The 252,947-nt window shown below is 42.5% G+C and overlaps 15 protein-coding genes and 1 non-coding gene across 22 annotated transcripts in view; 5 read left to right on the top strand and 11 right to left on the bottom strand.

Moving 5' to 3' along the window:
- Positions 1–28,779: 28,779 nt before the first annotated feature.
- Positions 28,780–31,514, bottom strand: rps15 (ribosomal protein S15). The gene is made up of 4 exons (XM_066695333.1): positions 31,419–31,514; positions 30,440–30,525; positions 29,472–29,706; positions 28,780–28,939 (listed from the first exon to the last, which is right to left on the bottom strand). Exons 1-4 carry the CDS (start codon positions 31,419–31,421, stop codon positions 28,826–28,828), a joined length of 438 nt encoding a protein of 145 aa, XP_066551430.1. The 5' UTR covers positions 31,422–31,514; the 3' UTR covers positions 28,780–28,825.
- On the bottom strand, positions 30,183–30,313 carry LOC136718633 (small nucleolar RNA SNORA35). Its single transcript, XR_010805304.1, has one exon. It is a non-coding gene; the product is annotated as a small nucleolar RNA SNORA35 (small nucleolar RNA).
- A 1,723-nt stretch (positions 31,515–33,237) lies between the features above and the next one.
- dazap1 (DAZ associated protein 1) lies at positions 33,238–60,585 on the bottom strand. Of its 4 annotated transcripts, none has more exons than XM_066695328.1 (13): positions 60,429–60,585; positions 57,779–57,819; positions 53,801–53,967; positions 52,878–52,943; positions 51,454–51,561; positions 48,507–48,555; positions 43,918–44,000; positions 40,445–40,598; positions 39,526–39,555; positions 39,280–39,333; positions 38,002–38,148; positions 37,737–37,904; positions 33,238–33,868 (listed from the first exon to the last, which is right to left on the bottom strand). In XM_066695328.1, the coding sequence occupies exons 1-13, from the start codon at positions 60,458–60,460 to the stop codon at positions 33,693–33,695; spliced, it is 1,275 nt and encodes a 424-aa protein (XP_066551425.1). In that variant the 5' UTR covers positions 60,461–60,585; the 3' UTR covers positions 33,238–33,692. The 4 variants fall into 4 exon arrangements, with proteins under 4 accessions (XP_066551425.1, XP_066551426.1, XP_066551427.1 ...); XM_066695329.1 differs by having other exon boundaries at positions 33,238–33,865; XM_066695330.1 differs by lacking the exon at positions 39,280–39,333.
- Positions 60,586–62,361: 1,776 nt separating this feature from the next.
- On the top strand, positions 62,362–66,843 carry gamt (guanidinoacetate N-methyltransferase). The gene is made up of 6 exons (XM_066695251.1): positions 62,362–62,690; positions 64,117–64,262; positions 64,343–64,406; positions 65,222–65,289; positions 65,501–65,611; positions 66,088–66,843. The coding sequence occupies exons 1-6, from the start codon at positions 62,516–62,518 to the stop codon at positions 66,226–66,228; spliced, it is 705 nt and encodes a 234-aa protein (XP_066551348.1). The 5' UTR covers positions 62,362–62,515; the 3' UTR covers positions 66,229–66,843.
- A 164-nt stretch (positions 66,844–67,007) lies between these two features.
- On the bottom strand, positions 67,008–70,965 carry ndufs7 (NADH:ubiquinone oxidoreductase core subunit S7). 2 transcript variants are annotated; one of them, XM_066695252.1, is made up of 8 exons: positions 70,895–70,965; positions 70,225–70,261; positions 69,522–69,593; positions 68,699–68,816; positions 68,349–68,528; positions 67,655–67,701; positions 67,376–67,464; positions 67,008–67,246 (listed from the first exon to the last, which is right to left on the bottom strand). In XM_066695252.1, exons 1-8 carry the CDS (start codon positions 70,908–70,910, stop codon positions 67,149–67,151), a joined length of 657 nt encoding a protein of 218 aa, XP_066551349.1. In that variant the 5' UTR covers positions 70,911–70,965; the 3' UTR covers positions 67,008–67,148. The 2 variants fall into 2 exon arrangements, with proteins under 2 accessions (XP_066551349.1, XP_066551350.1); XM_066695253.1 differs by lacking the exon at positions 69,522–69,593 and having other exon boundaries at positions 70,895–70,953.
- Positions 70,966–72,603: 1,638 nt separating this feature from the next.
- On the top strand, positions 72,604–77,262 carry LOC136718009 (uncharacterized). Its single transcript, XM_066695612.1, has 2 exons — positions 72,604–76,827; positions 77,180–77,262. Exon 1 carries the CDS (start codon positions 73,455–73,457, stop codon positions 75,219–75,221), a length of 1,767 nt encoding a protein of 588 aa, XP_066551709.1. The 5' UTR covers positions 72,604–73,454; the 3' UTR covers positions 75,222–76,827; positions 77,180–77,262.
- On the top strand, positions 77,063–85,073 carry LOC136718563 (proprotein convertase subtilisin/kexin type 4-like; the record flags this gene model as incomplete). Its single annotated transcript, XM_066696324.1, has 15 exons — positions 77,063–77,302; positions 77,764–77,865; positions 78,190–78,285; positions 78,854–78,976; positions 79,521–79,597; positions 79,714–79,802; positions 79,897–80,069; positions 80,227–80,439; positions 80,822–80,922; positions 81,183–81,286; positions 81,736–81,853; positions 82,154–82,333; positions 83,476–83,600; positions 83,815–83,934; positions 84,577–85,073. Coding segments are annotated over 15 exons (2,358 nt in total), but the record flags the coding sequence as incomplete, so codon positions are not given.
- Positions 84,179–90,370, bottom strand: LOC136718010 (transmembrane protein 79-like). Its single transcript, XM_066695613.1, has 5 exons — positions 90,249–90,370; positions 88,312–88,610; positions 87,677–88,225; positions 85,722–85,935; positions 84,179–85,557 (listed from the first exon to the last, which is right to left on the bottom strand). The coding sequence occupies exons 2-5, from the start codon at positions 88,601–88,603 to the stop codon at positions 85,374–85,376; spliced, it is 1,239 nt and encodes a 412-aa protein (XP_066551710.1). The 5' UTR covers positions 88,604–88,610; positions 90,249–90,370; the 3' UTR covers positions 84,179–85,373.
- A 1,016-nt stretch (positions 90,371–91,386) lies between these two features.
- ctdspl3 (CTD (carboxy-terminal domain, RNA polymerase II, polypeptide A) small phosphatase like 3) lies at positions 91,387–97,778 on the bottom strand. 2 transcript variants are annotated; one of them, XM_066695825.1, is made up of 12 exons: positions 97,700–97,778; positions 96,987–97,391; positions 95,756–95,882; positions 95,220–95,348; positions 94,590–94,689; positions 94,228–94,339; positions 94,030–94,116; positions 92,900–92,962; positions 92,694–92,773; positions 92,384–92,510; positions 92,007–92,102; positions 91,387–91,884 (listed from the first exon to the last, which is right to left on the bottom strand). In XM_066695825.1, exons 2-12 carry the CDS (start codon positions 97,122–97,124, stop codon positions 91,699–91,701), a joined length of 1,245 nt encoding a protein of 414 aa, XP_066551922.1. In that variant the 5' UTR covers positions 97,125–97,391; positions 97,700–97,778; the 3' UTR covers positions 91,387–91,698. The 2 variants fall into 2 exon arrangements, with proteins under 2 accessions (XP_066551922.1, XP_066551923.1); XM_066695826.1 differs by having other exon boundaries at positions 97,002–97,391.
- Positions 97,779–98,602: 824 nt separating this feature from the next.
- Positions 98,603–154,382, bottom strand: arid3a (AT-rich interactive domain 3A). Its single transcript, XM_066695824.1, has 9 exons — positions 154,108–154,382; positions 134,795–135,569; positions 131,340–131,625; positions 111,811–111,883; positions 110,050–110,233; positions 109,681–109,928; positions 108,967–109,263; positions 107,790–107,879; positions 98,603–107,541 (listed from the first exon to the last, which is right to left on the bottom strand). Exons 2-9 carry the CDS (start codon positions 135,148–135,150, stop codon positions 107,399–107,401), a joined length of 1,677 nt encoding a protein of 558 aa, XP_066551921.1. The 5' UTR covers positions 135,151–135,569; positions 154,108–154,382; the 3' UTR covers positions 98,603–107,398.
- Positions 154,383–156,641: 2,259 nt separating this feature from the next.
- Positions 156,642–164,006, bottom strand: LOC136718562 (G-protein coupled receptor 54-like). The gene is made up of 7 exons (XM_066696323.1): positions 163,981–164,006; positions 161,605–161,704; positions 161,215–161,407; positions 160,183–160,307; positions 159,548–159,683; positions 157,844–158,082; positions 156,642–157,639 (listed from the first exon to the last, which is right to left on the bottom strand). Exons 1-7 carry the CDS (start codon positions 164,004–164,006, stop codon positions 157,283–157,285), a joined length of 1,176 nt encoding a protein of 391 aa, XP_066552420.1. The 3' UTR covers positions 156,642–157,282.
- Positions 164,007–165,073: 1,067 nt separating this feature from the next.
- On the bottom strand, positions 165,074–172,794 carry r3hdm4 (R3H domain containing 4). The gene is made up of 8 exons (XM_066695342.1): positions 172,532–172,794; positions 170,377–170,531; positions 170,040–170,161; positions 169,671–169,797; positions 168,836–168,921; positions 168,576–168,661; positions 168,283–168,338; positions 165,074–167,743 (listed from the first exon to the last, which is right to left on the bottom strand). Exons 1-8 carry the CDS (start codon positions 172,588–172,590, stop codon positions 167,640–167,642), a joined length of 795 nt encoding a protein of 264 aa, XP_066551439.1. The 5' UTR covers positions 172,591–172,794; the 3' UTR covers positions 165,074–167,639.
- Positions 172,795–177,593: 4,799 nt separating this feature from the next.
- On the top strand, positions 177,594–181,086 carry LOC136718221 (golgin subfamily A member 6-like protein 4). The gene is made up of 6 exons (XM_066695890.1): positions 177,594–177,885; positions 178,270–178,446; positions 178,871–178,966; positions 179,263–179,498; positions 180,555–180,626; positions 180,941–181,086. The coding sequence occupies exons 1-5, from the start codon at positions 177,787–177,789 to the stop codon at positions 180,577–180,579; spliced, it is 633 nt and encodes a 210-aa protein (XP_066551987.1). The 5' UTR covers positions 177,594–177,786; the 3' UTR covers positions 180,580–180,626; positions 180,941–181,086.
- Positions 181,087–188,881: 7,795 nt separating this feature from the next.
- LOC136717795 (uncharacterized) lies at positions 188,882–191,574 on the top strand. Its single transcript, XM_066695319.1, has 3 exons — positions 188,882–190,153; positions 190,331–190,503; positions 191,306–191,574. Exons 1-3 carry the CDS (start codon positions 189,455–189,457, stop codon positions 191,451–191,453), a joined length of 1,020 nt encoding a protein of 339 aa, XP_066551416.1. The 5' UTR covers positions 188,882–189,454; the 3' UTR covers positions 191,454–191,574.
- Positions 191,575–192,019: 445 nt separating this feature from the next.
- abca7 (ATP-binding cassette, sub-family A (ABC1), member 7) lies at positions 192,020–226,002 on the bottom strand. 2 transcript variants are annotated; one of them, XM_066695318.1, is made up of 49 exons: positions 225,870–226,002; positions 224,176–224,293; positions 223,500–223,593; positions 222,909–223,050; positions 222,201–222,328; positions 220,477–220,598; positions 220,016–220,210; positions 218,323–218,415; positions 217,873–218,116; positions 217,325–217,464; positions 216,981–217,097; positions 216,586–216,783; positions 216,287–216,492; positions 215,305–215,481; positions 214,889–215,111; positions 213,956–214,177; positions 213,576–213,780; positions 211,621–211,737; positions 211,248–211,419; positions 210,819–210,950; positions 210,459–210,598; positions 209,857–209,994; positions 209,328–209,551; positions 208,191–208,248; positions 207,792–207,994; positions 207,502–207,619; positions 206,822–206,967; positions 206,573–206,697; positions 206,305–206,397; positions 205,718–205,907; positions 205,532–205,626; positions 205,265–205,297; positions 203,213–203,318; positions 203,053–203,127; positions 200,822–200,991; positions 198,640–198,817; positions 198,344–198,459; positions 197,958–198,102; positions 197,064–197,187; positions 196,689–196,818; positions 196,401–196,521; positions 196,208–196,270; positions 195,746–195,852; positions 195,505–195,646; positions 195,191–195,325; positions 194,988–195,091; positions 194,643–194,735; positions 194,191–194,434; positions 192,020–194,069 (listed from the first exon to the last, which is right to left on the bottom strand). In XM_066695318.1, exons 2-49 carry the CDS (start codon positions 224,239–224,241, stop codon positions 193,764–193,766), a joined length of 6,915 nt encoding a protein of 2,304 aa, XP_066551415.1. In that variant the 5' UTR covers positions 224,242–224,293; positions 225,870–226,002; the 3' UTR covers positions 192,020–193,763. The 2 variants fall into 2 exon arrangements, with proteins under 2 accessions (XP_066551415.1, XP_066551414.1); XM_066695317.1 differs by having other exon boundaries at positions 195,505–195,852.
- A 17,965-nt stretch (positions 226,003–243,967) lies between these two features.
- Positions 243,968–252,947, bottom strand: part of cnn2 (calponin 2) — a 12,729-nt gene continuing 3,749 nt past the window's right edge. Inside the window, exons 2-7 of the mRNA XM_066695101.1 lie at positions 249,311–249,432; positions 249,077–249,143; positions 247,816–247,953; positions 247,543–247,659; positions 247,251–247,397; positions 243,968–246,468 (exon numbers count right to left, since the gene is read on the bottom strand). Of these exons, the coding sequence (XP_066551198.1) occupies positions 246,193–246,468; positions 247,251–247,397; positions 247,543–247,659; positions 247,816–247,953; positions 249,077–249,143; positions 249,311–249,432 (867 nt within the window). The 3' untranslated portion in view covers positions 243,968–246,192. The remainder of the gene's footprint in view (positions 246,469–247,250; positions 247,398–247,542; positions 247,660–247,815; positions 247,954–249,076; positions 249,144–249,310; positions 249,433–252,947) is intronic.

The following is a 252,947-nucleotide window of genomic DNA, read 5'->3' as shown; positions in this document are numbered from 1 at the left end:
GTGGGCAGAGAGCGTGCCATTGAATGTAAGCAAAACAGACAAGTCACATCTAATAGGAAGCGCGATACAAAGAGAGCCAATAAGCCGGAATAACGCGACGTCTTTTTCCTTGAGAGACTGGCATTCAAACAGTCATGCACAATGTCAAGGAGGGGAAAATGGAAGAGAGGGCAGTTCTTGTTGGGTAAAATTGATATTATACAAAGCGTGCCTTGTGAACACTGGCCTCCCGCACTTCAAAGACACAGGCAAAAATGTTATTGAGGGTAAATTAGAAACACATCAGCCATGGAAATCGGATTGCCTAGCACTCTTGTAGTTCACAAAAGACAGGCACAGATGGTACAAATTGTACAGACGAAACAGTAAACAAACATATTTTAATTAGCAAGTGTTGGATTCGATATCTAAGATGCTATAGGTCAGGGGTACACAATTCTAGGGCTGGGGGGTACGGCACATTTTAACATAAAAACAAATGGGTGAATTGACTTTATACCCTAAAAATGACACACAAACTCACAATCAGATGAGTGCAGAGAAGGTATAACTTTAACTGACCTGGTAAGAGTTGTCAGGTTTTATGAAACGCTAATGTCTAAAGTCCACCTTTGTGTATTTCTGTCTGGTTTTATGGCTTCTTGTATCACATTGAAAGGCAGATATGGAGGAGATGACTAAGGCTATAATGAACAGTACGTGCTGAATGTCTTCATTCCAGACACCACCAGTCGGACGAATGCACATTTCCTGAAAACCGCTTTTGACTCCACTGTTCTGCTTATAGAAATAAGAAACCTGTACAGATGTTGTTTGTAGTAGGCTGGGTATTCTCGTTCAGTACCAGCTCGAGGGGAATCACATGAGCACACGATGTTCAAACAGATCACACACCTCTCCGCAGCGCAGATTTCCGCCGCCTGTGTACATTTGAGACAGGTGTGTTCTTCTCAAACACTTGTGTGTGCACACAGGACTGCAGCTGCAGCTTGCATCGTTCAAGAGAAAGCATCAGACATCTTAAAGCACAATGTACAGTGCCGACGTCTTGATACTTTTTGGTCTTATAAACACACCAAACATAACATCACGGATTGCACAAGCCCCGCAAGGAATAAGAGGCCTTGTTAAACCGAGATTTGATCTGCTATGGTCTGATGTCTTAATAACCCAGTGTTCAAGTGCATCAGACTTTCCACAGAGGCTAGCCTCACACACTCCCCCCGGCTGAACAGTTTCGGCAATACCAACCACTGTTGGAGCTCAGCTGTTTATGTTCCTACTGGTTTAAAACTTAATTGAACTTATTTTGCACATCTTTTGTGTTGTGCATTGTGTCATTACTTACATTCATGAAGACATTGCAGAAAGCTGAAGTTGTCTTTCAGTGCAGTTTTGCGTAGAAGTCAGTACTAAGCTGAATGGTGCATGAATGCATTTAAAAATTGAAACAGGCCACCAGGAACAACTTAGATTACAAATGCCCTGGTTCCATCATTAAAGTATGCTTCTATTAGCCAAGTTTGATTTGATTACAAGTGCAAAGTAAGAGTGTCATGCATGTTGCTTGTTGATAGAAGACAAGCTGATGACAGGAAGCTACTATTCCTGTTTTCGTTTTCTGTTTTCTAAAAATTCCTGGTCTACCAGCAGAGAGACTATGCGGCCAGAGAACAAGCAAACTGAAATAATGGAAAAACAGGATTGCACGTGAATTGAAAAGATTGAAAGAAAGATAGATAGAAAAATAAAAAACAGTCTTTAGTTCACACCGAGGAGAGTTGTGGACCTACGTTAGTATGGCGTCTTATCTTTTCAAAACAGAGTGTTTGAAGTCCTGCTCATATATCCCGGCTAAGGAAATGCAGAGATGAACATTTGATCGGCGGGTGAATTCTAATAACACTTCTTAAAATAGCAAAATTTGAAGTCATAAAGGTAAATGGGAATGTTGTATACACACACACACATTTTAGGAAAGGAAAAATAAACAATGCTGAAATAGGATCTTTATTCTTCTTCTCTAAAGTATCTCTAAAGTGTTGCTTGAGACTTTATGAGGGGGAAACTTGGAAGTCAGCAGCTGGCAATTGTTTTGTTTTTTGTTCCGGTAGAAAACAACTTCAATTGCCAGCGCTATGATTTATACAGGTTGTTATAAGCAGATGACTTGAAGGAAAACTTTATAGCTCCCTACCAATCCCACTTTGGGCCGGGACAAACTGTCATCTGATGCTCCCTGACTTGTTGACTGCAGCCACAGGGGGATCACTTTGCCGTGACTCCAGCCCCAGTTCTTGGAAGTCGCCCTGGCTTCAGCGAACGCCAGCCAGACAAGGAGCTTCTTTTAGGAGGAAACAGCAGTTGAGTTCCACGGGGGTTCTCCGAAGCCGTACCCAAAAATATTCTGGCCGGGGCGGAAAAACAGCCTGGAGTTTTTAAGGAAGCAGCTGAAAAGCGAAAGTGTTTCCTCTGACAAATAACAGATGTCTTCCTATTTTGATTCGAAGCCCAAAAGAAAGGCTGGTATTGTCCCAGATCGAGCCCAGTTATGGATGATGCACATTTTTTTAAATAAGAAAGTTAAAAAACAAACTGGAGTTGGCAGTCAAACTGGATATGCCCATTTTAATTGGACTGCACTGCTCAGTGGAAAGTTCAATATCTAAAAGGAAATAAATGTACAATGCACTCTGGTGATTGGTAACTAAATGAATGCTGTGTCCACCCTGTTCTTCATTGTTTTGGGGAAATCACTGTAATGTTATCTGATGCATTAGAGCAGTTGCCATTAAAGCAGCTTGCCCTGATCAAAGAGCTGATATTTCTAAGCTTATTTTTGTGTTTATCCCCCCACCCCAGCCTTCAGATATACATTGAAAGCAGTGGCACTGTTTGCATGGCGCGTCTTGTCGGGGTGTAATCTGAAACAGGCAAAACACTTCCCTTGGTTTCGAATTACAGAGTACTTCTTGTTCTTTCGCTGGATGTGCACGGCTATTGTGCAAGAATTCAGATGCAGAACTGGATTGTCTCATAAGCTGCTAACAGGGACTTTCGCTTTGGTGGAACAGAGCCAAGAACTTGCCTCCCCCTCACCGCCGCCGCCGCCACCACCACCCCTGAAGAAAAAGAAGAAAAAAGTATGCTGTTGTTTATAAGGGAGGAAAGTCTCCAACTGGAGCCCTTCTCCCTTGCGATGGTCACATACCTTGTAATCTTTACAGTTCAAGTCGCGGCCAGCGAAGCGCCAGAACAACACAACCATGTGCGGAGCAGAGCGTGGAGAGAAAAACACACACGCCTCATTTATTATACAGGAGGGAGCATTATGGCATTCCTGCTGTACTTGCATTCGTCTCACACACACACACATACACACACAATCCCCTGACCGATGCATATCTAAATATGCTGTCGAATGGTATTGATAAACAACATAGGCCTATGCATGGAGAATTAATAAAATGTACAGTGCAGCTGTGACTGGTTTTGAAGGCATCTTTGATTGATTAAAAGTGCAAATAAGTTGTGTATCATCTGCTCCGGCTTTGTTTTGTGACTCATTCCTCGCCTGGCCTATTTTAAGCCCTGTTTATTCCCCCTGCTGTTTGTTGTCCTTCTCTGGGTTTAGGTTTGAATGCTGTCTTATGGAGTTTTTCGGGTTTGTTCAACAGTTTCTCTTCCCACCTCACAGCCGTTATTTGAATTAGAGTTGGGGTTAGGTTAGGTTAGTTGGGAAATTGGCTATTCCCGACAGAGAGGGGCTAACATTCAGGAATCACAAAGCCGTATATAATACATAAAAATACACTAAAGACCGTACACATTATACACTGGTGCATGTCAATATACAAGTGTGTCTATCATAATTTCTAAAACAATTTTTCTTTGATTCAAATGTATTTATTTTTTAAGGTTCCTTTTGTGTAAAACATGTGAGAAGCATGTATTCAGAGAGCCACATATTTTCATTACTTTGTTTAGATGAGACATTGTATGTTAATGTTTCTACTTTATCCTACAGAGTTAGTGAAACAGAAAACTAATGAATGCATTGGATCAAGCCCAAACTGTAACTGAAAGCCTGGTAGAGTTCATCAATATTTATTCATACAAGCAGGGAGATGAAATCAATTTATAGGAAATCAAAAGTGAAATAAAAAATAAATAAAAGTGGATGCCCGAGTTAATATGCCAATTTGCTTTCTCTGTCAAGCTTTGTTAACATTTAGATAAAGATTTAATATATGGCAGAAAAGGGAAAGGAATTTAAGAAAACAATAATCGTATGATCTAACGATCAAGGAACAAAAACATACAGCGGATGACCTGGGACCGCATACTTGGAGGCATTAGTGCTGGGGAGCAGGACTGCCTTTGAACCGCAGAGCACTTTTAGATCATGTTTTCCTCATGTCTGATCCCTGTGGCTGCTTTCCAAGATTTCCTCTTCTGACCAATAGGGGGCGCAAGATAGGACAATAATTTTTCTGGAGTCAGCCAGATGTTAACCGATTTACAGTACTGCAGGGCTGAACTTTCTCAGTAATAATAATAATAATAATAATAATAATAATAATAATAATAATAATAATAATAAAGATCTAGGATAAATGTCATTGCAGCATTGTTTTAGCTTGAGAAAGTTAGTATCAATTCGAACAATCTGGAGCTCATGAGAGGTAGTTTGTCTGAATAAATCTTATACACCAAACAAACATTTCAAGACCCTCAAAACCCTCCCATCCTCATAGATAGATAGATAGATATATAGATATAAACACTGATTCAATGTAATAAGACAAGGCTGACAAGGTTGTCTTTTGCTTCTTTTAAAGCCGACTGTGGTCTAACCTTCTCCAGACCTCAAACAATAGTGTATCATTGATTGCAGCATCAACACAGTTCAAGGTTGTTCATGGCATCCAGTCACAATCTCAGAAACATGTTATAAAGAAAGCTGAGAAGCAAATCGATGGAAGAATGTCACATGGGACTGTTATGACAGCAGCAGCCAAAATGCAAATGAGTTACAGGAGCCGAGGTGATTGGAGCCTGCGATTTCATTTTGTATTCTCCTTTTTCTTTTGTGAACAAGTTTTCTTTTGAGGGAAAAATATAAAGCCTCAAAAAAACAAGCATCCACCGACCGATTAAGGGTTTTCGTCCAGGTGGCAGACCATTTTTGGTCAAGACAGACAGCTGGTTTTTCCTGCCTCCTGGCCATTAAGAGAAAACCAAACCAAACAAAAACAAAAACAGTCACAAAAATCTTTCTGAGAAAACAAATCAAAGCGAACTGGATTTGTTTTATGTCAACTACAAAATATCCATTCACTTAAATCAAGATCAATGGGTTGGCCACCAGCAACAGAATAAGGCTTACGTTTTATTTTCACAACCAGCTCATTTAAAACCAGATGGATCTTCCATCGGGATCAAAAGAGTCTTGTGTCTCTTCAGAGCTCTGATAATGGACCACCACAGACCCTCTGTCTGGTCTGACTGGGGATCTCTGTGATCTGGCGTGCGTCTCCCGAGTGTCTCTGATCTCTCACCCTGGTGAGGGGGTACGGCTTCTAAATCTGGCTGTATATTTGAAATGTTGCAAAGGCAATACTTTAAGATAGATTTATGACCAAGAGAAAAGTTTGAAAACTGTTAACCATTAGTAATACTTCACCACGGCCTTTCAGACACATGAAGGTTCTTCCAGACACACCAAGTCACCCCCCTCCTCATCCCTCCTAAATCTACTAAATTGTGTTAGTGTGGTGTGGTATAGGCTTTAAAGAACACAGTCTATTGTGCCTAGTAGGATTTAGATTTTGAGTGACTTGAAAACACGCTGAGACAACACAATCCTAAATTGTTGATTTTCTAATAACCCCCAGCCTTTATGTGTGGTAGATATCTTTTCCATGAAAATATGAGTTTCCCTATAAGAAGAACATAAATAAAAACAGTTAACTTTCATTCACTCCTTGAACAAGTCTCTTCATTCAGTCCACCTTAGGCTAGTACCAATTTAGATGTAACAGTGATGTAACTGATCCAGAAACTAAGAGTTATATAAAAGGAGGAGGTGGTCTTAGAGACTCTTTCTCTAGTCAGGCGACAGTATAATTACACTGAAGTCAGTTTGTTTACAGAACAATAAATAAATAAATAAACAAATAATAAAAAAAGGCTTTTGGTGCAAACAATCATATTGTCTCTGTCAAAATGATTTAGCGGTTTTGCGAGACTGAGGAGCTTTTTCTGTGTGAGAAGAGAAACAAAGCGCTGGGAGTCGAGACGTAGCGGAAACTTTCCCACAGCTTCTGGGCGCGGGCGTTTCTCAGAGAACTCGATCTCAGCTGAGGTCCACATGGCCACGCTGTGTCTTAAATACACAGAAGAGACTACAGGGGTAGTCTCTGTGAAGATGCCTTCACAGTAGCATGCTAACAGAAATACATCCTTGGAAATTGAGAACGGCTGCATTTACGGCTGAAAATATGAGATACACCAGGAGTCGTTGAAAAAAGTTTTCAACCTCACTGAAGCACATTGAACTTCCAGTGGTCATACATAATTATCTTGGCCAGGCTGGCATCTGCTTTACTTTCATCACTGGTTTGAAAACAGCGCAGAATTCTGGATAATAGAGCGGTTATTAATTTGTGGCTCTGTTGACATCAGGATTAAATCTCAGACCTCGCTTATCAGGAAATGTTGGCTAGATGTGCATTTGGTTTCTTTTCACTTTTTTTTTTCAGTTTTCTTTCCAATATCCTGTTGCCTGGGCTAAGACCAGGTTTCACCTTCATGCTCAGACCCCAATCTGTCTACAAGAGAGCAAATAGCTAAAGTTCATATTCAGGTCGTTAAACAAATTGGAATACACCAACAGTCTACCTTCTATCAGACAAAACACACAGGATACAAAGCTTACCTTCTTTCCACTAGCCAGTTAATATGTTTTATGAGAAGGGTGTATTTTACAATATAGACACAAAAGCACCCTTGGACTTTTGTTGTCACCTTCTAATAGCATGTATTTTGTATGTTTAGATGGGACAAAACAACAACAATAAAAACAACAGAGTACAGCTCTTTCACAGACCAGATGTTTGCAAAGTTCAATGCTCAATACTCATTCCCAACATGCAGGAAGCTTTAAAGGTGCCTACTTTCCCCCCGATACACTTTCTGCTGATTTTTACGCCATTCGCAGAGAATTTTGCGCCCTCACACTCAGTGTTTACCACCACCGCAACTTTGTGAACAGAAGGCCATCTCTCTTTGAATCTCTCACGCCATGGAGCTTGGGAAACCATTGGAAAACATACGTGAAATCACCAAACTAAGCGTGGCCTTCCAATGGGTATTTTTAACTGGAAAAGAGGCCCCGCCGTCTCCCCTTTGAACAAGTGACGTGTTGTTTTCGGCCGAGACGTTCCCTACACACCCTCCCCGAAGAGAAACATGAATGTAACTTTTTATGAATTGCAAAATGGGTTGCGGCTTTTTCTTTCTTATTTTTTCTTTTTTCTTTCCCCGACACACACATATTCCCTCAGTTCTGATGCCATACAAACCAAAACAAAATGCTAGGGTTGGACAGAAAATGAGCAAGTGGGGGGGAACAGGGACTCTCAAGGCCATCATAAACATACACCTTTAAGAGTATCACTCTTAAATGATGCTGTAAACCAACACACTAAAACAACTGGTGTCCATAAATGTGGTGCTGTTCCTGTACAGTGTGTTACCCTCAACTGACCATCAGCACTTACACTTTTCGAACAAAAATGTGGCTCCATGCATGTACCAACAGTAACAACGTTTAGTGACAATGTGGTTTGTACCTCTGCCCCCCTCCTAGTGCCAGCGTTTGTTTTTGAAATCTATTGGATTGAGGAAACCCTTGTTGTCTTCTCGCTGCAGGACATACACTTAGATTGAAACAAAGGGTTCAAAGTGAGCCGTAGTGCGGTGCAAAACAAGCCGCAAAACGGCATTCCTTTCAACAACAGCTAAAAAAACAGCAGCGGTGTCAATATTTGGGAGGAATTTGTCCTACCACCTGCTTCAGATGGATAAACTGCAAAGCCAAGCTGATCAACATTATGCAAAACATGCATATGCACTTTAGACCGGAGATACAAGCTGAAAGAATGGAGACAGAGCACAAAGTATTGTGTCCAAGTTTTACAGTCACGTCATACTTTGCATGAAACCACCATCCTTGTTTTCAAGTGTTGAAATTTGAAATTTTGTTTTACTCTGCACTGCTAGAAGTTGTTTGCTTCATTCTGCCTTTTCCTCTTAATGCAAATACTCTCATAGCTCTAACTCAACAGTACAGTAAGCAACTGTGCCAAGAGAGTAAATAAAGACCTCATTGTTCACTCAACTGTAAGACTTGGAACTCTTGCAGATTAATAGGAATGAAAAAAAAGAGCGAACTATCTCAGCACTAATGTTGCTGTTGAATACAATAAGGTTAGAAGCCTTCAGAGCAGGCTGGAATAGAAAATGAAGGGGATATCAGACAGTAAGAATTACTTATCTACTCTAAGTGATATCAGCTTCGTTCAGCAGATACAGCCCCCAACCTAGTCAAAAAGTCAAAAAGTCCATGAGATAAACTTTTTTAAATTTAGCGTGACCCCGTAGCAGAAGAAAACAATCCGGAAAGCATAACACTTATAATTACAAAATGCTGTGGAAAAAAAGGATGGCCTGAGTTTTGTGTGAAAGATATAAATAATGCAGGGCCTCACGCAGGGGCAGAACTTTCATTTTCAAAGTGGGGGGACATTCAGTTAAAAGTTACCCCTGTCTTTCAAAAAGTAGGGTTACCACATAAAACAAATTCCTCCAGTTTTGGAAAATTGTCCATAAATTATGGTGGTGGCCTCACTAATTTTGTGCAAATCTCCCAGGACAACCGGATATATCACACAAAGATAGAAAATATTGTTTATGTGGCCGTTTGTCACAAACATTTCCATCTTTAAAGACTGTGAGAGTGAACATGCACTCATAAACAACAAGGGCTGGCCAACAAAAAACCTGAATGTCTTTAAAAGTCCAGACTGTTTAAATTAAGCTTTAAGGTCCCTTATGGGAAACTAAAGGTCAGTGGATTGAGCCTACGTCATTTTTAACTTGTTTTCAGCTCCAGAGCTGGCGATGAGCATTCAAAACGCGACCAACCAAAACATATTTTCCTATTGTCAACTTAAAAAACACAGGACTTTTGCAATAGTCCCGCCACATATGAAATCACAGATGTGTATAAAATCTTACACAAACTTGTGTGAATCATAGTTAATGTGCCCTAATAAATATATGCAGAAATATGTTATTAAACTGGACTATAAATGGACCTAGGAGGGAATATGGGGATTTCGAAGCCCAAACAGACATCTGATTTAGTAAGACTTTTGGCAAGGGAAGAGCAGCAAGGAAATTGCAAATATTACAATATAGTATTAGGTCCCCTCTTCACAGCAAACCTCGAGTTCCCAGAAAGCCGGACAGAGCCTGGCGTCTTCACACCAGTGGCAGACAACGCCAGCCCTCTCTCGGACTGCGCTGCCTCATGAGCTACCCACCGCAACAACAACGATCCATCTTGTTGTCAGTAGATAGCAAGGTGCTAGTCTTGCTTACGTCAAGCGCAACAACAACCGCAGCACATGTAGTTTGCTTCTCATCAATCAAAACTGAAAATGTCAGGTTCCGACAAATACAAATAAAAGAAATAATGGTATTGAAGAATCCTGGCTGGTTATGAAAAAGAATGCAAAAGCCAACTGTTTCATTTAAGAAGGAATTGCTATAACCAAAAAAAACTGGTTTAGTTTGTGCCAGCAGCGTGCCCAGATATCAACATGTGACATTCCTTTAGCAATCGCATAACTGCTGATGACACGGGCTTTCCCAGCCTCCACCGGGTTCCTGAAACGTAACAATTGCTTGTGGAACTGACAGTATTGCGCCATGTGTGCAAGAAGTTTGCTGCGTTGTCCCTCAAGCCCTTTTCTCTGTGTGTCTTTCAATGTTTCCGTGATTCCAGCTAATCTTGTTTGCGTTTGCTCCTTAATGCACACATGACTGGAAATGTGGAGGATGAAACAACAAAGCTAGTGCCTAATTCAGTGGAGTTATGTAAAGTGAAGTTCGGGAGGGATGTAAGATGTGCTGTCGGACTCGCCCGAGTTGAGTGAAGCGTGCCACTTGTTGAGGCTTGTCCGGGTCTTGCCGGTGTGATGAAAATCTGATGAAAGAACACGAAACTGCCGCCGGTCTGAGTCAGCACTACGTCATTGCGGCACACAGGAAGCATGTGGCTAAGACTCCAGCAAACCGCCACACTGTAAAAACAGGCCGTGAAATAACCCCCTTTACAGTTTACAGTGAACCTGTCAAAATTGGTCACCGGCTCAACTCATGTATGCTGAAGACGCAATGCCAGTGTTTGTGTTTGTGGCATATACTTCCAACTGTCTTCTTTAGGATTCAATCAATCCATCAATTAATCAATTAATCAATCAATCAATTTGTATTGAGTATAGCGACCTTCTCAGGGTAGCCACAGAGCGCATACAGATTGAAAACAAACAAATAAACAAATACATAAACCATAAATAATCAAATCAAATAAAGTAACATAAACCAAAATAATAAAACATTTACTGGGTCTCTAGTCAGTACTAAGCAACAGTATTTACAATTTACAGTAATTACTTTCCAGTTTTTTTGTGTCAGTTTCTGTTTCTGTCTTTCCACAGTTACTACACAACAGTCAATGTCTGCGTCAGTGCCAAAGTGCTTGCTGTACTTGAATCGGAGCGGCTCTCGGAGGTCAGAGGTCAACATGCAGTCCACCCGGCTCACGTGGGGGTTGCACTGGCAAGGCAACACGGCGGGGAGGGCATGTTAAGTCTATCAGCCTAATAGGAGACACGTATCATATAGCATACCTCTCTCGTGTGGGTCACTGGCAGGGGACGCCGTGGTGTTAGATTGAATTTCTGTGTCTAAAAAGAGTGCGTGTTTGTGTGAGTATATTTGTATACACGCGTAAATAAAGTTGTTTAGGTATATTTTCTCCAGTGTTGACATCTATAAGGCGATTGAATGTTAAAAGGTCTGCATGTCTTCTTGCTGAGGTGCACCTGAGACCAATTTAAATTCATATCTGTGAAGTGTGATTTATTTTATCAGGCAACTAGCAAGCAAAGCGTACATTTCGATACTGTCTGTCTCTGTCAGGGCCACAATGATAAGCCCGAAGTTGCTGTCATTGATTTAATGACAGGTCATCTGTTCCATTTTATCTTTAATATACAAACCGTGATGTTGGCGTACCTGATTAAGAGGTGTATCATCCAAACAGACCCTTAAGTAGAGAGAGAGAGAGAGAGAGAGAGAGAGAGAGAGAGAGAGAGAGAGAACGGGACATGCTGTATTCTGAGTCAGCTGAGAAATGAGATCGGAGTCACAAACTAGGAACTGAGTGTCCAGAGAGATATATATTCTACGAACGGCTGCAGTTTTGCTTCGCTGTGGACCCCTAACACAGTCCAGGCCCAATCGGCTCTCTTGCAATTCCTCTTATGCCAAGACTGACCTATGACTCACCAAGTGTGATAAATAAAATAAAAATCACTTGGATGTAAAAAAAGGTATCGGGGGGTTAATGACTAGCCTTGACAAGATCAGGAACAGGCCAGGTAGGGTGGAAAGACGCTGTAAAGGGTACAGAGGCAGGAATGCGTCTCCCACAGAGCCCCTCTTGTGGCCTATCACCCACATCCACTCACAGAGGAAACGCATCAGACTCTTATCTGTGGCCGAGAGCTGACAGACGGCCTCGCATTGCTGCACACGGCTGGAGCAGCACAACAACCCCCCCCACCGGCTCCCCCGGCTCCCCCGCTGCCTTGCAACTCGATTCTGAGGACATCTGGTTCTTCAAAACATCTCCGTGTAATGGCCAGGCATCAGCTGCAGCGTATAACGCCGACCGGACTGGCTGCTTCCCAAGGGAGGCCGCAGCCAATGCGAAGAAAGAAAAAACAACATATGGATAGCTAGCTTGCATGCCACTGCAGAGTCTGTATGTTCACAATTCTTAAAAACACTTGGCGTGCCTGTGAGGCACCTACCCACCCTCCTCTGCCCGCCACCACCCAATATTTATTTATTTAATTTAACCGGTTACCTCCTTCCAGTAGATTGAAGTCCGACACCTTCTATTGCTGTCCAAACGTGACATCTGTCTCTTCCTAGTCCCTGTTTCCACTTATGTAAGAAATGGAGGGCAACGAGTTGGTGGAAGCCCCTTTGCTCACTCTCTTCTTCAGATGGAGACAATCTGTAGGCATTTTTGACATGTTTTGGAAGAGGGGAAGGCTGTGCAGCAGATTAATACACTTGTACCAAATGAGAAGGAAGCAAAAACTGCAAAAAGAGGTCTAGGCACTAGGTTTTCCTCTTAAAAGATGCTTGAATTATGAACTTGCAATGCAAACATTAGGACCAAGCAGTGTGGTTGAGGCACGTGTAGGGGTTTAAAGCTCAACAGTGCAGATGTAAAAACGCCCCATGACTGCGGGCTCATTCCCAGCGAAATTCCCTCTCAGGGCTGGTTTTGATAACCGAAAAGTTGGGCTCAAAATAGCTGTGAATTCAAATTCTACATTTTACAAAGAGAAATCACAAATTCAGAATTAATTAATTAATGGTTTTAAAGGTGACGATAAAGAAACATCTCCCCAAGGTTATTATTTTCTTCTAAATGCTGATTCTTATAATTGCAGATCTGAGCGGCACAAAAGGGATGTGGCTCAGTATTAAAAAACAGAAGCTGGCGCTGCTGCTGGGTTGTTTTGAAGACACACACAGCGTGCTATAAAAGAGACCTGGGCTGCGGTTTCACCCGACAGACACTGTTTTTCTAAAGCCTGCGTCGACGTTTCATCACCCCAGAAGGTCACCCCGCCCTCCGGCTCCTCTCATTGGCCCTCCTGTTGTCAGGCATAACTCAGGCCTGCTGTCAGAGGCCAAGATAATGGGGCCTCTAGCCAATCGGAGCGTGGTGAAAAACTCCCTGTTTCACCGACACCTATTTTAAGAGTTGAAAGAAGTAAGGTGGTGACATCACCTGACTGAAACTGAAAACCACAGGGCATTTAAAAGGCAAATGCAGAACAAATAACCCCCGCGCCGCTGCAGACAGGCACAACAACAGGACTGTACGTCATTTTTCAGGCACGGTTCAACAAACAAATTGATTGTCCCCAACAGCAGTGAGCTGACGAACTGGTGGCAGCTCAGTTCAGAGTCTTCATCGTGGCTTGGACAAATTGAAAGTAGTTCAAAGCAGTTCAAAGCACTGAATGAAATGTTACATTTACCTGTAACCAGTTTCTTGCTGTTGCCTGCATTGAGTCACGTATTCTGCCTGATTCTTAGTTACTCGCCCTGTTGAGATTAATATTTACATCCCACGTCAACGAACAACAGCATAAGACTCTGAAAAGGCTTTGTTAATGATTGTTGGCAGGAAACTGAGAGTCGTATTGAATATTGGACATGGGATAGGAAAGCCTTTGATAACACAACAAAAGTCAACTCGAACCCCAGAAATACTGAGCTTGTGTTACAATACACAGAGAATGGAAATGACATGCATCCTGTTCCCAAGTCCATTTCGAATGAGTGTCTCTATGTTTTTTCCCTAACCTATCCGTTTTGCAGTGCAATTTAGCAGCAGTGCAAATGCATCATGTGGTGAGTGCCAGTCAAGGAAGCCCTTTCCTAATCTACTCTGAGGAGAATTGAATATTACCTCTGCAGTGGTGTGACGATACAAAAAACAAGTCTTAGCACATCTCTCTTGACGGGGAATTACGTCAGTACGTGGCGGCCATTTCCCATAAAACGTAAACACTCCACACAGATAGAAAACAGGTCAGCCAAGGAAGTGAGAGCATCATCATCATTATTATTATTATTATTATTATTATTATTATTATTATTATTATTATTATTATTATTATTATTTCTCTCCCCTCACACACGTCCCTGAGAGTGTATCTTCTTGCAAAAGGTTTTGGTTCTGCAGCAGGAGCCTTGTGACAGGAAAAGAGTCGTCTTATCACTCGCTGTCATCTCACCGAACCCTCAGAGCAGGAAGTCAGACTCCTCCATGTACGCTTGATATGAGAGTCGGATGTTGGGGTGGGGAGAAAGGGGGGGCGGCAGTGGCGGCAGTTGAGGCGGTGGTTTGTGTCAGTCACCCCACCCATCCAGGCGGCCACAATTGGCCAGGGTCAAGATGCGCTGTTGCTAAGGGGGAGGCATGGGAAGAAAAAAAAAAACAGGCTCATCTTCTCGACAGGCTTGCGTGTGCCTCTTACGTCTTTCCTCTCCCCCCGACCTCCTCCCTTGGCCTTTGGCAGCCCCTGGTTTCTCACACTGTCACTAACCTCCTAAAGTGTGGCCTTCCTGTCCCAAGGAAAATAAGCACAGCGGCCACAAAAACAAACTGAACAGCGTGCTCTGAGAGGGAGGCCCACATGCAGATGGACCATAAATGCCTGCGGCTAGAGTAAAAAATGTTTATTTACACAGTATTACCCTTCATTGATTGGTAATAATCCTTTATAAATTGATGCTGTGTGTTCAGTGGTTTTTCATATGTATTGTGCCTTGATGCAAACTGAAAACAAATGCCCATTTTATGTTTGATTTAATGGACAATAAATCTTTATTTTTATCATTATTATTATTATTATTATTATTATTATTATTAATAATAATAATAATAATAATAATAATAATAATAATAATAATAATAATAATAATATTATTTCACAGAGAGTAGGTACCAATGTTCTTGTGGGCAGTGGTTTGGCTGTAAGTTGAGGCAGTTGAAGGAAACTGAGGAGGTGGGAGAGTTTCACAACTTACGGATTCAAACTGCTCCAACTCACAGTTTGCTAATAAAACAATGCACGTGTGTTTGTGTGCACTGCTGGCGCTCTAACCGCACGGCATTTTGACAAAGCAAAGATCACATTAACAGTCAATAACAACACCTTCTTGTGTTTCTCCTTCCGGTTACTGGCGGCGACTGTTTCTGCGGAGGTAGAAATCAGACGATCGTGTCATTTTTGACGGCTCATGTCATTTTTGGGGTGGGGGGGTGGATTTTCGAACAGCTCTAATCCGTTGTGGTCTTTGGCATGGTCACAGCTGTGTTTTCCCCCAAAGGGCAGAAGAATGAAGATCAGTTTCTGGAGAGACAGAAAAGCTAAAACCGTGTCTTCAGAGACAGGACTCTGAAAAGTCGCTGAAAACCCAAGAACGCCACCAAGTGTAGTTAAGCCTTGTTAAAAGAAACATTAGACATCTTTGCGTAGGTGAAAAATATTTGATGGTATGTTGAAGAACACATTCAATATTCCAGAAAAGAGAATTCAAAATTGTCACCTTTCCTTGTCATTGACACTGTCATTCTCAGGCAAATGAGAATTATTTTTTCAACACATTTCAGGCACATACTAGGAGATCAGCTACGAGGAATAAATGTATCTTTCTGTGTCTGAGGGTCTGTACTCATAACAGCCAGAGACCCCATTCCCAGTACATTCAAACTGCTGTAGTATTCATGGAAACTATTAGGGGCCAGGTTTCCAATGGCTCCTTCCTTGTAGCAGATTGAAACCAGGTGTTGGTGCAAACTTCAATTCTTGTGGGACATAAGAGCAGGGGTAAGAGCAGGGATACACAACTGGTAGTTTGCTTTGTGGTGCTGTTTGAAATGAGTAACTCTGAGAGAAACGTCCTGTGCTCCCGATCTGCTCATTGCCCTGTGTGGATTATTTAGTTTTTTCATTCTGAGGCAAGTTATCTACTCCAGTGAAGAGAGATAAGATGTGGAATTGATTCTGTAAGCAATATACAGGAGCTAACTAGTAAGAATATGAGACATAACTAGCCTGAAAATGCCACCCAGAGGTTGGGAGAGGAAGCGAAGTGCCAAAGCATGTGAACTGGGGGAACCTAATTGATTGTTACACAATACTCAGGAGGCCATTAACAAAGCAGTTGTTGCTCCGCTGACACTGGGGACTTCGTTTTGTTTGTGCTCGTCCTGGAGGAGCCAGTAAGGGATGAGAATCTTGCGGAATGCACCAATCAGAGAGGGAAGAAAAACAGCCAAGCAGCAATAACAGGAAAGGGCTTAGATAAACTAGCCCCATGTAAATGTCAAGCTTTTTGGCTCTTCTTTACCCACACAAACACACTCACAAAAAGGAAGAGAATATAAAAATAGAGACAACCCACACACAGCCCAAGAACGGCTTTCACAACTCAAAGACAGAAAAGGAAAAAAAAAGGATGTGCCAAACCAACAGAAATAAAGCTACGTAAGCTCTTTAGTGAGAAGGAGGTGAGTGTGGGGAGGGCAACCCATCTGTGTTATTCTGTCTCTCTCTGAATTTGTTTGCTTTCTCGGACAGCAACTGTTGTTCAGTTTGGTTTACTGTTTTATTTGTGCGCTGAGCTTTAGAGTTTCATATTGTAAATAACTGCTTACTTGAAGCACTATAAATAGTAAGAGACATTTACATAAATTGTAATTCTTTGATTCAGTTGGAAATATTTGAAGATACCCTATATCTCGGGTCCAGTCGAAGAATTTGGCATTTTTGCTATAGCCCGCTGACTGATGTGGTTTCATTGTAGCTAGCCGACCTCAGCCTCCCTTTCTGAACCAAACAGAGAAGATTTTCAAACATGTATCCTTGAATCTTGACCGCACAACCTCTCAGCAGTGAGAGTGATTACTCTCAGTGATTACTTTATAAACTTTATCAAATGAAAGCCATGCAAGTGTATGTAAGCATAATAATTTGCTTAAGATTTTCTGTCTCTCTCACTTCCCGTTTTGTTACTTATTTTGCTGTTCTTACATATCAGATAACTGTTGCTTTTCTATCAAACTCCCATGTTGTATGTAATTAAAAAAGGGGGGAGGGGCTATTTATGTCACATAATATCATTAATAAGAATTTGCTCAATAAAATCATTTTGCGGAAAGGTGTAGCAAGAAAAGCTGATCTCAGCTAAAAGGAAACCATAACTACAGAAGGCCTCCTTCACTTCTCCTTCACAAGGCAGATATGGCTGTCATTGATTAGTCCTCACATCCGAGTCACTATTTCACTAGACAACAAAGCTGGAAACTATTTTGTCACACGGCCCGTGACAGTACATAAATACAACAGGATACAACATTGTTTGTAGTCGCTCCCAGTCACACTCTCTGCTCTCCTGTCATTGAATAATTTGCAACCCAAAACATGGTGGTAAAAAACACAAACAGCCGGGTGTGTACACTAGCGATATATGACCAAATCAAATGGAAAAGCACAGAACTTTACAACCTCTATAGCTTTCCGGAGTGACTTCGCAAGTAGACTTGTAAAATGATCGTGAGAATGATTTTGGAAAGTGAAAGCATGACTGGGGATGGATGGGAAAAGAGATTTGCACAACACCAGTACAACACCAACACAAGCGAATCCATGTCAGAAGGTTCGTTAACTTCATTTTGTCTTTCGTGTCTTGGGCTCCTGAGCAAGGATTCGAACAAACAAAACCTGACAATGCTCTAAGCACCTTTTTGGCAGGTATAAGTAAGGAGCAATTACTGTAACACACCCACACAATGCTTATGTAATTCTTTCAATTCAGCTTTTACAAGGGCCTGGGAGGACACGGGATTGTGTGTCAGCAGCTGAAGAAAGATCTATATAGCATGATCAGACAAGCCACAGAAAATACATAGAAAAAGACAGTTATGCATTGACTTCCTAAATGTTATATGTGTGGAAAACTGGACAAATGATAATAGATTAATGAAAGAATCAGACTGTGTGGAGTATATTCTCTGAGTCCCAGCATTCATGTTGTACCTAGATGGGGCGAGTCAGCGACTTTTCCCAGGGTGCCATGCGTGTGTCCCCTGAAGAAAGAAGCCGATGTCAGTTGCCCCTGATGGGTGTCTGTCATTCTATGGCTGTTTGTATGAAAAGGGACCCATAATTGGCAAGTGTTTAGTGGAATTCTTGACTATCACATAAAACAGATGAGGCGCTGGCAGGGAAAAGGCATTTCATAGGGTTGTGAGCCAGAGATGGACTCAAGAAAGCAATTATACGCTTTCTAGAAACTAAAATGAGCACACTAGTCCAAGGAAGATCTTTTAAATGAATGTCTGCATCTAACAAGATCATTCAGGAGAAGAATTATGAGAAAACTGTATAGAACAAGCTGATTTTTTTTATTGGTAATTGTTTTTTGTAACAGTCTACTCACCAGGGTGGGAAATATATATATGTATCATAGTTAAATTCATTAAAATGATCCTATGACTACACATCGGGCAGAGGAAATCCAAGAAACCTTTATTTAGACCCTTTCCATAAATGAAAGACTTGGCCTCCGGAGTGGAAAACTTTTTTGATCCACACATTTCCTGAACACGCTGCACGGTCCCCCAGGTGTGGTTTATTGGCCCGACGCAGAGAGTGAAACATTTCAGCTCTTCAAAAGGGATGTAGGGGTGCGATGAGATGCCGAGAAAAATCATGCGTCCGCAGCCTGGCAGGAGAGCCGACTCCTTTGTGTGTCTGGGAAGCCCGAGGACTCAAGTTCGCATCTCAGCTCCGATACGCACCGACGGCCCCCATTAGAAAGGGTCAGAACGGTTGCTCCAGGTCTAGCAAAAGTGAGATGAGATGCACATCTTACACAAAAACACTGCTGTGAATTATGAGGTGGAACCCGTCAGGTCACGATCTTTAACCTTGGTCAGAAATTGGTCTGAAACTCTCCACTCAAAGTGGAGGCAGGGATTAGCACCTTTCAGAGGATAAAAACGCAAAACTTATACCCATATACTTGGCGAGTTTATTTGGAATTTAAGTCAGTCTCATGTCATTGTTCTTCCTCCAATCCTAGAGTGTGTGGCGATTTTGAAGTCCATTTTAAGGTTTACTTCCTTGATCCCTTTCCAGGTTTCTGAAGCCACGTTGATCGAGTCACGTCTTCTTCATTGCACTCTGCAAATTATTCAGTGCTGGAGATCTCAATGCAATGTGCTTTTGTCATTTCAAGCATTGTGATCCATCCCTAGTGAACCTGCCTGTCAAGAGTATTCATTAATTGCTGCCCCCTTTCAAACATTTAATTAATGCTATTATACTTATTAATTAATTTGGCTCCGGCCTTCACTCATGTTGATTGCCGAGGGCTAACAGCTGTCAAATTGCAAAGCTAATTACTCTCGTTAGTCACAGGCCCACATCCGCGCTTTATGCAACTGCAGCTACTTCTGTGTCACCTGGTTTATAATTCAATTTCTCTGGTAGACGTTGAACCACAAATATGCCATCAACAAGACCAATAAAACCTTTGAAGTAGATTTGAACTGGCAATCCGCTTACAGCACAATTAAAACCAAAAAATCAAATTAATTGCGGAAGAACAGATCACATTTTTCTGATAAAGCTAAATCCATAAGCTACTCATTCAGTTTGCAAGCAGCATATGAAACACAAATATTTCTGTTGAATTACACTTTAATTAGAGCAGTCACACAAAATATGTTTTTATCCAAAGGTACATTGATAACTAATACACATATTAATAATAATAACAATAATTATAATCATAATAATTATACAAATCACAGCCTCTCTCTTTGCACTTAAAGTAAGCCAGTAGCAGAGCCAGGAAATTGAGCTAAGACTCTTCTAGTTTCAATCCCTTTACCTAAAATGTAGGACTAGCCAGACTGATTCTGTGAATGATTCTCTGAATTAATTTGGTACAAACAGAATCATTTCTAAATTCGGAGGTTTAATACTGACTGAGGCGGTTAATTTCCAGGCAAAGGAATGATGAAACTTAGCTTTTTATGGCCCTGTTTTTATGGGTGTCTTTATTTCTTTATTTTCTAATCTGTTTCTAATCCCTTCGCCAACATTTGGAGTTGAAAAGACCCATTATTGTCCATAATTCCAAGTTTGCACTCCTGGGATCTTTAGGGAACCCAGAGTGAGTGTGAAAGTGGATGTTTTCAGTCAAATGTGCTGTGGTAGCAGTTTTGCAGGAGAGAGGTTTTTTTCTTCTCTACTGGTCGCCTGATTCGTCCAGTCAGAGAGGGTCTCTATCCAACCACAACGCAGCAGACTGAGAAGGGAGAAAAAAAAACGGCCAAAAACAAAAACCACCACCTGCTTTTAATTAATTCAGAGACAATCAGAGCTTTCCCCTTTAGCGAAAGCTCCTGCGCTCCCAGCTTCCATGGTTTGCTAAGCCAATTTTACTTCCCCGACAAAACTTCTCGCTTTCTGTTTTGAACAAAACAGCCCATCCGCTGAGCAGCCCTGGTTCACACCTCCACTGGGAAATGAAAGTCTCACAAACAAGTCTAATGAAATCACATCTGTGTTATAAAAAACAGTCTAGATCAAATGTTGTGTCTACAGCAAAGCCTGGCTGGCAGAGGCTCTTCGACTCCTGTACCCAAATGGGCCTGTCCGGAGACCCTGTGAGGCATTGGCCTGGTTCTACAGCTGTCCACCCCTCTATATTTGCACAACCTTTTCTCAGGAGCTCCAGTTCCAACACACACAAAGAAACACTAAGAGTTTGTGGTTTTCATAGGATTTTCTTTCACCCACTCATTTATTCCAGATGCATTATCCCACAGTTTATAAAGAGTCCGGCATGTCCAAGACAGGTGAGAGGCAAATTTCATGACTGCTTTGTTTTTCCTTTTAGTTCAGCTCTGCCATATCACTGCACCGTACCTCGTCCAGACTCTTATTGTGTTGTTTAATGTAATCTGCTTATGCAAAATAGATTTTCAGTTTCAAAATATTGGTGATGTGTGTTAGCCAGGGCGATTTCATTTGCTTTTGGATATATCTAACCAAATTCTTCTCAGGAATTAAATTACAGAAACAAATCCACTTTCTTTGATTGTGACTGGTAACTTTAGGCACACTTTGCCAAATCCAGAATTTCTCTACAGCCTACTCCCATCGGTGCATTCATAGATTAGGCTAAAATTGTACAATTTAGAAGGTAAATGAGGAATAATACATGTATTTTGTTTGTTTTGTTGTTATCTTAGGCCAAACAGATGAAATCAATCTAATCTTTCCCAGCCTCCAGGGCACAAGTAATCTTTCTCAGGAACTTCTCAGTCCACTGCATCTAAAAACTCACTGACCCCAACTGAGGACGAGCCTTTTCAAAATGCCTGAGTTTTCATTATACAAATTTATGACTTAGCGTTTCATTTTGACCTGTTACGTAACGTCAGAAAAACACTTTGCCCCCTTCCCCCTCCTAGCGGGCCCTGATTCTTTTCACATATCGCAGGAGGAAAGTAGCTCCCATTTCAAACCACAGGAATTAGACAAAGATCAGCCATCAGACAGCCAGCAGGGGGTAAGTTGAGCCTATCTCCGCTGGGCCGGCCTTCAGAAAGCACAGCCTGAGACCGAGAGAGCGAAAGCAAGCGCGAGAGAGAGAGAGGTCTTGGAATATCCCGAAAAGTCAGCATACGCTGGTTTAGACTGGTTCCTGTTTCCCCTTTGCAGACATGTAAATACGGACCTGGCCTCCTGCCAGCATTACTCACCCCTCAGTCTTGAGGGAGAGGGCCTGCCAAGGCTGCAGTCAACACCCACACAGACAAACAAGCGCCCAGAGCCGGCACGCCAGCTTCCCAGAAGGGCCCTGTTTGTGACGACAAGCTCTCCAAATGTTAGGGAGCGTCACGGCGCACTTGTGACCATCTCGAAGCAGCAGCACAGCGCGGGGGCCCGTAAACACGCAAGAATGTGGGTGCTGATGAAGCAGTCTGCAGGCTTCTGCTTAGTTATGAGTCGTATGAAATTTGGAAGTTGCAAAATCTGTAAACGAAGCTCCTTAAACATATGCTTAGGTATTCCTGCAGTTTAGGGGTGTCACACAAAGCCTCTTACCACATTGAAGTCCCATAATGTTCTAGTTATGGGAAAAAAATTTGAAACACTTAAGAAAGATTACTTTCATAGGTTTTAGGCAACTGGGCTAAAATGACGTTCTGACATTCAAAATGGCTAAACAGAGAAGGCAAAAATCTCCTCTTCAACAGCAGACATTGTCATCCAAAGAAAATATTCTGGAACCAACTGGGCTCCTTCAACATCGCTCTATTCATCCATCGCTTACTGGAGAAGATTGTGTCAGTGTGTGGTACATTTCCCACCTAAGCTATTCGAGCTAAATTCACATTACCGGGCCGAACACTCAAAGGGTTTCTTGTGTCAGAACAATAGATTCCCATGACACAGGTAGAAGGCATTCAAACGAGATATTGACATTCCCATACACGTTGGGGTATATAGAACAATCTGCCGATAGCTACTGTGTGGATACTGATAGCCCAGATGTGTCAAGAAACGAGTAACTGACATTCTTGGCCTCTTTTATCATATGAGAATTGTAATTAAAAACTTAATAAACATGTATAAGAACAGCATGATCGTTTTGTGTCTCAATGGGAAAGCAGTTCCTTTCTTCAAAAAGTGGCTGGTGTTGTGATCATGTGAGGGGCACCTCAGCAACAAGCATGTTACACTCTTTGTTTCATCTTTATAAATACCATATATAAATGAAAATAATACCTGGAATTTATGCACTGTAAAGCATCTGCACACAACAGCTCAAGGTTTCTTTCGTAGGCAGAAAAGACTCTCGACCAATCAAAATGGTGGCAGTTTGCTTTTGTCTAAGCACAGGAACTAAAACATTGTCAGTAGATTGAATTAACTGCAGGGAGGTTTTTAATCCATCTCAAACAGTGTTTGGACAGACACTCTAGTGGGTGCGGGAAGCCGAGAATAATATTTATGTTTCTTTTGGCGGCACAAATTTGGCGTGCTTTTCCCTTGAGAATGTTTTGAACATAAAACGCTGTATTCCTTTAACAGGACCCTGTTTATTGTGATGCAACTGAACATATTTAAAGTAACCTTGAGACCAAAGGTGAGGAAGATTTTCAGCAGAGGTGGCAGCGCATATTGGCTGGGTGAATAAAATAAACGACCCAGTTTATAAGTAGGTACGGAGAGGGTTTAGTGAGTAACAAACTGGGATACTGTCAAAGATTCTGCTTTAATTTCTATTTTGTGGATATCGTTTGTATTGGAAAGCCATTTCTCCTCAGACAAGATTAGTATCATGGTCATAGACATGTCTTGGGCATGTAGTTTCATAACCATCTGAACATCTTGTTTTCGTTCACTCTGACTGTTTTTGCTGACTGGTGACTTATTCTGCCACGTGACAGAGAACACCAAACTGACCAAACTGGATTCCATAACGAGAGACAGGTCCAGGCATGTCGCACGCTCTCGGTTTAAAAATAAAACAAACATAACAAAATACACAATACATCTGCTCTCGGGTTCCTCAGGTCACCCAGAGTCTGCCTGTACTGGCAGGACTGAAAAGGGGAATACATAAATGTGCCATCCATTTCCCAAAAAATTATCTGTTTTGATGATGTAACTTTTCCTCCAGCGCCAGGTGTGAAGATCCTGGAAATGACAATGTATTTATTTTATTGTGAAGATCCTTTACACTCTGACTGTCTTCCAAATTATTGTGTTTCCAGTAATACAGCGGCCCATTTCTTCAATCTAAACTCTAAATTGAGTCAACTACATGGTCACGAGTGATGGGAGGTAAATTTGAGACTTAAATTCTCCCCAGAGTGAGGATGTCCAAACCCACGCCTGATAATTAACCGGATGCATTTTCAAGATTTCCAATTCAGAGGCGACACTGTCAGCGCTGTCAGGTTCTGGATTTCAAGACAAAAAAACAATGATCTGGAGATTCCAGTTAATGAATAACATGGGGGCAAAAAACATTAGTTGGTAACAGGTGCAAGTTTGCTCTGGGAAGAGACCTACTTATCTCAAATAGCATTTCTTTTATTAGCTGTTGGTGGGAAATAAACAACAACTGGAATTAAGGCTCATGTCAGTCTCGCTCTGTAAGTGTCCTGGGAGCGGCTGGTGCACAATCCTGTAGCTACACTTCTCCTGCGGGCGTCAAACATCCCTGTCGTGCCAGAGAGCAGTTCAATGGGTTTACTGCCACCTGATTCACACAGGGCAGGAAAAGCAGTATTGGTACCATTAGCTACTTACCATTGAGAGACGAAACATTCGTAATTTGTATATTTCCACACTTATTATAACCTGAACATAAGAAAGTTTACAATCGAGAGGAAGCCATTTGACCCATTGTGCTCGTTTGGTGTACATTAATAACTAAGTGATCAAGGATCCTATCCAGTCTATTTTTGAATGTTCACAAATTGCCCTTCAACCACATCACTGGGGAGTTTGTTCAGATTGTGACACATCTCTGTGTGAAAAAGTGTCTCCTGTTTTCTGTCTTGAATGCCTTGAAGTCCAATATCTGATTTTTCACTGAGGATGAAAGTCTGTCAAACGTACGTGTTTGTAACTAGTGAGCACGTTCCAAACCAGTCCAAAGGGGACGGGATTACCACCCCCTCCTCTCCATTTTCCACTTATACTTTGTTTAATGCGGAAATATGACCGGTATCTGTTTACCACATTCTTCCATTGCCTTTACCGTTCCACTGTACATTCCTCAGAGCCGGCCTCAGCTGCCCGGCCTCTCACTGGGTGCGCTTGATTGGATTAGGGGCTCAGAGGGCTAGAGCTCTTGTTTGTATTTGCAAATTGCTTTCATCCCATTTCGCCATTGATTGTGCTCTGTGGTGTTCTGGTGAGACCCATGGCCTGGGAATGTTGGGAAATACGCGCAACGTGGAGGACAATACGTACAGTTAATGGGACTAAAAACTATGTTTTGAAACCCGTTTCCAGGAAGTGTACGGTGGAACCAAATGAGAGGGACACCCTTCTGTTGGTTTTGAGTCAGTTTTGTATCCATAGGTTACAATTTGTGAATAACAATATACAAAAAAAAACCAGCTACAACAGGTACCAGGCATAATTCAGGGTTATATCTCCATGTGTTGCATAATTATATAAAGCACCATTTGAGAAATAATAAAAAGAAAATTGTGGGTGGAATACATTGCACAATATAAAATATAAACACCTTTTAACATCGAGGCTTCAAAACCGAGAAGCGGAGAGAAACGGCAGAGATTCACGTAAATAGAATCGTGCACAATCTTCCAGAGGAGAAAGTGTTTGGGTTCAGACGGGGTAGTTCACTGCGCTTGAGTTGTTCTCTCCTTCTGTTTCCTGTAATGTGTGATGTTGTGTCACAGGCAGCTGGGGTGGCTACTGTAAAATACTGAGGCAGCAAAACAAGAAAGAAAAAAAGGAAAAAGGCCTATGGGGAAAGTATCTTAGAGCCAATGTGTGTGTCTGAGTCCCCTCACGTACATCCCAGACCCCCATCGTTGACACGTTTACCCTTCCCGCAATTGTCACATTGAACGCTTGTCTGCCAAACTCACTTCCATCCAGCTATATTTTCCAGTCTCATCTGTATACGTGCTTATCCGTGCAAATTCTGAGGGGAAACTAGTGGTCCCCTTGCTTTAATTGTAAGCAAAGGATATAGTGTGTTTTGAGCTCCTTTAGGATCCCAACGCCCATTCAAAATGGCAGCACTGAATGCAATGAGAGAGGCAGACCATTTTTGAGAAGCATTATGGGTTTAAAGCTTTGAGAAACTTTGTTACACCCCAAGTCCTCATCTGAACCCACCCTGCACACCCCTCTGTTTCCAGGAGCAAGAAAATGAGTTGTTTGAGAGAGTCAGTGACAATAATATTCAAACAATCAAAACCCTCAGCCAGAGACGTGAAATGTCAACGCAGTTACACAATGCAGGATCTCATAGGACAAATATTCAGTGACTAACAGGAGTAAATTCGAAAAAATTAACGTGGCCTATACTGTTCACACATTATATCGCATAAATCCTCCCATCCCCACGGGCATGGTCCCCTCTCATTTTCCGTGCCTCAGCAAAAAGTTGAATAAGGGCACTGGCAATCGATGGTCTATTCATGGAAGGTCTGCATTGCCTCGAAGTTCTGGAAGAGCTTGTAACAGAATGCAGTGTCACAAGGCAACATTGTAAGCATAGCTCCCTGTTTAGAAAGACTCTCACCCCCCCACTCCAGTCTCATCCCCCCCACTATCACTGCCTACTTACCAGGGCAGGGGTATAGAAGTGGGCCAGCTGGGTAGAGTCAGAGCAGGACAGAAACTCGTGACCTCTTCCCCAGATTGGCTCAGCAGATACAGGTCCTTAATGCTCAGTTAAGACCTACATAGGCCCCCGTTGACCTTTTTACCCGGCAGACTACACAGGAAACATGTAGCTCACCAGTGTAGGGCGACATACATCCACCGTGTGAAAGACTCGGAAAGACCTAAACAAATCCAAGTCTTGACATAACAAGAAACAAAGTCCTTGAGAACTGATGCATCTGTTGAACCTGGTTGACCAATTTTTTGGTACATCCTGGTTGTAAGACCTTGTGTACCCTGGGATGACAGGAAGTAAGGATTGTCATTCCAGTCTTGCTAGGTTCCTGTACTCTTGGTTGGAGTTGCCACAGACACATCACTGTAAACAGCCATGACTGTTCTCATCCCAATGTCCTTTCAGGTGTTTTTGTTATGTTTGAAACAAACAGGTAAGTGTCACATTACATCATGAGCAGCAGAAGAAAAGTCAGGGGGAGTAGCAGAGGTGGAATAGGAGGTAAGGTCATAGCTGGTTCTACAGTGAAGGAAAGGAGAACAATTTTGAACACGGTTTAGATGATTTTCCAAAGGAGGCAGCATATTTCAGAAGATGACAGCATAGTTCAGAAGTAATGGTGGCCTCACACAGACTCTGCACTCCTTCACTGTAGGGTGACACACATTACCCTTACCAGACTAAATATTATATTTCTCAAGAGCCTGATTTTACCACTTTAATCCCTTATGATCGAAAAGTAGTGCTATAAAAAGGAATTCCCGATAACAGCCCCAATTGGATAAAACAAAAGTTCAGTTAATGATGTAAATGGTCATAATTATTCCAAAACTATCAAACATCCCATTATATAAATTTTACATGTATAAATAGACAACGTAAACATACACTGTGTACCAATTTATCATCAAACACGAATACTGCTAAAAGTACATATCGTATTGAACATGAAATAACCCTCCCCCTGAGAAAAATATTTTTTAGAAGCAAAATGATTTTTCAAAACAGACTCAACCGAACACACTGTTCTGTTTTGGCGTGAACAGGTTGAACCCTCTTGAAATTGGCCTAAGTTTGAACCTTTGGCAGAATCCTAAACACACCAAAGCCCTCAATGCTAATACAACTGGCACCCTCTAGTGGAGGACAACTGGGATTGCAATGGCAGTGACCCTCGGTGCAAGTACAAAGTGCTCTTTCCTGCGTGCGAACAGGGTCGGCGAACGGAAGAACAAACACATTTGATATTATCCCATTATGGTTCTGGTTATATTTTTACCAGGGCATCTTTCCTCAGGCTGAAATCCCATTGCCTTTTAAGGTGTTGTGCTATCCTGTGACACCTGCCAGTTTTGAGAGCTCCAATATTAGATACAAGCAAAATAATACAAAAATAAGTTAGTTCCATCCCGAAAGAAAATCACTAGGAACAGAGATAGAAACCCCATATGTATAAAGAATTAAATGTCAACCTACTACCTACCCAATGGGGAAAACATATGACCCACTCACTACCACAAGACACACAACAACTGATTTTCAATTAACTAAAATTAAAAGTCAAGAGGCAAAAAAAAGAAAAGATTGTGGGATTATATAAATGGGTGTCTTTGCAATGCCTTGGGAAGACCACAGGGAAAGTTACTGCTTCATTGTGCATTTCCATGTTGTTGATACCCTTCCAGGAGTCTACGGATGCTAATACAATACAATAAACCTTGGCTAAGTCGATGTTTGGGTAGTACTTTCTATACACACTGTACCGCTATACAAATATCTTGCAAAACCCCACTATAAATAGAAAATAAACTGCATAAATTACAGAACTGCCAGTATCCTGAACGATGGCTCACAGGAACTGGGTCCCACGTTCTAAACTAGGCTGTTTAGTCTCGATCAAAGCAATGTTATTCTTGAGATAGATGTTTATTTAGTAAAATTGATATGAACACCAATCTGAATTCCCATCAGTTTAGTCCTGGACAGAATTCAAAAGATGTACAAGGATGAAAAATAAAAATGGGATGCAAGCAACTAGTATTCAGACCACTGATGTTAAAAGATGGCTATAGATTAATTTGGCTTGTCCTGTGCAATATCTAAATTGTTACACCATGTATGACATTCGATAGATACTTCAAGAGACTCTAAACAAACAGTTTCATAGATTTACAACTGATGCATGGGACTGGGTACAGTTAAAACAGTTTGTGCTGCCATCTATTGTGCAAGACGCACACTGCAATCAATTTCCCCTGGCATTAATTTATGCAGCACCTACAAGTGAAAAACTCGAGCAGTGCACACAACTGAATCCAGGTCGACCGAGATCTCACAAGCATGAGAACGTCCACCCATTTATCCAGCTTGAGGACAGACGCACAGAAGGGACAGAGGCAGCCGTGGTGGAGAATCACTGTTTTATTTACAGACAGACTCTGCAGCAGGTTTACTTCAGAGGGATGAAGCGAGAGGAGTGGGTGGCTCCAATACCGGGGCGACCGTGCTTCACGGGCTTGTACGTGATGGAGAACTCGCCCAGGTAGTGGCCAATCATCTCAGGCTGCAGAGGAAGGAAGAGACCTCGATCAGCACGGAAAACCCTCACCCCCACCAATGCCACACCAATCACTTGGCCAGTATTTTGTTATGGTTGTGGAAAAGAACAGGTTTTGCCTAAAATTGCTCACTTAAAATGTTAAATTATAATAAAAAGGCCATACAACAAATTCCATGGCATGACTTTCAAAATCTATTTAAAAGGAAATTTCTACATGAAACGTATCAGACGTGGTTGTGGGTCACCTTAAGACCAACCTTGATTTATATGCTAGCTTTCACTGTCATTTAATTCCACATTGTCCTAAAAAAATCCAAATAGATAGTTTAAAATCACAGAAGAGGGCAGGACCTGATACCCCTTCCAAGAACAGTTGTACTCCAGGTCATGCTCTTGAAACAATCCAGTTGAAAATCTCCATCCTTGCTTCAGAGAGCACAGTACTCAAAACCAGGCAGAGCCCCTTCACTCAGCCACGCCACAGACAGCACCAATCAGCTGCCCAGTGGGTTACCAGAACACCATTGCCTCTCACCTTGATTTCCACCTGGTTGAAGGTCTTGCCGTTGTAGACGCCCACCATGGAGCCCACCATCTCAGGCAGGATGACCATGTCCCTCAGATGGGTCTTCACCACCTCGGGCTTCTCCATGGGCGGGGCCTCTTTCTTGGCCTTGCGCAGGCGCTTCAGGAGAGACTGCTGCTTGCGGCGCAGCCCGCGGTTCAGCCTCCGGCGCTGACGGGCGCAGTACAGCTGCATCAGCTGCTCGCTGTGGAGAGGAGATGGGCAAAGTTTGTCAGGTGGACCACTGGGACACAAATGCAGGATAACTTGTCCCTGACATCATTGGATTGGATTCAATGTTTGAGATCCATAGTTTGCAAAAGCTGTGCCACATTTAGTCTAGGGCAGTGGTTCTCAATCCTGTCCTGGAGGACCCCTACCCTGCTGTCTTTTGTTCCAACCAAGCTCCATTACTTAATTGAACTAATTTCCTAAATCAGAGCTTTCATTATTTTGAAAAGTAGGGGTTTTAATTATAAAATTGTATAAGGAAAACCTACATTTTATCAGTTACACAATTTAAAGTCAAATGTAAATCAAATTACTTCAATAAAGGGTTCAATAAAGTAATTGAGAGCTGTGTTGGAACAAAAACCAGCAGGGTAGGGGGTCCTCCAGGACAGGATTGAGAACCACAGGTCTAGGTGTTTTCAAAAGTGATGGGGTTCAAGATAGTGAACTTTTTGTGCCCAACCTTCGAAAGGGAAAAGTCACAGGAAGGAACCTGGCCCTTCTGCTAGTTGGGGTTAATCTAGCACTGGAATGAGACCTAAAGGCAAAGGGATCAGCCTACAAGTCACTTGACAGTGCATGCAACAACAAATATTCACATTACTTGTCATGTCAGAATGCTAGGTGAGAAAAGGACACTTAGCTGCATCGTTACAGTAACTAACGCCTTCCCTGACACAAATCCTGATAGTCAGTAAGAGACTCACTAGGACATGTCCAGGAGCTGGTCCAGGTCCACGCCTCTGTAGGTGAACTTCCTGAAGGTGCGCTTCTTCTTTTGCTCAACGTCCGCCTTGAGAAAAGAAAAAGGAAAAAAAAAAAAAAGTCAGTTTAGTAAGTGTAAACTCCAACTTTACAGATACAGGTCATTGTTCAACCACTTTGAATCCAATTATAAAACAACACAGGTCTGTGCACGAAGAAACCATCATATAAGCCAGTGGTGGTCAATCCCGGCCCTGGTGGACCCCCTGTCCTCTTATTACACAATTTAAAGTGTAATCTAAACAGATTGTTACTTAAATTAGGGTTCAATTAAGTAATCGAGAGCTCGGTTGGAAGAAAAAGAAAACGAGCAGGGTAAGGAACCACCGGTAGAAGCTATAGTAAAGAAGTTATTGATTAGGCTTATGCAACATGGGCCTCAAATCATCCAATAGTCAACAGCTTTAGACATTTAGTGTGCGGAGATCAAAACGACAGCATTTCGACAATCCCCCCCAGCCCGATTCTGTTTCCAACCATGAACACAGGACGCATCACATCCTTTTTATTTCTGTGCGGATGAAAGCACGGCTTCGTCTGACACAGCTAGAAGCTCTCATGCAGACTGGGCCTACTTCATTTTCACTTCCGAAACCCGATTACAGGACAGGGAGACATTGCGTTATTACTGCAGGTGAGTTTACGTTTCCATTTAAGTCAATCCCTCCATGGACGACAATACCGCAGGCTTCAAACACGCCTCGGGAAGCTACATCCCCGCCGTGCCGGACGGGCATCACAATCGGCGCTCGCAGAAACACGGTTCAAAGCTCCCAATCGCACACAAATACCGCCCTGCCCGCCATCCAGACACATTCGCCATCATAACCCCTCCATATGCGAACAATGAGCATGGGTGTTATGGGGTGATGGTTAAAGATACTCCAAGATACAGCATCGGTACAAAAACACATCACCCACCATCTTGCCAGGGTCTCTTCGGAAAGGACAGATCCCGATCTCTCGTAGCGTATTATCGCGATACTCATGACGACTTCCGCTGGCCGTGAATGTGACTTCCGCTTCTGGTTGACTGACAGTTGCTGGAGGCCTCGGATACAATAGTCGTTATATTGTAATGCAAACGAAACTATTCGCATTTGATTAAACAACTACATATAGATTTCTTATAGTTAGGTTATAGGTTATTCAAACAAAGAAAAAGACGTAGACCTCACGTTACTTATTAAAACTCGCTTTATTCTCCTCTACACCCAATTTAAATCATTATAATTAACCTTTTTTTTTAAGCAAGGATCATTCATTTGACAAAAACGTAACTAAAAATACGTCAGCTCCTATATAGTGGCCTATATGGTTTCATCACATGCCTTTTTAAAAATAAACTAATAATCTCACTTTTAAATTACATAAGCAACATAACATAACCGTGCATTACTTTATAATGTACACATTACTTACACCTATGCTACCTATCAATTACTAATTAATTAAGTATATAGCAACAACCAAATACCCAATTAAATATAAATTAATATAATAATAATAATATTAATAATAATAATATCATTTTAAAAATACTTTAAAAAAGTAAAAAACTTCCCAAACCTGGGGGCTCAGCACATAGAAAGGGGGACAAAGTCAGGGTGGTTTAAGATTATATATTCTTCCTGTTATGTGTGTAAACATGAAATGAATCATGCATTTTGGGGGTGGGAGATAAATTAGACGTTTAAATGGGGTCTCAATGTGTTTTGTGTCTTGTGGTAGTGAGTGGGTCATATGTTTTCCCCATTGGGTAGGTAGTAGGTTGACATTTAATTCTTTATACATCTGGGGTTTCTATCTCAATAATTGGTGATTATACAAGAAAAACGAAATGGGATGAATTGAATCATTAACCATTTTAATGTCATGGCCCATTGAAGGAGCTGGTAGATACTGTAGATCGTAAACAGTGCCTTTATTTTATATGGATTGATAAGATTTTGAAGTATGTACACTCGTTTTAGAAGTGTACACAGAAGTACAGAAAAGTTTACCTGAATCCTATATATAAGTTAGGCAATTCTAAAATGTATTATATATTAGTTTAACAAAGCACCTCAAAGATGGGTTAAATATAAGCATCTTATTCCTGTCATAATAGGTGTAAGCAGCAGCAATTTGTTCACCATCAAGTTTTTGCTTTGTAACTATATGACACAGTGCATCTGTAACATTCAGGAATTGCTTGCGATTACCGCTTATTCATGACTGAGCTATTCAATAATGTTAACGCAGTATGAGCAGGTGTATTAACACAGTAAGACTCTGGAAACTGAACAAATTAATGTTGACTTAAATCAACTGAATATAGTACCTTACAATACAAAATGTAAAGTGTGGAATATTTGCAATTTCAAATCAATAAGCAAGTTTCACCACATGTTTAATTCACTCAGTGTCAATAAATAACTAATATGATCTGGAACCATTCAAGCAGCTTTCAGTTACTAACCTTCCTCAGGGAAATTCTGGAAGATGTGCGTCCAAAGGAAATAATTACAAAAGTCAAGATACTCATGAAGATTTTTTTCTTCAAAACTTTTATTTGAAATGTTTTTTTTTTGTTTTGTTTTCCGAAGAAGTGCAAAATGCACTAAAACTGCCACCTGAGGGAATTCTACATCTTTAAATTAAAAAACAAGCTAAGCATACATTTAATAGTACAAAATTCTCTTAAAAAATTGCAGTCTGTTTAAATGTAATATATATATATATATATATATATATATATATTCTATTTTTTTAACATTTTACAATAAATGGTAAAAGGCTCAGAGAAAAAAAACAAAATGAAAAAAAATGAAAAATAAAACCCTTTTTTATTATTGATTTAAATTAAAGCTGAATAGAGAGACTGGGAACCCTGTTTACATTTTTTGTATCTGGAATATTGTTTGTGCTGATGGCGACGGACAGTCGATCTATTCTTAAAAAAAAAAAAAAAAAAAAAAAGTCCTCCATAAAACATCTTTCAAAGATGACAAAATTATTTTTTTTGTTCTTCCAAAAGTTTTTTTTTTTTTTTTTTTTTTTTGTACTTTCATCAAGTATGTATGTGATTGTCACAAAAAAAACAAGTCCTCAAATTCAGAATCCCTGGTCAGAGGTACACACCAGAAATCCAGTTGTGAACAGAATAATTTCCCTGACGTAAGATAGTTAAGCTCTGTGGGGTACGGTGTGCCCTCAGCGTCGATATGGGTGGAAGCCCTGTACGTTGTGATTCTGTCCTCGGCCGAAGCTGCTGCCTGCTGGCTGGGGCCCAGCGGCCGGCTGTGCTGAAGGCGCTCCGTAGGTGGGTGCTCCCTGGCTGGGGTCTGCGAAGCTCTGCCCAAACCCAGCTATGTCCTGCCCATAACCTGCTTTGTGCAAGACAACAGAAACCACCATTTAGACAATCGGCCTCAATGCTCACAGTTCGCTAGAGAGCGTTGCGACTCGCACTATATTACCAAAAGCTTTAGGATATGAGAGACGAAAAGACAGGCCTGTCCTGAAGGGTCTCTGTAGGACGGAGCTCAAAACTGAGCCATGAAAGGTTGTCAGTGCTGTTCTCCTTGAGGTCTTAAATTCACCGCTTCTTGTTTGAACCTTTTAGAAGATGTAAAAAATCCAATGCTGCCAAGACCCAATTACTTATCTGCCCAATTTAATACCAAGCAATAATTCCTGTTGTACATGCTCACTGGGGCACTGGTCCCATTACTTTTGGTATTACAGAGAATGTGAAAGCGGTGATACTCACCTCTGTTCCTGGACAAGCAAGACAGCATTTTATTGTTTGTTTTTACCCCCAAGAAGTCTTCATGACTTAATTTGTGATGCAATTGATGTTTAAGAGTGCTATGCAACACAGTATTTTATCACAATAATGGGGAAAACATTTACTTACTCATTTAACAGAAATAAGATTAGTTCAAAGGTATTACTTTTGTATCTATTCATGTATATACTCAGGTGTAATAGGTGATATGTTTGACCCAGTTTGACATGACTGGCCACAACCAGGCATGGAGGGGATCTTGGACTGTATAGATGTTTTTTTTAATCCAACTGTCAAATAAACTAATTTATACATAATAATAAGTCAATTTTAAGGAATGCAATCCCAGCCATTTAAAAATAACCTACAATAACGTGCTCGGATAATTTTCTGCTGCAGTGCTGTGAAGCTGACAGGGAAAGTCTTTGGTGCCTTTTCCTAGAAATATTGCCACTTTCTCTTGCTTCTCTCAGGCTTTCCCCCTCCCCTCTCTGTCAACTGAAATCAAAGGAAGGTTTGCTAGAGTAAATGTGCCTTCCTTTTTTATTCTGCCATTTCAGAGGGAAAAAGGTACAAAAATAAAAATGTTTGTTACTATCTCTGCAATAAAAAAACAAGTGCCACACTAAATTTATTGAGATGAGTTATGCTGTGTGTTATATATACACTATAATTATGAATGTAAAATACATATTTTCTGTATAATATGACTACCAGACATGTTGGTTTTCTAAAGGACTCCAGGCCACTGAAATTGGGTGATACCATCTAACCAAACTGGATTAGAGCAGACAGAATATCAATGCTTTCATGAGCAACTGGCATTGTTATCATCAATTGATGTGAAGAAGTTGTCACATGAAAACAGGGCATAAGACGTCTGTGAAAGTGTGTAAAAGAAGGTCAGAGTCCAGAGATATGCAGTTTTATGATCAAATCTTCTCATTGGAATTCATGTCAAACTGTACACACAACTTAAATGACAGAAAACAAATACAATAAATGAAATGGAAACAAAAACATGAATACAAAAAAAGAAAACAATAACAATTAGATCATCCTTTACCAGCAAAGCATTGCAGGAAGAGAAAATACATATAGAGACTACACAATACGTACCCAGAAGCACAGACACCCTGAGTTAAGTTGGGTTCGTATATTAAACTACAGCTATTTAAGTGGAAAGAGAATTTCGTCCCTCAGATTTTTGCATTTTGACATTCTCACCAGGTATGAAAGTGTTTTTGCCCCTCACTTCGATCTCTGCTCTCAGTGATTCAGTGAAAAATCTAAAACAAAGCAAACCAACCAAAAAAAGCTTGTTTTCAGACCACAATCAGAAACATTAATGTAGAGATGTACTTAAGATTTCCAAGGCTTTTCACACCTAGTGAGAGCTGAACCAAAACTGCCAGCACCATCCAAGCCAACTCTAACATCCGATCTGCATAACCCTACTTGAACCTGCATAGCTGTATTTTAGTATACTTAAAAAAACAAAAAAAAATACAGGTTAGGAAAGAACAAATCATCTTGCATGGCTCATTATTGCTGCTACCGAACCAGCTATTGGGCTATTTTGTGGTGTGAAAAGCAACGCTCCACCTACCTGCACTACATCCCTGCTCAGCCTGACCATTATTGTGAGAAGGACGCGCTGGTCCGTAGCCAGAAGGGTCCTGAGGATAGTTACCCAAGCCTATTAGGGAGACGAGGAGACCAGGTTGACTAAACCCAGGAGATCCTATTTGACATTGTTGCTATGGAAGAGGTCCCAGTCATTACCCCTGCCGCTGCCATCGCTCCTGTAACTGGCGGCTCCAAAAATTGTCAAAACTACCCAACTAGCTGGCAGCCCCAGTTGAATCCGATGAACAAAACAATTTGTAGTTTCTATCACTGAAATTAGACTTTCAAATGTAATTTTTAAATAAGGTGGTGGTGGGGGGGTGGAACAGAATAGGAATGGAATTGTCCCAAGACGATGGAAGACAAAGGTTTTGGGTCTTCTGGCCATGTTTTGACTTGTTTGCGGTGAGGAGGATTCTCATTCCAAATACCTAACATCTGTCATACCGCTACTATGCCGCCAGAGCAAAGCAAACTAATGTGCACAAACTCGCTGATCCATTCCCCCCCAGCACCGAACTCTGCAACTCCGGTGTCCTCACAGCTGGAGCGTCCATCTGTCGCTGGAATACACATGACTGCTTCACACTCGCATTGCGGCCTGCTCTCCCCAACAACGCAGGCTTCGAAACAATTCAGGCGTGAGCAGGACATGGAAAGCACAGATATAATGGCACACTTTTCTGAACACAAAAGGGTCAACCTTTTCATTTTCAGCAGCGATTCCCAACAATGTCCCGGCCCCACCCCTATTATTCAAGTAAGTCAATGCTTGCCAGTAAAAGCTTACAACCTTAGTGCATAAACATTAGTATTTGGTTTGTTTAATGCAAATAAATCATGTGTGTTAATTTCCATATATTCTATTATTTACAGTACAAGCCTGGTTTATCTATGGGACACTTTTTGTCAGGTCTCCACAGCTTGTGTAATCTGTGCTACATTCACAGCATCCACACTGAGACTCCACCACTTACAGTGCTAGGAAGGATGATCTAATTCCACCTACCATGCCTCCCAGAAGCACCTGGAAAATCCTGAAAAGGTTATGCAGGTGCACTTAACACTAGGGGGGACTGACAAGGGGTGGGCTACGGTCACACTTGGACCCCCGGCTTCCCTTAAGAGTGTGTCTATGTGTTATGTCTGCACATAACAATATATTAATTCCAAGTGGTCTGTAGATTAAATGTTTCGGAAGATGCTTTTTATCGGTATCAAGCGTTTTTCAAATGTAAAAAAAAAAAGTGAAAGTCCAAAGTGCCAAGAAACAATGTTCTTTAAAAGTTGTAAATAACTGAACAGAACTAAGTTAGGTTAAGGTAAGGTTAAGGTTAGTTAAATGGCCAACACGTACATGTGATAACAGGGGACAGTGTCTAGGTCTTTAGCAAATTGTTTTCTTAGAGCACAGATTTGAATCCCTGTTATCTGAAATTCTCAGGCTGACATTAGAAGTTAGAAAATATTATATATAAAAAAATAAAAAATAAAAAAACAGGTCGGGAATGTTTTCAACTAGAAATTCTTAAGAGAGGCAACACAAAATGTTCCTTTCCATTAGCACATACCCTTGTGATGCTACATGCCTTAAACTATTAAAAAGTTATCATTTGTAAACAGACACTCCCCCCCACCAAAAAAAAAATAAACCAAAGTCAGTCACTGCTTCAGTCTTCTTCACAGCTCCCAAAATCTTACTCTTTAAGAGGTGCGAATTATTGCAAAAGCATGTTATATAACCCACAAAGATCGAAGCTGTGAAAATACACATAAGGCTTTTGTTTGGTTTCTTTCGTATTATAATACCGAATGCGGGGGAGCATGGGGGTACCTACCATACTGGTTGTATGGGAAGTCGGGCTGTCCTGCCGGGGGTTTATTCATGTCCTGAGTAGGGGGGGTTGCCGGGGCATAGCCCAGAGGTCCTGCTCCGGGGGTGTTTGGGGGTGGAGGCACTCCTTGTGGGGCAAACTGGTCACCTTGGGGGGTGCCAAAACTATACCCTACATATCAAAGAAGGACAGGAGATTGGTTAAAGTGGACAGGGAGGGGTTGATACGTTCTGGTTAAAACACAGAGCCTCCTCTCAGAGGAACTCACCAAACTGGGTGCCATAGCCGGGCTGTGGGTATCCCTGAGGTGCGCCAAACCCTCCTGGGGGGGTGGTGGTTACTAAGAAAGCATTAAAGGGTGAAGGGGGGGGTGCGGGGACCCCTCGGCCAGCTGGAGGAGCGGGAGCATAGCCACCTGGGGAAGGGGGACAGGACGGGACGGGACACAAAATAAGTATCAGAATACAACCGTTACACAGCAGACAGAAGACAAATACAATACAGGGAATGCAAGTGAATCCTCTGTAGGGATGGGGGATGTATTTCTGTGCAACTGGCGAGATCTTTTCTGTCACTGAGAGGACACGAGGGGTACCAACTGTCATGGAATTAATTTGGTATACAATAGGGATTAAACTGTATTTGAACAAAGAAGGTTGTACCTAGGAGTAATTTGAATGACTGAACCAGTACTTTGACTTATTGCGCTAACTCAAACCTACCTCAGGTATGTCAGCATTTAAAATATTTTCTGTGTAAAGTTAATTATATGAACCATTTAATCTTAGTTGCTGGAAATCAGTTCAGTCTTTCTACACCAAGACAGGAGAGCACACTCCCCTGGCGATTCTCCAAACAGCACGATTCATACTATAGCCACTTGGCATTAAACACCTTGTGAACTGATGCTGTTGAAGCCTGTCGGTTTTCATCACCACATCAGACGTCTGCTCATCACTACTTTCGACATCCTGATTAATACGTATCGATATAAAGAGAGATGGAATTTTGTAAACATCTCAGATTGTTTTTAAATCTTTAAACCATTTTAGCACGGAGAGCTCATGTAGTGCAATGGCCAACGTGACTAGGCCTTCAGTGAAATACTGAGTTCAAGAGACAATATATACAAGCTAAGTCAAAGTTCAAAGAAATCACACTTCTGTATAATTTCTGTATGTGTTTAATCTGTCATGAAAAGACGGATTCATTTTGGGAAGTACAGATGAGTTACCAAATTGTAGGACCTAGTGCAATCAGCTCTCTGATTCTGAAATTTTCTATATGAAGCTGGTCTCTGACACAGCTGGCTTTGACCAGGATTCCCCTAGGGGTGGCACAGAGCTGCAAAGCCACTGCGACTAGGTGGCTGAGTGCTGCCCTGGGTTTCCACGTCTTCCCTAGCATAGTGATCCCCCAAGGAAGTCTATGAGCATGCGGTGCCAGGGAGAGCTGAACTGGATTGCTATAGCTCTGCTCTTTGCACTGTGGACGGACGGTGTGAGGAGACAAGGGGGACATTTCAGAGGACACAGTCTGTATCTACCTTGTGTTAGGTGGGAGGTTGTAGCCAAGTTGATTAAACTTTGGTAATTCCAAACTGGTAAAAATATAAAATAATCAAATAAAGTACAAAACTGACGATTCAAAATAAACACATTAATTTAAATAATCCATATGAACTCCCAATACACACACGCATACACAAACACACACAACAAAAAGGCATTGCATTCTCCCATAGTACTATATATAAATCACAGAAACAAAAGTTATAAATGATAAAGCATACCTATTGGCTGGCCTGTGGACATCCACATTCCTTTAACAACAAAAAAACAAAAAACAGACAAAAGGTCAAATGACAAGATTTAAAATACAGTTATACAAATCAATTGTTACTTCAAACCAAATATATTTCACAGTATTTCAACAGCTTGTACTTTCCCAAACCCTGCGCAACACATTCGCAAGTCACCATATTAAGAGTAAGCTAGAAACATTCACTGTAGTTTAATGTCTACATAACCTGAGAGTCTGGAAATTAACAGCAATTCAATCCCTTAGTTACAATCTGAACTCAATTGCATTATGTTGTAATTAAAGTTTACAGTACGAGAAAACTAGGATCAGATTCCTGGTAAGGTCAAGACCCAATACAAGTCTCTTAATAGTCCCTTATAGCAGGAATTCCCAAACTCTTTGCCATGGAAGATCAATAAGAAACCCACATTTCTGGCAACTGGACAAAAGCAATTATTCTCATCCTAAATGAGGAGATGTTTAGTGTGGGGGAAACACACAACTGACAGAATACATGCATTTCAATCAACTGATTAATCAGGATTTGTACTGGAATAAATGCCCTGAAACACAAAACATCTGCTCTCATTAAAAAAAAAAAAAATCCCCTGCGCTGTTTAGTCTGTCTCTGTTGGAAGAGATGTCACTAATAACACTCGCTGTACTGCATTCAGTGTGTGTTTCTAAGGCAAAGGAGTAATGGTCAAGTGCTTTTCCCTCATGAAGAGAAGAAAAATCACTCAAACAGGGTATAATACAAGCCCTAACAACACACCAATTCCAATCCTGGTTTATACAAGAATTTGTATCATGTTTTCCATTAGATGAGGCAAATTTATACAAATATATACAAAGTGATCCTGAGGTCCCACTGGCTATACAGGTTTTTGAAGAAGCAGTCGACTCACCCTGAGGACCATAGCTCTGCTGCCAACCTTGAGCAGGCTGTGCTGACCAGCCATTGGCTGCACTCAAGATACCCCTGGGTCCCCATTGGTTAGCACCTGGCTGCCCCGGACCTGGAGCTTTGCTGTCGCGAGGTTCGGCCTTCTTTACTTCCACCTAGAGAGAGGACAAGGAGGAAGCAATTGGGAAGACAAGCCTTTAAATGACACAAACCCCTTCCCAAGCAAATCACACCCGTAAGTAACATTACTCTTAGCACTTTAAGCAACTTAAAATTAAGTTTATATTATAACTTATTTGGGCCTCTACATACAGGAGTATATATATTTATAGATATATACAGTATATATATTCTTTTTGTTATTTTTATATGTTTCTCAGGTACTTCAGCTATGCCTTGCATTTAAAAAAAAAGCATGAATATAATAAAAATGTATCCACTTTAAAGCAGGAGTACCTTAAAAAGTGAAATAGGTCCAAACAGACAAAATTGTCAAAGATACATCGTGCTTTAATAGTGGGACATCCCCTTGTCTTTATCTGCTTAGCATGAACTCCACCCTCCCCCCACACTTCTACCTGAGAAACATAGGATTCTTTAATTTCTCTTTTTGGTGCATTGGCCCTTGTTTTATGCTGATAAAAAAAAAAAAAAAACATCTAATTGAAGATCAAGACTTACCTTTCCCAGGCTAACGCTTAAAGAATCTCAATTTTATTTAACTTGGAATAGAATTTCAGAAGGGAATGGATGTGGTAAGAGAATCTTAACTTACATCTAACAGAAAAAAAATAAAGTAAACAAACATGCAGATAATACAAATGGACAAAGTCGAAAGTCAAATTGGAGACGAATCTTCATACTGTGTCAGCCAAATAGGAGCAAAAATAAGTGCTCAATTGCCTAACCCCTGGCTAATTAAACACCCTCTTCTTCTTAATCTAAAAGGCTTGGATATCGAGATGAAAAAGGAACTAATTTCACTGACTTTCAAATGTGTGTTTTTTTCTTTTTTTAAAGAGGGATGATCATTTTACAATAGACACCCAAGGGAACCGGGGTTATCATCAACCAAAAACCTTTATTAACTAGAGCCTCCGCCTTCAGGGTAAAAGAGAGGGCCTGTCCGAGGCCATGAAATTAATGAGACTAAGCACTGCCTGAAGCAGGGAGACAGGAGGAGAAGGAAAAAATCAGGCATGTTCCACTTTAAAGTGTTTTTTTTTGGAGCTACACTCCAAAAGTAGGCTATAAAGCTGTCTCAGATGTGCCACAAAGAAAATATCAATTTGCTTTGACAATCTACATTTATTACCTGCATTTGGTTTGTAGTACCAGAGTACCAGTCACTCTTGTTTCCAGTAAAAACTTTATATTTTATTATTTTTACCCCTCATCACAGTCACTTACTATAAGCCTGTGAAGTTCTACTCTGCTATTAAGACCACTAATGTACGGGAGAATGAAGAGAGAGATAAAACTGTGCAGTAAAAAGAAATCACTCCATAAAAATCTGCACACTATAAAATCTATGAGAATCTATAAAATCTACGAAGCCAATCTCTCTCTCACGCCAAAAATTGTTATTGGGGTCATCAACCGCGCTACAAAAACTTATTTAAAAGAAAGTCAGATTTTTTTTTTCTTTTCGCCCTCCTTCTTTAAATAGTTCAAATGACACTCGCCACCCCACCCCTGCAGACCTAATTATCTCCACGCGCTTCGGCACAGAGGCCTCCAGTCCTCGGCACAACTACCTGTCTTACACTCCCCGAGGTACTGTCCAATTCGAGTGATGGATTCGAGGACTTAGGAGCTGCCCACGCCCGCAAACTGCAACCCCCCTCCCCAACCCGTCACCAGAGCTGGGATTTGGGACGTGGTTCGTTCTGCTCTACTTTCTAAATTTGTAACTTCTTCTTGAGCTTATGCTTGAGGTGATGTCAGAAAGAGAACAATGGCTTAGGTAGAGTCCTTATTCATCCAAGAGAGAGGACACTGTCAAGGAGACTGCGGTAAAAAGAAAATAGTGAGTGGCTGGGGGAAACTGTTTAAAGCGTTAATTATCTTTTTCTTCTTCCAATAATCATAAAAATTGTATTTTCCACTTTGCATTGAGTTTGAGGGCAAAAAGAACATTTCACATTTTGTAAACAGTTAAAACACTAATTATTTTTATTATTATCCTTAAACAACGAATATGAGGGGCCGCTTAATTGATTTCAGAATGGCTATTCCCGAACAACAAATCCCCCACATTTAGATTAGTTATTTAATAAAGTAAAAAAAGGCCAAGTGGGACGTAGAGCAGTGGTGGCCATAAATAATTTCCTACAATGCACATCCACTATCACATTAAGAAAAAGTCCTACATAAGGCTGCCTGCTGACACTTTAAGATGGTCACGTAAATAAATAAGCAAAACAAAAAAATACAAACCTATAAAATAAATAATTATAAAGACTCTTTCATAAGTAGAAACAAACTTTACAGAGGACTGGCACTGAGGCAACAAATTAAGGTGCAGTGTCTTATACAATGCATATATTGTTATGCTTGAACAATTTTTTTTTTTTGTTGTTGATGTTTTTATTTTATAGCACAATGCTGACTGACCTATTTATGCATTTTAAGTTGGGACTCATGATAAAAGAGGCAACCTGTTTAGTTCTTACCTTCCCCAGCAACTGCTTACAAAAGCAAATGGGCTGGGGGGGGCACTGAAACTGAGCGCAGCGCAGTTCAACACAGTATGGAGATTACACATCTGAGGTCACTTAATTGAGGTTTTATCACAAAATGTTAAAATCTACTAAAAGAACTCAAACAGTAAGTGACCTGGCAAAAGAAATAAAGTTTTTTTGTTTTTGTTTAAATGACAAAGAAAGAAAACAAAATAGCAACCAGTCCTTTAGGAAGTCTTTAATGTAAATGTAAGCCCCATTTGTATATATGTATATGTGTGTATTTAGCAGATATTGGCTATTACATCGGTGACATCCTAAAGGAGTAGTTCAGTGAAACCAAAGCTTGGGCGAACTGAGGAAGATTTATCTGGTTGTTTTGAAGTAAATGTGAATCTAACATGGGGGAGAGTTCTGGTCATTGCAGCAGGACTAATCCCAGGGAAATTTCACCTTTTTAACATGGCTTTCAACAGTCTAATTCGGTTTTAAATATAGTGCTGAACCCCATGGGGCAGGTAGATCAATTCCTTAAAAACAAAATCCAATTAATCAAAAAAACTAAAAAACAAACAAATATATCAAACTCCTTCCATTATTCAGAGCTCCCTGGACTTTAATGCTCTGTCAAAGAAGCAGTTTTGGAAAGAGCTCAAAGGCTCTTTTGCAGATGTACCAAATCCAGTCACTGAGCCGTCTGAAACTGAACCGGCACCAATTCCAGCCAAAACCCCCAGTCACCCAAGCCTCAGTTTGATCTTAAGGGTAAAATAAAACTACAACTACACACTTTTTTGCCCATGATGTCGTGAAAATGCATGTTGACAGCCTGGTCCACTGATTGTTCGGCCTCGAAAGTAATAAATCCAAAACCTAGCCAACGACCAAGAGTGAATCAAGGTAGCAGGGTGTTGTGACAACACAGGATGAAGAACAGTACTGGGGCAGCCCAAGGGTTCCATCAAGACTGGCTGGTGACCAGGGGTTCGGATAACGTCGCAGACCTTTATCACAACATGGTGGACTGGCCAGGCCTGAGGGACCAGCGGTCAGCTCTACAACCCACCAAGACCACCCCTACCCCAAACCCCACTCAATACACCAGCTCACTGAGCAAACATGACATTTTCCAAAATTGTATAAAAGGTATTTTTTAAATATTATAAAGAATGTCTTATAATTTGTAGTGGAGAACCTTAATTCTGCTTAAAATACATACTACTACTTAGCATGAACATTTAGAACTTCATGCAGAAAAAAAAAAAAAGTATTTAAATGGTTTAACTTTCATTCAAAACTTTCATCCAAAGCTTAAATGAAACAAAATACAACAAATATTGGGTAAAACACATCAGTTAATGTTTAATGAAAACATGTTTGGTTCCACTAGTTTACTTAAGGACCTATTGCTGTTTGTGATGTTTGTGGCAGGGATATTAAACTAAACAGAGACTTTGTGATGCACATACTCTATCCACGGTGACAAGTTCCATGTTCATGTCTTGAATGAAATCTTTTTCACAATATTTCAGGATTTTTACCATTTTGATTTGTTCTGCTAGAAAATGTGCTTAACATTTTTGGAAATCTACAAAATATTAAAACTAGGTTTATTGTTTTCATTGGCATGCAAACAAGCTGTGGCATGTTCACTGAATGGATTGAGAGTGATTCAGAAAGGTCTAAAAGAGATGTTATTAACCGGCATGTCTGTGTCAGTCAAGAGCGGTAGTATTTAGTATTTAGTTTCTCCATACGGTCTCATCCGAACCCCACCTTGATTTTCCCCTTGGTATATTGCTTGCAGCAAGTGCTGGCAGCAGCCATTGTTAATGCATAAAAATAAAAATAAATGGAAAAAGAAATTCTACAAAACAATATTTAGAGCTTTCTCTGAGCTTTCCCAATTACTTTTCTTTTGGGCAAGCCAAGATAAGCCTATAAATGCGAAATTAAGATATTCCTTATAAAAACACAAAGATATAGGCCAAATATGATTCCAATATGCTAAATTTTACTCACAAAATAAAATAAAATGTGGGCTAATTAAAGTGGACTTTCACGGACAGGCTGAAGGTGTAAACAAAGTTTTGCAAAGTTGGCAGTGAATGTTTCAGTATACATTAAAAAAAAAAAAAAGAAGATATTTATAAAAATCAAGCTGTGAGAAACAAAGACGCAGATTCCATGACAAATAAAATGGAAACAAAGCTTTGGAAATGCGATGGGTTTATGGGATTTAAGTGCTGATCACAATGGCAAATATCCAGTCACACTCATTCGTCATATAAAGATAAGTGGAGCTCATTGTCCTTTCAATTTTATTTAGCATTATTCCTGAGTTTTTTCAGCTCAAGCTCTTTGCCCGTTTTATTCAACCATCAAAGTTCTTCTGAAGTGAAGCAAAACAAAAAAAAAAAACAGTTCAACAAACTTACTTAATGCAATCCACAAAAAAATGCTGTGAAATGGCGATTGACTTTCATTGAAGATGTTCCCTGGCTACCCTGGCACATCTGTATTACCAATGTGAGAATTACCAATTTGTAACACCAACACAAGGCATTTCACAACAGGTTACAAGTAACACACAGTGCATTTATTTCCATTGATTACATTTCTGGAGTACTGGCACACAGTCCACACGTGTCTAATCCTCTCTAACACAATATCGAAGTGGCAGAGTGCTTTCACTTGAGAAAAGCCTGCATCGAGCGTGGGGTATCAACTTTTATCCGAACGAGGGGTAATACGAGTATCCAAGAATCTCGCATTCAGTCCTGAGATCGAGATAAACGGCCTATTGAGGGATCCCTTATTTGACTCACAAAGTGCAGAGGGATGCAATGCAAGTAGATACAACACATAAAAAGACTACAGCAAAAACAGGTTTAACAGCCAGATTCATTTTCAGATGTCAGGTTTCACATAACCAGTGCCAAAGCAATTAATAGAAATTAAATAGCAAATGACAGTGCTGACAAAAACGTACATGGTTTACAAATGGCTTCAGGGTTGCTCTCCATTTCAAATTTTTGGAAAATGAATAGTGAGCACCAGATGCATACGACTACTCTGCAAAACTGTAAATTAATTAAAGGTCAACCGAGTGCACAAGTCAACTTGTATTTAAGCCCTGAAGTGGATTGAAGTAAAGTCCCAAAGTCTGAAGGCCAATCTAAATCCAATGGAAAAAGGTACTACCATAATTTATAATCAATGAGTTTCAACTGGAGGGGGGGTCAGAAACTCAACTGTAGATAGGGCATGCAAGAATTTAAAATTTTGTGAACCAGTTTAATTTAGATTTGAGATCACAGAACAGAAGTAGGTTGTCAGAACATCTCTCTCAATACTGGGGGACCTAGCCTAATTTCAATTAAGGGTCCACTGGGACGAGTGTGGTTTGATATTTCCAATTTTATGTCAAACATTCCCTTTTGCCATGACATGTGCTAATAATACTGTCTACCCATACTCTGGAAATCATAGAATTACCATAGAAATAGAAAATCACTTGTAAGAAACAAAGCGCTTCACAATTTAATTACAGGCTAGTTTAAATTTACATATTGCGATCATTTATTTGTTTTATTCGGTTTAAACATGAAATGCAGGGTTTCATTCTGAAGGAGGCCAAAAATTCAGTAATTAACCAAAGTGGTACGTGATTTAATTGAGAAAAATAGTCAAACAGAACTGATGTGCGTATATGCGTGTGGCAGTTCTTCTTCTGTTTAAACTGCTCTAGAATTAAAAATACTTAAATGTTAAACTTTAACAGTGAGATAAATGTAAGGGATTTAAAATGCATGATTAAAAAAAAAAAAAAAAAAAAAAGGAAATCCAAGGACAGCTCTAAATGTGAAGTCTGCATTAAAAATCAAATGTGCGAAGTAGTAGATAACGGCTTTGCGTTTTTTGTTTGGTTTGGTTCAAGGATTGTTTTTTCATAGGACTATTATAACCTGCTTTTTTGCATATGTATATCTTGCCATGGAGACAGAGGACAACAAGAGTAGGACAAACCAACTGCAACTTTGTTTACACTGCCAGCTGCCCAATCCCCCCCTCGCCCACCTCAAGCCCTTTCTGATTTTGGAACTGGCCTGTACCTCTGTGAAACAACTTAGTATACAAATAACCTAGAGGAGAAAAGAAAAATCTAAAGAGAAACCGTTAATCACATTCAAACAATTCACAGGGAGAGAGAAAGAAAGACAAAGATAGAAAGGGCTTACTTACAAAAAGTACTAAAATCTTTCATATGGAACACTTAAATATGTCACTTAGAATGTCAAGAACATGTCTAAATTAAAATAAGCAAATAAAACTTACACAATACTTAATGTAAAATGAGGTATTTATAAAAAAATATATAAATGCATCTTAAACAATAATGGAATATAGGAGTTGGATTACATTACATCATTTCAGATGACAAACTATTCCTTGGTTAGTTTTTTTTTTTTCCCCCAAAGAGATTCAAATATTGAACAGAAAAAAGGTATCTGATGCTAAAGAGAATCATTAACTTCTGTACCCGCATTATCTAGGGCAAGTCCAGAGGACAGACGGATAGCTCGTCTAAAGTAACTGAATCACCCAATTAACTGATATTCTCAGACTGAACCATCAGGGAAATTCCCTATTGCAAACAAAATGGGATAATGTTGTCTGGGCTCAAATAAATGAATATCTTTCATAAACTCTATTTCAATCTTTTGGTTAAATGTACGGCACTGGAATGTTAATTTTTTACTTATCAATTAATTTCAGTCTTTCTGAAACTGAAGAGGTCTCTCGTCAGAATTGAAGCAATTTCTTTTAAATATGTCAATTTTATTCGGATTAATTAAAGGCATGTTCAGCTCTTAAATCATGATAAGAACGAACACTGGACCCTAAGCTATGAAGGAAGCCAACAGTGATATTAAAACGGAAGAAAATATTACAGTGCACCTATACGAGAATGAGAACAGCCTCTCAAGGCATTTAGTTTGCAAGTCTCCATGAGAACATTGTTGAGACGCAGCATCTACATGTGTCATAAGAAATTATAGACTTCCTCATAAAAGATCATGCATCACGCACTAATATGAACTGTATGAATCAGATGGTGATTCAGGGTTTTCCCTTCACAGCATGAGAACGCCCAAGGAAACGTGAGGAAAACGTAATTGTATGTTAAACACAGAGGTTTCTTCACTAGAAATGTATCCTTGAATGTGGCCTTTGCATTGCAGTGCCAAAAGACATAAGACATGAGAATAAAGTCAATGGCTACTGAATGCGGCCGTACTCTTGGGGTCAGAATAGTTTGTCATGAGATTGTAGTTGGAGATGAAGTTATGAAGAAAAAACTGGATCAGCTTTTACCTCGGGGCCTTTGCTTCTCCGCATCATAGATCATTACTACTTCAGTGACCTAAAACCAGAAGAGAGAAAGCAAGGACAAATTACAGCTACAATCACAATACCCAACACAATGCACGACACAGTTTACCCGCTATCAGACGAAAACAGGACACACTGAACAGCCCATCTATTAAATCCCAACTTGAAAAATACAGTGCCTACAGAAAGTAAAACCCCATTTAAAAATGTTCACTTTTTTTAAGTCTTAAAATGCATTAAAATATTGTTTATTCTTCATTTATCTACACATCCTACCCCAAACTTCCAAGTGGAAAAAATATTCTAGCCATCTGTAGAAAATGTATTAAAAATAAAACCTTGAAATAGCTTGGTTAGATAATTATCCATCCTCCTTATAATAGCAATCCTAAATTAGCTCAGGTGTAACCAATGGCCTTCAAAATCACACACAATGTTAAGTGACCTCCATCTGTGTTAAAGTGTAGTGATTCACATGATTTAGGGCTAAATTCAGCAGTTCCTGTAGGTCCCTCTGCTGGGTGGTGCATTTCAAAGCAAAGACTCAACCATAAAAAACAAGGAACTTTCAAAAGGACTCCAGGGGCGGCTTGTGCTAAGGGGATCTGATCTTGATCTTGATCTCAATTGTGTTGTACTAAACGGATCAGGGTTCAATCTGAGCTCAGATCCGAGCTCAAAAATGATCCTGCTTTTGAGCAGGATCAGAGCTTGATCCGACTTTTTAAAATGCAGGAAATCTGTATACTTCATCTAGTTTTTCAACAGCATGAAACATATTTAACCTTGCAGACATAATTGATCCTGTTTTAGGACCTACATTGAAGCACAGTCATGCCTTACCAAAACGTTTGAAGCTACGTTTAGCGTTGAGATATTTTGCAACCGGCAGGTTTCAGCAAATAGTAGGTAAAATTATCGATGTAGACAAGTCTGGTTAAGCACAGATAAACAACAAAAATGTGATTTAGAAATACTTGCACTTTGAAATAAACAATATAATGTTGAACCGTACATTCTGCTTTTATGTCTTCATGGTGAGGTGTAGTCTGTGTGCGATAAAATTGGTAATTGGCTAATTATTATAATATAATTTTTGTAGTTGAGGAGTTAAAGAAATGCACACCAGTGCAAGAAACTGGAAAGGTTGTGTACTTTGTGAGGTTTTAAGGGATCCAATTTGCCCTGTCCTTGACAAATAACTTTTCAGATGACGGACTACAAATTATCATGTTGGATCCAGTGGCAACAATAAGCAGACTGACATTAACATGCATTGGGAAACGTAGCGAACAGCTAAGCTTATTTAATTCATAAACTCATCAGCAATAGCACAGTGTAGTTTTCTGAAAGGTTTATGACTGTCATTGAGTCATTAGAGCGGTAGAAGTTCAAATAGCCGCACCAGAGACTGACGAGCCGGTTTATGTCAATAGGAAGCTCCTTAGTAACCATACACACTGCTTAATAATCGGATCAAACAATCACATCAGCGGAGCCGGATCTTGATCTGCTTCAGACAACGCCTTTTCATGATCCGGATCTGATCCAGTTTTCTGATCCTGTTAGTACAACCAGCCCCTGGACAAAGTTATTGAAAGGCACAGATCAGGGGATTGGTATAAAAAATATGTATCAAAGTCCATGCATATCAATTGGAGAACAATCAAGCTGATTAAGCAGTGGAAGGTATATGGCACCACCAAGACCCTGCCTAGATCAGGCCGTCCCTCCAAACTGGATGACCAAGCAAGAAGGAGACTGATCGGAGAGGGGCTACCAAGAGGCCAATGGAACAAGAGAGTTACATCCTACAATAGTTTGGCCAAAATTGGTCATAGTGTGCATGTGACAACAATATCCAAAGCAATCTGGCCTATATGGTATGGTGGCAAGAAGGGAGTCAGTAGTCAAGAAAGCCCACCCTGAGTCCCATTTGAAGCATGGAAAACAAATAAATAAACACTCAGGAGATTCTGTAGCCATGTGGCAAAAAGTTTGTGTTCTGACTAAACTAAAACGGAAATTTTTGACCTAAATGCAAAGTGTTATCTTTGGCGCAAATCCAACACAGCCCATCACCCAAAGAACACCATCCCATTGGTGCAGCATCATGTTATGGGGATGTTTCTCATCAACAGGGACTGGGGCACTTAGGGTCAGGATAGAAGTGAAAATAAATAGAGCGAAGTAAAGAGAAGTCCTTGAGGAAAACCTGCTGCCTCTGCAAGAAAGCTGAAACTGGGACTGAAGTTCACCTTTCAGAATGACAATGACCCGAAGCACACATACAAAGCTACCCTGGAGTGGCTAAAGAACAAGAAGTGAAATGTCCCTGAGTGGCCCAGTCAGAGCCCCAACCTAAATCCAATCAAAAATGTGTGCCATGACTTGAAGATTGCTGTCCATCAACGCTCCCTAAGGAACTTGACAGAGCTTGAAAAATCTTGTAAAGAAGGATGGTCAAATATTACATAATCTGGTAGAGAAAAACAAAGGTGGTAACGACCTATCCCAACAGATTCACAGCTGTAATTGCTGCCACCAAGCATTAGCTCAGGGGGGTGGAGAGTTATACAATTATTTCAGTTTTCAGTTTTGTATTTATAATAGATCATGTTTTTTCCCTCAACATGGTGTGTAGATACATGGGGGAAAACTGATTTAAATGCATGAAACTCTTGAGGCACTGACAACAAAATGTGAAAAAGTTAAAGGGGAGGGGGGAACTTTCTATAGGCACAGTATATATAATATATATATATAAACAAACATAGAATACACCACATTGCAATCACTCATGCAAATCAGTAAGACAGGAGAGATAGATACTTTTCCTTAAAGTAAAATCTTGAACAATAACTCCCCTGCAAGTAAACAAAGTACCCTTTGGACTGGAATTTAGTGAATTAGTCACGTCTGTACTCACCACTCCAAATCTACTGAAATAATCCCTGAGTTCAGGTTCACCACAGTTGTGAGGGATTCCTCCAACAAAGATTTTCTTTGATTTATTGCTATCACTCTTGCTTCCCTTCTGCAAAAATAATAATCATATAAACATGACAATATTAAAATAACAAACTGGACACATGCAACACAGATCTAGATGCACAGAAGCCAGAAAATATGCTGAAAAATGCACATACTATATATATGAAGCATGTTGCTCTGCTCAGCCCAAAGTGATTATCACCATTGTGTCACTCTGATATGATGGGGTGCAACCACAAGCCTTGCCCATGTATGGTGTATTTCTGCAACACATGCATTTTGAAAGTAGCCTTTTATATTGGTCATTAACGCAGTTTTTTTTTCTCCATGTATCCATCTGCTAGTAAATCTTGGCAGCAGACAGCAAAAGTTTTTAAATGTCTATTAAATACCTGACCAAAACATTCAAACACCAACCATTTTATTTTGAAAATACTAGATTAATAGCAAGGTATAATATAAGCAATGGTCAACTACAAAGTTTACATTTAACACTGTAATAATCATGACATTATAGTCAAGAACGTAACATCAGATTTGAATATTGCAGTAAGGATCAGGAGAATCTTCACTATGGTTCCAGTAAATCTACATTACCAATCATAGAAAAAAATCTCTTTTTTTAATGAATACAAAAAAATTAATTAGTATCTTTAAACTTTTGCTCTGAATGTCCTGTATAGGATGGTATATTTTTTGGTTTAAGGTAATTAAAGTCTTAATTTACAGTACTGTATAATTTGACATAATATAGCAGTTCGGTAGGAACTGAAAATCATTTAAGTTTACAGCAACAGATCAGATATCTGTCAAGTTTACAACTCCAATCACAGGAAGGATTACAAACACTGCGACAGCTTTAGCTTGTGGCTGCGAATACAAGGATCAAATCATTCATACAATTTCGTCTTAAAATTGCAGAACCAACACCTTCAATTCATATCTTTTCCCTGGTCTGATTTACAGGAGTAGCGTTCTGCACATTCTTTATAATGGTTATTCTGAAGAAGTGTGTTATGGGAAAATATATTTGAATACTGCTGAAAGCCTGGGGCAAGTTTTATTTTTCTTGATTGAGACGCTGTGTATCGTCCTTCACCTTCAGGGATAAGAAAGGTGACTTGTGAACCCCATCTTGTAACATGGCTGTAAGCGGAAGACGAGACAATATAAGTTTAACAGATTCACACATTTACAGGACTGCACAGGGAGCGAAATATAGGGCCATGTGGTGCAGAATTCCCAGGTGTCCAGAAAATATAGAAGCAGAGCGTACCCTTCAGAGATGGGGAACAACATAATCCCTCCTTGTATTCCTGTGAGAGCAGGTGCAGCCTAGATAAAATGCTCATCTCTTACCCAGCCTTCCTTGGCTCGCGTTTTTTCAGGCTGCATTCCTCGGGGTGTGCATGGCTTTGGGTCAATCTGAAGATACATACAACAGATATTTTTCCCCACATAAATACACCATGCAAATAGGCTTTATGTATATATATGTGTGTGTGTGTAAAATATATATATATATACACTCACCTAAAAGATTATTAGGAACACCATACTAATACTGTGTTTGACCCCCTTTCGCCTTCAGAACTGCCTTAATTCTACGTGGCATTGATTCAACAAGGTGCTGAAAGCATTCTTTAGAAATGTTGGCCCATATTGATAGGATAGCATCTTGCAGTTGATGGAGATTTGTGGGATGCACATCCAGGGCACGAAGCTCCCGTTCCACCACATCCCAAAGATGCTCTATTGGGTTGAGATCTGGTGACTGTGGGGGCCAGTTTAGTACAGTGAACTCATTGTCATGTTCAAGAAACCAATTTGAAATGATTCGACCTTTGTGACATGGTGCATTATCCTGCTGGAAGTAGCCATCAGAGGATGGGTACATGGTGGTCATAAAGGTATGGACATGGTCAGAAACAATGCTCAGGTAGGCCGTGGCATTTAAACGATGCCCAATTGGCACTAAGGGGCCTAAAGTGTGCCAAGAAAACATCCCCCACACCATTACACCACCACCACCAGCCTGCACAGTGGTAACAAGGCATGATGGATCCATGTTCTCATTCTGTTTACGCCAAATTCTGACTCTACCATCTGAATGTCTCAACAGAAATCGAGACTCATCATTGGTTGGTTAGATAATAAATAATAAATGAGAAATTGAACAGGTGTTCCTAATAATCCTTTAGGTGAGTGTATACACACAAACACAATGTAACTTGGAATACAACAGTAGCTTGATACAAGGACAGATTGCACAAAAAACTTACATTTCTTCCATCCAGATTGTGGGGTTTGGTCTCCAGTACTGTCCGCACACAATTGGGATCTTTGAACTTCACAAACCCAAACCCTCGCGACTGATTTGTGGTCTTATCTTTCATAATTACACAGTCGACTACTTCTCCGTACTGCGAGAAATAGTTCCGCAGCGTCTCTGTTGGGAGAGGAAAGATAATATTAGTGCAATGCCACACTTCATTAACTTAACTTTCCAACTGCAGAGGAGCAAGACTTTTCAGTTGAAATGCAGCTAAAAAATATTAAATAAATAAATACAGAAAACCATTTATGTCAGTAACACGATTTGACAGATGTCATACAAAACCATGTCCTAAAAGTGACATTCACAGGGTATCTTTCCCAAGGAATTTTCAGAATATGATTTTAAGTTCTGTATCTGCTTTTTTGTATTCTGTAATTCTATTAAGGAGCATTTTACATACAACTGTATGTCAGTTGTCAAACCCCCCCTGAATAGGAAACAACTATGGGGGGCCAAACAGGCCATAAAACATTGGTTTGTGTGCATACTACATTGGTTTGTGTGCATAATACATTGCCATAATATCCACTAGACTTAATAAATATCAATACTGCAAGAAACTAAAACTAAATTAATGTTTTTATTTTTTTATTATTATTATTATTAATATTTTTAATTGTAGCAGAAAATCAAATGTGATTTAATTTATGCATATTGACCCCCTCCAGACCATACACATGTTCAGGCAGAATGCAACAGAAGGGAAACACCTATCCCACAACCCCCTGCATGTATATTAAGTGCCTGGTTAATTTTTTTTATATCAAACCAGTACGGTGATCAATCCCATGTGGTGTCTGAGTTGGTTATCTGAAATCAGGCAGGGACGTTGCATACAAGGGTGTGTATGAGCGGTTTGCTACCGAATTGTGTCAGCCTGACCGTGCAAAACTGAATGCCTCAGAGCCAAAAACATGCTCCTGTACTCCCCTCTACGCACAGAGCACTAGGAAATTTAAGAAGCCTTAGCAGGCCAATCACAAGAGACAGAGCTACACCATCGTAACCCCAAACAGTGCAAAAATGCTCATTCCACATTATCCTTCTGTACTTGCAGCCCTATAATTTTCAAATCTAAAAAATATATATAAACAAACAAGCAGAACCTGTTTAGTAGAATACAAGCTGTTGTCTATGGGGGGCCAAACAGGCCATAATACATCAGTTTGTGTGTGTACTATATTGGTTTGTGTGTGCACTAGATCGGTTTGTGTGCATACTATATCGGTTTGCATGCACACTATATTGGTTTGTGTGTGTACAATATCCGTACACATGACAGAACAGGCAGGACTAGGGACAAAGGGAGATCAAGGCGGATGCAGCAGCTTTGTCCTCAAGCAACACATTACTCAATGACTTAACCATGTCACCTGAGCAACACATTACAGATTAGTTTTAATGTATGAATGTGTGCTTAGTCCCTGTGATACTTGTGTACTGCAGTAATAATAAATAAAATGATTAGTTGTTGCAATGATGAGTTGAGTCGACTGCTTGGAAAACCCCCACAAGCGTTACAATACTCATCCACAATTCGAATGTCCAACATAGCCGATCTAAATTAAAACATTTGATTAGCATACTGCCCATTATTTAAATAAAAGTTCTTGGATATACCAATATAGTATGCACAAGTACACACACAAACCAATATAGTATGCACAACTACACACACAAACCAATATAGTACACACACAAACCGATGTATTATGGCCTGTTTGACCCCCCATAGACAACAGCTTGTATTCTACTAAACAGGCAAATATATTAGAATGAAGATTTGAAATACTGTCCATTAATTTATTGTAAATATTAGTACAAGATAAAAAAAAAATAATAATGATGTAACTAATGTGTAGTTCCATGTTTTCTTTTATTGTGTCATTGTTCTTGCTTATTTTCTGATGGGGTTTTGGGTAATTTGGCATTTTTCATTCTAAGTAAACACAACTGTAAAAAGTACTTCAGAAAAACAATCGCAAAAACATTTTTGTTTGCTAGATATTATGCCTTATTTTCAGGTCTTGGTAGTAACGCAAGACAGAAGTATCAGATGTATACATTTTATATACAATGTATTTTATAATTGAAATTTTCCGAGATCAAAACTGAAAAACAAATATTCATATCCACAAAAAACTCCAACTCAGTCATGCAGATTATTTTTCAACCAAGTTCTACATGTAAATGTACTTTTAAATGTTTTCCATATGTAAATGATTGTTCTGGGCATTTGGATATGCCCTAACAGTTTACATAAAGACTTTGAAATTCTTACTGTGGTTTCAACATCTCAATCAAATGTCAGAAATTACTTGTTTCAAGATATAATAAATAAATAATGGTATTAACATAATAAATAAAAAGTGTGAAGACAATCAGGAAATGAAAGGTGTATATGTGAAATAAATACATACATACATACATACATATAGCAAGATAATTATAAAAATGTAATATTTGATATCATAATTGCATTGGCATAATACAAATTATATTTCCCAAATTAGTAATTTTAATAATTTGAAAATTACAATTAAAGAATGAATAAAATAAATAAATAAAGCAGAGTCTCAATTTTTTTTTTTTTTAAATCCCAGAACTTAATCTTGTAATCTTGGAAGGTGTGGTTTGGGCAAGCGAAGTAGAGGCTTAAAACACTGGCACAAAATCCATTCACAGACAGCAAAGTGAGCTGTGAGGAATACAAAAACTTATATAATTGTCCTAATTGTCCCTAGACTAATGCTTTAATTGGGTTTAAGTGCAGGGTGGGACAGTCTTGTTCTCTCTCAACTCATCTACTTACTTTATTAGTGATTATAGCAATAGCAAATTAAAAAAAACATTCTAAAACACTAAGACTAAGACTTAATAAATATCAATAATGAAATGTTTTCAAATTATTTTAATTGTAGCATATTGACCCCCTCCAGACCATACACAGGGAAGGGAAACACCTATCCCACAACCCCCTCCATGTATATTAAGTGCCTGGTTAATTTTTTATATCAAACCAGTACGGTGATCAATCCCATGTGGTGTCTGAGTTGGTTATCTGAAATCAGGCAGGGACGTTGCATACAAGGGTGTGTATGAGCGGTTTGCTACCGAATTGTGTCAGCCTGACCGTGGAAAACTGACTGTAGCTTTGAATGCCTCAGAGCCAAAAACATGCTCCTGTACTCCCCTCTACGCACAGAGCACTAGGAAATTTAAGAAGCCTTAGCAGGCCAATCACAAGAGACAGAGCTACACCATTGTAACCCCAAACAGTGCAGAAATGCTCATTCCACATTATCCTTCTGTACTTGCAGCCCTATGACTTAAATCTTAAAAAATATATATATAAAAAAACACGCAGAACCTGAACAACCACAACCATCTGTTGTGGATCACGGATGGGGAGAAAGAAAGCCCAGAGTGTTGTTGAGAGCTTGTGGCTACATGAGAAGGTGGATCTTTAATACAAAGAAGAATGTCCTGTAAGGTACAGTTTGCTAATGAAGCTGATCGAATTCATTACCATTGCTTAGGATCACTCGTGGTGGTGATGTAGGATGGAGACAGAAGTGACAGAAGTTGCATGTTCAGGCATCCTAGCAAGTGTAGCATTTAAAAACATCAGACTTTAATCAAAGCCGTGAAAATGACAAGTTAAAAAAACGACATGACATAAAAACGTGGTGTTACATTTTGTGGTATTAAAGCTGTGTGTTTAATAAATTTAGATGCCCAATCAAGCATGCGAACATCTTTTTATCCCGGTTCAAGGAACACACACAGCACGCGTGATATTTCTGTTGGGGGGGGTTAAGTATTAGAAATTATTATTATACATAGAGAGACCCAGCAGGTGACAAGCTTGCTCCTTAATTGATGCCAAGGTGTAAAGACAGATGGACACTTATTAACTTACCCTGCGTGGTACTCCAGTCTAAGCCGCCCACAAAGAGCTTCCTAAAAAGACAAAATGAACAGTCTAAATAGAACGTATAATTAAAAATAACATAAGTCATTCATTATTATTGACTTGCGAGTACATTTTTTTTTTCCCCCATACATCAATGACTACACTAAGCCACTGAAAAATGCTTGCTTTGTTCTTTTAGGACAGAAAGGCATACAGTGTCTAATGGGGTTTCCAGCTCTCCCACTGTCGCAGGGGGTCCAGATGAAAATCAATATTGCGACTGAAATAAATCCTGCCGTGTCCTTCAGTAGAAACATCAACACAAACTGTGCAACACCGAAAGGTCGGACCACCGTTGAGATAGAAGTGCGGTATTCCAGCAATGGTTTAAACAGGACAGATAAAGAGCTTGAATGGTTTTGTCTAAGAGAAGCATGAAAATGACGTCGGGATGGAGTATGCTGTCTCCGTAGAGTCAACCTCATGACCCCTCCAGTGCTGAGCAGTCCTTTCTCGTGTAGTTCTGTCAGTCATGTCAATGACATTAAAGTAAAATTATTACCTAATTGGAGGAGTTACTAAACAAACAATCTCCAGATGTTAATGCAGCCATCTCAGAGTGTGAAGTCTATATTCAAACAGCAGGGTGCCTACAACAGCTTTTCACTAGTTTTCCATGAATGACCAAATTAACAGATCAGATAATACACTTTTTTTTTTTTACTTTAACTTTAGCTCTTTTGTCATTTTTAAACTGTAAATTGTATTTTAATTGGATTTTAAATGTGTATTGCTCATGTAACCTGTAAGTCACCCTGGATAAAGGCATCTGCAAATAAATAATAATGATGTAAGTGAAGTAGCAATCATCAGTACGTGGTATACTTGCTTCAACCAGGATTTGCTCCTTATGCTTCAGTATCCTGAAAAACCCAGTTTAATGTGACGGGCAGACTGTTCCTCCCAAACTTATTTTGAAAACCACAACCATACATGATAAATGAATGCCTTTTCATTTTCATTTTCATGACATGGGCTGCTTCCAAGAAACTCCCCCAACACAATGCACTAGACTGAAATTGACTGGGGCACATACCTAAAAGGCATCATTTTCTTTGCAAATTGTATCTATCATTTCAGGATTTAGTTCATTCCAAACTCATCCCCATTGAACAATTTGGTTTCAATACCTTTAGGCAGATATAATGCAACCAATCTCTGATATTAAAAAGGAAACACAACCACTGGTGTAAACCAATTTAATTTAGTGTCACACACAGTAATGGTCTAATAAAGCCTATTGCAAACAGCCACAACAAATCAACGTCCTCCTGCACAATGCATTCATATTTTACGCAGCTGAAGCACAATCATCAATGCAAAGCTTTGCAGCAACCAACACCAAAACGTTTTCTCCTTCATGTCTTCCGCATGTATTTTTGACAGCATCCGCCTCAACTGTATATCAAGCTGTGAACTTGAAATGCCAACGCTTTCGTCACTCAGAAACAGCAATTTGCACATCATTTCACTGCAACTCTTCTGCAATGACAAGCGATCGTGCTCTCAACCCATACCGCGTTTCCTGTACGCAGCTAAACGAAACCAAATTCGAGTTTATCCGCCCATTCATAATTCAGAGGAGCAGTAAAGGACATTACACAGTGTTGTTGCACCGCTCACAACGTCCATAGCCACGCTTCCCACATACACACAGATTTCATTGGATTGGTACTGTTTGGACACCCCAACTGTCCTCTATACTGGTAGAAATATATATTTCCAAACGGGGTGTATCTTCCGTGTTCATTTTATCGTGCGAAATTGAAGCCTGCTATCAATATAGACAAGCTTTCGCAGCAAGTCACCTCTACAGCGCCTGTTTGCACCGATAACAGTCCCCAAAAACACGCTTTAATGTCCACGATCTAGCGACGTGCATTGCATGACGGTGTCCCAGGGGCTGCTAATGTGACCGGGGACGGGTATCGAAACGGGTTTCAAAGTTGCCGTGGTTTTAAATCGCTGTCAAGTCAAGTGCAGGTTAGGAGTCAACTCCCGTTCAGGAGTGTATTACGATGTAATGTAAGCTGCCGATCAAAATGAAACCGACTAGTATAGTGTCTGTACCCGGGGAAGATCAACCACACAGAAAACGCAGCTTGTCGTTTTGCAAGGTAAACTTGACACTTCAGCAGCATGAAATTAAATCGCTCTCTCCCACAAAAAACGAGCCGCAAAAACGAGTCTCCGCCAGGCGATGCAGTCCCACCGACCTGCCCGGGTATTTCCTTTAAATGGTAGCTAGTTTTGCATTTACCCTGGAAAAGTTAGGCGAAGGCATCAACAAAAGTAACAACCCCCACATGTAATGAATTACATAGTTGTATATTAGTCCCCATTTACACTTAAACGACGGCGAATGACAGCAGGTACGCTTCTCTACAGAGCTACATCTCCTCTGCTGGTACTGCCGGGGCTTTAAAAACAAACTGCCACAATCCCACACAGCTCCAGCGTCCCTTTTCTGACAACCCCTGCGGGAGGCACGGCTCAGGCAACTCCGAGGCTCCCGTAAAGGCCACCGGGAGTTGCTCAGGCTGCAGAAAACAGCCCCCCTCTAAGCCGGCGTGCCTTCATATCCTCGGTGTCTTACCCAATTTCGTCCCCGGCTAAGCTGCTGTTCATGTCTGCGGCTGTTATGGAGGACTGTGCGGACTGGTGCCGGTCTCTGCTGGTATTGCTGCTGTCAACTCCCCGGGAAGGTCACTCCGCTTCAGGTTCAAACTGAATCTGCGCAACAGCGACGCGCTGGCACGGGGTCTCCCTGCAGGGGGTGTGACGTCACTCGGGGCCGCCTCCTGCCTCGCCGCTCATGGGAAATGTAGTTTCAGTGTAGGAAGCGTGGCATACAAACTACAAAGCTGTCTGTCCCACACAAATGTTAGGAGAGCTTGACTTCTAAAACCTATTGTGATTTTGCATAACTGAAACTTGGGATATATCCACAGAATTGAAAATCACTGAATGATAATTATTGTGAACAATGACAAATCAACTTGTCACACAAATTAATATACAAAATACTGAATACATATTCATTTATAGGAAAAGGCCTATAGGCCTAACCAAGCAATTTGTTATTTGACTGTACACATTGTCGGGTTTAACAGTCAAGATTGATGTGGTCTTTAGCCACTGATTAACCTGAAGAATTGGGAGGTTTGCAGCAGCAGGTCTGGAAACCATTGGACTATAAAATAGCCTTTTGACAGTACTGTGTGTGTGTGAATGTAAAGTATTTCTTTAAACAAAAAAACAAACAAACAAACAAAAAACAAAATATATATATATATATATACACACACACCATTAAAGTATAAAAAATCTAAAGTTTCAGATGGTGGGGGAGGATAAACTCAGGTCAAAGAGCAAAGCATTTATCACCTTTGCTCAGGCTGATATGAGCTGCTACCTGTAAATCTTTTGTGTGAGTGTTGACTCCGGTTATATGTAAACATGAGAAATATGATTAATTGGTTATATAATCAAGATCTGCCAAAGCGGAAAGAAAGTGATATAAGTCCCTCTAGTCAATTCATTTCACATTGTCAAACATCCATAGTGCACAAACGTTGGCATAACTGTGAAAACAACACCTGTGCTTTGCTAGGCTACGACAGGTAAAGGTATGTGTTTCTTTGCTTTGCACAGCACAATGACTCCCTGCCAAGTACGTGCCGGCCTTCACTCTTGTGCTGATAGCCACCTGCCGCATACAAACCAAACTGATTTGAAAGTCCGCCACTCAAGGACTTGCTGTTACCCGGAAGCACTTCTTAAGAGAGAAAAAAAACAAGTCAAATACCTTCCAAAAAGCTGAGAGCAACTGTGAAGCTGCCAAATCTACCACCCTGGATTGTTGATCATTTCAGGCATGTCTCAGGCCTCTTCCAAGACCACACCCAACAAAAACCTCAAAGGTCATTGCTCCATTCAACACTTCAGGAGACCACAAGACACTAGAGTAGAGTGGGAGAAGTTGCTCATCTCACACCTGCTTCAGCCCTTCAGTTGTGCACAACAGACCTCGCCTTAAAAACAAACTGAGTGGATCTCGACAAAAGTGTCACTTTGAGGTAGACCCCAGTGAGCTCCTTGTTTAATGGCACAGACTTTCTTCCCAATAAGACGAAGGCTTTAGAAAGACACACTACATAATAGTCACTAAATCCAGTACTACTTCCATAGCAAGTGGTATAGTATGTCTTGGCTAAAACAGATTTATAAAAGGGTGCAATTACCTATATAATTGTTTTTCTATAGAGCTGTAATAATGGCCAAAATACTAATGAATAAAAACGCAATGCAATTATTTAATTGTATTGATAATAATAATGGGAGCTTGACAAAAAAAAAAAAACACTTTTAAAAGTCCTGTCCCAGCTGTCAGCTATGTCAAAGTCCACCCACACTTCCACACGCAACTGATGACCCCCTGAACACACCCCCTCGCAGACGTCTCTATTTACTTCTGGTAACGAATTGCAGCCTCAGCAGTCTCAGCCATTTAAAACCCTTCGGCTTCCCCACACTCCTCCTCTTTCACCACCCCCCTGAGCCCTCCTCGGTGCTGCCACTGCCTCCGCTGGCTTTGTAACTTCTTTAACCCCCCTCTGCCACCTAAACAACGTCTTCTTCTTGAACTTGTCGCCGTGCTTTAGTCTCCGATCGCCCTGAACCATGAGTACCGCGGAGCGCATTTTTTCCGAGGGGGAGAACTGCAAGCAAGTGTGGACCGATGCCAGCGCCGACTACAACCCCACGGACACGCACCTGGAGATCCTGGGCAAGCCGGTGATGGAGCGCTGGGAGACGCCGTACATGCATGAGCTGGCGACGGTCGCGGCATCCAAGGGTACGCCTGCAAGCTTGCATGTCGTTTCCATGATTGTCCGAGCAGAGTTTGCAATGATGATAAACTTTTGCCGATCTGCTGTGAACTTATTCCAATCTAGGCACTGCATGGTTCAAAGCAGCAGGTACGCGATCGGTGCAGCATGCTTTACTTTTGGACATTACTTTACAGTGCAATCGGATGCACGGGTTTCTAGGTTTGAATGGGTGCATATCCAGGCTGACGTGTGTCAAAGAGCATGTACAACTGGTCTTGGGCTATCTTGGGAGTAGCTGGAAAATGATCGAAGATCATAGGTCATTCATTCAAAGGCTTACTCCATTGCCCAATTGCATCGACTGTTTCGGAAGCAAGCAAACAAAATGGGAAAACCCAATTAACTGCAAGACGTGTAGAAAAGCATTGGCAGACTTATCGTGTTTTGTTTATGTTTTACCAAAAGTGCATCGGCTATAAAAGGCTGGTGTGTTAATATATCAGCCATATTGTTGAAGAATAACGTAAAGAACAACATTTTAACTACCTTTATGTACATATTTGTACTTATTCTGACCCCCTTTCACTGTGCAATATTAATGTTTACCTAAACGTATTGACATTTTCAACATATCTTAAAAAAGGTGTATGCACACATTGATACACGTGTTATTATTTTGTAATAAAGTATTGCTCTGTGGAAGAGATCCATGTCAATAATCAATCTGAGCAGCCGGGGCTATTTGAACCGACATGCAATTGTTGTCACATTCTTTATTTTGCCATGGTTGTAAAGGAAGAAAAACAGAACGTATTTAGTATTCACCACCTTCAACAAACTGTTAGCGGTAACGATTGCTACTCGACACTGCTCTTGGCATAGGAGTTTGGCGAGGGGCCTGCATGGGCAGCTGACGCGAACAGCTGGCGCCAGGAGACGCGTCCCCTCCATTTGCTCGGTTCAGCCATGCAGGGGCTATTTTTATACTGATCTTCAAGACGGCAATACACCGCTATCTTCCATTGAATCTCCCGTTTATTGCATCGTTTGCATGCCAGTTTTGTGCGTGTCTGCACCCTTGTATGATTTTTATTTCCTCCCAGAAGAGGGAAGTTACCACCAAATACACCGAGATTACCAATTAATTAGAAACTGCCATTAACAAGTTGTGAAAAAAACAAAGAATTCAGATACTTTGATTTTCGAAACTACACAGCAATATTCTATCCATAGACACTTTTACACACAATTCACTTTATTTATATGATGTCAAGACAGATAAGTGTATTTTTCCAACACTCACTGTCTTCCTATTGAATGAACCCATTGTATGGTATTTCATGTCAGTCTCTTAGCACTCTAACAATGAACTGGTTGACAATGAAATGTTTGAAAAATAAGAAATTGCACCAAGTGAAGTGGGTGTGGCTCCTGTTCTGTATTCTCCAGGGGGACGTGTCCTGGAGATTGGCTTTGGAATGGCCATTGCGGCCACCAAAATCGAGTCCTTCCCCATCGAGGAGCACTGGATCATCGAATGCAACGACGGAGTCTTCAAGAGGCTGGAGGAGTGGGCCAAGAAACAGCCCCACAAGGTAAGCAGATTGGCAATTTTTTGGACTATCTACTGTGACAAATCGAATTCAGCTCTGACGTGAACTGCTTTGATTTGTAGGTTGTGCCACTCAAAGGGATGTGGGAGGATGTTGTCCCAACCCTGCCTGATGGACATTTTGATGGTAAGATTGAAACTCTCCATTTGATAACACATTCATTCTCATGAAGTGACAGTGGACAGGAAACCAGTACCATATATTGATTCCACCATTTTTAAACTGTTTAGTAAGGAATGTTACCCACCACTGCATTTGGAGTTGTTAACCCAGAGATTCTGAAAAAGATGGCCATCAGATTCAACACAACCTTTGCTGTGTGTCTCAGTCTAATACAAGGGCTGTGTGGTGGAAAAAAAGCTTTGGAGTCGGGAGTTCCAGTCAGAATTTATGTACGTGCACGGGAGGAACAGCGCAACACAGAACTCAAAGGATTTTAGGCTAGCATGACACTGTTCCCCAAAAGTTTTGAGACAGAACAAAGCTTTTATACCACCTCTGGGACATACACCTAAGGGGCCTTAACATTTTACAAAGTGTCTGAATGGTCATTTCTAATAACTAGCAGTGATTTAATTGGCATTCTAAACTAAGCCTTCCCATCTTATCAATATTATGATTATTACTCATGAATAATAATCATTAACCTCTACATTGCCAATTGCAGTAGAAGGTAATTTGCAGTTAATACATTGCAAGAAAGGAATGTGAGCTCCTGATAACCAAGTGAGAAGTAACAGCACACCAAGGACAAAGACAGAATAGGACTTCTATATTTTTCCCCCACAGCTGTAATACAAATCCATTAGAAATGCAGCTTCTGTCATTTCAAGTATTATGTAAAGAAATATAAAAAATATATATGTATGCCATAGTCATTTTGCTAATTTTGCCCCGTTATGGAGGGGACGTGGCTCATGAAAGTCATGTCTTTGTTTCAGGCATTCTGTACGATACTTACCCGCTCTCTGAAGAGACCTGGCACACTCACCAGTTCAACTTCATCAAGGTCAGTGACATCAGCTCACAGAAATGTTGCATGTTTGCCTATTTCCTGTAAACCCGACACCTCAGAAACATACCTTGATTGCACTGGCTCTCCTAAACAATCAAAAAATCAAAACACAATAGAAACCAATCTGTCACAAAACAAAAATTGTGACACTTAAGTCCTAATCACCTTTTTTGTCTGTATCCTCCATCTTCTCCTCCCGTCACAGGGACATGCACACAGGCTACTGAAGAAGGGCGGGGTCCTCACTTACTGCAATCTGACGTCCTGGGGCGAGCTGCTCAAGTCCAAGTTTGACAACATCGAGAAAATGTTCCAGGTGAGAGAGACCTTCTAGAATCCCGTTATCTCCCGCCCTAGAGCAGGGCTTCCCAGCTTTTTACTTGGCGAGACCCTATGGTAACCCTGGCAAAAGATTCTCTCACATCAAAATGCTTCCCAGGCAAGATCGACATGTCTTTTGTAATATATATTGCATGCATTGCAGGGCACTTTACTTTCAATTTAAAGCATTTAGTGTCAAAAAGGTGTCACAACCTGAGTTTGCAAGCTCTGGGCCTCCAAAAGGGCTTCATCCCCTATCAGTTCACACCAATAAATAAGTGTACAGGCTTTTATTTGAAGTAGTAATCCCAGCCACAACTCCAGTTAATGTTTCATCCTAGAACAATCACTGCTCTAACCAGTTTCACTAGCGAGTCAAGATAAACTCTCCCTCCCATAAGAACCCCACATGCCATGTTGCATGTGCAGCTGCCACTGAACATACCTGTTATGTGTTCCGTTGTTTTGTAGGAGACCCAGGTACCCCAGCTGACCGAGGCCGGCTTCAAGAAGGAGAACATCAGCACCAGCTTACTAGACATCGCCCCTCCTGCTGAGTGTAAATACTACTCCTTCAATAAGATGATCACTCCAACCATCATCAAACAGTGAGGCAGACACAGGACCCTGCCGAGTGCTGCCACACCAGCACCCCCCCCACTTATCCAATGCCCCACCTCCTAGGGGACCTTCGTGCAATGACGGCTGTGGTGACCTGGTCTTGATCCTTGATCTTCACTGCATTCAGGGGTATTATTTTCCTGATCTAAAGGGGTAGCTCCCAACTACATGAATAATCAGCAATAATCAATGCATTCTAACCCATTTCGGATGTTGCACCATTTTATGTGTGAATCATCCACATTTTAAGCCAAGAAAATGGTTTGGTTTTATCCTAACCCACCCCAGTATCAAGTCACAAGGCCTGGAGTGGTTAGGGATAAAGGCAGAACACAACCTTGAATTCCAATTCACAAAAAAAGATTTATATACATCAGTTAAACACTAATGTGCCTGTACTTGCAACACAATGCGTGTCTCATAGCAACTCCAATAAAGTGTGAATGTACTTCACTAAAGTGGGAAAGAACAATTCAATGAGAGTGTCAAAAGGAATTTTAATTAGCAAGTCCTCTACAAACAATAATAGTGGTTGGCTTTACAATTATGTGACTTTGTTTTACTTTAAATGTATTTTGGAACCCTTAATAAAAGATACACAGTATATATTGTCTCCTGTCTTTAATGGATCGTCTCAGTACTTATCGTAAACCGTGGTAGAAAACAATACAACGATGGGAAATCTGTGTGCCTAAATTTGAATGCTTTCGCTGCCGCGAAGCTCATTCTCTGGCTGGAAATCTCATAAACCAGGAGAAACGATCACCAAGTAAGAGACAACACTTTATTGTGCAGACAGTCTAATGAATCTTGAGAACAGAAGACTAAGACGACAGCCTCACACCACAGGCTTTATCCAAGTCATCTATAAATAGCAGTTAACTGTACAAGGGGCAGGACGGACACTCCTCTCACTTGCGGTACCAGATCCTCATTCTCTTCTCCCGCTTGATCTTTTTCTGGAGCTGCAGGGTTCCGTACAGCAGGGCTTCAGCTGTGGGGGGGCAGCCTGCTCAGACAGGCAAGAGTACAAAAAAAGGTGATCAAACTTTAACTAAGCAGAAGTGGGGGAAAAAATACTTAGTCACAGAAATGTCAAATGAACAGCTAGGATAGAGTGGAAACAAAGCGCTCTCACCTGGAACGTAAATGTCAACCGGCACAATGCGGTCACAGCCTCGGACCACAGAGTAGGAATAGTGGTAGTACCCTCCTCCATTAGCACAGCTGAAGGAAACAGCAAAGACCGAGTTAGGATACCCATACATAACACTGTGATGGGTATAATAGACCAATCACAATTACCAACGACCTGCCAGAGTCAAAAGGTTGCGAAGTGATGAAGGCAGACTTTTTTTTCCGTTTGATAGAACTTAGTTTTAAAAATAAAAGGCTGTGGGGGAAAAAAAGTTTCTACCTTCCCATAGAAATCACATATCTTGGCTCTGGCATCTGGTCATACACCTATAGAGAAAGATAAAGCAGCAGGTGTGAAAACGCTGTTTGTTCACAGGCCACTGATAAACTTCAAGAACAAAGTTTGAAAGCATCAAAAATAGATTCTGTTTGCACTGCTGAAGGTATATGATGTGCTCAAGCTCTTGAACATATAATTTAATGGAAAGATATGACACACAGTGACAGCTATGCCTTCAACTTTCTTGCATAAACACGTGCATTGAGATTTCTTAGATCAACCAACAAGTCAAAGCAAATTAATTGTTTCCAGCTATTTAAACATTCTGAGAGCATTCATCTTCTCTGGGTCATTCCTATGGAGAAAACAAATTACATAAAATCCTACATTGTTAACTGGAGATAGAAATTTACATAATACCATAGTTACTGTAGCTTTGAGATTAATAGATATTTTCCTTAGGATATGAAACTTTAAGCCTGTCCACAGTACAACAAAAAGCAAACAAAAACACACTGCAATGACAGCCAAAGTAACAGGACAAAAAGAATAGTGAATAGGATTTTTTACACCGTGGCCATTTAAAACAATATGATGTATATATATATATATATAGTTCTGAAGTGAAAATACACACATACAAAAAAGGAAACTATAATAAAAGTGAAAATTGTCATCAGTTGGTCGAAGGTACCTTTCTCAGGGCGGGCGCCATCTTGTTGGTCAGGGTCCCAGCAACAATCATGACGTCAGACTGTCGAGGACTCGCCCGGAACACCACGCCAAAGCGGTCCATGTCGTAGCGTGGGGCGGCCATGTGCATCATCTCCACGGCACAGCACGCCAGACCAAAGGTCATGGGCCACAGCGAGCTCTATGGCACACAGACACTCCACGTTAGCGCTCTTAGAACAAATGGGAGTTCTGCCACCGGAAATTTCACATGCTCTCCATCACACGTGTGTCGAAATCATGTGCGTGTGCATGAGATTTGAATTTAAATAGCGATGCAGATATCGAGAATCCGCCTAGGCAGGAACTTACCCTGCGAGCCCAGTTCACCAGGTCATCCAGTTTGGTGATGACATACTCCCCCTTACTGCTGGGGACTGCGGAGGTCTTCTGTGCCACTGCCGTGCTTTTCTGTCTGACTGGAACCAAACTGGGAATGATGGACAAGTTAGTATCCCAAAAAAAAGGCTACAACCCACTGACTGACAGGATAAATTAACACTGGGCATAAGGGCTGGTCTAGTTATTAACTAGGTGATGATAATAATAATAAAGAAGCGGATGTAAACCAACATTTCAGGAACTTGAAGAACCAACACTGGGATTCCAATATAATTAGTGCTTAAGTAAGCCAGCGAGATCCATGTCATGTTTATTTTCATTCTTCACAGGCTGGTGCATTTTTGGACTAGTCTAGTGTCATCACTTTGCAAATCTCCATTTGGACTCCTGGGGGACACGTGTCCTCCTAGGGCTGCTGCTGTAGAAACTGCAACTGCAAGTGCTTCCATCGCATCGCTGTTTGGAGAAGCTAATTTCTCTAGCAGCTGACAGATGGTAGAACACAAGCCCGAAGCAAATGCTAGCTGACTAATAGTAAATGATCGTAGTGGATTTATAACTTCCAAAACTCATCCTGATGTGCACAATGGAAAGAGAAATTAAAGGCTTAAACCGAGCTGAAGCAACAAATGGTGACGTTATTTCCCCCCTCTCTTTAAGCACAGACAGTCTTCACATAAAATAACAACGTGATTATACAATTTGAATGCACTCCAGAGCTAAAGTTGATTTACTAAATGAAAACTATGCACAAAGACAGATCTGCGATTGTCTCTTCTGCTGGGGGCTGTACCTGTTTCCATTCTCACTGGCTGAGCTCTGAGCTCTGAGACCCTGGGTCTTAACTGCAAAGGCAGAAGAGGGCCTACAAGAAGAATGACAATCCATTAGTGAAAGAAATCAAATCCACATTACTAAACCAGTCTTTGAGAATTGCATCACTGTGGGGACAGTAGTCACAGTAGGTCAGTGCTTTAGTAATATTGCACACACACACACACAATGAGAAAAGGCACGTCTGCTTTAAAGTGATAATTCTGTGGCTCAAGATGTAGAGTCTCTTTGCCAGCAAGCTTAATTCCTCCTGCCTTCCAGTGGCTGTGTTGAGCTGTCACATTACAGTGATTATTCCTGAAATTAATCTCGGCGCTGGCCTGGTGCCTATAGCAAAGCAATTATATACTATTCCGCAATCCCTCCGGTTAAACTAAAATAATGCGTAATTGCCTAATTTCCCCCTTTTCCATTAGTATATTTGTTTAAAGTACAGATGTCCAACACAGTATTGCTAATCCTGTTCACACTTCTGAATATTATGTGATCCCCACACTGATCAAACTTTGGATTAAAAAAGGAATACTATTTTAAGTACTGATGTCAAATCTTGATAAGGGTAGCAGTTAAGAGATGCAAAGGAAATGGATGGGAACAGCAGGCGAAGAATGACGCACATAATAAGCACAGTAATAAGAAGATTACAGATCCAATTTCCTTACCTGAGAGTGAACGACCCAAATCTGGCCAGGCGAGGAACTGAAAATAAATGTTTGACTGAAATGTTTTAACAACGTAATACATCTTGCAGCTAAGGATATACTTTTGCACCGCATGCACTGTAATTCCTGAATGTAAAATAGCATTGCATTATAGTGTATTTTCCATTCGTTAACATAAAAAACTACATTTCATTCGTTTTGCAAAAACAGTAACATTCTTCGGCAGTTATTTTTTCGGGTTATAAAGCAATTGTGTTTATGAATCGGAGTGTATTATTTGTTATATAACCTTTATAATAAAAACGTTACATAATCCATGGGACAGTCATATAAAGAGCGGTGCATTGTGATTATTTGAAAGCTTTGATGTTGCGCTGCAGTAATATTGACATTGAATTAGTAACTTCGCAATATCCAAAATGCTGTGTGAGAAGTATTGGGCATTTTGATTCCTCTCCTGCTAGGCTGGTACTAGCTAGGACAGCGGCTGCTCACAAGGTCAGACAATCCTGCAGTGAACAGACATTACAAATATAATGCACTGTCAGCCTACAGAAACCTTCACATGCATCGTATCGAACAACCTCCTCACCCGCCCTCTTTATAAGGCTTGTGGACACTGTTGGCAATGATTATTCGCACAGAAAATCACATTCAAAACACAACTTACCCACCAACGCCGCCATCTTGGACAAGATTTGAGATCAACTTCCGGTTCCCTTCGTAACATTTCCGCCGTCGGTTCGCGTTCTTGTAGCGCAGGTGTCCGCAGCTCCGCGCAGATCTGCAGAATCCCACCGATCCCATTGGCGGAGCCGCGCAGATCCACGCAGAACTGTGGAAATGTGTTCTACAACCAACACGATCAGGATGGTACCGGCATGCGAATGATCGTGCGAAATGCTGATGCTAATGCTTTTTATTTTCTTAAGTCAATGCCAATCTCGTCACAATACGTCAATGCTATATGCTAATTGTAAAACAAAGACTATAATAGTGCGCATGTGCAGACCACACAAATTGAACATTCCAGGCGTCTTTTGGCATATTTATAGAGAATTTTACTTTCTCAGTTAGAAACCTTGCAAACATTTTGTAAAAGAAAATATGGAGTACTGTAAACACTAACAAACCCAATATGCTAGTTATTAATTGGATGTATAAAGATGACACCTGTGACGACTTAAAATACCTTTCTTGTATTTTACAATCGACATATAGCTAACAGTTTGTGTAACAAATTAAAACTATTTTTTGTATAGGCTGTTTGTTATGTTTTACACTATTTCATCATTCTAAAGTTTATCTTAAACTTTTTACAAAATGTTTGCTAGGCTTCCACTCGAGAAAGTACAATTATCTATAACTATGTCAAAAGACGCATTGAATGTTCAGTTTGTCCATGCGCAGTATCAGTGTTTTACAATAAACATTATATATATAAATTAAAAACACAACTTGACCATTGTATCAAGGGAAAGGGGACTTTTATTTTATGTATATTGGTCTTTCAAGGAAGCATGCTTCCCAGAATAAAGTTAATGTATTATGTGCAGCTTTTATTTGCAAAACCAAAAAGAAACAAAACTAAAATTAAACAAACCAAACAATCTCCTAACAAACAGATAACAAGAGAGGACTGGACTCCATACAAGGTGTGAAACCGATTTCTAAAGGAGGCAATCTGGTTCACAGTGGTTTCCATGCTTCCGATTATTGTACCCGCGGGTGCGCATGTGCCTTAAAGAAGCCGTTAACTGACACAAATACTTTAAATCACACGTTTGAACAACAACTTTAACATCAGCAATACTGCGTCAATCCTAATAAAAAGGCACAAGGTGACTTCATTCTGCTATCAGCCTCCCTTCAGATCGAAGAAGAAATTAATCAGTATCGCACGTCCATCAAAGATAATGAAAATAATCATTTTATTGTGCATTATGTGCGTCTATCAAGCCGAGGGGTCCTACACTGATGACTGGGTTGTTCATATTCGTGGCACCCCGGAGGAAGCCGCTGGGATTGCCAGGATGTACGGGTTCAACAGTCTCGGAAAGGTGAAAGTGCATTACTATTTATTTACGAACTTCTCCGTTTTTGTGATTGTTACTTTACTTGCTATTGCTGAAAATGTAACTGTAAAAGTACGTGTATACTCGCGTTAACTTATTATAACTTATTTCTGAACTTGGTTTAATGTCCCACGGATTAATTCCCTCACAATCGTTTGATTGGATCTTACAATAAATTAATTCAAATTACAGAACGAATTTAAGCGGTTTCGATGTTAGAGATCTAGTTGTAGGGGTTTCCCAGAGGCTTTTGGGTAATGACGTTTTACCCCCAAAAACAAGAATGGCCCTATTTCAAGGCCGCTCATAGGTCCTTGTGCGCCCTCTGTTGCAGCCCTAGTACCCCGCACATGGGAGCAGCGTCCTCTTTGCCTCTTCAACGACACGGGGTGAGACGCTGCTTCTGTGCTCTTGGAAGTGTGCAAACCTAAACCTTTGCAAAATATCGGGTTCGTTTTTCTGGTTTTCCACGAATATTTGCGAAGAAGGACCGGTAAGTAGGGGGAATTCAGTGCTTTGAATTTCACTGGCCACCCCTCCTGCAGAGCGGCTGGATCGGTGAGTAACCTCGGTTCCCCGCCGATTCGCCTTTGCCGGTCACGCAGCGAGCCGCGGCCATCGGGGCTCCAGGAGGCCTACGCGCCCGACTCGATTTGTTGGCGTTGCTGCGTCAAGCCAGCTTACGCCCGACATCACAGTACGCCAGCCCCCGGCTTCGGGACTACGCCGTGCGTGTGTTTGTGGATTGTGGCAGAGCTCTAGTCTCCACGTCTTGCGCGCCAGTGTTGGCTTTTGTACAACTTTGTTTGTGCGGCTGCTGTTCATTTTTATTAAATTTTTCTGCTCGTGTTGTGCACGCTTCTCTACTTTAGCTGCCACCCTTGTGCCGAGGCCTCGGGTCTGCGCTAATGAGAGCGCCGGTCGACGTGTGCCCCCGCCTTTGTGTCCTGAAGATCTCCTCACGTCGACGGAGCATTTTCGGTCGAACTCCACGTCGACAGCGTTGAATTTGGTCGATTTTCCGTCGACGAACTACTTCAAGTGGACACCGTTTTACTGAGAGCAATTTCTACTTCCAGTCGGTGGAAAAAACCTTTGAACCGACGGCACCTGGACTCTTATTTACAGCCTTTGAGGCTAGAGTCTCCCATTGCCATGGAACCTGCTAAGGTGCTGGCAGCACTGCGGGCGCTTGCTGTGGGTCATGACTCTCGCTCCTCATCGGAGTCGGCAGGATTTCACCGCTGTGGCAGCTGCTCCAACAAACTGCCATCACAGGATCCACACCAGTTTTGTCTGTCATGTTTAGGGCCTGGCCACGCGTCTGAGGCCCTGCGCAATCCGTCCTCTTGCCAGATCTGCACTGCGTTTCGCACAAGGACGCTGAAGGACAGACTGAAGCGAGCCAGAGGCATCTACCCTGCTTTGGCCAGCAGCTCCTGCACAGCCACATCAGCGGGGGTGGGCGGGCACCCTTCTGGGACACTTACGCATGCGACGGCTGCTGCTTCCTCCAAGGGATCATCAGCGGGGCACTCCCTCAGCAGATCACACAAGCGCAGACACCGTTCACCTTCAGCCTCTCCTCCTGCTTCCCCCCCACACCTTCAGGAGCAACACACAGACAAACGGCTGATGATGCTCCAAGACCACATGGCAGATTTTATGGGAGTTGTAATCAAACAGCAGGAGATGATGACCTCTCTACTGCTGCCCAAGGAAGCAGAGTCTTCCACAGCCTCCTGCTCCAGGCCTCCTGCAGCACCTGCTTCTCTGCCCTCTGCCTCCCATGAAGTGCCTGGCCGTTCCCAGCGCATTGAGCGCTTGAACTCTGGCTCTCGCACATGCTTCTCTGAGCGGCACCAAGATTCTGTCTCTCTGGAGGTGTCAGGTGGTGAATGTGCCCCTAATGCACTTGAGGTGAAAGTGGAGCCCATCTCCATACTAAGCTTGGTCACCCCTGTGTCCTCTGTGGAAGGGGGTGGGGTGCCCCCACCGGATGACTTCTTGTCCAGGGTGGGCCGGGCAGCACAGTATCTTGGAGTGCCTTGGCCAGAAGACCCAGAACCAGAGCGATCACTTTTCCATCGCCACACTCAGTCTGCCAAACGCTCCCGCTTTCTTCCAGCTTTTCCTGACTACCTCAAGGAGGTACAGGCCTCTTGGGACAAGCCTGCGTCTGGGCCATCCACGATCAAGCTGGCGGCGCAATTTGCTCGTTTTCAGGGAGCTGACACACATGGACTGACCTCTTTCCCAGTGGTGGACCCTGCCTTTGCTGCGCTGGTCTCTGCTCCTCCTGTCTCCACCACACAGAGAGACTTTGTCCTTCCAAACCGCCAGTGCAGGAGTACTGAAGTTTTCCTGCAGAAGTCCTATGCGGCAGAAGCGCAGGCTTTGCGCATTCAAAATACATCTAGCCTGCTGGCGGTGTATGTGGCGGAGCTGGCAGATAAGCACAAGGAGGCTCCCACACCTGAGGTAATGCGAGAGATTGCGGGAGTGGCAGACACGGTGGTGGATCTAATGAAATTCTCTGCACGTGCGTCTGGACGCTCGCTGGCAGCCCTTGTTGCAGCCAGACGCCAACTTTGGCTCACCCAAACCAGGGTGCCTGAGAGGGACAAGCCTCACCTCCTTGACGCACCCATCACTCCAGGCTTCACATTCGGCCCTGCAGTGGAGGTGATGTTGGAACGCTCCAGGAAAGCCACGGGAGAGTATCAACGGATGGTTCATGTCATCCCGCATCAGGGGCCCACTTCTACAGCTCACCGGCCCCAGCAAGGCCGTACCCCTATATCTCTTCCTGTCAGGCCTCCTGCCAATTGGAGCTGCCCTCAGCAGATGTCATCGCATAGGAAGAAGAGTTGGAGGCGCCCATCCCCTGCACGGTTTCAAGGCCCCCAGGGCGGCACGTAGACCTCCTAGTTGGCCACTCCTCACCCTTGAGACACTGCAGCAGTCACTGGCTTCCCCCTGCTCTGTGCAGCAACTCAACAATTTAGGATTTAGGATTTTTTGTTTTCAACTTATTTTTATATATAACCACAAGTGATTGATTAATTAATTACTGGGGGGTGGGGGATTGAGAGAACGACTTGGGGTGGGGGGGCATGGTAGTGAGAGCGGAGTGCTTGTATTTTAATGTTTTATGTTCTTTTTCAACATTCTAGTTTTTGATTGGTCAGGTAGTGCACACATCTTGAATATAGCTTCAGGGATCCCTAAAAAATTGTTTAAGGAAATGTATTACCACTCATCCTAATTGCACTGTGTGATACTGTGACTCAGTTTAATTCCAAGAGGTTTTTTTTTCTTCGTGTCACTGTCTTTAATACTAATTTAATAACTTCCAAGATGAAAAGACATGCTTGTCTAGTGCCTGACTAGGTTTGTTAAATGTGATTGCCTGATTTAATTATTCATCAAAAACCTTTGAGGAGTAAGGACCTGTATCTTTGAACATGAATTACCGAGCTGACCGCTTTGTGAAATTTAAAGTTTACTGTAACACCTTTATATATTTTAAGTTAAATTTGTACAATTACATGTAATAAACCCAGTTGAAACCTGAGAATGTTGCATATCAGACCAGTGCTTTTTGTTTAGTTTCAGATTCACCATAAAATCCTGTCAGACTTCCGACAATCATTAAAAATGGTTATTTGAGTTAACGCGGCATTACAAGATAATTATTTTTTAAGCCTTTTCTAGGTAGTCAGGCAATGGAGTACTTGGACACATGCAATGGAGCATTGTCCTGCATATATAGCTCTGGAAAAAATGAAGAGACTACTTAACATTGATTTCTGAACTTGGAGTCGTCTTTTTTTTTTTTCCAGAGCTGTACATCATGGTCCTCTTCAATGCTATGGACTTATTTTTGTACCACTCTTTGAACGTGTCTTCCAGAAACAGGCAGTAGTTTTGGGAGTTTATTTTCAGCCCATCTGCAACCCGAAAAGGTCCAGCTAGCTCATTGTTAATGATAGCAGCCCACACCATTACCCCACCTTGCTGGCGCCTGACTTGAACTGGTGCCCTGTGTCCATTACTGATCCAGCCATGGGCGCACCCATCTGGTCCATCAAGAGTCTCCTCTCATCTGTCCATAAAACCTTTGAAAAATCAGTCTTAAGGTATTTCAGGTTATGTGTTTTTTGTTTTGTTTTTCAGCAGGGGTCATGTTTCTCTTCCTTGAGCACTTGACACCTTGTACTTCAGCTGATTCCAGGAAGGTTGCAGCTCTGAACAATGGCTTCACTGGAGGCTAAAGGGGTCCTGGAGTCTTTTGCAGTTAACTTGTGCCTTGTCTTCTCAACAAGTTTTTCGTGACTCACCTAACTATTACTTACAAAGCGTTTGATTGTGTGGTGATTACAACTCAATAGTTTGGAAAATTCAAAGGTTTTGCATCCTTCTGATGGCATTTTACTTTTTCCTTTTCAGCATAAGTTAGATCCTTTTTCCTGCCAATTTTACCTGTGGTGAAAAAGCTGCCTAACTATGCACACATGAATATGAGGTATTTATCACTTTAAGCCCCTCTCTCTTTCATGAAGCAGTTATCACCTGAATGATTCTACCCACTAATTATTTAGGTTGACATGGTTTGGAGTTAGAAAACTGTGCTTGGAAATAAGTAATCAGAATACAGACTTGCCTAATTATGTACACACTGTACTTACTAACCAAGATAAATTACTTCTATTCTAAAGCCTCGATTTCGTGAAGCTTCTCAAGGGCCAAACACTTGATACATATGCCTTTATATTGACATTCCTGAACTGGCGGAGCAGGTTGATTCTTCCTGCTCTCTATGTATTGAGCGCTGCTTTGTCCCTTATGTCTGTTTTAACTTGTCCCTGTGGGTTGAGTCCACACTCCATCGCAGGCTGGATGCCCTGAGTACTGCTCTGTCCTTTTGTGTTGCCTGCTGTGACACTATTGACCGTCGGAGCAGGTGGAGTCTCTTGCTGCTCCATGTCTTGACACCAGCGGTGAGTTCCTTGGCAGTAGTGTTCCGTTCATTGTGTCCTCCTGGTGTCTCCACCGATATGTCCTCTATTGTGATGAAGTGGGTAGACCGTCTCCCAACACCCTCTGGAGAACTGTTTCAAAATTGAAATCTAATGTGTTGCCAATGCAACCTTGGTTATCTGAAATTAAGAAACTGCTCCCCAACTTTTTGGGTCACTCCTTCAGCCTTCTACAGCTTGGCAATGAAGGCGTTGCTTCAGTGTGCAGGGTAACTGAGCTGAAGCTGGAGGTGGGCCAAGAGACCGACTGTACACAGGGGCCTATCTGTGACTTTTGAATAAGGCTTTTGTGTTTTTGGCATAAAATGTTGGGTAATGATATCCTCTGTGAACTTTCTTAATTTCAGATAACCAAGGTTGCATCCAATGGTTTATTGGGAATCTCTTTAATAAACCAGTAGGGCTTCCAAATTCTGTTTCAGGTATTCGCAGATGGCAGCTTCTACCATTTGAAGCACCGGGTGGCCATCAAAAAATCCATAGTGCGTTTCGTGCTGAGCCATCGACTGAGAAGACATCCCAGGGTAAAGGTTTACCACCAATGTGCAGTTATTTGTGGGAAGCATTATGGTCTAGTTCCACAGAGGAAAACATGTAGAAGGAAAAGAGAATAATTAACAAAGGCACAGCCTATAGAAAACTGAAGGGGGGAAAAAAAAAAAAAAAGTGCCTCCTCCCAGACAGCTACACAAGGTTGCAGTGATCAGTTGAATTATGATATAGGAAAAATGCAGATTAGATGCATTAAGAAACCTCCTTTTCAAGTGGTAGGAAAGAAGTGATGGTTAGACTGCAGCCCACTTCCAATCCTGTGCTATATCTCTATAACTCCCAATGTCTCCACATAGGTTCTGTGGCTTGAGCAGCAGGTTGGGAAGATCAGGACAAGGAGAGACCTCTTCCCTCTTCCCACTGATCCCCTTTTCAAAGACCAGTGGTACCTGGTGGGTCCACTCCTCTCTCACACACCACCCATAAACTTCTATGTGTTTGTGGACAAAGCGTTCAATTAAAATGATATTCTAATACTGCTTCTATTACAGCAGCAACTAAAATAAAGAACAATTAGTCATTTTGAGGGTTTACTCGGTCACAAGCTTGTCAGCATTTGATTTACCTAAATGTTTTTGCTATATTTTTTAAGTCTTTTTATTTTTAAACGGCAGTGTTATAAAAGTGGTAAATGTCCTCTCAATAAAAACATATAATGTGGATGAATCGTTCCTTGAGGCATTTACCGGTTTGAAGTTGGTATTTCTTAACTATTAATTCAAACTTTAAAGACTTCACGTGAATACGTAAAAGTATATCACCCAAAGGATTAGCATATATCAGGGAAGAGGTAAGCTTCAGAAATGCATGACCCATGCAGTGGGCATTTACAGTTTCTGGCACTTGTTTTTAATGTTTTTTTTAATGCATCTTAATAGTGCAAAGCATTGTTTTAACCACTTTGCTTGCATGTACTTGTAAATGCTTCATAACTCATAACATGGCACTGTTTTGTTGTAGAGCAGTGCATTTGATCTGAATGTGGTGTCTGCCTGGGCGTTGGGCTTGACTGGAGAGGGTGTGGTGGTCACTATCCTGGACGATGGCATTGAGAAGACCCACCCTGATCTTGCTGCCAACTACGTGAGTCTGCTAATGGTGTGAATAAGGACAATCTCGGTCCAGGCATGCAAACTAACCAGCTGATGAAACCGGACTTTCAGGTTTGAAAAAAAGTTGATGATTTTTGTAGTTGGCTTGAATCTTGTTCTCCGCGATTTCATATACAGGACCACGTTTCTCAGTTTGTATGGTAGTGGCTTGTACTTACACTGACAGCCGGTCTAGGAAAAGCCTTGAAAAGTTTACCTAAAGCCAGCTGTTGTGTTCTGTGAGCAGGATGACTTTGCAGAATGAATTCAGAAATGCAGTTCAAATCCAGTCACTAAGCCACTGCTGTTTTTCTTTTACAAGAATCTAGAATGTCAGACATGAAGTCACTAAAGCCTGTAGTTTCATTTTGTGGACAGTTTTGTCAATTGCAATAATAAATGCAGTTGTAACCAGTCCATATGAAACCCACGCAGCAGTATAATTTGCACAGTGTTTTATTGTAAATTATCTGATTGAAAGAATTAGATGGGAGAGATCTTCAGTGTGGGCTTCTGCCCCCTCTGTGTGTTTGTAGGACCCCCAGGCGAGCTATGACTTGAACGACAATGACATGAACCCCCAACCTCGCTACACTGAGGCCAACGAAAACAGGTAAGATGGCCTTCAAATTCAGCACACTCGTAATTATTTTTGTCTTGGCTCAGAGTACATGCATTTTAATAGTCAAAGTCACTGTATTGAGACATGTTTGTCTGATCTCTGCACAGACACGGGACTCGCTGTGCTGGGGAGGTAGCTGCTGTGGCCAACAACGCAGTGTGTGGTGTCGGGGTGGCCTACCGCGCACAGATTGGAGGCAAGTCTGGGAAATCGGTGTCATCTGAACCGAACCCTGGGTAAGGTCCCCACAGTCTTGCTAGTGCTGTATTCTTTGCTGGTTATCCCAGCAGGAGTGCGGATGCTGGATGGTCAAGTGACTGACCTGGTGGAGGCCCGGTCCCTCGGCTTGAGCCCCCAACACATCGACATCTACAGTGCCAGCTGGGGGCCCCTTGACGATGGTATGACTGTGGACGGCCCGGGCAAACTGGCCAAGGTGGCTTTCATCAGGGGCATCAGCCAGGTAGGTGCTGCTGAACCCTTGCCATCTAGTGAAGCACTGACTCACCTAGTCTTCAGCAGTCTTGGGCAGAGCAGTGAGATTTCTTGTGTGATTTGTAACCTTTTCATATGAATCGGCTGCAGCTGTGTGTACAAATGTTCGCCCTTCTTCCTGGCAGGGGCGCGGGGGCCTGGGCTCCATCTACGTGTGGGCATCAGGGAATGGGGGCACCCACTTTGACAACTGTAACTGCGACGGCTATGCCAACAGCATGTACACCGTGTCAGTGGGGAGCACCACAGAGAACGGCACCGTGCCCTTGTACAGCGAGCCCTGCCCCGCCATCCTCACCACCACCTACAGCAGCGGCGGCAGGCATCAGCGGAAGATCGTAAGGCCACCAGCTCTTCCTCTATCTCCTTTCACAGTAGGGCTGCGATACGTCTGTGTCCTTTGTAGAGTGGTATTAAATTACATAATATCAAAAGGAGGAAACTAAAGAGGATAAGCATGTTTGTATCCTTAAGAATTAATGACTATTAAAATGCACTATGCTATTGGCCATTCTTACAGTAATGACACAAGAGTGCGCCAAAGCAGTTTCATATTCATTTCTCTGGTTTTCCTGCTCCTCTGTGTTACAATGTGCAGATAAATACTGGAGTAGAAAGTGATTGGTTTCTTCACATTTTCAGGGGTTTCCTAGGGAAGCAGGTGAAGTAAATTGGCTACTCCTGTTGACCTCTTGATCCTGCCACTTTATTTTTCCTTAGGTCACCACGGACCTGCGGGGCACATGTACAATGCAGCACTCTGGGACTTCCGCCTCTGCCCCTTTGGCTGCTGGGATCATCGCGTTGGCCCTAGAGGCAAAGTAATCTGCTTTAAAGTCCTTGACATACATAGAAATCAACTGAAATGTCACTAACTGCACACCAAATTGTTATGAAATGCTGCATCTGCCCACTTTCTGTGCAGCCTACTTTTGCTGGAATCGTAAATAAAATAAAACCCACCAGTCAGTGGTTATGAATTGCGTGCTTAAACAGTTTAAGATGTTGGGTGGTCTTATCAAGTGGATTGTGTGCTATAGAGGGATGAAACCTTTTCTTGACTAAAGTCTCTGCCCCCCAGCCCCACCCTCACCTGGCGTGATGTTCAGCACATAGTGATACGGGCGTCTCGAGCAGCCGGCCTCAACGCAGATGACTGGAGACCCAACGGAGTGGGCCGAAGGGGTGAGGGCAACAGGCCGGGAGGTCTTCAAGAACGAGCATTTGTACACCAACTGGACAGACACTTGGCAAAATGAACAGCAGGAAGCTTTATTTAAAAGGAAACGCTGGTCTACCCGGTGTTAGTGTGTGACATTCGTGCTAGGTGTACAAAGTATGCGTAGTGGCTTTTGTACATCCATCATAGAAATACTCCTGGGATTCATTGAATACTTGAGGTCAGTGCCTAGTGTGCCTCTCAGGTCAGTGATGAACTATAATTTAAATGTACAGCTGCGGACAACCGTTGACAGAACTAAATCCAGAACTTCATCCCCGGCCAAGAAAACTAAATGGAGTAATGTGACCCTGAGGGTTTTTTCACGTTTATAATTAACTGACCTAGTAATTAGCAGGTTGTGAAAAGCTTTGACCATGACTGTGTGCCTGTTGCGATTCCTCTTGCATTGCAGTCAGCCATTATTATGGGTACGGGCTGCTGGACGCGGGGAAGCTGGTCGATCTGGCCAGGAAGTGGAGCACAGTGCAGCCACAGAGGATGTGCCGTGTTGACATCGTCACCAGTCCGCTGTAATGCAAAGCACTGTGCTGCTTTAATTTATGTCATGGGTTGCTGGGGTGGGAATGGGTTATATTGTAAACCATGACAACCCTCTTCTCAAGGCTAACGGGAACTTGTGTTAATATGTAATCCTTAGGGGGGGGAACAAAAGTTGCAAATGCCTGTAAGCTCCGCCTCAGTATTTGAATTATACTTTGATAGCTGGCAAATTTAAAACCTCGCAGAAATGGGTGTTGTGGTTGAGCAGTGGTCCATTGGTGTTGATATGGCGAATGGTGAGCGTGCTGACTGGCGTGTCTGTGTGGCAGGGTGCTGCGGGGGCAGCTGCTCTTGAAGTGGAACGTGACTGCGTGTGCGGGAAGCGGGCAGTGGGTGCGGGGGCTGGAGCATGTTCAAGCACGGCTCTCCCTGAAATACAGTCGGCGCGGAGACCTGGAGATCTCCCTCACCAGCCCGCGGGGGACCCGCTCTACCCTCGTCAGCGCCAGGCAGGGTCCACACGCAAGCCCTGCCCCCTCACTGCACACACCGCAGCCACTGGCAATATTCTCTACCACTCCGTTCAACCCCCACCTTCTGTTCTTGAAGTAGGGTAGCTGTAGGTGTGGTGGGGTAGATTGAATCACCCAGTATTCAAGAAATAGATGTAATTCTACTCATAGTTTCACCAATTAAGTTTTTGATTTTAGAACATTAATCTCCCTTGCATATTTAAGGCTAGACCCCCCAGTCAAAAATTTATGATTTTGCTTCGATCTGTCCATTTTCAGAGTTCAGGGTATTTTGTAACTGTGACTTCCATAAATGTGTTTTTTTTTTTTTTTTTTTTTTTTATCATTTTATACCACCTCAGTCAACTACAGCTCCCATAAAGTTGGTCTTTGGTCTTTGCTAGCATATTCATGTAGAAGTTTGATATCTGTAAAACTCCGTAATGAGTCCTACATAATTTCAAAGCTTGTTTTCTGGAGTGAAACATTAGCTAGTTCATACATGGTCATTTACTGTGTAGTGGTAATGATTTGTGCTGAAAGAACAGTAATTTCCTGAAAGCTGAAAGTACATTGTAATTGCCTTAACGGCTGTTTTCTCAAAATGACGTTACCTGTGCGTCATTTTCCTCACCCTTCAAGACAGGTAGATCTACATAATTTCTCACACTGGTTCTTAGGTCTTCTAGACAGACATTTAGAGGCTTTTTTTGATCGTTCATCATTCTGATTTTATGTAAATCTATGATAAAAATTGGTCCCTAAATCCATAAAAAAAAAACACTATTTTGGTAAACCATAGTGTAAAAGTTTTCCCAGTGTGTGTGTTCTCACAATCAAACAAAAATCCATCTGAATAATCATGGTGTTGGAAAATAGATTTTTGTGATAAAGATCTACCTCATTTGCATATCATCTTTTCTTGGGTGTAAACTTTTTTTTTTTTTTTTGTATACTTTCAACCTGTAAAGTTTCATTATGATATGAGTAAAGCAAATTAAAAAGCTTATTTGAATGTGGTGTCTGGTCTTAAACATCTTCCATTGCTTTATAAGGAGTGTGGATTTCTCATGAGCGTGAAGAAGTTCTCACCCAAGGGTTAATAGGCAGTGATCGTCTCCACCCCTGTCCTTCCCCAGGCCCTTAGACATGTCCACGCAGGGCTACTCTGACTGGGCCTTCATGACCACACACTGCTGGGACGAGGACCCACGGGGGGTCTGGACCATGCAGTTCGACGACAAGGGCGACTCGGCCAACACAGGTCAGGGTGGGGCTGCGCCGTACTTGTTTCACAATGATACATGGGATACGAGTGTATGTGGTAGAGGCAGGGAACATCAGTACAACTGTGGACCTCATATTTGTTTCTCTGATGGGCAGAATCTGTCAACAGCATTTCAGGTTAAACACTGCGGGTGGTAAAGGCACGGCTGTGCGGGCTGAAGCGCATTCACCCTGTCTCCCCATGTCTCCAGGCATGCTGTCCCACTTCCACTTGGAGCTGTATGGCACGGAGGAGAATGTGGCGGGGAGGCGTGTCGAGAGGACCGTGGTAGAGGAGTGCTTGGGTTGGAGCCCTAAGGGAGGCTGCCAGGGTGAGCGCACCCCGCGTGCTCAGGGTCCCAAAAATACCCTGACCTCATCGCTGCCACAGTGAATGATTGTGGGCTGCGACTGTAAGCTGTTAAATGGAGCCATTCCTTCAAAACCAAATCAAAATGGCAGTGTGGTGGGCAAGAAAATAAGAATGCATAAATATTTAGGTTAGTTAGTTGGAAGCAAAACCAAGGCTAGCTAGTTATGTTCCCGAGGCAGAACAAACATCAGTCATCTCATTCATCACAAGAGGTTTTTTTATACACAAGTGGTAGTAACACGTAACATAAGACATTAAGCTGCATGTGATTTAATTTAAACTGGAAATGATCTCCCAGTGAAATCTAACCACAGAACGAGAAACAATAGGAAAAAGAAAGTGTGACACAAATCTGAGCCAGCCTATCATAAAACATGCTGCCGAACCTGGAAGTTAGCTTTATATATATTTTAAAATAATGCCAGTTTGGTGAAAGATTCCAAACAGTCCAACCAAAAAGCTGTACCACTGAGGAGAAATAAGCATGTTTTCAAAATGCTGGGATTTGTCTGCCTGATTGTAAAAGGTTGTGTTTCTGTACTACACAAACTTGAGATCTGAGTTTCTGTCCCTCCACCCCCCCCCCCGCCCCGTTTACTAGAATGCCGATTCCCCTTGTTCGTGTTCGGCCGCATCTGCCTGCTGTCCTGTCCTCCGCACTACTACGAGTGGGGCCCCAATGGCACTGCAGGGCGGAGGTGCCTCCCCTGTCATCCCTCCTGTCAGCTCTGCGAAGGGGCAGGGCAGAGGAGCTGCAGGGGCTGCCCACCCTTCTCCACCTTTGACCCCAAGCTGAGCACCTGCAGCCCACCAGTCTACCCCTGGGATCGGGAGCACAGAGACGAGGAAGCGGATGATGCTGGGTGGGGATACAACATGTTGGTCTGGATTGTAGTCTTCTTCTTGATTAGTATCATTGCTTTCGTGCTTGCGTCCGATGTGTACAACAGCGAGGATCCGTGGCCCAGACATAGTTGGAGGGATAGTGAGATGGACACCGAGATGGACAACGAGATGGACACTGAGATGGACGATCTCAGCGTGTCCTGCTCCACTGTCTCATCCGAGGTAGATGAGATAGCCGAAGCCACAAAATAGCCACACTTCTTGTGACAATCAGCCATTTTATAAGAATTAGAGTAAATTTATACCAATGGAAGCTTTTTAAGTATTCAAATCCATATGATCATTTTTAACCCCCTGCTGTCCAACTTGGTGTACCTTTAGTGACGTTGATTTCAGGAATGCCCTTATTCTGTACAGATGCAATAAAAAATAAAAAATGGTAATGGAAAACTTTTTAAAGATCCATTATTCAATGGGACACTCGGTGCAGGCAGTCCATGGGCAGGAGGCTGGGAGTCCGGTCAATCAGGCCCTGGGGGTCCCTGGGTGTGGTCATGGGGAGGGAGTGGTCTGTGGGGGGTCTGGTGTCTCTCCACTGGGGAACAAGTGACCCAGGCCAAGGTCAAACACACAGAAAAGGTTGAAGGCCACCATGGCCAGGAGAGGGAAGACCGTGAGTCCGCCGCCGAATCCTCGCCATGAGCTGCACGCGTGAAGGCACAGCCAGTATGCCATCCTGGGGAGACAAGGCACACAGAGGGGGACCTTCATTAAGCTTGTTCTCTGAAGGGTCTTTGAGGATCTTTAAACCCACATTGTGCTCAGCCGCAGCCCCACATAGCCACAAAGGCAATCGCCTAGGTTACCTAAGCCCCTCCCCCCACCTTTGCCAGCGCTCACCTCCCGGCCCCGAACACGCCGGCCAGGACGGGCACGGCCCTTAGCTGCTCCTGGGGGAGGAAGGTGGCCAAGACGACGAGGTTGAGGGCATAGAGGGCCAGCAGCTCGATGGAGGCAGTGACGAATCGCCGCTGGAGGGCCGGGCCTCGGGGACACGCCCCCACGGGGTCCAGGGAGGCGGCGCAAAATCGGGACGCTGCGTCGGTCAGCACAGCTGGTTTGGGAGAAAGGGGGGTCACTCATATCACACATATCATCAACAAGGCAAATCCATGCGTCACCCTGAGCCCTTGCACGCATTCTCTAGATCCCCCTACAAGACGTCCTATGGCTGGCTTCTAATTTTGCATCCCTTCCTGTATTCCTCTCCTCACACTCCGCACCATGACAAGAGCTCTGGGGATCTCAGTTCCTTTTAATTGTTCACAAACACAAGAACTATTTAAATGCTGTGAGTCTAAATGAAGTAACAGTACAGCCTTTACCTCTGTGGGAGAAAGAAAAAAAAATGCTAGTATAAGATGTTATTGTTCTGTTGTGGTTCAAAAGACTGAAGCCACACAGCGTGCTAATATGCAGAAAAGCTGTACACAGCACTGAATCACTTCCCAACACAACACCCCTACAGACATGACATGCGAGTGACAATGCCCTGCATGCAACTGGGCACTTTGATATCTCAAAAAAGAAAAACCACAAATAAAGCACAGGCGTGTGTTAATGGAGGGGGCATTCACAACAAGTTGCCGAGCCAGTTACTCCACAGTGCCTGGCTTATTCACTGTGACTCTGACCGACCAGGATGTGAGCTTTGGGAGAGGATAATACAAAAGCAGGTGGAGGGAAGAATAACCAACACCAAATAGAAAAGACCAAAAAATCAGCAGGTTGACATGGACAATGAAATAAAAGGAAAAAGTTACAGCATTTATCTGTCTGGGAGAAAACTTCCACATACTTTGCAAACATGTCCACTTGATATTAAGAAAACTAAATACAAAACTAGCAAGCCTATAAAAACAGTAATCCAGGATAAAAGCATTTTAGTGGGGACAGGCCTGTCTTTGGGCCTCAAATTCCCGTCTCTCTCGTCTGCTTTGAACTTGGTAGCTAAGCAACAAGGTGCCCTCGGGCTGTGCCACTTTCACTGCACAGTGGAGTTATATAACAGGCCCCACCTCCAGCAGCACCTTAACCTCCGCCAACCTGGCTTTACATAACCAGAGGAAATGACCTCCCGTCTCACAACTCCGCATAAACCCTCACTGCCCCTCTACAGCCCCCCAGGGTTGACTGAATGACTGGAGCTCCAGACACTGACGGATTCCAAAATGCTCCGATAATCTCACTAAATGCTATTTTCCTTTCTTCTAAGGTCATTTTGAAAAGTCGCTGGCAAGTCTTCAGAGCGAAGGGCACTGAAATGTAAAAAGGCCAATATTCAGAAGGGCTTTGAATAAATGCTTTGCTGCATGCAATCTTCCGACATATTCGTTTTGTCTTTCCGTACGCCGTGTCTGTACAGTTTCAGATTTGTCCTACAGGTCTCTGGGGGAGGGAGTGCAGTTTTTTGAATCCCCATCTTACTTTGGGGTCTGGCACAGTTACCGCAGACCGGCCCCCGAGTGCCTCTGTCTGAAGTCGCTCTTAATGAACTCTGCAGCTCTTGTTAATAATTACACGGGGCTGGCGTCTAACTCCCTTACGCAGCTGGAATGCTTCTGAAAACACTTGTGAAATTAGAAATATTGGAGTAAACATTGTGTGGAATTGTCAGCAAGTCCCCCCCCCACACACACACACACACACGCTGGCAAGGAACACAGTCTCTCCTACAGCCTGTTTGACACAGATGGCCTTGTTATATATCAATCAGACCCTTTACCAATTAGACTCTTTTCTTCCTTTCCCGCAGTGTGCTTTTACAGGTTTTAATGACAAAATCCTTGACATACCCAAGAGGAGGGGCACTGCGGCCACAACGCAGCAGCGGGCCGTGAGGACCATCCGGCTGGCCAGATCCGGGCAGTGGGGGGGGTCCAGGGGCAGGTGGAAGTACAGTCCATAGAGAATCCCCGGCAGGACCAGGAGGGAGGCCAGGACAGAGCAGACGGCAGGGACGCGGCCCCCAAGACAGCAGCGGCAGCGGCAACAGCGCCCCTTGTCCGCAGCCTCCGTGGCGATGCCAGACTCCGACCGGCCCTGGGAGTCCCACACACTCAGCTCGATGGCCTCCAGAGGTTGGCGAAGCAGGGGCCGGTCTTCATCAATCGTTGACTCCTGATTGGTCGATTCCAACGGGTTCCACCGCTCTGGGTCCGTACCGTTGGGGATGTCGCCTGGGGAGGCCAGGAAAGAGGTGGTGGTCCTGTTGCCGGGGGAGTCCCCCTCTATCGTACAAGGTAATGGGATCTCTCTGGGGACCGTGATGACCACCACATCCTCCTGAGAGTCCCGCTGAGGTGGCCACTGCCGCTGTCTGAAGCTCTCGGAAGGATGCCCGCCTGGTCAGGAGAAACCCAATATGAACATCACACACATGAAAAACACGGGCAGAGTTCTGATCTAGTCTGGCTTCAGGAGCACTTACGGTTCAGCGTGGCCAGGTTGGTGTCCCCATCGCCTCCTGGCAGGGGCTCCAGAGACTGGCGGGACCCTGGCGGGGAGCGGGACAGAGAGTGCAGCTCCTCGACGGAGGACTCGGGGCTGTCGGACACGGGTGCCAGGGAGATCTGGGTGTCAAGGTCCAGGAAGGGCGAGAAGGAGAGGCGGGCGGGGTCGATGTCCTGCAGCTGGTTGATGATGTCACTGATAGACTCCTTGACGCTGTCAAACTCCTTCAGCTCCCTCTGGCTGGCAGCCAGGCGCAGCGCTGATGTCATGGTCAAACTGAGAGGGGACAGAGACACACGCATGATCAACTCCCCGGACCAACCACACCGCACCGGGGCCAGGAGTGCGCACCGTTCCCCACGGAGCAGGTCTTTCACTAGGTGTCCTAGACAGTTTCTTAATACAGCAAAATATCAAGCTTTCCAGGGAAACCCATGTTTGCAAATTCATTCGGGTCAAATCCCAATTAAATTATTCAACATTCCCTTTGCTTGTCAGGTTGTGAGAGACCTAAATGAGCTTTCTGATCCTGACCAGCACACCTTGGGACCTTGAAACCCCAAACCCAGGCCAGCCCCAATGCTCATGACAAAGACCCCAAATCATATCTTGGAAAAGTGCTGTACTGACTTATTGGACCCATTTTTCTTTCGTTAAATTCTGTCTTCCACCATTTCTGCTTTTTTATTTTGGGTACTATCCTCCTATCCTACACTAAGATCACTGTATTATTATTATTATAATAAACACAATAATCAATAAACAAAACTGTGGAAAATAAACAAAAGAATCTGAAAATATACCATTATTGGATGGTATGTTGGGTACCAGAACTGATTGAAAAACGCTGTGCATTAAGAGGTGGGGCAGACGCATATGGTTCTGGCAGCTCAAAGAAGAAGCGACAGTGCGGACTAGAAAATACACCCACAAGTGAACAAAGCAACGAGTCCCGCTGGTGTATAAATTTAGCATTGCGTTTGTAACAGTTTTGGAGAGTAACTTCAGACTGCAAGGGGGTCATTATGCAGCCAGCGTGGTTTCAAACATGCTTTCCTCCAAGACGCGGATCCGCACATCTGGGAACTCAATTGCGCTGGTCCTGCGGTGGCGGCCGGGCGGGCGGGTCCCTCGCTTGATTAAAAGAGCGAAGAGAAAGTGGGGGAGCATGCCGATTTTCCTCCCCCCAGCACAAAACACACTGCTTTCAACCCGACTGTGTGTGCATGCCCGGGTACACAAGCAACTGCGCCACCAGCAATGGACCCAACTTATGCCCTTTGTGCCCACATGCACTCAGTGCTCCACAACTATCCTGCACGGATGCCCTTCATTAGCACACGAACTTGTGCAGCAAAACCCCACGACAGCCGCACTCGCAGCCTATCCCGCTGTAAACGCCGGCCGCATCGCTGATCCCCTGGCCATGTAAGGTATGTCACCCCAGCACCTCAGCCGGGTCTGGAAACCATCTCCGTGCCTCCGGAGCTGCGGACCCGCATGGAGGTTTGGTTTCCCATACATTTGTCTGATGCATATCGGCTGTGCGACGCCAATTGCACTAGTTTTCAATTGCACAGGAGGAGAGAGACAGATCTTCCCATCCTGGAGGGTACAGTGCTAAGCTAATTACAAAAGCGATGCATTCCGGATTCATGCTACTAATCGGGTTTGGTTTGCTCTCTCCCAATATATACTTTCTTATACATTTAATTTTTTTTTATTTTTATTTTTTGCATAGGCGCCCTACTTCGGCGCAGTTCATTTCCATGCCACCCTTTCAAACGAATCTCTGGAAAGCAAGCGTTTGCACAAATCAAATACCGTCCGAAACACCCGCTCTCTCATTTAGTTCGAAGTGCATCAGTTTTAATGCTCGATTAAAAATCACAAATGCTTATTAAATGTACTTACTATGGCCGTGGGGGGGTTCACGCACACATAGGGGTCCGGTTAAGAGGTTTGCACGCTTATTGGTGTAAAAGTCGGGTTCTCCCTCCGGATTCTCCCCTGCTTCTTTTTTTCCTCCCTCTTTTTAAATACTCCAAACTTCTGAATCAAATTTCAAGGCAGACAAAATACTACACTTGGATCCCCCCGCCCACCTCCAGAGCGTCACACACACACACACACACCATATGGACCACATAACTGTGGCGGAAAGCTAGCGGAGGCGGATCTGTTGTGAGGTCTCCAGCAGGTTTTTTTAATTAAACCTTGACAGGCAGCCCTGAGCACTGTAGGTTACCAAAATAATACTTCAGCTGCAGTCTGTCCCCGCTGTAAATACACAGGAACGGGTTTGGGACATGTAAACAGGTTCAAATTCGAGTGTAAGGGTGGTCATCGGAGCAAGGACACAATAAATCTCACGGTCCTGCAGATCTAGGCTTGTTTGCGCTTCTGGGAAACAATTTGCTCAAAAGAAAATGACCTTTGTGTCTTTTAGGCTAGTGCACCGCGTCCACCTATTTGCACCTACATTGTCGTGCACCAGTACAATGAACACACACACACGCTAGGGAAACCAAAATGGTGTACGTAAACCAACTCTTGAAATGCCCTGTGCACATTATGGGTGAAGAGTGCCAGTAGTCACGATAGGTTGCCAACCACGGCAGCTCTCTCTCACACACCAGGCACGTGGCTGCCAGGGAAGATGCCCGGGTCTGGCTGGGCTAGGTGCTCAGGCTGCCCACCCCAGAGCGGCTCATTCGCAAGGCAGCCCGGAGCCCTCGGCGGCCTGGAGATCAGAGGCCGGGGAAGACAATGGCTGCCTTTGTTCCCCGGCCACATGTGCGGCAGCGGCGGGGAGAGTGAGAGATAGGGTTACACTGGTGGCTTTGGGAAAATGTCAGTCTGGGAGGCTTGAAATCTCAGGGATGTGTAGTCGAACAAAAAAGGAAATTGGATTAAACCATAGTCTCGACCAAAACGGGAAACGTTTAGTGATCTGGATCGCATGTGCCAACCCACCACCCACAGGCCTCTGGATTCCCCATCAGTTTGCCCAAGTGCCAACTGTGCCACACAAATGTATCAGAGCAACGCGAAGGTGGAAATAAATTTAATTGCATCACGAAAAAACAATAAATTACAAAATGGAAAATAATAAAAGCCAAAGCAAATATATACAATTAATTTTACTAATTACAATATATTCATCTCTCTCATGCCAGGGTATTATATTCCATTAGAAAATGTCACAAGTTAAGAGGTAATAAAACTGGCTGGCTGTTATAAATACTATACAGGTTTTGGAACCCCTGTAAAACGCAGAGAGAGCGTCACGCCCACGCACTGCAGATCCACACAGGCTGGAACACATGACGCTGTGGAAACTGCCCCTCGAGGTGTCGGGTCTTCACAGGACCACCGTGGCGATGTCCAGCACTTTGATGGAGTAGGAGATCTCGTGAGGGCTGGCGACACAGCTGGCCAGGATCAGGGACGCGTCGCGCAAGCCATCAATGGGGAAGAGGGATCCGTCTTTGGAGAGCAGGCGGTGCAGATGGTCAGTGCGTCTCTTCAGGACTTGCCGAAAGTCCTTCTGCGACGAAACAAAGCATGGAAGGTGTTCAGAGGGTGAACAGCACAGGAATGTGAATTATATATATTACACACAATCTTCTTCAGGACCAGGTGAATATAAATTAGACCACACACACTTACTGCATCTGACAGTTTCTCCAGATACGGGATCAGGGTCAGGAGCTCCCGGTCGTCTCTGTTCCCAAACCAGCTCTGGATGGGGATCATATTCATCAGCTGCGAATAAACCACAGGAAAGGAGAGAAAAATGTCATTTATAATTGTTATTAATACAATTCAGATAATTTGTCAGTCCTGCAGAGTTTATTATTATTTATTCTGTATGAAGTTCTGAATATCTGCAACATCCAAAGCACACACACAAAAAAAAAAAGAGGATGCATTTCAAATTTAATGGGAAGATTTCCCATTTAGAGTGATTTGCAAAGCAAATGAAGGTCACATGTAGGCTACTAGAACCCAAAATCCACCTCCGGGTGGGAGGACAAGTGACTCACATGGTACGGCACAACGTGGGGGGTGTTGTCCACGATCACGGTCTTTGCCAGGTCCCGTTTCAGCACGGTCAAGTCTTTGATGTAGTGGCCCGAGATGCAGAAACAGTCGTCCTGATACAGGCGGTGTCTGGGGAGAGGCAAGGTAAGGGAACAGATTCTCAGCACAGGAAGACAATCGAATGCAGCTTTTCAAGTAGGATAACACAATGAAGTTCTAGTTTTTCCAATGCCTTTAGACTGAAAACACACCTGGCAGTTTATATAAAACAAACTACCACAGCAAAGGGAAGAACTGAAGTCAGAGGCTCACCGGATTATCTTTCTCTGGGGGTCTAGTATGTCCAGGATCTTCTCTGCGTACGCTTTCTTTGCAGAGGTGTAAATGAATATCTGAAACAAAGGAACGGGAGGCACTTAAAACCAAACCCAGCGGCACAGACACGGTCCTGAACTCCGATAACCAACGAGCACTTGTCAAGACAACTCATGAAGATTAAAATCGTGAGAAGGTCTCACCTCAAAGCGCTTTGCCATGCTTTCCAAAAACTCTCGCGCATGAGGTCTCACTTTCAGGAAGACCTAGGGGAGGAAAAGAAAATGATGAACATCTCGTCCGTTTTGCTCAAAAGTGGCTGCTTGGTGTCGACGCTTGCCTAATTCTGATGCATTAACCCAACAGCCAGAAACCGTTCAGACATGAGCAACAGAAGACTTGCAAGGCCTAAAAGAGCTCCATTCCCCGGAGTTCAAGGAGGAAAAACACTGACACCCCGTGGCCAGAAGGTTCGTACTCTAATTTTGCTTCGACGCCCCCATGTGTCAGTACAGGACAGAGGAACTTGTTCAATCTCATTGTGTAGGGAAAAATGTATCGTCTCTGCGTTAGTTACGATTTGAAATAATCGCCGATCAACATTACTTTACCTAACATTTATTGATTGTTTGATCTTATTTCCATTTCTCCTCATAGTTACATCCCATTTTGGGTGATACTTTAATGAGGAGCCACCTCACTGTCATAAAGAAGTCACCAATTTCTACAGACACTCACGCTCTATTGTCCTCCTCTCTTAGACCAGTTCACAGCTGAAGTCCTAGAGCAGGGCTCAGACTGGCCTTGTTTGCATCTCACCATCTGGATTAAAGGCAGTTAACCAGACACTTGACTGACTTGCTAGTGTTGATCTACATGAATTGATCACTCAAAAGCAGTTCCTTGATCCTGAATGAATGACTCCAGTGGCCAGTAAAGCCACACCCAACCAGTGCTATTGTTGTAACTAACAGCCCAGACAAAAGAGGTTCATAGCCAATCTCCTAAGAACAATGATCATTCATATCCTCTCTGCTTGTCCCCAAACAATTACAACTAACTTGTCATATACCTCCATGACAATCTATAGAAATTGGAACTACATTTTCCTTACAACTGCTATAAAATGGAAAACCAGTGTCAAACTGAAAATGGATCTGAAAAGGAAAAGCAGCCGATGTATATAAGAATCAATGTGAGCTTTAATGACTTCCTTTAAAAACTGAGGAATGCCGATAAAGGAACAAACAATATGAATAAAGAAATAAAAATCTTCAAATTTGAAATTAAAGTATCTAGAGATAATGGACTGAAAAGCCTCTTTCCTACAGACCTTGTACTCCTGATCCTGGAAGCGCGTGGAGAATGTGTGCTCTGCGTCCTCAATCTCCTTGAGGGAGCTGTACACCAGCGTCTCATCCTGCAATACAAACACGGTTAGGAAGGAGCAGCTTTATTTACAAAGGCTGCTGGGAAACCTGCCTGGCACTTCCTAGTCCTTCTCAGTTCCTTGCATTGAGCCCAAACTCACCAAATCCAGGACCAGCGTGGCCTCGGGGGCACTCCTGGTCTTCACTGGGATGTCCCGGGTGCGAGACTTGCTCTGCTGGGACTGGGAGGGGATGTTCTTTATGAAGTCGTAGCTGGAAGGAACAGCGGGGAGAGAAGAGAGCCGACTTAGACAAACCCAAAGCACTGCCTTTCCAACAAGGGGCAACAATGCGATTCATTATAGCCATCGTTGCGATACACGAAATCTATTTTTCGATAATGCAAATCTAAGAGTTGGATCTGATTACTGGGATAAACAGGCATTTTACAAGTAAGATCTGCACATGAAATACCTTCCTGTAGGTAAATTAAGCCCTGCGTTTACACGGACAGTTTACTTACGGATTAAAAACCTCCTCCTCTTCGTCCTCCACCATGACACAGCTGTACTCAATCACACACTGGATTGGGCTCACAGCATCAGGCCGGGGGGTTCTCTTATCTGCCAGAGACAGAGATGACCGATTTGAGAGGTTACAAGGGTTTAGCATGAGAAAATGTCAGTATGGTTCGCAATGTCAACAGAAAGTTTGCACAACTGCCTTTGCATCAGCTCTACTGTCCGATATGTACATGTCCTCAGTGAGCTGGAAAACAGTGTCATGAAGGGATTTTAGACTTGAAAATGGAACAAATACACAAGGTTTAAAAATACAAGTTTCTTGGTATGAGGTGAGAAACGATCTTGAAAATGTCAAATCGATTCGTAACTTTTTAATCGGTTATTATGAGGGTTTAGCAATTGCACAACTTCACAGAAACGGAAGAGGTACATGAATGTGTTTGACCGCTGCAGATCGCATTGCCACACATGTTTTGGAAATGCAAAACATTGCACTGAAACATAGAAGCAGTTTGTTAAACCACACTACTGAGCCTCCCATGAGATTGTGTGTCACGTTTTATTAGAGGGAAAGACCAATGCGAGCATCAATTCCCAATTACCGGGGTGCTTCCCTGGAGTTCACTTACCACTCTGTTCGGGGGACAAGAATCGGACGATGGGGGAGTAGATGTTGCGAACGGCGGCGTTCTTGGGAGAGTCAATGTCCATCTGGTACCTCACCCTCAGCTGTCGTCTTCTCACAGGCGTTTTAAAATCTACGGGGAACAACGTTGGCACAGTGAACGACAGATACGGCTGAGCAGCCACTTTGGTTTGGGTCCGTTTCATTGTCACGAAAACAAAATACAGAACAATGCATGTATGGAATAACAATTTGTTGGCCATTTAGCTACATCTAATGAAATGTGCAGATTTGCATGCTTCAGAACGGAATGTTCTTGCTCTCAGTTTGAAAAAGGAGAGCTCTATCTGCCGCCAAGAAAAAGAGGAACAGAATATTTAAAAGCGGAAGAGATTGTGAAATGGAAACACGCCATCCCCCAAAAGCTCATATTAAATGATAAGCTAATTTGGGGTTTGGATTCCTGCAGCTCAGCGATTTAAGGAGGCACAGCTTCCAGTCTCAGCTTCTTTTCCCACCCCCCTCCAGGTCTCGGCCTACCTTCGCTGTCGTCCATAATCAGAGCTCTCCTCTTGCGGCGCGTCTGCATGAAGGGGCTTTTCGGGGACGAGTGGATCACTACCTCGGAGTCATGCGAGGAGCATTCGGACACCGTCCTCTCACGAACCTGCCACACAGCAACACAAAAGGGCAGAGTCACACAGGACTGCCTGCGAAACACATTCGCAGTGTAGCAACTAGCAAACAATACCATTTTTTATCCCAGAGAGAGAGTGATTTAAACTCAACCTTGTATCACAAATCCAGCGTGCACAGTTCACTAAACAGAGGTACTACTTAATACTTTGTCTCCAAACTCAGATGTTTAAAAGGTATCATTCTGTACATTTACACTGTGAACCCTGTATGTATCCTAGCAGTAAAGTGACCATTTTCCTTGACTTTCAACAAATGTGTATTATCGATGTCGTGGGAAGTAGACTTGGCATGAATTAGACATTTCTTTCTATAAAAGGTGCACAAACAAAATGTGCCACGTTTAGAAGTATGTAGTACACCAATATGTTAAATAAAAACTAAAAATGAATAAATGACAAACCAGCATAACATTTGTAGCTGATAACTAAATGCATGTTGCATGCAGTAAGATTTTACATTCATTCTTTATACAAGCATGCACTATTAAATAGAAGATGCAGGCAAACAGAACCCAGTAGAATAAATGCCAGTATTACACACACACAAATTGGTTATTCATCAGATTGATTAAATTATCCCCCCCCACCAAGTAATCCAAAGCAATTAGTGTCCAGCACGCCTCCTGACCCCGGATAAACTTGTCCAGCTCCGCCCACAACCCCCCCAGCAGTACCCTAGTCCTGCGGTTACATAATGCCTGTTGTGATGCTCATCCCTGCACCCAGGAGCAGATATTATACACACAGTGCAGCAACACACAGGGAGCCCCAGTCCTACAATACTGTCTCCGATCAAGTCAATATAACGAGCACCTTCAGCCCTCAACACGGCTGCACACACAGAGATGCGTTTCCCTCCTTATCAATAATAATGCATCTCCTACACGTCACTTGTGATTAACAAACCCAGTCCCACTCATTGCGCACCGCAGTCAACACGCACACAATCCGCAGGCTGTGCACAACGCCAGGCCATCCTCATCGATTTAAACGCGGTAACAAACACCCCTGCGAGACCCGCATTTCACCCCCGGGCCTCCCCGATCCGACATTCAAAAACAAACAGGCCTCACCGCCAGCGCTCGTACCGGCTCTCTCCCGCTCTTGGCCGACGGCGGCGCTCTCTTGGGCCGGGGCCGCTGCCGAGGGGTCGTGGGGCTCTCCGGGTCCTTCGGAGACGAGGCCGGGATCCTTCTGGACCTTAGATCCATGTTCCGCCTCGAAGCAGGTCGGCTGTGATGCGAGCCGATGCGTTTTCGCGGGAGTCTGCCGGGTCTTTTCCTGGTTCGCTCTGTGCTGAGGGCGGCCTCCTCTCCCGTCGGCTGCGCAGTTTGAATCTGCCGGGCCGCGGAGCCTGCGCGCCTGTGCGCCTGTGCGCCGCCTCTTAGCTGCGGGCTGAGCGGTGCATCATGGTCCCTCCGAGTCCCTCCCAGTGACGCAGTGTCAGAGCCGCCCGGCCGAAACGTGCTGTGCGGCTTCTGTTTAAAGCACCGGTTTAGAAACATGCAAAAGCAATCGCACCAATCAGAGAGAAGACTAGAAAAACAGGCAATTCCCGCAAATTAATCAGATGCATTTCAGTTGTATTGATAGATTTAACCTACACCCATGAAATAGGGCACAGATCCTGAGAAGGAAACGTTGCATGGGTGACCGAGCTGGAGCTTTAGTTACACAGCTTATGGGAATATTCAGAAACAATGCAATCAAAATATCTAACATTCCTGTTTTTAAGGATGCATTTGAGATCAGCACAATAATACTAATACTGATTCCATTCACTTACCTCTTTACAATCAGCTGTCCAGTACAGTGTTTTACAGCTACTGACTGCACACAAGCTGCCAGCTTTCACTAGAAGTGCTGTCCAAAAATGACTAGGGCGTATTAATAGGACAGGGGCCTGGGGAGGAAAAGAAACCCCCTGGGCTCCCATTGGCTGCACTGATAAGATCAGACCCTGAGGGCTCGATTAAAAGTCCACAGGACTCCCTGCATCATTGACCCTCTCGAGCTCTGTTGATGTTAATGTGACTTTATTGACGAGTATAATCAATGCCACTTTTGAGCAGTCAATTTTGCACACTAAAACCAAATTTTAAATAGCCTGCAGTTTTCAGCTCCAGCTTGGGCACAATCTTGGGAAAATACAAAATCAGGCATTTAACGGAGTAAGATTCAACTCGGTCGCTTGGAACGCGACTTGTGGGCAGAAATTGGAGGTTCATCCAATACTATTTCAGAAGTATTCAGTGAGAATGCAGATTCATCTGAAGCTTCTGTCTTTGAGGTTCCCAACAAGATCGACAGTTTTGTCCACTTCCAGACCCATCTGCTTTTTCTGGCATAAAAAATGACAAATCGGTTTCTTTTGCTAGTCAATACATTTGAATCATTAGAGAATTCAGGGATACAAGACTCAGTTCCTTTTGTGTTTTGGTTTAATATTCCGAGGTTTAATACAGGCTGCAAGAAGTTATAAAATGTAAACTTTCAAAAGTGTTTATTCTCTATTAGTTACAAACCGATAATACCTGAAGGTTTGTAAAAAAACGAACAACATAGTACTGTACATTAGTAAAGAAGGTGAGGCTAATAAAAGAATATCAGATGAAAAAAATACAAAATGCTTTTCTTGAGGCTGTACAACCTGCATGGATGCAAAACACAGCAGGATGAATATCAAAGCTAAAAGTTTGAAACTACTTTTATTTTTTCTCATGAGCATCAAGGCAAACTGTACAAGTAAGATAACATCCAACAACCAATACTTGCTTAGAACACAGGAAAACACATTTAACCGTGTACATTGCAACATACACATTTAAAAACAAAAACAAAGCTGCGGTGTCAAAATGTTCAAAAGTGTCAATACAGGAAAAGAAAACAAAAGTCCCATATGACCTCATTGTTTAATTTCATTTATACGCTTGTACATTCATGTGACACTTATTCTACAAGAATGGGTTAAGAAGCAGGGCACAATTTCTCCTGAGTGCATCCGAGTTGGGTGTTATTTTTTGTAGTTTTAGAAAATAAAACCATTGAGTTATACAGGCATTAAGTTGGTTTAAATAAAAACAAACAAACAAACAAAAAAAAAACTCAAGGGGGTTAAGGCTTCTCAAAACATGTCACTTTCTTTTTTGTGTTGTCTATTTAAACATACATGGTCCCTACAAAGAGTAATAGGAGGAGTATTTGATTTGGGGTCTTCTCACTTGCTGCATGTTCCCCGTTGACTGTTACGGGTCACCATTTAAAAATAAAAGACAACTGTCGGGAAGTTTAGGAAGAATGTAAAATCAGTGTCGCACCATGTTGAGACATGCCATAGAAGTGAGTCTATGAGATGTCCACTAAAGAAACGGGGAGGTATTTCAGTGCGACACACCCAATCACATTTCCTGTAGTTTTGAATAAATTCCATTTTGTAAGCTAGGTGTTTGGAGGACCGCTTGATTTGCACGGCAATACATGAAATGAAAAAAAAAGAATCAGAGAATATGCAACGAGAGAGACAACTCAATACAGGACAAATCCAGGTATTAAATATCTGTTGTGTCAAATTTGGCAGAAGTCCATTTTTTGACCCTTGAAATTGACAAACTTTGCCCAACTGAAAAGTACGGTGAACAAATCCTTAAAACCATTAACAAAGAAAATAACCCCTCACCCAAAACCGAACCCTGACCTTTGCCCAAGACTGAATGAAGCGGTAAAAATGGAGGTAGAAGCGTGTTGTCCTGAGAAGTAAAAAAACTAATGTCTCAATGCTGCATCTTTAATATATTTTAATGTTAAAATAATATTTTTTATATATATATATATATGAGAATAGTTAAACTGTTAAATCCAGCTTCTATGCCCTCCAATCTGTACAAAGTTATTTTCTCTAAATAGAACTTCTCACCTGGTTAATGCAGAATGATAAAAAGAAAAAGGGGAAGAAAGAAAGAGCAACAAAAATATCCTAAAGCCACAATAAAAAGGTACAATACATAATTTTATTCATGGGTGATTTAAATAGGAATTGTCACAGCATAAGGCATCTTTGCTATATTGTTTCAAATGAACCTTCACATCAGTTTTTGGTTGTCCTTGCAATTTACCATCCAATTGAACAAGTCACCTGACGTAAATTGCTCCTTTTCCAGTATTGAGAGAGATTTATTGAACTTCTAAACTCTACGCCCTGCCCCAGACAAAAGCAAAGCATGTTTACTACCTTTCCAGGCAAAAACAAGGTTATCAATATACTTAAATCAATAATAAAGTATTATTCTGCAACCCTCCCTGAATTTATTTATTAGGGAGACATTACATATTGGGTTCCCAATCCACATTACAAATGAACAAAACAAAAAAATATTTTCAAAACCGCTTCTCTCTCCCATCTCTGTGAACCATGAAAGAGTACTGAACATCAACTGGGGTCCACCAAAACAAAGTCAATCGCAACTGAATTATTACTAATCTGTTTATTTACCCGGGGGAGATGGGGGGTTGCAATTAAACACATTTTACTGTTGGACAGAAAGTTGTACATTGCATGCATGAATGCTTTGATTGCCTGAATAAAGAACAACATTCATCAATGACAACTTGTTACAGTAAAAGAGCCAAGTTCAAGCACTGCAGAAACTGAAATGTGTGAGTCGAGTCCAGATTGCTCACGTGTTTGGTTAATACAGCTAAGGCATAACAGTAGGGATTAAAGTGATCTTTCCCCAATTTAGCTCACAGCACTGAATGTCATTGGTCTCTCCAATACAGTGACCTCTCACCTTCATTAGTAAATAAAGGGAATTGTGAGATTGCAATTTCACTTCAAGTCCACCAAGAGGCAGCAGAGCACGCTCAGAAATATAACAAGACCAGAGACATCCCAAACTCCGACAGGTTTGCAACACGAATCCAAACAAAATGATGATTCGTGTCCATTCTCCAGTGCTAACAAGTAAATGTTTGCTTAAGGGATGCACACTCGGGGTCTTCCACACAAGATGGAATCCACTTGTACAAAAACTGTGGCTATTTGGTTACCAAAAACAGATGCTTTTGAGAAGATGCCAGACATGTGCAAGTATGAGATCAGGCTGTATCACAAAGCTGCACCTGCAAAAACGGGAAGATGACACAGAGAACACAAATGCAAAATAATTAAAAAGTCTGAACTGAAATACAGGCCCAACATACATCGAGATCAATCTTTCTGAGCATGTTTCCGAGTTTCTCTCACCATTAGGCATCAGAAGGCAGAGGCACTAGTGCGTATCAATGTGCTGAGCTCAATCTAAAGTTAAAAAGTAATATGGATCTGGAACAGAGGGAGATTCAACTCTAAGTCAACACACCTACCAGTTGATGGTTTCAAATAGGAAAGCCATAGAATAACGATACAAATGCAGAACTGGCTGTTTGGGCTACTGTAGAAAATTACTTACATTTTCCAGCAGTCCCAAACCACCACACAACATCCTGCAGACTGTGGTCTAAATTGGGCCAAATTAGTTTCTCGTTTTTCCGTAAAAGCAACTTGCTCTGTAAAAAGAAAACTAAATTTGATACATTACAGTGTGTAATCATAGTTCAGAAAATGGGTGAGGTAGAAAATAAGACCGCAGCTAATATGAGCGAGGTATTCAGTTGTGCCATTTCAGTATTAACCAGGAAAAGAACAAAAAGATCCCTGAGATTTCCATGAAGCTACAGAAGGTGGCGGTTTAAAAACCAGCTCAACGTACTGGAAACAGGTTCACACAGCATCAGTCCCAATGATAAATACACACATCCACAGCCATAATTAGGCGGAAGCATTGACATCTCTCAAGAGACTCCAAGGTGAAAAGGTCAACCAGAGAAGCAGTATCGAACGGAAAGCTGGGATTGATTGCCAGCCCCCCACCCCACCTTTCAACCACAACACATCTCAACATAAATCTGTCCAGGAGTATTATTGTACTCATAATTGCTGGGGATGCAGAGGGCGCTCACAGCCAGTTACTTGTCTTTAAGAGGTCACTGGACCAAAGGTCAAAGGGGATGACATCCTTAAAAAGCCCATGATGCATCAGTGCATCCCACAATAGCCCCTGGTAACCATGAAGGAGACCGATTAGCTAGACTGACAGATCTCTCTCTCTCTCTCACACACACACACACACACACACACACACACACACACACACACACACACACACACAATAAAAACAGAAAACTAGACTTTCATTTGTGGAGATGCTTCCTTAGAAATTAAGGCTCACCTCTTTTGATTTTAGGAGAAAACACATTGCCAGCTTAATGTGCACACTTTCTTTTCTGTCCCCATTAATGTGGTCACATAAAAGCAATTCAACAGCTACAATCCATTAGGTAAGCAGATCGCATTCACTCTGCAGTTGAATCATTATCTTTTGACAACACTTTACCAGAGACCATGTTATATTAATTATTTAGTATTAAAATTGAATGGAAATTGCAGAATGTAAAAACATGGCCTTTTCTGGTAGGGGCACTGAAATATACACTTCTATATATAAATTCTCTCACCCATAGAAAAAATGTCTTTGCTTTTAAAGTGGACTGTAAAATATATTCAGAAACAAATTAAAATAATAAGTTAGCTTACATCACAGCTATCTACGACCCATAGTAACTCAACGATTCCTTACATTAAATACAAAGCTGTCCCCCTCCCACCCATTACCTGAATATATCAAGACACTATATACTCTAAAAGACACACACAATCCCTGATCCCCCCACACAAATACAGCAACAGCTTTGCAAAAATCAATCCAAATATTGTTTCTGCAGCTTACAAAATTCATAACCCCCCCTCCCAAAACAAATGCATAAAAGTATATATTCTTTAAATAGAAAGTTTGAAATATAGCGATAGTTACCAGTTAGTTAATGAAAAACATGTATACGTTAGGAGGCGATGTGCCAGTTGACCAGCGTAGATTGTCTAGAAACGATTGAGACGATGCCACTTGCATAGAATGTTTATTTTATTTTATTATTAAGGTCAAAGGTCAACCCAAAGTCAGCAGCCCATCTGCATACATGTGTGGGTTAGTGTAAAGCAATGCGTCTGCAATACCATAGCTGAATGGTTATTGAAACACCAACAGGAAATTGTGACCAAATGATTAAAAAACAATTTTCACATCTGCATCATCTCCTGCTCAGTTTGTAATCTTGAAGTACTGGTTAAAGTATTCAGGCCACAACAGAAATAAAGTGATTATGAGAATCGGTAGCAATCCAATGCAACATGAAATCTGAACAGGTGACCTCTATTAGTTCTTAAAATCACTTTTTGAAATACAATTTATCTAAATATTTATAGACACTGGGGACTTAACCAATTAAATTGAAAATACTAGGCTAGGACTTGGTTTAAAAATATTGCAGTGGTATCTTGATTCAGTTTCCTTAGCGATCTGAAGAACTAATAATAAAACTAATAAAGGTCTTTCAGCTGCACAATCCAAAGTGAATTGTTCCTTTCTTTGTGGAATAAGGTACAAATAAGTTTTTTTCACAATGGTAATCCAAATCTTGACAATTGAATACAGGAGAGCAGACAAATTCGGTATAAATATAGTGCTTTAGAAATGCAAGGGATAATCGAAAAAATACGATAGTCCGACACATTTTGAGGTGATGCTTTGATTAATTTCCGTTGTTATTTTTAAAATGTTTTTCAGCTACTCAACATGTATGACAAACTTAACAGAAAACACACACAGCCAGCAGGTGGTACCAGCAATGCTGGATTACAGATCAGTCTCCTTTGCTTTGATACAGTACATACAAAAATCACTCTCCGGCTGTGACCTGCGCAGTTTAATCTGTAACTAAAACATACCCCTGCTTCTCTGAATCTGCCTTGGTATCCCAGACCCACAAAACAAATATATATATTAATTGTATTTATTTATGGATTGATGACATATTTAGCTCTTAAAAGGACTAAGGCTCCCTAAGGCCATGGTTGGAGACCACTGGTGTAATAGTCACCAGAATAAAATAAAATAAAATAAAAATATATTCCTTGTTTATAGCAGACAATGCGTGCGATTGTAACTTCCCTTTGTGTAACAGGTACGGAAAAGTGTAAGTGAGGTATTTAACGGTGTGCTACAAGAGGTTTTGAAGAGAACTCATTAATGTACCATGATTGAGCTTGTCTATAAATACAGTAGGTACGGGTAATATGTTGGCAAGAGCCATTCAGTAGAACTCCTGGGCATTGTCAGATTTCACTGGATTACAAAGCTGCAGTTTATTAGCATGTGAGCATCAAGCTTCAGGCGTTCAATTGCAACGTTGTAGAAACTATTGTAAAATACGAGAGTGAGAACTATGTGGACTACAGTGATCTCCCCTGTATTATACGGGACTGCAGTCAAGAGCCCTGGCATCTTCAGTAACGTTCGTATCGGCTGCAAGCAGGAAACGGGAAAACGGACAGCTGCTATGGATGAATGAAAGTCCAGCCCAGAAAAGGTTATTTCAGTCGCGTTAGTGAAGTGCATCTATACAGAAGGTCATGCAGGTCAAGCTTTTTTTTTTTTTTTTTTTAATAAAAATAAAAACTGTTTATGAAAGTAAACCGTAGTACAGCGACATAAACCATGCCCTTGACTGGATCTGGAAAAGCCGTGGGGGCAGAACGCAGCCCCGTTTTACATTCAACCTGATAAAGGGATCACAGTGTTCCTGGTTTCATAGCAGCGAGGTTAGAGTACAGCCAATCAACTGTGGTGTGCCTATGATCCAGGCTTGGGTTGCCCTACGACAAACCAAAAGCCATCACACCCTCTGGAAAGTTCCTGATAACTCCGGTCTCGGGCCGGGCTCATTATTCCCGTGTGGTAACACTTCTTAAAAAGGGAACTATGCTGGATCTCAGTCACAACATTTTTTTTTTTTTTAGCAGGGAAAGTTCATGCTGTGTAGTGTTGCCGGTTAGTAGTGATACTAGAGAAGAGTGAGGTATTTCTAAAAGGATCACCAGAAAACACTAGGTGACCAGCTTCCAGTCTGCTTGTGAGTGGATCTAGATTAAAAAAAACCAATCCTGCTAACCATTTTACGGAGGAGAATGTCCCTTGAGAATCCAATACTTCGCTCTCTCCCTATAAGCCAGTGCTATTTCACGACGCTTGAACAAGTTCAGTTGCTAAACCAGATACGCAAGCAGTACAACCATATCCTAAAGCCTACAGTTCCACACGCCCAACAGTTACATTAAAAATAAAATGCTGTAGGCTCCGATTCAAGATGTAATGGCATGCCCCCTCCACCCTGTTGGCTGAGGTACGTTTGCTCAAGTTTTCCAGCAAGCGCACGCTAAACTGTTCACGGTGTCGGGCTGATGAATCTGTACTCTTCAAAGGACGGGGCCCGAATCCCAAACTCGGGCCGATTGGTCGCCCCTGTGACCAATCGTAAAAGTGGCTACCAGGCTCTCATGAGTAAATGTTTGTTAGGCCACAACAACAACACTAATCTGTATTGGGCTGTCATTCCGACGTTACAGTAACTTAAGCACAACTTTTAGTAAATGATAGAAGTCCTTTATTTTCCTTCGACCGGTCGGTATAATGGGTCTTATTAATAAAAAATATATTTTTGGTTTGTCGTAACTACGCCGTTCCAAGTAACAACAACTAGCTATGAAGAGGTTCTGTATGGGACAACCCCTCAAAACAAAGTTTGTTTACGGTCTTATTGTCTGGAGCAGCAATTAATAAAAAAAAAAAAAAAAAGAAATGATGAGAGAAATCAACTGATTCACTTCAAGTTATTAAAAATAAAAATAGAAATCAACCTCTTCCATCTATAACCATTTGGGAATTTATTGATTATCAAAACCTCATCGTGTCACTGTCCAACTGACCTGAGGAACCCAAGGCACACAGACGCACACTGGAAGAAACAGTCCCCCACCGTACACCGCAATCCAGAGCGGAGACAATAACTCAGCTTCCTGTTTGCTCCAGCACTGGGGAGATGCCAAACTCACACACAAGCTGCACTTTGCGACCGATTCCACAGCCAGGGGGTTATTTTCAGCACTTGTGGGCACCGCAGATAAAATGGTCACCTGCTCTAGTACCATAAACGATTGAGTCCTCAACGTTTAAAATTATTTAATGGCGTGTGCGTTTGTATTCCAAATATTTTGAAAAGAACTTGGCAAAATTACATCCTGGGCTGTCACTGCATGACCGTCACTAAGACTGGGAATTCAAATGCTGTCAAGGCCAATTCAACTCTACTGAATCCCAGCAAAGTTTGAGGCACCTATGGGGCACTCCCAGCCTGGCAGCACCTTGGCTAAAGGCCTCGCCCTGGGGAAACTGAAATTGAACTGACTTGAACAAGGCGAAATGTAATTTTTCAAGCTTCTTTTGGGACTCAATTTTGAGAAATGGTTTTAAATAAAGTAACCTGAACTTCTCAACAATCTTTTGCAATTCCCAATTCTTTTTGTATTTTATCTCTGAAACAAAAAGACAAAGTAGGACAGCAGCTGGTATGCTCTGAACACAAAAGCCCAAAGACTGGACTCTGGATTACAGTGCGAAAGGAGAAAAGTTTTTGGTTTTGCTACCAGTGCTAGGACAGTCAAACCTGAGACAAGGGACCCACTAAAGTGCCCCGTAAAATAAACACTGCTCAACAAAATTTCACAAGGCAACTTCTACACGTGAAATGAAAGTCTACATCTGACTAGGGCTGTAGCTCTGGGACATTTTGCTTCACTAACCATCTGATCTCAAAAAGACGCTGCATCTTATTATCCCATGAGGTAAAAGACGTAAAACCACGAGGTTATGCCGGTATTTTGCTAAGCCCTGAAGAAATAATATATAGTTTAAAGTTTTGTTTATTTGTTTAACGTTCTAGAATAAAATAGAAGATATTTACAACTTTTTTTTTTCTTTTTTTTTTAAAACCCCCTTTTTTTTTTTTTTTTTTTTTTTTTTTACAATGAGCATGGTTAATAACAACAATAATCATAATATTAGATACAAAAAAAAAAAAATCATTTTTTCCTCTCAAATTAGGAGGAGCTTCATTGTCAGTCAGTAGATGTGTAAAACTGTAAACAGTGCATTTTACCTTCTTTGTCATTTTGTTCTCAGGTAATCTGTACATTTCTGGAGAGGAAATAAATTATTCACAGGTTGTGCATATATATCTATAATATACTGGCTCTTCTGTTATTTTCATCTATTTTGGCTGCTGAAAAAGAAAAACAAAACAAAAAAAGCACCCTTCAGTGGGCAAGAGAACCTGAGATAGTGTACTTCAAGTGGTTTGAGTGATTTCTTTTTTCTTGTCCGTTTTTGTTCCTTTTTTCTTTTTTTTGGCGTTGGCTACTGTAGAAAATGAGGTCGGTCTGTTATTGTGTTTTTGGTTTGGCTTTGGTTAGCTTCAGAAAAGGGGAGGCCTGTGTTTGCTAAGGCGACGGGTTGTTGGAGGAGGAGGAGGTAGGTGTGTGGGGGAGTGGCTGGGCCCCACTACACCCGCTGGGAGCCTTGCTGTTAATGGACCCTGAGGACCCCGATAGGCCCGAGCCTGCTGCCTGAGCATAAAGCACACCTGAAATAGAAAATCACATATAAGCCCAAACCCTAAAAAATAACAAAAACATGCAGAGGTTCTTCTGGCGTCTTCTGTTGATATGCGATGTGTTGAAACCGAAGTGTCCATGGCCTCGTGGACTGCTAAACAAAGCAACATTTCCACTAAACTGACGCACACACACACACACACACACACACAACTGGGACTTTGTAATGAAACTATGGGGACTGTAATTAAAAAGCTAAAATAAGGGAGCAAGTTACCTGTGTAAACCACACCGTTGAGCTCCACAGACATGCTGATGCTGCTCATGCCGTTCGTAGTGAGGTTCAGTGCAGAGTCCTGTCTGCTGTCTGTGAAGACAAGAGAGGGGTGTCAGTGAAGCCAGTCGAGGCTGAAACAATTTGCCTGGAGTGATCTGTTGAGTGGGGAATGGTGGACACGATAGAATTCGAAAAATGATCTGAGGGTATACGCAAGATCTTCCAAAATTACATGGGCATACACAAAGTTCCTTTCAAATTACTTGACTACACCACTGGGTGAGATGTTATACTGATGTCTGTGTTTAATTGGTGTAGTAACTCCTCTATGCTGTACATTTTATCCATCATCATTACTGAGCCTAGTCCATAAAGATCAGAGTATATACAAAACATATCTGTGACTTTAGTCCTTTAGGGGTTACAAGTCAACTTACATTTCTGAACATGTGACCCTTTAATTTGAAAAGACAAGAAACAGACTCCGGGGAAATTCCCTTTTGTCTTTTAAATTTTATTGTGGTTAATCGTTTGTCACCCTTTAAATAAAACATATGCCGGAGGACTGGCACTCCCTTATGCCCAGGTGCCTTTTATTCTTCTGTGAGAAAGAATAAGAGGAGTCTCATATGACTCCATTGGACCAATCACCCTGGATATAAGAGGATTAGTGCTGGATACACTCAGGATCAAAGGGCTAATTGTAAGGTCAGGCTAATAGCAGGCTCTTAATTGAGTCTTCAGTGCTTACAGAGAAGAATTATCTGATTTGGGAACTGGACCAAAAGGAACTGGACTCAATCGCCAAATACAGAACTTGGTTTGAAAATCTGTCCAATTCCCTATAAAGGAACACAACTTGTTAAAGATTCTTGATTGGGGACTCTGGGGGAGGGAATTGTAGGACTTGGACCTAGTTTGTCCTAACTGCAAATCCCAAACTTGTAGCCAGTGGTGGTTCCATTTATTACAAGAAACCACTTTCTAATACTTATATATTAACAATACCATTGGGTACAAATTTGTCATTTGCAGGCCAGTCCAAAGATTCATATCATCCAAGTCTTCATCAAACAGAAGCACCTTTCCCATTATAGTTTCCTCCCCTATATTTTTTCCAAAGGGTAATGTGGGACCCCTGAGTGCCCCCTGCCCCCCCACCTGTCTCAGGCCTGACCTTGGTTGTTGATGCGGATGTTCATGGGCACCTGGGTGGACATGGCCAACAGGTTGTGTTGTAGTGCCCTCTGCATCAGCCGCTGCTGCTCTTCAGTGGGCAGCGCCATCTTCTTCTCTGGGGGCTCTCCGGCCTCCAGCTTGTCCCGCAGCTGCTCCAGTGCCGCCACCTGGGCCGCCATGGCTGCCTGGGCGGCCGCTGCCTGTACCGCTGCAGCCTGCGCTGCTGCCACCGAGTGGCTACTCATTGACACTGGGATCCGGCCCGGCAACCCCATGGAACTGCCACCGTCATCCTCTGCATAGCCAGGGGGTAGAGAGAAAAAGGCAAGAGATAAGTTCCACCACCAGAGCCAGAGCCAAACAAAAAGGATGCAAACATGTACAAGTCAGAAGAACAAGGGTGTTGTTTCTCTGAAGGTTCAACTGGGATGACAACTGGGCCAAGAATGGTTACCAAGAGAAAAGACAAGTCATCTGTGGACCCACATAGGAAATTTTCAGTGCTGACGAATTTAGAAGGCACAAGAGCTCTTCAATCCTCCCCAGTCCAGAGATGGGTTCAGTACTGTCACCAAAATCAGGGAATTCAATTGTAGTTTTATACATTTTTTTTTTTTTCTTGGTTATACAATAAAGGGTGTTCCAAGCTTCTATGGACAGATCCTAACCCCACCCGTGGCCTCCCCTGCACCTCAGTCCCCTGTGGACTCACCTTTCTTGATCTTCTGGATGGGCGTCAGGGAGTTCCCATTGGTGGGCACCGCCATTCCTATATTGGACACCGAGAGCTTGGGTGATGACAGCATGGTGGGCGTCCCATTGGGGGAGTAGGTGAAGAGCGTTCCCCCGAAGCTCTGCCTGCGGCCCTCCCGTCGGTTGCTGTCGATGGCCGCCTGCAGCTCATTGGGGTTACTTAGACCTCTCTTGTCACATTCGTAAGGGTACAGGTACTTCATGTATCTGTCAAGGAGCAGGAGGAGAAATGTGATTCAGAGGCCTTGGACAGCGGACGGATTTCCTTATAGAAAATGCACTGCTCCCATCCCTCCTCCACCCCCGAGTCTGAGCTCCAGGGACTCACTGTGTGCGGAGAGTGAAGGCAGCGCTGGTTATTGAGGTAGGCAGGTTGAGTCCTTTGGTGATCTCTCTCCACAGCTTCTTGTTGATGACCTCCACCAGGCCCCCCTTCTCGGTCACCAGCTGGTACAGCATGTACAGGTCCAGCACCTGCTTGGCCATGATTGGGATACGATTGACTGGAGTGCCTGACAAAAACAAAGAGACACTGTACTTTAATACCTTTAATTTGCATTTGAATCCCTACATCCCTGTATTGTTGTGAAGCTAGCAAGCAGAGAAAAAATAAATACAAATCAAAAACCTAAAGCAAGTGTGCATCTTCCAGTTGTTACCCCTAGAGGGCAGTAGCAGCTGGGCTTCTCTATTCTCCACTGTGCTGATCAGCACAACGAAAAACAAACAAACTGCAGAGTACAGCTTCCTTATTCTGAGCTCCTCCGTTACCCAGTTTGCTGATTGGCCGACAAAAAAAAAGCAGTGAACATTTAAGGCCTTCTAAATGGGCAACAGTAGTGTAAAAGCAGTCACATGTTTTAAAGCATCAACTCTGAGCAAACCAACACAATGACATGGAACCTATTCAAGTCCACAGAGCGTATAATTGGACCGAGAACCTAATCTAGTAGAAAACAAAAGCCTTCAAGGACTTGGACACCTCAGACTAATAAGCGGCAAGAGGGTCTGCCCAAAAGGTACTGACCCTGACCTACTACACTAGACTGGAGAACCAGGAGTGGCCAAATATCACAGGATAAGGGCAGTTTGCATTAGTTTGCTTTTGCTCAGCGTGAGATCTCCGAAATCACCCACATGCACATTACTGGAGGCGCTGCATCACTGTCGAGCATGAAATAAATGACTCCTTTAACAATTCATGCCGCTTGGGGCGAAATGACCTCACCTGTAAAAAGATTTACAGCTTTTCAGAAGTACATTTACACTGTGTAGCCGAATGAAGGGCAAAGACTTTTCTCTCACCCCGTAATGGACTGTACCAAAGGTTTTACGTTTGCTCTTATGCAGTCTCCTTCACCATTTTATCAAGCTTTGAGTGAAACATTTAAAAAAGACCTACCCAAAAACCCTGACTTCAATCCCCAACTGATTATTCTTTTACAAACAGATTTGCAGATAGTTAGGTCACAGGTGGGCCTACACTCAACAGTATGGTCCCAAAGTCAACATTCAGGTTTTTTTTGGATCTGGAATTTGATTAAGAATACGTAAACAATATAAATAAATACATACACACAAAGAAAGCTTCAGAATCCTTTAACCAAGAAATACATAGTGTGATCATTTAATTCCAAAACTAACCTGCAGTACCTAAATAGTAGGCCTTGTGACACATGACTAACACAGCCTGTTGGTTTAATTCAGTACTTATTCATTTACAAGAATAATTATTTTTGGAAAGATAGCACTGACCAAAAAAACAACCTCCCAGTCAGTGTGTCAGTTAAACTAGGAGAAGGCTGAAACGCTGCTGAAGATCTGCCCAGCTGTCTGTAAAACGAGAACCATGTTCATGTGTCAGGGCGGGGTATTACTGAACACTGTTCCCCTGGTTTCCACAGAACTATCAATTAGGCTGAGGGTATTAATGTAGACAGGCTGCCCCCCCAACAGCATCACAGCTCCAGCAGAAGGATCACATGCCTGGAGGCTATTCCTCTGGTACAAGGATCCTTACGGTACAGCTCAAACAGCACAAGCTAATGCATCCACCCACACAAGCACGCACATCGATACTGGTACGTACCTCTCTTCTGCATGAAGCTGAACAGGTCATCCAGGAACTCTTTCCTCTTGGGGTCCCCATCCAGTTCATATAGCTGTGAAAGAGAGACGATTGCTTTCTTGAAAACAAAATCGAGACCCAAAGAACTGAGCAGAGACCTGCGTTTCCTGCAAATCCCTAACACTCTCGACACGCACCACAGAAGCAATCCCTCCTGTGACCAACTACCTTTAACTATTATTTAATACACCTAAAAGGTATGGGTGGCTTTGAGTAGTCCATTTTTTTTTTTGGGATGATCCGCGTGCGTGCTTGCGTGCATGTGTGTGTGTATGCGTTGGTGGGTAGCTTAATTTTGATTGATGGTTGACTGCCAGTCTTCAGGGGTGATGTACATCTGTATGCTTGGGAAAGGAGGGGCAGCCTTAGACATCTGTGTACAAGGGATCACGGTGAGAGTTTACAGAGTAAAAATAAATTTAAATCAAGGGGTGCTCAGAGCCCTGTATGCTTTAGGGTCTGATCATAAACTCTGCCACACTTAAAGAGAGCATTGAGAACCTGCAGGTGCCAGGCCACTTCCCTTTTTTTTTTTTTTTTTTTTTTTACAATCCTGCAATAAACAGAATACACCAGTCAAAATGGGGGGATTGAATGAGCAGCAGGAAAGCTCTGGGTGGTATCCACCCCTCCCCACACTGAGACCACAGTAGAAGAAACAAAGCCACAAACAGCACATTTCTTGTGACAGTGTGGTCAGAATTGCACAATATAGCATGCCAACACTGGGCTGGCGATGGACTCCATCAGAAACTGCCATCTTTTCAGATGAGGCCTTCTCTTCCAGCATAGACACCAGTGTGGTGGGTTAGAGTCCTCAGTGCTCATTAGTGACGCCAGGCCGCCTAAAGCTCCCTTAATCAGAGAGCTAGTAGCAGCTAGTACAGAGCTAGAGGCAAAGCGCCACTTTAATTACAGGATACATGCATTTCTGAGGAGTGCCATGCTATAAATCGTTTCAATGGCTCCTTTCAGTCTCTCTCGTGCAAGTTTCTAAGGCTGCCCTACCCCCAGCCCTCCGCTAAACTCTCCCCTGCCATCTTCCCCAGTGCAACCATCAGGGCTTAAGGGGCTCGACTCCAGCACCTCTGAGTTTGAGAGTGTCCGTGCTCCTGGACCCCTAAGCAGAACTCTGTATCCTCCAAAACATATGGCCCCTGATATCTGCTCAGCTTATGTTAAGGACAGGTATTCACATTTAGAGTTCACCCTCGTACACCCACTCTGTCCTGTTCATGTTGATCTCTGGCACCTCAAGATTTACAAATTACCCATCTTTCCTTTTCCTTTCACTTCTCCAGCTACTTCACCACCCCTCTCACTGCCCAACATTATCAGTCATAGATCAAGCAGGAGGCATCTACAACCAAGAATGCAGCAGCAGCAACACCAGACATCTACACATTCCTCATGAGATCAGTGGGTTTGCATCCGTGCTCTCGTATTAAGCCAAGACAAGAACCGGTCGGCTTAGCTCGGGGCCTGCGGTTTCCTGAGACTTTTATTACTTGTTGATTATCCTGTTCGGCTTGATTCTTGCTGGTCTGTTGTTGATTGGATCATTAATTCCCATGGTAACTGCTCAGCAGAGATAAAAGACAGACAAAGGCTGATTGAAAGGATGTGGTGGGGGGCAGCTTTCTCTGTCAGTTGAGGGGCAGGGATTGTGTCAGGGTTAGGGATATGGATAGTGATCCAGTGAGGGCAGTGTGTTGGGAGGAGTGGGGATAGACTTGAGGATCATAAAAACAAAGGACAGTGCAAAACGACAGTCTGAAACTTGAAAATGTTGTTTGCAAAACACAATGACCATGCACAAGACAGAGAAGACTAAGACTCTGAAAGACTCACTGGCCATCAATCCAGGATGTATCACCCTGCAGCACTAAGCATAGATGCACTCTGGGTTTTACCATCAAATCTGAGAAGTTGCACTTGATTGGTGATCATTTTAAACAGACCCATTTTCAGATGCCAATTCCATCTGATCAATTACCCATAATGCAGTAATTGCTGCAAGACAAACCATTACTATACGGTCAACAATATTTCCCCAACAAACTTGCATGAAACACCATCCGTTAATACATCCACCCTCACTAAATGACCTACAGTTGTTGAGAGACCCTGTAGTTCAGACTCTGCCCCCCCCACCCCATAACGGCTCTGACAAGACTGGGGAATCCACCAATCATGGCTCAGCACCTCCCTCCCCTTATTGGCCTCTTAGACCTCTACCATTCTTATTACTGGATGCAGCTGCATCCTCTTAACAGGAACCTCGCCGAGACCCCTGCCTCCCCCCTCCCCCAGAACACATCTGTTTATCTGGGTGAGTGGGGCAGGGGTGACAACTGTTAGTTTATACAACTAGTACAATCTTTAGTACATAGTTTACTTTAAGTAGGGCGTCTCCAAAACTAGCACTTAAAGGAAAAAGGAAAAACAAAACTACTGTATAATCTATTTACGAAATTTGAGTGACTCACAAAAGTGTCAGTACTTCCAAAATCCCCTCTTAAGTGTTTAAAAGGTAAATCAGTACCTTGTTTAATCCCCCCTCTCCCATTTTCCTTCTAGTAATGTACAAGAGAGGTTACCTTAAACACTGTATGGTTCCAAGTAATAGACAAAATCTGTCAAACTGAAGGACCATATCACCTAAAAAAATAAATAAAAGCTGAACCAAAAAAAAAAAAAAAAAAGGTTTTCAACTCAAAGCTTTTAGGGTTTCTTCAGTGTCTGCTAAGCATTTATTTCTAAATGTACTGAAAAACTCCTACTTTTCACAAAACTTGTGGTGCTGCCATCAGACGAGGAACAACGACACTAAAATGAATTCGATTCAGGAATAAAAACAGGGCTCAGTTGTGAAGAAGCACCCGAGTATTTGGAGCTCACTTTGACATCCTTCAAGAACCTGACCAGGAAGGTGGAACGTTCCAACTACCTACTGGTTTAGTATGATAGGGCAGGTAACTGTTGAGTGTTGATTCACCTTGCTCGGTAAATGTGTGGTAAAGGGCTTTTCAACTGTGGTGAATACACACTCTGTAGATTATGTCAAGCCTCTCAACCCCCCTGATGCAGGGAAATAGAGAGACAGACACAGAGTTCATGTGAAACGGGAGCTTTCTTCACCCTCAGACTCTGTCCTGGTGATTCACACCTGCCACTCACTTATCAAGAGGGCTCACTGGCCACATTTTGCACACACACACTCACACTCTCCTTTGGCTATAGACTCCAGGCTGCCTGTAACTAGCCCTAAGCTTCTGCAAAACCAACATTTCAAAACAAGAGACTTGTGGAGTCGTGTCACTACTGTACACAATGGGGATCTCTCACTCGCCCTCCCTCTCCTGCACTTTCCCCAATGAGAGAAAATTGTGTTCTTTAAAACAGAGCACGTCAACATACCCCCAGGGGAAGGAAATTTGCTTATCTTTGACTTCATTACAGACACTTTCCCCTTTTTTCTAGTTTTACCCAGATTAGAGAACCAGCTGAAATGGAAAAAAGTTAAATCACATTTGTAACACTAGAAGCTGCAGTGCGCTCAGCAGTTGTATAGGCCTCAAACCTGACTGCATTGCCATGGTGCCAAAGGGATTACAAACATGAGTCAGAGACCAAGCCCGGTTGGTTCACCATTACCTTCTGTGGGGTCTCTACAATACATACCCACTTCTTGTAGACTTTACTGATGGACAACAAAGGCAATGGTTTTATTAGATATCCAAAAAATACCTAAAAGATATATCATTGATGAATGCTATGTAATAGCAAGGGTCATTTATTTGACTATCAAGGCTTGTGGAAATATTTAAACAAGTCCTTACTTCTTACCATTTGAGCAAGGACTACAACTGGAATTAAGTACCTCTAATGTGCAAAGGGATTTTATAGAGAGATATGCCACCCTCAACACCAAAAAATGCCCCAGTTCCTTTTCTGTAGCGAGAAGTGTTATTTTTAACTCCGTAAACAAATAACTCTACCACCTGTAGAAACGACATGGCCCCGAGATGATGCATTTTTTTGTTTTCAGTTTGAGTAAGAAGGCTTGCAGAAACTTGAATTTTTGACCTAGGGTTTTATTTTCTAGGCTTGCATGTCTTTTTAAATATGAACATTTTCAAAATCGATCAAATTGCCAAAACCAGTCAAAAACTTTGATGTCCAACTTTCTCAAACCAAGAAGTTCGCATTTCTTTTATTTCAAAAATGTTGAAAATGTGTTCACAGAACAGCAATCATTGCCTGCTTCTCTTTCAGACACAACCCTGTCACATTCCCTGACACGTTTCAACTGACAAACAATGTATACTACATAGATAAATCTATTAACCACACATTCCTGGTAATCAATGCGTAGCGGGAAACAAAAGACTACACACACACACGAAACGTACCGCCTCCCAAAAAAAAAGAACAAGAACAGACGTCACTGCGTGTGCGTGTGTGTGTATATGTACATATATATATATAGATATATATATATATCATATACACACACAGTGAGGGGAAAAAGTATTTGATCCCCTGCTGATTTTGTACGTTTGCCCACTGACAAAGAAATGATTCTATATGATCTATAATTTTAATGGTAGGTGTATTTTAACAGTGAGAGACAGAATAACAACCAAAAAATCCAGAAAAACGCATTTCAAAAATGTGTTAAATTGATTTGCATGTTAATGATGGAAATAAGTATTTGACCCCTTCAACTTAGTACTTGGTGGCAAAACCCTTGTTGGCAATCACAGAGGCCACCAGGTTTGCACACATATCAGGAGGGATTTTGTCCCACTCCTCTTTGCAGATCCTCTCCAAGTCATTAAGGTTTCGAGGCTGACGTTTGGCAACTCGAACCTTCAGCTCCCTCCACAGATTTTCTATGGGATTAAGGTCTGGAGACTGGCTAGGCCACTCCAGGACCTTAATGTGCTTCTTCTTGAGCCACTCCTCTGTTGCCTTGGCTGTGTGTTTTGTGTCATTGTCATGCTGGAATACCCATCCACGACCCATTTTCAATGCCCTGGCTGAGGGAAGGAGGTTCTCGCCCAAGATTTGACGGTACATGGCCCCGTCCATCGTCCCTTTGATGCGGTGCAGTTGTCCTGTCCCCTTAGCAGAAAAACACCCCCAAAGCATAATGTTTCCACCTCCATGTTTGACGGTGGGGATGGTGTTCTTGGGGTCATTCCTCCTCCTCCAAACATGGCGAGTTGGGTTGATGCCAAAGAGCTCGATTTTGGTCTCATCTGACCACAACACTTTCACCCAGTTCTCCTCTGAATCATTCAGATGTACAGGCCCGTCTGAAGTTTGCCAATGAACATGTGCTTTCTTGAGCAGGGGGACCTTGCGGGCACTGCATGATTTCAGTCCTTCACGGCGTAGTGTGTTACCAATTGTTTTCTTGGTGACTATGGTCCCAGCTGCCTTGAGATCATTAACAAGATCCTCCCGTGTAGTTCTGGGCAGATTCCTCAACGTTCTCATGATCATTGAAACTCCACGAGGTGAGATCTTGCATGGAGCCCCAGACCGAGGGAGACTGACAGTTATTTTGTGTTTCTTCCATTTGCGAATAATCGCACAAACTGTTGTCACCTTCTCACCAAGCTGCTTGGCGATGGTCTTGTAGCCCATTCCAGCCTTGTGTAGGTCTACAATCTTGTCCCTGACATCCTTGGACAGCTCTTTGGTCTTGGCCATGGTGGAGAGTTTGGAATCTGATTGATTGTTTGCTTCTGTGGACAGGTGTCTTTTATACAGGTAACGAGCTGAGATTAGGAGCACTCCCTTTAAGAGAGTGCTCCTAATCTCAGCTCGTTACCTGTATAAAAGAAACCTAGGAGCCAGAAATCTTGCTGAATGATAGGGGATCAAATACTTATTTCCCTCATTAACATGCAAATCAATTTATAACTTTTTTTTTTTTTTATAAAGTTTTTCTGGATTTTTATGTTGTTATTCTGTCTCTCACTGTTAAAATACACCTACCACAAAAATTATAGACTGATCATTTCTTTGTCAGTGGGCAAACGTACAAAATCAGCAGGGGATCAAATACTTTTTTTCCCCTCACTGTGTGTGTGTGTGTGTGTGTGTGTGTGTGTGTATATATATATATATATATATATATATATATATATATACACACACATACACACATATATATATATATATATACACACACACACACACACACACACACACACACACACACACATGGCTGTTTTGAAAGGGGGCCAGGAATCGGATCGGATTAAACAGCTGAAGCGGGTATCAGATTTATATGCTCAAAGCCTTTGATATCAGAGAGGGGGGTGTAGTGTATCTATGTCACAGGCTGAGAGCAGGAGCAGGTGAACAGGTAGTTATGGGATTTATTTTTATTTATTTTTCCCCCGAAGGACTCTGCTTTGAGGCTTGAGCAAAAAAAAAAAAAAGTTGTTTTGGAAGTGAAATCCTAACGAGATTGCAAAGGTAAAAGGGTTTTGAGATACGCCATGGTCTACAAAAGGAAAAACTGTTGTTACAGAAGGACAGAGAAAGCATGAGCAATAGAGGCAGACACAGCAGGTCTGCAACAACACATTTCCAAAGAACTTTAATATCCGGAAACTGGTCACTCAGGGATTGGGAATAAAAAGTCAAGGAGGAATGTCAAAAAACATGTGAACAGGATAGAGAAACAGTGGCGCAGGACAAGGAAAGAGTTGGGGCTGTGCTGATGACAGCTAAGTATCTTCCTTTAAGTTTTGCTCCGAGCGAGATGGTCAATCATTCAAATCACAGTCTCGTTCTGCTTTGTGTAGTCTCAAGTGCTTCCATGTGAAAAAGCAAACTTCTTTTAAACTATTGGTAGGTGTGCTTTCTTCCCCACATCCAATAGAGATGCACTTCATAACCATCAAAACAACTGTGTAACGTCCTAACTCAGAGTTGAAAAAAGCCATATAAAAAGCAGACTTTTGCTCCCGTTTGTAATTGTAGTAGCCAGTTTATTTTGGTCTGGATTTCAAAAAGACCAGCAAGGTGAGGTGTATAAGATGAGGTGACAAAAGAATAATTGGATAGTAAAATAAAAATTAAAAAACATTTCAGTGTGGAATGAGCTCCCCAGGCCTAACATGGCTAGGCAGTGACAAGAAACTGCTCCACAAAGCCTCACACCTGCCCACTGACCAGAGCCTGGCATCTGATAGTGGACAACAGCAGCACACTCCCAATAAAGCGCCAACCCTCCCAGTGTACAAATCCCCCTGCTGGGTGGCCCTCTGTAGGAATGACAGAGCTGTCAGGGCACGTGCGCAGTGCTGCCGATCAATAAGTGAATGGGTGAGCGCTTAACCCCCGATGACCCCCCATGACCCTTGATTTGTCCTCTGCTTGTCAAGCTGTCCTCCCCACTCCCTCCAACTCTCTTGCCTGTTGACAAAGAGAAGAAACACCCACTGCCTCCACCAAGAGGCTGGTGGGAGGACCAACAAACTGCCGCTGTCATACTTAAAGAGATCTCCGCCACACGACAAGCAGGCAATTAGGAGTGGCGGCCCTGCTCTCGGACAGTCGGAGCAGTTGCAGACTTGTGGCTCAGCAGTCGAGTTCACTGGGACGCAGCACGTCTGCTTCAGGAAATGTCCACGCAGGACTGAGGGTGGAAACACACAAAACTCCACCCGACACAGAACGCTGTGTCAGTGATAATCTGAAGACTGAGGTTTAAACTGGCACACCACACCCACTTGTCTCTCACTGTCTCCAAGCTTGTAACTTCTTGATTTGCTCACAATTGCTCTAACAATCAGCTGGAAGGGATCTGGAGCAAGCTTCAACTGGCACAGCGCCAACAGACTGGGCAGGTGAACTTAAGAATAAAGTTTACAAACATAAGGAGGCCATTTGACCCATCTTGCTCATTTGGTGTCCATTAATAACCAAGTGATCCAAGGATCCTATCCAGTCTATTTTGAAAATGTTCTCAAATTTTCACCTTCAACCACATCACTAGGGAGTTTGTTCCAGATTGTGACAACTCTCTGCGTGAAGAAGTGTCTCCTGTTTTCTATTTGTGTCCCTGGGTGCTTGTGTCCCTGCTGATCTGGAAAAGCTCCTCTGGTTTGATGTGGTCAGTGCCATTCATGATTTTGAAGACTTGGATCAAGTCCCCACGTAGTCTCCTCTGTTCCAGGGTGAAAAGGTTCAGTTCCTCAGTCTCTCAGTAGGACATTCCCTTCAGACCTGGCATAAGTCTGGTTGCTCTCCTCTGAACTGCCTCTAGAGCAGCGATATCCTTCTTGAAGCGTGGAGCCCAGAACTGCACACAGTATCCAGATGAGCTCTAACTAGTGCATTGTACAGTCTGAACATTACTGCTCTTGTTCTCAATTCTACACTTTTGACAATAACCTTAGCATTGCGTTTGCCTTTTGTTTTTATTGCTTCCCCACATTGTTTGGATGGAAAAAGGGAGGAGTCCACATAGACTCCTAGGTCTTTCTCATGCATTATGTCATCTAGTTCTATTCCTCCCACAGTGTAATTATAGTGGACATTTCGGTTACCTGCATGTAATACCTTGCACTTGTCCACATTGAATTTCATCTGCCAGGTGTCGGCCCACAACTGAATATTATCCAAGTCCCTTTGAATAACCTGTGCTGCCAAGATTGTATCTGCTGAGCCACCTATTTTAGTATCATCTGCAAATTTGACAAGTTTGCCAACTATCCCAGAGTCCAGATCAATATAGATTAGAAAAAGCAAAGACCCTAGTACTGATCCCTGTGAAACTCCACTATCAACCTCACTCCAGTTAGAAGCAACTCCTCTAATAGACACCCTTGGTTTCCTATACATCAACCAGTTCATAATCCATCTACTTACATTACCCTGAATGCCTACAGCTTCCAATTTGAGGATTAGCTTTTGGTGTGAAACTTTATCAAAAGCTTTTTGAAAATTTAAGTTTATCATATCATATGCTTTCACATGATCTACAGCTGCAGTTGCATGTTCAAAACATTCTAATAAATTAGTAAGACATGATCTGCCTCGTCTAAACCCATGTTGACTATCTCCAAGAATATGGTTTTCATTAAGATGCTCCTCTATTTTCTGTCTAATCATTTTTTCCAACATTTTACAAGTAATGCAGGTGAGACTGATTGGTCTGTAATTTCCTGGCTCAGTTGTCCCCTTTCTTGTGGATTGGTATGACATTTGCGGTTCTAAGTGTCATTTGGAATATTTGAGTTAGCGGCCTAAAAATAATCACCCTCATTTCTTTAAGTACTGTTGTAAATATACCATCTGGCCCAGGTGATTTGTTTGATTTAAATTCTGCTAGTCCCTTTAGTACATCCTGCTCATTTATCCTGATCTCTCTTAGGGTTTCACTGGACTGGTTGTTAGCCTGTGGCATGTTATCCACTTTTTCTATTGTTAAAACCTCTATGAAATACTCATTTAGAACATTTGCCACATCTAGTTAATTTTCCAAGATACTTCAATTTTTGCCCTTTATCGGTTTCACTTCCTCCTTTATTGACTTCTTGCTGTTGTGGTATTGAAAAAAGCTCTTTGCATTAGTTTTAGCTCCAAGAGCTACGTTTTTCCCTATTTGCTTTCCTGATTCCTTTCTTAAGATCTCTTTGCAGTTCAACATATTTTTTGTTTGGTTTCGTCTATATCCCTTTTGACGCGCTATACAACATTTTCTCTGTGGATATTTTTAACATACTTCTATTTAACCATTTTGGCCAATGGTTTTTGGTCCTCAATTTGCTAAGTTTTAGTACAAATTTCTCCATAGCCTCAAGTAGTATATTCTTAAAATATAACCATCCATTTTCAACCGAATCTGTATCCAGTGTGCTCCAGTATAACTAAGTGCCGCCTCATACCTTCAAGGTTTGCTTTTCTAAAATTGTAGATCATTGTTTTAGACTTGGTCCTTGTTTATTGAAAGTATGCCTCAAAGCTAACCATAAAGTTTGCCATTGGTTCTCTAACTAGTGTTCCTCTGACTCTGTCATGGTCATTTGAAAACATCAAATCAATGCATACATGCTCTCTGGTTGGTTCCCTGACAAATTGGAGTTGGAAAGCAGTCATCTCAACCATTTCCATTTCTGCTTCTGTAGTCCCAACTGGGCTTTCCCAGTATATGTTTCGGAAATTAAAATCCCCTATTATAACAACCACTTCCTTGTTGCATTGTACAGTGTAATCAGGACTGCATGTAGCATCTCTTTCTGAATATCTGAGTTGGGTGGTCTGTAACACTCCTACCACTAATCCTCTGGATCTTTTATTCAAAAGTTTAACCCACAAAGATTCTGTTTAGTTACTAGGATCTAATTTGAGTTCTGCCTCAATGTCATTTCTGACATTCAATGCTACCTCACCACCACTTCGATTTAAACTGTGTGTATCCTTTCAACTTGTATTCATCCTCATCATTGTCTGTAAGCCATGTTTCTGTCACTCCTACAACATCATAGTCACACGCCAGCACTGTGGCTTCTAGGTCTAACATCTTGTTCCTTATACACCTGGCACTTTCCTACTAGCAGTTTCCCTTTGTTTTCTTTCCTTAGTGGAACGTGTCCCATTGTCAGAGCTCCCTGCCCCCCTGGTCCCTGTTAACTCTGCACATACGCTCTCCTAATGCATTAGCCCCCCTTCTGTTTAGATGTAGACAGTCTGGTTTGTACAGGTCCCATATATCCCAGAAGAAAGACCATTGCTCCAGAAATCTAAAACCCTCTTCCCTACACCAAGATTTCAACCACGTTAAACTTTCTAATCTCTGCCCGTCTCATTGGCCATGCACATGGTACCGGAAGTATGAGTTCATCCAGGAAGGCAATCATTCTGCAAACATGACACTGTAGTGGCCACATGCTTATAAAGGCAAACTACAGACAAGATTAACTTTAATTAAAGCAGTTAAAACAAAAATCGGGAATGCTAAGACTGCCTAAAAGTAGGAACACAACAAGATGGCTGCCTCTCACCTGTACTGTCCTATGTCCGTCTATGGCAACTTGTAAATCTTTCTGTGAAGGGGCCAGCAGGGGCATAGAGGGCTGGCAGTGCCTCTCACCCCACCCCCCACTTCCTCCTGCCAGCTGTGCGCTCATACAAGGCCCAAAATGTAATTGTTTTGATTGCTGAAAATTGATTTATTTCATCGAACCCTGCTGCGTTTGTCACACTACTGCAACCACCTACATTGGATCAAAAAGGGGGACCAGACAGAGAATGCATTCAGTTCTAAAGATTTTCTGAGGTCTCTTCAAATGAGGGACACTGAGGCTCACCATCCAGCTGTCTAGTCCTCTAGATCTCCTCCTAAGATCCCCCCCACCAACATTTCCACTGCAGGAAAAAAGGAAACGCAGGCGCTACGGCAGGGAATCTCAATATGTGTTTGTGCGTTTAGCTATTAAATTTGGTTTCTTTATGTTGATCAAACTTTAATTGATAGTCTTTTGATATAGGGAAATTGTTGTGCCACTCTCATGCCAGCTTCAGTAAATTCAGGAATTAAGATTGATACCTGAATACCCTTCAGCTACAGAACCAGATTTAATTTAGTGGATTGCTTTCTTGATCACTAACCAACTTGTTTTCCCAGCTTTTAGAAATGGACAATTTTGTCAGAATGATAAAATAAGCGGTTAACGACCACGGTTCTAATATACATGTCTCCAGACTCCCTCTGTGGGAGTGTAAAATACACTTCTCGGAAAACAATCTAGATACCTCAGGAGCCATTTTAAAGAGGACTGCAGTTAAGGTGGCATATAATCAAAGTAGCCAAGAACAAAGAATCCCACAGCACACGTACAAACACATCCACAAAAACTAAAACAAAAATGCAGAGTAAAAAGCATTAAATGAACAGGAAACGCAGAATATAAAAGTTCATTATCTTTTCATTCAACAAATGTACCAGAACACAGATAATAAACCTTCGTCATAAATCAAAAGATGTTTACAATGTTGATGTTCAATCCTACAGATAGCAATCACTTACTTCATTCAATGACACACCTCAGAACAAACACCACACTTCAATAGCTATGATGCAGAAGAGCATTTAAACGCATGCATTGATATCCGTTTATTCAGAGCCTTCTTATATCACTCAGATTTAAGTGGATATCAAAATAATACCTCAACTCAACTCTTTCTGATATACATTTTCCATTTTAATCTCACCTAAATAGGAATGACAAGGGTTTGGCCTAATTCCAACCAACCAAATTCTCCAGAAAGTAGTAGTGAATGCATTAGCCTATATCTCACACCAGGATCAAAATGTCAGTTGGGAAGGTATTTGAATAGTCTGCAATTGTAACGCTCAAATTGCTTTCCAAACAGCCATGTTCAGATAATGAGGCATTCATAAAATTGTAAAAAAAAAAAAAGCTGAACAAGGAAAAAAATAAAGCACATTAAACTGGTTTTAATACAACAAAATAAAACTGACAACTATGGCACCTTTAGGCCGATCCATTAGCTTGGTGCATCACTGTAGACGAGTTTGTGAAGCAGGAACGTTCACAGTAGTGGGGAGGGGATGAAAGAAAAGAAAAAAGGCCAAGGCACCAGTACAGTTTATGTAATCTTTGTTTACATTCCTGCTCCCCCTTCGATGTCGTTCTTGAACGGTGGCCAATTCATAGAATCCCCTTGGCTGCAATACGCTGACATCAGCCCAGCAAGTATTCACTGGACACCTTCCAACACAGCCTTCCCCAGGCTGTGGAGTCTCGCCGATTCCCCTGGCTCCGGTTCAGATTGTAACCTTCTCACCGCTTTCCCCTTTCTCTTGCTCTCTCTCTCTCTCACTCTCCATTGTTCTTCCTCCAGTACTCTTGCAAGGAAATCTCAACTAGAAATCCCTCTGCAATCCCTGAAAACTGCACCCACAGCTTGTGTTGTTGTTTGTTTGTTAACCTTTTCCCTCTTGGTCTTATTTTCCCCTCCACCCTTTTGGGAAGTTAAGCCCAGCTGCATTTTGCATGCAATTTGGTTTATTTCACATCTTGTTACAAGGGATCTGCATAGGCGAATGAGGGGGAAGTATTTCAGAGTTGCACAGAACTGTGCAGCAACTAATGTACTCCCCCCACCAAAAGACCACTTATTCAGGCTTTCATGAAATTATATGTATTGTAAGATATACATTTTATATATCATGTTCAAAGCATACATAGCACTGCAAATCTAAGCTGAAAGGCCTGCAGAGAATAGCAGAAGAGAAACTGGACTCGGAAACCAACGTTCTCCGCAAACTTCACCACAAACCAAATTCTCAGAGCTGTCTGCAATCATTTTGGACTTTTGGACCATGCTCTTGCAGAAGATCAAAGACAAAAATAAATAAATAAATTTAAAAAAATCAATCATTAAATGGACTCCATTACAGTGCTGTAAGGCTGTCCTGCAGAGAGCTCCCACTTGCACTTTGTAACCATCAGTGATAGAAATGCGAGCGTTAAACAAGAGCTCCAACCACAACCCAAAATAAAACTCAGACATGACTTCACCTCAGAAAAAACAGTCGTAGAGTGCAGGGCTAAAAAAAGATGGAGACTTTCAAAGATCTGATTTATTACAACCAGCTTTTGCAATACCATCTACCATGGAGGCTGCGTTTTATCGTGCTCTCCTTGCAGGACACACATTGGTTCAGTCAAGTGGCGACTGTCTTTTATTTTTTTATTTTTTTTACTGTGAAATCTGCCTCAGGTGAAGTTTTGTTGCATCTTTTAGCCATGAGTCACTTTGTAGCATTACTAATATTAATTTGATTTGCTGACATGTTTATTCATAGCGTATTACAAGTTTGAAGTTCCCAGTGCCTAGGTTTGATAAGGAAACAACTTTTGGGGATTTTAAACCATCCAACAAAAACAATTTTTACAACAGGATTACAATAAGTCATAGGGTGACCTATCGGCTTTCTAAGACAGGGAAGGGGTTTGGCAGCATATTTGTAGGGCCGACATGGAATCTAAATGTTGTGGTTTAAAATACACAGCATCATCCTTCCACTACAGTCAGTGACAGGCTACAGAATCAGTTGGTTAGGTGTATTCCCCGTGAAGAAGACATGTCATAGTGACTAATGAAGAGAGTTGAAAGCCACCTGCCATTTTGTGGTTTCAGCAAAGATGGGGGTTGTTAGGGTCAGACAAAGGTGGCTGTTTCACAGTCTCTGGTGTTTGATGTTCAGTTATTCATTTTGCAAAAAAAAAAGTCAGATCTCAGTCTCTTCCCCACACCTATGGCTGAGACAAGCTTGTTACACAATTTATGATGACAAAGATGTGATTATCAAATTATTCTCTTCCTTTCGGAACTGAAACTGAAGAAAATGTTTTTTGACGATAGCGAATGCCAGTTACTTTAAGTTCACACACATTTCTCGTGTATTAGAAGGCTTTTTATTGTCAGGTGAGGGACAATATAAAAGGATCCCAAAGCCACCGTTATGAATTAAATGAGGCATATTTAAAAGATGAGTTCTCAAATCCATTTCTAAAAGACCCTGTGTTTATCCTGTAATCCTACGTTCTGCATGTAGGTGCTTCTTTGGAGTATATCTATATGCACACACACACACACACACACACTATAAAAGTGTCGTGCAGCAGGTCTTTTTTTTTTTTTTCTTTTCTTCCACAAACAACAAGAACCAATGATTGCATTATTTGTATGGGATTATATGGGAGCGGTTGGCTAGTGTTGATTTAGCTCTTCAGCTGAAGGGCAGCTGCTTGTACCATTGAATCTCCGGCGGAAATAAGCAGACGACAAAATCTGCACCTGCATGGGGGGTGGGGGGGGGGTGGACAGAAACAAAACCAAACCTAAAAGTCTTTTTACACGGCAGCCTTGATATTCCAACTCTGGGTTTTGAAGCCCACAAGGTTCCATTGCTCAGAGAAGCTGGACAAACAGTTGCCAAATGTCCTTTCTGAAGAGCAAAGCTGACACCTCTTCAATACCACCGGATATTACAACTTGAATAATTGCTAAACGGTCGCTTTCATATATTCTACAGAGCGTGAAATTATTCTTAGTGTAAGCTTGGTTTCCAGTCGGGGAAGGTGGTCTATCAGCACTTTTGAAGGGTCTTCATAGCAGACCAAATTCTTAGACTCAAAGACTCAAAATTTCCACTGTCACAGTTCACATTCAGAGTGCAATCGGAAACCTTTTTCTCTGGTAATCACTCAAAGTCTCCTGGAGGATTCAAGTCGGCTTACTCAGACCTGAAAAATAGCTAGTGTGTGAAAGAAACGTCAAACAGTCAAACGCAAAATGGATTTTGGAGAATTGATGCGTTATTTTTGAGACTTCCACAGAGTTTTTCAATTTCAAGTTGGGGGGCTGGGTTGGGGAGGAAGAATGATTAATGTAGTACGTCACCTGTAATGTATTGATCAGTCAGCGCTTAGAGTCACTGTATTGGCTCCTGTACACAAACTGCCTCTGGCCACCACCCTGCCCCCACCTGCATGTACAGATCAATCTTTAATGCCAAGGCCTCCATAAATACTCCAGATAATAGATGGCGTGATGAATTTTTAAAGAGGAGTCCTGCTTTATTATCCATCTGGGTTCCATCTGCCCTCCTGTTTGCATTTAAAATCGGGTAAAAAAAAAACAAAAAAAAAACAAGAAGTGACTTCAAAGGGGTCTTTTTGGTCTCTGTGCCTTGGGGGGTTGGGGAGTGGTAAAAGGAAGGGGGGGTTGGTAGGCCAGTTAGCTGGTTACAATGTTTAATGCACTCTCTGCTTTTGTGGGTGAGCAATCTCCAAAATTGAATTACCTTGCTGTCATTTAACTCACGGTGCTCTTCAAAAAACAAAAGCAACAGGCAAGGATAATTCTCTCTCTCAAATGCAACCTGGCTTCACCCATTGACTACACACATTCGGCTTTCACTCTTAGACTGCAAGGGGGCTAACGGAAGGTACAGGGAACCCTGGGATAGGCAAGTCCCCCAACCCAATTGAGCATCCACAGTCCAAGTGAGCAGGAGACGGACAAGACGCAAACATCTGTATCCGATTGCTTGGCCTTGTCCTTCACAGTGGGTCCGATGCATGCAGTCATACAGAAGGCTGAAATTAATACCATGGGAGTGGAGGTACTGGGAGTGGAAAAGGGGGGGGGGGGATGGAATCTGGCTACATTTAGGGAAGTGGAGGGCTCCTTGAACTGGATACATCGCCAGTGTAGATCACTCTGGGGTAATTTCAAGAGATGTAAATCTGACCACTGAAATTTTAACAAAGCTTTCCAAGAACTGGTATTTAGGGGTTGGTTTTCATTTGGGTTTCCTTCACGTAATGTTTGAGCTTACTCCTCCGGACTGGTCTGCTTACTGTGCAGGCACAAGTAGAAGTAAATTAGGTGCGCCTGCGGACACAAGTACGTCTCCACTAATTCCCATGACATTACAGCCCAGGATGAGCCGGGAATCACATGGATTCATATGATGCATGTGACATTTATAAAAATATCCCAGAAAGAGCTTTGATGAATTGAGAATGTTGGGGGTGGGGAGATCATCTTCATATGACCACCGAGTCATCTGTTTAATGTTGAGGCAAGGGGGAGCTTGGTGGGGTACATGCATAATTTACTTTTATGTTGTCTAGAAGATTCAGAATCTTTTTTTTTTTTTTTTTATGTGACAATCAGTTCAATTTCTTTTGGAAGAATTTAAGTTTTGCTTGACATAACTTGTTCCTCTTATAGTTTCCTAGACTGATCTTTTCTGAAAAATTTAGTTTTCTACTATAGAACCAAAAGGTGGATTGATTGGGTATGGAAGGCTAAAAACAGAGGACTACAGGGTGCCCAAGGGTCAAACTCTGAATTGTTGATGTCCGTTAATTCAGGTTTGTAATTTCTATTTTCAAAATGTTGTCCTATAACGTGTAGATATATGAAACCTGCATGATTATTTTTCCCTAACTTCAATGAACAGCAGTCAACGGGTTAAACGCACAGAGGAAAAAATAAAAAAGAAATCACGTCACACTATTAGACAATTACGAATGACATAATTATGATGAGACCAAGTTTGGCAAACCTTCTGACAAACTGTATTCATTTGCCTTCATTTATTTTGGTTGGTAACTTATCTTGGCATGGGAATCAGTTTTCTGTGACTCACTAAGGAAAGAGTATATGAAGGTCATGAAGGTTTTTCTCCTGCCCGAGTGCTGGCCTCAGTACAGCATTGACCCAGGCTGATGGACTGCAGGGCCCGTGTCCAGAATGTGCCTGAGGCAAGGTGATGATGTGACCATTCCAATTATACAGAAAATCTCCACCCAACTACCCAAAATAAACAGTCAGCTTTAACCCATACCTCCCCTGAACACTCTGTGGCCAATGTCTATGGTGGCTTTTCCACTAACCCTGCATTTTAACTCCACTGTTCACCTACCATGAAGCAGAGTTCTCCACCACCACTATTCCCTGCCAGAGGCTTTCCTAAACAGAAACCCATATTCCATCTCCAGCAAGGGCCATCTCTGTCTTGAATTACACAGCCGATATTGTTCGAGTTATGATCCCTTTCTCAGAATCACCCTCTTGGATTGTGTGTTTTATCCAGTCATCTGGCACCATTTAATCTGAGACTTTTTCATCAAACACATTCCAAGAAATTACAAACTCTGCTCAAATGGTCTACTGAGTAAGTATATTAGTGTCTCAAAGCTGGTGCTGGAGAGGTTTCTAGAATCTGTTCTTATTAAAACATAAGGTGTATCCCACTATATTATCTAGTAAGCGCCACATACATAGTGCTTAGCCAAACATTGCATAACATACACAAAGGGTTTCAGCGAAGATTATGTAAACATTATGCTTAATTACTGTAATGAATCATGGCATTGCATACAGGTCTGTATTTTTTATATAAAACAAGGCTTTTCATAAGCTTCAATCACCAACAAACCACTTATTTTGACTGAACGGTCAGGTGACATGACAATGAATGGTTAGAGAACATACGTGTTGCCAAAAAAATAAAAATGCATGTTTAGTTACAACTAGGGGTGAACAATTATTGTAATCACATATAAAAGTTCAGAGTCTCAAAACACTTTACATTTCCAAAATGAAGCAGCCAAGTCTCACTAGACAAGGCGACGTGTTCAGCCGGATGAGCTGAAAGAAGGTTTCTCCATTTTCAAAAATGGAAAAATAAAAATCCTACAGGGGCGATAGTCTCTGTGCTATAGCTACTATAGTAGGGGACATGTAAAAGCAAGAGATCAATTAGATAATACTATAATAGGTATACAAGTGGCATTGCCGGAGCCACAGAAAAGAGGTGTTCCCTGGTCCAAACCACATTGTTTACAAGATGGACACACTGTTTTCAATGGCTCTCTTTACACTGCCAGGTAACCTAGCAACTACTTCAATCCAAGAACTTACAAGCCCTGACTTCATCAACAACTGCCTCTGCTTTCTGCCATGTCCTTCATTACTCAAAACCACTGCTTCTACATCCTACTTGGGCATTCATTATAATTATATTATTAAAACCCACTACTTAACAACTTCCATGGATTGCATGCCGACCCTCCCCCATCATGTCTGCCCCGAACAGACCGTTGATATGAATTTCATAAATAAAACAATATAGGGCCAACAGTTGTGCTTTAACCGTTGCAGGGTTTTTAATCGGGACCTGGGAGGAATCAGCAGGAAACAGGAAAGTAAGGACGGCCACCGATAAAGAACCAAGTTACACACACACTTTATTTGAGCCCCTCGACGGCAGGGATTCAAACTCCTTTCTGTATAATCCAAATTCTACGCAACTGGAGTCCCTGTAAAACCACCACTGTTTACAGACTGTGGTTTACTTCTCTTCACACACCAGTGACTCACTTCTCACGGAGAAAATATTTCTGGGTAGGGAACTCCCTGCCCCCTGCTCCTGCCTCAAAGGTATTTTCTAAGACTGATGTGTTCCAACAAGCCCTTGGCATCAATTTCAACACATATTGCGTGCCTACTGACTGCAGCTCCCATCGTCAGATCTCCAATACACCCACACAGCACCAGACATTGGTCACACATTTACTGCCAGACGTGAAAACAAAATCTAACAAAAAACAACAACTTGTCAATGCATCAGATTAAGAAGTACAATGAAAAGAAAAGTTACAATGAAAAAGTAATTTGGAGGGCTCTGTCAACACAGGTCTGAGCTGGGCAATTCAAAACTGAGAGGAAATGCAGGTATTTAAAAAAGATAAGTGATTTTTAAAGAATATTTAGAAGATTCCAAGAGTCTATGAATGTGGGTGGCCTTTAGGGGAAGTTGTACCCACTGCAGACATCTAATAAAAAGGTATTGGATGTTCATGAATAATAAAGTATGCGAGGAAGCACAACGACCCAATTGAGCTCACCTGTCTGAACTGTTCCTCGTAGGTCCAGTCCCCGTGATCCTGGCCCGGCAGCTGGCCGTGAGAGCCCTGCGGGGGGATGGTGGGCACTCGGGCCTCTTGGTTGCCACTGGGCCGGACCTTCAGCAAGTGCGACTGGGGGTGCAGTTGCCGATGAGGGTGCAGGAGGATGCCCTTTCCTGGCAGCACCTCCCTCCCCGTGGGCATCCCTTCATCTGCCATCTCGTCATCATACTCTTCCTCTTCCTCCATCTCGCCCTCGAAGTCTTCCTCGTCCCACTTCCGCTTTCTGAGACACAAACACCACCATGCGATTATTAAAAGGTCAGGGTTTTCCTGAACAGCTACATTACCAAAGAGTCAGGGTTTTCTACGTCTTAAGGTCTCAGGTGAGCTCTACTTGATCAAGCTTTTCACCTGACCTGCAATTTTCTTGTTAAATTATTAAACCAATTTCTAATCTGCCACTTAATTTAAAAACTGAATTAAGATTAATTACGTACTAAATTCCTTAAAATAAAGACACTGGGTGCCATGGAAGTACAACACCCCGTACCATAACTTTGTACTATTATAGGGTGCTAACCAATCTTTTTGAATGCGTGTTTTTTTTCTGCACAGGTTTTAAGAATATTCAGGACTTTTAGTAGATAAGGGCAACTTCAATGGAACATCAGGGCCTTGAACCGTCCTTCTCATTAAAGATAAAATAATCTGCTATCGATTAGGACACAATCTAAAGGCCTTTTCAGTAAGATGCCTCTTATTAAGGCGAGATCTTGCCTTCAAACAGTGTGGCATAAAAGCCTTTAACAATGGATCATTATGTGTAACAAGGGTGGGTCTTTGGCGATACAAAAATATTTCATTCATGAGGCTGAACACATTAGCTATGGAATAAAACATTTTTTTTTTTAATGCTAAATGATTTGCTGGAAGACATTCAAAGCTTTTTCCACTCTTAAAACTGGCACTTGAACAGTCTCCAAGCACAATCTACTGCTACAGTAAAACTCCACGGCCACAATTAAATGACAAATTCAGTCATTTGTTGTCCCACCCCCACCCCGCCTCCCCTGACACTGTCTCTGGGCAGAGATGCATCTTCAAAATGTTTTGCAATTGCCTTCACAAAACGAGGCATCAATACCATACAGGATCGCAAAGCTTCGGAAAATCCACTTGAAGATTGCGAACGCGTTTCAAATAATTGATTTGCATGACGAAGGGTGATCAGAGAAAAATTTCCATTTAAATGGAAGTGCAGAAAAAACACTGACGGGGGACGGGGACGGGGACGGGGGGTGGGCATAAATCCAGGGCCTAGCTGGTCAAAACAGCATACCCTAGTTCACCTATAGCAGATGCTGTGATATTGATTTTGTGCTTTAACCGTTGTGCTTTTTGCCATGTTATGACTCAACACCACCATGTTAAATTAACCATTGATGAATACACCTTTTTAGCAACGTGAACTGCAGTTATTAAGAAACAAATTAGGGGTGTGTACCTTTCCCTCTCTGACAATTCGATAAGCATTTAAATACACTGTCACCAATACGATACAGGAAAGATATGTTTAGAAACATTTATGATTCAATATGATACGATTCAGCTTTGAGTCATTTTTATGCGATTTGATTCAATTCAAAAGTGGTTCCGATTTAGAAATACATTTAAAATAAATTGAATTCATATCATCCAACTAAGGGATAGAAACGTACAAACTGGCCATTTCCCATTAAATTATTATGGCAACCAACTCAACACATAGCAAAAGTACAATTCAACAAATTTATAGTGAGGTTCTTGAAGGGACAAAAAGACTGAATACCTGTAGGACTAGAAGATTTAAATCCTGAAGATTGCGTGTGTAATAGACATTGCAAATCAATGTTGTGGTCTTAATCCGATTTAATTTTCGTTGTTTCTTCTCAGATCGTTGTAAATATGTTTGCGATGAACGTGCGTTTTAAATAAAACCGCAGTGCATTAAACGCTCAACTCGTTTCAATTCAGAGTAATGTACATCTAATAGAGGCAAGTATACGTCTGTGTGAGTGTGTGTGTGCTGTAGGGATTCAAATTTTTGGGGTGTGAATAGTAGACACTGTCAAAAAATACAAGCAAAACAGATAAAAATGAATGCGAAATCAGTGGTATTTTTGCTATAAGCACGAATCTTTTTGCCTGACTTCTCAGTCAGCCTGTTTACAAGTGATTCCAGTGCAGAGATGGGGACTCACAGTGCAGAGCGGTGCAGCCATTCAATGCTAGTGATTTATATGGGATTTTTGTGCATTTTAATCCCAGTTACAAACGTTTTACTATTAAAATGGAGATGGTTCAGATCAATTAATTTTGCATTAATAAACTTATGAAATGCAAATTTGTAAAGTTCCTTTATGTTGCAAATAATTTAGTCCACAATACATCTGTATGAAGATCCAAAGACTAGTGTAGATTAGTTTTGGCAACACCATCCCATTTCTTTGTAAACCCACCTTGTACTTCATTGGCCAATCATACACATGTAAAGCAAGACAGACAGGTGTCTCTGATCTTTGATCTGCACAAATCACATGGCTTAACCCACCCCCACACAGTACTGCTGCCGGGTCAAAAGTACAATTATAAGAGAACGACTTGCAAGTGGAAAAAAACACATTATGATCCAATCTGCAATTGCTGTATCAGTTTGTTGGCCAGTTTGTGATGAGCGGATCGATTTTTAACCGGTATGTTAATAAATATGCACAGTATTTGGGGAATTTGTATCAGTGAATCGTTCCACCCCTTAAAAAAAATTTAAAAAATTATAATGTGGTATAAATATTTGGTATTAAAAACAAATTTCCACTATCAACTTCCAAGGAGGAGGCGGTAAAATGAAGGTCAACTGAATGCTCTCCCCACCCCCTGCTAAGAGAGAAAAGGCAGACTTGTTGGAAGAGAGAGTGATGATTTGCTTTCATATTGCTTTACTGGAACCTGCCAAATCACCACAGCATTAAACTGGGAGATGCGCAAATAAAAGCAGTTACTTATTTTTCAGCTGTAGCTTGAAGAAATTGCTGATGTAGTTCGGTGCTTCACGGATCTTTGAAATTATGCCACTTGCTTTGAAGAAAGAGTTAAACTACAATCATATGGCAGTGAAGGCCTGTATGCACTTCATAATTAGGTAACCCATGATTTAAGCAACATGCTTAAATGCTGACTGAGGGTTTATCACAAGAGCTGCGGTCTAATTCAAATGTGATCATGAAGGCGTGGATGTGGAGAGTGGCATTAAGACGGGATGTAAATGCACATAGAAGACAAGACAAGTGTATGGAAGGGTAAGACAACTACACTGACCTTTGGATGTTGGGTTTAATAAAGATAAGTGGAACACCGTGAACAGTGTGTGAGTAGCGTTATGAAGGATTTCGTTTTACAAAGTCAGTTCTACTCACATGTGCTCCTCTTCATCCGAGCCCATCATATCTCTGTACCGCTCCTCTCCCTCCTCCTCCTCATCTTCGTCCTCCTCATCATCATCCTCGGCGCTGCTGTTCTGGGAGAGGGGGCTCTCAGGGGCCCTCTGTAGCCCGGCCGCCACGGCCCGCATGGCCGCCAGCGCCGCAATCTGAGCCCGCTCTGTCTCCGGGGCGGGCCTCTCCCCCAGCTCCTCCCCTGCCTTGCCAGGATTGGCTGCAAGACCTTGCCGCACCTGTGATTGGCTGGCTTGTTGCTGTTGTTGTTCCATTTCCAACTGCAGCTTGGCCCTCTGCTGCCTGTGCAGGTTCTCCATCACGGCCTGCAGCTTCATCGCTGCGGAGACCCCCAACCCCCAAAGCCCTACGGCAACAACGGTCAGATGATATCCCTCTCTCAGGTGAGGGAGAGTGGTTGTGGTGGCGATGCACGTGCTCCTAATGCGTCTTCAAAAGGTGCTCACCACAGCACTGCACACCACGTACGAAAGTCACTGTACAGCCAGGCGAGTTCAGTAGTTTTACACTAGAGTTAAACGTGGCTTCTCCACATTTAAAAGACACACTTGTTTATTGCTTTGTGGTTTCTCCTCACTGCAGATGTGTCCAGCGTGGCATGTGCTACGTGGTGCAGTGATCTCCTGCGAGAGGGGACGTGGCGGCCCTGTCTGTGCCAGAGCGTGCCAGTCTTATGCCATACAGCACCTGCGCTGGGCACTCTGGTGTAATCAGCAGTGAGAGCAGCCCTCAGGCCCTGCCAAAAACAGAAATACACATCAGAACCGGGGACAGAAGGCAGGCACAGTTCAGTAACACAAGAGCAAGAATATTCCCTTTGCCACAAAATGCCCTTTAACTCCCTATTAATCTAAAGCTGTAGCTGCTGCACTAGTTGATTTTTTCACAATGTATAAAAGACTAATAGTTTGTGTCTTTGCACATTAAACTGCCTTGCATCCAACAGGAAAACTTGTTTGAAATGTTTGTTTCATTACAGAATGAGGGATAGGCTGTTTTAATGCACTCAGGAATCATTAACTCTGTTTGAGGTTAGGCAACTGCATTTAAAAACAGAAAATAAAAATGAATGAAGGTTTTCCAAAGAAAATGGTGCAATTATGTAACATTCTCTCATAGTATTGGTACTCTTTTGGTACTCATCATTATAAACAAACTATGAAAAAGACACTAACACTACTTCATACTAAAAGTATAGATGGGCATTTACAACAGATCTTCAACAGGGTTTACAACCGACCAAACCCTACCCCTAATTTCACTTCCAAACAAAGTCAAATTTTCTCCGTTCATTTCCATGTTTTCTACGAACATGAACGCATTCATATCTGAGGGGCTTCTCTCTGCTGCTCTTAGTTTATATGCAAAGGCAGGGCTCGCAAAATTTCAAAATCTCTGGTAGCCCTTCGGGCAGGCACTCGGGTAGCCCGAAATGAATTTTACTAGCACAAATAAAAAAAAAAAGTTTTATTTTTTTAAATGTAGAAAATTGGTTAGGAGTCCAAATATCAATCAAAAACTTTTTCAAAACACAAAGATCTATAGATTTAAAATAATCAAATTAGAATCATCAATACAAATGTGCATCTGGTTCTAACTGAACTGAACTGAAATTTCTATTAAATCTATAATGTAAGTGTCTGCTTGGTGCTGAAAACATGAGGTAAAGGGAATGAATGCGATTTATTTGTATTTCTACTGGACCATTTATCTAGCACCAACACACCCATTTTGGTGAAACCCTCTACTTTCCCGCTGTGGTAGCATGGGGTCTCTGTGACCCCACCCCAATGTCAATGTAACTTTTTTCATGGTACCAGTGCAGGGTTAAATTAAGTGGCAGTGTATGGGTCCAATCACAATGGTTCACGGAGACTTTTGCCTTAAAGAAGTGGAGCGACCAAAATTTCCAGTGCCACCTGGCGGAACACAAGAAAGTTTACAAATGAGAGGAGGCCATTCGACCCATCATGCTCGTTTGGTGTCCATTAATATCTAAGTGATCCAAGGATCCTATCCAGTCTATTTTAAAATGTTCCCAAACGTTCAGCTTCTACCACGTCGCTGTGGAGTTTGTTCCAGATTGTGACTACTCTCTGTGTAAAGAAGTGTCTCCTGTTTTCCGTTTTGAATGCCTTGAAGCCCAATTTCCATTTGTGTCCCCAGGTGCGTGTGTCCCTGCTGATCTGGAAAAGCTCCTCTGGTTTGATGTGGTTGATGCCTTTCATGATTTTGAAGACTTGGATCAAGTCCCCACGTAGTCTCCTCTGTTCCAGGGTGAAAAGGTTCAGTTCCCTCAGTCTCTCAGTAGGACTTTCCCTTCAGACCTGGAATAAGTCTGGTTGCTCTCCTCTGAACTGCCTCTAGAGCAACGATATCTTTCTTGAAGTGTGAAGTGTGTCCACAGTATCCAGATGAGCTCTAACTAGTGCATTGTACAGTCTGAACATTACTTCCCTTGTTTTAAATTCTACACTTTTGACAATATACCCTAAAATACTGTTTGCCTTTTTTATTGCTTCCCCACACTGTTTGGATGGAGAAAGTGAGGAGTCCACATAGACTCCTAGGTCTTTCTCATGCATTACTTCATCTAGATCTGTACCTCCCATAGTGTAATTACAGTGGCCATTTTTGTTACCTGTGTGTATTACCTTGCACTTGTCCACATTGAATTTCATTTGCAGGGTGTCGGCCCACAACTGAATATTATCCAAGTCCCTTTAAATAGCCTGTGCTGCCGAGATTGTATGTACTGAGCCACCTATTTTAGTATCATCTGCAAGTTTGACAAGTTTGCGAACTATCCCAGAGTCCAGATCATTAATATAGATTAGAAAAAGCACAGGCCCTAGTACTGATCCCTGTGGAACTCCACCAACAACCTCACTCCAGTTAGAAGTGACTCCTCTAATCGACACCCTCTGTTTCCTATACAATACAAATGTCTCCTGCAGCGCAACGCCAGACACATGAGCATCAGCACGGCGTGTTTAATTTACCGGTAGAAGGGGCATAAAAACAAGGGAAAACAAGATAATGTTTGACATGAGGTCTTAACTAGAAGTATTTTTACATACATTGGGGATATTGATGTTTGGTCATATACGATTGATTTAATAGCGAGTTATACTCGTGAGAGACAGTGATATTAACGCTGCACTCGGTTTTGGTCTCCTCATTGAGAACGAACGTTCCGCGCTCAGAGTCGCGACATAAACCCGAGCGCGCAGCTCTGCTGTTTTATCCATTAACATGAATAAAAGCCTGACAACGCTAAATGAGTTCATTTTCTGATGGAATAATTCACATATTAAAGTGTGTCAATAAATTCAATATACTAATAAAAATAATAATAATACCAGTTTTGTGAGGCAAGTAAATGGTGCTCTAAATTATGTTATGCTGTTTATATAGCAGAATATATGGTAGTGTGTGTGTTGCACATGGATTCAGACATTCTGACACGCAAAGTGACGCATTCACGTGAAAGTGGGGCTTCGTGTTTTATTCATGCATTTCTCTTAAAACAAGAGCTCCAGCACGGAGATTCAGGACAAATTGCACTGCGTGTTCCTGGGCCCCCAATATGCGGCCCGCGAGCCGACCCGGTGTGCCCACCCCTCCTCAGCCGTTACCGGAGAAAACCACAAACCGCACTTACTCTTCGCTCCGGCCGCCGACTTTTAGCAAAGACGGAAACCGGGACGTCGGGCTAGCGATTTTGCGAGCCCTGAAAGGGCCTCCATCCCTAATTCTGTATTTCTTTCATCGCACTGAACACGTCATCCTTGAAGTTCAATGGTTGTGCTGTGGGACGATGCACCTGCAATGCACATTTACTTTGTATTGAAAATGACCCCTTGCATATATTGTCTTGCACTTTAACATAATCATTCTACCTCCTGTTAAACAAACTACAGGGACAGTGCATTAATATCACTCTTGTTTCTGGGTTTTCCCATAATGAACTACCACACCAATCACTACTTCTTATGTTACTGCATAGAAGCCAAACTTAGTGAAGCATTAGAAATGAGGAGAGAGTGGTGATAGATTGCAAACCCAAGGTGAATTGTATTATTGTAAGGTGTTATTCTGTAATGAAATGCCTTTTTATCTTGCATATTAAATACAGTTGTTTCTGGCACGTTCTGATAGAAAAAAAAAAAAAACTCTAAAAAGAAATTATATATATATATATATACACACACACATACATACATATATATATACATACATATATATATATATATATATATATATATATATATATATGTATATGTATGTATGTATATGTATATATATACACACACATTTTTTTTTTTCTTTTTTAAACTCTAAAAAGAAACCGAAACAATAACCAAAGTTACACAAAACAAAACTTAAAATGGTGGTATGGTTAATGTTCCCTAAACATGGCACATTGCTCCATATTTCAACCAAATCAAGACATCAGATTGCATGTTCTTAAAAGCAGGAAAAAAAAAACAGAACACACACACAAATAAATAGATTGGCACCTCATGCATGTGCATCTTAAACGAATACACAACCCTGCAAATAATACCGAATGACAGTGTCCAGAAATCTCAGGGAGATCTAAGACAGTTCAGGGTACAAGGTAATTTTTAGTAGGTTGTATAAAAAAACTAAGATGCAAATAGAAGCTATTTCTGCACCTCTTATACAGATTACTCAGCTGGGCGGCTCAGCTGGTTTAGCCAAGATGCTGATAACATTGTCACACCCTTATACTCACTGACCCATCTGGCCAGGGGGGGCATGGATGCCTCCCACAATGGGGAGAACTTAATTTGTGAGAGTACGGACAACACCCTGTGCTGGAGGGGTGGATAAACAGAATGCATTAAGTTTATAGTGAATCCAGTGCCACGCAAAGCTCGGTTTTAAATTTGATTGGGGCCGTGACAATGTGTGTGACAAATGATAAAGCCTGCCGTGTACAAAGCAAACTATTGTTTTACTCCATCCAGAAGATGACGATGCATACTTGAGGTGAAAACAAGTAACAGATAAGAACTCTTAGGCAGAAGACAAAATAGAGAATCAAAAAAGGCTCTGGCGTTAGCCAAGGTGCAACTTGTTGAAACAGATATTGAACACTATCTGCACTCTTCAAGCTGATTAACACCGAAACATCACGATGAATAAAAGGTCAGCATTGTGCCTCCGAATTTACAGATGCAAATCTACCGGCAGGCCCTGCCACACTCTGGTCACGTGCTCTCAAAGTCATTGTATTTTTTACCTAACTGACGGTGTGGGGCTTACAGAGGGAGAACAGGAGCATCATCGATTTATTAGCCAAATTGGCCAAATCAAATTAACCACTTTGTTTACAATTCAATAAATATATTTAAAAAAAAGCTAAAGTGGGGGGGAAAGGGGGTGGGTAGGTGGGTGATGGGTTAATTAAAGGAATCATTAAGATCTTCAGAGAATTAATGGGACGGGGTTAGACACGAAACACAGGAACAGTGGGGCTGTTCATACCAATAACAGAAGTGTTTGCAAGATGATCGTATGTACTTTTATGGAAAACACAAGCCGGTTAAATTCAATTTAAAGATCTCAAGCTTATTTTTAACATCTATCCCAATTTTCGATTCTGATTTTCCTCCTTGTGGCTGTTCAAGAGTACGCAAAGTGAGGACTCTGCACATTTTCAACCTAACAATCTTGGACTGGAAACCACCCAGTCCAGACCACATGACTGAGGGTGCCCACGGTTTCATCTGAATTATTTTCATCTTCGTCAAAAAGTTATTTATAGATAAAGGGATGACTATACAGCAACAAGAAAAGAGGATAAATAGCAAAAGCTTCCAGGTACAACCAAGCCTCCTGAGCAATGAATGGGTCACAGCAATGGGGAGAGTTCAGGGAAAAGTATATGCGATATAAGGAACCAGATGTACCACCTTAAAAGGAGGATGGAAAACTGGGAAAGAAATTTAAAAAGGGAGCTGAAAGGGTTAATTCTAGTCCCCCTGCCCACACCAGCAGCCTGGGAGGGGGAGAGCTGGAAGATTATGAAGTCTGAACAAACAGGGACGAGAGATAAGGAAAGAGCTGAGGGTCTAATTCCAGAGAGATAAAGACGCACACAAACACACGCACGCACGTACCCACGTATACACGCACGCAGCCACACAATCAGCCTGCTCTTCAGCCACGTGGAAGGCTGAGCCACTCGACTCATAACTGGTGCACCACTCCTGCCTCCTGCACTTCCCCTCCTGAAGCTGCCGGCACCACAAATCCATAGACTGGGTTCCTATTCTCAACAGGAAGCAAGCGCAGTGTGCCTCTCCTGCCATCAGAACTCAACACCATCTCTTTGCCATTTCAAATAGGTCACAGAAGTAAAAAATAAATAAATACATACACTCCTCATGTCCCCCCCCCCCCCAGTAGTACATCAGAAAAACATGGGCAGAAGACAGTTGCCGACCGGCCGACCTACAGCCTTCATCTCGCATCGCACATAACAGATATCTTAAACTCAAGGGACATGTGGTCGGAGACCGGGAAGTGGACTTTGCCTAATGTTTTTTGTGCCGGTTAGTTTTTCGCCCCTTTTTATTATGCAAGTGACCTTGCGTTGCTCACGAGCTGTGGCAGGGCAAACTCCAGGGAATTCAAGCCTTGGTGAGCTATTGAGCAGCCCTACCAAAAGATCTGCCTTTAACTCTGACTGCACAGAAAAAAGAAAAAGGCTGTTTAGAAAGAGGGAAATGGTTAAGATGTGGGTCTCCAAGAAGGCACAATAGCTTGCACACAGGGCGGAATTGGCTGTGAGGTCATGGTTACTAAAATCAACTGCACTTCTCATAAATCCTTTAATCTGCTTGCTTATTGCGCAATGGACAAGGCCGTTTCTGCAACACGCCGTGCCTCCGATTGATTCTCACTCTCGGCTCCCTGGGCCTGTCATTTTCATTTACAAAGATTTCTCGTTTAGTGGCGCCAACAGAGACGCCATTTAGAGCACTTAGGCAGGCAAGAGGGAATCCCCACTAGCTTGTGCGGTAAAAGACCCCTCTCCTGACAGAACGAGGAGCACAGCAAAGACTGGAAATCCCTGCTTTGATGCAAGACTGTGACATGGTAAATCAGCTAGTCATGCACCTAGAAAGCAGCTCACAAAGACCGCTTGGGTCCCAATGCCACAAAGGTCATCTTACAGGTACAGATTTCTCCAAGGACAGGAGAAGATGAACTTCCTTCCCCACTAAAGACTGACATATGGCAGCACACACAAAAAACAGTGGGCAATTAAGACTAGGATAACAGAATATCAGTAAAGGACTGACAAGAGGAGGTTTTTCTCCCTTTCATCTGGTGGTCTGTTTAAAAGCTGGCTACCTTGCATGCCTCTCCAATCACTAGTGAGGCTAATTTGAAGCCCCCCCAACTCCTCCCCACCCACGATGTCATGCCCTCTGTCTATCTGTTATTAACCTCTACAGACGTCCAGGCCTGTGGGATCAATGCTGGCTTTTCTTGAAATGAGAAAAGAGCATCCAACTGGCAGATGTTGTATACGGCAAACGCAGACATCTCTGTGTCCTATTGTCAAAAGGACGCAACAGGATGGAGGCCTGGGAGGAAAATTAAAATCAGGACCAACTAAGCAATTGCACTACATGTTTTAGTGTAAATAGAGGACCAAACTGAATTTGACCATATTTACGTTGAGATTATTGATCAAGTTTCTCTAAAGGCACCTTGAAATCCTGGTCTTCCTTTTGAGGAAATCAAAGTGTAATGCCAAACATCTCTGGGTTCAGAGATCACATGTAGTAGATCTTACTACACCGCGCAACAAGGTGCTGGTAATAAAATCTGCTTTACTATATAAAGCAAAGCCCCAGACATCATTTTCCTTTAGATTGTTAATGATTAATTAAAATCGAATCGCTGCTTTGATTGAAAATACAAGGGTGCTACTGGCCAGGCATCACTCACATTCAGGAATAATACCATGTAATTATAGAGGTTTATCTGCAACGACCATTGATTTGGTTGCTGAACATCTGTAATAAGGGCTTCTGCTCAACTGTATCCTCGCTGATTGTGGACAGATTGCAGCTTGCCAGGCTCTGTAAACGTACCAATATTCATTGATGTTTATAGGATTCAGAATAATCAAGACCATTGTTGTCACCCGGCAACAGAATTACGAAGCCTACATGTACAAGCATACCAAGAAATTACCAACCCACAAAGCAGCCCAGCAGCAAGCCAACTGACTCTGATGCAGTCAGCCACCTCCTCCCAGGCAGCAGTCTTCTGGAAACTTTTGCTTAAATATTTAATTTTATTGGGGGGGAAGGGCTGCAAGAGTTGCACACAAACACAAACGGCAACAGCTGAATGGCAGAGGACACACTCGGAACAGGAAATGACGACACAGGCAGAGACAATCAACATAAGTGTCTCCAACCGCTGCTAGCTCTTTATCTAGCGCCGAACGGTCATGCTCCCCCTCCCCCACACCGCTTTTCCTTAAAATCAACAAAAACACACCGGTTTGGCAAGGCTTACATCATCCACCGAGGACGCATGCTGAACAGGGGTCACAGCAGAGCCGCATATTGTGACACTAACCTCCTGCAGAATCTAACACAGAATCTGTGTGAATCTGAGAAGCGTGACTATCAACGGTGTCTTGGCAACCTGTACTAATCTTAATCAAGTGATCTTCTTATTGGAGGTTTCGTGGAATGCTGGCTGGCCTTCTATTTAGATGCCCCTTCTGGTTTTTCCACTTTTGTTGGGAACGCCTGGAGCCGGGATATATAGTGTCAGATTACATTAGGCAGGATCAGTCTAACTTTTACAGCCTCGATTATAAATAAAGCACTCTTGAGGCCCCAGGTTAGAGAGGTTTCTATACCAGTCCCTTCTAACCAGCTTTAAAATCCCATGATGAAGTTCTAGACTGTTACTCTAACTTATTGAAGCAGGGGAGAGGTCACAAGGCTCTCAGCTTTAATAATTTACATGACCGGCCTTCTCTACAGTTAACAGACTAGAGATACTCGCAGCAAACAGCAATGGGTGCTTCTGGGTGAAGCAAAAAACGTGACTTGAAATACAACTAGGGATGGACCATAGGGGACAGAATTTTCTAAATCTTTCACTGCCTACTATAAAATATCTATGAACGCATGCAGGGTTTGCCAGGAAATCAAGGCGTGAAATCTCCAAGAAGTTACATAAAGTTATGTCACTAAGCTCCAGTTTGCCCAAGGGCTACATAAATAAAAGAACATACTTCCAAGTCTGTACAAGTTGCCCACATCATTTCTGGCACCACGAGAGGGCAACAAGGGTGAAATGGCATCAGGAGAGAGTCACAGTCACGGCCACACGTCACAGCCTACAGTAGGAAATCCCACACAAGCAGCAGGGCCGACCGCCCCAGAGCCAAAATCTCAATTTATTGGCACGAGAACACAAACAGTCTGCTAGACCAGTGCTTTTCATACGGGGTTTGGCAAACGAGCAGCTGAAATCTGGCCAAACCTCGAAACTTCACTGTCTGGGAAATCCCGGGCGCCAAGAGGAGGGAGAGAAAAAAAAAAAAGCTGACTTGATTTTGCTCGGTTTCGTTTTTGTTTGGATTGTTGTCATTGCTTTTCTTTTCAGGTCTCAAGTTACAATTCTTCCTCAGGCACACTGACACATAATTCAGAACTCATGACGTTGCCAGTGTTGTTGTTTTTTTCCCCCTCTTCTTCTTTGCACTGAATATACAGTCCTAAAACAACTAAACAACTAAGTTTGGCTTCCTTCCTCATCTTTCAACTTTTTTCACTACTCACGCTCGCAAAGTTAAAACCAGTCATTGCCTGAATGCAAATGCACTGTGCAGTCGTAATTCGGCAATAACACATTTTTGTTAGCAATAATAATTGTTCTTGCAATTGACCACAGCTCCAATGAATTGTTCCCTATTGCCGAAGGCCACAGAACTTCACTGTTGCAAAACTCAGAAGGGAGGGGTTGGGTTCTAGTTTTTGTTTCTAAATTACATAGTTTCACAACCCTCTACACACGTGGCTGAGAAACATTACAAGGTTATTAGTTTAAAAAAAAAAAAAAAAAGTGTACATTTCAATTGCATATGTGGCAACATTTCCAAGAGGAAATGTATGCATTGAAATGGAAATTTTAATTTCTTTTTTATTGTATGCATGCTTCTTTCATTCAAATAAACACTTAAAGCTACAGATTCTGAGGATTCCAATGCAAGGTTCTTCCTGTTTTTTTTTCATTTTCATCCAACAATTTGTCTTATGAAATATGTAGCTGGCAAAATGGCTCGATGGACAGGTTAAACAGGAATATTTAATCCATGGAGAAAAAAAAACAAAAAAAAAAAAAACACTGGTCCTTCACACAGTTTAACACTTCGAGACATATCCTGGCATACACAAAAACCAATCACGTGATCAGGACAAAACAACTCCATAACATACAATACAGGCCATTTGAGATTCTTCTGCAGGTGACAAGGTACAGCAAATTGCAGTCATCTGCTAAAATTTCAAAGCTTTTTGGGCACTCAAAACCAAAATGCAAATTACATTTTCTTATGAGAAAACACTTAGTATTGTTAGTAGATTTTTTTTCTTTACATATTGAATGTTCAATACAAGTTTTTGGTTCAAGAATGATCGTGTGCTTCCTATAGGAAACTGCCAAAAATCAGAATGTGCTTGCAAATTAACTTACATAAATAAATACATAAATTACTTAAATAAAATTACACAATATTGTTCTGCAACGAACGCAAGTTATATAAAGTCTTGCTTCATACGCCTGTTTCAGCTCCCGTTTCACCTCCTTCAAGAAGCCGCCATGCAACACTCTCAGTCTGGCCCCATACATTTTCTCACAGGGGGTTCACTGGAGAACATGCCCACTTCCTGTCGCTCATCAAACGGAGCTAAAAACTGCACATCCACAGAAGCTCATTGGAAACCAGCGACCGATAGGCCAAACCTCAGAAGCTGCCATAGGATGTGTACATCAGCTTCACACGGAAACAGAAAGGTGAGCAGCCGTCAAGAGCTATAGACGCCATTTTATTCTTCAGAGGAGGAACCGTTCTCTGCATATGGCGGCAACATCACAGTCAATTTGACGTGTCTATGCAGAGAACAATCATCCACGTGTGTGTCCGCCAATGAAACTCTGTTAAACTTAGGGTCATCTTAGTTTAAGGTGGATTAAAGCAATTCCCAGGAAATAAAGGGGCTGTGGTCAGTAAGGTGTTGCTGGACCCTATAATGCGGATACCAATGGCTTAAATCAGGATGCCCCTCTGTAGGGCTTCCCACTGATTACTTCACTTTGAACTCGCAGTGTGAAAAGAAGCAGATATTTTAACAGTGCCCAATTCAGAGGACTATGTCCCATCGTCAGCTCTCCAATGCCAACATGCAAATCGTAATGAAGACAACTGGTGATCCCAAATTTAGAGCTACAAGAACTGGCAAATCCAAATTCAAATTACATTTTTTAAAAAGGGTGTACTGAACTACAGAACTGCTCTCAGTTTGCTGCAGATCTGCAAGTAGAATACAGGACGTCATTGTTTTATAAATGCAACTAAAATAAGCACATTACTACTAAGCTCAGACTCCTTCAGTTGGCATTCCAGCTGCCATTCCTGGGCGAGACGGAAGCTCTCTCTTTAACAAGGCACGCTATTCATCAGGTGTGGTTCGTTCCTTAAGAAGTCAACTTGATCTCCAGCCATACGTTTCTAATCCGGAGAGCTCTGAGCCAACACAGCGCCTCTACAGCCCTCCTGAGGAGCCAAGAACATCTTGACTTTATTTGAGGCTGTGATGTCACCCAGCAACACACACACACACACACAAAAAACTAATTTTCATTAAGGAAAATGAGGAATGACAAGATTTAGCTTCTGAAGATTCAGGAATGCTACAGTCTGATTCAAATCAAGGAGCATTTTTCTTTTTTTTGGATCCTTTCCCAGAATATATCAGCAACAGCTTCCGATCTGCTGTTCAGTCTGGAAAAGTATCAAGGCCTGGAAATGAACTGTGGTTCGCAGAGGATCCCTTGATCCCTACAAAACGTCCTCACCCACAGCCACAGTCAGATTGAAAACGTACATAATAAAAAATATTCACACACACACACACACACACACACACACACACACACACACACACACACACACACACACACACACACACACACACACACACACACACAGTGACACTATAGTGACACTATAGTGACAGTTAAAATCCAGCACTATCCTCCATCGCTTATGTAAACCAATTATTGGATTATTTTGTCAAGACTAAGGTCTTCAGCCAAAGACTGAGGTCCCTTATCAAACGTGAAAGAAAGGCACTCTCCAGGACCAAGAGATGAGAGAAAGACTGACAAATGAAAATGACTTGTGCATCGCTGATGATCAAACCCTGTAAAGCACTGGTAGAGAAGACTTTCACTATTCAGTACAGATATAGTATTATTAAATGCAGGGGGAAACACTGCAAATCAAATCACATCAAACCAAATAACTATGAATCATTTTTCCCCCCTAATTTACTTAATAATTAATTGAAATTTATTTAGCTACCATTATATACCATTATAAAAAATTAAGCATTTACTCATTTCTGGAATTTTGAAAAGTGTAAAAGATGGTAATTTTGTATCCCCTCCAGGTTTCAATCACATTGCTTTATTTTACTTTAAAAGCAGCACTTATAAAACCAAATTTACAAATGCAAGGAACTCCTGGATACATTGTGTGGAATTTACAGTTTGTAGCCTGAAGAAATGAGGGTCAGAATAGTTTGCAAAACGAAATCTAGAGAGGGCAAAACTGCTCGACAGACAGGAGTAACAGGAATGTTGACCCGTTTTGGATTTTGCTGAACATTACACTTTAGGGCTAGGCAGGGGAGGGAGGGCTGTCAATATTAGACAAGACTGCAGTCTATCAAAAACAAGACTGGTAACCATAGCCATATCATGACAGACACCAATGTTTAATGTAAATCGAATAATCAGGACAGCACAGAACTTGAGTGAAAGCAAAGCTTGACATTTAGATCTCATTTTCCAAAAATCGCAGTCACCCAGTTCACCCCCTCACACATTACTGAGCAATGGGGCATTTCTGCATCAGTCACTGAACAGAAAACACAAAGACTTCATGTGTCCGTGTCCAACAGCAGCAGCCTCTCAGACAGATTGACACCCACACAGGTCGAAGCAAGTTAATGGCACACAAACCCATTTAACTCGTGTTTATTTTGAGCTGGTTCCCGTCACCTGAATTTTCACAGCTTCTTAGGCGATTGATCTGGACCGTGTCGTTAGTTTTCTGTGAGTCGGTGCTGCTCTAGAGGGCTTGGGATTGCATTTCGCAAATCTAAGTGACTGCTAGAACAGAAAAATCTCCCGAGATATGACGGCTCTGCGATGCGCTACTGCTTTACCTGTCCGGCACAGTGGTGCGTCACTAATATGGCTCCCGAGTGTTTCCTTGATTGAATAATCACACACACACAGTTTCAACTATGCCTCTGAAAGCCATAGAAGAGTACTGATCAGTTTCAGACTTCATCTACCTGTAGTATTTCTACTTCTCTCGGCTGGGAGATTAAAGCACATTCCTCATACTTGGAGGACTACTTTAAAAATAGATAAAAATCAAGATCAACCACACCTCAGTCTACAGCCCTGTAGTAACAATCGCCCCATGCTGTTTTGGGATCAGCTTTCTGGCAATTGCCCCATAGCTACACCTACCCAGTCCAAATGTAATCATTTCAAGCAAAACTAAATCTTGATGATAAACGTTTTCTCAGATTTTTTAAGTCACGAGAACACAATTACAATGGCTAATCATATCTTCGCCTGTAAAAAAACACTGAATGACGAAGTTCCCCATGTCGCCCTTGCAAACTACTCCCCATAACTTCAGTATGACACTCTTTGGATTGTGTTTCCTGGAACAGAATAAGCATGATAATGATAGGTGTCCAAAAGGCTGCTACAGGAATGTAATCATCTCGTTTTCAGAGAAACGAAACATCCAGGTTGCCCCAGGCTAATCGAAAGTCAAAATTGCTCAACTAAAAACCAGAAATCAGCACTGTTTTGCATGAAAAGAAATAACCAGGACAACTTGTACACAACATTGGGATTTGGCAAAGCCTTTTTAAACACACTCAACATACCATCTTGCTCCACACATTTTAATATAAATATGTACAGTAATACAGCCAAATAAAGCAAGGGTCGAAAAGAGGATCTCTACCAGAAAGATACTGGACGAGTGCACACAAAAGGCAGCAAAAGCATTTTGGTAGTGATTAAAATTCAATTAAAGTTTGTGTAATTTTGGTAGCAAAAAAACTATGCAAATTCTAGATTTGGTTTTGACTGTAAAAATGCAAATTGAAATTCTATGAACGATCCTGGGATGGTATGATATTTCAGAAGTTAATTTGGTTTGGTTTATAATCAAAACACATGGAATATATGCAGACTTACGCATTTGATTGGGGTAAAACAATGCTTTTCTGACGACGATTTTTCTCTGAATGGACTGGAGTGCCTTCTATTGCAAGTGAAATTAATTCTAGACAGCAGTCTCCATTGATGTAAAACCAAAATGAGACCCTCCCCACCCCCTGTAAAAAAATGCTCCAGGTCTCCAATGTACAAAGAAGTTCGGAAATGCAAAAACTTGTTTTAAAAAAAAAAAAAAGCGGTATTCTGTTATGCAAAAACAAACACACATAAAGAGACAATGGGGGAGGGGCAGGTGGCCCCGAGAACAGGTTTGTGTGTTTGAAGACGCAAACTTCAACTGAAAACTGTTTCTGTCTTGGAGGAAGGTCTGTACCGGTTTGTTCAGAATCGGAACAATAAAAACGGCATCCCTTCTTTCCTTTATTGAGGCTTGATTGAACTGAACACGTCGTATTTTATTTTTCATATTTCGGAAAGTGACCATTTCATTGAACTAATATTGAAGATCACCTCCCTCGCGGCATTCTGCCTTATCAATCCTGGAATTCAGGACGTGTGGGACACAAGCATTTCCCTGCGGTCCTAATACCAAAAGACAGCTGTTCATATCTTGCTTAAGAGAACACAGGCTCACCCTTGACCTTGGTGTCTGCCCGAGTCTTTCTGACAGATACAAACATGGCACCACAGCTTGTGCAGGCCAGTCTCGAACGCAGCCAGAGCAGCTAGTGTCTGTGCCGACTTCCTGATTAGCCATTACAGTTCATTACAGATGTGTTCTACTGAAGGTGGTTAGGACTCTGAGCCGTACTATGGAAAGTTTTCAGGACCGGTTTCGGTGATGCACTGGACCAGCTGTGTGTAACTTTAAATAATCATTCATGGAAATGCTGCATTTGTGAAATATTATGCCCATCCCCCTTCGCTCTCCTCTACAGATGGCAGGAAATTCTATTAATATCAACTTCGTACTGCTTATATATACGGAGATTACAACCATACAAAATGAACACTCCTAAGTACAGACAGGCATTTAGATTTGAAACCAGTTGTTTGAAGAATGACAGCTTTAATATGGGGCATCTCATTTTTAACAACTAAATCCAGAGTCATCTACTTGCAGGAAAGCATTTTTCATAGAAACGATAGGGGCTGCGACCTTTGTCCAGGAATGTACAGTGCAATGCAAACTAAACAAGCTCAACTTCACTGGGATCCAGAACAGCTGTGTAGCTAATATTTATTTATCAGATGCCCTCATCTATGGCGACTCACAGGGAAGCAGGGAGTTGAGCCTTTCAGTCTTCGCCACAACACCTGGAATTATTCAATAACTAAAAAGAAATTTGCTACAGATATATTTGACGGTCAGTGAGGTTTCATTTAAACACGTTACAGCAGCGGGGCAATCGCAAAGTACTGTCTAATCCCTTTTGACATACCTGCTTTTAAACAAATCATATTCAGCTCAACTAATAAACATCTAGAGAAAGTGTGTAGAGATCTTTGTCAGCCTACCCTAACATGGGCATTATTTAAGTTCCTGTTTCTTCACTATACGGTTCCTGTGAGGACTGGGTCTTCGGGGTTGCAGTGTCTTCCATTTTTCGTTCCAACAGGAGATCCCAATTACTCAATGTTGTCATTAACTCAGGTAGGCTAATCTAAAACTATAATATGTTGGTTTTATATCCAATCCTTTACAATTTGTTGAGGACTCGAAACACTGAACATTTCAGAGTCTGGAGAAAAGTGTTGAATTCAAGATAATTGCTCAGTTAGACCAATTAAGGAGCCAAGAGCTGGGCTGGATCAAAACCCAGCAGATTGGACTCCCATGTTCTACAGTTTCTGTGGAAAAGAAAGATTTGAAAATTGTTTTCGAAATAATAATAATAATAATAATAAAAAAAAAAAATCTAACTACTGCATGTGGACATAGGAAACCTAGCTATTACAATTTGTACACAGTGTTCCTAGCTGTGAAACGGAAGTGTTGCTGAAATTCAGTATAGCCCTACAAACCAAAAACTAACATTTGGCAATCAGTACCTCTTCCTTCACAAATACCCCTGTATTCCCATTCAGATTTCCTTATATAGTCCTATATAGTCGAGCAGTTAGAGAAGAAACAACATGCTATGATGCAAGTACAATTAACATGTTTCTTTGACATTCTAATTGATGCGATTCCTGTTAAATGCTGTAGTGATACGAGAGGAATTCATAAAAAACACACAGGGACACATGTCTATAGATACATTGTTCCTTTTAAAAGGGCATATTTCCCTGTATAAAAAGGGGAAGCAGTAACAAAACATACTTTATGAGCTAACCACTATACTGTTTGCTTGACAAAGTTAATCTGCATCAACGTATATTTTAAGGGGAGGTCTTCAACACACCTCAGCTAACATACTTCCCTTGACAAATACAAGCATCTTGGTTGACTAACAACATTAAAAAAGCTTGCATTTAAAAATAAATAAAATAGAAAGGGCCAATAGCAGAAACTGTAAGCCTTACCCGAGCAAACAATTGATTTTATCATTTGGATCTTACAGAAACACTTGCAGCTGGTTGTGTGGTTATAACTTAATTTCCAATTGCAGTTTATAAATTTGGGATTGTACAGCTAAGCGGACAGGAAGTAGACCTTTATTATTAGACATCAAAAACAAACAAGAAGAGGCAACATTAAGTTAAGATGTGCTGCGGGCTTCAAACAGACAAGAAACACCCCCAACAAATGACCTTCCCTCCCTGTTTTACAGCAGTGGCCCTTGCTGACAGATAAAGGCCACTCTGTGTGAGTTGACCCTCACATTTACCCTTTTGCCCCTAAGCGCTCCTCACTATAGACAGAGGTCGGCTGTCAAAGAGAGCCTTTGCTAAAGACGTCTTAGGTGACAGCCCGACTCTAGTGAACAGAAAATTGTATATAAATGTATATATACACACACAGATTAAAAAAAGAATGTCCTTGCAAGACGTTTAGAAAAGCGCATTTGTTTGTTTGTTTGTTTATGGGTGGAGGTGGAGTCGATCGGTGCTGACAGCTGTTCTATTTGTCCTCCAAGTATCGATTACTTATAGCAAAATCCATTTCCGATCAATGGACGTCATCGATTGCATCAGATGTGCAAATCTTGAGCGAGATCCAGCTCTAGATTTGTTTGCTGAAGATCTGCTTTTTTTTTTTTTTAGCACCCATCCCCCATATCGAAAGGTCTCATTACATAAACGGCCCCTAATAATCCCTCTTATTTAATTCGTTTTATTTCGTTACACTTCAGTGCATTTGACAAATCTTACAAAATAAAGACATGTACACATAACACTGCAGGTGAACACTTGGAAACTCAGCATATTCAACCTGACCACACACGCATGTCTAATGTTATATTCAGATTACAAAGTTATTTGCTCACACACTACAAGCCTGTGTGCGTGCGTGCTTGCATGTGTACAAACACGCATAAACAGGACTAAACACTTTGTATCACCCACGACAGCAACGATAATAACCATTCAGCTAGGAAAATATTTCTGAATTGAAATGTCAACATACATATTTGTACAACTACAACTAGGTCATATTATACGGCTACAACTATGCTTCCAATTTCCTGACCTATGCCCAATTAAAAAAAAAAAAAAAGTTAATATAATATGAAGTAGTACTGCATGAATGGAATGTTTTCGTTCCCTTAAAATAAAAGTAACAAATAAAACGCCCTCAATGTTTAATATGCACTCTCCCCATAAATTGTGTATTGAAAGCGTATGCATTGAAATAGAAAGATTTAAATCAGAGGCATGCTTATAAAACCCCATCCAAAGTGGCACAAACCGAAGAGGGATTAATACTGAACTCTTACAATTCACCAGAGCAGTTTGATCGAATAGGACACCCCACAGGATGCAGCAACGGAGTCCACATTCATATTTATTGGAGTGTTTTAGTCTAAGCAAAGCCCTATAGAAGCTTTTGGAAAATTGCATTCGTTTTCACGCACATTTCTTCTTACAACTAGTAAGGCCAAACATAAGTTTCGTCTTAAAAACTATTTTTAAAACGTTTGTTGCATGCTGTCTCTCTCTCACACACACACACTCGGATAAATGAATGAGTGGAGCACCGGCAGCAAGCACGTCATTCCAATGGTATTCGGAAACGTTCCAAAATCGAACGAATACAAACGAATGGATACAAAATAAGTGTACGCGGAATATATGCATTTCAATAACTAAACCGTGTTCCAGTAAAAAAGGAAGCACATTTCGAGATCAACAAATGGGAGAATACCAACTTAAAAACACGATCACGTCTGGTATGTGCGATTTCAATATTAAACTAAATTAAGTTTGTGCTTTTTTTTTTTGTAACGAAGCAGCGAATCGAATATGGTGCGATTGCCACACCGTAGTTAGACCCTGGTTACAAAACAAATTAATTAAAAGATTTCAATTCAACTGGCGGACAGAAACACGCCATCTATGCTCGTTGAAACATTATTTACATTATCGAAACATGTCCGATCTGCGAACGGTAGTTGTTTTTGAAGCCCCGTCTCGTTGACAGTTGAAACTAGTTCCCACCGAGGAAACCACGCGTTTACAGAACAACCATACGACAAAATAGAGGATTTAAAATGTGTTCACACCACGATTTGACTTGAGGGTTAAAAAAAAAAACTTACCAAATCAGCTTCCGTTGTGTTTAGCACTCTTGGGAAGCGGAAGAAACATCCCTGATTTCCCTGGCCATTCACCGGCAGCTCTTTCGGGGTGATGCCGCGTCGGTGCCGATTATCGATAGCGTTTAATTCGTATGACTGGCTTGCGGATGGAGACGCCTAATTCGATTTCCAAAGTGGGGCTTGATTGAGAAGTCTCATTGAATCCTTCTGATCTAAGGCGGTGCTCCCGGCCGGGGAGACGCATCATTGGTTGACAAATAGCAATCAGATGCAAATTCCTAACCTCTGATTCAGCGGGGCCAGCCTGCCCCGATGACAAGGGGCCGTCTGCAAACAACCCGCTGCAAAGTTGCGGGCAAAACGGAGAGCCGGTGTTGGCTCCGCAGCCCCGAAAAAGAGCGCAAATACACCTCCCACTCGCTGCCTTTGCCCGACCCTTAAAAGCCGTCGTTTTCTTATTACAAACCTGGAAGTGTTTGAGGATGAACCCGGTCTGTGCGCTCCCCCCGCTTTACAGGCGACTTGTCCGACGCCCCCTGTGCGCTCTGGGAGACGGTCCCTTCAGGGAGCCGCGTTTGGGCCCCGGTGGGTGCCGGTGCAAGGTGCGCAAAAAAGAAAAAAGCGGCGAATGAATGAATGAATGAATGAATGAATGAATGATGGAAGGATTGCAGGAGAGGTTGTATTGTCTGGGCTCCGGCTACAATCCGCGATCAAATGTCGCCTGCTATTTCTGGGCTATTATTTGACCCGTCTGCGCAGGCGGGTGGCGGGTGATTGAGACACAGGCACACACCCGCAACGCACGTCTTTGCAGCCCCAGCCGTTGACTGCAGATGCATTAATATTTGAAAGGCCTCTTTGATGAATTATTGAAGTGGTCATCTATGGGTAGAGTTTGTAAGGCTTCTGTTACAGGGTTATTATTTATTTATCTATTCTAATGACACTAGGTAATCTGTAACACGCGATTTCAACTAAAACGATAGTTGAGTGATTATGTATAATACTTAATCGAGAATAAGGACTTTCATTGGTAGGAGACGCAGCATTGTATTCAACAAGCTGCGTGGTGAACTACTACTGCACAGGGCTAGGGAATTGTATGTATAACAAGATTGCACCGTGTTAATTGGTTAATTGGCTTGTTTAGCGGGCTTCTGTTGAACTTCTGTTTCCGCCAGGGCAGTGCTGAACTCTCCCCATTGCCCCTTTTGATTTTATGCCAACAAACTCTAATAGCGATGCTTTAAATAGACTTCTTCCACACTAAGGCGTATTTGATACATTACAGCCGAGGCTGCGAAATACGAATCAAGCGTATAAAGCTGTTGTGCTGCTTTAATGGCCACTCCATGCCCGCAGTGGCTTGAGGACGCGACCGGGACACCTGCTGGCCCTTTGCCTGCTTGTTCGGGAACAGATTGTTCCACATGGGATATCGCATTACTTGTTTTAACTGTTGCAGGTTATAAAGTTTGTCAGCCAAATAGTGTGTCATAACAGGTGCCAGATTATGTCTCCAGCACGGACAGTGTGTCGCCTTGCAAATGAATACAATTACAAGTATTTGTTTGTTTCCAATATCACCTTTGTTGGACTTTTGGATATGGAGAGCAGAGAATGTCGTTCTGCTTATTAGTGTAATAAATACTTAATTATGAAGTGAGATCTATTGTTGCGAAGTATTTATAGGAACACATTTTCCTAAACAATAAAACACACGATCTATTTAAAATATTTTTTTTAAAGGATGCTACATCCGCCAAAAATACACACTAGAACCACGCTTTGGCTGATCATGTCTTTCCAGATCAATTTCCATGGGCAAATATCCACCTGCTGACGTCATTACAATACAGTAATTTAACCCGTGCAAACAATTCGTGCTGCTGCATTGGTGGCACACTTAATGACTATCGTTAACAGCAGGCTTTGTGAAGAATAACAAATGCGGATACCTTTAAAGAGAGACAGAAACCTAAACGCTTATTAATAATGAATGCTATACCTGACACGCCGCATGTACTTGTTTACCTAATATCCATAAATCGATGTCAGCGAGTTTGTTTGCGTTTGTGATCAACTGACTTTATCTCAGTTTCAAAATACATTTCAAAGTCATATACATTGAGCCACGGATTAACCCAAAATTGTCTAAATGTCAAGTCACTATTCTAATCTATTCCTACTGCAGGGCACTGTATCTGTGATGGCCTTTCTCAGGAGCTCCCCCTCCCACTTGAAGCACCACCCTCTAGTTCCCCAGTGATACGTGGTCATTCAGAGACGTATGCTTTCCGCAACCAAACAAAATGTGAATTTAAAGCCATCTAGTTTTATGCAAAGCATGACCTTAGATTTCTGTAGTAGTCCACAATTTGATTATTTGCAGTATTACAGAGCCCTCTAGTGACGCTGTTGAATACGACAGGCTAACCTTTTCTTAGAAAGTAATAAGTATTCCCAATATTTAATGGAGATAAAACAAACCACCATATTTTATATACATCAAGGGACTGAAATAAATACACTAATATCATACAAATAGAAAAACCTCTTCTTAAAATAGCAGGTGTGAACCCTCTCCAAAACTGCCATCTTTTTGCAGTTCGTATCAGGATTCATAGTGGGAGACCAGAAAGTCTTATTTTTCAACACAGAAACACTACAAAAGTATTCTGAAAACCAGTTAGTCTAACAGACATCCCACTGGAAAAGTTACAAGAGTTACATTGTGCTCAGAACCCCAAGTATTCATCCTGCTCAGTTCTCAAAGCCTTCTGGGTTTGCGCCCATCAGTATTAGATCACTGACACCATGATTTACATGTTTTATACTTATACAGGATTAGATCCAGATAGTTCAGAAATCCCATTGTAGTAACAGGTCACGATGCATGCTGTTCACAAAAACACTGTTAGGACCATATCAACTGTACAAGATCACTCCATTCACCTGCAGTGTGTGTGTCCCCTCCCCATGTCCCCCAATGTTTGGTTTTATGGGTTTATTCAGACAGTAGGTAAATATAGCATGGATCTAGACTAAGTAGGCCAATAAATGGTTCCATGCAGAGATTGAGAGCTTGGTTTGAAATTGAAGAACAGACGTATGGAAGAGGGAAGTCTTCCCATGATGATGTGCTACTAAACAAATGCCAATCCAAGAATCTCTAGGAACCCGAGGAGACAAAGTGCATCTCGGTGTTGGCCGTGGCGTGGGGCGGCCGGGTAACAGCCACCCGCTGCTTGAAGACGCAAGGGAAGGCCTTTTTGAAAGCCTTCCGGAAGTTGGCACCCATAAAGGAGTAGACGATGGGGTTGACACAAGAGTTGGTGTAGGACATGCAGTGGGCCCAGATCTTCAGCTTGTAGGTGGAGTAGTTGCGCTGGAAGTGGGGGCTGAAGGCCTGCACAAGGATGTACAGTTGCACGGGCCCCCAGCACAGCATGAACAGCAGCACTATCACGGCCACCATGCGCGAGATTTTGGTCCTCATCGCCTCCGAGCGCTCAGCCAGGAACTGCAGCTGAGAGGGAGGGGGTTGGGGTTGGGGTTGTGGGAGGAATGGGAGCAAGTTAAGAGTTGGACCACCTACGCCTTTCCAGAGGCTATTCCTGTTGGCACTGTCAAGCAGCGGGACAAAAACCAGTGCCAACAAAGCATTGCACAGAACAGACACCACAGAACACTGAAAAGCAAGATGAACATGCAAAGACATGGTATTGGGTACCTGGTAGTTATTGTCTATGGGTTCCACAGTGGGGTGACCCATCTGGTAGAGCATGGCCATATAACACACACAGATGGTCACCAGAGGGAGCAGGTAGACAGCCAAAAAGTTGTAGAGAATGAAGGCCTTCTCGTGGGACGCAGTGGGGAAACTCTCTGTGCAATAGACCTGTGGGCCATACCAATCTCCCTCAGTGATTCTACTGTACACAGGCACAGGCACGGACACCAGGAAAGACCCTGGAATGGGATGACAGGAAGGGAGAGAATGTGAGATAGAGGAGTGTTTGAAACTCTGGAGTCTTGGCAGTAGACAAATGTGTGAAAACATATTTCCAGGGCTGTCCTACACATATAAGAGCAAATTCAGCCTAGGAGACACCTGACAGGTGTTACTGGATCAACAGGTATTTTGCGTCACTATGCTGCCCCGCCCTGTCAACGTGACACCTGTGCAATGAAAGCAGTAGCTTTTATGCAGCTGGTAAAACAGATTCCCATCGGACTCAGCAGCAGCCTGCCAGTATTGAACCAGCACCTGGAAGTCAGGCAGTCAGTTGCCCTTCAGCCTGCAATAGAAGAGCTACATAGGATTTCAGACTTAATCCAACGAGCCGTTCAGGTGACTCAGCGTGTTGTTATTCAATCTACAGAGGGAAAGCAGAAAAGAGTTCTTGAGTTCAAACCAGGAGCCAGGACTGCAATCATTGGCAAAGTGAAAGTATTACCCACCGCTGCTTGAATCAAGAACTCTGTTCAATGGCTCTTAGCATCCATCAGCTGCAAGCTCCACAGAATCCATCAATCTAGAAATTGTCACCCTGACATCTCCTATAGGATAGCAGGACTCAAGAAAACTCTTTGCTGCTGTTAAAGCATTTATCACAGATCCCATTAAGAACCACTTAGTCTGACGTCCACACTGCAAGTAGCTTGGATGATAGGCTGGCAACGTATTCATTAGATGTTACAGGACATTTTCTACAGAAGGAAAACTGTTCCCAGCTGGATAGGTGAATTATGTAGTGGATGACAGGCCCAAAAAGTACTTTCCGTGAGTGAGCCACCACTAAGAAGAAACATTTCAGTTTTGATCTCTTCCTGCAGACTACCTAATTGAATGCCACTGTAAACTTTTCATTATTGATTTTTCTGCCGACCTCCTTGTTCAGGACTTATAAACATACAACCCATTACAACACAGTGGTGCAATACACATCTTAATCAAGTCACAGATAAATGCCACTATGGGGGCAGAATGACTTGTTCACTTTAAGAAGGGTGGACAGCCCTAGCCCTGCAGGCCCCACAGTGCTTTCTGGTTTGTGTTCCACCCCAACTCTTCAATACTTAACCGAACCATTCCTTTACTGAACTAAACTACATTACAAACGTGCAGGAAAACGTCCTTCTAGGACCAGTTTTACCCACTACTGACTAAAAGCATGGACATTTGTATGAAAGTCATTGGTGCCTACAGGTTGGACCATAAGCAACCAACAAGATAAACGGTTTTCATTCCAGCTCCTGAACTAATACGAGCTAGCCATTCGCTTGATGTAAAATTACATTGGTTCAAAGGGCAGGACAATGAAATGATGGGAAATAGAACCACCAACCTCGAGATATTGGCACCTGCATGGTAGTACCGTATTGTATGGATAAAACCCTAATTTTGGGGGTTTTCCATTGAGAAGACCCTCACCGATCCAGATGGCCAGGCTGACGGCAGTAGCCATCCTGGGAGTCCGGCGGCGCAGCGAGCGCAGGGGGAAGACGGTGACATACCAGCGATCCACACTCATCGCAGTCAGAGTCACACAGGTGGCCTGAGCAGAGACCTGAAATAAAACACCGTGTGAGAGAGCGGCCAGGCCTGCCGGGCTGGGCAGAGGGCAGAGGGCACAGGATTTTCTCTGATGAATCACTATAATTTGGACATACCCTAAATTGACATGTTCCACTGAGAGCCAAAGCCAACATAGTGAATGAAGTGTGTATGTGGCTCTCTGATGCTTGTTTATGTCCATGGAAGGGTAGAAAAGCTAGGACTAAGTCTACAGTCTAAGGTATCATCAGAGTTAATTCCTTAAAAATCAAGCATTGTTCCGCCATGACACTTTGGATCTTGCAGATCCCAAGAGAAAGATATCCATACATATATCCATACATATCTTGTAAAACCCCAGACTTGCCCATTTCACTAGACTATGACAATGCCTTCATTAGACCTACAGACCAGTCCAAAGATTTCAAGTGCTTGTCAAGCACTTGACCCAGGACTTAAACCCAGCATCTGCAGGCTGAATGGACGCTATGGGGTGGCAGGGATATCCTCACCTGCTGGATGTAGCTGACGAACTTGCACATGAACTCCCCGAAGACCCAGCTGGGCATGGGGTACAGCATGGCAGTGAAGGGCACACAACACACCAGGAAGATGATGTCTGTGGTTGCCAGGTTAGCTAGGGAAGGTAAAGACAAGGTTACAGTTTCAGAGAGTCCATTATTGACTCTCTGCGTGGTGGTGAAATGGTTCCCCTTATTTGCAACTAGAGGGAAATATAAAATACTAAACCAAGAAAATACTAAAAAATAAATAATAATGTAATAATACATATCAGCAGCTCTGGCTTTGTACATGATATTTCAAAGAGAGAGAAAAAGCCTGAACAAGCTATAGCTCAATTTTTATGCATCAGACTTCAGTAAAACACAGGTTTCTCTTTAACGTTCAGATCAGAAAATCAAAGCATATGCCTTGTATTGGCAAGGGTACCGCAGCTGAGATCAAGGTCGTGTCACTCATCTGTTTCTGCTTGGCTTTGTTTTTTGTAACTCCAATAGCACAGATTGTGTTGTGGTTCAATATTTAATTTGACCCTGGAGATGTATGTTTCAGAGACAGAGCCTTTTGATCATCCTCAGTTTCGAATTGGGTCAAAAGTAAACTGATTTCTAGAGGGGAAAAAAAAAAAGTCAGAGCTGATACCAAAACTTAATTTAACATGTTATTGTGGTTGAAATGGCCCTGCCAATAAGTACATATATATAAAAATAATCACTTTCGAAAAGATGAAAGGCTGTTTACTTGGAGGCAAGTTATCCTGGAGCTAATAAGGACTGCGATCTGTCTGTTTGGGATTGTGAGTAAAACTGCAATTATGCACAGACCCTTTGCTTTTTAAAATCATAGCATTGCAGAAAAGTGAATCAAAGTAGCATAGGTAGTCCACACATCAGAAAAGTCCCTACAGACAAGCCACACGAGTACAGAACAGCACGCAGGTCTAAAATAACCCATTTAAACACCGCGGAGATGAAGGCGCAGAAGCGGGGGAGCTCTGCAGGTGTGCGCCGCTGTGTTATTACCGATGTAGAAGTTGGTGGCGGTGCGCATGTTCCTGTGCTTGCTGATGACGTAGATGACCAGCGAGTTGCCCGCCAGCCCGAGCAGCGCGAGCAGCGCGAAGAACAGCGGCACGAGCCACGCGTCCACCAGCAACGGCGGCTGCGCGGCGCTCGAGCCGTTATAGCGCGAGCTGCCCCCCATCTGCAAAACCGCCTTCAAACACACACACAAAAAACACACATTATAATAATGCACCTTTTCATACTCATGCGTCCACAACCAACATGCACTACAAAAATTGAAATAAGGATCCCTAAAAAGAAGACACCGCAACGCACATGAGAATCAGAATGGAAATGTGGCAGATATCCCGCAGCCTGTTGGTTTGTAACGATATGTAATCCATATACCTTGCAGTCGAGGTGCTGCAGCGCGCTGTCCCGCACAGACCTGGGGATGATGCCCTGTCCTCCGTCCTCTGTCCTCTGTCCTCCGTCCTCTGTCCTCAAGCTGAACCGGAGGAGAACTGAGAACTACGCGCCTTTGGGCAAAGAACAAGTATTGCGCATCTCTCAAGTTTGATAAGGGGGAATAAACAGTTTCCACAGCAATGGTTAGAGTCAAATCAAAAGCGGTATGTCCGTGCTGCTGGAAGAAAGAAAGTGGCTGGTTAGCGTTTCATTTTAAAGCTTTTTATAGCAATCTTGTTGACAGGGGCTGGGGCTGCTGTCGGTTGTGTGCGTGTGTGTGCGCGCGTCTTTTTGATTCATCTACTAATGATTTCAGTCTTTGTGTCGTTTGCTGGATTCTCGTTTTAGTACTGTATGCCAGTCTTTTCGTTGTTGCTATTTCCATAAGAGAAACTATGCAGGTCCCGTAGATTATTACGGCAAAGCGATCGCATCCAGGCTTGCTTTATGTAATGTATCGGTTTTGCTGTTTTCTGGAGGCGCATCTTGGTGCGTTGGTCTTTATTTTGGCGTGCATTAGAAAAACGAGCCCTTTCTGATGCATGCGTTTGTCTTGTGCACTTAACTCAAGAATCACTTTAAATCCACCTGTAGGTTTTTGTGTGGACATGCATTTTTTTTTCAGGGATCGATGGACACTCACAGCACAAAATTCTGATTAAAACACACAGCAATGATTCTGTTTCGCATTAGTCTTGATAAAAGGAGGCTCCAAAGCTAATTGCCCTGAACAGTGTCCTTTACAACTCTCATAAATAAAGATGAGCACGTTGAATTGTGCAGTAGTTTGATTATGCATTTCATGAATGGTATACAACTTTAGGGCTATCACCTTTTATGACCCTGCATTTATTTAGTTTTGAACATCTTAGTACTATTATAGATTCAGATCTATTCTTTCATTCAGCTGTAGCATGGATAGAAGAGAATCCTGACAATATCCTTTACATATTAACCCATAAACCCATGTGATGGGGGGCTATTAGTGCCTTACTTACACAAGTCTCCTTGAAACGGTGCCAAATACAAATCATGACTTCTGTCTTAATGACACACAGGGCAGAAAATGATAACAAATTACCTGCTGCTTCTCCTTTTCCTGACAGACGTTATTATTGAACAGGGAGAATCTGTTCCAAGAACATGGCAACACAAGCTACTGATCTCTCCCAACCTGGAAATTATATTTTACATCGCAATAACAAAAGGAAAAAGTAATGTGTATTTCTTTAACTGGGATAATGCGTGGCAGCTTACCTTTTTCATTTCAGTTTCAAGGGTTGTGTGGTAGCTGGCACTTAGAATGTGTCACTTTGAAATCCATTTCACATTTTGTCCTGCAAGGATTTCATTTACCAATGCCAAGTATTCTTGTCTGAATAGCACTTAGAAGAAAAGTGTATTTTTTTTGTGACTGTTGTTGAAGTCATACAATGAAACATTATCATGCTTTACTGCATTTCCTCTGACTCAGTTGGGAGATATCCTTGAATAAAACAAACGTCCTTTGATTTTTCTTTTAGTTTTTTTTCATGGAAGAGCTTAAATGACTGATTTAAATGACAATCAGCAATCGAGCATCACACAAAACCCACTAAAAAAGGGATAAGTACAAAATTAAATGAATGCAGTCCCCAGTTTAACCCCGATCCTGAAGTTTTACTCATACACCACTTTCTAAATAAACTCCATTTTTAAAACTTTAAAAACTAAATATGAATTCATGTTCAATTTGAATGCTTTACCTTATTTTAATATATTCATGTGCACACACAGATTAATTCTAACCGAGAATACTCAGCAGGGATCTTACTTTTAACTAATGCCATTACTAATTCACTACATTGCCTTTCTTTTGTAGAGCTCGGTGATGACATTTCCTAATTGAAGACTTTCTTGGCACAAAACCTTCACGATTCGTCCCCAGAACCCCTTTTTTTAAATCTTTGGCCCACCACTCTTTTATAGACGTCTGTAACTGGTAAACAAATGACTAATTTCAGACTCTTACAACGCAGCGAATTATGACAGCCGCTACAAGGTCAAGTACCATTTCCTGAGAGTTACGCAGTCTAGTTTTCTGTCCCTTTTGTTTTCGATGATGAGCCATTTTTGCAATCCACAAACAAAGAAAAGCACCATCTATAAATGTCTCAGCTGGAGTCTCATTATCATCCAATTGTGTCATTCAAAATAACCTGACTTTAAAAAGCTTGGCAGTAAGTCCCTCCCGCCCCTGGAAATTGGCAATAGCAAAACACAACCTTGCCTTGGCAGGTGGCTGAAGAGAAAGGATCGAAGGGACTGAATACTCACCCTGCACTTGAGTTTGGATGTGCCATCGTTCCTGTTCTCAAAGTGCTGTCCTACTTTGGGGAACCTGAACTTGTTTTGAAATTTGGAATTGCGGGGGGCCACAGCAGCCACTTGCCCCCCGAAGGAAAAAAAATGCAAGAACTGTCATGGTACACGTGAGAATGTGGTGTTATACATGTATCAAGTGATAAACACAGTTGAGTGAAATTTGTACTGCGCCGAGAGTCAATTTTGTGACTCCCCCCATGAAATGCAGCCGTCCAGAAATTCATTTCCTGGCACCACCCCTGCGGAAAGATGATTATACCAGACAAGAGGGACCACAGGAAGACCACTGTGCCCTAACTTCAGGAATACAGCATATATATATATATATATATATATATATATATATCAAGACACACAGGTGCAGGACTTTTCTGAATGAGACCGATTTAATTCTTCCCAGGGGTATCGATGTGCGTTAACCAACGGAAAGCAGAGAATTAAGACAATTCAAATGTGGCGTCAGCATACCAAAAGGCAGCAATAACTGCCATCTCCAAACTCAGCTCATCACTTCCTTATTGGAGTCTGGGGACTGCTGGGAAATACAGCAGGGCAGAATTTATTTTTTAGTGGCCGTACCTCAGCGCATACTCATACTCATTTTGTGCTGTATGAGGCTCAAGTCGCAAATCAGAGCTGCCAGCTTTTTTGATCATTTTGAGGGAATATAATGAACTCCTGTCCCATGCGCCCCCTAAACAAACACTTTATTTTATCTCCACATTGCCCTCCAGTGTCTGTTTATGAACCCATCAGCCTCCTTTTCATTTGGCTGAACCTACAGACGGGTGACAAATTAATGGAAAAACCAACATAGTGTCTCAGTAAAGTGTTGGCCACCACAAGCCGCCAGAACAGCTTCAATGCTCTTGGCACAGATTCTACGAGTCTCTGAACTCTACTGGAGGGATGAAAACCATTCTTCCAAAAGATATTCCCTCATTTGGGGTTTAGATGATGGTGGTGGTGGTGGTGGTAACAGACGTAAATGTAAAAAGTAGGGAGACAAATGTTAAGGATATAAATAAATCAACACACCACTGCCTTAAAAGTGAATTCAAATGTTTTAATTTGTTGTTGATAGAAGAAAGCCATCTGACATCACCTAAATCACACACTTGAACACCTCACACAAGTTTAGATGTGAAAGCCCTTTTGTTTCTCTTGTAATGTTTTTATTTTGTTTATTTTCATTTTTCTTCTTACCTTTCTGGAGAGTTTGCAACATGACCGCGCACCCCCCCCGTCCTCTCTGTGCTCCAGAAGATGAGATTTCAATCTGCATCAATCTGTGCGCATATATCTGGATTAAATAATAAGGTATATATGTTTATATATATACATTCATAAGAACAAACGTATGCTGTACATCTATTGATCAGCACCTACAGCTGCAATGCTGAAGTTGGAATTAAAATCTAAAAAATAAACCTAATTTCAACCTAATTTCTGCTTTTCAACTCCATGGTTTGTGTTGAATATCCATTATTAAAAAAATAATAATAATAAAAATGAAAGGAATCCGTTTTCAGTCTGATCAGTTCAATTTAGCTTTGTATTGCTTTGGTAAAAAATCAAGTGCTTAGTTGATTCTAATCTGGAATTGTGTATTGGTGTTCAATATGTACAATTCACAGCATTCCCCTTTACTGTAGCATTGGGGTATAGTGCGAGGAAAAGAAAATATAATATTCACTGTTGATCACTTTCCAAACAGCATACTGGAACTGTAAACTATATAAAACATGGAGGACTGAAACCATGAAAGTCATCAAGAACAAATCTGGGCTGGCCAATCGACCAAGAAACACATATAAAAATAAAACAAAAACTTTGGTAAATTTACATCACTGTCACTTGTAGGCCCTTCCCAGGTCAGATGTCGTCTACCATTTCTTTGTACGTGTTTAAGAGAGAGAAGACCTGAAAATAAGCTTCACCCCAGTACCAAAGAGAACACACTATACATTCACATACACACACAAATATCTTACCGATATATACATCCACATGCATACATAAGGCATAAGTGCGTGTCAATGGTTGGCCAACACAAAATTCATGAATGTGCCACTTTACTACCAATGAAAACATGTCAAGTGCTCTGCGATTCCTCTATAATCTAACATTCCTATTCCCAGTTATACAAACGCTCACGTTCTAGCGATGCAAGTGTACGCATTTTGTTTCCACCCCAGTTTGCCATGTTACCAGGCGAAACAGAAGCTTTTTGGAAAGTAAACTGCGTTTCAAAAGGTAAGCCCCCAACTTTTGAACAGTGATACTTGGAAACGAATCGAAGTTAAACATTATCATTTCTGCGCAGAACGGCAATTCGTAGCCTTAATGAATCGCCAAGTTATATTCCAAGTTATAAAATGAATCTTATTTTAAAAAATTGTATATGGAAAACAGCACCGGATACTTTTGGTTCATAATCGGGGGGTTGTAGGTTCAATGCGAGGAGTTCGTAATTCACCTGGACCGGCATGGACACTACATTCCCCAGCACAGGTAAGCTACGTTCACACATACGGAAATCAATAGCGGTTGTTCATATATCGTTGATGGCATATCTGGTGTACGAGGCAAGTAAAGTGTATTTGGAAATATGTGAAGTTGAAGCAGTTTCCCTGCTTTCTCTGTTCGTAGTTTGCAGGCTTAAACCAGCACCCAGATCTGGTTTGCTATGTCACCTCATCTGACAAGAGTGATTAAAATTAATTTGATGACCAATGATCTTTCCTGTAGTAAATTAAGAGCAGATTCACTATGACTAAGTTTTCTCCTATATCCTTTAATGTGAGAATTCTGCTTCAGCACCTTGTTTGCTGGTTAAATCAGTGGGCTGCCAAGTGCTCAAATGCAATATTAAAAATCATTAATCTCATTAGATAATTAAGTTAAATGAGTCAGGGAGGGTTAATCAACAGAGTGAGTTTTTCCAACAGCCTCCCCTATATTAAACTGTGGTGTACCCTGCTAAAGGCACAGAAAATTGCAGCGAAGCACCGGCAAATCATAGCAAGTGCCTGAGAAGAGAGATGAGCGATGGAAATGCAAAGGAAACTAAACGAAGTATAATCAAGAAGGAAAACGGCAAAAGTAGGGTGCACGTTTTCCATTTTTATAAGGGTCGAAGCTTCCGAAAGCCTGGAGTCCAAGCTGGCTCAGTTCACTCTGAGGGTCGCCACCTCTTAAAGCTTCACGCAGATACTGAAACAATAAATAAAAATGGATGCGGCTTTCCTACGTTTCGGTGCTTCAGTCCATGTCTGGCGATACTACTTCGATACTACTTAGTATCTAATGCATCCCAGGGGTAAAAAGAGGACGTTTGGATCCTAGTAAGAGTGGAAATTTTGTTGAGGAGTGTCTTTTTTTTTTTTTTTTTAAGGACGGCTTTTCCTGCCCCTTAAGTTGAAGCTGCATATCACATCGTAATCCCTGATCTAGAACCCTATCCCAGGCGTGAGACATCTTGGGAGGGGGGAGGCAGCCAGTCCTCGAGTGACGCCCGGTATGATTATTATAATTTTTTTTTTTTTTTTACTTTTTAACCCCCCCCACAGGGTGCGATCTGAGATGCAGCCTCTCTGCCCCTCCTTCCCTCAGCTCATCTGCTCCAGGTAGGCAGACAGCAGCAGGTCCGGGGGCAGGAACTCCTCTTGTTTGTTCACCACCTCCGTCTGGCGAGCCCCGTTGCAGTCGGAACCTGGTCAGGAAGGAACAGGCCAAGGAATTAGGGATGGACTACAGCCCAAGCAGAAACGCAATGCCTTTACTGGCCCTGTGGCTGAAGATGACTTCAATCAAAAAGGATTTGAGCAGACAAATAAGGTCGCCTGCCAAAGTCTAATGTTTTTCTCGTGTAGGAAGTTGGGACCAAGTTTAAAAAGAAAACGATGATGTCACACAGTGAATTAAGACGCGAAAGAATAATAATTGAACAGCTTTTGCTCTTGACAAAACACTTTTTTTTTTTTTCCTTTCCAAGCAAATCAAATCAAATTCAGTCTCTCTAAAGGTTTGCCCAAGAGACAGCCTATATTACATGCCATTGGAAAGCATTATATGAAGGTAATTGGTTTTTGAAATTGAAAAACTGTACAGAAAATGTTCCCTTATTGCTCCTGTGGGCTACAGGGATAAGAGATACTGTCTGTCATTGTAGTCAAAAGGGAACCATCACACTGTGGGCGTTGCTTGCTATTATCCACTGATCACTGCAAGATTGAGAAAGGCGGGACTCACTTGCTGAAACTAGATCCATATACTGGCAGACAGCATGAAGCAGCAATCTCTCGAAACTGAAAGAAAATGCAAAAAACATATAGAAATATAAATAAGATAACCCAAATATATAAGCAATTCAGCACAGGACAGATAAAGGAGTGGGAAATTAGGAAAACATGGCCAGTATGCACCGTTTGATCTTAGTAGGGTGTTTTCAGACTAATTCACCTCACAGACAGCGAGGGGAGACAAGCCTGGGCTGCACTGGAATGATTATAAACTAAAAACAGGAGCCGATGGAGGCAACTCACCTGCTGCCGAGCTTCGTGGTGTAAACAGAGTGCGGCTCGGCCGAGAAGAAACGTAGCAGCTGCTCCTCCAGAACTTCCAGAGTACCCTGTGCCGGGAGGGAGACAGGAACAGACGGATTTAGAAGAAGAAAGAGAAAAAGGAAGTTGCAGGGAGTGTTTTTATTTTTTTCTGGTTACCATTCAGTTACTGATCAAAACCTTTAAAATAAGCGACGGGGTGGGGAGAGAAGAGAAAAAGGCAGGCAGCTGGGAACACTCACCATGGGAATCTGCTTACGCTTCAGCGTGGAGCGCAGTCTCCGGTCGATCCTCTGGAAACAGCTCTGGGGGGTGTAGGCTGGGTCCACTGAGGGGACAGAACACAGACAGGGTCAGCTCAGCTCTGGAGGACGGGCCAGACTCACGTGGCACCCTGTGCTCAAGCAGCAGTGCTAGAATCGACATGGGCCGAGCTCACGAACCTGACCATGCTTTGAGGCATTACAGAACCCTGAGAGAGTGTGAAATCTGAAGTGTGTCAATGGGAAACCAAATCTAAACCCCAACCCCCAACAACAGGGAGAATCAACTGAATGTTAGCTTTGCATGGCCACCAAGCATGCCTCTTTGCTCATGTAATACTCAAATATGGAGCACTTGTAATATTAGTCCTTTCAATCACCATTAGATAGCACTTCGCAGCATTTTATCATGCTTCTTGCGTTACTAATACTTGTATTGATTGATTGATTTCCCCCTTGCTCCCTTTCCCGTAGCCCTTGATTGTGACCTTACATCTTGACAGCACTTCGCTTTTACTTTCTAGGATGTATGACCTCACTTACTGTACCTGCCTGTGTAAATTGGAAGTTGTAAAATGTATTCTATTTTGAATTGCTCTGTTTAATGTAAATTTGAATTTGTAATGCTTGATGCCTTGTACTTAACTGTATTCTTGCACTTTGTATTGCACTAATGTTGTAAGTCGCCCTGGATAAGGGCATCTGCCAAGAAATAAAAATAATAAAAACAAAAAAATGGAGAAATGCCTGCAGGGGTCAATCATGTACTATCTGGCTCCCCCTGTTGTCTGTGTGCGGATGGCAGGGCACTCACCCTCTCTCTGGTCCTTCTCTCCCTTGGGCAGTTTGGCATCATGGCGGCTCCTCTTGGCTTCCTCCTCCAGGAACACCAACAGCTTCTCCTGCTCCTCTCCGGAGCGGTTCATGAAATCATTCCAGAACTAAGAGACAGGGGGGAGACACGCGAGCCTTATTAGCATAAACAGCGATTCTAGAACTTCGGGGGAGAATTTGAATAATTGGCGATTCCAAATTTACTACCAAAAAATTACAGGGTAGTGATATTTCTCAAGACATCATTGTAACACTGTGTAGGGATGCTGGTGTACAAAGATCAGCTACAGCAGACAAACCTTCTTGGACAGTTTGCTGACTGTTATATTTCAGGGAGGGAGAGCTGTACCTGGATATAGTTGGTGTTGGTGCAGGCCTCAGTGAACACAGTGGGGGGGGCCGAGTCTTCACAAGTCTCGGCTTCATCCTTGGAGCATTCCTCTCGCTCCAGCAGGTTGGCAAGGTAGCGAGCTGTGAACACACACAAGCACAGACCTGAGCATTGGAAGTAAGGCACTTATCCAAAAAAGGGTGCTAGGGACTTCGGGTCTTGTTCAGCTGGGGTTTCAAAAACCGGGAGCAGTGGTGTGTTTATCCAAATCTCACGAGAAATGAAAAGCAGAAGATCCAAGCTTATCCAGGAGCAGAAGCGAGTGACAAAGGTCTTGACTGCTACAAGTACTCACTGTTTTCCAGGCGGCGCAGGCTCTTGCGACCCTTAGCTCTGGGGATGAGGTCTGAGTTGCGGATTGCCTGGTTGATGAAGTACTGCTTCCTTTTAGTTGGAGACACTCGCTTGGCAGGAGAGGAGGGCAGCGAAGTGCTACGCTGCTCAATTAGTCTGCGAGAGAAATACCAAAACATCCAAATGAAACTCTGTAATGGGAGACATCTCTGGCATGCAATCTTTTCATTCACCCTCAACCCTCTTTACTAAATCACATAATAAATACAGTGAAACAGGGCAATACACCAGTTACAATGAGCGTGATAACTTTGAACGTCTTGAAAGACGCACATCCCAATGGTTAATAATATACTACCACATAAATTCAAGTAGCCACAGGCTGATCCAATTAAAAGCCTCGCTTTAGCATTTACCAAATCCCCAACAAAGGCCAGGGCTTAGTGTCAACACTTTTCAAACTTTTTACAGCAGAAAGTGAAATTATATTTAAAATGGGTGAGTATTGTAGGTCTATTGTTAAATATTTTGTATTGCTTTTCTATTCTTGGCTGCACCCCAATTCTCAGGCTGGCACCAAAGCGCATTCAAATCGGATAGCCTGAAACCAGCCCAAAACCCGACCACTAACCACGCCCATTCAGCATAGGGAGTAGTGTGGGGCTTGTTATCTGATCCCTTGGGTTACATCACTGTTTTTGACAACATGCTCAGGAGCAAGTGAGTAATGTCATGAGTCATATAAAACACGTGTCACTGAGTGTGCTTTTGATCCTAAAGAGTAACGGAGGGCCTTTTCCTGACTAGCTCACAGTGTAACAAGTGTAACAAGTCCAAGGTTCAGCTGGACTTTATTTTGCCTCAAGCAGACAAGTTAGTGTCTAGATTGAATAGATCTAAATAGATAGAAATTGTCCGATTACACAATTGTTTTGTAGAACCATCTCTCTCTCTCAGCAAAGTAGTTCACCTTCTTGTGAACTTTACCACACTTCTGCTTAGATCACAGATAACGAGGCGAGTCCAGTAATAAAGAGTATTTGTCTGCTGATTGTTAGGAGAACATTAACTAGTTGACAAAACTAGTGACTGAATGCGACGTCAATCCTTGAGGAATAACCAGTTGCACCACACAGTTGCTATGCACAACAGCGGTACACAGACAGACCGATAAACCAAATCACCGAAGCACAGGTGTGTCCTCTACCGCCCAATGTCATGATCACATAAAGAGCTTTTCACAAAATGCGAGAGCTGACACACTGAGGCGTGTAATAGGTGTGGACTATTTAATAATACAAATTAAAAAAATAAATGCATTCATTAATACATTTCAAAATCAGGAGTATCAGGAGATGTTCGTAATTGTGCACATTTTGAGGCATTTGGGTGAATGAAGTACTGAATGGTAAAAAAAAAAAACCAAACCATCGGCCTCCTGTCCTCAGACTGCCATTGTTCCACTGAGACACATACTACACAGGGGCGGGACCGAGTCTCAGCTGCCTGGAGTCTGATTGGCCACATCGTACACACAAACTGTCAATCATGCGGTTATTTTAAGAACATGCACAGACTAAAAAAAACCACCGGGGAAAAACAAACAAGAAAAACAGGCCCCATGACGCGTCTGGAAGAAGTTAAAAAGCAGAAAAAGGTATTAAGTTTACAGCAAACATTAAATCCTTATATATCATGTATAAAATGTACATTATCAATTGTAACCTCAATTTCAACCAAAGCTCATCGACTTGTAAAACAGTAAAGGACGGTGCTCAGCAAGGCTGTGTTAATCTACACAATTCAGTGACAGTCCAGTATTTAACACCAGATCATAAAATAAAACCTGTCTATATCAAAATGGCGACGACAGACTGATCATAATAAACCCAAATACATCACTTGTGTGTGTATCTTAACTTCAGATGTCATCGCCGTGACTGTTACACAAACGACATGGACTATTTGTGTCTTAAGTCTTCTACCAAACAACACAATTACTTTTAGTAATTCAAACTGGAATCTCGTTTTAAAGCACTCATTTCCTAATCCACCCCTTATTCCTCAACACCCCGACTGGTCTCCATAAAGCTCCGACACGATTCATTTCACACACATCCTCTTCCTCCCCCCAAAGCTGCTGTTTTTCTACTTACATGTAATCTTCCTCCTGGACGCTATTGTTGTTATTATTGGTCAACACCACCATTTTCATTCAGGGAAGGCGTTTCGGCAGCGACGCTTAATAAATACTTTGAGGTCAATAAATAAATGTGCAAATACACTTACACGAACAATAACGACTACAACAACAAGAAAACGTGGAAAACACTGTATTAAATTAATGTCTGGTCCAGTTACTAGAGAAGCCGAAGCCCCAGCCGCCGCCGCCTCCTGCCCGCCCGGACCAGGAAGTGATCTGAATCTTCACGGAAGTGGATAAAGAGCGAGCGACCACGCCTTTAATTGCGTCTGTAAACAAAGCGGCGTGTGGGACGACAGAAAAGGCCGTGCTACCTACACCACTGCGTAGTCTAAGATTACAGCCAGAACTCACTACCAATCCCAGTGTGGACATTTGTGTTATGCTCACCACATATTTCAATTTACAAACTCCATATGTTCCAGCTATATTTGAGAATGACCAGTTTATCGGTACAGATTATAACTGTACCACAACCGATGTTGATCTGGAGCTGAATTGTATTGTAATTATTAGTAGTATTTGCTTATGGAACGTAAAAGTCCCACTACGAGCAGTTCTTTTTTAACCAGCAAGGCTTTATCTTTCCTTTAAAGGCATGTATAATAATACGAATAAATATAGTTGCAAGCAGCAATGTAGGGGGCCAAGCATATGTGAAGGGATATGGCATATTTAACAGACTTTGGGGTTTCAGCCATGATGAGATTCAAACCCAGGTCTCACACACCACAGTGCACTGATCTAACCACAACACCAAACGGCCCAGGCTTCATAATATGATACAGTATAATAATGCTAGTATATGAATATTGAAATTAATAAAGGTATAAGCAGCCAAACACATATGTAGGGATATATCATATTTAACATACTTATCAGTTCTCTTCATGGTGGGACTTGAACCCAGGTGTTCTATGATATAGTGCAATGACTTCAGTGTCTGAGCCAAATCCAACTTAAACAATGTATCACAGCATTATCCTATGCCTGTGAGAAGGGAGTACTTAGCTCATAACTTCGTTTGTAATATGAGTGTGATTATAATATGTGATATATGTGATATAATATGTGGGTGTGATATAATATGTGTAATATTGTGGTGGAATAGTGTGTAATATGAATATTTATAATATAAGTGTGATATGTTATTCATATATATTACAATATATTTTTGTGCTCTAACTAAACTAAAGTCTTTTTTATTCTTATAATGAATACATAGACAATATAAAATTGTTAACTATTTCAATATTTGTAAAGATTACTATTAGTTAAATTTGTATTGGTAGTACAGCTCCCTCTCTTTTTCAGGTCCACGTGAAAGTATAACATGTATCACTTCATAAATGTACTCTATTATAAATCCAAGCCTTAATAGCAAGCTCCCCAGTGGTGTAGTGGGCAAAGGCATGAAATACAAGACAACTCCATGTGTCTGAGTTCTTGTGATTGAATCCTGCTGAAAGCTTGGCTTGATGGTTGAGTTTTGGAGTATGTGGTCTGTACTGGAAATCCCTATGAGTGGTGGCATCATCTGTGATTGATAGATGTGCTATCTAAGTGGATTAGATTAAGTTTGTGAAAGTACAGACACATTTAGTTTTATAAATATTTTTTTATTAATTTACATTTACAAATCTGAATATAGGTCACAACACGAAGTCATGCACCAAGTTTCACATCTGTCCCATTAACGGTTTGCAAAGAGAAGAGGTTTGAATATGGTTGTATAATTGTCACTTCATCTAATATTGGCACCACACCATATGCCATATGACCTCCACATTTCTTGTGGGACAACCTGCTATAGGTATTTACCAACACACCAATTTTGACGAGTTTCTCTAATGTTGTTTTAATTTCATGACGTTTAAAATTTATAGACAAAAAATTATAAATTGATTTGGTCATAGCAGACAGGTTACTAAACGATTCAGCTTGTTTTAACAAATCTCATAGAGGACCAAGCCAAGGTCATGTGTGCAAAATGTCACTTCAGTCCGTTTAACGGTTTCAGAGAAGAAGATGATTGAATATTATTGACCAATCCAATATGGCTCCCAAACCTTGTGCCAGATCGACATATCTTGAACAAATCTGAATATAGGTCATAACATAAACATATGCACCAAGTTTCAATTCTGTCCCATTAGCGGTTTTGGAGAAGAAGATGATTGAATATTGTCAAATAATTGTCATTAATCCAATATTGGCACCAAACAACTTTGTAATTAAAACAAATCTGTTAAAGTGATCCAAATATGAGTTAAAGATTACACACGAGCACAGAACATAGGGTGACATTTTGTGTTATTACTTGAATGCAGGTCATTCTAAATGCGGTCAGTTAAGGATGCGGTAAGACTTGTAATTCTCCCGTAGCTTTATGTATATGGGTGGTTGATGTGACATGGCCTTTTTGTGGTTCCGAGTTTCAACCAAACATGAAAAAGCCCAAACACGTTTCACAAAGTTTTAACTTGAATAAAACTAAGGAAAATGATTGCAACTCTCTTCAGTAATGTACAGAATGATAACACAGATGCCTATTTGTATTTTCAAAGTCCAGGCATAATATTTTGAGTCAGCTCTGATCAAAAAGATTTTGTCCCAGAAATGGATATCGTATGGTGTGACAGTATATTGTGATATTTAACGGGCAATTGTTTGTAGACCAATGGGGAGGGGGGGTCCTTGTTCAACCAGAAAAAACTGAAAACACCTCAGTAGCACATGGAAGGGTTACAAGGTGAGTTGTCTCTTGTTATTTTTTCAATAAATCTAATATTTTTGGCACTCCCACTTCAGTAGCCTTTCCCAGTGTCTTTTAGTGTGATGCTTTTTACATAAAAATGCCAAAGATAAATGACTTTTTTTGTCATTATTACTTTAAAATCTATGTTACCATGTTGCAGTGGGTATGCTGCTAGGATGCTAACGTATAACCACAAGGCCCAATCTTGTGCTAAGTGGATTAAACCTCATTTGGTGTGACACTACTTCATATTGTGTGACAGGTTTTGCTTGTTACTTAATATGATCCATTTGTCACACCATATGATATGAACTGTATTTTCCTACATACAAAATAATTATTAATTTGAGCTAATTTATTCTTGTATTTTATAACTAATGGCTAAGCTTAATGTATGTTTGGTACTTTTTAACACTTTTCTTTGTCTATCATCACATGAAAACAAGTGAACTAGGTTGAAGCCTAGTTTTATAGACAACAGGCAACAATACACACTGCAGTTGCCTACTCAGTCAATGGCTCCCAGTTCTATGCCACAATTTCAAAGTCCTTATGACATGATGAATGTGCAGTATGGGCACACATAAAACCAGTTATAGATGATTTCCAGAAAAGGAATGACCATGCAATCAACACCCTGCATGTCCTGAGCGATGGCCCAGCAACTCAGTATTGCAATCGAGCAAACTGCTTCCTCATGAGCAGTATTCCTATACATGGGGATTCAAGCAGGTCACCTGGAACTTCTTGGAGCGTTCTCATGGAAAGGGCGCACCTGATGGTGTTGGAGGAGTGTTGAAGTGTAAGGCAGACATGCATGTCCTTGGAGGCAGTGACCTTCAAACCCCTTGGAAAGAAAAATGCTTTTGTCTTGCCAAACAAATCAGACTGCATTTTTTATCATCACAATCAAATTGTCTGTGAAATATAAGAACCCAAGCCATGCAGTCAGTTTGCCACTCTCTTGAAATACAACTGGCTTATGTATAATGAAATGTGAACACACAGACACAAAACCTTCAGCTGACATAGCAAGAAAGATATCATTAACGTGATATTCAGTTGTTGTTTAGCTCATTTACTAAAATGAACTTATGCCCTGTATTAAATTAATGTTTTAAATTAATGTTTATGAAAGCAGAAATAACCTCACTCAAATAACCTAACCTTGTTTATATGACTGATTTACTTAGGGGTAGTTATAAGTAATCAATACTTACCAGTAGTTAATAGACTAGACTGTAAACATCCTCACTAGAAATATGGTTCTTCACTAGTCTTGTGTCCGATAACCAAGTGCTATACGATGTTTAGTGGCACAGCGCTTCACACCTTTGTGTGATTGTTCTTAAACACTTTTTGTTTGAATGTTAAATGTATATAATACACGATTTTGCATTGACAAATTGTAGTGTGGTGTGGTTCATCCTATTGTGTGACACTATATCATTTGGTGTGACATTCAGAATTGTGACCAAAAAAAGGCTTTGTTAGTGATAAATCATAATAATCTCAATGGAACACATGTAAAATAGTATTAGCAAGAGACACAAGCATTTTGATAGAATTTGTCAGAAATAATCTAAAATATATTGAAAGATTGAGAACAAATGTCTGACTTTGCGCGATGATTAAGAAAAATAATACAAAATGTAATGAATTTTCACAAGGAAATGCTGGATCTCAAGATAGTAATGATAAAGAATTATGATTGTTTTAGCAAGAACGTCTGTGTGACACCTACCTTAGGACAGCCGTACAGCCATCAGTCCAGAGGACTGGCTTGTGGCTTGTGTGACCCAGGGGACTGAACAGTCAGCCCAGGAGAACGCCCCTATAATAGGGTTAATAGGGTTAATAAAATAGTGTCAATTTCTAATCATGGAGTGGCACGGACTGGAAACCCAGTCTGCTTGTGAAATATCTGTCCTCTTGTTGCCTATTGTAACCAATGACTCCACAGCGTAAATGGAAAGGGAATCCACCATTTTGTGTACAATATCACTGGCCTAATGTGTTTTTCTTTTGCTTTTCTGTGACATTTGCTCTTAACTACTGAAACTGAAATGAGACATGTTATCAGTCACTTCTCACAGCTGCTAGATATCCTGTTTCTTGGGGATGGGCTTCTTTGAGCAGCACTTGAGGGGCTGATAAGACTTGTCTATATTTTTCTACTTTAATCTCGACTACAAATATTTACAGGTTCCATATGTATGTCTAATTCTAGACTGTAGTCCATATAATGACTCTTTTCCGTGTAAATTGTTTACATTATGCTCCGTAGGAAGGCAGATTTAAAATAACCTCATAAGCTTTTTAATGTATTTTTTAATTGAATTCCCCAATAATATACATTTCCTGTATCTGTGATCTGTTGTGAATGTAGAGAAAATGAGATTTCCTGTAAAACTGTTAACAGACTTCAAGCTAAGGAGCACGATCGTTTGATGGCTTCAATCATGGGAGCACTGGAAGAAATCAGAAAAGTCAGGGATGCTCTACAAGAAGAGCAAAGGAGAATGTCCTTTGAAGAGAAGAGGCTAGATGTGAGTAGGCAGGAAATATAGGTATCCAGGCTGTTAGTGCCTTGGGGAGCATAACATAATTAAAGGTCTGATGTAGGAAGAGGCTGTGGCATTGACACTGGGCTTTTCAGCACTTTCATAGTGATATGTACTGTTAAAGAAAATTATAATGAAAACCCATACCCACATACTCATTAGATGACCCTCTCCTCAGTTGTTTCATGTGGATGTATTGAAATTAACTTTGATGTCTCACCATAGTGTAAAGAATTGGGTATACTTTGTTAGCATGTAAAGATTGTCAAAATTCCATTCTGACTCAGCGATGAAGATATCCTGTAAAAGCTGATATTTTAACAAGTGACAGACATTATACAAGCAACCTTGTGCCTTTATTGAAAACAGGTCCAGCAAGATGCAAATGAGCATTTTACTCATGAGGTAAAGAAGATGACAACCATTACCAGCAGCTTCAGGGACGATCTGGAGCAGCAGAGAGAGGAAGCAGCCAGGCTGAGGACTGAAGTTGCCTCACTGTCTGAAAACCTGGAGAGTGTGGAGGCCAGGGAGAGGAGCAGACAGGTGATGTACCAGCAGTCTCATCTCTTTTACCTTGCAGTCTGTGCGAGGCCGCCATGTCGTCGGAAGTCTCTGTGTTGGAGGTTTCACAGTGGCCATTACATGTCACGGCTTTACTTCCTGGAAAACCAATGGCATCGTGTCTGTGTTTAATGGTCTCTCATACAGTGTACAATCTTCCAACATCCTTCTGTAGATGCAGAGGAGAGCAATAAACCTATTGTGTAGTGTAAAAGGACACAGGCCTGGAAGGTGTCAGAATAGACGTACGAGATGGTCTGAATATTGTACAAGCGATTCCATGTCAAGTCACGTTTCTATGTAGAAGGTTATGTAATAAAAATTACAGCTTACTGTGACTTGGTGTAAAAGTCCTCCCCTCTATAGACTAATTCAGTAGTATCTCACCTTGTCATTGGTGATTCAGGTGGAGGAACAGGGGGAGTGTGCGCAGCTGAGAGAGGAGTTAGCCCAGGCACTGAAACAGCTGCAAGCCCTCAGAGAGCAGGAGGAAACCAACCAGGTAAGACATTGCAGAAGCAGCCTTAGGATTACTTTCCAAACCTAGTCTAAGCTTCCCGTCTAACCTCTAGAATCATTGTGGATGAATTCAGAGTGGCAGAGTTGATAGGTATTTAACTGAGAGGCATGAAGTCCTGCCATTCGCAGTAATGTTTTAGCAGGGTGGCCCACAACGGGATTACAAAGTGCTACATATGATCCAAGAAGTCTGATTAGGAAGTCCAAACACGGTCAAATATATTATTATCTAACTAATGATGTCCTACGCTGTTTTCTGCTCGCTCTCATCCTCCACAGAAGGAGCTTGAGAAGATGTACAGCTCATTGCGGAGGTCAGAGGCTCGCAGAAAGTCCCTGAGCTCCCAAAAGGAGTTCCTTCTGCTGCAGCTGCGTCAGAGCAACAGCCACGAGAGAGCCCTGAGGATCATTCAGATGGCCTACCTGACCAACAGGGTGTCCAAGCTGCCTGAGGTGACCCTCAGACCCCTGCGCAGGTTCAGAGCTGCAGTCAAGGCTGTCATTGCCATCACACGGTATGTATACACTTTGGAGACCTGAATACATGCTTCTTAATCAGTCTGTTCTGAAATGTCTTCACAATTCCAGCTGCTTAAAACCTTAAAACCTCAGAGCTCTCTCTCCCTGTTCTACTGCTTTTGTGCTGAGATCCTCGCGTTCACATTACACAATTATTATTATTTTGATTCACATTCATGAACTGGCGGAGAGCATGTGGCTTCTGTGCTCTCTGCTAGCCAACAGACACAACACCCACCCATACTTCACAAAAAAAAAAAAAATTGCCTTCATACAGAGGTAATACAAAACAGCAAGCTCAAACAGGAGCACACCTCAACACATCCCTGCCTAGTAGCTGGGCATGGCACATCATAAAGGGTTCAATGGGAATGGACTGATCGTATTGGACAGTCATGGAGAACCCCCTGCCCTGCTGATACTTGTTCTAAACAATGTCTTGATTGGTTAATTGAATCCTTCATTAAACTAACAAAGAAATATACTGTTACAGTAAGTAATTAAGACGTCGGTTGAAACAGAAACCAGCAGGGCAGGGGGTTCTCCAGGACTGGTTTGAAATCAACTGGTATAGGAGGTGGAAGAGAGGTCTGCCTTAGGGCAGTGGATCTCAAACCTGTCTTGGAGGACCCCATACCCTGCTGGTTCTTGTTCCAGCCGAGCTCTCAATTACTTAATTGAACCCTTAATTGAAGTCATTTGATTACATTTGACTCTTTAAATTGTGTTACTGAAAAAAGTTGGTTCTTTAATAATTTCTTTATACAGTGTTAAACTTAACTTAAAACCCCTACTGTTAAGAATAATGAAAAGGCTCTGATTTAGGAAATGATTAGCTCAATTAAGGGTTCAATTAAATCATTGAGAGCTCGGTTGAAACAGAAACCAGCAGGGTAGGGGGTCCTGCAGGACAGGACTGAGAACCTCTGTCTTAGGTTTTGCTTGAATTTGGCAGGAATGGGAAGCAGCAGTCTAGGGAAGTTTTTAATTGAACAATAGCGATGACATGAAGTCCACTGTTGCTGATTGTGTGACTGACTGCTCACCTACAGGATGAAAGTGCTGGCAGGACTGTGATGGACGAAGCTCGGAGAGTACAGTGCCTTACTCAGGAATGTGATCAGGTAAGACTGACTTTCAAATCGGTTAGGTTTCTCCAGATCTTCAGTCTCAGCAATGATAGGTTTATGTCAGCTTAGGCTTATAGAGTCCTGGATAAGTGCTGGTGCAGATCTGTGAAGCCTGTAGTAAAAGTATGAAAAAGAGGCCCTCTAGCACTAGACTTAGCAGTGATCTACAGCGTGCCGCATTTATGGACCTTTTAGAAAGAACCACTCGTATGAAATAATGGTTTTGGGGGTTTAGTTCTCAAAGGATGAGTTGAAGGGAATCACGTGGGGCCCAGTTCTGCTCATTGATTTTTACTGTTCTCTTTCAGGCCTTCTGGAGCTTCTGGCTGGTCCACAGTCCCTTCCCGACAGATCCCAGGACACCCAGGAACCTGTCTGTCTCCACCAGTTTAAAGAAGAGAAATTGAGTGGAACTACTGCTATTATAATTGGAGGGAGGAATTACATCAACCTACGTGGGATTAAGATGTTTCAGGTTAGCTAAATATCATTTTAACCAATCACACTGTAGCATAATCACCAGCGATGTAGTGAGCCAATCAGTTTAGTTATAAGTGGCAGAAATCCAGTCCCTCTCTCATCCATTAAGCACTTTCATTGCTCTTTCCTTCTCTTGCTCAAAGGTGGAAATGAACCCATGGCCATACTTGATACTCTGCACCAAGCGATACGAGTTATAACCTTTCAGAGCGTAGGTTTTACATTTTCTGTAGGACCCTGCAGAGTGAGTTTGTGATCGTTCTGATAATCTCTGATCTTAACGGTCCAATAAAATGAGTTATATAGATGCAACCAGACAGGACCCAATCTTGATGAGGTTGTAAACAAGACGGCCTCCAGAGCTCAGCAGGAGATAGAGCCATTGTGCTCAGTCCAGCCACAGCTCCCTGCTGACATCGAGGACACTCGGGCAGGGTCACGGGCAGCAACCCGGCCACAATGACAAGGCTTTGCTGAAAGACACTGACACGGTGCCAGAGCGCCAGGAGCAGCTGGTGACACCACAGCTCCAGCTCCAGCTCCATCGGCGAATTCTACGAGCACAAAGGGGAGGGACGGCAATACAGCGGCTGGGTGGTGGCCATCCATTGCCCATGGAAGCCCGCATCCTGGGGGGGCACTCCGCAAGGACATTGACCAGGCCCGGAAATGGTGTAAGTACAGCCACCTCGATGCGGACGCTCAGCTGGACTTTGCCCTTGCTCACTATCCACTTACTTGGCCCCTGGTACAGCCCTCCAGATAGAGACAGTTGCCAGATTGGACTTCAATTTGCCCTTCCTTGGGGAAGGTCTAACCCCCGACACCAGAACTAACAAATCCCGCTAACTACAACACACAAGTACAACATGAGCATAACATGAACATAACACGTGACCCACCCCACCCCCTAACACACAGACACACAACCCCACTAACAAACACACATAGCCCCACGTGTCCCCTAGTCTCAGATCACTACACTGCCCCTTCCGAGGAAGGGCGAATCGAAGTCCGATCTGGCGACTGTCTCTATCTGGGGGGCTGCACCAGGGGCCAGGGAATTGGACAGTGAACAAGGGCAAAGTCCAGCTGAGCACCCGCATCGAGATGGCTGTACTTACCCCAATTTCAGGGCCTGGTCAAAGTCCTAGCGGCGTACCCCCCTAGTTGGCAATGGCCGACCACCACCCATCCGCTGTATCACCGTGCCTCCCCTTCATGCTCGCAGAATTCGCCGAAGGAGCTGGAGCTGTGGCGTCACCAGCTGCTCCTGGCGCTCTGCCACCGTGTCGGTGTCTTTCAGCAAAGCCTTGTCATTGTGGCCGGGTTGCTGCAAGTGCCCCTGGCGCTGCTCCCCTGCCTGAGTATCCTCGATGTCAGCGGGGAGCTGTGGCTGGGCCGTGCACACCAGCTCTATCTCCTGCTGAGCTCTGGAGGCCGTCTTGTTTACAACCTCATCAAGATTGGGTCCTGTCTGGTTGCATGTCATCTACATAACTCATTTTATGAGACCGTTAAGGTCAGAGATTATCAGAACGATCACAAACTCACTTTGCTGGGTTCTACAGAAAATTTAAAACCTATGCTCTGAAACTTGTATTTCTCAGTGCAGAGTATCAAGTACGACCATGGGTTCATTTCCATCTTTGAGCAAGAGAAAGAAAGAGCAACTAAACTGATTGGCTCACCACATCGCTGGTGATTATGCTACAGTGTGATTGGTCAAAATTACATCTAACTAACCTGAAACATGTTAATTCCAAACACGTTATTTTCACATAGGTCTATGTAATTCCTCCCTCCAATTAAAATAGCGGTAACGGGGTCTGTGGGAAATTAAGTTAAAAGGACATTAAACATTAGTGAGTTCAATGTAGACACATCAGAAATGCTTAATTAAAGTAAAAATACTTGAAAATCATACTTAGTACAGTAACAAAGTATTTCATTACTTTACACCCCTGACAAAAAAACTGACACATTTTGCACTAGCTAGTCTGAAAAGTGAATAGGCTTATATCAATGACTCATTTTATTTGATGACCTCAGTCAATAATCTCAATTTGTCAAGATGTCCATGTTCATTGCCTTTGTTAATACTAATATATAATAATAATATTTGATGTGGTTTTCTTCATGATAAGATCGTGGAACCATAAAAATATCTTCATAATATAATATATGAAAAATTAAATGTTGGATTAAAACATCAAATTAATCTCTTGTGTGCCCCCTTTATAAAGCTCATACACAAACACAGGCACATTCACTTTATTACTACAATCACAATATTTGCTTCTGGTACTTGAGTACACTAGAAAGTATATAGTTTTTTTTACTGTTTGAATGGGAGACTTTTTACTTTAACTGGAATAAGTTTCTGAGGTGAAACTAGTCAAATTCAATACTAATGTTTACTTCCCAATACAATTTTACATAGTGTTCTCCCTTAAAAGGCCTTCTTATCTCCTTTTCCCATCATATACAATTTGGACATCAGCTGGTTTACCATTAACCTTTTTAAAATGAATACACAAAACATAACCCAAACATTTACACAAAAAATATATACTTATTATAAAACTAGAAAAACATGATCAACTTTTTTCAAATCAATTGTTGCTTTTGTGATTATTAAGATGCATTATTGCAATAGAGTTCCAGCAGAATGTTTACACAGTTATTTTAGATGGATTTACCAGCTCTGTTTTTGTAACTTAATTTTGGATCATTTGCTCCAAGGCTGTCGTCTCTTCCATTGTTGTGTGTAAACTAGACATCAGCCTCTTCCAAACATATCACATGCTTCTGAAGGTCCCATGCTGCTGGATGTCAGAAAGTAAAAAAATACCCTTTTCTGAAACCCTGTGACAGACAGTTACATTCAACACATATATTTAGTAAGGGTAACCTTTTTTTTGGTAACACTTTAAAATCAGGTGATGTGATTCCTCAAGGATTAATATCTTAATACCACGGGATTAACACACATTTCTCATCATCCAAGTTCTGATGTTGAGCACATGAACCCTAACCCTAACCCTGTTACACACGTGTTTAACATTAGAACTCCAATTAAGTGCATGACATATTTTTAAATCCTGTGGTATTCTTATCACTTCACAATGAAAAACTAAAAAAACATTTATTATCTAAATCCTACATTGGCCCTGAAGTGCAAAACACAATACAAATATTTTGAGGACGCAAAAATGTTTGTGTATTAATCTTCACTGTAACCTTAACTGTATCAGAATATATTACTCTTACCTTACTATCAAAATATATAATTCTTATCAGTGCTTAAAAATGCACTTCCATCTTTTTTGTATTGGTTTAAAAAGTCACATTTATATCAATCAAAATAAAAACTCATCAGTATCTAACTATTAAAACTCAGATCATCACAGAGACCAGGACTCTCATCTGTCATGATACTAATTAAGTTAAAATTAGTTATGGCCAGAGTGCAGAATAATTGAGAATCTTTTAAAATAGGGACCAGGGGGGCAGGGAGCTCTGACAATGGGACACGTTCCACTAAGGAAAGAAAACAAAGGGAAACTGCTAGTAGGAAAGTGCCAGGAGTATAAGGAACAAGATGTTAAGACTTGGAAGCCACAGTGCTGGCGTGTGACTATGATGTTGTAGGAGTGACAGAGACATGGCTTACAGACAATGATTAGGATGAATACAAGTTGAAAAGATACACACAGTATAGGAGAGAAAGGCAAAATCGGAGAGGTGCTGGGGCAGCACTGTATATCAAAAATGACACTGAGGCAGAATCCGGAGGATTAGTGGTAGGAGTGTGTTACAGACCACCCAACTCAGATATTCAGCAAGATGTTGCATTGTACAGTGTAATCAGGACTGAATGTAGCAAGGATGTGGCTGTTATAATAGACTGGGAAAGCCCAGTTGGGACTACAGAAGCAGAAATTGAATTGGTTGAGATGGTAAATGACTGCTTTCTAACTCAATCTGTCAGGGAACCAACTAGAGAGAGTGCATGCATTGACTTGATTTTTTCAAATGACCAAGATAGAGTCAGAGGGACACTAGTTAGAGAACCAATGGCAAACTGTGATCACAATATGGTTAGCTTTGAGGCATACTTTCAAAAAACAAGGACCAAGTCTAAAACAATGGTCTACAATTTAAAAAAAGCAAACCTTGAAGGTATGAGGCGGCACTTAGAAGAGGTAGACTGGAGCACACTGGATACAGAGTCTGTTGAAAATTGATGGTTATATTTTAAGAATATACTACTTGAGGCTCAGGAGAATTTTTTACCAAAACATAGCAAATCGGCCAAAATGGTATAATAAAAATATGCAAAAAAAAGAGAAAGAAAATGTTGTATTGTGCATATAGGGGATAGAGATTAAACAAAATTCAAAGAATATATAGAACTGCAAAGAGATGTTAAGAGTTGTTAAGAGTGGGATCATGAAAGCAAATAGGGAAATAGAAAGAAACATAGATCAGGATAAATGAGGAGGAGGTACTAAAGGGACTAGCAGAATTAAAAACATACAAATCACCTGGACCAGATGGTATATTTCCAACAGTACTTCAAGAAATGAGGGAAATTATTTATAGGCCACTAATTCAAATATTCCAAAAGACACTTAGGTTGATGTATAGGAAACAGAGGGTGTCGATTAGAGGAGTTGCTTCTAACTGAAGTGAGGTTGTTCCACAGTTCCACTGGGATCAATACTAGGGCCTTTGCTTTTTCTAATCTATATTAATGATCTTGACTATGGGATAATTAGCAAACTTGTCAAATTTGCAGATGATACTAAAATAGATGGCTCAGCAGATACAATCTCAGCAGCACAGGTTATTCAAAGGGACTTAGATAATATTCAGTTGTGGTCTGACACCTGGCAAATGAAATTCAATGTGGACAAGTGCAAGGTATTACATGCAGGTAACAAAAATGGCCACTGTAATTACACTATGAGAGAAATAGAACTGGAAGAAGTAACACATGAGAAAGACCTAGGAGTCTATGTGGACTTTCCCCATCCAAACAATGTGGGGAAGAAATAAAAAAGGCAAACGGAATGTTAGGGTATATTGTGAAAAGTGTAGAATTTAAAACAAGGGCAGTGATGTTCAGACATTGCACTAGTTAGAGCTCATCTGGATACTGTGTGCAGTTCTGGGCTCTACACTTCAAGAAAGATATCGCTGCTCTAGAAGCAGTTCAGAGGAGAGCAACCAGACTTATTCCAGGTCTGAAGGGAATGTCCTACCGAGTGACTGAGGGACCTGAACCTTTTCACCCTGGAACAGAGGAGACTACGTGGGGACTTGATCCAAGTCTTCAAAATCATGAAGGGCATCGACCACATCAAACCAGAGGAGCTTTTCCAGATCAGCAGGGACAAATGGACCCAGGGACACAAATGGAAATTGGGCTTCAAGGCATTCAAGACAGAAAACAGGAGTCACTTCTTCACACAGAGTTGTCACAATCTGGAACACACGCCCCAGTGATGTGACTGAAGCTGAAAACTTGGGAACAGGATAGGATCCTTGGATCACGTAGTTATTAATGGATACCAAACAAGCACGATGGGTCGAATGGCCTCCTTTCGTTTGTAAACTTTCCAATGTTGTCTCTTTCACAAAGATACCCAGATCACCTTGGCTTGTTCCTGTAATGAAGCGCCTTTAGACGATTCCCCATGCCTGTTTGTGTCCTTTACCTTTCTTTTGTTGGTTTGTTTTGTTTGAACTCCTTTAGTATGGAATAAACAAAGCCTGGACGCTAAGACCAACCCTCCGTGTCCTTCACTGAAATGGTACATCTTCAATTGTTTGCCAATAAAAATAATAATTGAAAAAAAAAAAAAAAACCCTGTGATTTCCTTTTGAACATCATTGATTAGCTATTGTGTGTGTCTGTGTATACATTTATCCATATCTGTCTGTATGGCAACATTTACAGTGAGGGAAAAAAGTATTTGATCCCCTGCTGATTTTGTACGTTTGCCCACTGACAAAGAAATGATCAGTCTATAATTGTAATGGTAGGTGTATTTTAACAGTGAGAGACAGAATAACAACAAAAAAATCCAGAAAAACGCATTTCAAAAAAGTTTTACATGTTAATGAGTGAAATAAGTATTTGACCCCTTCGACTTAGTACTTGGTGGCAAAACCCTTGTTGGCAATCACAGAGGTCAGATGTTTCTTGTAGTTGGCCACCAGGTTTGCACACATCTCAGGAGGGATTTTGTCCCACTCCTCTTTGCAGATCCTCTCCAAGTCATTAAGGTTTCGAGGCTGACGTTTGGCAACTCAAACCTTCAGCTCCCTCCACAGATTTTCTATGGGATTAAGGTCTGGAGACTGGCTAGGCCACTCCAGGACCTTAATGTGCTTCTTCTTGAGCCACTCCTTTGTTGCCTTGGCTGTGTGTTTTGGGTCATTGTCATGCTGGAATACCCATCCACGACCCATTTTCAATGCCCTGGCTGAGGGAAGGAGGTTCTCACCCAAGATTTGACGGTACATGGCCCCGTCCATCGTCCCTTTGATGCGGTACAGTTGTCCTGTCCCCTTAGCAGAAAAACCCCCCCAAAGCATAATGTTTCCACCTCCATGTTTGACGGTGGGGATGGTGTTCTTGGGGTCATAGGCAGCATTCCTCCTCCTCCAAACACGGCGAGTTGAGTTGATGCCAAAGAGCTCGATTTTGGTCTCATTTGACCACAACACTTTCACCCAGTTCTCCTCTGAATCATTCAGATGTTCATTGGCAAACTTCAGACGGGCCTGTACATGTGCTTTCTTGAGCTGGGGGGCCTTGCGGGCGCTGCAGGATTTCAGTCCTTCATGGCGTAGTGTGTTACCAATTGTTTTCTTGGTGACTATGGTCCCAGCTGCCTTGAGGTCATTAACAAGATCCTCCCATGTAGTTCTGGGCTGATTCCTCACCGTTCTCATGATCATTGAAACTCCACGAGGTGAGATCTTGCATGGAGCCCCAGACCGAGGGAGACTGACAGTTATTTTTGTGTTTCTTCCATTTGCGAATAATCGCACCAACTGTTGTCTTGTAGCCCATTCCAGCCTTGTGTAGGTCTACAATCTTGTCCCTGACATCCTTGGACAGCTCTTTGGTCTTGGCCATGGTGGAGAGTTTGGAATCTGATTGATTGATTGCTTCTGTGGACAGGTGTCTTTTATACAGGTAACGAGCTGAGATTAGGAGCACTCCCTTTAAGAGAGTGCTCCTAATCTCAGCTCGTTACCTGTATAAAAGACACCTAGGAGCCAGAAATCTTGCTGATTGATAGGGGATCAAATACTTATTTCCCTCATTAACATGCAAATCAATTTATAACGTTTTTTAAATGCGTTTTTCTGGATTTTTTTGTTGTTATTCTGTCTTTCACTGTTAAAATACACCTACCATTAAAATTATAGACTGATCATTTCTTTGTCAGTGGGCAAACGTACAAAATCAGCAGGGGATCAAATACTTTTTTCCCTCACTGTATCTATGTTTACATTTTGTTCACAAACACACACAGTGGGCCATATAATTTTCCATCTCTATGTATGTAATAAATATAGATATCTGAGAGAAAACACATATTCTTAAATGCACATAACAGCTCTAGACTGTTGCCATAACTGCAATGCTGTAGTAACCGTGTCTGAATGAGACTGATAGCGTGGCGGCTGTTCAATAGGAAGTGGAATGCTGTTTGGCCACTGTTTGTTGTTTCTGCCCTGGCACGACTGCATGGGCAGCACATAGCACTTTATTTCTGGGGCTGCTCAGACGGGGTTAAGATCATGGGTTGAACACTCAAGACCTGATGTTGGCGATGTAGTTCTGGTACGTCTTTCCCTGCCACTTGTGTGTGAATCCCTGACAACCTTTTTCTGAACTATCAAAAATCAACAATTACCATTTGTTTTTGTATTGTGCGTCCGATTTCATTTAAGACAACAGTGATTTGTTTTGTCTTATTAAGGGAACTAACAAACAGTGAAAACTGGTTCGCGGACACAGTCTGTTATTATCCCAGACATATGTGAAACTAAAAACTGCCTTTTTTTTTAACTGGAGACAGAATTACATTGTTCCGTTTGCAGTCAGTGTTGCCAAAGGAAAACATGGGCATGACGAGAAGAAAAGCTTTCGCAGGACTTGAGGTGATTAATTGGTTACCCAACCTTCTGGTCTTTTGCTGGAGCTGAAATACCTGTGTTTACTTTATGAGGTGTTAGTCTGGTATCCCTGGAATTAAAAGACCGTTTTTGTTGGGTGGAAAAAGAAGAAGTGAGAAACGGACAGAAACGACAGGATGAAGGCACGGCAACAAGGAGTGTGTGGGAAAATCAGGCTGAGATCTCACTGTCTCCCCCTGGTCTTGGAGCCTGGGGAGCTGGTTGTGAGTGTGGCAAGGTGTCCCCTCCCTCCTTGTAGGGGTCCTCTCCCCAGACTCTCTCGAGGGTTCAGGCTGGGCCATCCAGGAGGAGATGAAGACTCGCAAGGCCAGGTTTTGAATGAGATGCAGGAGGGAGACACAGAGCCAATGGGAAACCGCAGCAAAGTTGTGCGGAAAATCTGCATCGACCTCCGACCTGTCCTGGCAGCTGCCAACGAGTCGGGCGACCCAGCAGAGAGACACTCCTATATCCAGGATAAGACTGTGGGACAACGCGGTTCAGCTGCATCCCAGCGGAAGGAGAGCCCTTCCCCACAGCCAGGTTTCAGGACCAGGACGTGGTCTCCACACCCCAGGAGGGGATCAGAGGCAGCCTGGCTGGTCAAAGCTGCTTTGCCTCCAATTGCAAAGCCCACAGTGAAAAGCCCACCAAGTCCAGAGCCTGTGAGGCCCCCAGGGTTAACCAATCACCCTGTGGCACTAGTCAGCCTATCAGAAGATGGTGTCCTGACCACCTCCTCCAATCAGAGCCCAGGAGCAAGCGACGTGCTCCCGTTTCCCAAGATAATCTTGCAGAGGAGCAGTTCTCGGAGTGGCACTCTGAGCTCTGAAAAGGTAAGGACCTTGTTTTGGTGTTTTTGTCTGTGTCCTTTGCCTGCCATGAGCTTAAGACAGGGGGAGATCTGTTGTATGGAGACAGGAAATCATGGGGGTACTGATGTACTTTGAATGTCAGTGTGCTGGTCGGGGAAATCTCAACTCACCAACAGTTTCTCTGTCTGTTGTCCTCAGAGACCCTCACTGCAACTCCCTGACGTGGCAGTGCCAATGCAGCTGCTGCTCCAGACAATGAGGGAGAGAGGGAAGAATAAGGAGGGAACCACCTGCGCAGACCACCTCCTCCTGGCAGGGACTCTGCGTACCCTGAGAGAAGGGCTCCTTCAGCCAGACATCCCAGCCAAACTGTAAGCACCCATTACAGCTTCCTACACTAACAACGTAAAACAAGCAATATGGTTAAAAGTCACAATCTTATACTGAATATAAAGATAATACGCAGCAACATAAAAATTAACATTGCAAGAGGTGATTCTCAGGCAGGGATTGTTGTTGTGGCTGTTGCAGTGTCTCTGAACATTTGAAAATAAAATACAACCCAAGAGCTCTTTTGATGAAACCAAACAAGACATCATAATCATTTTAAAAAGTGCTGCTGCAATCTGAGCCAGGCTGATTGGCAATCCAACTATGCCCAGGTTTGGGTCACGGAGACCTGAGACACTGGATCTGGGAGTGGGAGCGTTGAGGTGTTATTACCCTGGTCTAGGGGCTTCCTGCTGCGTTTAGGCCTCAGAGAGAGAGGGCTGCTGTCATTACACTCCTGCTTTTGCCGAGCACCAATTTCCGCTCGAGCCAATTAACCCAGCAGACGCGTGCTTCACAGCGAGTGCGTCCAATCTATCTGCATAACTAGAAACTTCCCAAGCCCGTTTCCACGTTTGGAATTGCAGTTGCATGAACCAATTACCTGAACATCAAAGACTTTCTCTACTGCTTACATAATACAGAACACTGTGATACCAGGGGAACGACCATCAGGGAAGAGGACATTGGTTTATACTGTGGTAATGAGGGTTGGGGAGTGTAGTTATAGCTGAGGGTTGAGGTTCAGGACAGAGTAAATAAAACAAGTAGATTGAATATATAGAGTACCTGCTGGAGTGTCATTTTTGTAGTGACACTCCTGACACTTTTTGGTTTCTTCAGGGATGAGACGTTCCTCCAAAGCAAGCCAGGCGGGGGACGCTGGAGAAGCAGAAAGGTGAACGACTTCAACTTGCCTTGTCGGCTTCCCCCGAGGAGAAAAGTGTCTGTGACTCTCAGTCTCTCAAAGAGTGGACCTCCTGCGCTGTGAGCTCGGCCTCCATCCCATCCTAGCAAACTCATATCAGACTCACTTTGAAATGATGAATCGAAGCCAAGGAAAACAGCTTGCAACCAACCAAAGTTTTATTTACTGTGTGTGTGTGTGTGTGTGTGTGTGTGTGTGTGTGTGTGTGAGAGAGAGAGAGAGAGATGTATATATCCACATGTATGCAAACCTTGAAGTATACAGTACTGTAAAATGTAGGAAAAGAGCTTGCATACATTCTATAATATGATTTAAAGATCACATATCCTTTGAATTTGTACAGTCCACTGTGATATTCTACAATACATTTTAACAGATCAAATAATAATAACCATAAATCTACAACCCAACTTCTGTATCAAGTGTCCCAAGTGGCTGAGCACAAACTGCTGACTGCATAACACTGAAAATAGTTTTTCCAGCACATACGATCAGTTCAGATTTCTCCAATGAAGCATCTGTACAACAGAAGAGACCGATGTAAATTTTGTAACACGGTGCAGTTTCTTTGCGTGTATTGCTTTGATGTGTTGCATAAAAAATTATAAATATACTATTTTAGAGCAATTCAAGATGATTAAAACTATTAAAACAAAGTAAAAACGATGACAGATTTGATAATATAAATAAAAACATAAAAAACAGCCAATTAGAACACTATTGTAGACTAAATTAATCAATATTAAAAATAATTCACACAAAGTATTCATATGGGTAGTAGCCCAAAAAAGTTGTTTTTTAGTGTTGGTAAAAAATGTATTCTCCAAATGGATAGCGCTGAAGGCCTCTTTTCTCCTCCCTGTCTCAATGTATTTGTCTTGAAGCCGTCAGTGCTATTAGCCATTATTATTATTTTTTTGCTTATGGGCCACATAATCAGATTTAGGGGCCAAGACAGAAGTAAAACAAACAAACAAAAAACCCAGAAAATACAGTGTAAGGACAAGCAATCGTACAGTGCATTAAAAATACAGTAACAAAAACAGGTTGACAGAAATCAGTGTCTTTCTGACTAAGGGCACCAACATGGATTAGTCAATTATGATTAAAACAAGGATTATACTTTAATCCTGTGTCACAAAACCAGGTTTTATAGTTAATACAAGATGAAATATTTCTTAAACCAATATTAAAATATAAATCATATTGCACACTTGTTTTTAACCTAGGTTTAAATGTCAAATGTGAATTAATTTTAAACCTGGCTTGGAGGTGGTTTAAACTTGTACATGTGCCAGTATGTGTGCACAGTTTATCCAGTAACTAGTGCTTCTTAAAGGCTGAGAAATGTGTGGATCTGTTAAGTTTGACTGATTTTTATTGAATCAGATTGTACCAGTGTTTTTGTTCCTAACTTTATCCACTCTCACCTCAAACATAATGGTTGTTATGAGAGATTATCTATTAACGTTACTGGTAACATCAGAATTTAAAAAAAATGTTAATTAAAATATTTATTAAAATAACCTCTGTAAACCATTTATAGAAGAGGCTTTAATTTAAGGTGCAAAGTGCTAGCAAAGCTATCTCAATACAGTGAAAACTGTCATAATGTACAATACAAATAATACTATTAATCGCTTTATTTAAATTAGAAGAAAAGTATTAAGTTTAAGTATTTTGTATGTATTTTTTGTAACATTATGGTTCAAGTTTTACATTTATTTTCATGTTTAAATAAGCAATATGCAAGTGCAAAATGTTACAGTTAATCATAGATCTAGGATAAGTATCTTAATCCAAGATTTATTAACCCAGGTTTACCATTGGTGGTGGCTAAAAAAGTAATCTTGGTTGAACTAATTCCAAGTTAGAACTAATCCAATCATTTTTCAATCCATGCTGGTGCAATTAGCCCAGAGTGCTACATATGGAAAAACAACCAAAAGATCAGACATGTAAAAATCAAAAGAGCTGCAGTGGTTTTGTGGAGTTGAAATGTAACAAAGGGATGTAACAAGACTGTGGCATCAAAGTGCTGTGTGCATCATGCAAACTTTCACAACGCAGTCTTGTGAAGGGCAACGGAGGGGGCAAACAGCTTTGGCAGTCGGTAACTGGCTCGGTTGTTGTTTGGTTTGGATTAAAACAGCAGGCGAAGGGTGGCAGTGGTAACTGAAATTGATGAGCAATCAGCATATGAACTGTAACAGATTCCAGTCCTAGTGGAGAATGAACAAGGCACCAAAGTCAGGGACCTGGTGTGAGGAACCACAAGAGCAGGATGACTCACCACTGAAGCCACTGGAGACTGGAAGAGCCTCCTTTGGCATGCAAGGCAGCTCTGCCTGGAACTGCTGCGCCATGTGAGATTCAAACCCTGCTCTCCAGCACACTGTCGTCCTGCAGGAAGAAGGTCAGATGATCTTGGTCCTTAATGTCAGGAGGGTCCCTGGTGCTCTTCTCTACCCCATTCACCATCACCACCACAGGTGGGGTGTCCTTGCAGTGGTCTTGGGGGCCCTCAATGGGCAGAGCATCCTCCCCCACCATCTCCAGCACTTCACTGGGCTCACCAGTCCCGTCTGCGGCGACAGGAGGGCCCTCTGCCAGCCCATTGACTGTTCCCTCACCCAGCGGGTCATCGTCACTCTGCTCCTTGGCAAAGTTGATAAACACCTACAAGACACCAGCACGTTACTCACTCGTTCAGAACATTTTCCAACTCCCTGTGTAATGGCTGCATTTCCACCGCAAAGGAAAGAACCAGATATTTTCAAAAGGCAGCACTGAGCCTCACCTGATCCAGGGTGGTCTGGGAGACAGAGTAGTCCTCGATGCCCAGGCGCTGGCGGTTCTGGGAGAGCACGGCAAAGATGCTAGCCAGGGGGCAGGCACGGGAGGGCAGCTGGTACTGCAGCACATTTTGGTGGCGCTCCTTCAACTGGATGCTGGGGAAGGTGGCCCTGATGAACATCTCCACGGGGCAGGGCTGCTGGGGCGGCTCCGCGAGCCGCAGGATGATGGTGTATCCGTCCCCGAACCTGGGGAGAGCACATTGGCACAAGGGGCGTCAGAGGTCAGAAAGGACAAGGAAACAGCTGTAAAGGTAGCCATGTATGCCTGTGCGTTCCAACAGAACTGTCTGACCTCAGCAACAAAGGAGACTGATGCCACCCAGACATTATGGGTTCATTAACATGCGTGTAAAGACCCTTTGAAGCGAGACTGGGGAGCAGCAGTGGAAGGTACCTGTTCTTAAGGTGCTGGACTGAGCCCAGACAGCGGAACCGGCCATTCACCATGATGGCCATTCGAGTACAGAGAGCCTCACACTCCTCCATACTGCAGAGACAGGGACATGGGAATCAGCAAAGAGATGGAGGAAGACAGAACGAGAGGTTTCACTACATTCTTCTTTCATGTAACTTCAGTTTGACCAAAAAAACAACAGTCTATGTTGATAAAAAAAATACTCTTAAAGCCTTAAACACTCTTGTCCACCACAAAAGATTTAAGTAGAAACGACCCTACAAATAGAAACCTGCCTGTCACAATCCAGCTCCCAACTCTCGAGACTCGGGGGCGTCCCCCTACCTGTGTGAGGTGAGGATGACCAAGCGCCCTTCTTTGATGACACTGAGGATGCAGTTCCACAGGAAGCGTCTGGCCTTGGGGTCCATGCCTGTAGTGGGCTCGTCCTGGCGGACAGTAGATATGTGGAATTTAAGTGCATGATCTTGAACGGTCGGTCGGCTTCGTGAATGATCTGACACACTGCAGGAGAAGTGCGGACTCACCAGGAAGATGACAGGGGGTGCTCCAATGAGGGAAATGGCGGTGGAGAGCTTGCGCTTGTTTCCCCCGCTGTACCCCCCTGCAGGACGCTCGGCATACTGCGTCAGGCCCAGCTTCTTCACTCCCCATTGTGCCACCTGTGGGGGCAGCCATGAAACAAGGTTACACTCTGCGGCTGAACATTCCCCCACCCCGCCCACTCAGAGCCAATTCACTGAGAATACCCAAACAACTGTCCTGAAATAACTATTATCAAGAGCACCCTTCGATGGCCAGTTTGTGGCTTTCATAATATGGAAGAATGTGATGGGGTTACCTTTGGAACAGCCTCCTCCTGGACCCCCCTCAGACGGGCGTAGAACTCCAGGTGCTCTCTCCCTGTCAGAAGGTCACTGATGGCATCAAACTGGGGGCAGTACCCCATGAGCTGATGCACCCGATCCAGGCTGGTCTGCACACTGTCAATCATAGAGGCATAAGATCCTTCATAACAAAAAAATAACAACAAAAAGGGCAAATATTGCAAATCAGGCCCCATGGAGGATTTGAATGCAAACCTGTAGCCGCTAAGTAACGCTTCTCCACTGGTGATGGAGGCGTCTCCGGTCAGCATGCGAAACGTGGAGGTCTTCCCGGCACCATTGACTCCCAGCAACCCAAAACACTGCCAAGACAGACGCACACTGTCAGGTTACACATACTCCCTCTCACAGTAAGAACTTGCATAATTGTTTCCCCTCAGCAATAATTGTTCTGTTCAGGAGTGATGTAGGGTCTTTCTGTGGAAGTGCACTGCATAATGGTTGTGCATGGGTGCGCCGTGCAGCATTTCTGTCTGGTTGTGCTGTGTGGAGTTGCTGTGGGATATTTCTGTGTAAGGGCATTGTGCTGGGCATGCTGGGATATACAGTAGGTGTTCTGGTCTGATCCTTCGTCTGCAGCGTGTGGAGTTGGTATGTAAGGCTCATTACAGCATGGATGGACAAGCAGAGTATAACATGGCGCTCTGAGAGTCTCACCTCTCCACGAGGGATCCCCAGACACAGGCGATCCACAGCTGGCTTTTTTCTCTGCCTGTACACCTGCAAGGACACCAGAATGAATTTATAATAGCATTGTAGTAGCTCTTAGGCCCGGAACTTATCTGGGTTCTGTAAATGAAGTCCTATTAACACTGGATACAGTGAAGACTCCACAATCCCTCTCGCCCACCTTGGTCAGCTCTTTCAGAGTCAGTACGTCGCCCTTGGCCTTCCCGCCGCTTACTCTTGCCCTCTCCCTTGCGACATCCTCGTCCTCTAGGCCAAGTGGTGGCAGAGTGGTAGAGAAGGGCCTGAGGGGAACAGACTGATACTCTGAACACCAATAACACACAGACAAGCTCTGCTGCCATTAAGTAAGAACAGACTAGGGCCAAACGTTAAGACACTTCTCAGTCACACAACTTCCCCGCCGTCTCCCATACAAATGCACAATGAAACCGAACTCGCATGGCTGTACCTGAAACTGATGAAGAAGTTGTACTGCAGCAGCAGAGTGAAGAGGAAGAAGATGACTCCCTGTGTTGCCATGGCGAACACGTTCTTCCCCACAAAGTCCCAGGACAACGGGGACGAAGTCGTCTTGGCCCCTGCAGAGACGACAAATTGATTGTCAAGGAAGGAACTGCTGTGAGCAAGCATGGGAAGCAGGGATGATAGAAACAGAAGAACATGGCCAAAATGTGAAATGTACTCCTGGCAAACAGCATTCATTTCTCTTTCCAATGGGTGTCTAACAGGGTCCAGGCGCAGCTGCGGTTGCTACCCTTGCAACCCCTCTGATGCCAGCCTCAATGCCTCCCTGTACACTCCCCAAGGCACCATTGTGTCCTACCCAAGCGCTGGAAGGCGTCCATCATGGCCTGGTTCTTGGCCATGTCGATGAGCCCCCGGCCCAGACAGAAGTGAGGGAAGATCAGGAAGACCTTCTTCAGGATCTTATTGACATCATTCAGAGTCTGTATGGGCAACAAGAGAACAGGGCATCAGCATTTTCGATACGCCTGGCAGCACTATGCAGCACAGGGAAACGCAAACCAATACTGGCCTTCCTGTGACAAGCTGAGAAGGTCAACAATAATATAGAAAATTCTTCTTATTGTCTGGCTGGATCTACAACTGAACTGGACTGACTTACTAAAACAATTATGTGACTACATTAGAAAATCCTGCAGTTTATCCCTCACAATCTATCACAAACAATTACATGATTAGAAATCTAAAATACATAGTTTGTGGCATAGTTTGTGTATTTGGTGAATCCCATAATTGTACTGCATGACCCAGATCACTGAAAAAAACACTGTTGATACTATTTAAGCAAACTAAAACTCACTTCATATGTAAAATGTGCACTTTCACTTTAATAAGAGATAAAGAAATTACTGAGTATATTCAGTTCCTGAAATTTAGGATGTGGTGTAAAAGATTACATTTTCATTTGAGTTAAATGGTACCAGCCTAGGGCTGACAAATTATATAGAAGATGCCTTTTTCCAACATAATTACTCAACAAGCTACCTATAGTCAATTCATTTATTCTCATTCAATTTACAGCCCTATCAGCTGATTTAACCAGTTTCGGTTGGGAATACAAGCATTTTCTTTAAACTTTCCACTGTCCGTTTGTGTCTGGTTTGTGAAAGAGTGTTCAACTTGTGAGACCTGTGAGGTCAAGTCTTCTGCCATCAGGTGGGAGTGTGAGGTTTGGGCAGGGTCAGTGGCCTACCTGGTCTTGGAAGAGTTCAAGGACAAAGGTGGCCACACTGCCATTGATCCCGATGAAGAGGTTGATGGAGGTGAGGACCACATAGGCAGTGCTGGGCACACTGAACAGGAAGGAGGCTGGGTACATGAGTGGCGTGATGGACCAGCTGTCAGGCACAGACAAAGGGGCACACATCACTGCAGTGCATTTGAAACACTCCTGTGATCAGCAAATTGAACAATTACTTCGATGGGGAATCTTTTGCAACCTTCCCAAACCATTTTTGTCAATTTGAGCATGTGACCATCACCACAGGTCCTCGGACCTGGGACCAGTGGAAAATGGAGGTGAGATGCATTCTGGGAGACACACCATTGGCACCCAGCCACTCTTCCTGAAGTGCTTACCCATACAGCAGGAGCAGCAGCACCAGGGCAGGCAGGTTGGTGGAGGAGACATACGACTGCTGCTGGAAACACAGGAAGATCAGGACCACCATGGTGGCGGGCACTGTGTAGTTACACTGTGTAGAGACAACAGGAGACAGGGATACTTCATGAGTTAAGAGTCACCTGGGTATTATCAGGCATCACATGCATCTCCAGCGACTCCAATGTCTTTCCTAAGCCCACTCGCTTGACATTCAAAAAGGCCAAGAAGAAGCCTAAAGACTTTAGTAGTAGTGGCAGTAAGCAGTGCTGACCATGTCCCAGGTGAAGTTGGCCAACCAGTAGATGATGGGCTTCACACCACTGACGAACTGTAGGTGCTTGGACTTGCTAACTCGCTCCTCGATCAGAAACAGCACAAAGCTGGCTGGCACGAAAGACATGGCGAAGATCACACAGATGGACACCAGCACATCCACTGAGGTGGCCATCCTGACACCACAGAGAGAGAGAGAGAGAGAGCGCATATGTGAGTGCAGCATGAATCCTTACACTAGACTGAGGTTGAGAATCCATGTGAGGTGCCACTACATGCGTTTCATTACATCATAGGCCACCACACAATGGGCAGAAAACACACAGGACCTTGACCAGGGATGATCCACCCAGTCCTGGAGGTTTAGGGTCAATTACTTTTTTCAATTCCAATTCCCTTTTTCAGACCCATTCCAAATTCCAACTTCTTTTTGCAATTAACATAATAGACATTGGAATTTAATTGGAAAAGGAATTACAAAACTGAATTGGAATGGAACAACTGCAGGTCTCATATGTATAACCGATTCATGCCTGCAAGGAAATGGCAGTGGAAATCGATGTAGTGTATATATACAGTACAGTGCAAAATTTTTAGGCAGGTGTGAAAAAATGCTGTAAGTAAGAATGCTTTCAAAAATAGACATGTTAATAGATTATATTTATCAATTAACTAAATGCAAAGTGAGTGAACAGAAGAAACATCTAAATCAAATCCATTTTTGGCGTGATCACCCTTTGCCTTCAAAACAGCATAAAATTCTTGCCTAAAGTCAGGGATTTTGTAGGCATCTAGTCAGGTGTATGATTTGAACAATTATACCAAACAGGTGCTAATGATCATCAATTCAATATGTAGGTTGAAACACAATCAACATAACAAGGTGAGGTTGCTGAAGACTTGTTTACTGTTTACTTGTTTTACTTTACTTGTTTAGTGTCAAAAGTCATACACCATGGCAAGACTGAGCACAGCAACAAGACACAAGGTAGTTATACTGCATCAGCAAGGTCTCTCTCATGCAGAGATTGCAAGGCAGACAGGGGTTTCCAGATGTGCTGTCCAAGCTCTTTTGAAGAAGCACAAAGAAACGCAACGTTGAGGACCATAGACGCAGTGGTCGGCCAAGGAAACTCACTGCAGCAGATGAAAGACACATCATGCTTACTTCCCTTCGCAATCGGAAGATGTCCAGCAGTGCCATCAGCTCAGAATTGGCAGAAAACAGTGGGAACCTGGTACACCCATCTACTGTCCAGAGAAGTCTGGTCAGAAGTGGCCTTCATGGAAGACTTGTGGCCAAAAAGCCATACCTTCAATGTGGCAACAAGGCCAAGCGACTCAACTATGCATGAAAACACAGGAACTGGGGTGCAGAAAAATGGCAGCAGGTGCTCTGGACTGATGAAATATTTGGCTGTAGCAGAAGGCAGTTTGTTCACCGAAGGGCTGGAGAGCGGTACACGAATGAGTGTCTGCAGGCAACAGTGAAGCATGGTGGAGGTTCCTTGCAAGTTGCAAGTTTGGGGCTACATTTCTGCAAATGGATTTGGAGATTTGGTCAGAATGAATGGTCTCCTCAATGCTGAGAAGTACAGGCAGATACTTATCCATTGTGCAATACCATCAGGGAGGCATCTGATTGGCCCCAAATGTAGTCTGCAGCATGACAACGACCCCAAACATAGAGCAAAAGTCATTAATAACTATCTTCAGCATGAAGAAGAACAAGGAGTCCAGGAAGTGATGGTATGGCCCCCACAGAGCCCTGATCTCAACTTCATCGAGTCTCTCAGGGATTACATGAAGAGAGAGAAGCAACTGAGGCTGCCTAAATCCACAGAAGAACTGTGGTTAGTTCTCCAAGATGTTTGGCACAACCTACCTGCCGAGTTCCTTCAAAAACTGTGTGCAAGTGTACCTAGAAGAATTGATGCTGTTTTGAAGGCAAAGGGTGGTCACACCAAATATTGATTTGATGTAGATTTTTCTTCTGTTCACTCACTTTGCATTTGAATTGATAATCTATTAACATGTCTATTTTTGAAAGCATTCTTCCTTTACAGCATTTTTCCACACCACACCTGCCTAAAACATTTGCACAGTACTGTGTATGTATGTATGTATATATATGTATATACACCCAAAGGGTGAAAGAAAATAATATAAAGGCCCCTCACAGTGCCACCTCAGTCAACTGCTGCTTGGTGAGGTTCAGGGGGTGGTTGAAGGCCGAGATGCCATGTCTCTGCCTCTCCGGCCCGGGTGGCAGGCTGGCGCGCAGGATCCCGTTGTTCATGATGTTGATGAAGGACGCCATGGCGTGCCAGCCTTTGTTGTTGAACCACACCTGGAGATAGACACACGCGCTGCTGAAAACACACAGACACGCCACCTCCACAATGAAAAATAAAACGCTTCTGGGTGTGGATAGCCAAGCTACAACAAAGGAGGGCGATCAGTTTGGGAACTCTGGATTCTATTCAGGGCTTGTTGCCTCGTTGGCCAAGTATTATTACCCACTTCTACAATCACGGTAGACCTGCCAGGGTCACACTCCATGCCCCTGTAGTGTTATGTTGGGTGTATTTGGATAAGAGCATTTGGGCTCTGAGCTGAAGCACTGATCTAAAGAAGACCTCTCCCCCCCAAAGTTATCAGATTTCCTTAGCTCCTCAGCTTGGAACTGGTTTGCATCAAAGTGACAGTTTTGGGGAGGATGGCACCGAGAAGAGGCCAAATAGTTTGGAAATCTGCTATGAGATGTCTGGAGAAAGGGGCCTGTAGGTGATAAAAACTCTTTGAAGTGGATGAGAGCCAAAATCCCGACATAGAGCTATGAACCCAGGCCAACCGGCATTTCCAAAAGATGGCATGGATTGACATCAGTCATAAATCAAGCCCCCCTCAAATAGGACACTGGGGGCTGAAACCGAAATCCAATCTCAAGAACTCAGGGACCAATCACCTATTTATCTGACAGACTATAAGGAATAGTGGACAGCCTTTCTCTCTCTCGCCTGAACCAGAAACTCACTGCCACAGCTCAACCTGTAGCTCTGTTGCCAGAACCGGAACCAGAAACCAACCAAGTCTTTGCCGGCAACAGAAGAGTTAAACTGGGAGAAGGAGATTGAGCCGTACGAAGAATTCTTTTAAAGGACTTTATTAAATAAAGAACTTTACAGACTGCGCATGCCCGCCTGTGCCCACCTGATCAGTGGAGTTTTACAGCTGGACAATTGACTAAGTCGACTGTACACGAAAGTGTCAGTCATTGAAATAGCTATTGAGTCTTAAGAAACTTGACCCTTGGAACGAACAGGGCCCTGCTTTCCTCAAAGACTTTGTCTTCAAGTAACTACGGTGGAACCCCTGCTTACAAAGAAGATTTTGTGCACAACCTTGGAGCCTTCAAACCAGTGGAAAATCTGTTTGGAAACGACTCTACTTTCGCGAAACCCCAACTTCCAGGTGCATCGACTGAGTGGAAGTTCTTGGACAAAGCCGAACCGGACTGCCTTTGTTCCAACCACATGGACCTCGTGCCGTGTGCTGTTATCTGAGCCCTAAGACAGAGAGGCCTCTCTGCGACGAAGTTCAGATAAGTTTAACAGTTTGGAGTTCATGATTCATGACATTTGAGAAATCAATTAGAAATGTTAATCTGTGATTCATAACTCTAGAATGTGTAATATCATTTAGTTTTCTTAAATATAAATGTGTGTTGCATTAAACTGTTTTGTTGATAATTTTAGAAATAAAATCTGTCAACGCCGAGAAATATCTTCTCATTCCTGTTTAACTGTTTAGTCTGAAATTGACACAAGTTAATAGACATTAGATTATTGGTGGCCCTGCCTATCCTTAATCATTGAATAATAATCAGTTAAGGGAAATTGTGGTAACAAGTAATGATAGGATCTTTCTCGGCACCTAAACGTAAATGAGACTGATATATATATATATAAGTTACCTGACATAAATAATAACCTGCGTAGTTATTTAATGTCTGACTAACAATACTAACGAGAGACTCACCTTCGTCTTACTAACCGGTATTGTAGTCAATGTGTTTATAACCTTTTTTGTTTAACGATTTGTGTTATCATATGCGATCCCATGGTCTTTGATTTGGTCACGGAAGTGATTTGTCTTTGATGTGTTGATCTAGAGTTGAATTTTAATTAGTTTTTCCCTTTGTATAATTAGTGTAGTGCTACATTTAGTCTTTGTTTTGAATAAATTTGACAATTTATATCTTTGGAATTGGTGTCTGCGTCCAATTATTACAGAAATTGAGTTCTACAAGATTCCAGGATTCGTGATAAGGTGATACTATAAATTCACTTCTTTAATTGAAATTTATAAGTGTACCATACGCTACACCCCCGTCCCTTCTCCCTCTTACCTTGACGTTGTTCCGAGTGCTCAGCCCACCCACAAAACTTGGCAATCGTCGCAACAGTCTGTCCAGGGAGCTATTCTGGGAGGAAGAGGGACATAAAAGGAGTAAGTGAGGCCACAGAGCAAGGGCGGCCCAGTCGACCCTGACACCGAATTCTTCTTACCTGGTCCACTCTGAATCGTTTCCTTATTGCCAGTATGGTTTCTTCAACCAGCTGAGCTGAAGGCAAGACCTGACCGCTGTGTGCCCCCAGAGAGAAGCCACCATACCTGCAAGGGGCACCAAAGGCAAGTCAAAGTGCTAATACTCTGAAGCTCATGCAACATTATTGTCCAGCCCTGTGCTTCTCTTTAAGTTGCAGTTTCACACTTCTTCACTGCTCCATTGATTTACCAGCAGGTCACATTTAACACACAGCAGCAGCAAAATAAAATAAGATTAAAGCCGATTAAATGGATATACCGTATTTGTCTTAATAGACACGTAATGCACGAAGATAGGGCCCTTTGCATGCGCACTTATGAAGTACAAAGTCCCCAAATTTATATTTTTCCCCACAACATTAGGGTTTTGGCACACTTGTTTATTTACTCATTTGAACATTATGACAATATTCAGCCCTTTTACTGATCACGAAAAGATGACATGTGTATTCATCCTTGATCTTGTTATACTGGAATATCTATCAATGGCACCACATTTGAGTTTATGTCTTGCCTACAAGGATATCACATTTACAAAACAGCCTGAGAACCAGAAATCGGTGAACAGGTACTATTTTATGTTAAATATGTTAGTGTTACTCAGAGTGCCTTTTTTTCTAGTACATTTAATGTGCTGCTATACAGATGGGTGACAAATTAAAGAAAAAACCTGAATAAATGAGTGGATGAACATAACGAATGCAGATGCCTCCAAACAGGTGTACTGCATGATACAATTAAGCAATTAACATCCTATCATGCTCTGTGGCATGTATGAAAATGCTGAGCAGGCCCAGCTGACCTCGATTTTGGATTAAGATTGCAAGAGAAAAGGATCTAAGTGACTTTGAAAGAGGGGTCATTATTGGGGCACGAATGGCAGGAGCTTCAGTCACACAGACGCTCAACTGGCTAGTGTTCTCTAGTGGGCGAGTGCATGTGTGGAGACACCAAGAGAACAGTACAGGCCTGACTGCTTGACCCCTACAGTGAAGGGGTCCGGAGGCCCTGTTATGCTGTGGGGGCATTTTCCTGGCATGGTTTGGGTCAACTTGTCCCCTTAGAGGGAAGGGTCCCTGCAAATCATTACAAAGTTATTCTGTGTAATCACCTTTATCCTATGGTAAAACATTTCTATCCTGATGGGAGAGGTCTCTTCCAGGATGACAATGCCCCCAGTCACAGGGCACGAGGGCTCACTGAATGGTTTGATGAGTATGAAAATTATGTGACTCATATGCTATGGCCTTCGCAGTCACCAGATCTCAACCCAACTGAACAACTGTGGGAGATTTTGGACCGACGTGTTAGACAGCGCTCTCCACCACCATCATCAAAACACCAAATGAGGGAATATCTTTTTAAAGAATGGTGTTCATCCCTCCAGTAGAGTCCAGAGACTCGTAGAATCTGTGCCAAGAGCATTGAAACTGTTCTGGTGGCTCGTGGTGCCCAACACCTTACTGAGACAATTTATGTTAGTTTTTCCTTTAATTTGTCACCAGTCTGAATGTTGTTCATTAATTGATAGTCCCGATGCAGTGGGTGAAATAGTCGGTGATTAAGTATTCCTGTTTATATCATGTTCTTACTTTAAATACAAGTTTAAGAAATGTATTTTAGCAAATACATTTGTGATTATTCATTAATTTAATCTGTTCACAATACATGAGCAACAACAACCTTGGGTCATGCACCCAAATAAATGGAAAATCACAAAATTAAAACAAATTTGGATATCAGGGGGTGGAAAAAAATCTGAAATACTAGGGTGCGCGTCTATTAGGACGAATGCGGTATTATAAGGGCTAACCTGCTGATAAGAAGGCAAGACAGAAGCCCAATTGAGGTAGAAAGCAGGGGGTGTGCACCAATCACAGGCTTTAAATAAATCCAGGGGCGAATTCAAGACAGTTTTACTTTTCCAATTTTCTGTAGTTTGTAGATTGTAGTTCTTAGTGTATTGTTTTTACTCTTATTGTAGGCTTACCCCTCCAGACACCTGAACCCACCTGAACTCATTCACCCACTTCTTAGTCTTCAGGCTGGAAAGTAGAGAGAATAGGAGACAGGGAAAGAGAAGGTGTGAGGGAGAGTGAGAGCACTTGAGAAAGATCTTTAAACAGAGGCACGTCTAGCTTCTAGCAGGCTGTCATCAAGACCATGAAGTAATACATAAATACACATGACGTCTCGTACACCTTCATCTAATATTCACTTTTAAACACCAGTGTACATAAACATATATATTCTATTTGTTTGGTTCTGCTCCTGCTCACCTCTTGCTGAGGATCTGGGAGTAAGTCTTGACCAAGTGGTCGGAGAGATTGCGTCCGGTCAGATTCTGCAGGATGTCATCCGTCATCCTCTTGGCCTGGGGTAGAGGAAGCAGACCAAAGCGGACTATTAGATGCTTATGTACAGCTTTACAGTCTAATGCCAGTCAGTTCATCAGTGTAGATCACCTGGGGGGGGGGCAGGCCACCAGCCCCCTCGGGACAGTCTGGCAGCATCCGACGGACCTCCTCGGAGCTGCACTGGCAGGCAGGCGAAGGCTGATTGGAGCTCCAGTTGCCATTGCTGAGCAGCTCCACCACTGAGCGAGACATGGCCGGCGTGCTGAACTCCCCACCTTCGTCTGCACACGGACTCACCCTGCACAGCACAGCAAAGCACAACCACACTGAGCAGAGCACAAGGCCAAACCTCTGTCTTTGCAAGATAACGTTCACGCCTGTTCATCAAGTAGCCCCAAACTGGAGAAAGAATGGAGTGCAAATATTTGTATTTGTATCACCTAGGGTGCACAAGTCTATGTGCAGGTTCATACTGATGGCACAATATTGACCCTGAAGGTGGGAATTACTATTCAGGACGGTGGGCACACCACTCACTAACAGAGTTGATGTTTTTGATGGCCAGGTTTGACTGCTAGGCTCAAAGGGATTAGATATCAAATTGAGGAAATGTGTGAAGGCTTATTTGGATCAGAAAGTTATTTATGTCTGCGAGTGGTAGCTTGCATCTTGTCTGGTGGGCAGGACCGTCTTACCCATTGTTCTCCATGCACTTGGTACCAAACCCCGGCTTCTCCAGCAGAGCACTAAGCAGATCCCGATTGATGGGGTCATCTGGAGCATCATCACTAGAGTGACAAGAGATATGCAGTGAAAAAAAAAAAAAAAAACTATTCCAACAATTCCCCAAGGGCACAAGAGATCCAGCATAGAGGATCGTTGGGTTCAGGGCTAGTTTGAGGGACCAAAGGGGTGCAGCAGGTTGTTTTGCAAAGTTAACCAATGAAGTGGGTTGTTTGGTACCTGAAGAAGGTGTACTGCTCTCCATACATCCAGGGCTGCAGTTCCAGGGAGGGGTATTTCCCAAAAGGAGGTACGATGAGGCTGAAGAGCAGGGCGATGAACACAAACACTGCGGGTAGGATGATCTGGAACGCAACCCAGCAAATATCACTGCATCTCAAATTTTTAGGGGGTTGAGCTTTCGCATTAATCATGAAAAACTCTGTCTTTGTCGTGATTTGAGGTACAAGGGGAGCGTGGGTGGGTTACCTGTGCAAAAAGCCCCCTGCGGCTCCGGCGGGCGTACAGCCACCGTTTGGTGAACAAAGCCCGCAGCTGCTGCCTGGTGAGGCCCCAGCCGGTCAGGGGCACCGAGCCGCGCCCATCCCCGCTCAGCAGGTCTGTCTCCAATGTCTCTGAGAGGAGAGAGGACACACGCACATTCATCATAAGTCACCTACTTGGTGAGTCCTGATTAGTGGGACCACAGGAAGTGTTTGTTTGAATTAAAGCATGAAATCCACAGTTGAGAACATATAAAAAAATCATCCTTTCAAATGCACGACTGAACCTTTGTAAGACAATGCATTTAAAAAGACAACAAGAAACAGAGAGGGATTGATAGACTGTCGCACACTAAGCTTCTTAACGCACAGCACAGGTGAACCAGTTGACCAATTTACATAAAATAAAAACACCAAGATGGATAGCTATGCTGACCAAAAGATTCTTTTGAGGAGCTGTGTTGCATCTGTAATGACTGAATAAAAAAAATATATAAACCCCCCACCCAGAGTACCTGCTTTGCGAGGCTGTTTCTTTCCTGGCAGCCGCAGTGAGAAAAGACAAGAAGAGCTACATTAGCAGGAGCAGGGGTTCGGGCAGGCTGCCGCCCCACACTGCGTCTCTGCACGGCCTGAGTCACACCCAGCCTCATGAGGTTGCTTTACCTGTCTCCGTGTCGGTGTCTGCCACGTCTCCCTGCTGCTGTGGGGGGAGGTGGGTCTCTTTCTCCTTCTCTGCTGGGTCGGCGTCCACTCCAGTCTCTTCTGCAACCTTCAGAAAGATCTAGAAACACGCACGGGCACAAGTATGATCAAACCCAAAAGAGTCCTGAAATTCATTATCTTTTTAAATCAATAAAATGTGACATATATGCCTTGACATATATGGATTGACAATTTAACAGGCCTCTGTAAGTGGCATGTACGTTACACTGAGTGAACCCCCCCAACCTCACCTCCTCCAGTGTGGTGTCCGAGAGCCCGTAGCTGGACACGCCCAGTTCACCCAGCCGCCCGTCCAACTCTGCCAGGAAAGATGCCAGGCTGGTATCCTGGGCAGCTGAGTATGGCACATTGATCACCACTTCTCTGCCAACGTCTTCCACCAGTCTGGCACCCGCCACGTAGCGCTGCACCAACGCCAGTAACCTGGGCACGTCTGGGGGCACAGAGGGCACCATGAGGTTACAAGTTGGTATGCACACAGGACTAAACTCACTGAGGAATGATACACTGTCTAGGGCAATGCATGCAAGAGACACTCAGTCCATTTGTGCGTCTCATCCCCCTTTCCTAGAAACCACAGGTCTCTGAAGAACGAGGTCAGGGCTGCGGTCAAGAGGCACAAGACTCACCTGTGCTGCTGACCTCGCTGCCCAAGCCTGTGTCGTAGCTCCTGTCAGAGTCGCTGTCCTGAAATGAGGCAGATAAGAGGGTCACAATGTAGCATACTGATGAAACGTGAAACGAGAATTCGCGCACCCTTAAAGCTAGTGGCAGAGCTGGTGAACCTACCCTGAAACACGTCCGAATCATTAAACATTTGAAACAACACAGTACTAGGGACTATAATGGTGGTTTGAAAAAAATATATATTTTTTTTTTATAGGTAATCCATATAAACAAGGGAATTTTTATCAACTCGAACAGTAATCATGTTTTTATTTATTTTTTTACAAGCACACGGTTTATGTATAGGTATTGATTTTACTTGAAACATGTTACTAATAATATCTTACGCCGTGGCGTATGTATGTTAACTTTAATTTGCATTTTATTCAATACAAAAAAAGTGTCAGAAATAGCAAATCAGTGTAAAACCCTTGATGAATATACCCCGGTGTTCAGTAACATTAAAAAAGACAACTGTACAGAAAGTAGTAAATACTAAAGAATAACACACTAACCTTGACATTTGGGTTAACTGTAATAAAAAGACTCCCTTCTACAGTTCAGAGTTTGTGTCAACATTATATAGCCTATTTCTCTGTATATAATAATATTATTATTATTAATAATAATGGGTCAATTGCAATGAATTTGCAGTGTAGGTACGGAGCTGTGTACTAACTACGGGATCATTCCCAGTTAGAACGCTGCTTTCAGTTCTATGTATTTGATCCATTATTAAGCCTAATAAATAACGCATAATAATTTAATCTTGCGTTGCTTAAATTATCCCAGAGATTGCCTGTTCCTCCGTAATATACTATTTTTCAGTTGCACAGCTTACATTAAGCTGTTTGGGAGTCCTCTGTTCATTTAGCAAAATATTCCAAACAGCGCATGTTTTTCGAAACATTTGTTTTGTTTTACGTTTCCATTATATTGCACTTTAAACACTTTGCTTTAAAGATGTCGGATGAAGAACAAATCGGATCCGTGGAAAACTCTCATCTGTGCAGTACTCGACAGATCCCACATAATGGAACCAACAGAGACAGGCTGAACACAGCCCTCTGCTCGTGGCAAGAGTTGTGGCTACTGCTCACCTTCCTGGCCGTGGTGAGGGTGACAGTGCCCGCACTGGCGCTGCTGGGCGGCCCGGCCTCGGCATCCCTCTTGACGACGGTGAGGTAGTAGCCAGTGCCCAGCCGTGTCTTGAGGAAGATAGGGGAGCCGCAGCAACACAGGCGGCCCTGAGAGATGACGGCAATGCGGTCACCCAGCAGGTCCGCCTCATCCATGTAGTGCGTGGACAGGATGATGGTGCGATCTGGAAAGACAGAGACAGGGAGTGACAGTGAAAGCACACAGCCAGCAGGACAGTGTGCCCCTAGGATCAGGGCTGAGATCTATTCCATAAGAGGGAGATATGGTGTAAAACAACAACAGCGTACATGGATACATTGGCACACCAGTCCCTGCCAGCTACTTACACTGCACACTAGTTCACTGTTGAGGACAGGTTAAGTGTGCCGCACTTTATTTTGACCTTTTCACAAAAAGTGTTGATCTTTCCCATCACAGTGTAACTCAATGGGTTCCCACTACAGCGGCCTCAGCAGGACCAAGCCTGACCTTTGCGGTACTTCAGCAGCAGGTCCCAGATGCCCCTGCGGGAGTAGGGGTCAACTCCGGCTGTGGGCTCATCCAAGATCACCACCTTGGACCCCCCCACGAAGGCTATGGCCACTGACAGCTTCCTCTGCATGCCCCCTGATGGAAAAGAAGCAGGGGATGGAGGGAGAAGAGAGTTTACTGATGGTCCACTGAAATCACAAGTCCATCTTCGCCTTACAGCAAGTATATGGTACGTAAAGAAGTCAGAGTCAGGGGAGCGGTAATAGATGGGAGGTATTTTCTGGTACAACAGCTCCATCTGCTGGATGCTTGGAGGAAGACCGCACCTGGTTGTCATGAAAGCTACTGGCTTCAAAAGGCCATCTCTCACCTGCTGAGAGTCAGACAGCTCACTCCTATATAAGGCGCAGCCTCCTACAGCCTAGTGCACAGTACCTCAGGGGAAAAGCAAGGAGGGTGTTTAAGGAGAGCAATATGTCACACAATACCAGTGTTACAGGTAGTATAAACTATCATTCTTCTAAAATATGATGCCTAATGTCAATAGGAGGTATAAAAAATGGTATACAACATCCCAGCTCTGGGCAGGGACAGATTACCTGAGAGATTCTTGGTCTGTTCGCTGCGTTTGTGTGGCAGCCCCACATCCTCCAGTATCTTTCCCATCTCAGCCTTCACCTCCTGCTCGGTCAGGCCCTTTAGACGCCCATAGAACCACACGTGCTCCTCCACGGTCAAGCTGGGCACGGAAGGAAACAGGACAATATACTGTTCACTAACAAAACACTTTTCCATGGTTTCCATACTAAACACTGATAGAACATCAAATAAAGGTTCTTGTTCAAAGCAGCAAGAAAATGACTTTGCGTCCCGATACATGACAAACAGTAGGTGAGAGGTGTGGATGTGGTGTGAGCTGCGTAGCTCTAGTCTCTGTAAAGGCAGGCCTCGGACCTTACATGTCAAACAGGACGTTGTGCTGGGGGCACATGCCCAGGGTCTTGCGGATGGCGTCCATCTCTGTGCGGATATCTTTGCCCAGGATGTACGCTGTCCCGGTGGTAGGGGGGAACAGACCAGTCAGGATGGACCTGTCAGTAGGGAGGGAAGAATTGCACATCAGTGGAAAAAAATGAATGGGACGGATTCATTTTTATTTATGTCTTCATATGGCACAATTATAACTGAAGGCACTTGGGGTGGGATGGGTTCATCTTGATGCCATGTTAATAAAGTCAACTCCTTGGGATCCTTCAAGAATATATGGAGCGATACTTCGCTACAAACAAGCATGAGGTTTCCAATGGCCTTTTCTTGTTTCTTAGTTTTAGCTTAAATTCTTATGCTACAGACTATTGGTGAAGCAGGGAGACCCCCAAGGTACTCACATGGTGGTGGTCTTCCCAGCACCGTTGTGCCCCAGGAAGGATGTGATCTGGCCCTGGTAGAAGTTGATGTTGAGGTGGTTGACAGCCAGCTTGGCACCTGAGCGGTACACTTTGACCAAGTTCTGGATGGATACCCCCAGGGGCAGGTGGCTGGGCTCAGCCTCCACACACACTGCAACACACAGCAGGGTGCTGAGCAACAGGTAGCCAAAATGTATTTTTTCGGAACAATACAATCAAAAAACATGAATCCCCTTATATTGCTTTACTTAACAGAACTTATTAACTGATCAGGAGCATTTTAACAACATCAACACAGCGCTAAATATGCGTACATTACCCACAGTACTCAGAGCATCCTGCCCACACTCACCCTCTGTCTGGGCCTTGCCGAGAGGAGGGATGGACAGGCTGGCATCGGAGGATGACTCGCCCAGCCAGTAGCTCCGCAAGCAAGGGAAATACCAGGGCTTGGGGATGCCAAACTGACCTGTGAAGGAAAACAAGAAAAAATACATGAAAAAACACATTCCTTGGTAATGGCAGGTCAGAGACGTAACCAACACCAGTGCTAATAAACCAGAATACCCAAAGAAAACAAAAAATGCATTCAACATAGTCTGATATTGACATATTTTTTGTACAGTGAGGGAAAAAAGTATTTGATTCCCTGCTGATTTTGTATGTTTGCCCACTGACAAAGAAATGATCAGTCTATAATTTTAATGGTAGGTGTATTTTAACAGTGAGAGACAGAATAACAACAAACAAATCCAGAAAAACGCATTTCAAAAAAGTTATACATTGATTTGCATGTTAATGAAGGAAATAAGTATTTGATCCCCTATCAATCAGCAAGATTTCTGGCTCCCAGGTGTCTTTTATACAGGTAACGAGCTGAGATTAGGAGCACTCTCTTAAAGGAAGTGCTCCTAATCTCAGCTCGTTACCTGTATAAAAGACACCTGTCCACAGAAGCAAACAATCAATCAGATTCCAAACTCTCCACCATGGCCAAGACCAAAGAGCTGTCCAAGGATGTCAGGGACAAGATTGTAGACCTACACAAGGCTGGAATGGGCTACAAGACCATCGCCAAGCAGCTTGGTGAGAAGGTGACAACAGTTGGTGCGATTATTCGCAAATGGAAGAAACACAAAATAACTGTCAGTCTCCCTCGGTCTGGGGCTCCATGCAAGATCTCCCCTCGTGGAGTTTCAATGATCATGAGAATGTTGAGGAATCAGCCCAGAACTACACGGGAGGATCTTGTTAATGATCTCAAGGCAGCTGGGACCATAGTCACCAAGAAAACAATTGGTAACACACTACGCCGTGAAGGACTGAAATTCTGCATCGCCCGCAAGGTCCCCCTGCTCAAGAAAGCACATGTACGGGCCCGTCTGAAGTTTGCCAATGAACATCTGAATGATTCAGAGGAGAACTGGGTGAAAGTGTTGTGGTCAGATGAGACCAAAATCGAGCTCTTTGGCATCAACTCAACTCACCGTGTTTGGAGGAGGAGGAATGACCCCAAGAACACCATCCCCACCGTCAAACATGGAGGTGGAAACATTATGCTTTGGGGGTGTTTTTCTGCTAAGGGGACAGGACAACTGCACCGCATCAAAGGGACGATGGACGGGGCCATGTACCGTCAAATCTTGGGTGAGAACCTCCTTCCCTCAGCCAGGGCATTGAAAATGGGTCGTGGATGGGTATTCCACCATGACAATGACCCAAAACACACAGCCAAGGCAACAAAGGAGTGGCTCAAGAAGCACATTAAGGTCCTGGAGTGGCCTAGCCAGTCTCCAGACCTTAATCCCATAGAAAATCTGTGGAGGGAGCTGAAGGTTCGAGTTGCCAAACAGCCTTGAAACCTTAATGACTTGGAGAGGATCTGCAAAGAGGAGTGGGACAAAATCCCTCCTGAGATGTGTGCAAACCTGGTGGCCAACTACAAGAAACGTCTGACCTCTGTGATTGCCAACAAGGGTTTTGCCACTAAGTACTAAGTCGAAGGGGTCAAATACTTATTTCCTTCATTAACATGCAAATCAATATATAACTTTTTTGAAATGCGTTTTTTGGATTTTTTTGTTGTTATTCTGTCTCTCACTGTTAAAATACACCTACCATTAAAATTATAGACTGATCATTTCTTTGTCAGTGGGCAAACGTACAAAATCAGCAGGGGATCAAATACTTTTTTCCCTCACTGTATATGTGATAAGTGACTTATTTGCTAGAAAATCTGAATGAGTTTAAGCCACTTTGTTCCCGGCCTCACTGGGAGGTTCCAGTAAACCCTACCACTGTGCCCACCTGGGAAGACTGCCTCGATGTACCAGGTGCCCAGGCCATATAGCAGGGCATCGGTCAGCAGGAGCACTATGGAGGTGCTGAAATTGAACCCGTCTCCCTCCACTGGGCTGGAACCCAGGTTGGACCACTGGATGCCCACCCCCTGCTCCTCGTACAGGGAGAAATACTCGCAGCCAAAGCCAAAGGCCACCGGGGACAGCAGGCTCTGGGGGGCAGAGACACACCTTCATACTCAGCACACAAATGAAAAAGATACAGCAGCCAAACAAGAATGGTACCGATATACAGCTCACCTCACAACAGATCAGTACTATAAAGAGTTACCCATGAATAACAACCTACACCAATGTGAGAGGGGAAGAACATGGACGTGGACTCACAGCGAAGATCTTTAAGCCGAAAGTCAAGTGGTCCCTCCAAGCCACACACAACACGTAGGGCAGGTAGAGTGAGAAGTAGATGATGCCTCCACAGGCAGCGGCCAGATTGGCGCGGGAAAAGAGGGTGCTGATGAGGAAGCACTGCAGGATGGTGGCCGTGGCGAAGGAGGCCAGGAAGAAGAAGATCACTGAGGGGTCGCTGTAGGGCAAGATATCACCGCGCTGGAGGGCAAAGACATGGGTGTGAGAAACTAACTATGCACGTGCTGGCACATGTGACAACCAGCAGCATAGCATACAAGTATCCTGTTGACACATCGTAAATATAGCCCCTTTACACTGAAATGCCAGCAAAATGCATGAAGTGTTTGCCTGCTTTTTGCCTATTACACGTACCCTTTCACACACAAAACAGAGAATGCAGGCATTAGCGCTGTAGCCTTGGGAACGAGACACTACAGAAGCATGAAAACTCGAAAAACAAACTACCGTCAGTGTCACTGTAATGTTGTCTAACATGTTTGCTGTATAGAGATATATTTTGCATGATTTATTGGTATATAACTTCTGACATATGTGTGACAACAGTTAGCATTACATACGTCACCAACATGTTGGTTCATCAATAACACTCAGAATTGCTGCGACTAAATTATTTTCAACCTCTGCTATTTCTAACGACCCAGTCTGTTTTGCGTTACGGTCACAAGTTCTTGGTCAATGGTGGCTTAACCTGGTTGTGTTGTGGTCAAAACACGAAAGCACACCCCTGTTCTGATTGGTTACGCCAGTTAGTTAACATACTGCATCGACACCACAAGGAGGCGGCATACATTTCTGTGTTAACGGGGTCACTGTAGTGGCAATATGTATTTCAACAGCGTCTCTCTGCTGTCAGGGTGGAACAGCCTGGAATGGGGACAGAGGACCGACCTTGAGGATGAGGATGAGCAGGCCTGCGCTGACGAGGAAGGGGATGAAGCTGCTGATGAACCAGCTGACCCAGAGCGTGCTGCTGCTGAGGCCCATGATGCGCATGGTCTCCTTCAGCCGGGCCTCCTTCTCGTGAACCACGCCCTTAATGATCATGGCCACCGAATAGATCCAGGCCAGGGTCATGAAGAGTGGCAGCGAGCGGTTCAGGACCCGCAGGAAGCTGCCCGGGAGAAGACACAATGGGAGAGAGAGAGAAAGAAAGAACTCTGTTAGACACTGGGGGCCATATTCCTGAAGGACAAGAAGCTCAAATAAAAAGAAACAGCAGAGCAAGGGGACTAAAATTGCTCCTTCGTCGCCCTGTTTGCGGTATGAAACGCCCTGCCTTGCTCGTGCCTCTAGATGGTACTCACACATCATCCACATAGCAGGGATAGGGCATCTGCTGCAGGTAGATTCCCGTTTTCAGATCCTGGCCACTTAGCACTCTGGACAGCGCCTGTTCCACCAGATCCTGCACGTACACAAAGCCCCCCCACACGTAGCGCAAGTCGCTGAAGGGGTCTGCTGCAGGGCCAGGGTCCCAGAACCTTGGGGAGGGCGAGGCATGAATGAAAGCCAACATTATCTAATAGCAATATTATTTCGTTATGAGGCTAATTAATTGCCATATTTGAATTAACTGAAGGCTTAGATGTTTAAGAGGAATACAATTTGAAAAAGGAAAATCCCAAATGAGAAATTCTGACCAAGCTAAGATTACATTAGAGATACAGGTGAAGCTATAAATTGTCTTACAATTACATTTAGGTTTGTTATTTTTTATTAATTTAGGTAAATTATGCACTAAAATGTATTTTAGGGATTAAATTAAGGCTACAGTTTGTTCCAGGCTAGGGTCAGGGTTTAGAGTCCCCGGTAAACTTAGGATATCATTAAGTTTAGGGTTGCTTTTCTAACAACTAAATTGGGTATAGATTTATATAGGCTAAGCTTGAAATGTTTGTGGCTAGGGTTGGGGTACAGACTTCAACCTGTTGATGTAATACAGTAGTGTATAGAAGAATCTCTCTCCTGTCGACACTGCAATGCACCATCGCAGTTCAGAATATAACTTTTTATATTATATTATAAAGGCTGATGAGTTCCTATATCTGAATGAAACTATTTCTGGGTAGACTTCTGTAGGTATCCTATTGATAGTCTTTGTTTTAATTAAATGTGGTTTATGTTAATTGATTTGTGGATTTCATTTTATTGATCTCATGTGTGATTTTTTAAAGATTCTCAGGCTAATCGGTTCATGCCTGAAGGTACCTCAGTGTTTGCACACTGTTTGGGGAACTCTGCCCCAATGGGCCCACTGTGCTCTGCTCTGCTCTGCCCTGCGCTGACCTGTCCTTGATCTTGTTGGTACGGGTGACGTCATCGATGTCCATGCGAATCTTGTAGGAGACGTGGGGGGGCAGGGTGTCGTTGGAGGGGTCGGGCAGCTGGAAGACGATGCCTGCCCAGAACTGCCGGTTTTCCAGCAGCTCCAGTGCCCTTGCCACCATTTGGTCCTCTGAGGGGGCAGCCTCCAGCTTGTTGAGGGAGAAGCACTGTAGAGAAAAACGGAGAAGATATCTTTTGGATTCTCGAACGCCTGGGCAGGCTTCAGTGAAAGTCTATATGGGCTCTGTAGGAGGAGGTACCTGTATGAATTGGCTAAGTGTGGTGATGGTGTCATTCACATCCTGGTACACATCCTGCCAATTGGGGCTCACCCCGGCCTCCCTCTGGGAATCCAACGGGCGTGTAGACAGGAAGTGGAGGATCTGTGCAGCTGTCCAGGAGTCGTCGGCCAGTTGGCGGTCAACAAGCATGGCCACCTGCGGGCGTCTCAGCAGGTCCTGGGACAGGTGAAAGGAAAGCACTGCATCATGACAGTGATGGGGCTTCTGCTTCAATAGAGGCTCAACATGGATGTCAAAGGTGAGGGGTCACATCAACACTTTAGCATGGGCTCAAGAACTGATTTCAATACCTGGTGTTTGAGGTGAACTGATAACTCATGCCCAATGCAGGCTGGATGAACTGGGTCTCCTACCTGCAGCAATCTGATTTCCACACTGCTCTCCATGAAGCTCCAGATCCGAGGTCCAACCTCTTCCCAGGCCCCCTGCACCTCCTCCAGAACCCCAAGCTCCTGGAAGGTCCTGTTCACCTACAAGACCGAATGAGATGGATGTTGCGAGAGGCAGCCTGTAGATCTGAAATACTTGCACAGTGCATTAGATTCAACCAATCAGGAAGTGCATCCCAGGAGTCAGAACCAAAAGCATCCAGTTGCTGCCTGAATAGGAAATTTAAAGGTTATCATTGGTTGGAAATCAACTCTTCCCCTGCCCTGTTTCATTCCACTCTCGGTCACAAGATTAGTGATCGCTGTACCTCTTTCATGATGCTGCGTGTGACCGGGGTGTCAGGTGTGTAGAGCAGCTTGCCGATGAGGAGGGGCTTAACGGCTTGCCACAGAAAGCGGGACAGCGGGTTGGACTCCAGACTCCGCATCAGGCTATTACAGTAAGGTGCTTTGGGAGGTAAGAGCACAACAGTCAGAAAACCTCCATGATCATTGCTAAAGCAAACACTTTTGATTACTTTTCCCCTGATTTATCAAGAGATTATTTTCCTCACAATTCAGTCCTAGTTCCTAAACAGCTTTTCTTTCCTTATTCTTTTCACCCTTTTGCACATAATTAAATAAATACAAAAGAAGCTTATAGGAGTAGAAGCTCAAATGCAATGTATAAATGCCTATGTGGACTCAAACTGAGCATGCAGAAAGGTATGTGCCAGCTTCATTGTGATGTGAATAACAACAGTGGTAAGAAATGTTTTTATCAGTACAGACCAGTGTGTGAAAACCATCCAAAAGCCTAAAAAATACATTTTATATATGTGGCACTAATCTAGTGTAGATATAGAGTATTCCTCACTGGTGGTGTTGTCTGTCAGGATATCCGGTTCCTCTGAGGCATTCTTTCCCAAGAAGGAGTTGATATCATTGTCCTCGTACCAGTTGAGCGAGGGGATGCGCTGCCCCTCCCCCTCCCCCTCTGGGTGTCCACACAGTATTCGGGACAGCGCCCTAAAGCCACTACGCGCTGAACCTGTTTGGTTTCCTCGGGACACCCCCCGCAGCTCCTTATTCAGCTCAGAGAAACTGGACCGCGAGGACAGCTGGGAGAAGCATTGGCATCCAGACAACATGAAAGTCAAAAACAGAGCGAGGCCAGAAGAGTCACAACCCATCTACTACACACAAGAACTATGTCTCCGTTAGCTGAAGATGCAAAGAGCCCGAGAGGACCACAGCTGAACCCTGCTTAACTGATGGCTCATGCAATATGAAGCACCCCAGCCCCCATCCAAGGCTCCATACTCACATCCTTCATGATGAGGGCCAGTCCCTGGGAGAGTGAGTTGGCAGCCTGACTGACTTCCAGGAGCTCAGCAGCATTGGATCTCAGCCTGTTGGGCTGTGGGCAGAAGAGGGAGGTCAGTGAGAAGATACACTGGCACAGGGCACCCAACTGAATCTACTTTACACCCCCAAGGAGTACCTGTATTGAAATTTAATCTTTACACCAATCTAATAATAGTTTACACTTGTTCCTTTTTTTTAACACAGTACCTTTAACCCTGTACCAATTATGATACATCCCTTTTAGAACAAAATAATCCTACTGTATCAATTCTGATACTTGTCTTTCACCATATAGGAATGCCATGAAATTTGCAGCCCACATGCATAATTTTATCAATATCCTAGTTATAGCTGATTCAACCAGGAAGACAAACACAGGTATTTGAGAAAAGTTATATGAATTTAGTTTCTGTATAATATTGTGGTGAATATGTGTGTATCAAACACAACACTGTAGGTATATATGAAAAGAGTTTCATACAATCACAGTATTGTTTGGATAAAAAGTTTATAAGGCTTAAAAAAACTTTTATATACAACAAAATGAAAACACACACATACACACATACTTTTAAAAGTATTTCTTGACAATTCAGTCCCCTTAAACAAATGATGACTGTTTCATGGTTACCTCACAGGGTTAAAGCAGCAGTACAGAATTCAATTTTCTTTAAATGATAAATGGTGTTTTATAGATCGATTGATGCTTTGAATGTAATAGCACAAACTGGAGATGGAAATTATGAACTCAAGTCCCTTCAGCTTTAGGTCTAGGGCTGTTTCAGATTAATCTGAAAGACATAAGCCGTTTGTTTCCTCCAGCCTACTGGAACTCAAGAGACAGAGATGGATGGCCTAGTGCCAAAATTGGTTTAAACAGACTGTCTTGCTGTTGAATGGAGTGTCACTTTTGTGCATTTCGTTAAGGCCCTCTTCTGTGTGCCTTTTGTGAAGGGCCTCTTCTGTGTGCAACATGAGAGAACACTGTATAACTGTCCAGAGCAATGCAGGAAAAACTCATTAAATATGGAGGAGAATGGAACAGAGACACTGTAAGAGATTAGATGATGACATTAGCAGACACCAGGCATTGAATTTCTAGTTTACTTTTGATCTGAATGGTTTTCTCTTGCATTTCTCCCATGCCATTTTTGTCTTGAGACGCATCAGCCACCCTAACCACAAATCCCAGCCAAAAATCTCCTGAAAACTGATGAGGAGGAAGTAAAGCAAACTAGGACTACATGATGCTCTGAAGCCTATTGTCTACAGGTACATCAGTGAGGTCCAAGAGATACTGATAACAATCCTTATGGAACATATTCTGACCTTCAGCCTTGATTAATTTAAGTATCACAATAAGAAACAAATATGACAGTAACGGCGCATCACGTTATACCACTGTTACGCAAAAAAGGTGGCGATGACATCCCAAGAAACCAGATTGAATTTAAAAGAAAATAGTACAGGGTGCAGTGGATATCATAGAGAATGTTGCAGAATCACAACAAATATAGAAAGCTGTCAACCTAACCCAATATAAGCCATGTAACACTCCACTCCAAACTCCATGGAAACCCTACCCGGAAATGAGGTTTTTCGCAAATTTTCGTAGTATCTTTATCAATCTAAGCAAAAGAGCGATGGCTGACCGTGAACAGTTTGGAGTAGTCTAACTGGGAGAGGAAGAGACGTTCGGCAGTCTGCAGGGTGTCAGAGGGCAGGATGCACAGCTGGGCCTGCAGCTCCGAGAGGGAGGCCCCGCTGCCCATAGACAGGTACTGACGCAGAAGGGATGCATTGCACACAATCTCCTTCAAGCGAAGCCCAGAGCCAGCCAGGGACACCTGCATAGAGACAGACATGCATACAGTCAAATGGGACAGAGAACAATCGGGACAGCAGGGGTAATCCTCCAGCTTAGAGGGAACAGTTTTTGTTTTCTTTTTGTAAGGTTTTCAGCAGTAATCCTAAAGAAGTGTGACATTCAGGTTTAACACTGAAGTCAATTGAAATATAAGATATTAAATTTAACAACTTTCACCGGAATTATCTGCATCCTGCCACAGTAGAAGACCTGGCAGTAAGGAAAAGTTGTGAGTAGGCCACTCACCACTTGCAAGTTGAGGTGCGCCTTCAGGAGCTGGTCCAAGTTGTTGGGTGGCAGGCTGGCATTGACCAGTAGGAAATGGGAGAAGGTCTCATTGGCCCGCAGGTACTCTCCAACAGGCATATCTACCACACATACACAACAGAGTATCTTCATAAATACAGTGCTTTGGTCATAAACCTCCCCATTATAACATTACAGCACTTTTGCCTTCCCATCAGGTTGAGCCTCAAAAATGACACAGCTTATGGACTGTAGTTGGCCAGTTGAAGAGTAAAATAAGATAAAGCACAATGTAACAGAGGCACTCCCTCTTAAGAGGATTAGAGGACCCCTAGTGCCCAAGAGAAGGAGGGCACTGTGATGCGACAGCCCTTAAATGGATACAAACGGACATTCTTTTTAAATTTACCGTTTACAATTTACTAAGACTGAAACCCTGCCTAGCATGTATATGTCTGAGGCCCAAAAGGGGGATTCTAAAACATAATACAGTCTAAAACAATGAAACAACTACAGCAACTGGAAACTAAAAGCTAAACCTTTATGATGTCAAAACATGCCACCTTGTTTAATATCAAACTTAAGGATCTCAAAAATGTGAATACTAACCCCACCATACTTATACTCACAAAGTTATCCATAAAAAACTATTTAGGGACAATATCTAAAACTCATGAAGGCTGCAACCTTCCAATACACATTTTAGCAAAAGGGGAGCAGACAACCCGGCAACAGGACATCTGAATTTTTCGACACCCGAAACAACCAATCAGAAATTGGAGGGACAAAGATTAGAATCTCTTTGTCTAAAACATATAAAAAACCATGGTTAGAAACTAGCAATTTGGAGAAGACCCCAGGAAGACTGGAAGACACCGAAGTGGAATCTCAGGAAGGAATTCAGACCAGAACTTCTCTACCAACAACCTGGAAGCTTGACAACCAAGTCCTCAAGTCAAAGCAGTCTACCAGGCCTCTCCGCTATTGAACTGAACCTCAGTAAATCACACAGGTAGTAAACTTTGTGTACTATTCAAGAATTAGGTAAATCACAGTTGCATAAAACCTCGTTGTGTATGGGCTCTAAGTGTAGGAACAAGTAGCGTTATATTTTTATTTTATTTTACATGCTTTGTGCATCGAGTCAAACTTGAGTAATAGACAGATCTCTCTCTCTCTCTCTCTCTCTCTCTCTCTCTCTCTCTCTCTGTTAATCCTATCCACCCTGCTTTTCTCCCACCTGCCCTTACAATTACATGTTGTCCATTTACATTTTATTAATAAACATATATCCTATTTGAACAAAACAGTCTCAAGGTCAATTCATGCAGATCAACCTCAATGCTAATCTGAATTCATATTAGTAAAGTATTGTGGTAACTTGCGTATCAACCCGGTCTCAATTTCAGAGAACTTGACTGCTGTGGGTTGTATGTGTGGGGGTCACTAGATAAAAAACCCTTTTTCAGCTGATTATTATTTCTTCTGAAATTGATACCAGATAAAACGGAAACTCTAGTTTAAAGTCCTAGGACAATCGAAAGTACTTACTAATAAAACAATAACTGTAATGATAAATTAAAACAATTTGTCCATTGCAACATTTTGGCTGTATCTTATCAGATTAGCACCCTTTCATTTCATTAAACTATTTACAATACTTTACTTCAATATCGATTTAGTTTTGGGCAATTATCATAAATAGTGAAGTGGTGGGGACTTACTTGGCCACACCTCCTGTCTCCCTCTCAGTGTGCGCAGAGATGATTGGAGCTCCTGGAAGCTGCTAAAAACTGATTGGCTGCCATTATTGGAGAGGATGTCCCTTGTGTCAGCTAACAAATGGGAGAGACTGCAAGAAGACGAAATACAGTCACAGAAAGCTATAATGTTGTCCCTGATTTATCAAACAATCAATCAATCGTATAATACATATATATTGTCTTTTAAACAAAATACATTTTGCCAAAGCGGTTTACAAAGGGAGTCTAGTGTAGTTCCCTTCTGCTTGAACAGATTAGCTCATGAATTTTCCTTAACGGAAGCACAGATTAGAAATGCACACTTCAGATAAGGTAATCCCATTCAGTAAATGGGCAGGCAACATGGTTTAAAAAGGGACTGAACAGGCATACATAGCAACCGACTGCACCACCTGATCACGCAAAAAAGATCATTTCGAGTGGACGATATGGAAAAGGTGCAGTGGGTTGGCTAGCACTCAAGGAATGGGCTAAATTGAGGCAATTCCTGTTATTCCATTCCCGTTCCGTTTCTAATTCCTTTTTCAATTCAGTTCCAGTTCCAAGCAGAGTATTATATCAATGGTGAAAAGAACTGGAATTTGGAATGGGTCTGAAAACCAGAACTGGAATCTGAAAAAGTGGAATTGACCCCAACTCTAACACAGCCCTCCTCTCCACTATACCCACAGGGAATTGTTGAAGTTGCCCACAAGCCCTGGCGTCTCTCCTGCCATTGGGTGGCGGAAGCAGGGGTTGTCCATGTTGCAGATAACGCCCTGGATCCAGGGCAGGATACCAGCAGAGGGGAGGGGCTTGTTGGGGAAGTGACCTGAAATGCACAAGAACAACAACAAAGCCTTGCAAAATGAGCCATCGAGGGTTTCCTTTTCCCAAGCCAGAGACTGATCATATTTGAAACTGAACTTTGGGCACATCAGCGGCTAGAGAATTAAGACACTATTTCACCCTGGCCTTGTCACACATCTGCAGGGTATTAAATTTGATCTGATCCAGGCCTGCCTTTACAGTGGAGAGGCTTTGTATTTTGCTGTAAGTGGGAATGAAAGTTGCTTTTACTTCAGTAATCAGCTTATCTAGTTACATGTTGACAAAGTGGGGGAGGAGAGGAGGAGAGCATGTTTCCATACGCTGTGTGAAGAAGGTGTATATTGTGGATTCTGAATTATAAATCAGTTTACGGTTACGAGGACTGACAATTGTGGTGTACGGAAACAAATTTGCCACCTTTGGTATTGTTCCACAAGCCAGTGTACTCACATTCGTCCTGTTTGTATGGCGGATGAGACCAACGCACAGAGATGAGGATAAAAAACAGGAAGAGAGGCCAAAGCAGCTCGATTAGCAGCTGGATCTGTAACAGAAAGAAACAAGGCCATTGAATCAAGTGCCCAAACCACACACTTCAAAATGGTGGACAATATCTGTGATGTTTGGGAAAACACCCAAATAGGACCTAATTGAATTGATCTGCTATGCACGTGTGTTCATCAGACAGGCGAGACTGAATTGGAAATTGACATTATTTGCTATGAACTGAATGGTTGTTCTTAAAGAGGTTACCATGACACAATATGTAGACCTAGCGTATGTCTGCTTACAAAAGAAATACATTTTCAGACATACACGCTTTTGAACACTACAATGACACATTTCAAATTTCTTTAGTTAGCAAACAGAAAACTCTTAGAGATTAACAGTGCAATACATTTTAAATGTATGTGTATTGCCTTAATTATATGTTAGTATCATTTTAGACTCTACACATATTGTAGTTATTGTATGTTAAAGCAGATATTTTCTTGTACCCTGGGCATGAACAAATTCAATTAATAATATATTGTCTGGATGCGTGTTCGAACTCCGAATGGGTTTTAAAATAGTGTTTATCTCCAGAGAGAAATGAGGGGTAGGGAGCGCAATTAAGGGGTCTTACTTTTCTCCTCCTGCGATATGTGATGTTTTTCCATAGCAGAAGCCAGAGCTGTGTCCCGAAGCCCATGGTTTTCACTGGGGGCTACCGGAACATTGCTCCCCACTGGGTCGGCTGAAAACTGGGGAGAGACATCCACTTTGTGAGGCAACTGCAGCTCCCTATGTTCAGCCCTACCCATGACGTTTTTCACGGCCAGAGCGGACACTGCCAGTGCACAACACCATCAAACCAGTTTCTGCCATAATATGTGTTGAGCGTCCAGCAACCTTTTAAGTTGAAATAGCTCATGGTCTGCTAACTGCAAACATAATTGGTTTTGGCAATTGTCTGTACAAGCTGATCAATACTGAAGGAAACATACAGACAATATTACGTATTTAAAATAATAATCGTTATTTTAAAAATGGCTGTCACTGCAAACCTTTTCGGGGTTTCATTTAGGTGGTTCCTGTTAATAAGGCAGCTCTTCAGAGACTGCTTCTATTTGATCATCTTCTGTGCTGATCCTGCAATCTAGTTATGCAAATTGGTTTACAGGAGTTCAAGACACTGAAAATCAATCGGTTACATTTCCAGGATGTTCATGTTAACAACAGTCCCTGGCTTCATATTACACAATTTGATGACATTGCGTCATTTATGTGATTTACGCTGAGGTCACAGTGATGCAGTGGCAGGAACCAGGTTTGACCCGGGAAGTCTGTCTGTGGGAGGAAAACCTTTATTTTACCCACCTTTCATTCGAAGAACCAAAGAAGCACAGGAATCATATTAAACCATTGGTATAACTTTATGTTTTGTAAACTGCAAAATAGCATATTTGAAGCAGTCTTGTTTTAGCACAGTAGCAGTGTGTGTGTGTGTGTGTGTGTGTGTGTGTATGTGTTTGTGTATCTATGCATGTGTGCGAACCCCTTTGAGAAAGTCACACCCAGCATGTCGCAGCCAAGGCTGGCACTGCAAAGTTCAGCAACCCAACTCTGTACCTCAGTAACACTGGCATCAGCTACCATGGCAATGCCCTGTTCCAAGGGTAAGTGTCTGAATTAAAACAAACAAATAAATAAAATAGGCCAGGGCAGGATTTAATAAAGAAAGCTCTGTGCTCCAGTGCACACTGAACACAGGAGACTGTAAGCAGACACCTTCTCCAGCATGGCAACAATGCACGACATACTTCTGACTTTTGTGCAAGCATTATAAAAACAAGTTACAGTATTTACCTGATTACATGCAAAAGGTTACGTAATGCACATGCTTATGTCACACACACATAAACACAGCAATGCAAGTTGTTTTACATTATTAGATCACTCATTTCCGCACATCTGTCAAAAAAGCGAAATAAGCAGGGATGTCATACTAGACTGGGTTTTTAAACGTCTTAACCTTCAACTCGAACACATATCCCACTTCTCAAGGGAAAGGTTAATCCCAAATATGTGAGTAGGACAAACTATCGACTTCTGCGTCAATAACAACATACAATTTCGTCGTTTTGCAGCTGAAGCCAAACTGAGCACATCTCTTCCTGTATTCATCTCGCCAGATACGAGGCTGCGGCTATAATATAATGATACTCAACAACGCGAGCTGCTGACAGCTGAGGAAATGAGTGTCCTCTCTGGGAACTAACAATGATAGCTGCCTCGCTTTCTTGTTTAATAACCCATATATATCTGTTATCGTCCCACCTGTTCAGGAATGCCGGTTTCTGCTCCTTTGACAATTCAAGTCCTCCCGGGATGTTGGCTCCGCCGTGTCCCCAGCCTCCTCTGCACATTTGTTTCCATCACACAGTGTACCTCTCGTTGCTGCCCAGGCGCACACGGTGATTGGCTCGGAGGCCGGTCAATCAGCCAGCCGGCTCGGCTCCCATTGGCTGGCTCATGTATTTTGCGAGGCTATTTTGGCGGAGGCCGGTGCAGGTGTTGGGAGTTACACAAGAGGCTGTCGCGCTTCCGGGTTAGAGCACGCCCTTTATAGCAGCTTATGAAACCGCCACTGAATAGTGCAGCAGTTCTGCATTGCACACCTTTATAAACAACTTTTCAATTGCTATTTGTATGCAGTTGTGTATGGGTAAGAAGAAGAAACTAAATGGATGCCGGACTATGTACAACTTTACATGATTTTGAATCGATCTACACTGGTACATCGGGGCAATCATGTTTGCCTCAAACGGAGGCTAAATGTCGAAATACTCCAGCAGATGGAAATATTGTTTTATAATAGAGAAGGAAAAAACATAGCTTTTATAGCTTTGAATTTATTATTTCCCACCCACCCCCATCTCCCATTTGCTGAAAGCCCTTATTAGAGAAGAGTTGCATATACAGTTTTGTCTTACTAATGTATTATTAATTCATAGTAACTAATAAAAGCGTGTCTTGCCGATTAATGCTTCTGTCCCAGGACATTTAGGCAATTCAGCAAGTCATCTTGAGAAGGTGTGCATTTAAGAATTTAAAAATACACGCAGTATGCAAATAAGGTTGTTGTCACCATACTTAAAGACACAGGTCACTATGATGCATAATATTTATCCTTTTTTAATTTTATTTAGCAAGCGGAATTTGATTTGCTCACAAAAATGTAAGCCAGTCAAATATATGAAGAAAAACAAATCTTGAATACAAGTTCATTTGTTAAAACAATTGAAAAAAACTATAGAGTGATTCAACAGCTCTTTCAAATTTAAATTTAGTAAATTGAAATCCCACAAAGATCTTGTAAATTGATTGGAAAGATCCTTTTGCCAAAAAAAAAGGAAATGTCAGAAAATGGTTTAGAATACTAAAATGAAAACAATTACACAAAATATGTATTTGCCATTTTTTGGTGATTACTGTTCTATTAATTAAATAGCTATCGTAACTATATTTGTTTATTTATTGTATTTTTTATTTTATTTATGGTGATTAATACTATTAAATATACATACGGTGCGGTACGGTTTGAGCCGCTTTGTGCCCACCATCACTAGGAGGTTCCAGCAAACCCTACCACTGTGCCCACCTGTACCAGGTGCCCAGGCCATACAGCAGGGCATCAGTCAGCAGGACTGTTTTCCTGTCTCCCTCCACGGGGCTGGAGCCTAGGTTGGACCACTGGATGCCCACCAGCTGCTCCTCGTACAGGGAGAAATGCTCGCAGCTGAAGCAAAAGGCCACCGGAGACAGCAGGCTCTGGGGGGCACAGACATACCTTCATACTCAGCACACAAATGACAAAGATACAGCAGGACTGGTACAACTTAGAGCTATACCAATGTACAGCTCACCTCACAACAGTTCAGTACTATAAAGAGTTACCCATGAATGACACCCTACAACAATGTGAGAGTTGGACTCACAGCGAAGATCTTTAAGCCGAAAGTCAAGTGGTCCCTCCAGGCCACACACAACATGTAAAGCAGGTAGAGGGAGCAGTAGATGATGCCTCCGCAGGCAGCAGCAAGATTGGCACGGGAAAACAGGGTGATGATGAGGAAGCACCTGCAGCAATATGATTTCTAAACTGCTCTCCATGAAGCTCCAGATCTGAGGTCCCACCTCTTCCCAAGCCTCCTGCACCTCCCCCACAACCCCAAGCTCCTGGAAGGTCCTGTTCACCTACAAGACAGGAATTGTAGACCCTGAATGACAACCCTTTACACTCCAACCAATTATTTGCAGATGATCTGAGAAATAAATTGTATTTTTATCAAAATTATTAATATATACATGTGGCTTAAAGCCTTGTTAGACACTAGAGACCGGAAGCTTTGTAGGGTCTTCCTGTCCAGTTTTTCAAAATCAGACATTTCTCAGAGTATACAGGACTAATTTGCATATGCTCGTGTAGCCGATGAAGGTCGGAGATCCCTGCCCTGGATGCGAAACGTGCACCACAGGCACTCCTCCTAGCGCTCTGCACCGCAGCAACTCCAGCACAGTACAGCGTTAGGCCCTCTACGCCAAAAGACCAGGTCTCCCAATGCGGTAGGCTTAAGACTGTTCTGATTTAGAGGGGTTACATCACTTGTAATGTGCTCATTCATTTTTACTGAATGAGCCCAGTTACACTCGTGTTTCTTTTTTTTTTACTCACTCAGATGATTAAACCTTTATAATATGAAAGGCCACATATTTCAGTACATCTCTCATGATGCTGTGTGTGACCAGGGTGTCAGGCATGTAGAGCAGCTTGCCGATGAGGAGGGGCCTGATGGTTGGCAACATGAAGTTAGACTCCAGGCTCCACATCAGGCTATTACAGTAAGGCGCTTTGGGAGATAAGAGCACACCAGTCAGAACACCTCCACGAGGTGCTAAAGCAAACACTTTTGATTACTTTCCCCCCTCATTTATCAAGAGATTACTTTCCTCACAATTCAGTCCTGGTATTAATGTATTAGTATTAATATTATTAGTATTCATGTGGCATTAATCTAGTGTGGATATAGCGCATTCCTCACTGGTGGTGTTGTCTGTGTTGTCTGGCAGGATCTCCGGTTCTTCTGATGCATTCTTTCCCAAGAAGGAGTTGATATCATCCTCGTACCAGTTGAGTGTTGAGTTGAGTATCTGTTCCCCCTCCCCCTCCTCCCCTGGGTGCCCGCACACTATTCGGGACAGTGCACTAAAGCCGGCGCACACCAAACCCATTTGGTTTCCTCGGGACAGCCCGTGCAGCTCCTTATTCAGCTCTGCGAGACTGGACCATGAGGGCAGCTGGGAGAAACATCGTTGCCCAGATAACATCAAAGTCAAAAACAGAGCGAGGCCGGAAGAGTCAAAACCCATCTACTACACACAAGAACTAACCCCATGTCTCCAGTAGCTGCTGAAGCCCATTGTCAACAGCATACTCAGTGAGGTCTAAGAGATTCTGATAACATACCTTATGGAACATTTTCTGACCTTCAGCCTGGAGGATTAAAGTATCACAATAAGAAACATATGACAGTAACAGAGCATCACTTTAAACTACAGTTATGCAAGAAAAGGTGGTGATGACCTTCCAAGAAACCAGATTAAGTTTAAGAGAAAACGATACAGTGTGCTGTGGATATCAAAGAGAATGTTGCTGAATCACAATGAATATAGAAAGTTGTCAACCTAACCCAATACAAGCCACGTAACACTCCACTCCAAACTCCATTCTCCATTCTCTCACTGCGTCACGGAAACCGTACACCGAAATGCGTTTTTCACATATTTCCGGCATATCTTTATTAATTTACGCTAAAGAGCAATGGTTGACCATGAAGAGCTTGGAGTAGTCTAGCTGGGCGAGGAAGAGATGCTCAGCGGTCTGCAGAGTGTCAGAGGGGAGGACGCACAGCTGGGTCTGCAGCTTCGAGAGGGAGGTGTCGCTGCCTGTAGAGAGGCACTGATGCAGCAGGGACACATTGCACACAATCTCCTTCAAACCTAGCCCTGAGCCAGCCAGAGACACCTGCATAGAGACTGACATGCATACAGTCATATGGGACAGAGCACGTTGGGACAGCAGGGGTAATCCTCTAGATAAGAGGGCAGTACAGCCACTCTTGGAGTTTTTGTTTTCTTTTTGATTACAGGTGTAAGTTTTTCAGTGGTAACCCTATATAAGTGTGACATGCCTTTAGGTTAAGATTGAACATTGAACTCAATAGAAATTAAATATAACAGTTCCCACTGGAATTATTTGCATCCTGCCACAGTAGAAGACCTGTTACCTTGCAGTAAGGAAAGGTTGTGAGTAGGCCACTCACCACTTGCAAGTTGAAGCGCGTCTTCAGGAGCTGGTCCAGGGTGTTGGGCGGCAGGCTGGCATTGACCAGTAGGAAATAGGAGAAGGTCTCATTGGCCCGCAGGTACAGGCAGATCTACCACACATACACAACACAGTATCTTCATAAATACAGTGCTTTGGTCATAACCTCCCCCCCATTATAACATTACAGCACTTTTGTCTTCCCATCAGGCTGAGCCTCAAGAATAACAGAGCTTATGGACTGTAGTTGGCCAGTTGAAGAGTAAAATAAGATAAAGCAGTATACTTTACTTCAGTATCAATCTTGTCCCTGGTTGGTCATGTGCACGACACTCCTAACCTAGTGCTCTAACCATGCCAATTTGCCCAGTTGCCCACTTGGATCTATTGCAGCATTCTAGTCTTGTCACATGTATAATTAAATAAACAGGGCACAGCTGCCGTTGACGTCACAATCGCCTTGGTGCTCATTGCCCCCAGCTGTGAGTCCGCAGCCTGTTAGCGAGGGAGCGGACAACACAACTGCGGCACATAAGCACCTCATCAGCAGACATCAGCAGCAGCCGTGCCGTGACAGACAGCGGCCTGTCACAATGCATTCTCTCTCTCTGCTTTGCCTTCTAAAATAATGCACTTCTTATAACTGAACAGCCAACTTAAAATCAACTCACATACAAATAAAATGATCCTGGAGCTCCTGGAAGCTGCTAAAAACTGATTGCCTGCTGTTATTAGACAGGATGTCCAACGTGTCAACTAACAAATCGGAGAGACTGCAGATAAAGGAAATACAGTCACATACAGGCACAGAAAGCTGTAATACCCACACAACAATCAATAAACTGAGTTATAGTTCTGTACATATTATAATTATCTTTAGAGTTGCTGTCCCAGATTAATCAATCAAGCAATCATTCAAATAAAACTTATATAGCGTCTTCTAGACAAAATAAAGTGTGTCAAACTGGGAGTGGGGGGAACAATATTTATAGGCCTGGTCGAACAGAATAGACTTCAGTCTAGTGTAGTTCCCGTCTGCTTGGACAGATTAGCTCATTCATTTTCCTTAATGGAAGCACAGATTAGACATGCACACTTCAAATAAGGAAATCCCATTCAGTAAACGGGCAGGCAACCTGGTTTAAAAAGGGACTGAACAGGCGTACATAGCAACCAACTGCAAAACCAGGACACCTGGGTGCGAACAACAATAACCAACGGATCCTCCAATTTCACTCTGGCCCTCCCCCCTTCCGGGGAGTGCTGACCACTACTGTCAGATGTCCCGAAAGGACAAGAACACTGGCTCAGGAGATATCAGTAATGTGGGAAAAACAAGCCATATGACTGGGGGAGGGAGAGAACTCCTGAGAGAGGTTCTACTTGGAGTACTTCCTAGTGCCAAAGAAAGGCAGAGGCTTCAGACCCATACTTGACCTAAGAGGTCTCAACATGCTTTTGAAGAAAATGTACTTACAGTTCATCTGACCGGGGGACTGGTTCACATCGATCGACCTCGGGGATGCTTACTTTCACATCCCCATCCTCCCAGCATACAGGAAATATATACGCTTTGCCTTTCAGAACCTGGCATACCAATTATGCATGCTGCCATTCGGCCTCTCACTAGTGCCCCAAACATTTTCAAAGTGCATGGACACAGCCCTGGCAACCAGGTCAAAGGGGATCAGAATTCTGAACTACCTGGATGACTGGCTAGTTTGCGCAGACTCCAGGCTTCCGGCAGAGGAAGATACTGGAGAGGTCATATGTCACGTGACTACACTGGGTCTTACAGTTCATATGGAGAAAAGCTCTGTCAAGCCCACATAGTCAGTGGTGTTCTTTGGAATGCGGCTGGACTCCATCACTATGCTTGCCTACCTGTCAAAGGACAGGATCGAGACACTGGAGACTTGCCTCATGCTATTCAGACAGGGCTCAACTCTCTACTAGTCCATTTTCAGAAGTTGTTGGGACTTATGGCAGCCACCACAAAAATCCTTCCCATGAGACACATGAGAATTCATCCACTGCAATGATGAGTAAATGCCCACAGGATGCATTTGGCAAGACACAAACACTGCTTGCAGGAAGGCACTGGCTTGGTGGTAGAATTACGGCAACTTACCCTTCATATCCCCCCTCAGCTGCCCTCTCGGATGCAAAGTCATTACTACAGACGCCTCCAACTCAGGCTGGGGCACTGTTTGAAATGGGATCGGGGTACAGGGGACATGGAGCGGTCTATGGTCATCCACCCGCATCAATGCACAGGAGCTGCGAGCAGTGACGTTGGCTTACATCAACCACCAATGGGGGAATGAGCTCACCCAGGCTGCATCGTGCAAGCATGCAAACTTCTCCTGTGGGCCTCAGATCTCAGATCGATCAAGGAAATACACCTGCCAGGTGTGTCCAACACACAGCTTTAGAAAGCTTTAGAATCGTAATAACAATAAAAACTGGAAACTTTGAGGTGTTCTAAAACTAGTGTATCTTCCTGGAGTCATTCCACCCCCTCCACCCCCTCCACATGCCGGATGAGGACCACAGACTTCACATGCTTTGTCCAGTCAGGGCCTTAAGATGTTATATGGAAAGGACTGTGCAGATCTGGCCAGCTTTTTGTCTGCTATGATTCTACCACCAGAAGGTGGGCAGTGACAAAACAACGTCTGGCTCACAGGGTGGTGGACGCGATCCGTCTCACCTATGAAACAGCAATGGTTCCCATGCCAGAGCACATCTCGATGCATTCCACAAGGGGACAGGCCACGTTGTGGGCTCTTTAACATAGCGCTTCCCTGGAAGACCTGTGTAACGATGCAACCTGGTCCGGTCGACAAACTTTCACAAGGTTCTACTGCCTGAATGTAGTGGACCGGGTGTGCCCTACCCTGGGTACTCAGGTACTACAGGCAGCTTGTCCTCAGGCGCCATGAGGCTCTGCTACGGTTGATTCAGGGTGAAAGGACTTGCGACAGCTCTGGTATAGCCTTCCCATTCGGTAATGGTTGTCTTTATGTAGTCTTTTTACCTGAAAAAGAAAGATAACCATCAAGGGTTTCCTTTTCCCAAGTCAGGCACCAATCATATTTGAAACTGGACTTTGGGCACATCATCGGCCTCATGTACAAAAAAGGCTGGAGCTTTAAGACACTTTCTTAGGCTGGCCTTGTCACACTGCATGGTATTAAATCTGATCTGATCCAGGCCTGCCTTTACAGTGGAGAGGCTTTGTATTTTGCTGTAAGTGGGAACGAAAGTTGCTTTTACTTCAGTAAATGGCTTATCTAGTTACATGTTGACAAAGTGGGGAAGGAGAGGAGGAGAGCGTGTTTCCATACGCTGTGTGAAGAAGGTGTACATTGTGGATTCTGAATTGTATATTCAACAATGCCATAGGGCACATTGGTTTACGGTTAGGGCTGAGGACTGACAATTGTGGTTGAACAATTGTAGTGTATGGAAACAAATTTCCACCTGTGGTATTGTTCCACATGCCAGTGTACTCACATTTGTCCTGTTTGTATGGCGGACTAGACTGACGCACATAGATGAGGATAAAAAACAGGACGAGAAGCCAAAGCAGTTCGATTAGCAGCTGGATCTGTAACAGAAAGAGACAAGACCATATAATCACGTCAAATCAAGCCAAAACCACACACTTCAAAATGGTGGACATTTTGAAATTATGTGTATTGGCATAATTCTTTGTAACATATTGAGGTTATTGAATGTAGCCTCATAGCAGATATTTTCTTGGACCCAGAGAATTTAAAAAATCTATAAATTATCATCCTCAATCAGACACTGTTCTGTAGATTTAGATTAAAACAAGGGATAACATGAGATACTGCAGGCATCAGTACTGCTGTGATGAACTGAGCCCTCCATCACCTTTCCAAACATTTCAATGCCAGCAATATTTCAATACATAATACCTTTTTCTTTGTCACATCACCCTGTTTAACAATAAGACATTACTAAAGCAACTTACATCGATGCAACAAGTGGACTGATAAGAATCCCTAGTTGATCTAGACCAGTCTTACTATAAAGAGTATTTTTTTGTTCTTATTGTTTTGAAATGTCTATAATTGCCTTTCATCAACTAGCTTAAATGTTTCTTTACTCTTTTCTTTTTCCAGGAGCATTTTCAGGCCCCAAAATTTCAGCTCTAGGCCTGAGCACCACTTGTAATGATGTTACGCTCAAAGCAGGCTTCACGATGCGGTACCGACACTTCTGAAGCACAATATATCGAAGTCTGACAACCAGAAACCACGTGATCACTGCAAATGAAATGTTGTTACGTCACATCTGCATCCGACCAGTGTTGAATTGCTTTTGAACTTGCTGATGTCTCGAGGACTGTTGCCTTTCGAATCACTTGAAACAGGATTAGCTTCAAATTGTCCAATGCTTCAGAAAGCTTTCTTCCCCTATAACTACCGGCTTGTGTAAAGTATTTTGGGTGCCTGGAATGCTCCAGTCTCTGTGGGGTGTCTTTTCTTTTCTTTTTCTTTCCCTTTTGTCCTCTTAATTGCACAATTGTCTTGTATCTTCTTTGTCTGTTTCTTGAAAGGATATATTACATATTTGAATGTCTATGTAATTATTTGCAGTTTTCAATCTTTTTCATACTGTGAATGATAGTAATTAATCATTACTTACCTGTGTTTCCATACAGATGGTTTAACCCAAAGTCCTAGACCTAGGGTAAAAAAGGCTGCCCTCCACTCAGAGGAGAAAAAGAGCAAGGAATGCTGTTTTTACGCTGCTAGGCTCCTCCCTCAGTTTGCTGCATTGTCTTTGTAGATTATTATTCATATTATTTTTTTATATGGTGGTTTTGCCAGTTTTGCTTGTTTTTTTTCAAGTTTTTCTTTCAGTTTCCCTCTTCAGTTTTAACTGAGGGACATCTGCAAACTATATCTCCCTATTTGTATTATGTTCCTGCTTACCCACTTCATTTGTTGACCTCTGGACAATAAATACACACATATTTTTGACCATATATCTCTGTGTTGGACACTTATTTAATCAATCCTGGGCTTCTCATCCCAACTACTAATGTCATAGCACATTGGTGACCTCACAAAAAGTGAGTGTGTTCATTGAAGGTAACATGTTGCCAAAGAAAGTTCGAGCAGGCAGGGGTGAGCAGGCGGAAGGACAATATCCACCTTTCCCTGAATCTGGTGAGGAATTGAATGGAGCTGCTTCAGTACAGTCTACTGTCCAGGATGATGCAACAATTGACTTGAGCAATCTTCTACCAGACTTTATGAGGATGCAACAGATTAAAGAGGAACAAAAGGAAAGCAAGGAATATGGAGCAATCATCATGATGATTGGGCCTTGTGAAGTCTTGCCAGTTTCCTCACTGCATTTCTGAGCCTCACATTGTTTATATCTGTTCCATGTTCTTGACCTTGCTTTGTTTTCTCATTGCTGCTTTCGGATTCTCCCCTATAGCCCAGTTTGCCTGATCGATTGACCTCTCGCTACCCTTTGACAACGATTTCTGTATTTTCCTGTCAAACCTGTTTGCCTGTGTGTTGCCTTTCTCCTGTTCTTTCCCTTCTCCTCTCAGCCCCACACCTGGATTCACCATTTGATTACGACGTTCCGCGACAGACATAGTGTATACATTTGAAATTCAAGAAGAGACTTATATACTGTGCTTTCGTACCACTCAGATGCAGGATGGAGAGCTATATGAGAAATGGATGAACCCCAATGTTTGCTCTGAAGAGGAAATTGGTGATTGCATTGTTCTTGAGCAATATGTAAGCATGGTACTCCTCTCCACTCCTTCCTCCAGAGCCCGCTCCTTCTCATCCCTGGCCCCTAAGTGGTGGAACGACATTCCCACTGAAGTCAAAACAGCAGAGTACCTGACTTCCTTCCAGCGCTTACTCACATCTTTTCAGACAGTACTTGTAATATTAGTCATTTACTCTCCTGTTGGATAGCACTTTACATTGTACCATGCTTCTTGCGTTACTTGTACTCGTATTATTTTGTTTTCCCCTTTGCTCCCTTTCCCGTAGTCCTTGACTGTGACCTTTTAGCTTGTCTGCACTTAGCTTTTACTACCCAGGATTTAAGACTTAATTTATTGTATTCACTTGTGTAATGTATTATGCTTTGAATTTCTTTGTATTTTGAAAATCTGAATTTGTAATGTTTGATTGTATTTTTGCACTTTGTACTGTACTTTGTTTTGTAAGTTGCCCTGGATAAGGGCGTCTGCCAAGAAATAAATAACAATAAATGGTACACCCTGATATTAGGGTGTGGATTAATGAACACAGCCCTTCATCCTCCTAGGAAGCTGTAGAGCTTACAGAGCTGGTTTTGGCAGCATGGAAGAGCAGCAAGAGTGCAGGGTTCAGCAGGAAGCAACTTCAGGAAGAGTTGTGATGCCCCTAGCAAATTATTATTATTATTATTATTATTATTATTATTATTATTATTATTATTATAGCTGATGCTCTTATCCAGGGCAACTTACATTTGTACCCATTTATACAGCTGGGCATTATACTGGAGCAATCTAAGTGAAGTACCTTTGCTCAAGGGTACAACAGCACTGCCCCACCCAGGATTTCAACCCACAACCTTCCAGTCATGAGTCCAGAGCCCTACAACTACTCCATAGTGCCTATTACATGAAGACTAGTAATCCTGTTGTTAATCCAGAAACCCGAATTGTGCCCTAGCTGACCAAAATGAAAACACATAAGAAGCCTCAGTGTCCCCTTAAGATGATATGTGAGACAGTTTTGTTATGTGCAGAGGGAAGAAAACAATACCTCGTCTTGTGTAAAGGACAGAGAAAGGGTTGAACTTGTCGTTATTGGCGGGAAAGTGTAGAGAGCGCTCATAGATATTAGGAGTACACACACCTTAGTCAGGGCAGATTGTGTTCCCCTTAATGTCCATAGCAGCAGGATTGTTCACCTCCGCTATTCATGGAGATGAGAACATACACCGATCAGCCATAACATTATGACCACTGATAGGTGAAGTGACTAACACTGATAATCTCGTTATCATGGCACCTGTCAGTGGGTGGGATATATTAGGCAGCAAGTGAACATTTTGTCCTCAAAGTTGATGTGTTAGAAGCAGGAAAAATGCGCAAGCGTAAGGATCTGAGCGACTTTGACAAGGGCCACATTGTGATGGCTAGATGACTGGGTCAGAGCATCTCCAAAACTGCAGCTCTTGTGGGGTGTTCCCGGTCTGCGGTGGTCAGTACCTACCAAAAGTGGTCCAAGGAAGGAAAAGCGGTGAACCGGCGACAGGGTCATGGGCGGCCAAGGCTCATTGATGCACGTGGGGAGTGAAGGCTGGCCCGTGTGGTCTGATCCAACAGATGAGCTACTGTAGCTCAAAATGCTGAAAAAGGTGTCAGAACACACAGTGCATCGCAGTTTGCTGCATATGGGGCTGCATAGCCGCAGAACAGTCAGGGTGCCCATGCTGACCCCTGTCCACTGCTGAAAGCGCCTACAATGGGCATGTGAGCATCAGAACTGGACCACGGAGCAATGGAAGAAGGTGGCCTGGTCTGATGAATCACGTTTTCGTTTACATCACATGTATGGCCGGGTGCGTGTGCGTCGCTTACCTGGAGAACACATGGCACCAGGATGCACTATGGGAAGAAGGCAAGCTGACGGAGGCAGTGTGATGCTTTGGGCAATGTTCTGCTGGGAAACCTTGGGTCCTGCCATTCATGTGAATGTTACTTTGACACGTACCACCTACCAAAGCATTGTTGCAGACCATGAACACCCTTTCATGGAAACAGTATTCCTTGATGGCATTGGCCTCTTTCAGCAGGATAATGCACCCTGCCACTAAGCAAAAATGGTTCAGGAATGGTTTGAGGAACATAACATAATAATTCCCCAGATCTCAATCCAATTGAGCATCTGTGGGATGTGCTGGACAAACAAGTCCGATCCATGGAGGACACACCTAGCAACTTACAGGACTTAAAGGATCTGCTGCTAACGTCTTGGTGCCAGATACCACAGCACACCTTCAGAGGTCTAGTGGAGTCCATGCCTCGACGTGTCAGGGCTGTTTTGGTGGCAAAAGTGGGACCTACACAATATTAGGCAGGTGGTCATAATGTTATGTCTGATTCAGTGTATATCCCATGTTGGATCTGGGGATGGTGGGAAAATGCAGCTCTACATCATTGCTGTGGGTGTGTTGGACCAAGCCCCTTATCCAGTGATTTTAGGTCAGGATATCCCAATTCTTGAAGAGCAGTTGAGGTCAGATGACCTTTTAGCTTAGGGTTGTGTGGTGACCCAATCTCAATCCAGGAGACAGCATTCCCATGACCCTTCTGTAGATCAGGTGCTTAAAGCATTTCAAGATCATCCCTGCTTTGAGGCATGTAAGACAGAGCGGAAAACCAGGCGGGAGAAGAGAAGGGCTATGTTTGAGGGCGAGTTAGAGGAACCCATAACATTAGACAGTTTTGAGGTTCTCCCTTCAAATATACCAACTTAGACCCCTAGTTGCAAAGTGTGCTTTAAAAAGGCAGGAAATGGAGGTAGAGGAGGCTTTGTTGTAAAAGATGACAAGCTTTATATTACGGATGAGGAAGGAGAGAGATTAGTGCTCTCCAGGTGTCTATTGTCAGAGGTCTTGAGATTAGGGCAGGACATTTAGGACATGCCAAGACATGCAATTGTATCGGCAGCCATTTGTTTTGGCCTGTTTGTGTTAGGATGTAATGGAGTTCTGCAGGTCATGTCCTGAGTGCAATTTCACTGTTCCAGTTAACAGAGGTGACCGTGCCCCACTCATTGCTTTACCTATAGTTGAGGTCACCCTTTGTTGCATTGCTATGGATGTGGTGTGTCCCCTTGAGGGGAATAGAACTGGTAACAGGTACATCCTAGTTATATGTGACTATGCCACCCTCTATCCAGAGGTGTTCCCCTAAAAAAGGTCAAGGCAGGTGGCCAACTCCTTAATGCAGTTTATTTCTAGGGTAGGGATACCTATGGAAATTATAACAGATTAGGGACCAACTTTATGTCTACACTGATGAAACAGGTATATAGCTTGCTAGGGATCAAGGGCATAAAAACGTATCACCTGCAGACTGATGGCTTGGTCAAGCATTTCAATCAGACCCTTAATTTCTCCAAGTTGGTATGCGAGACTGGATCAGACTGGGACACTTGGTTACCATACCTCATGTTCGCATGAGTTCCACATCCATCAACAGGATTTTCACCTTTTGAGCCACTGTGTGGAATGCCAGTATGCGGACCCCTGGCAGTTCTAAAGTAAGCATGGGAAGGGGAGAAAAAAGGACAGCCACTCAATGTCCTTTCCTATATTGTCAAAATGAGAGACAATCTTGAGAACATCACTGAGGCAGTCCAGTCCAATATGACTCAAGTCCAAAAGCAGCAGAAGATATGGTATGACAAGTCATCCCAGGAGTGAAGCTTCAGGGCGGGGCAAAAAGTTATTCTGCTGTTACCCACCTCTACAAGCAGTCTGCTTAGCAAATGGCAGGGTCCATATGAGGTTGTGGCTAAAAGAGGCCCAGTGAATTACAAACTACTCATGCCTGATCACAGGAAGAAAAGTTTTTCATGTAAATCCACCCAAGGTGACTCGGGGAGAATAATCAGAACAGTATTTTCCTGGACTTCAAAAGGAATCATCCATACTGCCCAGTTTGGATCATCATTCTGATACTGATAGGAGAGACATAAAGACTATTATACTGGCAGGTTTGTTTCAGGAACAGCCTGGAAGAACTGACATCTTTCAACACCTCATTCAACGGGTGGATCCAGGGCCTGTGCGATAAACCAGCTTCAGACTTTCTGCCCGTTTGCTGCCTTCTTTTCAAGAGGAGGTCAACATCATGCTGAAAATGGGTGTAATTGAGTCCTCTCAAAGTGAGTCCTGTGATCACTGTCCCTAAGAAGGATGGGACTCTTCGATTTTGTGTTGACTTCTCCAAACATAATGCCATCTCAGCCTTTGACGCTTACCCAATGGTTGATGAACTGATTGAGTGTCTTGGCAAAGCACAGTACCTTAGTAATCCGGATTTATGCAAGGGGTACTGGCAGATTCCCCTGACTGCAGAGGCTAAAACTCTCACACCTTTTAAAGCCCCAAGCTGGTACCGTCGCTTTATCGTCAGTGTTTCTACCAAAGCAGCTGTCCTCGCTAACTTGACCCGCAAAGAGGCCAGTAGTCGATTGGCCTTTTAAGTACAAGGTGTTTTACCGAACTGACAAGGACAATATCCCCACTGACTATGTATTTAATATAAAGTGTATGCTTTTTGTTCTTATTGTTTTGAAATGTCTATAATTGCCTTCCACCAACTAGCTGAAATGTTTATTGCCTATGTTAGCATCTTCAGGCCACAAAATTGCAGCTCATCAGGAGTGAGGCTAACACTGTGTTCTAGGCCCAAGCACTGGCTTGAGTAAAGTCTTCTGTCTAAAGTCTGCGCTCCATTCAGTTAGGGGAGAGGCTTAGAGCGAGAAATGGTGTTTACGCTGCTAGGCTCCTCTCTCAGTTTGTTGCATATTCTTTGTAGATTATTATTCAAAGAAGTAGCATTTCTTTATTTGGTGGTTTTGCCATGTTTGCCTGTTTGAACTATGACCTCTGGACAATAAATACACCACCTCTTGTTTTTAACCATATATCTCTGTGTTGGACACTTATTTAATCAACCCCGGGCTTCTCGTCCTAACTACCGAGCTCATAGTAGTGACCTCACACCTATCAACTTTAACCAGTTGTGACTCATCACACTTTCTGATTAAAAAAATACAAAATCCCAATCATAGTTCTATTGAAGATGTGTTAAATACGTCAAATACAGGTTTTGAAAGTAGACCTTTCTACTGCAGAGTACACAAAATATCCTAATAAAATATTTAGGGTTGGCTTTGTGTAGGTTACACCACCACCAGCGTTCTTACCTTTTGTTTTGTGCTGTAATAATAAGAAATTACAGCATTTGTCTGATTACATACAAAAGGTTACATAATGTACAAGTTTGTCAAACACGTTTTTTACATTAGATCACTCCTTTCCGTAAATCCCACCAAAACAAAAAAAACAAGCAGGAATGTCATACTTGACTGAGTTTTACACGTCTTAACCACAGATCCCATGTCTCAAGACAAAGGACAAATACAGCTCTGGAAAAAACCTGCACTGCAAATTTGTTCTTAAATCAGCATCTCTACATGCAGCCATTCCATTCCAGTGTCTGTTGAATTCCAACACAGGCAGACTCCATTCTAGTGAATGAGCTACTGATTAGGTGATTACCTGAACCAAATCTTATTTAACAAGGAAAAGTATAAAAACCACTGCTATAGTCATCACTATCCTTTTGCAATAGGACCAGCTGGATGGCAAAAACAGAGCTAGTAGAACAATCAAAAGTAATTGGAATCAAAAAATAACTATTGACCATGCCAAAAGAGTTGAAAAGGAAAGTTGTGAGTGAGGAAAAGAAGGGTTCAATTCTGGCTTTACTGGCAGAGGGACACAGTGAGCGTCGGGTTGCATCCATCCATCAAATTTTAAAGACGGCGGTTCATAAGAACAAGGTCAAACAGTAGACATTGGGGACAACAGAGCTACAGACCGGCAGAGGGTGAAAACGACTCTCCACTGACAAGGATGACCGCCAACTAATTCGAATGTCACTCAACAACCGTAGGATGACATCAAGTGACCTACAAAAAGAATGGCAAATGGCAGCTGGGGTGAAGTGCATGGTGAGGCCGGTTCGAAACAGGCTCCTAGGGGCAGGGCTGAAGTCGTGCAAAGCTAGAAAAAAAACCTTAATCAATGAGAAGCAAAGAAAAGACCATAAGGATTGGATCGTAGAGGACAAGAGTAAGGTCATCTTCTCTGATGAGTCCAATTTTCAGCTTTGCCCACACCTGGTTTGCACCCACTGTGAAATTTGGTGGAGGATCGGTGATGATGAATCAGGCAGATCTGTCTTTGTGAAGGACACATGAATCAAGCCACGTACAAGGTTGTTCTGGAAGAAAACTTGCTTTCTTCTGCTCTGACAATGTTCCCCAACTCTGAGGACAATGCTCCATGCCACACAGCCAGGTCAATCAAGGTGTGGATGGAGAACCACCAGATCAAGACCCTGTCATGGCCAGCCCAATCTCCAGACTTGAACCCCATTGAAAACCTCTGGAATGTGATCAAGAGCAAGATGGATGGTCACAAGCCATCAAACAAAGCTCAACTGCTTGAATTTTTGTGCCAGGAGTGGCATAAAGTCACCCAACATCAATGTGAAAGACTGGTCGAGAGCATGCCAAGACGCATGAAAATCAGGGTTATTCCACTAAATATTGATTTCTGAACTCTTCGTAAGTTAAAACATTAGTATTGTGTTGTTTAAAAATGCATATGAACTCATTTTATTTGCATTAGTCGAGGTCTGACAGCACTGCATCTTTTTTGCAATTTTGACCAGTTGTCATTTTCTGCAAATAAATGCTCTAAATGACAATATTTTAATTTGGAATTTGGGAGAAATATTGTCAGTAGTTTATAGAATAAAACAAAAATGTTCAGATACGAGGCTGCGGCAATTAAATACTCAACAACACGAGCTGCTGACAGCTGAGGAAATGAGTGTCCTCTCTTGTAACTAAGAATGATAGTTGCCTCACTTTTTTATTTAATAACCAATATTTAACTGTTAGTGTCCTACCTGTTCAGGAATGCCGGTTTCTGCCCCTTTGACAGTTCAAGTCCTCTGGGGATGTTGGCTCCGCCGTGTCCCCAGCCTCCTCTGCACACTTGTGTCCATCACACAGTGTACCTCTCGCCCAGGCAGACACAGCGATTGGCTCGAAGGCCGGTCAATCAGCCAGCCGGCTCGGCTCCCATTTGCTGGCTCATGTATTTTGCAATGTTCTATCTTGTCTCTCCAGGAAAGCAGATTGGCCCAATCTGGTCCAGTTAGACAAGGAGGTTACCAGCGAGCAGATGCCACAATTAACTAGTCACTTTTCCACGTTAGATCACACCATTTAAAGGCTTCTTATGAAACTTACACTGAATAAGGCAGGAGTTCGGCATTGAGCAACCAGTACACCTTTATTAAACAGATTTGGGCGTTTGCTGAATTCATAACAGTGCTGGCAGTATGTTAGTGTGCACCATGGTTGTAAACCAGTGGTTAAACATTTCGTTGGGTAATAGGAATAAAGTAAACCAGGGGTGTCAGACTCCAGTCCTTGGGGGCCATAGTCTCCACTGGTTTTTGTTCCAACAGGAGATCCCAATTAATTAATGTAATTATGTAGTGAGGTAGGCCTAACTCAAACTTTCATATTTTATTTGTGTGGCCAATCTTACAATTTGTTAATTATTCAAAACATTGAACCCACAGAGTCTGGAGAAAAGGGTTACATTCATCCAGTTAATTGTTTAATTAGACCAATTAAGGAGCCAAGAGCAAAGAGCCAGGTTGGAATGAAACCTAGCCCTCCAGAGGAGACCGGAGGCGATTGCTGCCGGAGTTCTGTCCATCCTGATCTTCAGTGCATTTTCACTCCTGAAACAACTCATGCAGTCTACCACAAGATGGCAGCACTACCACCATCCCAGTAACAACACTGGACAGCAGGTACCCAGCTCTTTTAGAATGACTTAAAGTTAAGTTATGAAAGACTTGGTGCAATATAACCATTTCTATCACTAAACCCCTATACCCCACATACAATGGTTAATGCTAATTAGCCTTAAAATACATTTAGACTAGCACACAAGTGCAAAACTAAATGAGCCATTCTGCCACAATGATTGGTTGTCAAACAAACGGGCTAAAATCCACCTCCTTTACACCCAAAACAAGCAGAACAAAGTTTCAAAGGCCATGCATAACTGACTGATGTATTCTGCTACTATATTACAGTAACACATGTGTAGCAGATCTGATTTCTTTTGGAACAATGATGGGACTCACACAAGGTTCATATATACAAAACATTTATTACATGCATTACAGTTTGCTCCCCGTCTTCCCTCCCCCTCTTGTGCAATCAATGTCCACTGCAAGCTTTCAATTAAAATATTCAAATTAAAAAAAAAGCATCAGGAACATTTAAAGATTGATGACATAACTAATTTCCCTCTGAGGCAGATCTGCACAGGCCCAGTCCTGCTGCAATTAAAAGACTAAAGGCAATTTCTCAAATCTGGTGCAATCTAAAACCCAAAGATGCGGTTGCCCACTAAGACTGGATTTCTGCATGCCTGCCTATTTGGAATCTGAGCAGAATAAAAACAAAACTCCAAGAGGAAACCAGTTACAAGGATCAAAAGAGTTCACATTATTCCTGGGCCTGCCTGGCCCATCCTCCATCCGTTTCTCATTCTGTCTCTTCAAGCAACGTGGAAAGTAGAGAGTCTTAACAAAATAATCCAATCGATTCCAGTTCCGAGTGCGGAATGTGCGGAGCTTGGCTTTGGAATGTTCCGAGACGCACCGATCCAAGCAAAACAAGCGAGGCCCGGTTATCAAGGCAGTGACACTGGTTAAGCAAACAGTACACATGGCTATACAAGGTGAAAATATATATAAAAAAAAAGGGGAAATCATACTCAAGAGGTATTAACAGTGGTAAAGTAGGTGAAAACCGTAAATTGAACATTGTCATGGCATCTTAACGCCAGGTTTTAAAAGAGTGGAATGTTGATCACGGAACAGAAACCTAACCTTCCATCCTACTAATGTGGGGTTTCCATAACCCTGTGTTTAATTAAGCTTTTTCCAACATTTTTAAGCTAATTGGTCCCTCATTAAGATCCATCAACACAAGAACATTTTGGAAGATGGATAGACCCAAGGTCGAGGGGATGGGATGGAGAGAGTGACCAGTCAAGAAGTACAAGTTCTAAGCAATTTAGTATGCACCTCTGCAGGTCATATCCACAGATTGTTTTTTTTTTTTTTTTTGTTCTGCGATTAAGATGGTCCTGCATGAAATGTTAGGCTGATGCACAGTAAGTCACTTGTAGTATCAATGGGAGCATCCCGGAGGATTGGTCACAGTCATAGCTTAGAAACTGTGCCACACTACATCAAAACAAGGGGAGGCTGTATATTGCAATTCAACCAGCAATCTCCATCTGCTCAGTGAAAGTAATATTTAAAAGGCAAAATGTATAGATCTGCTAAAGAGAGAATAGCACAAAATAAAAATAGTCCCTTATATATAAAAAATAACCAGTTTAATAGCACTTTAAATTTAAAAGGTGATCAATATTGTCACTTTCATTGTAAGCGATTTAAAAAAATTATACAAATTAGCACAGCCTCAGTTTGACAATATAAAAATACTTGAATTCTAGAGTTGGTTACCACACAAGGGGAAATGGCTGTGCTTCTTAAATTAGTATCACTGATACAAACCCTTACTTAAAACATTCATACTTAAAAAAGGGACCCCCTTGTTTCAAGATGCGGTATAAATAAAATTGAAAAACGAAAAAGTTCATCTGCAGGCAAGTTTTCATTGGGTCCCCTTTATCCCTGTAAACATCCCTGTAAGTCGCTGCATTCCTCATGTTTTCAAAGGACAGCCAAGGAGGGGGGGGGGTTTGGGTGAGTGTCATGGGAAAAACTGTAGATCTTCCTGGGTTATGCACAACAGTATCGCATACGTCAACCGTGGGATATATTTAAAAAAAAAAAAAAAAAAAAAAAAAAAAAAAAAAAGGAAAATGGTAGGATGTTGCAGATACACGATTTGGAAAGACTCTAGCTGGTCCTCTTCTAGGGATTAAACAGTTTTGAAGCCAACCCCCCCCTTAAAAAGGAAGAAAAAAGCCACCTGTGATCAAACAATAAACACATACTGTTCTTCATCTCACTGGGAGGGGCCACAATCTGGTTTCTGCCAGGACTGCAATGGATGCTGAGAGCCTCTCTCTCTGTACAGTTTCCTCCTGCCTGGATGCTTGGCAAAGAGGCTGCTACGAGCTTCTTCACTGGTCAGAAAAACCCCTAAACAAGAACATCTCCTCAGAGAGGCACATCAAATTCCATTCTTCATCAAGTCTTCATTTCGGGAACAAACTACCAAGATAGGGGGAATTAAAAACTAAAAATAAGATAAAAATAAAAAGCTATCTTTGACACAGCTCGTCACCCGCCCATTCTCTTCCCAAGCGCCCCTTCTTCACTGCTGGTTTCTAGTAGTCCTGCCCATCCTCTGGGTAGCCCCCCTGGTAGCCCTCATCCTGGTACTCTGGGTAGTAGGCCACAGCCTCTGCCCCATTCTCTCCACCCTCGCTCTTGGGGCAGTACTTGGCGTCGTAGATCTGCCGGCCCAGCCCAAAGTTCTGGCCACTCTGGTTGGCGCCTTGGGTGTAGCCCATCTGCAGGGACATGGTGCTGTTGTCGCACTTGTCAGTGCCCAGTTTCTGGTCATAGATGGCACGGCGGGTGCCAGGGGCAGTCATGCCAGCCTGTGGGGGAGGCAATGGAGACCAGGTTGGCTGTTAGCAGTTTTACATTCCATTGAGATCTTGGTGGTTAGAACCTTTTCCAGCCACAAACCTATTCTTGTTCTTTGCTGAAAGACCCTACAGAATTCAGGCCCTCATATAAAAATGTAAAAAGATCAACTACAAACAAACTACCAGGGAATGTGCTCTTAGCCTAGTGGAGGAAGGAGGGCTATTGGTTCTGGTCTCAGTTGGGGAGGATAAAAAGCAAAATGTTTTACGTTAACGTTTCCTTAAACCCACCACCTCTAGTCTTGACTGTAGAGATACACCTGTAGTCTTTTAGCATAGCTTCCCTCATTCATTTTGTTCAGCTCTATGAAGCATTCAGCACCTTTGTTAGCTTACGAAAAACCATACTATAGATGCATGATTAACGCAGGGGAAAAAGTAAATATTTAATATGTTTTTCAAATTTACAAAGCTTTTGTTCCACAGATGTTGGAGCAAGACGATAAACGGGCCCATTTAAATAAAGGAAATTTCAACTTCTTTTCACTGATGAAAGCCGCGGACCGGTTTCAAAGGGCTTTGTTTTTAAACAATTTTGTTTGTAAGCTGCAGGTCTAGGAAGTGTGGATATAAAAAAAAAAAAAAAAAGCATTTTAATACAAACATTAGTCATTCTTGCACAAAATCTTTCATCTACGTTTGTCTAAGTTTTAATTTACCAAAGAACTTTATAATTTATCAGTCCGCAACCATTTGTGGTGGTGTAAAAAGAAGCAGGGAGGGTGGCCTACCTGGCTGGCTCCCTTGTTGGTGCCCATCTGCAGACTGATGGTGGAGTTGTCCATGGGCGGGAGGATATGGGCCTTGGGGTCGTACAGGTGTCTCCTGGTGCCATAGGCATTCATGCCGGCCTGGCTGGCACACTTATTGGTACCCATCTGGAAAGGCAGGGACACAGGAAATAAGCATCCAATTTCCCAAACAGAGGAATTGTTGGAATGGTCGGTAACGCAAAGATTCCAGATGAACCAGCCTGTTCAGTGCCATTAACATCAAACCACAGGATCACTCAGTGCTCCCTACCTGCAGCCCAATCACACACTGGCCAGCCTTCATCTTCTCCTCATCAAAAGCCCTCTCCTGTTTGTCCGCGTACTTCACCCCGATGTCCATGCTTGACTGCAGGCCTTTGGTCTTAGCCTGAGGGAAGAGGAGGTCACTCAGAAAACCCACAATCAAGGCAAGCTCCAGCCTGGCATGAAATCCAGCACTCTCTCACAGATAAGACATCACCAGTAAATGTGTGGTACGGTGGCACCCACAAAGTGTCAAGTCAATGCCATAATCATTACTAACCATGCCAGCCAATGCCAGGAGGGTGGTCTGGACCTGGGTCAGGTTGCCACTCTCAAACAGGTCGTTGGCTTCGAAGATGTCGTGAGGCTTCAGGCCATATCTCGTGATGGCCTTAATGAAATTGGACAGGTTCTCCAGCTAAATCAAGGAGGAGAAACATTTCATTATATCAGATCAGTAGTCCGTGGGTCCAATAATGAGAGATGGCCCCGATTGAATGAGCAACCAGGGCTAAGCAGTTATGTCCTCTCCTCAAAGGCACGAGGACTTCTTAACCTCGGTCCCGCTTCTACTTCTTTCTCTACAGTTCTGCACCAAGTGCGAGCTTGATAAACAGGTTGGGATGGAGTCCTGCTAATTATAGCGAGGTGTAGAACAAAAATGCTGCAGGTTAAAGCGTGGTTCTTAAATGGCCAATGAGCTGGAGGCACTGAAACTAAATTGCAAGATGGCCATCTCTTACAGTGTCTATGCAAACGTTTTATGAAAGCAATGATGACCAGCGTGCAAACAGTTCCTTGTTTGAAAATCATAACCCCACCCCCCATCCCGTCACAGGTGGTCAATTTTATATTAAAATATTGGCTTTTTTTTTTGTGGAGGGGAAGTGCTTTATGAGGATTTGAAACTGCCCTTCAGGGTGCAAAGTAGTGAAAATACAACTCATATATAGTTAGCATGTTCAGCTCCTTTTATTTTGGAAACTTAGATCTTAGTGGGCACCTTACATCTCATTTTGAAGACATTGTATGTGAGAAAGTTCACAAACCACTTCCTATGTAAACCAGAATTGTTCACATCTGTTCTATTTGGGAAGAGTGATGTGGCTTAGTAAAATGTAATGCTATGAAGTACCACAATTATTTCAGTCCAGAACTGTTCTAAAACTCAAAAACAGGCAAACCTTGGTGCATACAGTACTCTATAAAGTGAAAATATTTATTTTTGATCTTCACTTTTAGGGTTGGTTTGGGAATGATGCCTACTTTAACACAGGTCTCTAGTTAGATTACATTAAAGTCCCAGAAGGTAAAACTCCCAGGATTAGCTAACAATTACATGGCCATATAAAGATTATAGGTACATTTTTACTTATATGTAAGACCTACTGTCAACCTACTTACAATACTTAATGTTTTTAAGTTGCCCGCTAACTACTGCCATTTCTTCATTAGGGGTTTGTCTTATTATCAAATGAATGTCACAATGGCATCTTATCTAGGGTAGGTAATGCCTTCACCTCACAGAAGCCAAGCCTCACCTGATGCCAGTTCTGAGAGGACTGGCTGATCTTTTTCACAGATCCAGGCTGCAGTATGTTGATCAGTCTACAGTAGAGGGAAAAAAAAGAAAAAAAAAATCTTTAGTTGATCTGAAAACTGCAAAAATAACTTCCCAATCAAGAGGCAAGTCAGCACTGATGTACAGACTGCAAAACACGCACTGGGGGTAAAAACATTACACATCATGGTCACTACATGGTGACCACACTCACTCGCAGAGGATGATGCCATTCTTCAGCCCCTTCTGGAAGTCATCCCCAATGGACCGGCCGGTCACTTCCTCAATCCAGACCCGCAGCTCCTCCTCCTTCTGGGGGTCATATTTCTGGGCGATCTGACAGAGACAGAGAGAGACAGAGAGAGTCACACAACAGCAGAGATACCCAAAACAGAATCCCTGAATCCCCTGTAGTCCTGTATGGAGGCATGGCTTTTCACAGACGACCCCTGGACAATATTACCAAAGTGCATGTAATAGGACTTTAACATGTCCAAATCTATGCAAACAATCAAATTAAGGAAACAAAAAGTGAAATATACAGCACTGGGTTGCCTTCAGCTAGTACAACTGCACTAGATCAGACATTCAGTCAGTGAAACAGACCATTTGCTAATTCAGGGCTTCCTTGCACTGGAACTCAACACAGACATTCGGGCAGTGGATAATGGATAACCAATGCTCACACACTAGATGACAAGCACACAACAGCTGACCAAACACTTACTGGTTTACCTCAAGCATTTAGAGCTGTTTATGTCAACCCTATGTCCTGGGGACCCAATGTCCTGCAAAGTAATTGGGAGCTAGGTTTGGGCATTGGGTCTCCAGGACAAGGGTTAAGAACCACTGATTTGGAGCAATGACAAGGACATGTAGAACCCACAGTGATAAGCTTTCACAAGCACTGCAAGAACCTCTGACAATCCAGCATCTCAAACACAACAGGAAGCAAACTACTCTTGCCAAAAACACTCGCACAGACAGTAAATGGTACAGACAGCGACATGGGAATTCAAGGCGAGACGCAAATCCACAGTCTGTGGTGCCCTGACTGTAGGCCTTGCTGCAGCTAGAGAAAGAATGGCTCTGGAACATTTCAGACTTCTAGAACATTCTGTGCTACTATAAACTGAATTAGAATGATATGGATGTTGAGACAAAAAAAAAAAAAAAACTTCCGTGAATACTCCTTGCACAAGAGGACATGTTATGCGTTAAACTTTACCAAACAAAATTAGAAAATCTTTGCTGTGGACTGCCAGTTTTGTTTTTTTTAATGCATGCAATACAAATCAATTACATAGAAGATGAAAGAGGATAAATTCGAAAATTCTAAAAATTAAGGCCAAAGTTAAGACCACAAATGTATTGATCTGGGAAGGGGAAATTTAAGAAAATGATTAAATTAGCTGTTGGGACAGTAGGGGGTGTTACTTTGGGACACAGCATTTAAAATACAAATCCCTGGGTCTATGCAAATGTGCATTCATATTCTCTGTAGATAAATGCTGAGTTTCAACAGTTCTGCCATCCTATTTCAATTTAGTAGCCACCACAGACCTAATAACTCACAAGCATCCGTTTCATACTTGAAATCTCTACAGGTCGTGGCAGCTTAAGCACTTGCAAACTGCGCAGAGAACTGATTGTTTGCACTTGTCCCCCTTGTCTATTCGAGCACTCAGTCTGCTATTGGCCCAGGCACTACCGCACATCCTGAGATGAACATCGGATGAGCCGATCTCATAAACAGGAAGAGGCAGAGAAATGGGGGTGGGGGGAGGTAGGTTCATCAGGAGGTGATATGACAGAGCAAAGACCTCAAGAGATGCAGCCAGCTCACCTTCGGCCTACACTGTTCTTTGAACCTAGAGATGTGGCTTCTTTGCACAGTACTCGTCTGACTCATTAGCAGCAAGTTGTGGGAAAAGATGCAGTCCATAGTGTCAAATTGTAAATTTGCACTTGACAGTCTTTGTAATTCGGACAGTCTCCCACTCATTTATTTTCTAAAGTAAAATTCCTACCGCGTCTTTCTATTCCAAACCACTCGAAAGCTCATGCAAACATCTTCAGAGTGAAAGTACAGCCTGGCCTCAGTCTTCGGTGACCCCTAAGTCAGTAGCAGTCTTAGATGAGCAGGCCCCTTTGTTTGTGAGCTCAAGCTTTCCAAATATATAGGTGCCAGAGGAGAAGGAAGTATGCAACACTTACAAAAGAAAACGCCAAGAGCTCTTCCTCATTTCATCGGTTACATGATGGATAAAATAAAAAAACAGTCCATGCTGACCTGTCCAAACATGCAAGGCAAAGAATTGAACAGCAACCCTAAGCAAACTCCACAGGAAGTTACAGAGCTTCACTGTGTATCATTTCCTCTTCTGAGTATTAATACAAAGCGTGGTAATTCTGTGCCTACTGCAAGCCTCCTCTGCTCTGGCAACACTGAAAATGAGCTCTTCTACTTCCATTCAAGCAAACCTCCAGCCACAGTCTGGCTTGGGACATCTAGAGAGGATCTTTGCTACATGCTGTTCTCACATTTTTACTTCGCAGGTCCACATCTGCTACATGGTTGTCACATGCAACCAGAATCCTTCAATGATGACAGTTTGATCTCCCTTTCACATTTTTACCAGTGGGGGGAATGTTACAATATGACAGAAAACCTGGGTGGTATAATTAAAATGAAAGGGATATTTTGGATCAGCTACAGGAGTCTCTATCCCCAGTCCTGAAGAGCTACAATCTTACAGGTTCCACAGGCCATTTGACAACTAAACATTTGGGGGAAACCAGATATCTTGACTCAATCTATAAAAGGGCTTTAATAAAAAAAAAAAACATTTAGACTCATGGGTCAAGGCTGCAGACCCGTGATCACATGTGCAAGAAGGAGAATCTCATATATGCATGAGCGACAATATGGAGTCTGTTCTCTGGGACTTGCAATTCTGTCTGAAATCTAATAAAAGCATCCCTACTCCCAGCACACCTGGGTTTATACAGTGTGGAATAACATGTTGACTGCAATCTTCTGGCTTCTGCAAAGTTGTCAAATACAAACTGGACAAGGGCCAGTTTTAGAGAAATACAGGTTTCATTCTTAAGTTATGTGGTTATGGAGGTTTGTTTTTTCCTATAGAGGGAATGCAAGTGGTTGAACTCGTGGAAATAGACCAATTGCATTATGCAAAATATATGGCGAGAGTTGAGGGGGGGGGGGGGGGGGGGGGGGTCCAAAACTGGTTTACCAGAAACTGCAATCCCCGCAGCACCACATGGTTTAAACTGCAGAGTGAATCTTTTACTGTGGATTTAATCAACAATTGCAAGCAAAAGAAAATGGCCAGAATAAGGCAGGCAAATGGACCACAAAAACAAACAAAATAGCTCAACAGGATTACCAGAAACCTTCAGGGATTTTCAAGATTACAAACATGAAAAATTTGGGGGACATTTTTGGAATTCCCCTTCCCCCTCACACTTCTGTTTCATCAAAGGAAAGGGATTTTTGTGCAGTTACAGCTGTGCAATAAAGCAAACAATTGAGACATTAAAAAGAACCAATAAGATCAAAGTCTACACACACATACCCAGTGGTGTAGCTTTAGTTTCAGTGCTGTTGAGTGGGTAGAACCAAGTCAGAGATTTGTGGGAAAGACTTCACCTGTACACATCTATGAATGATAGAGTTTCATAAAGTGTGTGTGTGGGGAATGGGGTGATTTCATATTTCCAAAAGTGAATTATGCCTATGATTGAGGGGGACACCATTTCTTTAACCACTCATGCCAAAAACTACACTTAATAGTTTTGCTTAAACTCCCTATTGACAGCTCTTCAGG

The sequence above is a fragment of the Amia ocellicauda genome, chromosome 22 (genome assembly GCF_036373705.1).
Source record: "Amia ocellicauda isolate fAmiCal2 chromosome 22, fAmiCal2.hap1, whole genome shotgun sequence".
Classification (NCBI taxonomy): domain Eukaryota; kingdom Metazoa; phylum Chordata; class Actinopteri; order Amiiformes; family Amiidae; genus Amia; species Amia ocellicauda.
This window is presented reverse-complemented; position numbering and strand designations above follow the sequence as displayed.

Excerpts from the sequence above, each read along its gene's own strand:
- r3hdm4 (XM_066695342.1), bottom strand. The coding sequence starts at position 172,590 with ATGAAAATGGTGGTGTTGACCAATAATAACAACAATAGCGTCCAGGAG. Across the intron at positions 169,798-170,039 it reads CCAACACCAACTATATCCAG|TTCTGGAATGATTTCATGAA; the intron begins GTACAGCTCTCC and ends CCTGTCTCTTAG. Across the intron at positions 168,922-169,670 it reads AGAGAAGGACCAGAGAGAGG|TGGACCCAGCCTACACCCCC; the intron begins GTGAGTGCCCTG and ends CTGTCCCCTCAG.
- LOC136718562 (XM_066696323.1), bottom strand. The coding sequence starts at position 164,006 with ATGGCACATCCAAACTCAAGTGCAGG. Across the intron at positions 161,408-161,604 it reads TGCAGCACCTCGACTGCAAG|GCGGTTTTGCAGATGGGGGG; the intron begins GTATATGGATTA and ends GTGTGTTTGAAG. Across the intron at positions 159,684-160,182 it reads TCGTCAGCTACATCCAGCAG|GTCTCTGCTCAGGCCACCTG; the intron begins GTGAGGATATCC and ends GTTTTATTTCAG.
- arid3a (XM_066695824.1), bottom strand. The coding sequence starts at position 135,150 with ATGAAGCTGCAGGCCGTGATGGAGAACCTGCACAGGCAGCAGAGGGCC. Across the intron at positions 131,626-134,794 it reads TCGGATGAAGAGGAGCACAT|AAAGCGGAAGTGGGACGAGG; the intron begins GTGAGTAGAACT and ends TTTGTGTCTCAG. Across the intron at positions 109,264-109,680 it reads CATCCAGAAGATCAAGAAAG|AGGATGACGGTGGCAGTTCC; the intron begins GTGAGTCCACAG and ends CTGGCTATGCAG.
- ndufs7 (XM_066695252.1), bottom strand. Across the intron at positions 67,702-68,348 it reads TGGCGCCCGCCCTGAGAAAG|GTGTATGACCAGATGCCAGA; the intron begins GTACCTTCGACC and ends CTTTCTCTATAG. Across the intron at positions 67,247-67,375 it reads GGTTGACATTTACGTTCCAG|GCTGCCCCCCCACAGCTGAA; the intron begins GTGAGAGCGCTT and ends CTGTCTGAGCAG.
- abca7 (XM_066695317.1), bottom strand. The coding sequence starts at position 224,241 with ATGGGCTTCGGGACACAGCTCTGGCTTCTGCTATGGAAAAACATCACA. Across the intron at positions 210,951-211,247 it reads GCTGGGAAGACCACCACCAT|GTCCATCCTGACTGGTCTGT; the intron begins GTGAGTACCTTG and ends CCCTACTGACAG. Across the intron at positions 205,908-206,304 it reads AAGTGCATGGAGAACAATGG|GGTGAGTCCGTGTGCAGACG; the intron begins GTAAGACGGTCC and ends TGTGCTGTGCAG.
- gamt (XM_066695251.1), top strand. The coding sequence starts at position 62,516 with ATGAGTACCGCGGAGCGCATTTTTTCCGAGGGGGAGAACTGCAAGCAA. Across the intron at positions 64,263-64,342 it reads CCAAGAAACAGCCCCACAAG|GTTGTGCCACTCAAAGGGAT; the intron begins GTAAGCAGATTG and ends TTTGATTTGTAG. Across the intron at positions 65,290-65,500 it reads ACCAGTTCAACTTCATCAAG|GGACATGCACACAGGCTACT; the intron begins GTCAGTGACATC and ends CTCCCGTCACAG.
- ctdspl3 (XM_066695825.1), bottom strand. The coding sequence starts at position 97,124 with ATGGATCTAAGGTCCAGAAGGATCCCGGCCTCGTCTCCGAAGGACCCG. Across the intron at positions 95,883-96,986 it reads AGCCGGTACGAGCGCTGGCG|GTTCGTGAGAGGACGGTGTC; the intron begins GTGAGGCCTGTT and ends GCTGTGTGGCAG. Across the intron at positions 92,774-92,899 it reads GCATGGCAAAGCGCTTTGAG|ATATTCATTTACACCTCTGC; the intron begins GTGAGACCTTCT and ends CCTTTGTTTCAG.
- LOC136717795 (XM_066695319.1), top strand. The coding sequence starts at position 189,455 with ATGAAGGCACGGCAACAAGGAGTGTGTGGGAAAATCAGGCTGAGATCT. Across the intron at positions 190,154-190,330 it reads GCACTCTGAGCTCTGAAAAG|AGACCCTCACTGCAACTCCC; the intron begins GTAAGGACCTTG and ends TGTTGTCCTCAG. Across the intron at positions 190,504-191,305 it reads CCAGACATCCCAGCCAAACT|GGATGAGACGTTCCTCCAAA; the intron begins GTAAGCACCCAT and ends TGGTTTCTTCAG.
- LOC136718221 (XM_066695890.1), top strand. The coding sequence starts at position 177,787 with ATGGCTTCAATCATGGGAGCACTGGAAGAAATCAGAAAAGTCAGGGAT. Across the intron at positions 178,447-178,870 it reads CCAGGGAGAGGAGCAGACAG|GTGGAGGAACAGGGGGAGTG; the intron begins GTGATGTACCAG and ends TTGGTGATTCAG. Across the intron at positions 178,967-179,262 it reads AGCAGGAGGAAACCAACCAG|AAGGAGCTTGAGAAGATGTA; the intron begins GTAAGACATTGC and ends CATCCTCCACAG.
- rps15 (XM_066695333.1), bottom strand. Across the intron at positions 29,707-30,439 it reads CAGCTCCTGGACATGTCCTA|CGAGCAGCTGATGCAGCTGT; the intron begins GTGAGTCTCTTA and ends TCCTCTCCACAG. Across the intron at positions 28,940-29,471 it reads TCAACCAGGTGGAAATCAAG|CCTGAGATGATTGGCCACTA; the intron begins GTGAGAGGCAAT and ends CTTCCTCTGCAG.
- LOC136718009 (XM_066695612.1), top strand. The coding sequence starts at position 73,455 with ATGGAACCTGCTAAGGTGCTGGCAGCACTGCGGGCGCTTGCTGTGGGT.
- dazap1 (XM_066695328.1), bottom strand. The coding sequence starts at position 60,460 with ATGAACAGCAGCTTAGCCGGGGACGAAATTGG. Across the intron at positions 52,944-53,800 it reads ACAATCTGGATGGAAGAAAT|ATTGACCCAAAGCCATGCAC; the intron begins GTAAGTTTTTTG and ends ATGTATCTTCAG. Across the intron at positions 39,556-40,444 it reads GCAGAGCTATGGTCCTCAGG|GAATGTGGATGTCCACAGGC; the intron begins GTGAGTCGACTG and ends TTGTTGTTAAAG.
- LOC136718010 (XM_066695613.1), bottom strand. The coding sequence starts at position 88,603 with ATGACATCAGCGCTGCGCCTGGCTGCCAGCCAGAGGGAGCTGAAGGAG. Across the intron at positions 85,936-87,676 it reads CGCAGTGCCCCTCCTCTTGG|CTGTGCTGACCGACGCAGCG; the intron begins GTATGTCAAGGA and ends CTCCCAAACCAG. Across the intron at positions 85,558-85,721 it reads GGCGTGTTCGGGGCCGGGAG|GATGGCATACTGGCTGTGCC; the intron begins GTGAGCGCTGGC and ends TTGTCTCCCCAG.